Genomic DNA, 264,868 nt, shown 5'->3' on the forward strand with positions numbered 1-264,868 from the left:
GCGGGTCCCGCCTCCGGCTCAGGTGTGCGTGGTTGGGCCCGGGACCGGCTCAGGTGTGCGGGACCCCAGCGCGGCTGCGCGGGGCGGGGCCGAGGTTATTTAAGATCCGGTAATCTCGTTAACCGCCATTTGCTCACTCGGAGCACGCTGCGGACGGGTGCCTCTCGTCCCCGCTCCGCAGCTTTTTCTCCTCTCCTGTTCCCTCCTCTACCTTTCCTTTCTCCTGCTTGTATTCCCCTTCTTTCTCTGCTTTTCTCTCTCCCCCCCTTTTATCTCCTCTCTCCTCCTTTTCCCTCCTCTTTCGGCCTCCCCTCCTGTCTCCCCCTCTGCCATTCCTTTTCCTCTCTGTATTCTCCTTCTCTCTCTTCCCCCCTTTCCTCTCCTCCCCTTTCGGCCTCCCCTCCTGTCCCCTCGTCTACTCTTGCTTCTCCTCCCCGTATTCTTCTTTGTCCCCCAGACCCTCCCCTCCTCTTCCCTCTACTCCTTTCTATTCCCCCTCTCCCTTCTCTGTCCGCTGTCCCTCTGTCCCTTCACAGCCTTTCCTTTCCCTTCCCTTTCGCTTTCCTCCCTGCTATCCCTCGTCTCTTCCCGTTCTCTCCGTTCCTTCTTTCCTCTCAGCCGCGGGGCTGGGGGTGCCGGACAATAATAAAGCCCAGAGGGCCGCAGTCCGGCGCCCCCGGCCCCGCTGGAGCCCCGCTGGTGTCCCCATGCAGTTCCACGGTTGAACGCAGGGGGCGCCGCCGGGGCTCCGCTTCCCCCATCCCACGGGGGCCCCTCGTTTGGAGGGGGTCCGGGGATGGGGGATCGGGTTTGGGGACCCCCTTGTTTGGCGGGGGTCCCGGGGTGGGGGACACCCTCATTAGGAGGGGGTCCTGAGGGGGGGTTAGGAAGGGGTCCCCTCATTAGGAGGGGGTCCTTGGGGGGTGGTGGGGGGGTTAGGAAGGGCCCCCTCATTAGGAGGGGGTCCTTGGGGGGGTAGGTAGGTAGGGCCCCCTCCGGAGGAGGGGGTCCCGGGGGGGGGCGGGGCGGGCCCCCTCCGGGGGAGGGGGCCCCGGGGGAGGGGGGCGGGGCGGAGGGGGGGCATTCCCCCCTCCTGGCCCGCCCCCCTCCCCCGGGCCCCCTCCTCCGGACGGGGTCCCGGCCCGGCCCCCTCCCGGGGACCCCCTCCTCCGGACCGGGGCCCGGGGGGGGGAGGGGGGGGCGGGTGGGGTGGGGGGGAAGCAGAGGGGGGCACGTCACTCTGCGCCGTGACACATACGTACACGTGTAAAAAAAAAAAACACACACACGAACGGCCCTCCCCGTCCGGCCCCCCCCCCACCCCACCCGCCCCCCCTCCCTCCCCCCCTGGGCCCCGGTCCGGAGGAGGGGGTCCCCGGGAGGGGGCCGGGCCGGGACCCCGTCCGGAGGAGGGGGCCCGGCGGAGGGGGGCGGGCCAGGAGGGGGGAATGCCCCCCCTCCGCCCCGCCCTCCTCCCCCGGGCCCCCTCCCCCGGAGGGGGCCCGCCCCGCCCCCCCCCGGGACCCCCTCCTCCGGAGGGGGCCCTACCTACCTAACCCCCCCAAGGACCCCCTCCTAATGAGGGGGCCCTTCCTAACCCCCCCCCCACCACCCCCCGGACCCCCTCCTAACGAGGGGGCCGCTGTAACCCCCACCCCGGGACCCCCAGTGTGATGTAGGGACAGCCGGAACCCCGGCGGTGTGGGGCGGTGCATTGAACTGCAATGGGGGGACCCGCAGAGCGGCTCCGGCCCGTGTGGGGACCCCAGCGAGGGCGGGGGCGCCGGGCTCCGGCCCTCAGGGCTTTATTATTGCCCAGCACCCCGCGCCCCGCGGCTGCGAGGAAAGAAGGAACGGGAGGAATACAGAACGAGAATAGGGGAGCGGGGGTACGCGAGGGGAAGGCGGGGAGAGGTCGGGGTGCGCAGGGCAGCAGGGGACGGGGCAGGGGGGAAGGCAGGGTAGGGAGGGAAGGGGGAGGATGGAGGAATAGGGTAGGGTTAGGTAGGGATGAGCAGGGTAGGGGTGAGTAAGGGAATAGGAGGTGGGATGGGAGCGAGGGGGCGAGGGGCGGCCGTAGGGGGGGAGGGAGGGGAGGGCTAGGGGGGAGAGGGAGGGGGGGGGTTTGGGGGGGGGTGGGTGTGGGGGGTGGGGGAGGGGAGGAAGGGAGGGGAGAAAGGAGAGGTGTAGAGAAACAGAAACACTAAACAAAAGAAACGCAGAAGAAAATAAAGAGAAACAGAGATATAGAGCGCCGACCGACAGCACCCTACCCCACCGACCTCCGAGGAGCAAATGGCTCTTCCGAGCCCTCCCCGCGCCTTAAATCCCCCAAGGCCCCGCCCCGCGCAGCCGCACTGGGATCGCTCGCACCTGTGCAGACGCCGTCCCTCACACCTGTGCCGGCCCCGCCCCCGGGGCCCCGCCTCCCCCCCGCCCCCCCTCCCGCCCATAAAAGCCGGCGGATCCGAGTCTGTCCCGCTTTCTTCGGGGGATGCTCGGCTCGGGATGCTGCGGGAGCGACGGTCGGAGCGCTACAGGCGATCCGGATCAGGGGGTGCTGCTGGTGCTGCGTGGGGCCCGAGGTGCTCAGGTAAGACCGGGATCGGTGTCTGGGTTCGGGGGCTCGGGTCCTTGTCCTGTCAGTGTCTGCTGTGGGAGGCGGGCAGGGTGTGGGTGCTAGGTGAGACTGGGATCGGTATTTGGGTCTGGGGGCTCGGGTCCTGGTCCTGCCGGCGTCTGCTGTGGGAAGCGGGTAGGGTGTGGGTGCTAGGTGAGACTGGGATCGGTATTTGGGTCTGGGAGCTCGGGTCCTGGTCCTGCCGGCGTCTGCTGTGGGAAGCGGGTAGGGTGTGGGTGCTAGGTGAGACCGCGATCGGGCTCTGGGTCTGGGGGCTCGGGTCCTTGTCCTGCCAGTGTCTGCTGTGGGAGGCGGGCAGGGTGTGGGTGCTAGTGCTGGATGGTCGAGGCGCGACTGAGCCCGGGATCGGACCGACATCGCTGCAGGGGGGGAAGATCCGCTCCAGGACAGATGCTAGGACCGAGCCCGGCGCTGCCACTCCGGCTGCGGCCATTGCGGGGTCCCGCCGGGGCTGGATGGTCGAGGCGGGACTGGGGCTGACATCGGGACTGACATCGCTGCAGGTAGGAAGAGCCGCTCCGGGACGGGCGCTGGGACCGAGCCTGGCACTGCCGCTCCTGCCCCAGCCGGCGCAGGTCTAGGGTCCCGCCGGGGCTCTGCATCCCGGGGCGATGATGGTGCCGGGCCGCCAGGAAGACGGCGCTTCCCTGGAGCAGTTGCTGGATCACGGCTGGAAACGGGTAGGGCCGGGGAACTGCCTGCGGCAGTCCCAGGACCCCCCGGGCCGCGCCGCTCCCTCAGCGCCGCCGCCCGTCCCGCAGGGCGCCCCCTGGCGGACACGGCGCTGCTCCTCAGCCCCGCGGGGACACCGAGCCCGGCCCGGCAGCGCCGCGGTCACCGACAGCCCAGAAGGACCCCAAGGAGCAGCGGGCATTGCCTGGAATGGAGGCACGGACCGTTTGCAGAGGGGCTCAGACAGCAGTTCCCGTTTCTGACCTCCCAGAGCTCCTACACAGCTCCCAGGTATGTCTCAGCCACCCCAAATCTTCTCTCTCCTTTCCAGCCCGAGGCCATTGTTCCTCAGCAGCACTAACACCAAAGCCATCTTCCCTCACAGATATTGAATCCTAAGCAGTATACCTGGGAGATGCCTCAAAATCAGAGGTTCAAGCGGGATGAAGCTTGGAACTTCCCAGGGAGTCAGCTGAAGTGCAGAAGTGAAGGAAAACTTTTGCAGGTGGGTCCCACTGGAGGTGTGCTGAAGGCAGGGATGTGCATCCCTTTCATGAGGGGTAAAAATGTGCAGAGGCTGCTGCTGAAGCTCTGAAAGGAGCTGGGCTTCTTCAGGGAGAGGTCTGCTGCTTCAGCACAGGCTGGGAGTGCATCCAGCCACTGCCTTGTCCTGCTTTAAAACATAACGGGAGCCCGAGCTCCAGGGGTGGGGGGTGAAATCAGCTGGGTTCCAGGGAACTTTGTCCAGTGACCCCAGGGACATCAGTGGAGCTGGGGGATGAGGGTTTTAAACAGCAAGTTCTATGGAATATAGACCTGTCCTTGTCCTGATCCCACTCAGCTTCCCTGGAACCTCTGCTGGCTCCTGACACAGCTGGTGTAAAAGTGGTAGCTCTATGTGGGAATTTCCACTCTCCATGAGGCGCTGTCAGGTTATTCCAGCAGGAATTCATCAGGGAATGTGGGGCTGTGGGTGTAACTCACCTGACCTAGTAAAGCTGATACCAAACCCCAAATCCAGGCACCCCAAATCCAGACACCACATAGAGAATCTCTGTGCTGCCCTGTCAGCTAAAACCCCTGGGCTGGGAAATTTCAGCAGCCAAATACATGGAATGCTCTAAATCCCAGCAGCCAGCATTCCCCAAGGGGACAATCTAAGTTCCAGGGTGGCAGCTGGCGTCCTTCTCCTGCTGCTGGTGGGACAAATTCCCCTCAGAACGGGCAGGAGCTAGGAGCAGGAGGGGTGGGAGCAGCATGGGGCAGTGCCGGGAAATGAGGCCGCTGGAATGCCGGCTGAATCGGGAGGTGAGGCCGCTGGAATGTCACCTGAATCGGGAGGCGAGGCCGCTGCAATGCCGGCTGAATCAGCAGGGAACATTCCTTTCCTGCAGGAGCCAGGGCAGATCCCTCCTGGCCAGGCTGGGGGGCAGCTGCTGGGTCTGCTCTGGGGTAGAACCCCCTGCCCTGCCAGCAGCCCTGACTCTGCTTTCCCTCCCAGCTCCTGAGGGTGTCAGGGCCGCCGTGAGGGAGCTCAGGCCCAAAAACCCCACAGCCCACAGAGTGAACGATCCCAACACAGAAATGCAGTGTCGTGATAAAAAACCTGTTTAAAAGGCTGTGACAACACTGTAATGGGATTCCCAGGAACCTTCTGGTTTGCTCCTGGATCTGTTTTTATGTATTTTTAGTCCCTCAATGGGCGGTTTGTAGAATTTATTCTGGGATTCCGGGGTTGAGCAGGGCTGGCTTTGGATTGGCCTTCACCTCTGCTCCCCCTTGGGCCGAGCTGGGCAGACTCATCCCCTCAGCTCTTCCCTTCAAAACATCCCTGACTCATTTCCCTGCAGGTGACCCCGGGTTTTGCCCCAAGCTGTCCCCTCCTCACCTGCCCTTGCCCTCACGGTGTCCCTTCTGTTCCCCACAGTGCCCTGGTGACACCAGGGAGGTCCCTCTGCCTTTCTCCTGCCCCTCTCCAGCCCCAGCCGCTCCTCTGCTCGCTCTCTCTGCCCTTGTCCCACACAGTGGGGCACAAAAGGGGAAAGGGTTCATTAATTTAATTAATTCTGCAATTAATTAATTATTTCCAACTCCCCAGTGAGAAGAACATGAACTCACAGCCACGGAGTCCTGACGGGTTCCTGCAGTGAGAGCTCAGCACATGTCCACAGAGGTAAGTCCAGCATCTGAAAAAAAAACAAAACACAGGTGAAAAAATGTGATTTATTTTGCTTATAAGTTATTTCAGGTTCTTAAAGCCTAGCCAACATTTGCTCTTGATTTTGCTTGAGTGAATCATGAGCAGATCATGCCATTCGTGGGGGCAGAAAAAGTAGATTGAGCTCACCTTATTTCAAGTTATTAAAAAAGATTTAGAAGTCTTTAAACACAACACCCTTCAATTACCATAATGTTTCTTCCTTGATTTTAACTGATTCTCAGTAGATTTTATAAAACTTCAAACAACACATCTTTCTTAACAGACTCATAAAATATTAGACAAAAAGTCCTAATACCAGGCTCATGCTTACACAAGACACCCTCCCCACAACCAAACAAAAAAATCAAACTAATGTACCAAAAGTAGACCTTAATAACATTAAAAATACAACTCAGCCATATCCAAAAAACCCCCTGAGTTTATTTCCTCCAAACACTAAATACTCTTCAAATTCTAAATCAAAAACTCTTTAAAAAGTAACAAAAACCATTAAAAATTCTTCAAATATAAAAAACCCGAACCCATAAGTAAATATTACTCAAAGCCCACAAAAAAACCCCAAACAATCTAATCAATATCGTAAATACAAAAAAACCCATTATACAAATCGTAACCATTCTAAATATAACATAAATGAAAATATCTTAGTAAGACACAGAACTCCCAATAAACAAAACTACAATGTAAAGATATACGTAATAATAATAGTTCAACAAACTGAAGTTTCTCCAAAACCAAAATACTTCAAAAGCTTCAATATTTATAACTAACAACCTTCAATAAGTCAAGTATTAATAAAATCAAAGAAAATTCAATTTCACTACATTTAAGTCTAAATAGTCTTAAATTTAATTTTATCACTGTAATGTTCTATTAAAGTTAGGTTTATTATTCCTTACTATCATAATTAATTATTTCTAAAATTAAATATTATTTAATAGAACTTATCCTAAGTTGTATTAAAAATCATTTATCTAAACTATAAAGCATATAGTTAATTTTGTTAAAAAAGTAAAACAACTCCAATTAAAACAACTACAATAAAACTCTAACAAACACCTACTCATAAGTAAAAAAACCCAGTTTATTAAGTCATCCATTTAATAAAAAATGCTATTCTTCATTACAATCTCTAGTTTTTATCTTTTATAAATAGCACAAAAAATAGCAATTACTATTAATATCACATGATTTTAAGATTTTTATTCTATTTACCTAATGTATAAATATTTTCAAAAAGTTACCTTAACTTCTCCAAACACTTACTACTAATAGCCTAGTTATAGTAAGTTATTAATTTTACAATAAACACTATTTATAAAACATTATTATAACATTTACAACCGACTTTCACATACTTTACCATCTCTTTATATAATTACCAAAACCACATAATTTCAAAATCTCACTCTTTTATTCTCTAACTACTTATACATCTCTGAAACCAAGTTAACTCCCTAACTAATCTCTACACTAACCCTGTCATTTAACCTAATAATGTCTCATAATTTTAAATATTTTTCAAAGTTAAAAAAAAACTTTATTAAAAACCTCCTCCAAAGTATTAATCTTATAACTTTCCTCAGTTATTATTACATAAAGACTTCTATAAAAAATCCAAATACAACATTAATTTATTTTTCTAAGTTTCATACTAAGTATTCAGCCTCTCCCCTACAACTACATTTCCTCCACCCTCACACTCTCAATATCTAAATCCAAATTCACAATCCTGTCTTTAACCACTTTCAAATCTTTAAAAAATAAGTTTATTATATTCAAAACATCTATATTCTAAAAATACTTTTAAAAACCCAATTATTAAATAATTTAATTAATCTTGAGGCCTAAAATTTTTACTCATAACTACTATTTTTAAAAACATTGCATAAAAATGTATTAAGTAACATCCACCAATTACAATTTAAACTATAATCAAACCCTAACTTTGCTGAAATAAAATAATTAACAACAATCCCACATATTTGCTATATCAAAAATAAATTTCAAATAGTTTTAACTTAACAATTTAACTTTATCAATATAACAACTAAACCCATTTTTAACTATTATGTAACCTTCCACTAATTTTAAATTTATCAACTGTTAGAAACTCTAAAATAATATACAATATTTTAATACTTAATAATTATATAATTACACATGTGTTACTAATTATATCTATATTCTATAAATAATTCCTAATTATTTTTCTTTACTACATGCATAATTTTACTCTAATATTTCTTCATACTTATAACAAAAAATTATTATAACTTATATAATTACCTTACAAATCTCTATACAATTTTATAAAACAAAATTTATCAACACTTTATTTCTCATATCAAAACAAAGTTTACTTACATCTCAGCAGGTACAAAAACCCAGGTAAAGTTTCAATAAAAACATAAAACAACATCACACAAAAAACACACTGACCACTCCACCAATAAAAAACCAGTGTAAATACAAATGTAAATTACACAAAAATTCTAACTTACACATAACATCTTGTATTACACCCACAATAAACTAGAAATTTTAAGTTTCTTTATAAATATAAAAATCAAGACTATTATAAAGTTCTTATTAAATAGTAACTTCAAAATATGAAATTCAATCAAATGTTACACTTCTACTCTCTTTAGTTTATTTACTTTTAAATATACAACTTTACCAATTAACCAATCTAAAACAACCATTTAAGTAAATTAAACTAAAGTTCCAAGTTTAAATACTTTGTATTTATCTATCACTACTCAAAAAAATCCATTCTTTACTTACCTAATCAATATGCCAATTATAAATAATCCATATAATGAAAAAGTACATTACTAACTCTTAATATAAAAATAATTACCAATACAAAATATAAAAAATATTTTATCCATCAATACTAATCAAAATATAAAAATATTTTTAAACCTTGAAACTTAACACAACAAATCACTTTTTATGCCACCTATTACTTCAACAACACTAAAATGATTAAATAAATTAAAATATTATCTAAATAAGCAATCTAACACTACATCCTTTACATGAAATAACTTTTAACAGATATCAAAAGTATTAAACATGCAGTTTGACAAAAGAAAACAACAATTTTTCTTTTATTAACACACAAACATAAATATAAAAAAATTAATGAAATATATTCTATAACTGTATCTAATAACTCACAATCTATTTATAAAAATATACAACTTTTAAAAAATATAAAAAATAAGAATAAATAATAAAACCTAACTAAACAATTTAATAAATAGAATTTAACACTATAATTAACAAATATAACAATTTTATATTTTAAAGTCATTTTAGTTATTATAATGCTACTGCTAATAATAATAACACCTTATTTACATTAATATATACAACCAATACTTAACAAATCTATTAATAAAAATTTCTTAATACAGAGAGAGAGGGGAGATGTGGGAATTGGAAAACCAGAAACTTCCAGAGACACCAAATGATTTGATCTGCAGTCTGGGAAGAAGCTTGGATTGATGTAAAAATACAATACACAGGCATTAACAGAAAAATAATACATAAAATAATTATGTTTGTATGGCTGTAAGAAAGAGCATGCCTTAAGTAAGTGAGGAACTGTGAAGGTGAGGTGGTGAAGGGTTTATAATGTGAGGGTGGGGTTGTAAGTAAACAGAGTTTAGAATTAGAAGCATCTGTGTGCAAGTGAGACAGAAGCCTATTGAGCAAAAGTGTGCACAGTGCAGCAGAATTAAGTAAAGGTCATAGGTTAGAAAAGCAAAATAAACCCTGTGGCAGCTGTCTGTGGGTTAGAAAGTTATAAATTGCCTTGTAATGAAGAAACTCTTGAACTGTAGCAAACTACTTACTCTTGTAAAGTCTCCTGGCCTCTGAGGCTGATGTTCATCTGAGCAATAAACCCTTCTCACCCAGAGCCAGGGCACTGAGGCTGATGTTGGTGTGAGCAATAAACCCTTCTCACCCAGAGCCAGTGCCATGCCCTGGTTGCTGACAATGGTGGCTCTGGGCAGGGCTGTCTCTGTGTCTCTGCCAGCACACAGGGCTGGGGCTGTGTCACAGACATCTTTTAGGAAAAATCCGTTCCTTAGAATTTTTCCTCCTGAGAAGCTGAGAGGCCTCAGGAACAAAATGCAAACAATGGTTATCTGCTGCTGTGGGATGCAACGGGAGCGTCTGTGATTGGTCTCATGTGGTTGTTTCTAATTAATGGCCAATGACACTCAGCTGGCTCACACTCTCTGTGCCAGCCACAAGCCTTTGTTATTCATTCCTTCCTTTTCTACTCTTAGCTGGCCTGCTGATGAGATCCTTTCTTCTATTATTTCAGTATAGTTTAATGTGATACATACCATAAAATAATAAATCAGCCCTGTGAACCTTGGAGTGAGACCCTGGTCCCTTCCCTCACCCCGGCCCCTGTGAGCAGTCCCAGGCTGGGCTGGCAGCAATGGCATCCCCAGGCAGTGAATGCAGCACAGAGGACAAGAGGAGCCCTGTGTGCCCCTGACTCACCCACAGCAGGGCAGGGCCTGAGCCCTCCAGGGCAGAGCCTGTGCTGGGGCCTCGTGCCTGGGGCTGCTCCAACACCAAAGCTTTTGGCAAAGGTGGCAGGAGGTTGGTGATTTGTCCTGGCCTGAAAGAGAGGAGGAAAACAAAATTATTGCACTGTGGAAGTCAAAGGATCCAGCTTTCACACTTCTGCTCTGAGGGCTCACTGTGGGGTTTTATCCATGGGAGGTGACACCAATTCAAACATATCAGTGCCCTTTGCCAGCATTTCTATTCCCAACCATTTCAGACATTAAAAGGAAGCTCATTTTTCTTATTGCATTCTTTGCCTCATTTGAACAGAACCATTTTTATCTCCCATCTCACTTGTCAGTCCTTTAGCACTGGGCTTTGTACAAAGGGAGGGTGCCTCACAAGCAATCCCAAAGAGAAACCCCTCCAAAGCTGCCAGGGCAAGGTTCCAAGGCACTCCAGAGCACAGCCAGCTGTTCCTGCCCTGCCAGGCCACACAACCCTGTCCCATCCAGCTGGGCTGGGCAGGCCAGGCAGGGGCTGCCCTTCCTCCTGGGGGCACAGGGAGACAGCCTGGGCAGCACCTGGGAACAGCAGGGGAAAGGCAAAGTGAAAATGTTTACTGTCAGAAAATGAGTGTCTGCAATCAGAGCTTCTGGACAAATTCAGTAACAGCACTTTCATATGATAAATATGGGCCCTGCCCATCCTGCCAGCCCAGGTGAAAGCAGGAAGGAGAGCTACAGGAACAGAGGGAAGGCAGAGTCCCTTACTTGGATGGATTTCCCAAAGTCTCTTCTGCACTGTACACTCTGTGCTCTTTAAAAGAATGGATTGCTGCTACAAAAATGATATTTTATCAGCCACAGCCAGGGCAGGGTGAGCTACAGCTGCAGAGCCAGGCGTGGGGGGAGTGCTGGAGAAGTGAAGAACAGGCAATCTTGTCAAAAATAAAACTTGTTTAGATTCACCAGTGCTGGGAACAAGGCAAACACGCTGTCCTGGATGCATCAGGGACACAATGGCCTGGTTTGGTTGTTGTCCTTTGCCCCCAAGCTCTGGCCTCACCCCTCTCCAGAGGAGCAGGGAGTTCCTGCAGGGTCAGGGGACTCTGCTCCCACTCCAGGGATGTGCCCAGGAAAGGAGGGAGCTGTTCACAGTGACTGAGCAGTGAGGAGCTGTGCCACAGGCGGCTGGGGCTGGAAATCCTCACTCAGGATGGCACACTGGATGTGCCAGGAAGCACATGCACTCACCTGTGCCCGTTTCTGTGATGTGTCAGTCAGAAACCATGTAACCAGCGCCTTGCTCCTCACTGCACCACTTAGAAATACATTAAAAACAGAAAAAACTCAAACAAACCAACCAAACAACAGCCCACAAAAGAGAGGGCTCAGTGCAGCACCATCTCAATGTTCTGCTCAGGGATGGACAGAAAGGAGGAGGAAAGCTGTTCTTCCAGTGCTGCCAGGTCTGGCCCAAGCAGTCTGAAACAGCCAAAATTGCCTCAGCTGCAGCTTCCCCCCTTGCCCTGACTGCTGAGGGACAGAGGCACCACAGAGCCCAGGCTGGCAGCACTCACACCCTGCTGGCACAGACATCTCCATGTTCCATCTCTGGCCAAACAACCCCAGGATGGTTCTGCTTTCCTGCCAGACTTGGCAAATGTCACTGACACTTATGCAGGCACAGACACCCTGTGTGGCTCTGGGGTCAGAGCCCCTTTGGCACAAAAACCCCAGAGAAGGTTGGGAGGAATCTGATAAATCTTCCTCACACAAAGCTCCAGTTTATCAGATTATGCTCCTTTCTGACCCAGACATGGGGCAACTGAGAGGCATTTTAAAAACTTGGATTCCATGTTCAGTCTCATGTGAAGGGTGAGACAATACAGATGTTAGAATTCACCCATCACAATCAGCAGCCAACTATTTCCTGATTCCTATACACTGTAAGTGTTTCTTGGCCCATCAGCTTTTGCCACACCATGCTGTAAATGCCTTAAAGCCAATCATTTAAATTACCCCTTTTGAATCTTATTACAATGCATCTTTCATAGTTCTATTTCTCTAAGGTATCCAGTCTTATTTACAAAGTCATCCTTTAAAACTTGTTTCTAGCTCCAGTTCTCTCTCAGCAATGTCTGTCCTATTCCGTGGCATTTCTAAGTCAGCATTTCTTATCTCAGAATTTCCATACAGATCCACACTATGTGATCCTTCTGTCAAACTCTGGAAATTTCCTACACATCCATTTGCCTCCCAGAGCTGTTCCCTGGCCAGCCCAGGGGCTATGGGTGCTGCTGCAGGGCACAGGGGCTGGAGGAGCCCTGCAGTGACATTAAAGCCAAAAAAAGCAATTGCCAAGCACAAAGAGATCCATCCTCACCTGCTCTGATGGCTGAATCCCTGGGGCTCATCCTCAGCTGTCCCTGCTCCAAGGAGGAGGGCCTGGGCTCACACACTGCCCTGCCAGCAGAAGGGAAAGGGTTAATGGAGCTTTTGGGCACGTTCTGTCCCCAGAGGGGTTTGGCACGGGCACGGGAAGCTCTCACACACAGAGAAAGGGTTAATGGAGCTTTTGGGCACGTTCTGTCCCCAGAGGGTTTGGCACGGGCGCGGGAAGCTCTCACACACAGATTATCCCGAGCCAGAGCCCTCCGGGGCACCCTGGAGACAGAGAGCAGGAACAGACCCGGCTGCAGCACTGATCCTGCTCCTGCTTTCCCAGAGGGGCAGGGACAGCATTTCCTCCCGGCCCCGAGAGCCCCAAGGACAGTCACTCATTGGGGTGGCGCTGGAGCTGCCACTTTGCTGGCACTCCTGCCCTACAGCCAGCAGGTTTCTGTGGGAGCAGGAGTTATTTGTGCAGGTCAGAGGCTGCACAGCCCCAGAGCATTCCCTTAGGGACACAAAGGGACACGTGCCTTTTGTAGCCCAGTTTGTAATTGAAGTGCATTTCAAGAGAGTTTCAATGGGAATGAGGTGCCCTGGTGCCAGCCCAGCATCAGATATGGGGCATGAGGAGACTCACCAGACACATTCCCTGCAGTCTCCCCTCTCAGCGCTCCAGCTGCAGCATTCACATTTCTCACCGAGTTCTCTTTCCCGGATTCCCAGCAGGAAACTGGTGGCCGCTTCCAGATGCAGATCCCCAAGGCAGCGCTGCTCCTCTCCCCCCCGAACCCCCCCTGCCTCCATCCTTTCCTCCTTTTATAACCACGGCTCCACCCAGGATTCAAAGGGAGGCTCCCAGGTGCTTCCCAGACCCAAATCATTCCAGGTGTTTCGGGAATTAACAGCAATAAGCTCGTCCCTTTTGGGGTAACAAATTATCTGTTTCCCCATTTCCCCTTCTGTCTCAAACAGAAGGGGAAATGGGGAAACACCCGGATCAGGTGGGGGCCGGGGTAAAATGTCAAGTCCAAAACCAAACCAAAGTTGTTTTTCCATCGGTTTCCCTCAGGACTGTTCAGTTTCCCCGCTGTTCCTCGGCCACAGGAGCAGCTTCTCTCTGGGACCCGTGGGGTGGCACAGGGACCCCGGTCCCGCTGCCTCCCGAGAGCGGAGCCCATCCCATCACACCGCAGCTGGGGCGCGGCGCGGGTTTCGCTCCATGGAACGCGATCGCAGCGAGTCGCGAGTGCCGGCACAGACCCGTCCCGCCCGGCAGCGGCTCCGGCAGCAGCGCCACAGCACACACGGCCCTGGGGGCGCCACCCGCCCGGGGGCCCCTGCGCGCCCCTGTCCCCTCCGGCCGCACCCGAGGGCACCGTCCCTGCCCGAGCCAGGGGAATTGTCCCGATCCCGGCACAGGGACAGGGCGGAGAGAGCGACCCCGCGTTCCGCAGGGCGGGCACGGGGCTGGGCACGGAACCGCAGCCCGGCCGCCTTGTCCCGGGACAGCAGCTGTCCTCGGTCATTCCTGCTGCTCCCGGGGGTAAAACCCGCCTGGGGAATTGCTTCTGATCACAGCCAGCAGGTGTCTGACGGGAGTCCCTGAAATAGAGCTGAGTGTCTGTGACAAATGAGGGTGCTAAAGATGGAGTGACAGCAGAGGGAACCTTGTTCCTGCCAGTTACCCATGGGGAGAAAGCAATTCCCAGTGTTTTATGCTTGGGAAACAGGGAAAGGGAATTCTGTGTCCGCTCCTGCTCAGGATGTACATCTTCACTGTCCTATAACGAGACCATTTGAGGCTTTAGAGAGATTGCCGTGGGTAAAGGACCTGCTGCCTCGGCAGGGCAGAAGGTGGAGCTGCTGTTGGTGATTGTGACAATGACCCGAATAATCAAAGATCAGTGGGAAGTTGTTCAGTGCACCGGCAGTGATAGAGAATGTGCTGGACTAGTGTCACACGTAGAGCTGGACAATGACCCTGAACACCCCAAAAAGGCAAAGAAACCCTGAGCCACGCTGTGATCAGACCCCATAGGGGCGATTTATTGGAAGCGCCAGTGAGGAACAACGGGAATTCCCTGGCCCTCAGCTTGGTCCCGCCTGCCCACACCGCCGCCCTCGGGAAGCGCTGCTCTTCCCGGCTGCAAAGCCAACAAACATTTTTTCCTCCGTCCGTCAAAACTCTTCTCCGATAGCCTCTGTTCTCCCGCGCTTCTCCTCCTACAGCATCCTCCTCCTCGCGTCTCTCGGGTCCCTCCCCGGGCCTGTGGCTCCGCTGCTCCCCGGCGCTCCGACAATGAATAGAATGGATGCGATTAATGTAATCGATGTGAGCCTCGGCGGGCGGCCCGGGGCGCCGGGGGCTCAGGCCAGCGCCGGCCGTGCCAGCACCATCAGACGCTGCAGCTGCTCGTAGGACACGAACATCACCACGTTCCAGGAGCCCAGCCGCAGGAAGGACGGGACGAAGCTGCGCCGGCACAAGCGGGGCTCAGGGGACGTGCGGGGACATCCCCAGAGCGGGGATCCCCCAGATCCTGCCCGCGGGTCGGGGTGTTTGGGGCTCCGTGCCGCGGCCCGGGCGGTGACCGCAGCCGGTCCGCAGGAGCTGAACTCACCCCTTGTAGAGGCCGGCGGGGCCGTCCTGCATGAGCAGGGCCAGCAGGCAGCTCAGGGCATTGCGGTACTGCCCGGGGCTGGCGTTCATGTACCGCGTCTTCACCACGTCCACCGGCGACGCCACCACCGTGGCACAGAACCCGGCGCCGAAGGCGGCCACGAAGTGGCACGGGACGTTGTCTGAGGGTGGGCAGAGTCGGGGCTTGGACGCTGCAGGGACAGGGGTGGCGCCCGGCCGTGTCCCCTCCCTGTGCCGTGCTCACCTGTCATGAGCTGCGCCCGCAGCAGCGCGTCCTTGAGCAGGTCGTAGGTGACGAGCTCGCCGCAGTTGATGATGGCATTGCGGGCGATGTTGGGCAGCGTCCCTGGGGGAAGGAGGGTGGTGGCGTTGGGACCGCTGCTCACAGCCCCGACTGGAGCATCCTGGGCAGGTGCCCCAGCCCGGCTGCCCCCGTCCTTCTGCCCTTCCTCATCATCATTTCCATCCCTTTCCCAGGCCAATCCCTTGCCCAGGCGCACCTCTCCAGAGCCCGCGCACGCCCTCCTCCCTGGCGATGGTGCGGTAGGCATCCACGGTGCCACTGTAGCGCCGAGGGCTGTCCCACTGGGCCCCGCTGGCCTGGAACCGCACCTTGACCACGTCGGTGGGCTGGGCGCAGGCCACGGCCACGGCGCCCGTGGTGCAGCCGGCCAGGAGCCGCGTAGCCATGCTTGTGTCTGCAGAAGACGGGTATCGGGACTCCCGGCCCCTCAGGGACACCCAGCCCCACAGGGACCCCGGGGTGAGCGTCCTGTGGTGCCGTACAGGGGCATCTCGGGGAGCTGTGCCCCCAGGGTGAGTTCCTCTCTGGAAAGGGCAGTGCCTCAGGAAGGGGGTGCACAGGGAATTCGGGGACACTCACTCTCAGCGCCCTTGGGCGTGTAGAGCTGCTTCACGGAGTCGTAGAGGCCGATGCGGATGGAGGCGAAGCTCATCTGGCGCTGCAGCCCGGCTGCCAGCCCGCTGTAGAGGCTGCGCGCTCCCTCCGTCCTCACCATGGTGCTCAGCGTGCCCAGAACGCCCCGGTACTCCACCGAGCTGACCGTGCGGGGGATCCTCACCTCGCCCTGGATCTGCGGGTGCCCACTGTGTCACCCCACCCTCTGCTACCTGCCAGGTGTGCCCAGCTCCGTGTGGGGCAGTCCCAGGTCAGGTCGCTCCCTCTGCCCGGGGTTTGGATCGTACCTGCAGGCGCACCTTGGCCGTGTCCAGGGGGAAGGTGCACAGGTCGGCGATGCAGCCCGCCATCCCCGCGCTCACGAACTTCACGGTGGCCGGTGGGGGCACCTCGGGGGGCTTCAGACCCACCATGGTGGCACAGGGGCTGGAAGGAGAGGAGGGTTTGTGGGGGAGCCGGCAGGGTGCGTCAGGACAGGGCTTCACGTGGCTGTCCTATTCGGCGACCGAGGTGACGATGGTGTGCCGTGGTGGCTCTTGGTGCCTTTGGTCAGTCCCAAAATCCATATCCTGCCCTGTCTGCTCCCTTCTACCGCAGGGAAACTGAGGCACGGGGCTTGCTCAGCATGGGATCACCAATGCCCACCCTTCCCCATCCCACCCCAGCCACACAGGGGATGCTGGGTGAGATCATCTCCCCCGAGTGACCTGCCCGAGCCACGTCCCTCCGTGCCCTCACCGTAGGGACCTCGGTGTTCCAGCTCCTGCCTTGCACAGGCAGTGCCTGAGAGCCGGCCTCTGGCCCCACCCTTATATAGCACCCAGGGCATTCCAGCAGCCAGGATCGGGTGACAGGAAAACAGTGTCCCCCCGGTGGCATTTCACTTGATGGCACTGGGTCACCTGGCACCCCAGTGAGGTGGATGCCTCAGCCCTCTAACCCCTCCCGGGGCTCAGGCATGGGGAGGGGGGCCCTGCCCAGACCCCCTGCATTGCACTGTGGAGGAATGTCGGTTTTTACCCTAAAACACTCTGGGAAGGACGAGATGCAGAAAACCCTCACCCCAAAGATTACCAAGTGGTTTGGGGGCAGCGCAGCACTGAGCTCTTTGTGCAGGGCAGGCTGGATCCCTTTGCCCAACACAAACCATGAACCTCAATCCATCCCAGAGAGCTGCTGAGCTCCCAGCACGATTGCCCCTGCATGGTGGAACGCGTTCGCAAGCTCCCGTGGAGCTGGGGCTGGGTGAGCACCTTGGGGTGTAATCCATCACCAAATCCATGGCACCCTCAGAGTGTGGATGGGCACTAGGGCTGGGCTCAGGACAGGAGGGCTGGAGGCCAAGGTGGAGTGAGAAAAGGCCCATTTCCTTCCTTTTTTAAAAACTCAGTGTGTTTAACCCTTGGTGCTCGTTAGCCCCACATGCAGAAGGGTCCCTCAGGATGTGCTCTGAGCCTCCACACTCACACCTGAGCTCACTGTGCACAAGGTCCTGACACCTGGAGCCACCTTTGCCCCATCCCTCGGGCTCCAGACCAAAGCTGCCTGGCACCAACACCCCTCTCCAGCTGGCTCCTGCCTTGTTTTTCCTGCCCGGCTCCAGGGCTGACCCAAAGCTGAAAGGAAAACGTGTTTACCTCATGCCCAAGAAACAGCTCGGGGTCAGTGCTGTGACCTCCTCTGTGGCAGCCAGCCCAGCCCAGCTGGCAGCCTGCCCGAGGCTTTTTTGGGATGCCACCAGGAGAAAGCAGCCTGCACGTCACTCCTGTCCTTCCAGGGGACACTGGGTGCCTTTGCCTTCCATCCCCACCAGCAAGGGCAGGGGAAGGGGCCACAAGCACAAGGCAAGCTGTGCCAGCAGTGACTGACGCGTTCAGGGTGTCCCTGGGAAAAACAATGCTGCAGAAGTGGGAGAAAAAAGGGAATGCTGATCCTTTGGCTGCTGAAATCCTGAATTCCAGACGTGGCTTGAAAAGCAGCTCAGATTGGAAGTGACTTGGCCCACATGGGGCTGTGCTGCAGGGTGACACTCGACTCCTTGGCAAAGCCCTGCTCTTTCCATGTGCCCCTGGCCACCCCAGCTTCCAGCAGCATTTCTCTGACCTGGAGCTCATGTGGGAGAGACTCCTGTCTACTGTTGAGGAAAGGTTCCTGCCCTGCCATAGGGACACTTTGCACAGGCTGACAAGAAAACGGGAATTTTATTCAAACAAACACTGGAGAGAGCAGTACAAAAATAACTGAGCTCTGCTGGCATCAAAGTCTGTTCTCTGAAAGGTGTACAAAAATAATTTAAATATAAATATAAAAGTCTCATCTTTCTAGTCACCCTCTTTTGTACACCCACCAGATTTTATGTGCCCTCAGTCTGTGTTCACACAAGCACTTTGGGCACCTGAGGAAACAGAGAATTGTGCTGCCCACCAACTATTTTTGAAAGGGCTATTTGACAGGAATAAATCCTAAAACTGGACTAGTTGGAGAGCAGATAACAGGTTATGGGTTACCCACAGGGGTGTGTCTCACTGGGGACCTGCCCCTACAGGACACAGCTCCCTGTGGGTGCCACAGGCTTTAAGCCCTTCTAAACAGGGGACTCCAATTAACCAGCCAATGAGGCAAACTAAAAGCAGAGCCTGAAGGCTGTGGCCCCCACTCCCCTTCCCTGGGGGGCTCTGCCTTTGCCCGTGCCTGGTGAGGAAGCTGTGCTGTGCAGGGTCTCTGGGCAGCACTATTCCTTCGTGGAGAGCTGAGCAGAGAAGATCCTGGCGATCCTCTTGGCCTCCTCCTGCGAGAGCTGCGGGCTGGGCCTGGGCCGAGCCACTCTCCGGTAGGGAATCCCTGCAGGCACCGCTCCGCTCCTGCCCTGGGGAGAGAGGCACCAGGGTCAGAGCTCTGCCTTCAGTCGTGGCAAACCACAGGGCTGGGCAGAGGGTGGCAAGGTGGATACACAGGAAAACCACCCCAAGGAGAAAGAGAATGATCTGAACCCAGAATGGGGCTCTGGTGTGTGACCTTGTGGGTGCCCACCCCTGGCCAAAGCCTCCCCGCACAAAGCCAAAGGAATGCCAGTGCTGTAGTCACTGGGACCTGACTTTATTTTGGCTTTCCATTATTGTTTTACTTTATCATTTCCAGAACCCTGAAGACCAAATATCACAGAGGAGAGGCAATGCTCTGTCAACAACAAATCCTAAGCCTGCTGACAGGACAAGGCAGGGAAGGGGTTTAAACTAAAAGAGGAGAGATTTAGATTAGATATTGGGAAGAAATTCTTCCCTATGAGGGTGATGAAGCCCTGGCACAGGGTGCCCAGAGAAGCTGTGGCTGCCCCTGGATCCCTAAAAGTGCCCAAAGCCAGGCTGAATGGGGCTTGGAGCACCTGGAAGCCATGGCAAGGGATGGGGCTGGATCAGCTTTAAGGTCCCTCCCAGCCCAAACCACCAATGTGATTCCATGATAAATGGATGGGCCAGGCTCAGGTGCCTGCAGGGACCCCAAGGCAGCAGCCCAGGAGAGGAAAAGCCCTGGCTTAACCAGTATCATCTCCTCTGTGCCCTGCCAGCAGCCTGGCTGTGTCCCTGGTGCTCCTGAGTAATTTCAGCACACAAAAAACCACAACTCCCCCCAGCTAGTTTGGAGCTGGGCTGTGCCTGTGGAGCACTGAGCAAAGCAATCCTGCTTCAGGAGCCTTTAAGGGAGGAAGCTGGGGGGCCAGGAATGTCTTTTGGAAAACTGATCTGCCAAGCTGGCCTTTCACCTACATCCCTGGGCTGCCTCCCTGAGCCTTGGAAAGGTCTCCTGAGGTGCCCAGCTCCCTCCCAAGAAATGGCACCAGGACCCTGCTGTGGTGCACTTTGAGATGCACTGTCTGGAGAGGGAAATGGCTTTTTCAGGAATAGGAGAGTCCTTGTGTTTGGTAACCCGTGCATTACAGCCTGCAGGTAAAATACTTTAAACCACTTCCCCTTCTTATTGCACTGAAATAACAGACATGATTATGAGGAGAACTCTTGCTTTGCTCTTCCTAACAATTCTCCAGGATCAATTTCCTAAACCAAAATACAAGGAGCCAAGAGAGATTAAATGCAGACCTGGCCACAGAAGAAGCTTAAAAACCAGCAGAACGAGCTGCTTGCTGGGCAAAGCACCTCCCCTGGACAGGGCTGTCCAGAGACAGGACAGCAGCTCATTGGTCCCATGCTGTTTTCTGCCCAGCTGTCCAAGGAACAGCCCAACAGTCAGGAGTGGCTGGAGAGGGGCAGTGAGCAGGCTCTGGGCTGATCCCTGAGCTCTGCACAGCATCTGAAAGCCTCTCTCTAGGAAACTCCCCCAGTCTGCCAACTAACCCCTTTTCAAAGGTGCATGAAACTGCATTTCCTGCCTCCCACTGCTCCCCTTTCCCATATCCCACGTGTCCTGCAAAGCCAGGGATGGAGAGCCAGCAGCTCCTATTTCCAATGTAAGGAACAGAACCAAGAATGGTTTGGGTGGGGAAGGACCTTAGAGCCCATCCAGTGCCACCCCTGCCATGGCAGGGACACCTTCCACTGCCCCAGGCTGCTCCAAGCCCTGTCCAGCCTGGCCTTGGGCACTGCCAGGGATCCAGGGGCAGCCACAGCTGCTCTGGGCACCTGTGCCAGGGCCTGCCCACTCTCAGAGTCAAAAATTCCATCCTAACATCTAATATCCCTAAAATGCTCAAGAGAAACAGCACCAGGACCCTGCGGGCAAAACACTTTAAAACACTTCCCGTTCTTACTGGGCTCCAGGCTGAGCCCCTTCCCAGCTCCCTCAGCCCCTCCTGGTGCTCCAGCCCCTTCCCCAGCTCCCTTGCTCTTTTTTTGGACATCAAACCTTCCTCCGACCCACCTCACAGGCAGATTCTGGCTGCCAGTCTGATCCTGCTGCATAGTTTCCAGAGCACACATCTGAGATGTCGTGTTTACAGCACTCCTCAGCCCAGGAACAGGCTCAGGCCAGTGCCCATCCCAGGTGTCCTCCTGTCTGTCTGTCAGCTCCAAGTGCCTGGGGCTCAGCCAGGAAGCACACGTGTTCCTTGGGAAGATGCAGGAGGAAAGGGCACACGTGTGCCGTGGGTCACGCTGTGCTCTGCTCCCTGCAGGAATGGCACTGGAGCCAGCCAGGGATTACTGAGTGCCTGAGTGCCTGGGGCTGGGCTAGAGCAGATCCATGAGTTACACACGGATCCACGGTGCGGGGCACGGCCTCTCCCAAGGTCAGGGAATTCCAGGCTTGGGGGCAGAGGACGTTTCAGCCCTGTGGCTCAGTGGGTTTGTGCCCAGGGATGGAGGGTGAACAGATCTGTGTTAACAGGCCACAACCCACCCTGGCACTGCCACCTGATCCTGCTTTCCAGCAAGGAAATCACAAAGATCCAGCAGATCAAGAAGAAACAACACAACCAAGAAAGGATTTTTCTGGCTGCTGCTGCATTTTTGGATAAATGCTGTTTTTGTGAATCTGCCCAAGGCTGTGTTATTTCTAATTCACACTGAAGGTAAGTCTATGTATACACAAATATGAATTATTCTGAGTAAAACTGGTTTCCATGTAAGTTTCTTATCCTGTTGGAATATTCCTAGAGGTAAGGCAGGAAAAATATCACTGCATTTGGAGAGGGACTTTGCCAAGGGCCTGGAGTGCCAGGACAAGGGGAATGGCTTCCCACTGCCAGAGGGCAGGGCTAGATGGGATACTGGGAAGAAATTCCTCCCTGTGAGGGTGGGCAGGCCCTGGCACAGGGTGCCCAGAGCAGCTGTGGCTGCCCCTGGATCCCTGCAAGTGTCCAAGGCCAGGCTGGACAGGGCTTGGAGCACCTGGGACACTGGAAGGTGTCCTTGCCCATGGCAGGGGGTGGGACAAGAGGATCTTGAGGTTCTTTCCCACTCAAACCATTCTGGGATTCTGGCATTTTATGGAAGAGTTCATCCATGCTCTGATTTTTCAAACCTATCCTCTAAGCCCCAGTGTGTGGAAGAAAGAGCTGGGAAGAACCCCAAGAATGGGAAGCATTAGTTTGATGTCATGGAGAAAAGAAGGAAAAAACAAAGAGGCTTTGTGAGGCTCTACAAAACTCTGATCCCTGGGAGGTGTCACAGCATCCAGGCTGAGCCTGACCTGCTGCAGCCTGACCTCAGGGCCCTGTGCTCTCTCAGCAGGAGCTGGGATAATGCTTCTGTCCCAAATGCTGCCAGCCCCTGTGCTCAGGCTGCCCAGCTCCACAGCTCAGCACTGCTGTGTCACTCCAGGAAGGAGCTGGGAGAGCAGGAGCCAGAGCAGCCAGGGAGAGGTGGCAGGGCCCTGGAAGGCCAGCAGAGACGTCTGCCAGCTGCCAAGTGAGACAGGGGCCTGCTGTGACCAGAGCACAGCTTGGGTGTCAGCCTGTTTGCTGACCTGTGCACAACCAAACCACGGCCACATTTAGAAGCTGATGTCCCTAACTAAAAAAGAAACTATGAGGAAGCATTTTTTTCTGAACTCTATGTATTGGCAGCAGTGAAAAACTGGTTCTTCACAGAGGGAATGTGATGAACAAGGCACAACCAAATCCTGTCTCACACATCCCACAAGTGCTGCAGCAAAGGATTAGTGTCAGCCAATCCTCAAATTAAGTGCTTTAAGATCAAAATATCCTAATAGTGCCTTGCTAACATTTTACCTAATTAGTAATAATTTGCAGGGCTGTAGTCCCAGCCGCTCAGCTCAGAGCTGCAGAGAGGGAATTCAAGGAAAGCTGGTATTAGTATTAAACCAGAGGTTTCTGTGACTTCAGAGCTGTCAGAGCCTGAGTCTGTTTTGATTCATCAGGCAAGCTGTTCCCAGTGACATAAATGTCCCTTGAAGTGTTTGTTTCAGAGGTCACACAGAGAGGAAGAAAAGCATCACCCTATCTGGGAGTGGTAAACAAACAGCCCAGCTGCTGCACACCCAGATCCACACAGAGCTGGGGCTGGAAAAGGATCAGGAATTCCAGAATGGTTTGGGCGGGAAGGGACCTTAAAGCTTAGCTCATTATCTTGTCCCATGGGCAGGAACACCTTCCACTGTCCCAGGCTGCTCCAAGCCCCATCCAGCTTGGCCTGGAACATTTCCAGGGATCCAGGGGCAGCCACAGCTTCTCTGGGCACCCTCTGCCAGGGCCTCTCCACCCTCACAGGGAAAAACTTCCCAATATCCAATCCAAATCTCCCCTCTTTTAGTTTAAAATTGTTTCCCCGTATCCCATCACTATATGCCTGTGTAAAAAGTCTCTTTTTATACCCCCTCTTTATGAACTGAAATTAAGATAAATATGTAGATGTTGGAGCGACAAACCTCTGACAGTAAATAAGCCCTTATGAACATTTAAAAAAAGCAAAACCTCAGCAATCCACAGCTTTCCTGCAGGAGGAACAACCACTCAAGCCATTCTACTGCTCCCTGGGTCACAGAACCACCACAAGATCCCTCTCCAGGAACCCCCTCCTGCTGCAAACTCCCTCATTTCATCCTGATCTAAAAGAGATAATCTGAAGTTTGTCAATCACAGGTTAAAACTCTCAGAACCAGGCATGTCACCTCACACTAAAGCACAAGGAAGTGCAGAGTGAGCACCTGCCACTCCCACTGACCTGATGGAGCAGCATTTCCTGAGCATGCTGGTTGATATAAAGGCATAAAGGATCACAGGGAACACAGCCATGGATGTTAAAACCATCTTCACGGAGAGGAGAGCTGTCAGGAACATTCCCCTGACACTGCTGGAAGCCATCACATCTAAGCTGAGTGGGGGCAGGCAAAGGAAGGGAGAACTTTTGTTCCTGCTTCAAGGAATGGACTAAGCTGGACAATAAAGGCAAGGGCATCCCATACTCACTTTTGGAGGTGAGGAAGGATGGGAAGACGTGCAGAGCAGTCTCATGGAGGCTTCCATCTCCTGGGGTGGAAGGAAGAAGTTGGGAACAACCACAGGATCAGATCTGAGCACAGCTGTTTAGGAACAACCTTTGGCAGTACGCAGTTGCACAGAGGTCCAGGTGTGGAAAAAGCCTCAGCTGTTAACAGGTCCCAGTAAATTTAATTTGTTTTGATCAATATTCCACTCTTCTGAACACTTGGTTCTCTCACCTGGGCTTGCAGAGCATGGGACACTGAGTCACTTTAAAACAACACCTCACAAATTGGCAGAGGACTTCATCCTGCAAAGATTCCAGCACTCAATTCAAGATTTGTAATTTGTGCAAGAAACATTAGGAAGTATTTTAAAAGCAAAATAAAGCATGTGTCTTTTGATACGGGAGAGACACAAGAGCTCTAACACATGGGGGAAAATAACACGGAGAGAAAATGCAACAAGACGTGGGAACTACCCAAAATAAAGTGACTCTCACAAATCACAAAATTTGTTGGCTGCAAGTTTCAAGAAAGTCATCACTACAGTGTGTGAAACAGTGTAATGGGGTCCTTCAACACCCTCCCAGATCTCCAGCCTGGATTCATTTCCCAGGGAAGAGTTTCACACAGCACATTTCTCTGTCCTGAGGCCAGGGAGACTCTAACTAAGCAGCAGAGTCACCGAATGCAAGAGTGTTTAAGAAAACATTTCAGTAAAGGATACAAGGTGACTTTTTGTTTGATGGGGTTTTCTGAGCCTTCCACTGCGTCCTCACTGCTGTCATCAGGGAAGCTCTCGCTGTTTCTTTCCGAGCCAGCTTGGGCTGATACACTCTGAGCACAGTTCTCATCAGAACCACTGCCTGCCTTGCCTTGATGATCCCCATTTACAGCCTCAGCATCCTCCTCCTCCACTCTCTCAGTGCCTTTTTCATTGCTCAAACCCATGTCTGCTGGGGATGGCAGCAGCTCCTTGGAGCCTGCATGGAGCTCCACACTTTCCTTTATGGTCTGGAAGTCTCCTGCTGCTGTTCCTGTGTGACTGTGGAAGCCCTGGAGGTCTCCTGCTGCTGCTCCTGTGCTGCTGTGGAAGGTCTGGAAATCTCCTGCTGCTGCTCCTGTGCTGCTGTGGAAGCCCTGGAGGTCTCCTGCTGCTGTTCCTGTGCTGCTGTTCCCTCTCTGGAGGTCTCCTGCTGCTGCTCCTGTGTGGCTGTGGAAGCCCTGGAGGTCTCCTGCAGCTCCCCAGCAGCTGTTCCCACCCACACTGGGGCTCACGGGTGGGCTCAGGGCGCTGAGCAGGCCCTGGCTGTCCCCTTGCAGCATGCTGGACAAGGTGCTGCTGTTCCCCCTCTGGAAACACCCCACATCTATGGAATGCTGCCCTTCTGGCCTGGGCTCCAGCGGCTGCAGCTCAGCCCCCTGCCCTGTTTCGGAGATGATGCTGGACCAGGGGCTCGTCCTGTCTGTCATGGTGGTAATTTCATTCAGAGTTCGTGGTTCTATTACATCTTCTTCATACTCCTCCTCACTGTGAGGCTGGGTGGCAAAAGCACCTTCGTTTTCCTGGCCAAAAGGATGCTCATCCTCAGGGACAATGGGGCCGAGGAGCTGGTGCAACATGTGTCTCCCAAACACGGCTCTGCCGGCAGGGCACGGCTGCTGCGTGTCCCTGGGAACGCTGGGCACAGCTGGCACCTCCAGCTGGCCCTCAGGAGCTGCAGGGCTGCCTCCTCCCTGCTGCCAGCCGGGCACAGCCCAGGCACCCCGCTTCCTGCTGCTCTCCTGGTGCTCCCCAGAAGCTGCCTTGCTGTTCTTAGTTATGGTCTGCAAGTCTGCTTAACAGAAAAGAGCATCAGTGAATGCATGGAGCAACAATTCAGCTTAAGTCTGAGTTATGTGGGGTTTGGGCACAAAGTCCCAGGTGTAAGGATGGCTGGGAGCTGAACCTGCATAGCCTTGCAAACATGTGAGCATGTTCTGCTCTGCCACCCACTGACAAGGCCAGGAGAACAGAAATGCTAAGGGAAAAACAGAAGCATTCAGGATGAAATTAATGGGAACTTTTACAAATTCTTTAAAAAGCCACATGACTTATTTTTGCTCCCCAGTGAGCAGATCCGGTTCACTGCTTGCATCCTCTGAGAATTGAATTCACCAGTGTTAGGTAAAGTGACCAACTGTTCTGAGGCAAGTTCTGATCCAAGGGAACACTGGGGGACATTTGGAAAGGGAGAAGGAAGAGTCTGGAACAGACTGTAGAGGAAAGCACGTAAAAAAAGCAGTAAAAACAATTGCTAAGGATGAGAAAGGACATAGAAAGAGCAAAACCTTGGAGAATAAAGAGCAGGAAAAAAAGACAAGATCAAAGTGGCAGAAGAATGGTAAATTCTGGCATAAGAGGGATGTACCTTTCATCTCTTGGAAATGCTGCTTCCCTGCAGGAAGCCTGGGCAGGAAAAGCATGGAATAACTTTCCAACTGGCAGCAACTGTAGCTCTGGGCTCCAGTTTATTCTCTGCTCTGCTAAGTTATTTAAAAGCACCAGCAGGGATTGGATTTCCTTGTCACTTTGCTACTCACAGCAACAACTCACCATTGATGAGGCTGCTGACCTGGGACACCAACTGACTGGATTTTTCCAAGAGATGGCAGCCTTTGGGATCCCCTTCTCTGCCCATGGAGCCCTGACGGTCACTCTCCCGCTCCTCATGGCCTGGTCTGGAGGTGCTGAAGTCGGGAAAAGACCTGGTCAGCTTCTCACTGAAGTACCTCTGAACCTCATCCAGCTCACTCAAGTTCTTCCTGCAAGCAGTGGTAAGAAATTGAGTCAGAGGGGGGAAAATAAGCCTGCGGCAGCTGGGTTTAAGCTGGGTCATTCTAGCCAACAACAGGTAAATATGCAGATAAAAGATTAAAGGTTTTTAAAAAAGCAGATCGGTAGGCAAGTGTTGAGGGTGCTCTAAGTGAGAGGATAACACTCCAGAACAAATCCTGACTTGGCTGTGAAACCTGGGCTGGAAGCTAAAAAAAGAACTAGTTCTAAACTTACTTAATCAAAGGAGTTGGATTTGAGATGACCTTCCAAGAAAAGTCATAAAGTCAAGGATATTACTTGACTTGTGGCTGAGCTTGATAAAAATCTAAGGACTGCTTTGTATAAAAGATCTAGGGATTCTGAGATACATTGCTTGTGGTAGGGATGAAATACCCCAGGAAGTATCTTTCATTCCTGTATTCCTAGAGATAATAAACACTAATCTTTGAAATTTATACCTCATTTTAACCTAGAATCTAGTCAGGAGAACAGTGAGGGGTTACAGGAGTTACCTGAGCACAGTGAGGGGTTACAGGGGTTACCTGAGCACTGCAGGGGTTACCTGAGCACGGTGAGGGGTTACAGGAGTTACCTGAGCACGGTGAGGGGTTACCTGCGCACAGTGAGGGGTTACCTGAGCACAGTGAGGGGTTACAGGAGTTACCTGAGCCCTGCAGGGGCTACCTGAGCACAGTGAGGGGTTACAGGGGTTACCTGAGCACAGTGAGGGGTTACCTGAGCACGGTGAGGGGTTACAGGAGTTACCTGAGCGCGGTGAGCAGCGCGGCGCGCGAGGCCAGCGGTGCCGTGTCCCTCCGGGTGGTGTGGCACGCGTTCCCATTCCTGTCCTCCTGCTGCAGGGATCCCTGGAATCTCCGTGGGCTCCCCTCTGCCCGCTGCAGGGACTCGTGGAAGCGGCGCACGTTCTGCATGTGCTCCTCGTGCCGGGGGGGCTGTGTGCCAGCGGGGCCCATCCTGCTGGAAACAACCCAAAATCCATCCTGGAACCCCTCACTGGGCAAAGCCTGCCACCTGAGAACAGCCTGTGTCCTGAAATCCACTAAAGAGCCACCCATGGGTGAAACGAGTTCCTCCAAATGTGCACAGGAATGGCATTTGCTGCCTCAGGTTTATGCCAAAGTCAAGGTAACAGTGGGGCTGGCAGGCAGCTCCCAAGCCCGTTGTTCAGAGCCCAGAGAGGTGGCACCCAGTCCCTCCAAACTTCAAAGACACATATGGGAAGAGGATCATCTCTGCAGGCTAAACAAACAAATGATAAACTAAGACACTCTGGCTCATCTGAAGGGACAGAAAGCAGGAATTGCTGCAGGATGTCTGACAGTCCTGCTCCTGTAACATGCAATATTGCAGCGTTTCACCAGCTGCCATTCACTGGTCATGGGCAGAAATTAGGGCAAAATAAAGGGGAGGCATCAGGAATACTCTATCTAATTTACACTTACTAAAAATAAAACCAAATACAGACACAACCCTCATTCTTATCAGGGCCTGGAGAAAGTACCTGCCAGCTTTAACAAGGGCACCTTTTTACCAACGGTAAATAAATTATGATTTATTTATTTACCATTTACCAATGGCAAATAAATCCTTCTGTACCAGGGTGCAAATCAGGAAGTATCAATGACAAGAAAAAGAACATCTGGGCTGTGCCAAAAGGAACCTGTCCCAGGACTGCTTCCTCCTGCACCTCTCTCTCACTGGGAAAGGCAATGCCCACTAATTTTTAAGCCCAAACACAGTGGGCACACTTTGACAGGGTGTACCATTTCTCCAGTAGAGCCAATTTGCTTTAGAGAGGCATTTCTGAGACCTGAAAATAACCAAAAAGTTGTCAGCCTGTCTGCCTGAGGACTTACTGCTCTCGAGCAGGAACGCTGATTTCCTTTGACAAGGAGTTCAACATCTGCTTGGACAAGTGTGCAGAATTACTGGGACATGCTGGAAAGCTGACCTTCACCTGGGACAGACAGGAAAAAAGAACACTCTGCGTGAGTCTTTCACAATAAGAATATAAGAGAAATCAAAGTATTACCCTGCTGATCCTAACAAAACCTCAGGCTTTCTAAAGAGCTTTAAATTTTCAAATGATTTCCCAGCACTGAGCCAAAGTACTATTTCACAACACTTTCATTTCAGACACTTTTGCTGACTCTCTCCATGCTATCAGAGAGTAAAGTGATGTAAAGTAAGATAAAGGCTGCCTTACAGGTCTATAACACACCAAAGCATATCTGGGGAGTTTAGAGAATAAAGAAAAACCCAGTAAAAAAGGCAAATATCCCAGAAAAACAAATTCTTGCAAAAACAGATGTTTCCTAACCAACGAAAAGTTGAATCTACTGTATGTTTTTGGGTACCAGCTGTCACCCAAAGCAGCCAACAGATCTAAGCCATGCTCCCAGACATCCAAATGCACAGAATATCTCCTAAAGAAAATGAAGCAACCACAGAGTGAAGCCAAGGGGATGCTCATGACCTGCTTGAGGTGCTGTAACTAGCACTGGCCAGCAGCATGGAAACCTGGAGCAGAACTCCTGAGGAATTAGGTGGTTTTTAAGCAGACTGGTCCATGAGGGCGCTGTGAATTGTCTCAGGAGCCCAGAGTGCTGGGTGTCAGCAATGCAGTGAGGTGTGAGGGGGCAGGAGATGGAGGAACGTACAGCAGAGCTCTCTGGCTGGCCGCGGGCCCTGGCCTGCCGCTCCTCCCTCAGGCTGCTGATGCTCTGCAGAGGGGACACGGCCACCTTGATCTGCCCCCGGCACTGCCCGCTGAAGTCGGTGATGTTGTACCAGCCACACACCAGCTGGAAGCCCGAGAGCAGCGGGGAGAGATCCACGGCCGCAAACCCGATCACGCGCTCCGACTCTGGGGAGGAAGGACACGAAGCACACTGACATCAGTCATTTCAGGAACGCTAAAACACAGCCCTGGAAACATGGCCTGGAGGCGCACAACATCCTGTCCAACAGGGGGACACTGTCTGGATGACCTGGGTTTTGTTCAGCTAAAAATGTCCCTGCAGAGCAGAGAAAGCCCAGGGCAGGGAGAGGGACGGGCAGGAGAAGCACTGTGAGCACACAGTGCTCTGCGTACACAGGAAGGTTATTCTGGAAGCAAAACCAAACAGCAAGAGAAGGAAGCAGGTAAGAATCTTTCAGCAGGAAAATCCAACCTCTAAAGCACTGTTACAATAAAACCAGAGAGAATACAGATGAACTAAATCTTGCAAGATGATTAATGGGGGACAGGAGGATGCCAAGGGCCAGGAAATGAACAGGTATTTATCTCTAGCATTCTTCTTGTACAGGGCAAAAGATGGCATTACAATTCTACTACCCTATTCACTTAATAGAATTTCTTTTCCTTGCATGAAATACAAGGACCCTAAAGAAGGGGATGCAGAAAACACACTCCTCTTAGTTCTGCACCACAAACTTTACCTGCTTTATGCCATACTTTGAAGACCAAGGTTTGCTGTGGATCTAGGAGAAGCTCTTTGGATAATCTGTTGGGAATAAAAACCATAATATTTTATGCAAAGCAGGAAAAAGCAGTAAAATGCTTCTGAGGTGTCAGTGCCATTTTATCTACCCAGACAAACCAGTTTCTTTCTGTACTGATGGGGACAGGAACAAAACAAACCCCAAATTACTGAGCCTCAATGTAACACATCTCTACATAGTTTGGGCTTCTGCTTATTCAAGAACTATTTCCCTCTCCTCACTCTTGCTGTAAATTTAAAAGATAGGACAAAGAAATTGTGAGGGAACAGAAATATAGAAACAGTTTATTTCATGATTTGATAACACAGTGACAGCAAAGCACTGGGGCTTATGGTGCAAAGCTGTAATGTTTGAAGTTCAGTGCTGGAAATAAAAAACAAACACATGTAAAAATGAAGTGTTAAATGTAGAACAGTTTTTAGGTTCTTGGAAGGGGCTCAGATTTAAAACACTGGAGGAGACACTAGATTGGATCACACAGGTTAATTCCTGAATACTGCCATGTATGACTTGATCTGCTGAGGTTCCTTGAAGCAGTCAATTAATCTTTTTTCATTTAGGCTCAGATATCCAGGTCTGAGCTAAAAACCCCCAAACCTCATGTCCTTTCCACACCTGCCTGGCTGCCAGATGTGGAGTGTGAACCCCATCTCTCACCTTGCCTGCTGCTGGAAGTCCCAGACTGGTGAGTCTGTATTTCCCACCACTGGCGTGGTGACTGGAGCCTCTGCCCCAGCCACAGCAAAGGACACGCAGCTGCTGGGGGCTGCCACCTCACGCTCTGTCAGCGGACTTCCTGAAATTACACAGAATGAAATACAGATTTTTAAATTAATAACGACAACAACAAAACCTAAAGGCAGTTCAGCAATTAAGATCACACAGTTGGCAAAGAAATCAAAGTAGAAACAGGCATATTCAAGGCAGAAACAGAAAATTCATTTGCCCAAGGTCATATAAGAAGTCAGAAGTAAAGCTAGGAATACAACCCGGCTCCTGAGGAACCTGTTCCAGTGCTTGAGCTACTCTCCATGCTGCAAGACAAAAATATATAAATATTTCTGCTTTATATCATCAAAAACTTTGCAATAACAAAATTGCACCAGTTTTTCAAAGACTATGGATTCCAGAAGATTCTAGAATGATTATAAAAATGCATCTATAGGGCTCAGATTCTTTTAGAATTACATACCCTTAAATCATGGCTTGCATTTGACTCTTAGCTGTGTTGTCAGGGGAAGAAAAGCTGAGTACAGTGACCCAGCTTTACAAATTTATTATGTCCTAATTTGCAGGAGTCTGTGACAGGGGCATCTTGGCGTTCAGTTATTCAGTCAGTGCTTAACCTGGAGTTCAGCTATTCAGACAGTGCCTAATACAGAATTTGGCTGTCATCTCTAACAGGCAGCATTAAGTTATTTATATTTTGGAGTTTATTCAGGAGGACAGGCTGTGTAGTTCAGCCTCCTGCTTCCCCTGTACTTACACAGTGATCGGGGCTGCAACACCACGAAGCCAAGTTAAAAATCCCTCCCTGCCATTCACTGTGCTGGAGCAGGAACAGATCTCAGAGGGAAACAAAGAATGAGAAAACAAAGAAAGAGAAAAGAAAGGCAGGAAAGACAGAAAAGGAAGGGAGTGTATGTGCGAGGTGTTACCTTTTAAACTTAGATGCATTGCTCTCTCCACAAGGATATTGACAGCAACTGTGTTTTCCAGAAACACCATGTCCTCTTCCTGTGGCTGGCCACCTGTGATCCCTGAACCTTCAACATCCACCTGCTGTTTGTCAGAGAGCTGCTGGCCCCGAGCAGGGCTGTCCCCTGTGCCTCCACTTTCGCTGCTGCTGCTGCTGCTGCCCTGCTCAGCACAGGGAGCTCTGGGCAGGGCAGGGGCACTGGGAGCGACGCTGACGTGGACGCGCACGGCGGCTCCTGCCAGGTCTGCAGCATTGCACCTGAACAGGGGGTAAACACCTGCAGGAGAGGGCACAGACAGCCAGGAACTGAGCCACGGGAACAGCAGGAGCTCAGAGAGCTGCCACAGCTCCTGCCAGGTCTGCAGCATTGCACCCGAACAGGGGGTACACCCCTGCAGGAGAGGGCACAGACAGCCAGGAACTGAGCCATGGGAACAGCAGGAGCCTGGAGAGCAGCTGCTGCTGCTCGTTCCTGCAGAGACCTCACACAAGCCCAGCAGAATGAATTTTGATTCCCAGTGTAATTTCTATGTGAGTGTCACCCAGAAGTGCAAGCCTGGAAACATTAAAGACCATGACCAATCCCCCAAATTTGGTACACCTTCATCTTCCCCCAGTCACTCAGATTAGGGCACATCAACTTACTGAGAGCCCTGGGAACAGCGACTCTGCATAATTTTAGATACGCATATGGAGAACACAACATATACCCTGCATAAAAATTTGTTTTAACTCTTGTAGTGTACCTAAAAGAAAAGCCTATCAGTCCACAAAGCTGATGAGTACAATGTAGATGACAGAAGCCATAAACTAAAACACAAGTTCCACCTCATGGAGGGAGCAGAGCCCTGGAACAGCTGCCCAGGGAGGGCCTGCAGCGTCCATCTCTGGGGACATCCCAAACCCACGTGGATGTGCTGCTGTGGCACCTGCTGCAGGTGACCCTGCCTGGGCAGGGGGAGGGACTGGTGATCTCCAGAGATCCATTCCAACCCTGACCACCCTGGGACTCTGTGCACGATAAAAACCCATGAACATTTTGTTTCAAGGGACTAGGGAAGGAAGCACATTAAATTGCCAGCAGGGAGGAATGGGATGTGACCCTGAGTTTCAGGGACTCACCACTGACACTCAGCGTTCTCCTGGATCCCTCTGCCAACGCTGCCAGGTCGACGTAGGCAGATCCAATGAGACGATCTGTGTCCAGGGGTCTTTCCGCCTCATTGTCCTTACCATAGGCCCACCACACCTGGATTTCCAACTTCTCCTCCCTGAAGAACCACAGCAGCCCCTGGCTCCTCCTGAGGGTCACCTTGCTGGGTTTCCTGAAGCTCACCGTGACGCTCTCCATGTCGTCGCTCAGTTCTGGCCGCCGCAGCCACGTGCAGGTGGGCTCCTGGTCGTACAGTCTGTACCTGAGGTAGCAGCGGGTGCTCTCGTGCAGGTGAGCCTGCCCGGCCAGCAGCACGCAGTGCAGGGGCAGCCACAGCCGTGGCGTGGAGACGGTCACGGCCACCGGGCCGGCGCTCTGCTCCCAGTCCTCGCTGCCATCCCCGTGCGGCTCCTCGCTGCTCCAGCCCAGGAGCCGGGCGGCCTCCAGGACGCGCTCCCTGTCACCCTGCTGGGCAAAGGCCACCGAGAGCTCCAGCCCTCCCACAACGGCCTGCAGGGTGTTGGAGCACTGTGGGGACAGCGGCGCCTCGGAGAGGGTCACTGGGAACCAGCCTGAAACACCTGCGGGAGGACAGGGCCTGTTAGACTTGTCCCAGCTTCCCAAAAATGCCACTGAGGAACAGTCACCCCTCTGGTCACCAACCAAGGACCAGAATGCCAAATAAACCTAGGGCTTAGTTCTTGTTTGGAATTTTAATAAATGATTTCTAATCTGAAATGGCAACAAGTTCCTGGCCTTCTAAAAACCTCAGCAGCAGTTCTGATCCCAAAGGATTTTCACTTCATTAACAACATCCATCTTACAATAACACTATATCCCTGGGATACCCAATTATAAAATTATGTGCTCTCATTTATTTCCTACTCTCTTCCCATTAAACACAACCTCAAAATTTTGGGCTGGAGAAAATGAGAACTTCACTGAAATTAAATCAGAAGTAACCAAGGCAAATAATAAAAACATTGTTATTATAGGGTATAATAATCCCAAACTAATACTAGATAAAAAAGATCATTAGGGGACAGATATGTGAATAATTTTTTCACAGAAATTTCACAGAATCGTCTAAAGTAGAATGGACTCAAAAGGACCATTGAGATATTTTGTAGACTGTTTAAAAAACCCCAAAAAACAACAAAAATATTAAATCCTGCTACTTCCTAATTATCTAAGACTTTTGTTTGCGGCTTTGACATTTTAAAAAGAGTCACTGGTCCTGCACTAAACACTGCAACTCATGGACCTGTCATCCTTTTTGGACTTTCTATCTAGAAAATAAGCAGCACTGAATAAAGTCCTAAGGATTTCAGATGCTGGCTTCAGCTGGCATGGAGTTAAATTTCTTCATAGTACCCCCAGAATATTCATTCAGCCACTAAACATCCTACACCCTGAAAACAGGTTTTCAAACAACCTTTATGTGACTTTCCTAATACCGGATTTTTACTGAACACATGGGGAACATCTGAGAAAATTTTGGTCTAAAAAACCCAGAAACTCCCCCCAAAACCAAAACAAGCCCCCCGAAAAAGGAATGGAAATTGTTTTAAGGAATTGCAGTAGCATTTACACAGAATGTCAGCAGCACAGCACTGCTGTGTTACCTGATCTCCTTGTCAGCAGGTCTCTGGTGGGGATCGTGACTGTCCCAAGAAGATAATCTCTGGATGTTCTGTCAGCCAGTTTGCCAGTGGCTGGAAAATAAAATGATTTTGTTAATACGCCCAACTGGCAGGGAAGGTTTAGAAGTGATTGACTGGAGGACAGCTGTAAGAGGTGAGCTTCATCACTGGGAGGTTCAAAAACTCTTTGCCCAAGGGGAACAGTCTCTCCCAAAGACAATTCAGATAATTACATCTATTACAACTGCAGAGTTTCCTGCAGAGGGCTCTGAGCAACCTGACCTGCTGGAAGATGGCCTTGCTCATTGCAGGGGGAGGTGGTTCAAGTCCCAGCCCAAACTATTCCATTATTCTGTGAGTATTTGTTTAAATTCACTAAAATTAAGGGGATCTCTGCAGCAGTATTCAATCCTTGCCCCCGCTGTCCTTACCTGACTTGGTGCTCTGATGGTAGATGGAGAAAAAAACACTGCCAGACTGCAAGAGCTCCCCCAGAGAAGAGGCTTCCCCGGTGCTGTTCCGGGTGATGAGCTGGCAGAGGAAGCGCAGGCGCTGCCCGAACTCGGGGCAGAAGGAGCAGGGCACGGCCCGCGTGCGGCGCGCCCGCGCCGGCGGCAGGAAGGACGGCAGCGCGCACACGTAGGCGTTCACCCCCGCCCCTGCGTGGCACCGCACTGAGGGGCTCCTCCGGGCCACTGCCCTGCAGCCCAGGCGGGGAGAGGAAAAGAAAAGAGGGAAGAGAATGCAGATAACGAATGAGGAATCTAGCAGCCAACATGCTTAAACACAGGTGAACAGATGGGACTAACAGTGAAGGTTCTAAGGCAAAATTCACGCGGGCTCTGGCCGCATAGCATTTGCACCTTTCCTTTTCCTCTGAACATACTAGGGACAGATATGAAATGGTGAGAGGAACTCATGCATTCATCACTGGTGGCTTGCTCTTATTTGTGGTTGAGAAGGTACTCAGCACCTTTAAGGATTCACTGTACTGTAGAAAAACTTCCCTGAGAACCAGCTCCAGAAAGAAGCCAAAGGTCAGGCCAGATTATTTTTACAGACCAAAATTGACCAGAAAAAGGAGATAAAACTAGCAAATGGAGTAATTTACAATAAACCAGACCCAGGTACTACTCAGGTCATACACCTGAAGGATGAGGGGTCTGAGGTCATTCCATTCCCTTGACTTCTCCAAGCACCATACAATAGTGATCCTCACCTTTCAGTTAGGATGGATCAGGGTCTCACAGCAACACTGAGAAAGGGTCAGGCCATGGCTCTGGAATGCCAGGAGCCATCCTTCTCTTGTGGAACTGACTCCCTCTATTCTAGCCCTTTCCTGACTCTGGAAAATCACATATTCTGGAACTAAGTCTAGCTGATACCACACAGTGGCAGCAGAAGCCTTAAGGTGGGAAGGAACATGTTTCATTTCCTAGTCAGTTTATTGAGGTTTTCACAGTCAAATGCAATAAAACAACCCCAGCTAGCTTTTAAATAGCATCAGCAACAGCAGAACCAATGCCCAAATAGGTACCATCTTATATTAGCCAATTTTTACATCAGCCATTGGTGTAAAAAAAAAAAGTGGAAATGTAGGAAAACATGCCCTTTCAACCTGCATCCTTCTACAGAACAAATGCTACCACCCTGTACTGCAGCTTCAGGGAGCAAAATAGCTGCTGATAGTCTTTATAAAGTTATTTTCACTTTAGAGCAGGACCTACTTGGAATCTTGGTCCCTGCAGATGGAAAACTGGCCAGTAAGAATTTGATCTAATCCCATGCCTCAGCCTGCTACCTCCAGATAAGGCTGTTTTAAGTGAAAAGTGGTTCTTTTTGAATGGGGCCTTACCTGGCTGCTGCCTGCAAACCAGCTGCCCTATGTATTTGTACAGAAAGAGAAACAGCTTGAGCAGTTTCTCTTTCTGCTGTTTTCAGGGATCGCTGATACCTCACACTCACATCCAGCAAACCTGGATTAATGAAAGAAAGAAAAGAAAGAAATGCTCAGCCCATAATGCACGTACATGCAACACGCTCAATATTCAGCTATATCTATTAACACAAAACCTACTCCATTAACGAGTATTTTTCTGAAAGGATAACTCCACAAACCACTGAGACTGGCAGGGCAAGAGGCTGCGCTTCAGCTGGGCGGCAGTGTCGCCCTCCTGTGGCCCAAGCGCAGCACTGCAAGCCGGGTCCCGCAGTGTCGCCCTCCTGTGGACAAAGAGCAACACTGCAAGTGCAAGTCAAGGCCAGAGTGTCGCCCTCCTGTGGACAAACAACAGCACTGCAAGACCAGGCCTGCAGTGCCGCCCTCCTGTGGACAAACAACAGTACTGCAAGACAAGGCTGGCAGTGCCGCCCTCCTGTGGACAAATCGCAGGCGTACAATACAGGGCATGCAGTGTCGCCCTCCTGTGGCCACGCCACAGTACTGCAGGCTGTGAAGCCGCAGTGTCGCCCTCCTGTGGCCACGCCCTGGTACTGCAGGCTACGAGGCCGCTGTATCACCCTCCTCTGGCCGCGCCACAGCATTGCAGGCAACGAGGCCAGAGTGGTGCCCTCCTGTGGCCAACCCCAAGCACTACAAGCCTGGGGGCTGACTGAATTTTTTGAACGTTTGAGGGTTTCCCCTGTTTAATCACTAATTTTTTACTCATTATGGTGTTAGTGAAAGCTGAGAGGAAAACCACTCCTGGTTGGTTTCAATTGCCAACGCAAATCCGTATTTTTATTTGCCCTGGAGGCAAACAGACTTTTATAGAATTCGACAGAACTTTAAACAGAATCAAAACTGCTTTGGCTGGGAAAGACCCATAAAATCATAGAGCTAAATCATTCCTCCAGCACTCCCATAGCTACCTGTCCCTAAGTGCCACATCCACACACCTGTTAAATCCTACCAGGGATGGGGATTCCACCATGGCCTGGAGCAGCCTGTGCCAGGACTGGCCAGCCCACTGGGGGAAGAAATTTTCCCTAATATCAAAGCTAAATCACCTTGGCACAACTTGAGGCCATTTCCTTTGTCCTTTGCTAACACACCATCAAATACTGTTGTGCTGCTCAGATGTTTCCTCAATTGAACCTGGCTTTACCACCTGAAGGGAAAACCCACAAGCCTTGCTCACCTGAAGACCGCAGATGAAATTCCTCTGAGGAATCACTCCGGGGGACCAAGGGAAGGTTAAAAGTTTGAATCCCTATTTCTTCGCGGTGCTGCAGAGTCACCATGGCACAGAGCCGTGACAAAGGCAGGGCCCCTTTGGCAACCAGCTGGTCTCTGACATTTGGGTAATAATACCTAGTAGGACACAAAAAACCAGCATCAACATTTCTCTCAAACTGTACAGAAGTCAACTCTGAGTGTCTTCAAAGCTTAATTAGCCTCCCCAGCTACGGGAGAAAAATAAATGTATTTCCACTGAAGAAATGAATCATTAAGTGCTTAAGCAGATAATGCTACAAATACATACTTGCACTAGTCCTAACAAGTCAACAAGCAAGAACTCCACTAAAAGTTGGCATCCCAAAGAAAAACAAGAGAAGGATCTGGCGCCAAATATTCTCTGCTTTCACTTCTCAGTAATAAATGAAAATACCTCTCTTGCAGAACAGATTTGAGGTACCAGATTGTGAATATAAAAAAATTACTCTAAACCTTTTTCTTAGTGCATTACTTGGCTTCAGCTTCATCCTAAAACAAATTCTGGCACTGTATCTTACGAACAGCTCAGAGTAATTCTTATGTGACTTTGCAAATTTTAAAAAGCCTGACTTGTTTACTGCAGAATGAACAGATTATTATCTTTTCCAAAGCTATTTGTCTTCATGGCTTCTGCTCTCCATTACTAATAATTATCTTCAGTAGCCAAAGAAGCATTTTGAATTTACAAAACACTTTTATTATTTCTCTTGTACTCAATGATTTGTATGAGGAAGAAGTGCAAATCCAGCACAATGAAATTATACTTTCAGGGTGCAATTAAGTAAAATTTAGATGCGTCAAGCATTTAAACTACTTTTAGATTGTTGTGCTGACTAAAAGATGGAAGAAAGCAAACTATTAACACACACTTTTTAAGTTATAAAAAGGAGTAATTAGGACTCTTGGTGGGGAGTAAGGCTCACAGGTTTTAAGTGCAGATAGTCATCACTAAATGTTGATGATTTTACCTTTTTTCTATCTATTATTAAAAATATCCACTCCAGAGCCAGAGATTTTTCAAGATCAGATGTACCTCTATCAGTATTGCTGTGCTATCTACAAATAATAGGACATTGTTCTGTACCTGCACCAGACTTCAAACTGGATTCCGCCTCCTGCTGCTCCTGGTGACATAAATGCACTGACCAGGAGCCTCTGGACTGGGACATCAGCAGGAACCAACAGGGAATGATGATGTTCATCATTAAAGATGGGATCAGGGACACACAAGGTGGTAGCTGTTCTAAATGGCTTTAATGTGATGCCTGGAAGTCAAGCAGAACTGGTTAAAAATGGTTGGAATTGCAGCTTTCCATCTTTTCCTGCTTGTAATAATTCAGGAGGTAGGACCCATGGACAGGGAATGAAATCCTCCTGGGACAAGGTTTGCTCTTCTGAGCTTCACTTCACAAAGCTGTTACAAGCAATCCATGCAGCCCCATGACCCTGTGAGCCACAGCCTGGGAACTACAGCTAAAGACGCAGTACAGAAATCCCACAGCACTTACTATGGAACCATTTTACTGAATGTCTTTTTTTTTCAGTGGTGATGCAAAGCACACAACACTATGTTCTTTCCTACAATTACAATTATTTAAATATTCTTTTATAATCTGAAAAATGGTGGATTTAGATTGTATATTGGGAAGAAATTCCTCCCAATAGGAAGGTGAGGCCCTGGCACAGGTTGCCAGAGCAGCTGTGGTTGCCCCTGGATCCCTAGAAGTGTCCAAGGCCAGGTCAGACAGGGCTTGGAACAGCCTGGGACAGTGGAAGGTGTCCCTGCCATGGCAGGGGGTGTGAATGGATGGGACTTAAGGTCCCTTCCCATCTAAACCATTCTCTCAATCCTAGTGATCCAAACCAAGCAACTCTTCTGTTGGTGTATCCATGAAAATCACAGAATTGTTATGTTTGGAAAAGGCCTCTAAGATCATCAAATCCAGCTATTAACCCAGCCCTGCCATGGCCACCCAGTAAACCACATACCCAAGTGCCACATCCAAACACTTCCTGAACATTTCCAGGGATGGTGACTCCACCACTCACCTGGCCAGCTGTGCCAGGGCTCGATAACCCTGCTGATGAAGATGTTTTCCCTGATATTCAACTTAAGCCTCCCTCAGCATGACCTGGGGCCGTTTCCTCTTGTCCTGTCCCTTGCTGCCTGGCAGCAGAGTCTGATCCCCACCTGGCTGCACTCACCTGTCAGGGAGTTGTGGAGAGCAAAACAAGCACCCTGAAAGGCTTGTGCATGTAAAGCCCTTGCTGAATTTCACTGTGTACTATCTCCCTATTCCCTGCAGACCCATTCCTGCACCTTTGTTGGACTAGCAGGCACAGCCCTTTAGCACCTTTAACCCTTTAAGAGAAGGTACCATGTGAAGAGATTTGGAATGAGGTCTCTTTTTCCCACTGGGAACTTGCCACCAGCCTCAGACAAACAAGGCTTTGAGTCCAGTGACACAGCCCAACCCCAGTTTTTCCAAGAAAATAAGCGTTCGTGCTTGAAAGCTCAGAAGAACATGTCCCCCTCTTACTTAGGCAGAGGGAACACGACTAAATGATATTTAATTAAAGCAATGCTCTAAATAAGGGAAAATTATAAAACAAACTTACCATCCTCATGCAGTCCAGGTCCTTGCAGTGCACCACAGCCAGCCTCCTGAACAGGGAAATAGTACTGGATGTAGCAGTCAGCCTCTCCCCAGACTGTGGACTGCAGGGGAGTGAGTCCCTTCACACTCTCCACGTGGATCTCAAACACGTGCTCCATCAGGTCTTCCTCTCCTGGGTCCAACTGCTAACAAAAAAAAGGGAAGCCACATGAAAGTGGTTGAGTACCTGGAGGTACTTAAAAGCCACGCGAATGTAACATTTGGGGACATGGTTTAATTGTGGCCTTAGCAGGGCTGGGTTAGTGGTTGGATTCAATGAGCATAGAGGCCTTTTCCAATCTAAACAATTAGATGTGATAAGGATTTAAGAAGCCTGAGATGGGGGACAGGGAAATTATCTACATTTTCCTCCTAAAGTTTACAGAAACATTGAAAGTCTGAAAGAATTTTTTTTTCTTTCCTGCAAAGCACATACATAAAAGTTCCTAGCTATCCAACTCCAAGGTAGTGGCAAAACCCCCACAATAAGGCAGTGAGAATTAGGACTTTCTATAATTTTGCTGGCTGTTTTTGTTTTTACTGGACTTGTGAAGATAGAAACAGTGGACATGCAAGGCAATAAAAACGGCATAAAGTCAAGACTGGTGAGATCAAGCTGGTAAAAAAAAGAGTATAAACAATATAATTCTGTGTACAATCTGCAGAATATAACAAAATTGGCTACAGCTCCAAGAAGAGACTGGGGATCGATCATTCATTTGTTAATGAACCTACTGGTAAAACCCTTTTGACATATCCTTAACAGCAAGAATGGGGTATACTGAAGAGTAAATACCAGTGTGGGTTGTGTAGCCAGATGGTCCAGGGAGTGAGGAGGACGTTGTGCGACTGGGGGCACCATTCCCTCCTCAGATTTGAGTCTCTGCAGGGCCACAATCTGCTCAGCTGATCCCATGGCCAGGGTGACCCTCAGGCTGCCACGAGTGCTGCCCGTGAAAACGTCCACCACGGGCACGAGGCCATCCACGGCCACCACCGGGTACTGAGCCTGCAGGAGCAGGTGGGAAACCCAGGGATCCCTGCAGGACAAACAAACAAAAAAGCCCCAGCATGAGCATGAGCCATCTGAGTAGGAACAGCATCACACAGAACATGTTTTAGATGGGATTTTCAATGCTGATAAAAACCAGTCTATCTCTGTTCCTCTGAAATTTGTCTCACATTCCACCTTCACTCACCCATGAGCTGCTGGGTGCAAGAAGTTATTTCCAGCAAGGACAAAGGACAATTTCCCAAAACCTACCAACCAGCCTAGAGACCTGTGAACAAAGGGATGAATGGGAACAAGACTCTCATTAACACCCTGTAGCCATATGATACTTTTATGATTATAGTTATGCACCTTTGGGCATGGAAGAAAAGAGGGAACAGTGACAGCCTCCTAGAAAGATACCTAGTGGATACCCAAAAAAAATACCTAGAAAGATACCTAGAAAGAAACCCTAAAAATCTGCAATCATACACTGAAGTTATTCAAGGCCAGGTTGGATGGGGCTTGGAGCAACGCGGTTGAGTGGAAGGTGCCAGTGCCACTGGATGGGCTTTAAGGTCCCTCCCAAGCCAACCATTCTGGGATTGTAAGATACACACAAATAAACTGCAGTGGCTTACTAAAAAAATGATACAAATGACACAATAATAACTAACAAAGTAGTGGCCAGTCAGCTCCAGCACCACCTGGTTTCCACATGCCACCAGCTCTGACCAAAATAAAAGGAATAAATCCTTTGCATTAGGAAGAATTTCTTCTGTCCAGTATTTCCAAGAATTTAAACTGTTTTAAGCAGGTATATTACTTAACTGAACAAGAAGCCAATAGATTAAACTCAAAAAGTACAAAGAACACAATTAAAATAGGAAGGTTTTGGAGACTTTTTGACACCCAGGCTGTGCAAACTGACAGCATCTCTATGGGATCCCTGCAGAACATAATTAGGGCAAACCCAGTCACAATATTGGAAAATTACTGATGGGAAGCCACACTTCATTCTCCTATGTAGTCACTCTGACTTCTAGTTTTATTCCATCATAGGACCACAGGTTAAGCAGGCACCAACCCTGAGGCACCTCAGTGACTTTATTTGTCACACTCTATCTGTACTTCTGGACAAGGACAGTGTAACTCACACCCTGCTCAGTGCAGGAAAGGGCTACATGAAGCTTGGTGGGGCAAAAATGCCTTTTGCTATGGAGTGTAACTAAGAACCCTCCCACAAAACCTCCACACACCATCACCTACTTCTTTCTCTAAGCTTCAGCTAGGATATTTCCCAACCCAATAAAAAATGGGGAAAAAACCAAATTTACTTGAACGAGATGTAAAACTGATGCAGAGGGAGTTTCACTAATCCCAGCAATTTGTCAGAGCCAGGGCTTCCCAGCTTGTTCCATGCTTCAATGATCATGACATTGTTCTTCAGCCGCTCCAAGCGTTTGGAGGTCAATGAAAAAGGCATCACCTGAAAGGTTTAAAGCAGAATTAGAGCACAGAATTCACTGGAAAATATTGGCTAAGTACAGAGCATTCTGGTAAATCTACTTTATTCCAGTCTACAGAATTGTACTTTTTAGAGACAGAAGTTAAAAATCAAATGTGTATTCAACAGAGCCAAGCAGAGATGTTTCTACGTACCAAAAAAGCAATTTAACTAGGAAATGTGTTTGTCAGTGGGGAATACCACACTTCCATCAGCGGGAAATGGAGAACATGTCACTTGCCTGAGAAAAATTGAAGGCAGGCTGTCTCGTGCCCCAGACGACAGCGGATCTCATTGCCTCCTCAGTGCTGAGCAGTTTGCAGTTCAGATACACATTGCAGGAACTGGGGAGGCCAGAGCCTTCAGCCATGAAGTCCTTTCCATCAGGCACCATCAGGAGCACGTGCAGCAGCAAGCCCTGCTCCTCAGCTGGGGGGATGTGTGCCACCTCATCCCGGGCTGGCACAGGGCACAGCGGCTGCGCGATGTCCCTGCCGCCCGCTCCCGGCCCCCGGTACTCCTCGGGGCTCCTGGTGGAGCAGGGAGGGATTCCTGCACTTCCACCCCTCCTGCGGGGCTCCTGCAGGCCCAGCTGGGCCCCTCTCAGCTGGGGAGCTGGGGCTGGGTGCCCGGCTGTGGCTGACCTGGCAGCGGCGCCGGCCACGAGCTGCAGGGACACCTGCAAGGCAAAGCACAGCTGGCCAGGTGTGCCACATCCAGAAACAAGGCATGCCACACAAACTCAGGAAAACACATCACACCTTTGGCTCCAGAACTCACCCCAAGGCATTATGGTGGTTGCAAGCTACAGCTTTTCTTGTAAAATAAACTACACGTAGTTTTAAGAAACAAAATCCAGGCCGGAGTGCAAAACCATACAATTACAGATGAATTATTGAATGGTCTGGGTTGGAAGGGACCTTAAACCTCACCCCACTCTTAACCCTTCACCTGCTAATACAGAGAGCTGTTTATCCTCAGAACTGTCAAATCCTTCAAACTGTTAGTGCTTCTCATTCAGAAGCTGAGCAAACTGGCAGAAACTGTGTCTGGAGAAGAAAATTCCTGAACTGACAAGGACAAAGAGGACCAGACCTCCATGGCAGGAGAGACCTCAGCTCTTGCCACATGTGAAGGAGCCAAAGCTCCAAGCCCTGAGTATGTGCCACTCAAAATTTGCCTGTGGAGTGGTTTCTGTATTCAAGTCCCAGCTTAATGACAACATTCCTAGACATGCAGGAGTTTCAAAATATTTCCCCAAAACGCTAAGAATAAAAAAGGGTTAATGTTATTTTATACTGGTCTTGCAAACATTTGTATCTGAGAACTGGTAAAATGAAACAAAGAGAGAAAAGAGGAGTTAGAAATAAGAGTGTGCAGTCAAAATTAGCAACAATTCAAGGCAGAGATGGTAAAACACATACCTTTAGGGGCCCAACTTGTGTGTGCTCTCCATCTTTTTCCACAGGTACGTCCCAGCTGACACTGAGCTGCTCAGCCTCAATCACCCTGCGGAGCTGAAGCGCTGCTGAGCCAATGGCCACAGCCTGAGGGTAGGTAAAGAGTTAGTTTTGCATGATTTCTATCAGAGCTAAAGAATTTTGGGGGAAGAAAAAAAGCTTTCTGGCTCCCACTCCCACTCCCACTGTCAGTTGTACCAACAGGGATTTAGGAAATTTCCTCTACTTCCAATTCCAAGTCTCACTAGAACAGTAAGACAAATTTTCCTGGAACGCACTGTAAACAATTCCAGATTAATGCAATAATTGAATAACCTAAATCCTAGTAAATGAGCACAATTTCCATACTGAGAGATGCAATTTACTCCTCCATGAAAAGATAAGCAGATATCCTTGGTGCTGATTAAAACAACATAAGCTGAGCTAACCCCTCTCACCATCTCCATCACAGGCAGATGGCTATGCAAATCATCTTATCAGATAGAAATATACCTTTTCCCCCCCAAAATGCACAAGTTACAGCTGCTTTTCACAGCTTAAGCAACAGTCTAAAAGATGAGGGAAGTACTTTTTTTTTTTTTTTTTGCTTGCCAGTCTCAATCTCAGAAAAGCCTTTAATGAAGTGACACGAGTGACAAGCTTGGAGCAGTGAATGGTCCTGGCCCCAAGGCTGCCAGAGCTCCAGAAGTGTTTGGACAGCACTCCCAGGGATGCACAGGGTGGGACTGCTGGGGTGTCTCTGCAGGGCCAGGGGCTGGGCTCGTGATGCTGTGGGTCCCCCAGAATGTTCTGTGATTCTCTGAAGCCTCAGCAGCAATCAGTGTAATGTCATTTTCCCCCCCAATATCTGACTGTCTGCACTGTGCCTGTGGGAAGTGGAAATGCAAAGAATTCCTTTGCTTTTTAATACACAAAGAAGGAACAATTTGTAGTAAATACCTTTTTCTGTGTGCTTTTTCTCATGTAGATTTTAAAAGCCAGGTCAGAGCCCCACCAGTGCTCCATCATCCTTTCCCCCAGCCACACAGGGAACACGGACTGCTGCTGGAACTTCACCACTGCAAGGAAGACAGGAGCACAAATATCCAAAATTATCGGATATAAATAAACTTTCTCCTGTAGAGTGTTGTTACAAACACAATAATTTAATTCTGCATTGTTTATTAACACCAATAAAGTAAACTGGTTTTCATTTTTGAAGGCCAGCAAACAGCAGAAGGCCAGCAGGACAAAATTAAGATTATGAATTCATAGATAACTAATAAAAACAATTAATAAATTATCAAACAAATTAATATAAACCAACGTTATAACAATACATAAAGACTTCAGGTGACACCACCTCTCTGTATGCAGTAAGAGCTGTCCTTCCTCAGTGGGAGAACCCTGCCTCATTTTAACTAACAGAGATCAAGAGGGATCTTGAGGAAGGCAAAGCTGAGCTGTAAGAAAAATCACAGCTTCAGGAAAACAGGAGGGTCTGCAAGCAGAGACAGAACCAATTTGCATTCAGTCTGGAAAGGAGTACAAGAAGTACAATGACAGTGTTCACAAAGGATAAGGAAATACTCTTGTGATGACAAAAATGCAAGTTACACCAAAGGAAATGTCCAACTGAATGCCCAGCTCTTCCCCACCTTGTCTGGGATGGCTATGGAATCTTCCTCATTAGGCATATTTAATAAATGACATAAACAGCTCTCAGGAAGGATAATGCTACAGTGCATTGACTTGAAGTCTTCTTCAAATTATTTTCTATTTTATAACCTATTTTTCTAGGTCCCAAAAAGCTGGACTCCACACAAGGCAAAGGCCAGAAGGATGGATGAGTTTTGGATTCCAAAGGTTGTATTACAGAAGTTCAGAAGAAACAGATGTTTTCTCTGGCCACAAATGGAGAATTCTAGGAGAACTTAGAATCTCTCAAGTGCCACTCAGAAAGGTGCAAAGCCAATGAATGACCACATGGGAGAGGCATTTGAAAGTCACCCTGGCACTCCAATTTCTGGGAAGACTGGGCAGGGAGCACCTTGCTCACCCAGCATTCTCTGCTCAGTGGGCACAGAAACAGAAATTGTTCTCAGAGACACAAACACTGGTGACTCTCAGTACAAAGATTAATGTCTGCTCATTTGAGCACAGGACTGGAGATTCCCTGGACCCAGCAGATTTTGTGAGCTATTGGAGATACTACAGGACATACTTCAACACCTGGGGAATTATTTATTTGGGCTGCAAGTAGCTCTGATGTTTCTAAAAGTACTTGATCATCCTCCCACTACTGCAGAAAGAATACTGGCTTTATGTTCAAAAGAAGAATGGGCTTACTAATTTGTTCTTTCCTTAGGAAAAGAAATTTGAAAATCCCAGTATGAATACCTCTTGGAAGAAAAAAAATATTTAAAACTCACTTGGCTTCCCTCTCCATGAGAGGATCATTCCCCCATGTGCAGCACAGCAACTAATCATACTCTGATTTTCAGGAGCAAAGGAAATATGTGGAAAACACTACTAAATAATTTCTAAGGGATGGAGTCAACAAAACTAAATCTAAGGGGGGAAAATTATGCTCTTACCATCATCTGTGATTTTACTTGAGGCTACTCGAATTGCTTCTGTAGCTATGGAGACCTGTCCCTTTCCATCCTTGGAGACCCTCACAGGAAAGTGGTACTCCACAAAGAAGGTGCTGTGAATAAAAAAGTGGGAGGGTGACCACAATCCACCAAGAATCTGACGTGAGTCATGAAACTGAACACAGCAGGCAAGTTCCAGATTCCCAGCTGACTGCAACACTCTTTTTTCTAGGATAATTTAAACACCAATTCCATTAATTCCTTCCATAGATTATCTATGTGCCAGATCCTCCTCCAATAAACTCCCTTTTGTTTCCAGTGTGCTGCCAGGCACAAAGGACATCTGCAGCTCCCCAAAACCCTGAGAAAGGCACAGCCTGAGGTGAGCCCACATCAGGATAAATCAGTCACACCTCTAACTTTCCCAGCTTGGAAATTTGTTGGGATACAATCTCCTCAGAGGAGCAGAAGCCTCAGCAGCCTGGAGAGCCTGGGGAAGCTGCAGTGCACAGGAGAGCTCAGGGAGATCTGCCCTGAAGGCACAGCAAACAAGCAGGAATAAACAATCCCCCCTTACCACTTATGGACAGACATGGGCCGTGGAGGCTTCCCCAGCAAACCTTTCCTCCTGGGGGAGGTCTGGATGCTCTCAGGAGGGATTCTCAGGCTTTCTATGGTGACTCTGGCCAGGTGTACTTGCTGCAGCAATGCCAACCTGTCTGCACCCAAGGATGTGAGAAGAGACATTTCTCTGTGGTCTTCTGGAGGAGCAGTGGGAGAGCAGCTGGAGACACAGAAATGAGGTTCAGGACTGCAGAAACATTCTTGACATGACCAGAATGGAGGGGGAATTGTAGCTTGGTGGGAATGATACTTAAAAACTGCCCAAGGTTCACTAAAGTATACATTTAAAATATATTCTTACTACAAATTTAGTGGTCTCTGTAATTCTCTGTAACAAAAATCTTACAATATCTGGGGTCCAAAACTGAAAAAAAACAACCCAGAAACTGCATGTTCCACATTGCTGATCTGAATCCTAACTCTTCAAAAAGAAAAGCTTCATTTCATGCCATGTACAAAAGCAGGGAGAGGATACAGTTATAGACAAGTCTCTGCTGCAGAGGAACAGCAACAGGATTTTTGTCATAGTTTTAAATCTCATTTGTGTCATTTGCAAGACTTGAGTTGCAAATGATTTTGTGTTGGTTCCTCTGGGGATATGAATTTTACCTGACATAAAAACAGCAGTGTTAGTCACAAAAATAATCAGAAATAATTGTTTGGAGCTAAAAGGGAAATAAAAATAGTCACAAAACCTTTACATTTACTGAACTGTACAAGATAAACTTGAAAACTGAACACTTTTACTGGTTCCATACGAAAAAAAAAGAGAATTCAGTTTCGATGAGGTAAACCAAGTCACTGTTGTAACTACCTGGGTTTAGTTTCTGTCACATTCGGGTCAAAGGCATGAAAATCCTTCTGTGGACTCACTGGAGCTGCTTTTTTGACAGTGTCTGCCTTGGATGCTTTTTTTGAGGCTTTAACATCATCATCACTGAGGAAATCACTCAAACTGGAATCAGATTTCTAAAGCAGAAATAATGCACACAAAAAAGAAGTTAATTATCATTGTACAGAGTTCCATAATGGTCACAACACATAAATGGAAAACAACTTGTGCATTGCATCTATTGAAACAATTAAAATGGTACCAAAATTTCAGGGATTTAAAAAACAAAAAGTGTCCCTGGACAGCTCAATTGCAGCAACTTCCAAACTCAATGCTTGACTTTGTAGTCTTAACAATCTTCTTTTAATAAAAATAATTTCAAGCAATGTACACAGGTACTCACAAGCATTTGCATGATACTTATAGCTTATCCAGCTCTAAAACACTGAAATCTGTCGTTTTCCTGATCATGCAAACTTCCTGCACAGCACATTAGGGAAGGCACGTTTTGCTGTGGATCCCCACTTACAGGGGCTGTGTAGAAGAGCCTCTCCAGCAGACTCTGGTCGTAGTGGGGATCCCCCAGCTCACTGTCGTACACCTCGCTGCCGAGGGACAGGGAATCCCACAGGGAGCCCGTCCGGTCCCAAAGCTGCCCCGGGGAGAAATCAGCACTGTGGGTACAGGAGAGAGAAACCTCAGCGTGCCAAGCTCTGCAGGCAGTCCCCAAGGGATGTGGAGAGAATTTTACCCCGGATTTGGGCCATGCTGGCTCCAGGCAGGGGCAGACTGTGCTCCCACAGCACGTCTGTGAGCCAGCCTGAGGGGTGAAATGGGGACAAATCCCTGTCCCCAGAGGAAAGCAGTGTGTGGGAAGGGAGGGACAGCCTGGGTGAGAGCAGATCTCTGCACATCACCCAGTCCAAACCCTGCTCAAAGGGAATGAAATGCAAATAAAAAGTTGTCCAGATGGATTCTGGGTGTCTTAGAAGCTGCAGATTCCACAACCTCTTGGAGCAACCGACTCCAGACCTTGATGATTTTTATCATTAAATATACCTATGAATATCAACCTCCGATTTTTACCCTTCACTGCTTTATAACTTCTGGAATGCTTTAAGATACCAGTGATACTTAAGGACAGTTTACTTTGATTAAAAAAAACCTCCAAGCTATACCTGAGTAGTAGGTGCAAATACAAGTGTCTTTGGATACAAGCTGGGGTTAATTTGGCTTGAGAGTTTTCTCTGTGCTGTGAGCTTAAAATCATTTTATGATCTGCAACATTACAGTGCTATCCATTGATAAACCACAGTGAAAAAATAAGTGTAGGGCACAAGAAACATGAACCTTAAATTCTGAACCATATCTGACCCAGAAGCTGTGTGCTCAGGGTGCAGATGTGGACACCACAGAAACATCATTTATGCTATGCAAAATGAGAGGAAAATGTCCATTTAATAACCGGAGAAAGATTAAAAATAGCTACAGTTTCTTATTAGTTTTAATTTACAGAGTGTTTCCTCTCCCAAGAAACAAGGTATTTGTTTTATGTGCTTACTTTATGTAACACTTTAGGCCACAACAACTATTCAGTAACTTGGTTTTATGAAAGATCGTGGCTAATCTTTCTGACATCACTTCCACACCAAGTGGTTGGTGCTATCCAGGTTGTCATGCACTAAAGCTGAGCTATAAAACACCTCCATCACTTGCACACATGTCACTGGTTACACTCCCAAAAATGTGGGCAACTTGAAGGGTCAAGAGACACTTTTCACAATGGTCAGACAAGGACAATTTTGCAGAAGCCTCCAGTGCATCACACTCACCTGCCCAAGAGCAACTGGATTGCTCTTTCTTCAGAGTTTAGGTCAAACTGCTGATCTGAAACTTCAGATCCAAGGTGATGGGCATCTCCAGGAGTGGGCACCAAACTGGACTTCAAGCCTTTTGGGTTCCTGGGCAACAGCAATGGAAGCACAGACAGCAGAAAAAGGAAAAATAAAGACATTAAGGCATGCTCAAGATGAATCCATTAATCGGTCTATCAGTTTTTTTCTGCAATGTCCAAAATGAGCTACTTTTAACACAAATACAAATAGTTTTTGCAGAAAGAAATGAAATTGAGGTGGCAATAGCATCACTGACTATCAAAGACAATGGCATTGCTTTCTGGTTATCACAGAATAACAGGCAATACTCATATTTTTACAAAGGAAAGCCAAGAAATCCAAGTTTCTTTTCTCCTAAGAGAAACCCATGTATTTAGGTCATCAATTACTTAAACTTCTCAAAAACTGTTTTTTGTGATACAGTGCCATTTCACTGGCACTGTCTTGCACTACTCTTATTCCCTACAAAAATGTGTATTTCCTTGACAAATAACTTAGAACTAATTACAAATATAGTAAGAAATGAAATTAAAATCAATTACTTAAATCAAGTCTTATTACATGAAGATTAAGATGAATTCACCAAATTCAGGCATTTATTCACAGGTAGAAATTAACTTCCCATTTGAATGACGTGGTGCTTTCACCCTAAATGAATTCTAAAACACATCCTATGAATCTCAGTATCTACAGTTTTTGGATAAAGCTCCAAAATTTATGGTTTGGAGCTTGAATCTCACTTCCCCCAGTCCAAACTCACTTTGCTGGTGCTTCAAAGTTGTCTCTCTCTATAAAATGAGACATTTTATTCAGTTCAATCTCCATGTCTGGGCTGGACTTCATTGCAGAAACAACCATGGCATCACGGAGTTTACTGCCCTGATCCAGGAGAGCTGGGAAACAAGCAGAGGGATTACATTTCAGCACTCAAATGCATTCTAAAAGCCATGTGGAGACACAATCAATGTGTCAGCTACAGTCAAGAAACCTCTTTTCTGCTGTTAAAAAGAGATCTTGGTGCACTGGGGAATAAATATGTTTTATACACCAGAAAACAGCTCAGGTGGGAGTGAGGAGAGGGATCCTCCATCTGTCTCCCACTCCACTGCACACAAGGAATTTGTCTGCACACAGGGTCAGGTGCTGAAGGGCATTATTAGGATAATTTAGGGAAGAGCAGGATGTCTAATTTTTGTTATTTTCTGTAAATATGGAACTCCAAAGACAGCACATATGGAGACATGCCCTTCTCCAATGCTGGGAAAGCCTTTTTGGATTAGTGCAGCAAGAGGGAGCGAAGTCTCTCTTTCCCTTCAGAAAACCTGACAGATACTCAGAAAACCAGACAGGCAGAGGAAATACCATCTGCAGTGAAAGGTGGGAGACGAGGCAGGCTGCACACAAACCTGAGAGCAGGTCCTTTGTGGCTGGGTTGTGCACAGAGAGCACCCGTGTGCCGCCCCTGGGAAGCGCTTTGGGATCGGCGCTGGTGGGGAACGACAGGGCCTGACCCTCAGGGCTCATTTTCACATCTTCATCTGGCAAAATCCCATGGGGATGAGGAGCAGGAAAGGTGTCCTTCATGTTTTCAGAGTTCTCTTGGTACAGCAAATGGTCCTTTCCTCTAGGGAAAAATGAAACTGTGTTTCAGTGACATGTCCAGAGGGTGGGTAAAGGGATTCAGAACTCTGCAAATTCTCCAAAAGGAAACAGGACATGTTATTTTAATGATCCCTCACCTGCCACTGAGACCACCAGAGAGACCCACCCAAGCTGCAAGTAAAAGATTAAAAAAAAAAAAGCTTTTTAAAAGATATTTTTTACAAGAGTAAGTTGTGACAGGATGAGGGGGATCAGATCCCCACTCACTGCCAGGGTAGGTTTAGATAAGATATCAGGAGAAAGTTTGGTGGACCACAGTGAGACTCTGGCACAGGTTCCCCAGAGAAGCTGTGGCTGCCTCATCCATGTCCACGGCCAGGAGCAACCTGGGATAGTGGAAGGTGTTCTGGCAGCAGGGCTGAAATGAGATGAGCCTTAAGATCCCTTCCAGCCCAAATTATTCAGTGATTCGATTATTTGAGACACATCTTGTGTGGTCTTGCATGACTTGAACTAAGTCAACCCAAGAAGCAAATTTTTATCAGAAAAGAAATTGTCCCTGTCACCTTGGAAACCCTCAATACCCTGGATTTCATATAAAATGTATGTTTGAAAAGATCAAGCATCCCATAACTCACAAGTGTACTGCCAGCATTTAAAAATTCTGCGTGCACTGCAAAATAAACCAGAGCTTTGTCATGAGGAAAACAGAAAAAAGGGTACCTAGGAGATGTGGCTTTGCTGTTGTCAACAGACTCCTCCTGTTGAACAGTCCCCTGGGCGTGCCCGGGCTGCTGGGATGGAGCAGGAGGCTGGCACTTGCTGCTTCCCTGGGCAGCAGCAACACCTGACCCTCCTTGCGTGGCTGGAACACAGGTGCTGGTGCCATACAGCTCTGGCAGAGGCTCTAGAACCAGCGACACCTGGGAGACAAGATGGGGAAATATCACTTTGTTCTTTTCCTATCCAAGTGCAGAAAACACTGCATTCAACTTCACCTGTTGTGCAATGGAAAATTGCTAATTTTCTACATAAAGCCATATTTACATTACACAGCTATGTTACATTTTCACAACTACTTGTTTCTCGTTCCATGTTTTCAAATCCAGTCAACTGCCTTTCATAATCAATTTTCCAGATCCAGTTCTGTCTGCAAGACAAAACTTTCTTAATTCCAGATGTCAAAATCTTCTATTATTCCAGCCCAGTGAAGTGTAAGGACCAAATATCAATTTTAAATCCACTGCCAATACTCACTCTCAGTGTAGAGATGACCACATGTTCCTCGTAAAGCTCAACTACCCCACATCCCTCTAAGCAAAATGAAGCCAACACCACCATTATTTGTTGGTTTTTTTTCCATTTCTTACCTTAGCTCAGAAATGCCTTGGAGAGAGAGTGTGCCATGTACAGCTTGACCCTGCACCTGATTATGCCAGTGTCACAGCACATAATTTATAGTAATATTATATTATCATTTCATAATGAGCAAGGACATCAAGGCTACCTGCAGCTCTCCGAGTTTCTCTGATGTTGGTGACACCACAGCAAAGGAGCCTTTGATGGGGTGGCTGGGGGACAGCTGGGACAGCTTCGTGATCTGTGCCCTGCCAAGGGGCAGGTGCTCACGCTTGGTTAGAACCTCCAGGACAAGAACTCCCATATCTGCAAAAATCAGGAGCACCTTCAGGTCACAGTCACAAGTCACACTTTTTTGGCTAAAATTACAGAAATGCCAGAGGTTAACGTTATGTCCTATTACGATAATGGGGCAGCAGGTAAAGAAGGGTCAATGCAGACATTATTACTTGGCAGTAAATGATGATGAATAAGTATTTGGGATTTGGAACAAGGATTCCCAGGATGAATAAGTATTTGGAAGAAGGATTCGCAGGAAAGGAATGCTTAGGGCAGGGCAAAGGGGAATGAACGGCTTACCACTGCTGGAGGGGAATGAATGGCTTACCATGCCCAGGCCAGCCCGTTCCGCCCGGCCCGGGAACAAACCGCTCCGGACGCCCCGCCTGCCCTGCCCCGGCACCCCCGGAGCCCCCGTCCCGCCGCCCCAGCGCGGTCCCAGCGCGGTGTCCCGGCGTGTCCGTACCTGCCAGGTACGCGGCGAGCTGCCGGGGCCCGCAGCGCACGGCGAAGCGGGCGCAGGTGCGGCCCGCGGGCTGCCCGGCCCGGCCGGCGGGCTGCAGCACGGTGCCGCCCGAGCTCTCGCCCCACCAGCGCAGCCGCACCACGGCGGCGGGCTGCGGGCCGGCCCACAGCACGCGGGGCACGGAGCAGCGCAGCCAGCATCGCGCCGGGCCCCGCACCAGCGGCGGCAGGCTGGCGGCAGCGGCGGCGGGGTCGCCGGGACCTGCGGGGACAGGCGGCGTCAGCGGCCCGTACATGCCCCCGGGCACCGCGCCGCTCCCCGCCCCACCGCTGCACGCCTCTGTCCCCGTCGCGCCCCCCGAGCCCCGCCGTGCCGCCCGTCCCGCCGCGCACCTCCCCTCCGCCGCATCCCGCCCGCGCCTCCCGCCCGGCAACCGCCGCGGCGGCGGGGACTACTGCTCCCGTGCTGCCCCGCGGGCACGGCGGCGGGGACTACAGCTCCCGTGCTGCCCCGCGTCCCGCCTAGCACAGCGGCGGGGGCCGGACTACGTTTCCCTGGGTGCCCTGCGGGCGGGCGGGCGCGCTCGGCGCCACGCGGCGGCGCTGTTGGCGGAGCCGCTTCCGGCGCGGAGGGGCGGGGGCGGCGCTCTCGGGGGTCCCGGTGTTCCCGGTGCGTTCCCGGCTGTCATGTCGGCCCTGGAGAAGCAGCTGCATCTGGGCCGCCTCCCGCCTCGGCCCCCGTTGCCCGGCGGCGGCGGCCAGTCCGGGTCCAAGATGCGCATGGGGTAGGCGGAGGAAGGGCCGGGGCGGATGCGGAGAGCGGGGGGAGCTCGGGGGAGCGGTGACAGCGGAGCAGAGGCTCTGCAGGGCGGGGGGTCGGGCTGGGTGTCCGGAGGGACCGGGGGTCTTTACTGGGGGGATCTGCCAGGAAGGGAGGCACGGTATTCCGGGTCTGGACAGGGAATGATCATTACTGGGTGATCTGGACAGGGAATGGTTATTATCGGGAGATCGGGACAGGGATTTGTCATTTTTGGGAGATCTGGGCAGGGAATGGTCATTATCGGGGGATCTAGACAGGAATGGTCATTTTCGGGGTATCGGGGCAGGGAATTGTCATTACTGGGAGATCTGGACAGGGAATGGTCGCTACTGGGGGATCGAGACAGGGAATGGTCATTATCGGGGGATCTGGACAGAGGGGATCTTGTCCTGGGGGATTTGGACAGGGAACGGTCACTACTGGGGATCTGGAAGGGGGCATGGTCATTCTTAGGGGTCTGGAGGGAGGGTTGGTCCTGCTTCCCCGTGTTCCAGGAGAGTGACACCTGGATCAGGCTTCTCCAGCCGCAGAGGCACCAGTGCCCAGCGTGCCCTCCGGCTGGGGAGGTGCTGGCATCAGCTCTGCGGCCCTTTCCTCCCGGTGCTTTTGCCATCCGTGCTTGCAGGAAGGGTCCAGCACCATGTCTGGGTGGTACCTCAGGGTGTGGCTGGGGGAGAGGTGTGTGGAAATTCTCAGGAGCTGAATTCCTCACCTGCAGCTGGACTTTGGTGGTCCTTTTGGGGGTCCCTTTCCAAGTCAGAACGTTCCATGATTCTGTGGAACGGGATTTCTCAGCCGCAGGCACCCATGTGAAGTGACTGCCAAGTGACTTTAATCCCTGCTTAAATCTGCATTTCTAGATGATGGAAAAGTCTGGGATACTCTTTAATCTCTTAAGCAGGGGTTGAGAGCACATTTTGGGAGCTGTGGGAGAAGTTTGACCAGTGTCCAAGGGTGTAATGTATTAATTTATATAATTTTTCCTCTCTTACCATACACTGGAAGGTTTTAAACACTGTCAGGGAAATGATTATGAGTGAAACAAAATCCAGTGCTGTGGTTAAGGATCAGGAATTACCCTGGAATCTTCCCTTGGAAGCAGTGGGGAGTAGTTCATAATCATGTTGTGGTTTGATTTCCCCTCTGCCACCCAGTAAATCCCTTTATAGGTGATGCTCCTGTTTGGGAGGTGCTGCACATCCAGCATGGAATGGCCTCATCCAGAGGGGCCTGGGCTTCTGTGAAAAGGAGACAAGAGGGAGTGGGATAGAAATTTCAGCTTAAGCTGAGCTTATCCTTTCCTAAGTTCAGTTCTGTTCAAACAAGTGCAAGATTCCCCCTGAAGAGAATTCCACCAAAAGAGAAAGGGATTAGTTGCACAGGGAAAACACAGTGTGATTTACAGTGCTGGCAGATATGCAGGGCTGCCCTGAAATAGTCCTTCACAATTCTAACTTCTACAGGGAACAAAAATAACTAAACTTAGAAAATGTTTATTTGCTGCATTAAGCATCTCGCATTTATAAATGTGATTTATTTCTGCGCTTTCAGTTGCTTGAGTTGCAAGCCAGGCTTTTAAAAAAATGGGTTTAACCTTAATATCAAAGAATGCCAGCAACTTGAGTTTTCCATGGCTAAATCCTCTGACTGGTGTGTGGGGCACTTTCTTTTTATTCCCTTTTTTTCCACCATGCAGGTCATCTTAATGTGACTGTGGTGTAGCTGAAAGCAGATCTTGAGAAGCAGAGGGTCAAGCATGTGAGATTGCTACAGAAAAATAGAATTTACTGAGAACTTCCTAACTTAAATAAAGTCTTACATTCTTTGGCAATATGCTGTTAAAAGGTTAATGTGTGTTTCAGTAGTTCCTAAAAACATGGCACCTGTTGCTGCGTTTAAATCTGTGAAAATAAACGTGTTCCTAGCTTTTTCTTTAAAATTTATTCTTTTCTTGCTGTTTTTTCAGTACAAGCACTTCCTTATGTCTCTCTGTGGGAGAGTCTCATTTGGGAAGTCAAAGTGGCCGAAGCAAACTGAATCATGGAATGGTTCAGGCTGGAAAAGCCCTCCGAGATCTTGGAGTCCAACCTTTCCCCCAGCTCTGCCCCACGTCCCCAGTGCCACATGCACACAGCTGTCAGTCCCTGCAGGGATGGGGACTCACTGGGCAGCCCTTTTGGGGAGGGAATTCTCCCTGACACCCAGCCTGGCCCCTCTGACATGGCTTGGAGTGGGTTTTGCGGGAGCATGGGATGTGTGCTGGGATTTCAGTGCATTTCGTGGCACGTGGCATCAATTCCTGCTTTGCCAGCACAGTCCTCTGCTCCCTGGATTTAAGTGCTCTGCAGCAGAAATGATGGTTCCAAAAGGCCCTTTCCAAAGGAGGCTGGAGCTTCTCTTTGGCTCAGGCAATATGTGAAACTCAGCCTCTGGGAGGAATTCCGTGCCCGTTCCTTTAAGGAGCGCTCATGGCCAAGGCTGTGTTGGGAATTGCAACTGATTCCTTCAAATTGCTCCACAGATGAAAACCAAAAACAAAATCAAAGTCACAAAACAAAACAAAATCAGGCTTATGGCCTGACTCTGTGTTCTGTGGGGAAATAAAATAATAGAATTTGTGAAGTCACCTCCCACGGCAGCAGATCCCAACAGCTGTAGCAGCTTCTGCATTTCCTGTCCTGTTTTTTGCCTTTTGCTTTTTGCTCGTGGCTCATTCAGAGTTAAGCACCTGGATGGGATTTAAAAGTGAAAGTCAGTTTGCTGTTCCTTTCCAGTGTGTGAGTAAAAATCACGTACAATCTCTGAAGATCTTTTAATTATCCAGAAGGACGTGACTGGATCAGATCTGTGTAATTCAATCATGGCAATTCCTACTCATTTTTTCCTTTTTAATCCACTTTTCCCCCTTGGAATCCTTTTAATAAAAAAAAATTTAATGTATTCAGCATCTCTAAGGCAGAACTTAAGATACTGTCCTTGTCAATTTTTAGAATTTCTAAATACAACTTGTCAGCCGTGGCAGTTTGTACTTGTAGATGATGTTTGATTTGCTTGGGTTCAAATATGATGTGAGAATGAAATCTCCTGATTCATGCACTTGTTCTATATTTGCTTTAGTAGTTTTAAATAGGGGCTCTCAGCAGAAAAAGGACTTTCTGAAAATGGTTCCTTCTGCTTGGGGCAACTTTTTTTTTTTTATTTTTAATTTTAGGAAAATACCTGAAAGAAAACCCCTTCAAAAATTGGGGGGAAATTTGGTGAGCCATGTGGGCATCCTAAGGATAAAGAGGACAAACGGCACAATAGCATAAAACAGAGGGTGCCCAGTATTTGTTTTGTAATTCCAGTTTAATATGCTGGCTTGGAGTTTAAGGATCAGTCTAGAAAAGTTATTATGTCAGATCCATTTCTGTTTTGGTTTGCTGGATACTTTAAAAAGCTATTAGTTAGTTCTGTCATCTTAAATAATGGTCAGCAAAATATGACTTCAACATAGGAAGGTGCAAAACCACAGCTGCTGTTTATTTGGCACCCTCCTAATTCTGAATGTGTGTTGATGCTTCACTAAAAAAAGCAGCTCTAGAAAAACTCAAAATCAAGGATTCTTTTCTTTGGAGAAATGTTTTTGCTCAGCCCTCTGTGGTCACCTGGGATTTTGTGGAAAGCAGCACATTTATTCTGCCCCCACAGATTCCTGGTGCCACAGCAGTGCCAGGGCTGGGCTCCTGTGGCACACCCAGTGCCACCATCAGTCCCCACATTCCCCACAGATTCCTGGTGCCACAGCAGTGCCAGGGCTGGGCCACCAGGGCGTTCCTGCTGCCCACCACATTTATGGATCAGGTGGGAAGGGCTGTGGCCAGGCAGGTGACAGCATGTGCTGATCTCCGGGAGCTGCTCAGGGCAGTGGAACCCCAAAGCAGCTGCAACATGCTGTGCAAAAGCCTGGCTGCAGCTGAAATGCTGCATTTTGAGAGGGTGAAGGAAAATTGGTTTTCACTAGCTGCACATCCTACCTATTCAAAACCCAGAGAGGGGAAATCATCCAAGCTGTGGGCAGTTCTCTCCCTCTCCAGAAAGAACCAGAACTGGTATGGAGAGAGCATGTGATCAGGGCTGGGATGGCTTCCAGGGAAAAATTAAGCTTTGACTGTGATCTTTTTTTCCTTGATCAGAGGATGAGATTAGGCTGAGGTGGTAAAGGAGATTAATATTTTCTGGATTTATGTAGGTGTGTGACTTCTCATTTTATTTAACTGAGATTTAACAAGAAGTCTGGAAACCCACAGGAGGGAATTTGGTCCATTCAGGGGGTGGCTGGTTTATGTTTCATATCCTAGAAACACCAGGGGAAACAGAAATTTTGTTTCTGCAAAATTGAAAAGCTGCTTTGTGTGTTATTTTCTATTTCTTTAGGAAGCCAAGAATTCAGGAGAAACTTCTTCAGCAGGGATTTTTCTGCTCTGAAGGTCTTTCACCCCTCACGCCCATGCTTGATTTTAATATTCTGTGCTGCCTGCCTGCCTCCCCCAGAAGAGCTGAAGTGCAAAAACATGGTTAAAATGGTGCACTGTTACTCATCCTGTATCCTGGCTAGAATTGAGCCTAATTATGCCACTTCCAAAATTAAGCACTACTCTTTTAGCCTTACTGAGTAAATACCAGCCCGAGAAGCAAATTCTGCATCAACTGAGTCATCAGGAAAATTCTGATTGCAGAGCCTTTTGTCAGTAATGGTGGTACAAGGAGAGGGCACAGCTGTACCTTTTGAAGGAAGCAAAAAATAAATGGGTTTGTCAGCTGGGCACCTTTTGCCTGTGGCTCACTGCAGACTCAGAGGTGGCACTGGGACAGTATCACTGTTCTGTTTATTTTCCCTTGGCTTGGGTCTGAGTAGTCCAAATCACCATTGCTCAGTCTTCCTTGGAATTACTCGATGAGGAAAATACTCTTTTCTCTGTATCCACTGCATTTCCTCAACAGGAGCAACAATTAGGGGAGGATTCCTTCACTGACAGTAAAACTCTGGATATTGTGGTTGTGTGGGCACTTCACTGATGCGCCGTTTGCTTCCAGTCTGAGCTGTTGTGTAACACCAGCGTGTTCTCTTCAGTGAGAGGAGGCCTGGATGCCAATTTCAGTAGAAGACTTTAAAAATAACTCTTTCTTATGGGATTTTTCTGTCTTGCAGCCCTGGAAGAAAGCGTGATTTTTCACCAGTGCTTTGGAGCCAGTACTTCGAGTCTATGGAGGACGTTGTGGTAGAAAATGAAACCGGCAAGGATATATCCTTTTTTCTTTCCTCAAATTGAATTTGTCATAATCTCAGAGATTATGGGGGAGGTATCACGTTTTGTTTAGTTTATTTGGGCTCCTCAGCTTTTTCATGTGTTCCTTCTCATCTTCCATTATGTCTCCTGCAGGGTTCAGTGTCAGTAACCAGAACTATCCCTTGTAGGCTGACAGTTAAACTGTGCCTAGCAAGGCTAATTCCCGATATCGCTTCTTTAGTAATCATTTTAAATTAAATTTAATTTAATTTTTTATAATTTTTAAAAAGTGTTTCCAACAGCCATGGGCAGGGATACCTCCCCACTGTCCCAGGCTGTTCCAAGCCCCAAAGTCCAACCTGGCCTTGGGCACTGCCAGAGATCCAGAAGCAATCCTCTGGGCACCCTGTGCCAGGGCCTGCCCACCCTCACAGGGAAGGATTTCTTATGAACATTTTATCTAAATCTCCCTTTTTCTAGTTTAAAACCATTCTCTTGCCCTCTCAGTATTTTGCCTGTGTAGAAATAACTCACCATCTTTTTTCCTAATGGATTTCTAGTTTTCTCTTAGTTCACTTCCCTGTTGTGCCCAGGGAGAAGAGGACAGGGGATAAGAGAATTAAAGAGGGGGAGAAAACCTGGGCAGCAGGAATACAACTCTTGAAGCTTAAACTGAGTTACATTTTTGTCCAGGTAATGCTTGAACATCCCTGTTGGTCAGATAAATGAAGGGTAGAAATAAACTACTGTTTGATATTGCAAGCTCCAAAATCCATTCTGCTGCCTTGAAGAAGCTCAGAGAAATGTCCTTAACTGTTCATACACTTTTCGAATTTACAAAAGTGGCTTGGAGGGGCCTGTCTTGCTGCTGCTGCACGGTGGAGGCCACTCTGCCCTGTCCTGGGCTGTGTTTACTGTAAGTAAAGCTGCTGCTCTGTTTGTTGCTGCAACTGCTTGTTGCTGCTAATCCCACTTTGCAAACAGTGGTCTCTCTGTCTCTCCTTGCAGTCTGCAATCATCAGCAGGATCCAGTGTAGGATTGTGGCATTAGACCTCCGAGGCCATGGTAAGGCAAAGAAATAAATCTGGGCTCAAACCAGCGTGTTACACGCTCCCATTTTTTAAGGAGATGCAATGAATCCCTCTCAGGATGACTAGAAAAACATCCTTAAGGCATCCCAATTTTGATTCAAAAGGAGGGATGGAAGAGTGGCTTCTGTCAGAAGCTGAGACCCCCTGAACTTCTGCTTGAGACAGTGGTGGACTGCTTCCTTCCACCAAGCCATCTCGCATATTTCCATAACCTCTAAGTGGTCCTTGCCATGAGAAGTGAGGACTGTTCTTTCATTTTAAGATCCATAAAGAACACCGTTGCGGGCAGTGTTTCCTACCCAAAGTACCGAGTGTTCCTGTTAATTCTGTGTTTCTTAATTATGCACGTTCATTGCAGTAGGATTGCTCTTCATATCTGTGCCTAAAAGCTTTGTACCATCACTGCTCTAAGTCCTGAGGGGGCCTGAAGTTATTCAGCTTAAGAGAACTTAACTTGGGTTGGGTTTTTTTCAGGAGAAACAAAAGTAAGGAATCCTGAAGATCTGTCTGCAGAGACTATGGCAAAGTAAGGAAACTTATGCTCATTTCCCTTTTCACAAACCTCCCCTTCTCTCCTTGGCTGAACAATAAACTACTTGAGGGCACACAGCCTTCATTCAGAGGAGCTGGAAGATTAATTTCACATGATTTTGGTAGTTACCCCTCCTTTCCTTCCATTCTGGGACAGTTTGAAATGCTGTCCCTCCCAGCTGAGCCAGATGCCAAGAGCTGGAGTTGTTCTCCCAGTACCTCGAGTTTTTAAACAGTGAGCACTTTAAACCTGCCACATGCTGAGGAGCTCCTAAGGGAGGTGGAATGCTTCCCTTAGACATCCATGGGGTATTTTAGTCTGAATCACCCGTGTGACTCTTCCTCACCCTTGGGGTGAGTGCTCAGGGCGGGCCCACACTGGCCTGGTAACACCCCTGAAGTCTGGGTCACAGACACAGGATTTTCAATCATAAAACTGCTTTTTCAAACTGTCATGACCCGCTTTGGCATGCAAATCCATCCCCCTCTTGACAAAACTGTAAGAAAAGCAAATACCCACTGCTAAGCACATTATGTTCTGCCCATATTTAGTACAAAGAGACTCTTTGCTGTGACTACAACTAAATGATGAAGGATTTTGTAACCTTCCCATGGACAAATCCACTTGGTTTGTTGAGGGGAGGCCATGTGTGAAATGTATTCTGACTTCCATTGTATACCTTATTCCTGCTGCTTATGCCTTGTCAGATCCTGATGTGTAACTGTCCTGAGGAGATGCTGGATTAAATAATTAGAATATTTCAGATCTGGAGCAGCACTGCTGTGGGGGGAAAGCAAGTTCCTTTTGTTTTGAAACCTTCCCCTCTTCTTAGCAATGAGCTTGAAACTTAGTCCTGAGTATCTTTTAAATAGGAGCCTTAAATTACAGCTGGTGTTCCTGTTTTTCTTTTAAGTCAAATCCTCAAGCAATTTTCTCTAGCAGAGCAGACAAGCTGGTCAACCTGTTCATTTTTTCACTTGTTTTCCATTTTCAATAGGAATGGAATAATTTTTTCCAATAAAAATTGCTCAGTTCTCAGGCTCCTCTGCATGGTTGTAGTCAGGATAGCAAGCTAGGGGGTGTCTTTAAACTGCTCTTCAGGAGATTTCAGCTGTGAGCTCTGCTGCTGTTCTGGAGTTTGGGCATCATACCAGCCAGCTTTCCTGTCCTGGGAAAAGTGTCAGGAAGTGACAGCTTCGGTTTAACAGGAGATACCTTTTGGGAAGGGTGGGGAAATTGCCCCTTGCCTGTCTGTGCTCACAGAGAGTCTCAATCTTTTTGCTCATGCTCAGTGTTGTTCATCTTTGCCATGGTCAGCAGGGCCCAGTTATTTTTCTCTCTCTAATTCCAATCTCTTCTTTTAAGAACAATGAACTTCTTGGTTTGTGCTTCCATGCAAGATGATTTGACAGCTTTTTCTCACCTTTTATTTAACGGTCCCACTAGCAAGTGTCAGCCTAAAATATTTTCTACAAGGAATCACAGAATTTGGGCTGGAAGGGACTGCAAATTTCATCCGCATGGGCAGGGACACCTTCCACTAGACCAGGTTGCTTGAACATCTTTTCAGTTAGCATCTTTTAAGTGAAGATTCTGTTAACAGAAGGAGAAATGGCACGGGTGTCCAGGGTTTCCTGCTTTGCAGCAGTGACGGGGGAACAGCCCGGGGGTCAGACGGGGTGTGAGGGCGCTCCCCGTGCAGGCCGTGTCCCTGCTGGGGTGCCAGGCGTGCGTGCTGTGCTGCAGGGACGTGGGCAGCGTGGTGGAGGCGCTCTACGGGGACCTGCCGCCGCCCATCATGCTGATCGGGCACAGCATGGGCGGCGCCATCGCCGTGCACACCGCCGTGGCCAACCTGCTGCCCAGCCTGCTGGGGCTCTGCATGATCGACGTCGTGGAGGGTGAGTGTGCCCGCCCCTCCCAGCCCTCCTCCCTGCCCCACATCCCCCATACTCCCGGGTTTGTCCTGTCTTCGAACCCACTCCATCCTCCTTGCAGATCCTGCGTGCACAAAAATCTTCCCAGTGTGACCCCTCCTTCTCCTTCTCCTTCTCCTTCTCCTTCTCCTTCTCCTTCTCCTTCCCCTTCCCCTTTTCCTTTTGCCAGGTGTACTCTCCCTCTGTTTGCCTTTTTCTTGCTAATGTCACAGAATCAGAGGATCAGCTAGGTTGGAAAAGACTTTGGAGATCACTGAGCCAAACTTATGACCTACCACCACTGCGTCACCTAGACCATGGCACTGATTTCTTTGAAACACTTTCTTGATGGGGAAGAGGGTGGCTTTTGCCGTAATGATTGCTGCTGATAAATGATTGCTGCTTTCTCTTACTGTCTGAACATCCTACCTGTTCAAAAAGCAATTTCCCAATATGACTGTTGGCTTAGAAATACTAATCTGTACTTTGCTTAGCAGCATTAGATCACTGGGGAGCTCCAGCTCTCTGTGAGGCTGTTGCAGCCAGTTTTGTGTAGAGGGATGTGGCAATAATTTCATCAGATGCCATGAAGATGATGAAGATGATGCCATTGGCTTTTAGGTACTGCCATGGATGCCTTGAACAGCATGCAGAACTTCCTAAGGAGTCGTCCCAAAACATTCAAGTCGCTTGAGAATGCCATTGAGTGGAGGTAAAGCTTGGGCTCGGTCTCTAGAATCACTTGTCTGTATAGCCTGACTCCCGAAGGAAACAAAGTTTATATAATTTGGCTGTTTACAGGCCCTGTCCCAGCCCCCTGACACGGGTTTAACCCTGTTTCACCATTAAAACTTCTCCCTCTTCTCAGTTACAGTAACAAAGGGAGATTCGCAAAATTTTAGCTTGAGCCACTCTGTTCAGTTTCAGAGCAGGAGCTTTGGGGATGGTTTGGGGAAGTCCTGAGATGTAGAGGAGTTTAACTCCTCTTTCTGGGCCTTCAGTAAATATTTCTATCTTCTGATTTTTTTTTCCATAGCGTAAAAAGTGGACAGATAAGAAATCTCGAATCTGCCAGAGTTTCTATGGTCGGTCAAGTCAAACAGTAGGTGGCCTTTGGTTTATTTCATTTATTATTTTAAAATATTTTTTTTTCTGTTTTACAACACCATTGCTACATAAGTGCACTTGAAAATGAGTATGTCTTAAAGCAAAATTGCTGAACACCTATGGTTTAATCCTGGCTGGTGTTTTGGTTTGGATTTTTTCCTTTTGTCAGGGAATCAGTTTCTGATTTTATTTTCTCAGGTGTGAAGAGGCAGCCAGTCCTGAATGCCCTAAAGCCATAGTAGAGGGAATTATTGAGGAAGAGGAGGAGGACGAGGATGAGGAAGGAGGAGGCTCTGTCAACAAAAGGAAGAAAGAGGATGACACAGAGGTTGGGAACTTGTTACTGTGTTTTCAGCTTCCCCTGCAAGAGCTGTCACCTGTGGTTATCCAAATCATTTTGATATGAAAGGGAGCCACTCCAGGGAGAGAAAACTGGATGGGAGCCAAGGCCAAATGTTCAGGCAATTTGTAAGCTATTTGTGTCAGTAAAAAATAGCAAATTGATTGCCCTGAATCCTGCAGGCTCTTCTCTTGGTGTAGCTCTTGCTGACTTTCTTGTTCCCTGCTCATGTACTTTGATTTGGAGAGAGATGTAGAAGCAAGGAGGGTCATCCCTGGAAGTGTGTAATCCACCAGAGGGAGCCAGTATTGTTTTATTTTTTATATCTGTGTATTTATGCATTTCCAGGTGGCTCCCTGGGTTGGTTTTCTTTCTGCTGTTTCACTGATCAGTAACACAGAGCTCTCTCTCCTCCCTGCAGACAAAGAAGGAGCATTTATACACGTGGCGAATCGAGCTGGCCAAAACAGAGAAGTACTGGGATGGCTGGTTCAGGGGTTTATCCAACCTCTTCCTCAGCTGTCCCACTCCAAAGCTTTTGCTTCTAGCTGGTACGTGTCCCTCCCAGTCCTGGGGTGCACTGCAGTGAGGTCACACTTGCATTTTAGAGCACAGGGTCAGCATTGGGCTGCAGTGGTTCCTGGGAATACCTGGGCTTCTGTGTCTCCTAAAATAGTGTGGTGTGATCTGAACTTCTCCAGTGAAAGTCAAATACACCTGTAAGCCCTTTTTGTACCTGAATAGAAAATACCTTTTGTTAATATCCTTTTGAGTAGTAGGGAGGGGTGTGCTCTTGCATTTTTTGGCTGTGTTTCTTTCCTGTAACTTTACTCTCTCAAGGTGCAGCAGTGAAATGCCCTTGTCTGGGTGTCAGAGGTGTTTATTTTCTGTTTTCCAAGCTAATGTATCTTTTAAAATACAGAGAAAAGCCTGGCTCAGAGAATGGTGTTCTCTCTGGCTGTTCTCCAAAACATTAGTTTATTGTTATTATTTGTTTATTTGCTTGTAGGTGTTGACAGGCTGGATAAAGATCTGACCATTGGACAGATGCAAGGTAAATATTTAATATTGCTACTTCAGCCTTACCATAATGCTCTTTTTGCATGACAGCTTGTTGCTATGGGTACAGTCAATATCCAAACAAATGGGCATTAAAGAATTCGTCCAGGCCATAGTGTTCTCCTGCTGTGGTCAAGGAAAGGTGGGGAAGGTGAGGAGGGAAAGGTTCAGTTCAAAGGGCTGCTGCAGTGGGCATTGTTCAATCCAGTGTTCAGTGCTCCCAGCAGTGGAGCTGCTACACTTCTCTTGGATCAGAATGATTGCCTGTGAGGGCTTCTTTCTGATCCATTTTTTCCCTTTGTAGCTACATCCCTGATGTTCCTAGCTAGAACACCTGGGACCACTCCAAATTGTCCCATCTCCCAGTGTTTCTGACAGACAGCAGACCAAGATTAAGCACCTTCATTCATGTTTTGGGGTTTGGGTTGGGTTTTTTCCCCCCATGCCAGCCTTCCAGAGCAACCAGTACTGGAAAGTGGTACTGGATAGCAGGATAAATGTTATCTTAAGGTAAATCTGGTGAGAGTTCTAACTCTGACACTTGCCTGCATTGAGAAGCTCTGAGAAGTTCAGCTCTATTTTACTCCTGGGAACCTGTTCTAGTTACACCTGGAGAAGGTGAATGAAGCAGCTGGTCCGTGTTTCCTTTGGAGACCACGGGCTGTGCATGGTGTGGAGTCTGTTGAGGCTTCCTGCCGTCCCTGGGGCCTCTTTTCCAGCTGCACTTAGTGAGGCCAGTAGGTGCAGAGCGTGAGATCCGTGTGCTGACTCTCTCGATCCACAGGGAAGTTCCAGATGCAGGTCCTCCCACAGTGTGGCCACGCAGTCCATGAGGATGCTCCGGATAAGGTGAGCCCCACCATGGGGTTGAAGCTACAATAAGCCACAATCTGAAATGCAGAAATGGATCTGTTCCTTACCATGCAGCAGAGATCATACTTCTGGGGCATCTTCTGGCACCACAACTGGATTTCATAAGCAGCTTGGATTTTTCAGCTGTCTGGAAAGCCCTGGATAAGATGTTACATGCCACAGGGCTGGGCTATGGATTTAACTCCCAGGCTCGTGGTGATGTACCTAATTCCACCCATGTGCAGTGTGGATTTCTCCTCCCTTCCTTAAGCAGTTCCCCACTATCCACTGCACTAAGCTGCACTAAGCTGCAGCTTTAGGGGTTGGTCTGTGTTCTGTTGAGTTGGGTGGCTCACATTTTCCAAATAGAAACCAAATGTTCCTGCAGCAGCTCTGACAGAGCAGTGCTGCTTCTGGGCACTGCTGGGGTTTCTGTCCAGATGGAAGCAGAAATGTGGTGCAGACAGTGGAGCCTGTGGTTGGGAGCACATCTGGTTTTAAAGCTCATTCTGCACTGACACCTCTGTTAAAACTCAGCCTTTCTGTGCTTCACTTTACCAGTCTGAAATAGTTATTTCTATCTAGACATACTCAGTTCTTAAGGTGTTACTGGTTTTTATACATTCTGAGCAATGTTGACCAGGCTGGATGGGGCTTGGAGCAGCCTGGTGTAGTGGAAGGTGTCCCTGCCCATGGCAGGTGTTGGAAATGGATGAGCTTTACTGTTCCTCCCAACCCAAACCATTCCAGGTTACTGTCTTGCATCCTAATTTACCTTTTCTCCCTGCTAAACTTAGACATTGTTTCAAGAATTACTGAAATGGGTGGAGAAAAGGTTTGGTCACTTCTTGATGGCAGGCTCGGTGTCAGAGTAAAGCTGGAGGGGTGTTACAGAGAGCTCTTGTTTTAAAGGAGCAAACAGTTCAGCAACAGACTCCTGAGGGTGTGAACTGTTGTTGGAAATACTGCAGGCTTTGAAAAATGACTGGGTTTTGTCTTCTCTTTGTGTCTCTTTAAATCCTGAGCTGTTTTTCCCCTTCTCTCAGGTTGCTGAAGCTGTTGCAACGTTCCTGATCCGTCACAGGTTTACAGAGCCCATTGGTGGATTCCAGTGGTAAGGCTCCATGGAGCTGTGTCCCTGAGCAGGGCTCCTGCCCTCACTGCCTGTCTGGCTCTCGAGGTGGGAGGCTGGAATTTTAGCCTGGTGCTGAAAACCACAGATAAACAAACAGCTCTGAATCACAGCCACTAATACATTCAGTGTTTGTGTTCCTTTTACATTTCTCACATATTTACATGTGCTGATGGAACCTCCTTCCTGGGAAGGGAGGAGCAAAGCAGATTTCTTTCTTTATAGCCTGCCAGAAAGCAAAATGATAAATTTTATGGCAGTTAGCTAAAGTAATATTTCATTAAGTAACCAAGGCCCTGTGTTGTGGAAACAACTTGCATCACACTCCCTTGGCCAAGAAATACTGGTGAGATGAGGCAGGTAAAGCTGAGTGCTTCACTCTGCAGACTCTCCATACTTATCTCATGTGTCTTCTTATCACAATGGCCTGTGGAGGCCAGGCCCCTGTGATCAGCCAGGCAGTGAGAGAAGGGTGTGATTGATAAGCTTGATAGTGTAGGTTGATGTGTGAACAGGGAGAGAGTGAGAAGACCTAAGGACTTTACAGCTAAATTTAGGTTGTCACAGAGTTTGCAGAGAATACCTTGATGCTAACATGGAGTCTTTCTTCCATTCTCTTTTTTGCTTCCTAGTGTGTTTCCTGCTTGTTAATATCCCAGTGTTCTCCAGCACTGATTCCCATTGTAAATAAACTGCACCAGAGGCCACTGTGATGTATCCATATCCTCTCATCTCCCAGTCCAGCAGCAGTGAGAAGTTGGTGTGAGATTCATCCCCTAGAACTAGCTCTCCAGAATATCTAAATTCCTAGGGACTTCCTTGCTGGGAAGCAGCTTCTACTGAAGACCATGAAAAGCTCTTCAGGCCCTTGGAACTGGGATCCTCCTCTCTGCTGCCACAAGGAAAGGCCTCCTGGAATCCCATGTAGTCAGTCATACCATCTCCACCGATGCTCAGGCTTCCTTGGACCCAGCTGCAGAAGGGCTGTTGGCAGTGCAGATCCACCGAGGGCATTGCAGCACAGCCAAAGGCTTCAGGATTTCTCCGTGGAGTCACTGGATCATCTTGGAAGTGCCCCTTAGATTTGGGTGTTGTACATACACTTCTTTTTCCCCTAAAGCAGACGAGGAATTGGCTTCATTGGGAGCTCAGGTTTCATCTCACCAGTGCCAGCCTTAGGGGTTAAGCTGTGGGAAAAGCCTGGAGGCCACTTTCCTGTGCAAAGCTGGATGGGATTGTGAACCAAAAAGGCAAGAGGGGGACTGTGAGCTCCATTTCAGAGCCTTGCAGTTTGTGAAGTGCTCGCTTCAAGTCCTCTCTGAGAAGAAGAGCCTGAATAACTCCATCTACTACAGACACATCCACAGGACTCTGAACCTGCCTTCATGGGGAAGACCCAAGAGCAGCAGGGACAATGTGGTCAACAGGCAGTTTGTCTGTTTTCTGCCCCTGTGTTTGTCCTTCCCTTCTTGTAGCTGCCACACACAGCTGGGCAGAGATCAGCGCCTTTGGGATGGAAAAACATGGAATGGGCTGTAGGAAGAACCCTGGGAGAGCTTGGAGTCAGTCCTGCTGATGTTGATGCAGAGGTGTAGGCAGCTGTTCTCCCCAGTATTAGAGGAAGGACCCTGTTTCCACTGTTGCTTCCTGGTTCATTTCGCTGCCTGCCTTCCAGAATTCCATGTGCACAGAGAGCTTTTCTTCAGGGTCAGTTATCCACAGACAGCTCCTGGGCTTGCTTTCACCTAAGAGTCACTTTTGAGTGCAAGAGCAGACATGTTTTGGAGCAGTTTTCCTCAATATTTTGCTGGTGGATGTGTGAAACCCCTTTTTTTTTTTCCTGGTGTCCATAACCCCTTGCTGCTGTCCAATGATTTTAACCCTGCTCTGCCAAGGCAAAGTTCTGTGGTGATTTGGGAGCTGCCCTGTGCATCCCATGACAAGAGCCATCAGGAATCCTTGGCACTTCAGAGGTGCAGGTGGGACAAAGCTGTGACTCACTGGGCACGGCAGCCGTGGTGGCCTTGCTCCCTGTCCCTTCCCTGACACATCAGGCTGGGAAGTGCCTGGATTTGAGACAGGACAGCCTCATTGCAGAGAGGAATGCCCTCCTGGCACTTTGGGCACTCAGGTGTGACAGGAGCAATTGGTGGCTCTCTGCACTCCCCTCTGTGAGTCACCGTTCATTGGTTTGGTGTAATTCCACCCTGGTCTAGTTCCTGATGGATTCCATGGATCTTCAGTAGTCAAGATGCAAAACAGCTCTTTCCGCAGTCCCCAGGATGGCCAAAAGCCCCTTTTGCAGGAGACTCCTTGGTTCAGGTTGTTAGGGATGAACTACTGCAGCGTGTCTGTCCAGTCTCACTTCCCGGGATCTTGCTGTGAATGATCTGGTGAGTCACATTCCTGCGTGGTGAAGTAACTTGGAGAGCCTGACTTGGAGTGAGCATTCCTCGGTTATCCCTCTGATTTGTGAGCTCGTCAGAAAGCCGGGGCAAGCAGAACCCTCCGTGGAAAGCCAGCCAGTTCTGTGTTCTGCAGAAGCACCACTGGGAAAGGAATGATTCCTGCAATCCTGTGCGCTGCCTGGGATTCTGTTTTGCTGTTAACATTGAGTGAGTGAAAAGAAAATAAATATTTCCAGAGCCTGTTGAAGTGACTGGTGCGTCGCTCCGTGCCAGCTCCCAGCCCTGCCCAGGTGGCTGTTCTGGGACTCGTGTGGGGCTGGATCAAAAGGATGGATTCCAGGGACAGCAGCAGCACCCTGGGGGTGGGTGGAAGGGAAATTCCTTTCGGCTCTGTCAAGCCATGCACATTTTTGAGACTGGGCTTTTGTCTGAGGAGTATTAAGGCTCCTGCTGCAGTTTCCAGGGGGCTGCAGGCTGGGATAAATGGCACTTGGTGAAGGATACGCAGGCTGTGGTAAAAGTAACTGCAGAGAGAAGGAGTCTTCTCTCTGACTTATGAGAAACAGGGAAATTCCTCCCCAAAATTCCCAGCTTTGCATTTTTCCTGCAGCCTTTTGATTTCTTAGAAACCTCTCTTGGTCTTGTTTCACTTGTTGGATTGAGGATCCTTCCCAATGAAGGGTCCCAAGGTTTGGCAGGAGCAGGAGATGCACTTTGGGATGCTGGTCTGTTGCAGGCTTCGTTTCAATTGAATAAAGTAAATAAATAAATGTCTGAGACCTAGGATGGGTTTTGCCAGATTATGTGTACTGGACAAAGCCATCAGGGATTTACAGATGACTGGAGCATTGGGATTGTTGGAAAAATATTATTTCCTGTATTGCCAAAGCAGGTACTCTTGCTTTGAATAAATCAGCCCTTGAGGAAGGAATTAAACTCAGGCCTGGGACTGTCCAGCCAGAATTTTCCCCTCAGATTGACAGGGGTGAGGCGGCAGTAGGTAAAATTGTTATTTTTCCCCTTTTGCCTTGGACAACCTGAGGAAGGCCCTTCCAGCCCTGCTTCCACGTGTTTATGATTTGCAAGCAGTGTTAGGATGACTTGCAAAAGGTGGAGCTGGGCAACACAGACCTTGGAGAATCCCCCCAGGAGGGTCTATTGGGTGTTAGGAAGAAGTTTTTGTACAATCTAGGCCCTGGCACAGGGTGCCCAGAGCAGCTGTGGCTGCCCCTGGATCCCTGGCAGTGCCCAAGGCCAGGCTGGATGGGGCTTGGAGCACCTGGGACAGTGGAAGGTGTCCCTGCCATGGCGGGGGTGGCACTTGATGGGCTTTAAGTTTGGTCCATACCCAAATTATTCTGATTCTGTAACTTCAGCACTGATATTTTTCCTCTTCTCCACTACTGCCTTTTCTTTTGGGAGCTGGAAGGCCTGGGAAAAGGGCTGTGTGGAGTGCCTGGCAACCACTGGTTTGAACTGGTAATTCACAGTGTTGGAAATCCAGACCTGCCTCTTTAGGCAAGGTCACAAGCTTGAGTTTATGGCTTTTCACTGCCAAGAACCCCTGTCCCTGGTGCATTGTCCCACCTGTCCCCGAGCCTGGTGCTCTGCTCACAGGCTGGAAGTGCCCTTTGTATTGCCCAAAGCCGCATCCCTTGTTTGTGCTGTCCATCCGTCTGTCTGACAGTGCTGCCCCCTCAGCACTGTGTCCATGTGTCAGTTCTCTGGAGAGCCGTGTCTCGTGTCAGCCTCATCCTGGTCTTGTCCTGTTCTGTGTCCATCTCCCTCGCCTACAAATAAAGCATTTGTGAAAAGCCTGGAGTAGGAATTCCTGCTTTCCCTTTAGCTGAGATACTTGGGCTCCTTGGAGCAGCCTGTGGAGGAAGGGGGTTGATCCAGCTGTTCCTGCACCAGACCCAACCATTGGGTTTTTCTGGTGACTCGTGGAAGCTTCTTGTAATCCAAAATGCTCCTCCATCCCTTCCCTGCACCCCAGTGTGGGGAATTTAGCCATAGCTTTCACTTTTCCCCCTCCTTCCTGTGACCAATGACTCCCATATGTGCAGAAACATCTGGAAGTAATAAATGGGCTGGTGAGTAACCTGTGCTCCGTTCAGCCTTCTCTGCTTGTCCCTGACTGGAATTGGGATAAACGGGAAGTCTTGCAGGCTGTTTTACATTCCGGCAGGTTTAACAGCTCCAAAGGGCTGCTGGAGCCTCTGTTCTGCCCAGATGCTCCCTGCAGCTCAGCCCCATCCCTGTGTGTCCATGGAAGGGTTAATCCAGGCTGGATGAACACAGCCAAGGAGTGATAAACGCGCATTTCTGACCCCAAAGCAAGGAGAGCCTCGGGAGAGCTCTGCCTTCTGTTTTATCTCCCTCCCCGATTTCTGTCCCTTCCCTTTGCCAGGCCAGAAGGTGATATGGTGATCTCTGGAAAGCTGGGTTTCCATCCTGGAAGACCTGAATCTCATTCAAATGTCACCTAGATGAGTGTCTCGGTTTAGAAACAAATTAAGGAGAAAAACGCTCTGGAAGGAGTGTTTCCTCTAAAGAAAGGGGAACAATCCCTTTCTGCCAATAGGAGGTTAACAGCAATAGGTGAAAGTGAAAAAAACCCCAATCGTTTATTCCTAGAGTGCCCACACGGCACAGGAAAAAGAAACTGAATAAATGCTAGATATTGAATTGTCCGACCGCAACCCACTGCCCCCCCGCCCCACACACACACACGCTGGATATAAACACAATGAAATTAAATGAAACGAAACGAAACAAACAAAACGAAACAAACCAAGGCATACCAAACAAAAACAAACAAAAAACTCCCAACAAAACAGAACAAAATCCCAGGAAAGGGGGAAAAGCCCACAAGGGCCGCATTGTGGTGGGGAGGGAAGAAAATGGCGGCGGCTCCCGTCCCGGGGAAGGGGAACACAAAGGGGGCACCCAGCACCTCGGGCTAAACACAGGGAACCTGTGGATTTATGGCGGCGTCCCCTCGCCACTGCAGACGATGCCGCTGGATCTCCGGCCTTCCTCCGGTTGGCTCGGCTGGGCCGAGTTTGGGGCCGGGCCGGCCCCTCCCGTCCCCGGCCGATGCTCCTCCCGCCGGCTCTGCGATCTTGGGCCAAAACCGAACCCAACAGCTCGGGGAAAAAATAAAAAAAAAACGGCCGAAGGATTGCTGGATTGCTCCCACAGTCTCCTAGGCCAGGGAAAGGGAAAAAGAAACCCGAACCCAACCCTGCTGGCGAGGCTAGCAAAGGCCAGGCTCGCTCAGCGGGCTGAGGGAGGGAGCACACCCCGCGGAGCAGCGGGCAGGGAGGCAGCGGGAAGGGCCGCGGGGGGACCCGGGAATCGCTGGGGCTCCCCGTCACCATCGCTGGGCACGGAGCGAGGGCCAGGAAATAGGGAACTACAGCGGCTATCGCTGGGCTCAGAGCGAGGATCAGGGAATAGGAAACTCGCCGGGACGATGGGGCTGGCTGGAAGGAGCTGCCTTCTCCCCGAGACTGGATTTAGGCATTCCAAAACAGATGGGAGTCGCAGGGATAGGGTTTGGCACCGCAGAACAGACTCCGGTTTATAAAAGACTTTATTTCCACCCAGTTTGGCTGTGGTTGAGCAAAAGCCCCTCCTGATTGTGCCCTGCTCCGCTGCTGCCCCCTTCTCTCCCTTGCTCTGCCCTTGGGGAGATGCTGAGATGGTGTGCTGGGGTGGCTTTGCCACCTGCGGATGTCACATCAGATGTCACATCTGTGGTCCCAGGGCGGCTCAGTCCTGAGGGTCAGCGCTGCACGGCCGCCGGAACTCCTGCCCATGCTCATGGATCCACTTATTGGCCACTGGAAGGGACAGGGACAAGGACACCCATGTGTGTTCCCTTCCCTTGGCATCTTTCTCTAATCTTGTGCTGGTATCGGGGAACTTTCCCCCTGTTGTCCAGGGTATTTGTGCATTCCCAGCCCCTCTTGCCTCCCCGTTGGTGGAGCTGTCCCTCCAGCCCCGTGTCACCCTGGGGTGAGCCCTGGTAGCATCTCTCACCCCACTTGTCCCCGGCCAGGACGGGGCAGCCGGCGTGGAGGGTGTCCCCGTCACCATTCCCGTTCCTGCGCAGGTTCCACCAGAAAAGGGCTGCATTCTGTGGAGCAGAGATGGGTTTGGTACCCCAAAACGGAGCTGGGATGCCCAAGAGTGAATTTTGGCACCCCAAAACAGATTAGGGAGCCTGGGGTTGGGGCTTGGCATCAGGAGAGGCTTGACCACAACTCCCTGAAGGAGCTGGGATACAGAGGGCAGCACCCTCCCTTCCCTGCTCCCAGCGGTTCCACACGAGCCCTCACCTTGACCACGGGCACGCTGAAGTTGGCATAGATGAAAGCAGTGGAGCCTCCAGCCTCCACTGCACTCAGCTGGAAAAAGAGCAAAAATAGGAGCCTTGGTCCCCCCTTCCCTGTGGTGCTCCTTTGCACAGGGAAACTGAGGCACAAAACCTCCGTTGGGCCCCAGCTCTGTTCCCCACTTTGGCACAGCACAAGCTCCTGAACACTCCACAGATGTTGGCACTTCCCACGCACTCCAGTGTTTTAGGGCTGCCCTCACCCATCCCATCCCCTGAGGGCCAAGCCAGGCTCATCCCTCCAGGCCTGGAAATGGGGGGGACTCACGTAGATCATGATTGTGGCGATCCTGTTGCCCGACTTCATTCTGTACAGGGGGCTCTTCATGGACTGCTCCAGGAGGGGAGGTGGGCATGGTCAGTGCTGCCCTGACACAGCTCAGCCAGAGGCCCCTCACACCCCAGGAGCTCCAAGCTGTTCCCCCACAGAAAATCCCTCTTCTCCCTTCTCTCTCCCTCCTTCCCTCCCTCCCCAGGGATACCCCAGGCACCCACCCAGGGATCAGCATCCTGGGACCATCCATCCCGCCCCTGCCAGGGGCCATGCCAGGGTGCATCACTAGGAACATCTCAGGGAATAACCTTGGGATCACCATGGGGACACCCCCGGGGACATTCGGGGCCTTCCCTTGGGCACCATCCCAGCAGCACCATCAGGAGCATCCCAGGGCCCATCTCCAGGAATGTCCCAGGGCCCACCCCTGAGTCCACCCCAGGAGTCCCCCTGGGGGTCCCCCCTGGCGCCCCCAGCTCCCTGACCGTGGCATGGTCGAAGTGTGGCTCGTAGTGGCCTCCCAGGCCGTAGTTGACCACCTGCAGGTGCTCGGCGTAGGGCGGCCGCAGGTCCAGGCCCGTGAGGGCGGCCATGCGCCGCTCCAGGGCCTGCACCACGGGGTCGGCCGTGTCCTTCAGCCACGCGCTGTGGGACACCTCACATCAGCCCCCCAATTAATGTGGGGCTGGGCTTCACCCGCAGGGCACTGCTGGAGGAGCCAGGCCTCCCAGCACGGCCATGCTGCCACCCCAGAGGTGGCCATGGAGGATGAGGGAGAGAGGCCGCTACCTCTTGCTTATCCGGTACTCTGCTTTCTGCTGCTTCTCCCCAGAGGCCACCACGGATCTCTGCAGCTGAGGGACACATGGGGGACACGTGTTGCCACACATGGGGACCCTCACACCAAGCAGGGGCCGTGGTGGGTTTGTGGCAGCTGGTTGTCCCACCCCAAGGTGTCTCACTGGGGTGAGGGAAGCAGTGGCAGCAGGTGGAGTCACCAAGTCAGGCCTGGTTGGGAAGTTGTTTAGGTGCATTTGGACCTGGTTTCTTCCAAAAAGTCTTTTGGGGGACTCAAAAGACTCACATGGAACTGGGGTCATCATCCCCAGGGTCTCATCTAATCCTAGAGTGGTTTGGGTTGGAAGAGGCCTTCCAAGATCATCCCATAGGCAGGGACACCTTCATCTAGACAAGGTTGTTCCAAGCCCCATCCCATCTGAACTCCCTGGAGGAGGCTTTGGCCTTAAAACCCCTCCTGTCTCTGCATTCACCCTGGGTCACGATCTCCTGCTGCAGGAAAGGTACATCCCTGGGGACAGGGAGGGCTCACCCAGGGCCCTGCCAACCCCTTGATAGTCTCAGCCTCAGCGTCGGTGATGAAATCGTGGTACAGAGCCACGTGGGGCTGGGTCCGGACCATCTCCTTCTTGGCGGGCTGCAGGAGCAGGAAGGGGCTGCCGTTGGTCTCGTAGGAGCAGCCGAGGTGCAGGAGCTGCTCTGGGGCTGCCTGGGGGGGAAGAGGACCAAGGAGGGCGTGAGGGGGGACCCCAGAGGTGCTGTGGGACCCCAGCAGCCCTGCCAGTCCCACCTGTGCCCTGGGGCGCTGGCACAGCTCCTCGTAGGCATCACGGCTCTGCAGGAGGGTGCTGTTGGGGCGCTGCAGGGGCCTGGTGCCTGTCCCTGTCCCCGTCTCCAGCAGCTTCTTGTACTTGGCCACATTCCTGGACACCCTTTGGTTTCTGGGATCTGCTGGGGAGGTGGTGTCACCCAGAGGGCAGCACCCCCATCAACCCCTTTCCCCGGAGAATTACCCCAGATGGGGGCAAGAAAAGGGCGAGGGAGGCTGTTGCCATGCAGAGGTGATGGGGACATCCCAAAATCTTTTCCCTCTTCCTGCTGCATCCAGGGTTGTCCCACATACCGTAGCGGAGAAACTCCCTGGAGAGGCTCAAGGCGTGAGAGATGTTTCCAGCCTGGGTGGGGGAGTGGAGACCCCATCAGCATCCATCCTCCCGCCCCTGGTTTGGCTCTGCCGGACACTGGGCATGGGGAGGGGACTCGTGGCTGTACCATGAAGTAGGAGAAGGCCAGATGGTCCAGAGCATCCTCCAGGCTGCTCCGGTCCTCCAGGTTCCAGCTGCCGTAGGAGAGGCGGAAGAGTCTGACAGCCTCCTCCAGCCACATAATGGAGTGGTAATAGTCACCTGTGTCATAGGCCACCTGCGGGGCAGCACATCACCTGCACCTGCCAGCTGGGCCATCCCGTCCCATCCCATCCCATCCCTTCCTTTCGCGTCCCATCCCCACCTCAATCTCCATCCCTGTTTGCACCTGTGCTTCCATCCCACCCCATGTGAAGAAACCCCCGAGCCCATCCCTGTGGAGGCAGCACCCCAGCAGGCTGGGGAGGCTTTGTGGGGGCCGTGGGGCTCTCCCTGACCTTTCCCACGTGGAAGCAGTCGTCGGCAGAGAGGGGGGCGCGCCGGCCGGGGCTGTAGAGGGGCGGCTGCCCGGCTCTCTGGAACACGCCGCTGGCCAGGCCCTTGACGCTCAGGGCGTACACGTCCTGCAGCCGCATCAGCGCCCGGGCCGCCCCCTCCAGGTCCTCGGCTCCAGGCAGCTCCTGCTCCATCTCCCTGAGCCCAGCATGGAGCTCTGCAGGGTGGGAAAGACATGGGGGGATAAATGAAATGATGAGGTGCAATCACCCTTATCAGCTCTTTTCCCTGGGGACTCCACATCCTGCTCCTCCATCCCATCGACCCTTCCCCTCCACATGTTCCACCCTTCCATCTGTTCTCCTGCTCCTCCATCCTCTCCCCACCACCTCCTGGCTCTGCCCAGGTGACAGAGGGGACACGAGGCCGGGCATCCTCCCCTGGGTGGGTACCCTGGGTGTTCCTGGTGGCCTCGTCGTTGTAGATGACGTTGGGCCAGTCCGAGTGGAGGCGCTTGATGAGGCTGAAGGCCAGCAAGGGGTTGTCCACCGAGGCCTCGGGGTCCTGGTGCAGTGCCTGGACCTTCTCATAGAACCTGCAAGGCACCCACGGGAGGACACTTTGGTGTTCCTTGGTGCTGACACCCCCATTGCTGGGCAGCTTTGCCTCAGTGTCCACTTTGGCCGAGCCAGAGCTGAGGGACTGTGTGACCCAGCCCAAAAATTGGGTCCGTGGGCATGGTTCGTGCCTTGGGCATGCTGTGATGCAGATCCCCATGGCTGGGGGCCACGTCCCCCTCCTGGGGCACAGCCGGGGGAAGGGGGGCCTGACCCACGTCCGGTCTCAGCTTCCCGTCCTCCCACCACCCTCTTATTTAGTGCCGCCCCCCAAAACTGGGAGCTTTGGGGGAGGTGGGGATGGGCTAACCCCTCCTGGCAGCCAGGGAATCGCGCACGCCGGGGGCCGGGCCGGGATGTGCGGCTGCGGTCGGGGTGCCGGTACCTGCGGAGGAGGCGCAGGCGGGAGCTCTCGTCGCGCAGGTAGGAGCGGAGCCGGCGGAGCAGGCGGCGCTCGGCGCCCAGCGCTGCCCGCACGCTCAGCATCGCGGAGAAGGTCTCGGCCGGGGCGGGGGGCGGCAGCAGCGCCAGCAGCGCCCCCAGCACCCCCAGCGCCCCCAGTGCCCCCAGCGCCCCCAGGGCTCCAGAACGCCCGGCACCTCCCGTGCCCCAGAGCACGCCGAACCCGAGCGCTCCGAGTCCCTCCAGTCCCAGCACCGCTCCCAGTCTCCCCAGTACCTCCAGCGCCCCTACTCCCAGCAGCAACCCCACAGCCCCAGCAGCGCCCCCCGCACCCCCGGTGCCAGCCGCGCCCCGAGCCCCAGCGCCCGCATCCGGCCGCCGCCGCCGCCGGGAGAAGCGGGGGAAAAGGGGCGGAGAGGCCCCGCCTTTGGGGGGAAAAGGGGTGGGGGGCCCCGGATCCGCCACGCTGGCTGGGAGGGCGGTGTGGGGCTGCTCCCCGCTCTGCTTGTCCCTGTCCCCATTCCAGTCTGCCCCTCTGTCCCTACCCTGCTTGTCCCCCTCTCGTCTGTCCCCGTCCTGCCCCAGCCTCATCCTGCCTGTCCCCGTTCTCTCCTGGCCCCATCCTGCTCTGTCCTGGGCTTCATCCTGCCCGCCCGCTCCTGTCTGTTCCCATTTTGCCTTCTGTCCTTATCTGGCCCCATCCTGCCTGTCCCCATTCCATCTTGGCCCCATCCTGCCCGTCCCTGCCCACATCCTGCCTGTGCCCGTCTCGATTTGATCTTCTGCCCATCCTGTCTGCCCCCCTCCCGCCTCTCCATGCACAGAACAGCACCAGGATGCAGTGGGAGGTGCCGTGCTTGGGGCCATCCCGCATCTTTTTGGGGCAGGGCCAGCGCCGTTGGGATCTTCCCTGTATGGACTGGATTTCACGTGTTTTGGGAGAATTTTATTTGACAGCAGCACGGGGATGTGAGGTCTCTGTCACTGTTGGGATGCTACAAGCTGTTCCCTATGGAGCAGAACGAAACACTCCCCAACATTCTCTCCCCTTGCCCCCAATCAAGATTCGAGCGCTTTGCCCAGGGGGCCAGGAGAAACTCAGTCTAAAGCAGTCAAGTGAAGAAAGCAGCATAAAAAAATGGTAAAAACTGGGAATCCTCTGCCACCTGCAGGAACACAGGAACTGGAATATTTTAAACTAAACCAAGATTCCTGGGTTCTTTTTCCTTGGGGAATCAGCTGCTCTTGCTGGCACCTTCTGCTTTTCAGCTGCTACCAGGTGAAAAATGCTGATTTTTGGAGGAGCAGCGGCATTTGGTGTGCTGTGCTGGCATCCCCCTCGGCCAAGCCAGAGCAGATCCTCCCTCCACTGCCGCAGGTCACCGACAACATCTGACGGGTGATTAAAAGACATAATTAAATAAAAGGTACACGATGTGTACAGGATGCGGTGTCCTGGTGAGGTCTCGGCACTGCCGAGCGCTCAGGAGCGGCCGCGCTGACAAACACGGGTCTATGTTAGGAAGCCTTGAGCTCCTGCTCGCCGGAGGGCTCCAGGGTGAAGAGGCAGAAGGCGATTTCCTCGCAGGCGCTGCTGGCGCCGCACTCGAACAGGCAGCCGAAGAGGCCGCCGGGGCACACGGCCAGGTCGGAGTAGCCGGCCGGCCCGGCGTGCAGCACCCAGGGCCGCCGCCAGCCCGCCCCGTCCGGCGGCGAGGGGTTCACGTAGAGGCCCAGGTCGCGGCGGCGGTGCCGGTCGGTGGGGTGCGAGTAGAGCAGCCAGGAGGGCGCCCCGGCGGCGGTGGAGCGGGCGAAGCTGACCACGCTGCCCTGGCAGCCCCGCGGCGGCTCGCCCAGCGCCGCGCACGGCGCCGCCCGCTCGAAGCGCAGCCCGCGGTCGGTGCTGAGCGCCACGGCCCGGCAGCCCCGCGGCGCCCGGGCGCTGCAGTACAGCACGGGCGGCCCGGCGCCGCGGATCTCCGCCACCTGGCACTCGCCCGTCCGCTCGCCGCCCAGCAGCGCGCCCTTGTGCCAGCGGCGCCCGCCGTCGTCGCTGTAGAAGACGAACGAGTGCTGGCGGGTGAAGCAGGGCAGCCGCAGGGCCCCGCACAGGCAGCCGTGCACGTAGTAGGTGTAGGCGGGCACCACCAGGCGCCCCGAGTCCAGCTGCACGCCGTGGCCCGGCCCCACGGCGAAGGTGGCCCAGCGGGACAGGTCGGCGCCGATGGCCTCGTCCGTCACGTCCCGCAGCGCGCTCCAGCTGCAGCCGCCGTCCGCGCTGCGGGCCAAGCAGAGGCGGGCGGCGCTGCAGCCGCTCCAGATCTGGCGCCGCTCGGTCCTGCCCTGCTCCACGCAGATGCAGAAGAGGAAGACGGTGCCGCTCCTGGCGTCGTAGAGGGGACAGGGGCTCATGGTGCGGTGGCCGGGCAGCGCCAGCGCCGACAGCTCCTCTGTGGGACCCCACTGCCGGCAGGAAGGAGAAGGGGCTCAGCCTCGGGAGCCCCCCGGCATCGCGCCCACCTCGGGCTCCTGCAGCCCGCGGCGTTTACCTTGACCGAGGAGCCGTGCCGGCGGCCCCGCCGCAGCACCAGGTACTTGGCATCCTCGTCCCGGGCCGAGGAGCGCTTCTCGGCAAAGGCCAGGAAGGAATCATCCGGGGGCACGTAGAGCAGGGCAGGGATGCGGTAGGTGACCCCACCTGCCTGTCGGAACAGCGTCTCCGGAGGGAAAATGTGCGGGGATCCTGGCGGTGATGGCAGCGGTGGGGGGCTCTCCCCGCCATCCCCCTGCTGCTGGAAGGGTGGGACAGTCAGATGTAAAGGGTTAAATCCCGGCAAAGGAGGGGGCCGTAAGAGAGGGATAGGGATGAATGCTCACCTCGAGGCAGGTGGTGGCCTGGGACATGGTGCCGCCCTGAGGTTCCCCCTGGGGCCTGAGCAGGGTGGGAGAGTGGGGTGAGAGCAGAGCCCCTCGGTGCGGTCACACCCGCCGCTGCCCTGTGCCGCACAGCCTCCCCTGCTTCACCACGGTACCGCCTCCCGCTGCTGCCGAGGGCTGAGCGCCCCCTGCCCCGCACCGGCACCCCCGGGCTCCCACCGCCTTGAGCTCCCCCAGCGGCACAGGCCCGGGGTCCCTGTGCCCGTGCACCCCTTCATTCCCGTCCCCCCTCGCGCACCCCTCCTGCCTGCATCCCAGCGGCACCCCCGTGTCCCTGCCCTGGCCCACAGCACAAACCCCCTGCATATGTCCAGACCCCCAGCGACAGACCCCCCTCCGCGCATCCCCCCAGTGACAGACCCCCCCTCCGTGCATCCTCCTGCACCATGTCCTGACCCGCGTCAGGCCCCGATCGCCTCCATCCACCTGCAGCACCCAGATTCTCCCCGTGTACCCCCCGACACCCCCAAGCCCGCTCCCCTACACCCCGGTGCCCCCGCCAGTCCCAGTCCCCATGCCCTGCACCCCCCTGCACCTCGCAAGCACCGAGCCCCCATCCCCTCCGTGCCGCGGCCCCCGCACTCCTGCATCCCCCGCATCCCCGCAGACCCCGCTCCTGCCGCCGCCGCCGCCGCCGCGCCGGGGCCGCCCCGCTCCGCCTCTTCCTGCAGCTCCCGCGGCCGGGGGGCCGGGTCAGGCGCTCGGCGGGCGGGGATGCCGCTGCCGGGATCCGGAGCCTGGCGCCGGCGGGCAGCAGGGGCCGTACCTGTGCAGGTGTGAGCGGGTGATGCGCTCCTCGCTGCTGGAACGGGCGGGTGGAACGGTGGGATACCGGGAGGAGATTGATGGGGGAGCCGCTGCCGAGGAGCCCCGACCCTCTCCCCCGGAGCAGGCGCAGGGAGCCGGGAGAGGGATGGAGGCAGGATCCTGCCCGGGATGCCGGGAGAGTCCCCTGCCCCTTGCGGGACAGGCGTGGCCAGGGAGGGCCGGAAAACCAGCAAGGTCCGTCTGGGGGCTCCGAGGTGAGGCAGCCAGGCCCAACCAGCTCTGCAAGATAAAGAGAGGAGCCGCCCTCATCCTGTGGCACCTGGGGATGAGGTTCAGGTGACAAGACTGTGGCGGTGCCACGGGAATGCCAGGATTCTTCCAGCTCTGAGGACTTTGTGAACTGGGATTCCCTCCCCAGGCGTGAAACACCCCAGAGATGCTCCAGGACACGTTTAATGTCTGTTCTTCCCTTTTATTGAAAAAACAACCCAAAAAACCCTCTTTTTTAAAAAATGCCAGTTTATAGAAGGGACGCGTGAACGGGAGACGCCAGAAGGGAACTGCAGGACAGACAGACAGACACAGCTTGGAAAATCTTTTACACTTTCTGAGAAGCTTTGTGGCTGAGCACACAGAAGTAGCATATTTGATTCTCCCCCCCAACACATAAAAGGATTTTTTATATAAAACAATCCTCTATCCCTCCTTAGATAAATACAAAAATAAAGCAAACTGGTTTGCGAGGGGATGGTTGTTTCACAGAAGGGTTTTGTCCTGAACTCCTACCAGAAATGGAAAGGTGGGATTGGAAAAGGCCCCTGGGCACAGAGCCATGTGATAAAGCACTGCCAAGTAAAGCAGGGATGCTGGGGCAGCATTGGTGATGTGTTTCCCTGTCTGAGGGTCCCCAAAATCCAATTTTGGAGTCCACCTCAGAGCCTGGAAGGCAGGCACAGAGACCAAGCTTAGCCATGAGCTGCAACAAATCTTGGGTCCAGTATTAAAATTCCTGCTTATCCAAAATGGAATAGGACTTCAGGACAAAAACAGAGGCCATGATTCACTTTCTTTGCCATTTGACTTTATTGGTGTTGCTTTAGCAGGCTGCTGGGAGGCGGCTGGGCTCCGAAATCACTTTGTTTTCCTCTCCAGGGCCAGGCTGTCGTGCAGCTTGGACACCTCTGGCTCGTAGGCCTCCATGACTAACGTCCCGTTGTTATCAAAGAACTTGGCAATGGACTTGGTGAACTCGGCTTCCCTCTGCTGCTTGGTTTTCCCGCTGATGAACGTCAGCTTCAGGGTGTACTTGTCATCGAACCTGTGGGAGGGCAGACACACCTCAGGGCAGGCTCCCAGGGGGACAGAAACCCTCAGGGCAGGGTCCCAGGGGGACAGAAACCCTCAGGGCAGGCTCCCAGGGGGACAGAAACCCTCAGGGCAGGGTCCCAATGGGACAGAAACCCTCAGAGCAGGGTCCCAGGGGGACAGAAACCCTCAGAGCAGGGTCCCAGTGGGACAGAAACCCTCAGGGCAGGATCCCAGTGGGATAGAAACCCTCAGTGAAGGATCCCAGGGGGATAGAAACCCTCAGTGAAGGATCCCAGTGGGACAGAAACCCTCAGTGAAGGATCCCAGTGGGACAGAAACCCTCAGTGAAGGATCCCAGTGGGACAGAAACCCTCAGGGCAGGGTCCCAGTGGGATAGAAACCCTCAGTGAAGGATCCCAGTGGGACAGAAACCCTCAGTGAAGGATCCCAGTGGGACAGAAACCCTCAGGGCAGGCTCCCAGGGGGACAGAAACCCTCAGGGCAGGGTCCCAGTGGGACAGAAACCCTCAGGGCAGGGTCCCAGTGGGACAGAAACCCTCAGTGAAGGATCCCAGTGGGACAGAAACCCTCAGAGCAGGGTCCCAGTGGGACAGAAACCCTCAGAGCAGGGTCCCAGTGGGATAGAAACCCTCAGTGAAGGATCCCAGGGGGACAGAAACCCTCAGTGAAGGGTCCCAGGGGAACAGAAACCCTCAGAGCAGGCTCCCAGGGGGACAGAAACCCCCTCCTGTCTGAGGGGAAGTCCCCCCCAGGCTGGAGGCCCCTCCTGGGCACTCACAATTAACACAATTCAAGGCCTTTACACCCTGCATTAACGAGAAATGAAACATGAGCCCTTGGGGATGCTGCCATTGCTGAACGAGGACATGGATTTGGTGGAGCAGGATGGATTCTGAGGGACAGGCAGTGCTGGGGTGGTCTCTGGCACAGGAGGCAGGGCAGGGTGCCCTGGCCAGCCCACAGCAGGCCGTGGGTACCGTTTGAGGCTGGAGGAGAGCTGCCAGACATCGTCGGGATCCATCCCCGCCGGGTCCTTCCTGTGGGCCACCAGGAAAATGCTCTTCTCCTTGTATGAGGTATAGATGGTCAGGATGCCCATCATCACAAAATAGGTGCAGGGGAAGTTAAGGAAGTCAGCAAGGTGCAGGGAGAAGCAGAAATCAGGCAGAGGAGTCGCTTGGATCCCCTCAGACACTGTGGTTTAACCACCTCTCGTGACATCTTGATTCCAAACAAGAATCAGTTTGGCTGATGCTTCATCAGCATGAGAAATTAACTCATAAATTTAAACTTTAATAATTTGTTATTCACTCCCTGCAAGTGCCCAAGGCCAGGCTGGATGGGGCTTGGAGCAACCTGGTTTATTGGCAGTGTCCCTGCCATGGCAGGGGGTGGGAATGGATGAGGTTTAAGGCCTCTTCCCACCCAAACCAGTCTGGGATTCTCTGACATTTGCTGGAAAAACTTGAGACTGAACAAGCCACAGGAGGAGTTGCTGGGCATTCCCCCTAAGCACAGACTGAGCAATTCCTCTTTCCCATTTCTGGAATAAAGTAATTTCAAGTGCTGCAAGACAAATCACCCATTTGTTCTAAACGCCACCCAGAACAGCCAGGAACAGGGAAATTCTTTGGGATCACAGAATTGTTTAGGTTGGAAAATGTCTCTGAGACCACTGAGTCCAACCATTCCCCCAGTCCAGGCCACCCCTGCTCCTCTGCATTGCTGAGCCTCATGGGGTGAGCTGTGGAGTGGATCCAGCTTGTGCAGATCCCTCTGCACAGAGCTGCTGGCAGGAATTTCCTCTTTCCCCTCTCAGTGTCTGAGCTGTGCTATCAGGGAAAAGCAAACGTGTCTGGAACCAGACTGTGGATGGAACAGAAAAAAGGAAGTGCCTCAGACCGCCCAAATTTAGGGGCATTACAGCCAGACAGGCAGGAACTCCCCTGTCATATGAAAACTGTCTGATTGTCAGCTGATCTGCACACGGCAGGAACAGTAATTCCCGCAGGCCTGAAAATGGAATATCCAGAAAATATGGGAAATCAAACCCCTGCCGGGCTGTGTGAAGGATATGAGACGACACAAAAGGCAAGGACGGGCTTGGATTCGGGAAAAGGGTGCAGGTAATCCCAGACGAGAGCCACGATGGCAAAGAGGCAGGAGATGGTGCAGATGAGGAGGCGCCCGTCGATCAGGCGGAAGTTCTCCACGTACTTGTACTTCTCCAGGAGCACCTGTGGGACAGACGGGCAGCCGGGGCTCTCAGGGAGGTGCCACGCTGCTTTTGGCAAGGGAGCAGCCCCAGGGGCACAGGCAGACTGAGCACAAGGTTTGTGGGCAGTGAATGCCTGCATCAGGCACCACAGGACGGGAGATGCCACCGCAGACCTGGCGTGGCTGCGGGCACAACCCACCCCAAAAAGGGAAGGGAACCAGAGGAGGGGCAGCTCAGCAGACACAGACAGAGAGGGCCCACCTTTTTGGCAGAGTCGTCCAAGGAGTTTTTCACAGCTGAACCATCCCACTTGTCGATTTTTACTGGCTTGTCATCGATCTTCCACTGCAATGGAAAGGGTGGAGTGAGGGCAATCCCATCCCAACCCGTTCCTGCCCTGAGCAGCAGGACAGGGGGCAGAGCAGAGAGCAAAGCTGCTTGGGAAGGCCTGGCTGGACAGAGGGAATCACCCCCAAACTCTGCCTGGGCAGCTCCTGGTGGGTTCCAGCCCATCCACCTCGTCACAGGCTGATGTGGCTCTGGCAGCAGGTTTGGTTTTGCTTCCTCATTTGCTGCCCCTGCTGCCGTCCCCAGGAAGGGACAGCTGGGCAGGATTCCTGCCTCTGGATGTGCTCCTGCTGTCCAGCCACTCTGCCCCACACACACTCTTGGGGGATGAGGAAAATTTGGAGAACCCCAACTGTCTTGGTACAAGGGGAGAATTGAAAGGCAGAAACAAGAAATTTCAGTTAAAAACATTCTCTGGAACAAAAGCAAAGGACTCTGTCACTCTTCACATGCATTCACATCTTCTGCAGGAATGGGTCCCTCCCCAGGAACAATTCACATTTTCCAAGGGCCCACCTTCCCCTGAACTGCATTACTGCCTGGTGACACGTCAGTCCGAGCCCTGAGTATCCCAACTCATCCCTTATTTCACACGGGGCAGTGACTGGGGCTGGAATCTTAGCTGCCAGCTGAGCAACCCTCAGCTTCACTCCTGTCCTTTTCCTGCTCTGGAAGCTCCCAGGCTGCATGGGTTAACTGCCAGCCCAAAGAGCTCCCTTCCCTCCTCTGCAAGGAGCAGAACCCCTTTAAAACACAATGCAAAACTCGACCTGCTTGCCCTGCAGCCACACAGGGAAAAGCCCAGCTATACCCCAGGCCTGGCACGAGGGAATTCTGAGGCACACAGTGAATGTCACTGCGTGTCCAGTTTTATGGGGCACAGAAGGATCTAAAAACCACAGAGAACTGGGACAGAGCTCTCACATCGGGGTATGGTACCAAACATTTCAGGTGGCTGCTCCTGGAGCATTTCCTTCCAGGGTCAATTGGCATACAAGTTAACTGGAAGCCACAGCCTTTGCCCAGAGAGAAGAGGAACGAATTCCTTCCACTAATTATTTTTGCTTTTACAAGCATCTACAGCATGGAGGGGGATGACCAGGGCTGAAGGGAGGATGCTGAGGGAGGATTCTCAGGGATGAGGGGGGATGCTCAGAGCTGAGGGAGGATTCTCAGGGATGGGGGTGCTCAGGGATGAATGGGGATGCTCAGGGATAGGGATGCTCAGGGATGGGCATGCTCAGGGCTGAGGATGCCCAGGGCTGAGGGAGGGGCACCCAGCAGTGAAAGGTGGATCCCGGGGCGGGCGGGGGAGGGCTCGGGGCTGTGGGGGCGCTGCCCGGGGCCCGGGGCCGCTCGGAGGAGCCCCGCCCGCCGTACCTTGTCCAGGAGCCCGTTCCGGCCGCTCTTGGCCGCCATCTTCTCGCCGCCTCCGCCCCCGCCCCGCCCGCGACACCTGGGCGCTCCTGATTGGCCGCGCGGCCGGAAGTCCGGACCCCCCGCGCCGCGCGGCACGCTGGGAAATGCAGTCCGTCCGCCCGCCACACCCATTGCCTGCAGGAGGGGCTCCCATCATGGAATCGCAGGATGTGCGTTGGGAGCGACCTTAAAACCCATCCAGTCGAACCTTCCAATGCATCAGGCTGCTCCAAGCCCGTCCGGCCCCAAAAGGGCTGCCCAGCCCTGGCACAGCTGCCCAGTGTAGGCAGTGGTGGTGTCCCACACCTAGAGGGATTTAAAGCCATGTGGATGTGGCACTTGGGGACATGGGTTAGCGGTGGCCTTGCAGCGCTGGGGGACTCGGTGACCTTGGAGGCCTTTTCCAGCCCTAACTCTTCCATGGATCTATGATCTCCAACAGGATACAGCAGCCCTGTAGTGTGGCTGAGCCACGTGAGGAGGATGCTGTTTACTCCTCCGTAATTAGACCCTTCATGTACAGCTGCCATGACAAGGAACCCCTTGTTTTCCATGCTAAGCTAGATGGCCACTGGAGCTGATCCAATTTAGCTGCTTTGATGCAGGATATCAGTTTTATGGAGGTGCCAGTGGAGCTGGAAGTGGAGAAAGCACAGCTTGATCATGTCCTGCAGCAGATGGCAGGGATCTGGACAGGCTGGGAGAGCAGCACCTGCCTCTCCTGCCCACATGGAAACACAGGCTCAGCTCTGCCAGGGTGCCACACAGAGCCTGCTGGGCTCCCTGGCACCTACAGCTGGATTAACCCCAGCCCAAACCCAGCTGCTGGCAGATCAGCCTCGGATTAAAATGGGTTTGTTCCCAGAGGAAGGGGGACGTGGCTCTCCGAGCTTTTGCAACCAAATGATTTTGTGATTCCACTATTACTCCACAACATTACTCCACAACCTCTTTGGATGGAGTGTCACCTGTCAGGGACAAGCAGCAGCAGGATCCTGCTCATTTCCAAGCACAGCAAGAAGCAGGGAGTCTCACTGTCAGAATCTGTTTTTATTCTGTTTGAACCTCGGCCTTTGCCCTGCAGTTCAAGTCCCGGTTGCTGTTAGAACAAACACTGTTATTTGTACACATGAGCCGGCGTATTTCAGGTTTGTGACAAGTGTTTCACGAGCAGGGTTTACTCTGTTTCCAACAAGAGAAGCCACGACATGACGGACGCCTGCACGTCATTCCACTGGCACGTTTCACACATGCACGCCAGGGCGGGTGCCCGCCCGTGTCTGAGCGTGACACGGGGCCGGGCTGTGGCACGGGGAGCAGAGCGGAGCCCGCAGCCAGCCGGAGCTCTGCCGGCAGGGGAGCACGAAGCACGAGGATTTACAGCGTGGCCGAGGGAAGCGCAGGACAGCCGGGCTGGGGGGCTCCCCAGGATCCCTGCGCGGCCCAGCCCGGCTCTGCGCGGGCACAGCGAGCGGCTGGCTGGGACGCACGGCGCTGCCGGCAGTGCCAGGGCGATGGCACACGGGGATCGGCCCGGCCCCACGCCGGTGACACCCACGGCTCCACCACGGACACAGGGCGGGCTCGCTCCCCTCGGCCGTGGGACGAGCTCCTTGAGCTCCTTGCCGGACAGCTGGGGACGGGCCAGGGCTGTCCTGCCCTCGCAGCATTGCTAAAGGCTTGTTTTCTCAGAGTCTTTAAGGCTTGGATCTCCCCCTTTGCTTCCGCTGAGAAAATGCAGAGAAAGAAGCGCTTGTTCAAGCTACACTTTGTGACTGCTGTGCACTGCATGTACAATAGCATTGGAAGAGAAATACTGACAATAGACAACAGCGTCATACAATCAATCAATCAATCAATCAATCACCTGGCACCATCCCTTTTGGCACTTTTTCTTCATTTGTCTCATCGGGCTGACTCCGCACACAGACCTTCCTGCACGGCTGTTCCCGGGCAGAGAGCTCCAGAGGGTGGGACAGCAGCTGTCTGGGAGCTGGCACATCTTTGGCAGACACAGTCCTTCCGTCAGGGAGCCAACCCCAGCCCCTCTGGAGGAGACACTTTGGGAGGAGGACACTCCCATGCCCGTGCTGCCCCACGGCCAGCCAGGAATGCCTTCATCCCGGGGGGAAGGCAGCTGAGGGTTGCAGAGGACTTGCAGAGGAGCGTGAATAAATACTTGGTGTGATCTCGTGTGCTGCATCCACCGTTCAGCAGGAGGTAATCTTCCTTCTCAGCTGGCATGATTTCTGGCAATGGTGACCTTTACAGGGGAGAGGCTGGGTGCTCCTGCTCCTTTGAGTGTAATTATTTACAATTTCTGTTGGTTTTTGCAAGCTTACACAGACTTGGAGAGCATTAAATTAATAAAACATTCATCCTGGCTTTGCGTCGCCGCAACCCTTCCAGGACAGGACTGTGATTGCACATCCAAAGGTCTCCTTGAACGCAGGTCCCATGGCCTGTGCGTGATGCCTGGGCAGCTGGGATCTCTGTTCTGGGAGCACAGGGGGTCCCATGAAGCTTTTTTGGGCTGGGGACAAGCTCCAGCCCAGGCACTGCCTCCTACACTTCTGCCCAGCTTGGATTTGGGATCAGCAAATCAACGCACAAACCCCTAAACACTTATAAAATCTTTTCAAAAGAAGGTATTTAAGACACTGGCATAGTGCATTGGGCTGTGAAATCTGTTTTAAGAGGGGGAAGAAAAGATACATTCAGCATCTAAATAGGTTTTTTTGTGGTGTAAGCAGCCCAGGCCCAGCTGAACCCCCACGAACACCACAAGAAAAAAGGAAACTGTTTTAGGGAAGTCTGTTTGGGGCTCCAGGGATGAGCAGCAGAAAAGGGGCCTGCAAAAAGAATTCTACATCTGAATGCACCTGGGAAGTGCACATTGCAGCTCAAAATGCTGGGAAAACCAGCACGGATCCCGGGTTAAAGCTGCGGCTTTCCCTCTGAGCTCCCAGGGCAGACCCAGGCCATCGCTGCTTCTCTCTGTGCTGCTCCTCTGGGTCCAGCCAAGGCTCTCATTCCTCAATTTCCTTCTAACTGGCAGCTGGACAGAGGAGCAGGTTTGGTTTGGGCCCAAAGCAGCACCTGCCAGGCTGTGGTGCAGGAGAAGAAGGCAGGGCAGGCCAGGTGCCACCAGCCCCAGGTACAGCCTGAACCATCCAGTGGTTTGTGTGGCAAGGAGATGCAGAGATAGAGATATATATTATGGAATCATTGCTATAAGATTTCTCAAAACAAAAGTGTCAATCTGTTGAAATATAGTATTCAAAATATATAAATTTTACCCAATAAAATATAAGATTTCTTTTTTCTTTTTTTTCTGTGTTTTTTTTCCTTTTTTTAAATCCAGTTCAATTAGGGGGAAAAAAAGCCTGCCAGGGTCCTTGCAGTGAAAAAGAAAACCAGTTCCTGTTTTCTTTTTGACTGTTGAAGATGGAGGGAGGAAATGGGGCAATGCAGTTAGACCACATCTGTCTATCCACGAGCACTGGCTGCCCCCCTTCGCAGGATCCAAGGGAAGTTGGTCCCTGCACTGTGCTCATCCTAAGAACAGCCCTGGCACACCTGGCACACGGGGGGCAGGACAGGTAAAGCCACAACCCCTGCCCCAGACAAAGGTCCCCATGAACACTCTGCAAGGCAGCTGCCACGGGCTGAAATGGAAGGGAACTTTTTGAGCTATGTCAATAGGGAAATAATCCATGCAATTAACCCATGGGAGAGGGTTAGAAACACTCAGAGGGTGGCCTGCCACATGTGGGCAGAGAACACCCGCTCCACCAAGGCCAGGCTCTGAGCCAGCTCTGCTCCAGGCAGCTCCATGCCTGCAAGTTTGTAGTGCATCACTCACCTGAGCTTTCTTAGTGGTTGGAGCCTGAAGCCTGGAAGCCGGAGCAGGGGCAGGTTTTTCAGTAAAATCCTTATTTCAGGTCCTTCTTTTCACTGCATTTGGCTTTCTGCTTCAAGAAAGTGACAAATGATCTGTGCTGCTGCTGCAGACAGTGAGATACATTCATTTGGAAATAATACAGGGGGGCTCTGTTTAGGACTCCCCAGGAGAAATACAGAGCATGGATGAGAGGCTGACCCCACAACAAGATGCAGCCTGAGGGAGAAAAGGGGGCAGGCAGAGAGGAGAGGACTCTCAGGCAATTTCTATGAGCAGAGCTCAGATTTCTCTTGGGATGGTCCTCATACCCCACATTCACAGCCCTGCTACCTGGAGATACCAGGTATACCTGCCTGCCTGCCTGTGGAGGCCTTGCAGTGTATTCACAGGGATCAAAGACAACTCCTTCAGACCAACGCACCTGAGGACTTTTTTTCTTGTTCTCTCTCTTTTTGGTCTAAATCTGAAAGGACGCTGGCTTCTCTCTGAACTGGACCCAGAAATGTCTTACCACCGAAACGAAAAAACAACTGCGTGGGTGAAGTGGGGCAAAAAATAGTTTTCCTCTAAGACAATCTGATAAAGCTCACTGTCCCCCAGGAAGGCAGCATGGCCCGGCCGGGCTACTTGGCGCCCAGCGTGCTCTTGGAGCGCAGCAGGTACCGGTCCACGCGCACTCTGCGCCTCTCCACCGTCCTGTTCTCGCTGTCGAAAATGCGCTGCAGGTGCAGGGCCAGCCTCCTGTCCTCCTCCTCCTGCTGGAGCTTCTGCTCCACGCTGTCCCGGCCCTCGGGGGGCAGCGCCGCCTCCGCCGGGGCCGTGTGCCTCAGTCTCTTGACGGAGCCGTTGTGCTCCAGGTGCTTGGTTTTGCAGCGTCTCTTGCGGCCGCGGCGCAGCAGCGGCGCCTGCTCCCCGAGGAGCTTCTCCACGGAGCCGCACGCGCTGTTCTGCACGTTCATCAGCTCGCTGTTGTTCAGGTACTTCAGCTGCTTCTTCCCCTTGAGGGGCGCTGCCAGCGCGCTGCCGTCGGGCAGGGACGCGCCGATGCCCACGAGCCTCCTGCTCAGCGCTTTGGGGCCCAGGCTGAGGCAGGATTTGTCCGTGAATGTGTTCACCTTTAGGTCGGGGGCCTCAGCCACCCGTGTGTTTAGGGAGGTTACGTTTGATCTCACATCTGGTTCTGCAGCACCGTCATCAGCGGCTGAGGCCTGCGAACCCCCGTTCTTCTCAGTCCCCCTTCCCAGCCTCACTTCACTGACCGAAGGGAGGAAATCCAGCTCAGGGCGAGGCTCTGCCGTCGTGTCAGGCGCAAGGTGATCCTCCTGCGCTTGTGGCTGCTCTTTAGTGCAACTGCTGGCGTTGGTGACGTCAGGAACCGCGACGTCCTCCCCGGGCTCCGAAGCCAAGGACGTGAGGGTTGCTTTGGAGAGAGTCTTTTTGATCTGACGCTCCTGAAATATCTGCTCCCACTTCTTCAGTATCCTAGGACTGGCCTCATAGGTGGTGGGCTTCTGCAGGCTGCGGTTCAGGTTCCTGGGGGTGGACTTGATGATGAGGGGGCTGAGCACTCTGCCGTCGGGCAGCCTCTTGGGGGGCGTGCACGGGGAGCACACGATGGGCTTGAAGTGGTTGAGCTCCTCGGAGATGCTGTCGTTGCTCTCGGGGCTGATGGAGCGCTCGGGGCGGTGCAGCGCCGACAGCGAGGAGGCGGCGCTGAGCAGCAGGCGCCGCTCGGCGCTCAGCTCGGGCGCCGACAGGCAGCGGTGGTTCTGCGCGCACGACAGCACTCCCAGCAGCGGCGCGGGGCCGGGCGGCACCTGCAGGGCGACAGGAGCAGCGCGTCGGGGCTTACCAACGGGCTCGGGGGCTGCCCGCAGGGAAAAACAGCGCTGGCACGGAAAGAAACAACGGGAAGGGTTCCACTGATCGGGGAATGGGAAAAGATATTGGCTTTTACAAACAAACTTCGGGTTTGCTGATAAACAAAGCAAGGACCTCTTGCACCTGGCTCGGGTTTTTCTCTGTAAAGAGTTTTGTTATTTTGCCTTTTATTAAAACTTTTTGTTTCCAACACTACCACAGAAGCCATCCTGCTGATTTTATGCCATCTAAGGTAGCTGAGCTATCTTGGGTGTGGAATAGATCCCCAAGAGCTTATGACACCTGGCTCGAGGAGACCCCTATTTCAGTCCAGCAGAATCGGGGTGTCCAATTTATTTCAGTCCAAGAACTGCTCTTGCCACAGGTGACAGTCACTCTGATGGCACAATCACACAGCCACAGGACGGTTTGGGTGAGGAGTGGCTTTAAAGGCCATCTCATTGCACCCTCTTCCACGGGCAGGGAATAGTTCTCCACTGGTTTCCACTAGACCAGATTCCTACAAGCCCTGTCCAGCCTGGCCTTGAAATGTGTTTTCTCTTTACCTGGATAAACCTGCCCACTCGGTGTTAGGCTGATGGCTGCGCTAGATGACCTTAAGGGTCTCTTCCAACCTGGATGAATCTGTGAAGACAAGGAGAAGCCAAGAAGCACTGCACCACCCTGGCTGAAGGAAACATGCTCCTCAAGGGAAATGATCTCCAAATTATTTTCTGCTCCCTTCCAAGCTGTGGGAGAGAAAGAGTAAGGACTTGGCCCAGATATAAGAGGCACCTGGATGAGGCCCTTGGGGATGTGGGTTAGGGGAGATTGTGTTGGTGCTGTGTTGACTTGATGGCCCTGAAGGTCTCTTTGAACCTGAATGATTCTCTGATTAAGAGCAATGTTTCTTGTCATCTCTAACACAGTCCCTGAATGCTGCTACACTTAGGCATACTCCTGGCTCAAATAAATCAGAGAGGCAACAACACACACAACTGCAAATTGTCTTCTTCTTAGCACTGAGATGAAATATTTTTATCCAGTGGCTAGTGTGTACAATTAACAGCTTTTCCATGCTTAGTCCAAAAGAATTATTTTTCTACTCAGTTATTTTAAGGTCAAAATAAGCTTTGGAATAACCTGTACTGGAAATTGTTCATTTCCATAAGGCATCCTCTTAAAAAGAAGTCAGTCCTTGAGGGGAAGGTAAGCCATGGCTGTTCACTCTGGGCTCAGTCCAGCTCCCAGCAGCTCAGGTGGCAGACTGCACAGGTTTCTGTTCCTCAAGGGATCTCTGGACCCGAACCCTCTAACCCTCTCCTCCTCCATCAGGGATGAAACTGATCCCAGGAAGGAGGGGGAACACCCTAGCACGAGCAGCTGGGTGGCTGCCCCATCCTTAGAAGTGTCCAAGGCCAGGCTGGATGGGGCTTGGAGCACCCTGGGATAGTGGAAGGTGTCCCTGCCCAGGGAAGGGGGTTGGATGAGCTTTAAGCTCCCTCCCAACCCAAACCATCCTACGATCCTATGAGGACTAGACCTTTTTATCTCCTGTAGTATGGAAGTGCCAATGTACCCTGATGTCAGGAAAGCAATGAGTTTTGCTCTGTTCAAACAGCTTTGGAGAGAAAGGGAAAGGAAGAGAGGATTATTTTCCTAACTTTCTAAAAGATTTTTCTTCACCTGGCTGGGGAGTCAGCCTTGGAAAGAAAATGAATCACAAAACAAAAGCCTGATGAGAACCCTTTCAAATTCCAATTAGCCTCCAACATTACACAAGAACCCTGACACCTGTCTGCTTTTCTGTTTAGTAATTCCTAACCCAGCAGGTTTTATTGGGAGCCACAAGGAGGTGATTGGCCCCAGGGCGATAACAGGGCCACAAAGCCCATATTTGCTATCTCCAGATTACTGGAGCTGTGTAACCTCAGATAAGAACGTTTACACACAGGAGCCTGTTTCCACACGCTGCCTGTACCTTGGCTTTGGTGGCTGGGGCTGATCTCTGCCTGCTCTTGGATCTCTCCTGAATGGTGTCGTTGCAGCTCCGGCTCCTCTCCACCTTGGAGGTTAAATTCCTGAAAAGCACAAGGGTGAGAACAGGAACCTTGGGAACAACCAGCTCACCAGCCCTGGCAGCTGCTCCCCGCGGGAGAGGCATCAGCCTTGGCAGCACCTGGCTGGCAGAGGCACCTCCCCTGCCCTCGGGGAAAGGGATCCAGGAGCCCTGGATTTGCAGCAGAGTCCTGCTCTGCAAGAAAGCCAGCAGGGTTTCATGGACACCCCTGCCCAGGGCCCATGATGAACTGAGGCCAGTGCTCAGGAGGAAGCTGGGGAAACCCCTCTGCTTCCCACCTGGAAACACACCTGCTTATGCAGCTGCTTCCACTGTGCCAAGCAACAGCCTCACAGGGAGTTTGGGGCTATCCCTTCGTATCCCTGCTGCAGAAGGGAACCAGCACTCCTGAGTTCCCCCTGCAGAATTCTGATTTCTGACTAACAGTTTAAACCTACAGGCAGTGATTTTTCCCCTTCATGGGATGAACATTAACTTCCTTAACTTCCAGGTAGGAAGTAATCAGACAGACACCACATTCTACCAATGGGTCTGCTCTAAAATTCCAGGGAAAAAAAATCACTTATTTTAGATTGGAACCACCATTTGAATCAGAGCATGTCAGGTGTGTTTAAAACAAGTCAGAAGAACATTTTTAAAGGACATTACAGGACATGAGCCTCTTACCCTGAAAGGAAAGCAAAGGAGTAAGCGCTGGTCCTGGAAACAAAAGCTGAGCGGTGTGTTTGCTTGCCCTGGAACGGCTCCTCGTTCTCCGAGTCCGAGAGACGCTCTGGAAACTGAAGCCAATCAAGGAACAGTTAGCTGACATGCACAACACAAAGAATAACTTGGAAAATATAGCTCTGTCTCGCAAAAGTGCTAAAGATCCCCACATCCCTCATTTCTGATCATACTGACAGGACATAAGGCATAAAAAATACAAAAACAAGCACATAGCTCCTATACATAGCTGTTAGTCATCCAATAAAGGTAATTTATTGATCAAGAAAATGTGGGACAATTCTACAATAGAGGTTACTGCAGGGTGTTGGTTACTCAGCCCCCATGGGTCAGCCTATCAAATAGAAATTTTAAGAGCATTTCCTGCAGAGCCTCCCAAATGAAATGGGAAATAGGCAGAAGTCAGCATGAAGAATGTGCTGAACTTCAGTTGTACAATTTTACTGCAGAAGATTCATGGAGAAATACTCATGGAAATACATGCAAGCCTACAGACCAAGGGTATCCCCCAAGCTATAGGGATCTGCTGTGTCAGGAGGAGCCACAGCAGAGGGTAAAAAGGGGGACAGAAACCTCTAGAGGAACATCTGCAGTCATAACAGACCTTAGAAGATAGTTCTCATTAACAAGGATCTTTGTAATCTGCCAGCTCATAGCCTTCGTAAACTATAAAAACTCAATCAAGGAATCCTGGAAAGCCAAATAATGAAAATTTTGACATGTGGGCAGCAAGGAGAAGCATGAGCTCACTTACACAGTCTTGGTTCCCTTTCAGCACTACAGATTCATCTTTTTTCTGCTGCTCCTCCATTTTTCTTTTCCCTATGTCCATGTCATCTAGGATGAACTTGTGAATCAGATCCTCAGATGTCTTTTCTTCTTGTAGCTTTTCTTCTCTCAGCTGGAAATAAGGACAAAAGAGGTAGAGTAGTTGAAATCTGAAGTCCTACACTTGGAGACTGGAAAGACCAAGAGTTTGGTCACATCAGTTAATTTTCTGCCTTCATTTCTCCACTCCAGGCTAGAGCCACTGCTTTTCTCTCATAATAATGAGAAGACTGGTTTGCTTCTATGCCACATTTGTGTTTTATACATAAGAATCATGGATTTTATCTTCTTTGCAAAACAACAAAGGCTCTGCGAGGCCCAGGGCTGGACAAAGCCTTCTCTGCCACTGTATTTTCTAAAGTAGAGAGACAAAAGCTTTTCTCTACTTGTAGGTGATCACACTACAGATAAAAATGTGCAACACCAGTTTCAAGCAAGCTGTGATATTCCAGTTTTAGCCTCCCAATGGCCTGACATGCAGCACACACAGTTTGGCAGACACACAAGCAGCAGCATCTAAAATAAAAGGTGAATGCAGCAACCCCCATGTTGAAAGCTCCATGAGAGATAAAATCCCATTGTTTCACCAATGTGTTGGATGGAGGGGATCCAGAGAGGCCACTCTTCCCCTGAGTCCAGGCTCAAAGCTTGAGTTCAAACAGGGAATGCCAGGATCTGGGCCTCAAGGTACGTGGGCTCTGCTGGGCTGCCTGTCCTGCTGCACTATCCTCCTCCTCACCTAAGGAACCAAAATCCCCTTTTCTGCCGGGCTGTTTTCTTTATTTGCAGCCTTGCTGTCAGCACCAACAAGACCCCTTTTCTCCTCCCTTCCAGTACCTTTTCCTGAGGAAGGGGCTTGGCACCATCTGACTGTCCCTGCCCATGGAGGCTCTCCCTCTATCCCCCAGCCGTTTTCCCAGCTTGTGCCTTGTCTCTTGCTCAGCCTAGACACAGCCCAGGAATTGTCTCCATCTATCTGTACACAGAACAGATCCTCTCTCCTTCCTCCCTCCACCCTGAAGTTACCCACACCTCTGACTGACACCTCTTTGTCCTGCTCATGAACCACAGCCCCAGGAACTCATATCCCTGGGCTTTTCCTCATATTTCGCCATAGGCATCTCAGGTGCTTAAGAAGCTCCCTAACTCAAAAAGGCAGCAACAACTTCTTCCAAAAATATTTGGTGTTTTTCTTCCCTGTTGGAGGAAGGGAAAACCTCAGAAGTATGGACATAAGGATGAGAAAGAAATCAGAGTCCACGAGGCATTACAGGAAAAGCACATTGTGATTTTCAAATTGGCAAAGACCCAAATCCTACTGAATCCAAGGTCCCAGAGATGAGGAAGAGAGAAACAAGGAGGAAAACAAGGAGGAAAAAAGGCAGAAACCAGGAAAAACGCCCCTGTTTGGCTGATTGTGGGTGTTCAGCAAATATTTTCAAAGACCGGTTTGACTCCTTGCTCAGAGTTGTTTTAAGATGTATCTTTAAATTCCTCATCTATTAATAATCTCAAGCAATAACTACAACAGAGTCTGACTAACATAGATTGTGACCACATGATGCAGACATGATGAATAGTCTGCTCTAAGTCAACAGTATTTCTGCCTTTGTGGAAGCATCTGAAAAACAAATTCACACCAAGGTTTATGATAAAGATTTCTAATTTTTTTTGGGCTGGCTGAAATACCACCCAGCACTCGTGTCCCTCCTGTATTTCTCATGTGGAAGAAAGTTACATGGAAAAATTCACTTTTCTGGCTAAATTATAAAATCAAGAGACACGAGAATATGTAACAACACACAGGAATATTTAAGGATTTTGGGGAAAGTGTGAGGTGACAACCTGAGCTTTGCTGATAGTGAAGTCAAAAAGGCAACAACAGGATCCTCATCCTAATTAATAGAATAAAGAAAAGAATTTAGGTCCAGAGTTAAGGCTGCAAGCAAAATCAAATTCTAATGATAAAATCTGTACTAATTTCAGAAATAATAATTTGAAGTAGCCTTAATGTAAATTGTCTCCCAGAGAATTTCCTTCCAGACATGGCAATGCTGTGCTGGGACAGGAGGACAAGAAACTGAAACAAAATAGTGTGAAACATGTGGGAGACATGCGTCTCTCTCTTCCTGGGAGAAGGACCTCATGTTATCTGAGCAGCATCTCTGAAATACTGGATGCAGCACCAACAGCTGCTGTCAACTGCACAGTTATCAGAACATGCATTTTAGTCATTTTGGATACTGCAGCTGCAGGGGGAAAATGCTGTACAAGCAATGGATAATTGTTCACTCAGAACCACCACTCCTGACACTAATATAAATTCCAAAAGTTGGGCAAACTCACGTTTGGTCTCTTCTCTCCCCGCAGGACCTGCCCAGGTCTGTGGCTCCCGCAGCCGCTCCTCTGCCCTGGCTCTGGAGGCTGCATGTCAGCACATGCCTCAGGTGGGAGTTTCCCTCCCACTCTGTGCGCGCTCACAAGCAACAGACTCGCTTGTGATAGAGGGAAAGACAGCTGGACAGGATGAGTGAGGGTTTGAGTGCACAGAAATGACAGCCTCCTCTGGGAAAACAAAAAATGCAAGAGCAACAAGGGCACAAAAGAGGAAAACCCAATCCTGCTGTCCTGCACAGACAGCAAAGATCTATCTCATTCTGAAAGGCAGCTAGAAAATTCAGCTGTGAGATAATCCATGTTAAATAAAATCTTTTCAGTACATAATTATGGTACCACTTTGTTTTCAACTGCAAAAAGGGTGGAAGCGGGTCAAGAGTTCAGATATGTAAAACAACTCACATCTGGGAGATGTAAAAAGGTTTGGAAATGCTCCTGTCCTCTCCTCAGGAGGAAAGCCAGGTTATCTCCATTCCACGGGCAGGGGAGCTGGGATCAAACCCTGTGTCTTGAGACAGGGAAGGAAACCAAATCCTATCCAAGCTCAGATTCCCAAACCTGAGTGCTCCCTGATTCAAAAGTTCAGAGATGCCAAAAAACTCTTGATAAGTAGCAACAGTGACAATTTTCAGATCAGCTTCCCTACAACTTCCTGACAGGAGGGTAGAGCCAGTCTCTCACCCCAGGTAACAAGTGAGGGCTTTTCCCTTGTTTAAATAATTCTGTGATTCTATTCTGATTTTGTGAACAAGGAAACAGTGTGACTGCATCATCAGTTATCATTTTACCAGCCAAACCTCGCTGCCATTTCCTCTGACATGAGGACTCTCAGACTCTCCTCCCACAGGGCTCTTTCAGCTGAGCTTCACAAAAACCAAGTTTAAGCTGGTAGGGGGAAAAAACCCATCTCCCATCTGCCAGGGGGCAAGAAGAGGAAGGCAGCAGGCTGAAGGAGAACAAGACAAAAACATGCCCAAATGCTGGAAACATGGTCAAGTATTTTCTGACTGGAAGGGAAGGGAGAAGGGCTGGCACTAGACTGCACATGGTATCTTTTTGCAGACAAGGCTATTTTAAAAGACATTTCACTATTGGCTAAAAAAAAAATAGAAAGCTCTAGTTTGGAATAGTTTGCTTTTGAGGAGAAGGAGGTGCCTTATGCTGCAAAAGTCTTTATGGAATTACATCCACAACCAAACACTCACTCCAAAGAAGGTACATTTCCATGTTCTAGAAGGCAGACTAAGACAGCAAAATTTGGCTTCTACATGCTCAATCACAGCCATTTCCTGAACTGGCTGAACAGTGTAAAGAGAATAAATGAGCTTTGTTAGAGAACAGGAAAAAAGAGCCCTTCAGGTTTCCCTACAGGTAGGATGGCATCCCTGCAGGAAATCCAAGTTGTTCTGGAAGAAAAACCACAATTACCCAAAAATACTGACCTTCCTTAGCTGGCTTTCATATTCTTCTCGGAGCTCTCCTGTTTTGCTTAATTTAATGGGTGCTCTGAATATAAAGTCTGGAAAGAAAAAGGGAAAAAAAGGAATTATTTTTTAGTGCAGGATAACTGGTGCTGGCCATTATTTCCCAAAAAGGGTGAGATCTCCAGAGGCTGCACAAGAGCTTCTGCAGCACTTTTCTCAAGCCCAGATGTTTATACTCCGCCACTGCTATCACAGCTCTGTCTGACACACAGAAACACCGGCAGGAGACGGCCCAGCAATCCCACTTTGCACTTCCCCAGTTTCCTGTGAGATTCTCAAGAGTCCTTGACAAGCAGTTAAGCAATCAGGGAGCACTGGGAGGATGTAAACACAGGGCTGTGGAACGGCCTGGGGATGTCTCAGGGAATCTGAGTCCTGGGAATAAACCCAGGCTTCAGGCACAGGGAATCTGAGTGCCAGGAGCAAAGCCAGCTGCAGGTGCCTGCTGCAGGCCCAGAATGCTCAGAATTGCCTCTCCTCATGCCCCTGCAGCTCCTGCACTGCCGTCCCAGAGGAAGCACAGCCTTTCTCCTGCTTGCAGGCACTCCCAGAGCAGGGGTTTGAGGGCAGGATGCTCTGTCTGGCACAGGTTCCTGTCCTGCTCCCACTTCCTCCCTTTCCCCTCGGGAGGCCACAAGCCAAAAGCACACTGGCACAGGGTCACAGCTCAGCTTCCATCCCCGGAGTCTCTCATTCCCAAAGGAGTCCCTTGCTTGTTTCAGCCTCCAAGCTCCCTCCCACTTCCGTGCAGTGCAAGTCTGGGCAAGCTGCACTTCGGCTGGAGCAGCCTGGAGGCAAAGGGAACAAGCAGAACAAAACAACAACCCCTGGACAAGGATCCTGGCTCAATCCCTGTCGGTGTTCCAGGCAGGGTGCAGCACAGCTCATCATCCCAACGTGCTGCTGTCAGGATGGAGCAGGTTTGGGCATGGAGGAAACATCAGGGGTACTTGCTTTCCCCACCCTGATAAAATTAAAGGATATAAACCAATAGCTCCAACACATTTTTACAGAATCCCAAGATTATTTAGGCTGGGAAAGAGATCTGAGGCCATTGAGTCCAATCTGTGACCAATCCCACCTTGTCACTGAGCCTGGAGCACTGAGTGCCCCATCCAAAGTTGTTCTCTGGACACCTCCAGGGATGGGAGTGCAGCACCTCCCCAGGCAATGCCTGACCCCCCTTTCAGTGAGGAAATCCTCCTGCTTCCCAAAGGGAACATCCTTGGAGGCTGTTTGCTCTGGTCCTGTCCCTGTTCCCCGGGAGCAGAGCCCAGAGCCCCCTCCCCAGCTGTGCCCTCCTGCCAGGGACCTGTGCAGAGCCACAGGGTCCCCCTGGGCCTCCTTTTCTGCAGCTGAGCGCCCTCACAGAGCTTCCCTTGGTTCTATCTGCCTCCAAACGCCAGCTACAAATGGCAGGGGGGTGAACCAATAATCTCATGTAAGCAAACAGATCATAAAGCCTTTTTTCTCATAAAACAGCTGCTATTTCCTCGTATTCACACGCCTGCACGAGCCAGGCTTGCTCCTAAAGGACAACACCCCAAGTGTCCCTACACATGTGCTAAAAATCCCCAGTGATGCTGGTGCTGGGGAGGCCAGGCTGCATTCCCTGCTCCTGCAACCAGGCACGCTGGAAACCTTCCACCGGCTTCCCAAAATGTTTTTTCAATTGTGGCCTTGAGCGGTTCCAGCTCTTTGTGAACTTTATCAGGCTGAGCCTGCCACGGAGACAGTCCCAGGAGCAGCAGCAATCTGTAACTCGCCTGCAGCACGCTGCAATTACTCCTCAATGTTTAAGGCTTGTCTCCAGAGCTAAAAAAGTGGAGTTTTCCCCTCCAGGGCACAAACTAACCCCAAGGAAACACGCAGCAGGAAAGATGAGCCACGTCCATGCTCTCACTTCTCACTTGGGGTCAGCAAGCTGAGGAAATTTTAAACAATGGACTAACATTAATGTCTAAGTTCTGGAGGCTGAGCTAAAGGGCTCCAACACCAGGTGGAGGCAACTTTATCAACAGTATCTTTATGCACCAACTTGTATATTTTACAGATGGGTCAAAGAAAGATAGATCCCAAAACTTCCAACTCTGTACAGAAGAGATGAAAACAAAAATGTATGCAAAGATGTACATCTGCATTCCACAGAACTCCAGAATGGCTCAGGCGGGAAGGGACTACGGTGGGTCACCTGGTGCCACCTCCCTGCTAGGACAACAGCAAAGCAGGCAAAACAGAAGAAAAGGCTTTTTACTTGATTTTGCAGCACAAAGCTTGCCCTTCCTCTCGAGTGATCTGTGGGTCAGCAGAAGTGGCTCCTGAATGAAGCTGACTCTGCTGGGATGCTCCTTCCCAGCCTGGGGACAGCACTGAAACAGTCCTGGTGGCAGATCAAACCTGGCATCCTGCTTTTTCATGCTGGCAGGCAAGAGCTGCATCCTATTGTGCTCAGTCTTGGAAAAAACAACTGATTTCTGCACCATTTGAGAGGACAAAAGATCTAATTATTTAACACTGGTTTTCTTTAAAGGAGGCATCTGACTTGCAGCCTCCATCCCCTTGAGTGAGTCCATCTTTCCACACCAGCTCAGATCTGTGTCTTACACACACACCATCCCTGTGGAGCCGCACTCCTGACCAGCACGTTTTATATTTACTGGCAAAAGACCCAGAAACCTCCATCTGGCGAATTCAGCAACATGGGGTGACTGAGAGTAAATCTGAACTCGATCCAGAACCCTCTGGGTCCCTGCCTGTCCTTCAGAGGCGCCTGGGCTGTGCCAAACCCATGCCATGGGGCAAGTGCCAGCTCTGCCCCCAGCAGCAGCAGCAGCAGCAGCAGCCAGGCCCCCTCGCCCCCAGCTCCATGGAAACTTTCTGCAGGCTCTGCAGCTTCCATTTCCCTCCAGGTTTTCACCACTTTTCCTTCTAACTCCTGCAGCTGAGGATGAAATCTTAAATGTTTTCAATACACAAACCAAGAAGTTTTCTGACCCTGGCACAGGTGTAAGCACTACTCGACTGGAAAATTATTTTCCAAGAGTTAATGATCCACTGCCATGCCTCTCACACTGACCACTGGGGCTAGCTCTGGGTCTGGCCTTAACCACTCTCTTCACTGGATTAAAAATAATTTAGGTATTGTGGAGTGCTGGAGAGAGGAGAGCGAGGAAAGAGATGGAGGGGCAAGCCCTCTGACAGCCCCACAGCACAGTTACTGCCCCAGAGAGGCACCCTCTCCTATCTTCCTAGGAAACCTTAAACTTAACTCATCCCACCGGCAGTACAACACTGTGACAAGGAGGAAAACAGGGATGGGGTCAGTTTTAACCAGTGTGAGCAAATCACTGCTTTTCCCGAGACAGGGAAAGGCTTCTTGGGGACTGCCACTTCCAAACTCGTAGCATTGTGGTCTTGAGACAAAAAAACAAGCAGTGACAGGCTGCAGAACAACAGCAACAACAGGAACTCAAGGAATCACCAGGAAATGCTCAAGACCCAGACTGGTTTGGTCCAGTGGGGAAAGGGGAAAACCGCTGCCAAAAAAGGACCGGGAGGAAGGAGGGGGAAGTCGTTTTACAAGCCTGGCAACAACACAGCACCCCTCCTGCACGGGCTGAGCACGGGCTGTGCACTGCTGCTGGGCAGGGAGGAACAGGAGAAATCTGACTCTGAAACGGCAATGCACTCATTCTCTCGCAAGCCAGGCTGAGCACCTCGCTGCAAACACATCCTGCTCCTTCTCCTCGGCCAACCGAATCTTCAACCAGCCTGCAAGCCTCCCATCTGCCGCCCCTCTCTGCCTTCCAAGAACCTCGCCAGGCAACTGTTTCAATATCATGGCACCTCGAGTTCCACGGGGCGCCTTCCCAGGTGCTCCATGGAACCCGGAGATGCCCAGAGAGGACGTGGGACCCGTGGCCACCTGCACGCTCCCGGGGCAGCAGCTGGGGCCAGGCTGGAGGCAGCAGGGCAGCTCGGGGGCAATCAGGGGCCCGGGAGCTCCTGGCGAGCCCGGCCCATGCCAGGGCACAACGCGGGCAGCCACAGCGTGTCCCTGCCCGTTTCTGTCCATGCTGCGACAAGGGCTTGCACTTCACACCCACCTGGGCACCTGGGGCACAGTCCCAGCCTCAGGCAGGGTCTGAGGGCGCCCGCAGCCAACTGCTATGGGAGAATCCCAAAGGGAATGAGGAAACTGGGACATGAAACCACAATCAATGAGCCGGTTTAAGCTGGAATCATCAAGGGTATGTCAAGTGGCCATACCGAGCAGTTTTAAAGTGATTCAATTAAATACCTGAGCTTAATCAGTGTTTGATAACAGAATCACATAATAACTGAGGTTGCAAAGACCTCTGGAGACCCAGCCAGGCTGCCCAGGTCCATGTCCAATTGGGATTTGACTCTCCCTGAGGATGGAAACTTCACAAACACCCTGAGCAACTCGTGCCAGTGCTTCCCACGCTCACAGGAAAAGGTATTTTTCTCATGGCCAGTGTTTCAGTTATGTCCTGGCCCTGGGCACCACTGGGATGAGCTGGGCTCTGCTGCCTTTGCTGCCCTCTCTCAAGGGCTACAGACACTGATAAACAAATATATAAATATATACGTGACACATCCATTGATAAGGCCATGGTGACTGGGACAGGTTTGTGATGCTGGGGTGAAAGCCAATGTCACCCATCCCTTCAGGCAGGGCAAGAAGGAGGAACGACAGGGTCAGCCCCTCCTTGGTTCCTGGGAAGCAGCTATCCCTGGAAACCCCTCCTGGACAAGGACAAGGTGTTTGGGAGGCAGGCTGCTGCATTTAAGGCAGGGAAAGCAGGCTTAACCAGTGTCTCCATGGTGAGAAGGCTGGCTCAGTGGGAGCACAGAGAGCAGATGCAGGGACTGCACAGATCACCTCATCCCACCCCTTGCCATGAGCTTTCCACTGCCCCAGGCTGCTCCAAGCCCCATCCAGCCGGGCCTTGGACACTGGGATCCAGGGGCAGCCACAGCTGCTCTGGGCACCTTTACAGGGAAGAGCTTCATCCCAATGTCCCATCTAAACCCGGTGAGAAGCCATTCCCTTTCATCCCACACACATCTCCCACAGCTCAGGACAAGCAGAGACTTTACTTTAAGAGGCCCAGCTCAGACATTGCCCAGCATTCCTCCAGCAAGGCTGGACACTCTCACCCAAGGAGTCCATTTGGCATGGCTGACACCACTGCCCTGGAGCAGAGACCGACTGGGGCAGCTCCCACTGCCCCTCCTGCGGAGGAACCGCTCCCGACGCCCAGCCCAGCTCCCCCTGGACACCCCAGCTGCTCATGGATTCAGCAAATCCTGCCTGAATCTCTTCCAGGTTAGTGGGCTTGGTTCAAACCACCAATCTGAGCTGTTTAAGCTCATCCTGCCAACTCTTCCCACAGCCAATTAGAGGGTGCTGACACAAGCAGGGAGCGGGAGACCAGAAACACGCTCGGAAAGGAACGGGCTGGACTACAAGGATGTTTATCTGCAGCTTAAATCCTTGTGTGCTCTGCAGGGCTGCCCTCAGTCCTGCTGAACTGGGCACTGCTGCAACACCTCTCCAGCCAACAGATCCCAGGGCACCCCGAGTTCTGACAGCAGCACGGTGGGCATCTCCAGCAATGCCAATGCCTCAGACAAGGATTTATTTTGAAGGGAACACAGGGAGCAGTTTTCTAGGAGCTGAGAATGCATCTGGCTTTGGAGGCAGAGAGAAAACGTGCACCTAAAAGCCATGAACACAGGGATGATGGACTTTTCCTAAATCAACAAGCAACTGGTGCAAAACCCTTCCTGTCCTGACGCAGCACAAACCTGCCCAACTCCTGGCAGCACTGCTGGAACCGCTCACTTTTGGTACAAGATCATCACACAAGCACCCGAGCAAGTGGGGGAACATCCCCGCAGCCGGCACCCCCTCCATGGGGTGATGCTCTCCATCCCCCCTGGGCTCCCCCCGGTGCCCGGGCACGGTGGCCCAGCCCCGGTGCCCCCTCCCCGCCCGATCCGGCCTGAGCCCGCGCCAGCTCATCGCCCCCCGCGCTGGCCCCGCCCCCGGCACAGGCCCCGCCCCCGGCCCCGCGGATTCCCGGCACGTCCCGCGGAGGCCCCGCCCCCCGGGCTGAGCTCATCGCACCTCCCGCCTGCCGCGGCCCCGCCCCCCGGGCTGAGCCCCCGCGAACTCACCGCGGCTCCGCGGCAGCCACGCCCCCAGGCCACGCCCCCGCCCCCGCGCCCCCCCCGCCCCTCCCGGTGCAGAATGGGGGGGGGCGCAGGTGCCGCCGCCGCCGCCTCAGCCGCACCTTGCTCCGGCGGCCGCTGCTCCCCGCCCGCTGCTCCGGCCGCCGTGGTGGCTGCGGGCTCGGCCTGCTGCCGCCGGGCCCGTGTGGAGAGGCGGCTGCGGCACAGCGGGCAGCAGAGGCCCGGGCCCTGCAGGCAGCGCTGGAAGCAGGCGAGGCAGAGCGAGTGGCGGCAGGGCGGCGTCACCGCCTCCACCAGCGCCTGCCGGCACACCGGGCACTCGGCCACCGCCAGCACCACCGCCTCCTGCTCCTCCTGGGCCGCGGGCCGGCCCCGCCGCCGCCGCCCCCGCACCGCGGCCCGGCCGCCGGCACCCGCCGCCGCCGCCGCCATCTTCCCACACTTTGAAGGGCCGCGGCGGCCACGCCTACCCGCATAATTCATGAGGGGGCGCCCCCCGCGGCGCATACTAATGAGCGCGCGCCGGCCACGCCCGCTCATGAATATTCATCGCGCGGCGGACGGCAGCGCCCCCTGCGCGGCCCCGGTGCCGGTCGGGACGGGGGCGGGCTGGGCACCCGGCTGTTGGGATAAATCGTGGAATCACGGACGGTTTGGGATGGAAGCACCCCAAAGCCCACCCAGTGCCATGGGCAGGGACGCCTCCCACTGTCCCAGGCTGCTCCAAGCCCTGTCCAGCCTGGCCTGGGGCACTGCCAGGGATCCAGGGGCAGCCCCAGCTCCTCTGGACAACTGTGCCAGGGTTCTTCCATCCTCACAGGGAACAATTCCTAATTCCCACTATCCCATCCATCCCTGCCCTCTGGCATGGGAGCCATTCCCTGTGTCCTGTCCCTCCATCCCTTGTCCCCAGTCCCTCTGCAGCTCTCCTGGAGCCCCTGCAAGCCGTGCCAGGGCTCTGAGGTGTCCCCATGTGAGCACCCCAGATCTGCCAGATGTGATTATAGAGGGTGGCTGGTCTCTCTGTCCCCATCCTGGCCCATGAGCCCTTTGTTCAGCCTTCCCTCCGCTGTCCAGCTGAGGAAGGGGTGACAGAGCAGCTTTGGTGGGTACCCCACGTCCAGCCAGAGTTAAACCACCATGGATGGTGACTCACAGCAAACCAGAGGAGGCAGAGCCTCTGCACCAGTTGCTATGGAAATCTCTTGCACTTCTCTTCTGCTCCTCATCTCTTTACTGGGGCACCAAACCAATCTGTCTTCTCATCATATTTTAGCACCCCCTCTGATGGAGCCTCTCAGCTAGGTTGGGTTGGCAGAAGGGAGAACGTGGCTGAGAGGCAGAGGTGAAGCCCCACACCTCTGAGCCCCCTGAGCAGGCTCCTCTCTCCTTGGCTGGCGAGAGGAAGGGGCGATCCATGCCCAGGAAACAGCCTCTGCACCCGTGCCAGGAGCTTGCTGGGGATATCCTTAACTTTCCATCTCACCCACACGTCTATCTTTAGTTGTCTCTGGCTGTCGAATGACTAAAAGGATACCAGCATGCGGATCCCTGCTGTTGCGGGCTCCATCCAGCGCCAGTTGACAAAAAGCTCGTGCTGGCTTCAGTGAGATGAGTTATGGCAGCGGTTTGGGGTGGCCCGTGTCCAGCAGTCTGTGTGTCTGTCCCGCAGGCGCTGCTGCTGCTGCTGCTGGCCGCAGTCAGGGCAGTGTGCCATTCCCGAGCTCCCAACAAAGCTGCTGCTCCCAGGATCGGCCTGGGCCGGGGCTGGGCACCGGGGAGCCCCGGCAGGGACAGAGAGCGTGGAACAGGGGACGCCTCCCCACCGGAGCCACCTGCAGGACCAGGAGCTGTGCGGAGCCCCAGGCTCGCTGGGATGTGGGAAGGGATCTCTGCCAGCTGCGCTCCCAAATTGCTCCTGCACATCCAGCCTTGGTTTCTGTGTCTGCAGCGTGCCTTCCGACCCAAAGCCCCAACAGGGGCAGTGCTATTACACGGCCACAGGGCAGGGTCAAACGGAGCACTGGGAAGGAATGTTTTACAACAAGAGCCATAAAGAAATGGCCCAGGGTGCCAGGGAAGCTGTGGCTGGATCCCTGGAATGCCCAAGGCCAGGCTGACGGGCCCTGGAGCAGCCCGGGCCAGTGCAGGTGTCCCTGCCAGGGCAGGGGTGGCCCTGCGGGGGCTCTGAGCCCCTTTCCATCCCCATCCCTCCTGGCTCTGCAGCCCGGGACGTGCCGCGCTCAGGGCCGGCCTGCAGAGGGAATCCTAAGCCCGTGCAAGGCTCCAGCCTCAAACCCCGCCGTGCCCAGCCAAGGCCTCAGCCTTGCCCAGCCTGTCGGCAGCGTTTCCCTGCTGCTCCCCCTCCCGAGCAGCTGGCAGGGCTCTGGCACTGCCGTTCCTCTTGCCCACCTTCCATGGGGAGCAGCTGGCACAGGTCATGGTGCACACACGCTGTGCTCTCCCATTTTTCCTCTCTGTCCTTCCCCCTGGCTTCATCCAGCCTTTCTCCACCCCTGCCCCTTGCTTGGTTGCTGATCCCTGTCCCTGGAGGAGGATCTCTTACCACTGTCCTCTGTGTGCCACTGGTTGCACAGATTACAGATATCTGTTTGGGTTTGTGCTTGGGAACGTGCTCAGACTCTGAAAAAGGGACCAGGTTTCCCATTCCAGGTTGGACGGGGCGCTCCCAGGAATCAGTAAATCACCTTGAGCCAGTGGCTGCCTCAAACCCTCCCAAAGGTGTGACTTTGGAGCTCCTCAGAGCCCACTGGCTCCCAGGCACGGGGGAATGACACACACTGAAATAACTCCATGGGGAACCCTCTGATGAGCATCCCCCAGGCACAGCCACCCTCAGGAGACCTCCCTGAGGAGCTGTCACCAGCCCTGGTCACCCAGGAGGATGGGAGCAGGGAATCACGGGCTGGGCTGGGTGTGAAGGGACAATAAACTCATCTCATTCCTTGATGTGGGCAGGGACACCTTCACTGTCCCAGGCTGCTCCAACCTGGCTGTCATGGTTTTGCTCAGGGTCTCTCTCATGCCACAGCCCATGGTTCAAAATAACACCAGATTCTGTTTTCATTCTCATTAAAAAGTTTTAAAAAAGGGAATTGTCTTGTCCTCTTGATTGCCCATCAAACATGCAGTGAGTTTGACCTTAGGACTCAGGAACCAGAAGACAAACAGAGCACACCCGTGTGTTGTTATTTGCCGTGGTTTTTGGAGCCTGGTTCATGATCACAGATGGATTGGTGCTGGCAGCATTGAACTGTCAGACAGATTCCTCCCCAGATGAAGATAAAGAGCTTGGTTTTGCCAAGGGGTGAATGTATTCTTTATGAGACCCAGCAGAGATGTAACTCAGCACCTTGCTCCTGACAAGGCTGGCCTTTATTTCCTGGGTCTGCACTGGGGACCTGCCTGAGCTTTCCCATAAGTTTTAGCCCTGATGTGGGGCCAGGATCCACAGTCCTGAACTCAGCTGCTGCTGCTGCTGCTGCAGAGCCACAAAATAACTCCATTGACTTGCACTTTGTGTCCCCATTTGTCTCAGCACTTTCGTAACTTGCCCACAGCCCTGTGCTACAAATGGGCTTTTCAATCAGCCCTGTGCAAGGGAGGAGCTGGGAGAGGAGGCACCAGCCTTTCCTGGGGGGAGCTGGAAGGAGCCTGCTGTTCACCCAGACCCCTTCAAACATCCCCATCAGGGCAGGAGGGGGAAACAGAGGGGCATTGCTAGAAAAGACTTGCAGAGAGCTGGGAATGAGTGGAGCAGTGAAAAAGGGAAGTGGCTTCAGGGGGTGATAATTTCAATCTCTGGGTCCAACAGCAGCAGCACCTGGAGCTGCTGCAGAGAGCCCAGAGGGGCTGGAGCCAGGCTGGCAGAGCTGGGGGGGCTCACCTGGAGAGGAGAAGCTCCAGGGAGAGCTCAGAGCCCTGGCAGGGCCTGAAGGGGCTCCAGGAGAGCTGCAGAGGGACTGGGGACAAGGGCTCCGACTGCCAGAGGGCAGGGATGGACATAGGGAAGCAATTCTTCCTCGTGAGAAGAATTCCCATTCGTGGCTGGCCCTGGGATGTGACAGCACAGCTTGTGCTCTCTGCAAGGCTGGTGCCCCATGATGTGCAGAGTGTGCCTGGATTCTGGGCTCCTGTATCCCAGGAATTCCTGGTCCTTCAGCAGAATCCCCCTCGCCACTCACGGAGCAGTGAAATTCCAGTAGGAGCTGGTAAAGAGCAGATTGTGGCCATCCCTGCAATGCCTCAGCCCTGCCTCCTGCTCTGCACACTGGGCTGTGCTCCTGGAGGCCCACAGGTATCCCTGGGGTGGGGAGAGTCAAGGTGGGCTGAAGATTCACCTCCTTTCATCACTGGGATTCAGCGCTTCCCCCTTCCTTCACAGAATGTATGTCCAGCCCATGTGGGCACAGAAATGCCTCTTGATTTCTTTTGCTCGCAGCTTAAAGAGAAAATAACAAAGCTGGTGATTTAGAGGGATACTGAAATCTTTCTTATTACAGATTTCCCTTGTATCCAGCTCCAGGAACAGGCACCTGCAAGCATGGGGCATGTGCTGGCACCTGGGGTAGAGTTAGAGACAGAAAATCAGGAGATGGATTGAGAGAAGAGGTTATTCTGCAGAAAGTGCCCTTGATGTCTTTAATCTCTGCCAGAAATGGGCCCTGTGGTTGGTGTGAGCAGCATCAGGGCTCTGGGGGCTCTGTGGCAGACCAGGGGCCTAGTGCCACTCTCACTGTGGGATGGCAGCAGGCACGAGGACCTCACAGCCTGGAAAGCCCAATCCTGAGCTTGAATCAGAGAACAAAATGAACAGATTGGGTGATGCAGGAGATCTCCTGTCACCAGAGGCATCTCAGGTGGTCACAGCTCCTTCCTGGTGCTGTGAGGACGCTGAAGGAGATAACGGGAAGAGAGAGACCTGGTGTTGCAGACATGGAGGCATTTGCAAAGAAGGACCCTGCAAGGTCTGGGAGCTCCATCCAAGCCCTCCCAGTGATGGAGCATGAAGGTGTTTACTGCTGCATTAAATTCTGGATTTCTGTGCTGATCAAGTGTCTCACTCTGAGCACCCCTGAGCTGTGAGGACAGAACAGGAGGAATGGGTAAAAAACCACACAAAATCTGCTCTAGGGAACTGCAGAAATTCACCTCCATAACGAACTGGTGGCCCTGGCTTATCCTGGAAGTGGCCTGGCTGAGGGGACACAGCTGCCCAGGGAGCATGCAGTGCTGCCCAGGGAGCATCCAGTGCTGCCCAAGGAGCATCCAGTGCTGCTGAGGGAGCATCCAGTGCTGCTGAGGGAGCATCCAGTGCTGCCCAGGGAGCATCCAGTGCTGCTGAGGGAGCATCCAGTGCTGCTGAGGGAGCATCCAGTGCTGCCCAGGGAGCATCCAGTGCTGCCCAAGGAGCATCCAGTGCTGCCCAGGGAGCATCCAGTGCTGCCCAGGGAGCATCCAGTGCTGTTGAGGGAGCATCCAGTGCTGCCCAGGGAGCATCCAGTGCTGCCCAGGGAGCATCCAGTGCTGCTGAGGGAGCATCCAGTGCTGCTGAGGGAGCAGCCAGTGCTGCCCAGCATCTCTGTGAGGCTCTGGAGAGCAGAGAGCTGAGCCCACAGCCAGGCAGAGAAGGGCTGGCAGCCCAAGCTGGACCACTGTGTGTGTGCAGGGCCTGGGGAGCAGCAGGAACAGGAGCAGTGTTGTGTGGAGGCCAGGTGGCTCCTCCAGGGATGACAGCATGACCAGCGCTGTTCCAAGAGATGCTGTTCCGTGCCCATCCTCAGAGGATGGACGGCAGAGGGGTGGGAGCACTTCTGGGCTGCTGGGAGGGGGGTCTGGGCCGGGGGGTTCCTGAAGGCAGGGGCTGCACCGGGCATTTAAAGAGTTTAAGGAGCTGAGGGAATGCGCAGGTGTGCAGGTGGTGTTGGACAGGGAGAAGGGGCGGTGATGTGTACCATTAACGATGTACCCCGTCAATGATGTACCCCGTTAATGATGTACCCCATCAACTATGTGCCCCATTAACTATGTGCCCCATTAACCATGTGCCCCATTAATGTCATACCCCATCAATGACGTACCCCATCAATGATGTACCCCATCAAAGATGTACCCCATTAACTATGTGCCCCATTAATGTCATACCCCATCAATGACGTACCCCATTAACGATGTACCCCATGAATGTCACCCCCAGGGCGAGGTGCGGCCCGGAGAGCCCCGGCCGGGCTGCAGGGCTGCAGGGGTTAACCCCGCGGCTCCCGCACCACCTCCCCGCCCGCCCTCCCTCCTCCCTCCCTCCTGCCGCCGCCGAGGAATTTCCTAAAACACCCCCCAAAAAAGTGGGAACATAACAATAATAAAAAAATTATAAAATACCCACGCTGCGGATCCCCCCTCCCGCTCCGATCTCCGCCTTTAATACCAACAAACAACTCCTGGCTCTCCCTAAAGGAGGCGCCTTTGATCGGAGCGAGACGAGCCCCGCCGGGCACCGGCACCGGCACCCCCGGGCACCGGCACCGACAGCCCCGGGCACCGGCACCGCCAGGCACCGCCAGCCCTGACACCGGCACCGGAGCGCTGCCGGCTCCGACAGCCCGGCTCCGGCACCGACAGCCAGCCCCGGGCACTGACATCCCCCGGCACCGACAGCCCCGGGCACCGATAGCTCCGGCACCGACAGCCCGGCTCCGGCGTTGCCGGGCACCGACAGCCCCGGGCACCGATAGCTCCGGCACCGACAGTCCCGGGCACCGGCACCGACAGCGCGGCTCCGGCATTGCCGGGCACCGACAGCCCCGGGCACTGACAGCCCCCGGCACCGACAGCCCCGGGCACCGGCAGCGGGAGCGAAGCCCTCAGCGCAGACCCCGGCCCATCACCGGGCCATCACCGGGCCATCACCGGGCCACCACCGGGCAGCGCGCCCCGGGCACGGGAGCGGAGCCCCAGGGCACCGGCAGCGGGCTGCGATGCTTCCCGGGGCGGGTCCCCTCGCCTTCCTGCTCCGGTGCCTCCTGCTCCTGTTCGCCTCCGAGAGCCGAGCCCGGGCCCGTAAGTCTCACCCGCGCTTGTCCCGCGGCGCCGCTTCCCTACGTGCCTCAGTTTCCCCGGCAGTTTGCGCGGTGCTGGGCGGGCACACGGAGGTGTCTGGGCACGGCAGATGCCGAACAGCCCCGGGATGTCCCGGGACGTGCAGCCGGCCGGGTTTGCTGTCCTGCCCTGCTGGGGACGCACACGGCGGTGTCCCTGCGCCCGTGCTGTCCCCGCCTGCTCTGCGGGGCTGGTGAGGGGGCGCCGGGGCTGGCAGGGGCGGCAGGGAGGGCCGGGACCCCCTCCATGGGCTGGGAATGCCCCGGGCAGGAGGGGCTGTGCCACAGACCGTGCTCCGCACGGATCCCACCCTGCCCGAGGGCATCTCCCCTCCGAGGGGGGACGGGACAACGACAATGCCTCCGCCGCCCAAAACAAAGCTGGGGGCTCTGCTCTTTCCTCCAGATCCATCCCCTGTCCATCCCTTGTCCATCCCTGGTCCGTCCCTGGTCCATCCCTGGTCCATCCCTTGCCCATCCCGCAGTCTCTGCCCCTCTTGCTCCCAGCTGAGGCACAGAAGGGTTGGGATAAGGACGGGAGGTTTGGCACTGCCACGGAAAGGCTCGAAGGACTTGGCCAGAGCTGCTCAGGAGTTTGGAGGGTGCTGGATGTGTTAACTGGGCCGGGAGGTGGGCTTGGCTTGGGAAAAGCACCGGGACCCTCCCCGTAGGTGCTGGGTGACACGGCAGAGCCCCCAGGGCTCCGGGCAAACTGGAGCAGGACCTGCCGTGTCCCTGCAGTTATTCCTCCCTTTAATCTCCTGGAATCCCAGCGGAGCCTGCCGGTGGCTCTGTCAGGGTGATTTACAGCGTGCCTGCTGCCAGCAGTGCATTAGGCACTCCAATAACCATCCTCCTGGAGGGAGTGAGGGCCCAAAATGTGAGCCCTGCATCGCCATCCCGACCCTGGGGCGTGCTGGGGGCATGGACGGGGCTGTGCAAAGCCCTGGGGAGCAAACTCTGGTGAATTCAGCTCCTCTCCCTTCCCTGGGCTCATCCAAACCCAGCACACAGCTCTGCCCCTTGAGCAGGGTGTGGGTGCGGGTCCCTGCCCCTGCTGGGAAGGGCAGGGATGTCCAGGAGGTGAGGCAGGTGCGAGGTGAGGGGTTTGCTCTTTGCAGGTGGCAACAGCCCCTAAGCTGGGCATAAACTGTGCTGGGTGGGGGCAGGAGGGTTTGTCTGCTCTGGGGAGATGTTGGGGGCTGTTTGCAGGACTGAAACGTTGATGGAGAGCTGGTGGCTGTGGGATTGGAGCAGGGCTGGAACACTCCAGCTTTGCCACAGGGCTCACCTCACCACGTGGAGGGCTTGGTCAGGACTCACCTCGAGGTCACGGGCAGGCTGGTTTGGGTGGCAGAGTCATCACCAAACCCTGGAGTCATCACCAAGCCGTGGAATCATCACCAAACCGTGGGCTTCTCTCACTGCCCACCTCTGCAGGCTCCCCTCTGCTCAGGGCTGGTGTGCAGGGAGAGTGGAGACAGGAATAAATTAGTTACGAGCAGGCTCATCAGCCAAGGGACCTACAGTGTCGTGGCTAAAAATAGGTGAGCAGCAGAAATGCCCGGGCTCCAAGGCAAGTCAGGAAAGAAGAATTTGCCCACAGAAACAGGCTATTTTAGGGGATTTGCACTCGAGCTGAAGAGAAGTATCAGAGGCACAGGTTACTGGGACGAATGTGCTGCATTCTGAGTAATTCAGGGGCAGTGGGTGAGCACAGGGATGTTTTGGCTGGAGGCATTTAGACACCAGCATCTCTGGAGAGCACGGGGCAGTGGATTTCCCCAGGAGCTTGGAAGCTGCTGTTTAATTTTTTTTAATATGGTTTCTGGAGAAAAGGGGGTTCCTGGGATCCCTCAAAAGTTTGGATCCAGCAGGGAGGAAAGGTGCTCCAAGATGGGAAGGACCAGGATGGAAAGCGAGTGCTACTCACGGTAAGGGAGAGGTGAGGGCTGCACACCCTGCTACAGGTAACAGAGCATTCCCTTGGGAAGGAGGGAATGCAGGACCCTGTCTGCCTGGCTTCTCCACTCTGGAGAGCTCAGAGGTGCTTCCTTGGCTGCATTTTCATGGCTACAGAGCTCTCCGGGCTCCCAAAGCGCCCAGAAGGCATTTCCAGCCCAGAGCTGAGCGAGGCGAGTGTGCAGAACTTGATGTGGATGTGAGCAGAGTCTCTGGGATGCCACATGTCAGGGGCCCCATGTGTTTCAGCCAGTCCCTGCTCAGCAAAGCTGCATTTTAAGCCCTTCATAAATACAAGGCTGTCACAGGAGTGCCTGGACTCTGTGTACCAGACGGTGCTCTTTGCACTTTATTTATGGCTGCTCTTAGAAACTGCTGTGCACGAGCTCCTCCCTGGTGCCCAGCACGGCCCTGGCTGGCAGGTGTGTGACCCCCAGAGAGGCTCTGGGAGCTGGGAGCCCAGCTCAGGCATGCCCTGCTCCAGGGACAGCTCCCACGGTGCTCTCTGGGGATGCAGGACCAGCATCAGGATGGAACAGGAGAGGAGGAGTGAGGGGAGATGAGCAAGACCCCACAGCCTCCTGCTGAGCCACCAAACTGCTCAGAAGACTCCCAAATGACAGAACTCCACGTGGCTCGGGTGGGAAAGGCCAGGTAAAATTAAAGATTCAGGACAGGTACCTTGGCAAGCTTTCCAGCTACCAGGAATTGAAACCTCACCAGGCGCTGTGGCAGAAGCCCTGAGCAGCATCTTCACCAGGTGCTCCAGAGACACCAGTCCAGGGTGACAAACTGAAGGGTGTGGAGAAACCCACCCTGGCTGCACCTCTCACACCACGAGAAGGGTGTGCATCTCCTTGGGATGCACCTCAACAACTCCAGACACCAACAGGGTGCCACCCCACAGCTTCCTGACCTGCTCTAGGTCCAGAGAAGTAAACCCACAGGACTTTGCTGAGTGTGCTGCTGCTGAAGGTGCACTGAGCTCACCCTGCTGACCAGCACGGGAGGAATCCACTGCCACAAATGGCTGTTCACTCCATCCAAGTGACCTAGGATGATGTCCAGAGTTTGACCTCTGAACATGAAATTATTAACATGGCATGGGAAAAAATGGTCCAGAGCCTTCAGCTTTTAAGCCCCATCCATCCATCCATCCATCCATCCATCCATCCATCCATCCATCCATCCATCCATCCATATCCATGCCCAAGCATGCTGGCACCTCTTGCCAAAGCCCCAGCACTGCAGAGATGCCAGCAAGTGTCTCCTGCTGCCCAGCCCTGCCAGTCAGCTTTAATTTTACCAGCAGCCCTCTGCAGACATGAATCAGGCTGCTTTCGAGGGCTGGACCCAAACCAGGGCTCCACTTGTGATTAAATGCCTGCAGGGAGCAGCCAACTGGCATGGGAGCTGCGAGCTGAGCGTCACACCAAGGCAGCTCTGTTTCTTCACTCTCAGCATAATTCATGGGGATGCTGCAAGCAGGGAGAGATGAAGTCATTTTCTCACCCTTTTGCAAAATCATGATTTTTTTTGTTTAGATTTTTTTTTTTGTAATTTTACTTTGTTTTGTTTTGTTTTTTCCTCTCTCCTCTGGGTTTCCTCATGCTCAAGCCACATGCTCTCTAGTTTTGTGTGGTTTGCTGTAAGCTCGTGGCCAGGAGCAGGGAGTTGCTGGCTCTCAAGAGCTGTGGGGACAATGTGAAGCCCTGATCAGGGAAAAGGAAGGAGAACACCTCTGTCTGTCCCTCTGATAACCCCCAAAGCCACTGCAGACACCCACACGGGCTGTGCCTGGGCCAGCCAGCCCGGACAGCTGCTGCTCACCACTTGTGAAGGTGCAGCTTGGGCAATCAAGTGCCTAAAGCCATCCAGGAGAGGCTCAAAGACAAGGAGAGGACCTATAAACACCTTTGTGGACCCATCTTGCAGCGAGCATTTCTGTTTCAGAGTGAAAACCCGATTTCCTGCCTCAAACCCACCCGTTCTGTTCCTTTCTTGCAAAGGGAGTCCAGTTTGCTCAGAGGGGCTGCCACTTGGGCCAGACAGGTCCCAGGGTAAAAAACGCACGAGAGTAAAATAAAAGTGGGGGGAACCAATCAAAATCTGGGCTTGGTGTGCGGGATGTGGGGAACGAGGCGCAGGCCGTGCTTGCTGTCACCCAGGAACAGCCCCGTTTCTCACCTGGCCTCTCCCGCTTGCTTGCAGGGCCGGAGGCGTTCTGCGACTTCAACGGCAAGAAGTACAGCCCGGGGGAGAGCTGGCACCCGTACCTGGAGCCGCAGGGGCTCATGCTCTGCATCCGCTGCAGCTGCGCCGAGGCACGTCGGGCACCGGCCCACCGCGGCCGGCAGCGAGCCGGGAGCGAGCCGGGGCTGCCCATGGCGCCAGGGACGCTGCTGCTGCTGACAATAACGGAAACGACGACATTATTAACAGCTGTGCTAATAACAACAATGCTCACAATAATGCTGATAACAATAATGGAAACGACAACATTAATAACAGCTGTGCTAATAACAACAATGCTCACAATAATGCTGATAACAATAATGATGCTAATGTTGCTAATAACAATTACAATTACAATTACAATTACAATTACAATTACAATTACAATTACAATTACAATTACAATAATAATAATAATAATAATAATAATAATAATAATAATAATGTTGCTGCTAATGCTGGCTAATAATAATAATAATAATAATAATAATAATAATAATAATAATAATAATAATGTTGCTGCGAATGCTCCTATTGCTGCTGTTAATACTGCTGCTAATGCTGCTGCTAATACTGCTGCTAATAACAACAACAACAACAACAACAACAACAATAATAATAATAATAATGCTTGTTGGGAAGGATGAAACTTTGACAAGAAAGTCTCACAGATACTAAAATAATAATAATGCTATTAATAATAATGCTATTAATAATAATAACAACAATAATAGCGTTGCTGCGAATGCTCCCAATGCTGCTGCTAATGCTAATTCTGCTGCTAATACTCCTGCTAAACCTGCTGCTAATGCTGCTAATATTGCTGCTAATGCTGCAGCTAATACTGCTGCTAATGCTCCTGCTAATGCTCCTGCTCGTGCTGCTGATAATAACAACATCAACAACAACAACAATAATAATAATGCTTGTTGGGAAGGATGAAAGTTTGACAACAAAGTCTCACAGATACATGTGCTTGGCAGAAAGATTTTTAAATGTAGAGTGTGATGAAGGAATAGAGATGGAAGCAAGTTTTGATACAGAAGAAAAGAATTGCTGAGCCAGTGTTACTGGACAACTAAGGAGGCAAAGCGTGTGTTAGTTAGAAGGGGTTTTTATGGCTTAGAGCAATGGATAAATTTACTTCAAACAAGAAGATGTTTTTACTAAGCAGGAAGATAGCACAGGCAAACAAATCTGCCAATGTGGCAAGTAGAAAAAAGGTCTCAGAATTTTCTGCTATAATGGTTATAACAATAACGCTAATAATGCTAATGCTAATAATAATGATGATGATGATGATGATGATAATGCTGCTGCTGCTGCACTGGGGCTTTGCTCGGCAGCTTTGCAGCAGATCGGTCCCACTGTCTCATTTCAGCAGATAAGTTATTTTTTATGCAGGCAGACAATGATGGGCCAAGGGAAGGGTTCTAAACCAGAAGAGAGGAGATTGAGACTGATATTTAGAACAAGAAGCTGTTCCCTGTGAGGGTGGCAGGCCGAGGGCTGCTCCGGGGTGATGGGTGAGGGACCCAGGCAGGGCTGGAGCCATCCCTGGCGAGCACAGCCCGCACAGTTTGTGACACACAGTTTGTGACAGCGTGTCCCTCCTCCTGCAGGAGGGCCGAACGCTCCCTGGGGACTAACCAGCCCGTCTGTCTGTCTGTCTGTCTGTGTGTCCTTCTGCAGAACACCAGCATCAGGTGCTCGCGGATCCAGTGCCCGGCGCTGCCGTGTGCCAGCCCCGTGACGGAGCCGCAGCAGTGCTGCCCGCGCTGTCCCGGTGCGTGGGCACCCCTCGGGGCAGGGCACGGGGTGGCCGTGCCGCACAGGGCGGTGGCACCCAGCCCCGGCTGCTCTGTCCCTCCAAAAATCCCCTTCTGATGGAAAAGGGCTCTCGGCCAGATCACCCTCTCCCCATGCCCCCATCCCCAGAGCTCTGTGGGGACAAAGCGTCAGTTCACACTTCTGGGGCAAAACAGGAGCTGGCAACTTGTTCTGATCGTTTGCCAGCAAAGTGTCTTGGATTAAAAAAAAAAAAAATTGAAAAAAAATTTTAGGGAAAAAAAAATTATAGTTTTTAAACAACTCCCTTCTCTGCACTGGAGACTAGCTCAAGTTTTAGTCCCAAAAGTTCTTCTGCTTTACCACTACTGATTGCCTAATTTTACCTCAATATGGTGAGAATGAAGACCTCACCTCAAGATTTAGTCTCAAAACTTTCCCTACCAGACTGCTGGCAGAGCTAGTCATAAACCACGAGTGATTTGAAAATTTAGGGGAAAAAATAGGAAAAAAAAACTCATTAATTTTAATTTTTTGCTAATTACCTATGAGACAATCCCTTTTTACTCGACTTCACCTGAATCTGGTGATGGTTACAATCAGGGGAGGGGAAACCCCAATACTTTTTTAAGGAGCTTTGTGAGGTCAGGCTTCCCTGTGTGCTGAGCTCAGGGCAGCCCCATCTACCAAAACCTTTTGGACCTTTCATTGCTGACCAGCCACGCATTGCTCTGACAGCTCGGGGTGCCCGTGGGGTGTGCAGGCTCCTTTGGGCTGGGCTGGGCTGGCTGTGACCCCGCTGCTTTCTCCCTTTTGCAGAGCCCCCGTCCCCGTCCGGGCTGCGGGCGCCCGCCAGGTCGTGCCGCTACAACGGGACCACGTTCCAGCAGGGAGAGATGTTCAGCGGCAGCGAGCTGTTCCCCGGCCGCCAGCCCAACCAGTGTGTGCAGTGCAGCTGCTCCGTAAGCCTCCTCCCCATCCTCATCTTCCTCCGGGGCTCACAGCCCTCGCTGCGGCACCCTGTGCCCCCTCTTTGGCGCCAGCACATCAAGAAGGGGCAAAAGAGCCCCAAAAGTACCTTGGCCTGTCATCACACACAGGGGTTACACTGGTTGTAACCTGTCCAGCCTCTGCCTGTGGTGCTGGAATAGCTGCTCTGGGGTGGCAAGAGGAGTGACTGACGTGTGGGAATGATGCAGCTTTTGAGGAGGCTGGTTCCCCTCTAAAGAACCCCAGCTGGGTGATGTGAAACACCTGAAACAGCTGAAAGAGCCCTCCAATCCAGCTGCACGTGTCCCCAGGAGCCCGTGGGCTCCTTGTCCCTCTGGGCTGTCACTCTGTCTATCTGTTAGGGCAATGCCTCGGGTACACAGGGGGAATAAAGGGCTGGCTGAAGTGGAGCTTCACTGTGGGGATGTCCCCGGGCTGTGTCTGGTGCTGTCAGCTGCTGGAACAGCTGCGTGAACAGCTGGTCTGACCCTCTTTGGGAACCGCCCCGAGAGCAGAGCCTCTGGGATAAATCCTGCTCTTTTTGGGCACTGGCTCTTGGGGCAGGAACTGCTGGGCAGGAGGAGAAGGAAGGAAGAGGCAGGTGTGGGCTCCCTGGGTGCAGAGCAGAGTCTGACAGATGCTGCCACCCACCACACTCCCCTCATCCCCTTCGTGCTCCTTGCACAGCAGTTTGGATCCTGGTGGGAGGAGAGGCAGCTGTGGTTTGCTTTTCTAAGGATATCCTTGGCTGACCTCTTGGTCTTGCTTCACTGGGAGCTTCTGGATACCCCAGAGAAAATTGCCGCAGGGAGATCACCTTGCTGTCGAGGGCTGGCTGCTGAATATCCTTTTTTACCCTTTGGAAAAGTAGCAAAAACTTATTCCTGCCACAGACAGGTGCAAATCCACTGCCTGAGGTGGCACTGGGATGCACAAAGGTCAAGGCTGCCCTCAACCTCTGGTTTCCAGCTTGAATCACCTGCAGCAATGATATTTTCCAAGTGATCCACTTGGGTCTATCCCTGACCCTCTGTGTGCTTGTCCCTGCTATTGGGGAAATAACCAAGGGAGAGGGAGGGCAGAGCTTTGGTGTGGACCTGGACTCAGAGTCCTGCTTCCCACTTCCACCCCTCTCCTCTGGGTCCTTTTCCTGGCAGATGCCAAGAAAACCCTCTTGGGGGTTGTTCTGCAGGGCTGGGAGGTGTGTGGTGGCTGTGCCAGCCTGGCAGCACTGGTGGTGCCTGCCCTTTTTGGGGAAGGGCAGTGTGTTATCCATGGGACAGCCGTGCCAGGAGAGCACACAGCCCTGCAGGACGGACAGACAGACAGCGCAGCAGGGACAGACTCCAGCTGCCAGCAGGTGCTGGATGACTGGTGGCACTGCAAGATGGATTACCAGGGGGCTTTTGGTCATGGACTCATAAAATCCTGGGATGGTTTGGGTTGGAAGGGGCCTGCGTGGGGGACATACAGCCCTTTATAAGGCTGACAGTGTGTTTTCCCTCCTGCCCTCCTAGGAAGGCCAGATTTACTGTGGCTTGGTGACCTGCCCTGAGCTGCTGTGCTCCTCTCCCTTCAGCGTGCCAGACTCCTGCTGCCAGGTCTGCAAAGGTAACGGGGCTGGGAGTGAGGGCTGGCACACCCCAGCTGGCAGCAGGAGCCATCCCAAGCCACTCTGGCAGGAGTTTGGGAGCCTGGGCTGTAAATCAGCCTGCTTGTTATCTCCTCGTTGCACCAGGAAGTGCAAGCTGAGGGCTTGGGCTTTCCTTGGATAACATGGATTGCATGTGCAAGGCTTGGGTTTTCCTTGGATGATAGGAATTGCATGTGCAAGGCTCCTGTCTCTCCAGACTCCCAGGCAGGCCAGCATGTGGAGGAGAGCTGCTTTCAGCCCCCAGCATGTTCCAGGACAATGTTTTTCCCTTGCAGATGGCTCCCTTGAGAAGCCCTCGGAAGAGGAGCCCCTGCAGTTGAACAGAGGTGTTGTACGTGACGTTTGCATTTTCAAACCCCTTGCTCCTAGCACAGCCCCCTGGGCAGCTCACAGAATGGCCTGGCACAGTGAGATCCACTGAGAGATCCTTGCACCATGCCCAGCAGCTCTAGGAGGACACCCAGCTCCTTGCCCAGCAGAACATGGGCACCTGATTTGCAGGTGGATTGTGCCGTGGAATTGAGTCTGGCTGGGAGATACCAGCCTCGGTGGGAGCTCAGGCCAGCACCCTGTATCAGCAGCCCAGCAAGGAAAAAGGGACTCCTTGGCTCCTGGGTTCCTTCAGGGCCACATTTTGGAGCTGGGCTGCCCATGCCAGCTCTGTGGGATTAGGTCGCTCAGCTCCTGGCTCTGCCCTTTTCCATACTGCTCCAGCACCTACAAAACCTCCAAAACAGACACAAGGGGACCCTTTGTGCTGCGTGTCTTGTCCCAGCACTCTGCTCCTGGAAGCCTGGGATGTTCCTGGGGTGTTCCTGGTGTTTCAGCCCTGCTGGCTGGCAGCCACACTCTGGCTCCCCTGGTGCCTCCCAGGTGGGAGAGCAGGATCTGGCCCATCCTCCCTGCCTGTGACACACAGATGCCAGCCCTCCTTTTCCCACCTAGGAAGGACCAGCCCATTTCCCTGTGTGTTTGAGGGATGGAGAATTCCTGAGGGAGCTGGGCAGGGGCTCAGCCTGGAGAAAAGGAGGCTCAGGGGGGACCTTGTGGCTCTGCACAGCTCCTGCCAGGAGGAGACAGCTGGGGGGGAACAGGGACAGGAGGAGAGGGAACGGCCTCAGGCTGGGCCAGGGCAGGCTCAGGTTGGATATTGGGGAAGTTCCTTCCAACAAAAGGTTGTCCAGGCCTGGCACAGCTGCCTGGCATCCCCATCCCCTGAGGGATTTATGAGCTGTGTGGATGTGGCACTCTGGGACATGGGATAACGGTGGCCTTGGCAGTGCTGAGGGAATGGTTGGGCTCCATGATCTCAGAGGAATTTTCCAGCCTGAATATTTCTGTGATTTATATGGTTTGTGGGCCATTGCTTATCCCTGTGGTCTCTGCCCCATGCACTCCTGAGGGAGGGCGTGCAGGACACTGCATGGCTTTTTCCAGCATGCTTTGGAAGGAAAACAGCTCAACTGCTGGAGTCTGAATCCCCCGTTTTCCCTGGCTGCTCACAGAGACATTCCCAGGACCAATGCTTGGGAGAGGTGGTGGGCAGGAAGCCCCCCGGAGCCACCGTGTCCACGGCTCTCAGCTCTTCCCTGGAGCTGATTCCCAGAAGCTTCAAACCCAAGGGAGCAGGGGGCACCACTGTCAAGATCGTCTTGAAAGAGAAGCACAAGAAAGGTAAGGGATGGAGGGGCCAGGCAGGGACTTTTAGTGGCCTCTCCAGAGCTTGGAATTCTTTGGGGATCTGATTCAGTGGCAGTGTCCACCAGCAAGTCCTTCTGCCCACTCCTCCACAGCCAGCCTCAAGGTGTCTCAGTCCTCCTGAGTGCCACTCTCCAAAGTGGGCTGGGAGAAGGCTGGTCCTTGGAATGTTTTGGAGATCTGGGACTTGGGAAGGAAGGAGCTCAGCTGGAAGGCTCCACATGGACCTTCCAGGAGAGTGGCACACAAAGACAGGACATTCCTCCTTGTGCAAGGGCTGGCCCTGCCCCAGGGCTGCCCCAGGTGTTCCCCTGGAGCACAGAGTAGGGAAATGAGGAGAGGAGGCCAGTCCCTCGATCCAGAGGGGGAATAACAGCTCCTTTCTCCTCTTGGCCGCTCTCCCACCATGGTGCCTCCAGAAGGTGCCTTGGGCATGAAGGCCCGGAGGGAACTGTGGGACTCCAGAAATTTCCGTGCAGGAGTCAGCAGGTGGCACTCTTCACTGTGCTTCACTCCTGCCACGGCCGGGAGGGACCCCGGGCTCCGGAGGGCGGCAGCCGGGTGAGGGCCCCTGGCCCTGCAGGGCGCTCACACCGGGCACAGCCAGCCCCTGGCGCTGGGCCTCTGCCCCGTGGCACCTGCTGGGGGGCACCTGCTGGGTCCCTGTGGCACCTGCTGGTCCCTGTTGGCATCTGCTGGGTCCTTGTGGCACCTGCTGGGTCCCTGTGGCACCTCTGGTGCCATGCCACCTTCTGTGGTGTCCCGTGCTGCCAGAGAACATGGCTCCTCCACACAGCAGGAGCAGCCATGTCCTCCATGCTCCGAAGCCGTGCCTCCACCGGGCCTCGGGCTGACAAAGAGGAGGAGGAGGAGGGTTCACGTCCCCAGACAGCTCTTTGCTGTGTCTCTCCTGCAGCCTGTGTGTACAATGGGAAGACCTACTCGCACGGCGAGGTGTGGCACCCCGTGTTCCGGCTCTACGGCCTGCTGCCCTGCATCCTCTGCACCTGCAGGGACGGCGTCCAGGACTGCCACAAGCTCACCTGCCCCAAGGAGTACCCCTGCCAGCACCCTGAAAAAGTGGATGGGAAGTGCTGTAAGGAATGCCCAGGTAGGTGGGATCCTGCCTGCTCCTGCAGCTGCCTCCCAGCTCCTGCCCCAGCCTTGGATTAAAGCCTGAGGCCGAGAGAGCCAAAGGGATTCAGGCTGCTGGTGGCTAGAATTCACACCAGACAGGTCCAGCAGGGTTGGAGGGCAGCAGGAAAGGAACATCCCCAGGACTCCCACTAGGTTCCATCTGTTGGGAGGATGAGGTCTGGAGTTGTGGTCCAGACTGGGAGTGCTGGGATGGAAGGAGCTTTCAGGGCAGAGGACACAAAGCCTGTGTTTCCACAAAAACCAGGGTTAAATTGTGCCAGCTGAGGTGTAGGTGTGAAGGGAGGAGTGAGGACACTTGCCAGGAGAAGGGCTGTCTGTGGCGCTCATGGCTTGTGGGAATTGGAACCCCCATCTCTGGGAGGGGAGGTTGAACACACAGGTCTTGGGGTGCTCCAGGTAGAACTGGGCTGGAGCTGGGACATGGGAAGGGGCAGGAGCACCAGGAGAGGCTGAGGGAGCTGGGAAGGGGCTCAGCCTGGAGAACAAGCAAAGGGCACTGCCACGTTTTGGAATGGCTGCAAAGTTGTTTGAGCTGAGATTTCCAAGGTTTTCCAGCGCCTGAGTGGAGAGGTTCTGAGATGGCCTCCTCAGGGGAGCGCAGGGCAGAAGCTCAGCTTGTTTTAATAAGGTTTTTGATATGTTTATGAGCAGGATTTACGATGTGGTGCCTGGTGGGAATGGGATGTGATGACTGAGCAGAACCCTTCCAGTCTTGCATTCCCACTCTAGTGGGTCTCTCTGGTTTAAATCTGACAACTTTCCCTGCTCGGGTCTCCTGTCTGCTGCTCAGCCTTCACTTTATTTCCAATTAACCACCCTGATGCAGCCAGAATGGTTGTGTTCCTGCCTTCCAGCTCTCACAGACAGCGATCACACACACACTGCTCAGCCAGGTCACATCCCTGCCCTTTCCTTCACTGCCTGCAGGCTTTGCCCAGGTCCTTTCCCAGATGCTTTCTGTGGCTGTCCTTATCTTCCTCCTTTGTACCAGTAACTTAGGAATGCCAAGTGATTTTTCCAAAGGGACCCTGGCCCTGGGAATTGCTGTGACGTGTTGTGTGGATGGGGGACACTGCTGTGGGCAGAGCTGGTGACCACCACCTCAGTGTCCCTGCTCCTCCTCCCCATGCTGTGGGGGTGTGAAGCTCCTTGATTGTTTAATTCCCATTGAATTCCAGGGGTTCCTTTGCTGCTGGGAAGGTGAGGCTTTAATCGGGGACTCCATGATCCCAAAGGGCTTTTCCAGCTTGAACAACTGCTCATTTCTGGGAATGCCCTGGAGCAGGGGTTTCCCTGGGACAGGTGAGGGTGCTGGGCCGTGCTCACCCTCCTCTGCCTCACGCTGAGCTGCAGAGCTGAGCTCCTGCCCTCTGCCTGCTGAAAAGCTTTGCTTCCCTTTGAACTGGGATTTCCATTCCCTCTCAGAGCAGAAGAGCTCAGGAGCACCCCAGAAAGCCTGGGGGAGAGCAGAATCAGGCCTAAAATAACTGTCTTGCTAAAATAAACCCCAGGCATCTATTTATAGCCAAACTTTCTTTCGAGTAGTGTGAAAAGCTTCAGCATCCAAACTGACTGGGAGAACAAGGCTAAATTCAGCAGAGCTGGGCTCCTCTGCGTTCCAAGGACCACAACCAAAGGCAATAAATCTCCTTCCAAAACCACAGGGCATTCTTAATTACTCCAGATACATTAAAAAAAAAAAAAAAAAGAGGGGAAAATGAGCATCCCTTCTTTACCAAGGATGCTGGAAAAGTCACGTAGGACCCAGGGTGGATGTCCTTGTGGTGGCACCCTGTGTGGGGAGGGTGCTGGGGCTGGTGCTGAGCCCACCTGAGGGGCTGAGCTGGGCACACTGCCCAGGCTGCCCTGCTGTGGGCCATCCCTTGTCTCCCCTGATGTTCCTCCCCAGCAGGAGCGAGATGAGAAGTGGGGAATCCAGCCCCTGCTTTGTGGCCATGGTGGCACCAAGGTCGCTGCAGGAGTATGGGGGATCCAGACGGACAAACCCCCCTTCCCCATCCCTGCTGGCACAGGGGCAGCTGGGGTCAGGGGGAGTGAAAAACATGGGGATGAGGAGGCCCACAGCTCCTTTATCAGCCTCTCCTTTGCTGCTGCTCCTGGAGCTGGGGCTCGGATCATGGGACAGTGCCCCGAGGCACCAAAGCCACCGAGATGCCTTTTCCATGACCTGGCTGCGGGGATGGTGCCTCCTGCCCCTGTCGATGACCCGTGTCCCTGTGTGTGCTCAGAAAGCAGGGTCAGACCCACGGACGAGGCGGGCAGCCCGCGGTGTGGCGGCGGCCCCGGCCGTGTCCTGGTGTACGCCTTCGTGCCGCCGCGCTCCGAGCCCTCCAAGGACATCCTCAGGACCGTGGCCATCGAGAGGGAGCCGGCAGAGGAGGTGGAAATCTACAACTGGAAGCTGATTAAAGGTGAGCACCATTGTGAAAGCGGCCAGCAGAGCGGGAGGTGTGTGTGGAAACCGATGCTTTCCAAGCTTTGTTCGGTTTCTCTGGCTTTTCTTGCGGCGCTCCACCCCGTGCGTGGTGGATCGAAACCTGCTGACAGCAGGCTGGCTTTCCTGGCTCCCCCATTTCACACCCTCTCCCTGCATTCCATGCAGGCCAGGGGCTGGAAACCACTTCTGGCCCCACTAACCTCACCACGAGCTGCAGCACCATCTGGGGGCACAGAACATGGGCAACCAAGCAAGGGCCGGGGGGTGCTCCTCCAGACCCCCTGCTCTCGTGCCAAATGCACGTGGAAAGCAAACAAAGGAATTGTTCTGGTGGCTCTGTGGTTTTGCTTTCACTCCTTTTCTTACACCCCAGTCCACCTACAGCTAGAAAGCAGCTGCAGAGGTGCACAAAGGGGGATGAATTGTCCCCAGCCCATTTTTTGGATGGGTGGGTTTGGATGCTCCTTCCTGTTGGTGTGTGCTCCAGAGGTCAAGGCACAGCAAACACGCTGTCAAAAGGCTCCAATCTCTTGCTCTTTCCCCACACCTTCAGCTCTGCCCCTGTGCATGTGGGGAGTCTGGGGACACCTGGTGCAGTAGATATTTGTGCTGTGTCTCTCTGTGGCCCAGGGAAGCATCCCAGTGCCCCATTCCTGAGTTTCCACTGGACACACTCTACCCAAATGGACTTGAGTGCTTCATGTTGGTTGTACCTTCTCTATGGATGCAGTGGCCCTTGCCCTGTGTCTGCTGGACTTGTGCAGCCATCCTGGTCCCCTGGTGTGCCCGTGTTTCACATCACTCCCTGGGGAGACCTTGGCCATGGCTGGACATCACCTGAGGCATTAACCCAGGGATGGAGCCCTGGTGGTACCACGTTCCCATGCTGCCCCTGGCACGCTCCCTGCTGCCCGTGCTGCCCCTCCTCAGCAGGGCCTCCCTGACAATGGCACCTTGTGGCTGAGGACAGCTCGGGCCCCGCCGCTTCCTCCCCCGGCTCCTTGGCAGGGCATCACCCAACCCCTGCCGGCACCTTCCGAGGCCAGCAGCCCCAGTCTGCATGGAGCTCCCCAGCCCTGCCAGCCAGGGACAGGGGAGGCCCTTGTCCCCGAGGCCAACACGGCTCTTTTGCTTGGCACGGCGCAGTGTTGTTGTTGGGAAACAGCATGAGCTCACTCACATATGGATTCCACCTCTCCGTGGGCCATGGCTCCACCAACAGAGCAGCGTGTGTGGAGCAAAGAGCCTGCAAGTCACACCTGGACCTGGTCCATTGCCTTTGTATGGGCTCGTGATACCTACGTGGCCTCATCTATTTCTGGGCTGGGATGGTTTCCTCCACAGAGCAGGAGTTGGGAGGAGAAACCAGCACCAGCTCCAGCCAAAGGTTTTGCCCAGCTGGCTAGTGATGCACAGCTGGCCTCCACAAGAGTTGCAGTGAGGGCTTCCCCATCTTTTTAGGGTTCTGAACATCACCAGCAGTTTTGAAAATCTGATGTTTTTGACCTGTTGTCCTCTCTGTCCTTGCCAATCTTCTCACAAATCCCCTTTAAAGCACTGAGAACAGTGCCCCAGCAGCTCGCTCCATCCCATCCCAAGGGCTGCCAGGAGTGCTCCTGCCTGTTGGATGGGATGTGTGTGCCAGGAAATGGCACTGCCCTGTGCCAGCTCCATCCATCCTGCCTCCCCACTGCTGGACTGTCCTTAGCCTGTGCTGTCCTGGTTCCTGCTGCCTTCCTCTGCTGCTCCCAGCTCCTGGGATGTTGGGAATGACCCTCCTGGGGCCAAAGGTCTCAGCCAGCTCTCTGAGAGCTCTTGGGGAGCATCATCCAGGTCCTTGATTAAAAGATGTTTATCTCTTGTAGCTCTTGTTTAAAATATCCTCTTGGTTACTAATGTGCTGGAAAGTGCTCCATCAGCCCCGGGACTGTAAGCACACCCTCCTGCTCCTTTCTAATTATAGACCAGAAGAATTTATTGAACACTTGTGCCTTTCTTGCGTCAATAACAGTTTTATTATCTCCATCCAGTGTCTTCTTTTGTTACTGGTAGGACTACTTTACCCAACCCACTGGAAGGACTAAGTAACCGTGCAAAAATCCATCTATTTCTCTCTCTGCCTTTGACTTCCTGTACTAATTTTCCACAGTTGATAACATCTCATTTATCTGGCTTGTGAGGCAGCTCCCCTTCATTACATACCCTTTTCATGTGTAATTGCTGCTGGGAATCAGGGAAAGTCTCTTAACCAAATAAGGGGGACCACGTTGCCTGTCCCATCTGCTGGCAGCAAGGGGCTGGCTGTGCCTGAGTGAGAGGTGGGCAAGGATATTCCAGGCATACCTGCCTGCCTTGTCATGCCTTGCAGGAGAGCAGGAACGCCAGATCCCTGATCCCACAGGAAGGGCACTGTCATTGCTAAACACAGCACAGGTTCACAGGTTTGCAGGGGTCACACATCTGAGTCAGCAGCTCCACGGAGGGTCAGTGCTGCCAGGGGCAGAAATATCAATTGCTGCTGAGGTCACTTGTGTTTGTTCCTGTGCTGGAGCGCTTTCAGCACTGCTGACCAAGAGATGGAAACCTTTGGTGCTTCCAGGAAAGGAGATCACCTGAGCATGGAGGGGAGCCCTGGTGCTTGAGAGTGAGCAGAGGGGCCCCATCATCCCTTTGCTCTCACCTTTATTTATTTTATATTTTTAGGGGAGATGGAACTCCTGCAGGGCACGATGCTTTCTGGAGCAACAAAATCCCATTGCTTTCACCTGCTCCATGGTGAAACATCCTGGCTCAACAAGCAGTGGCTGCTTTCATAGAACCACAGAGTCTTAGCATGTTTGGGTTGGAAGGGAGCTTCAAACCTGCCCTGTTCCACACCCCTGCTGTGGACAGGACACCTTCCACTGTTCCAGTTTGCTTCAACCTGGCCTTGAACAATTCCCAACTTGTGTGGCAGCCACAGCTTCTCTGGGCAACCTGTGCCAGGGCCTCACAGGGAAGAATTTCCTCCTAATATCTAATATGATACTCAAAGGAGATGTCTCCTTGGAGCCTTGGCCAGCCCTGGCTCCATTGCCAGCTCCCACCAGGCTCTGGCAGCAGGTCCTGCACCAAGCCAGGGCCCTGGGGCAGGCAGTGTTGGGAGGGCACAGAGAATCCAACCTGTGTGAGCCTTGAGCTGGGCACTGCAGAATCTGATGCCCTGTGTCCCCCTCTGCAGGAATATTCCATCTGATCCAGACCAAGAAGATCAGCAAGCAAGAATTCAAGCAAGAGGCACAAAACTTCAGGCTGGTCACCAGGACAAACGAAGGTAGGGAGAGAAAAATCCCCTTTCCTCACTCCTCCAGCACTCCCTCCTGATTTCCTGCTCTGCTCTGGCCCTTCCAAAGGCTGTGTGAGTCCCAGCCTCACAATGGTGTGGGAGCTGAGCCCTGGGGACAGCACTTGTGCAAGTGTAGCCGTGCTGGGGCTGACCTGTCTTCACACCCCACGCAACACTCCTGCTTACAGCCACATTTTCACTTTATGGCATAGGAAAGGGCAGCCAGCTTACTAAAAGCGGCTGCACTCTTGTGAAATCCAGAGGTTTTGTCTCTCCAGAGCCCGTAAAACTGTTTGATTTTTATATCTAATCCATCTGGTGCTCCTGGGAGCACGGGGGGAGGGCAAAAAAAAAAAAAACGGTGCAAGGGATTAGTGAAAAATCAAACTGTTGAAATGTGTTTTAAAACCATCCAGGATGTTCCGGGATGTGCGTAAACATGACGGAGAGCAGGAATGCCTGTGTGGAGGGAGCTGCTGGCTGCTCCCTGCTGGCTGGGCCGGCTCAGAGCCGTGCCTGCAGGGTGCAGCACCCGGGGCTGTGGCTCACTCCCAGTGCCCCGGGGCTGTTCTCACCCCCAGTCCCTCTCAGACAGCATCTCTGACCAAACAAACCCCGGGGGATTGTCCAGTCCCTGCTGCCAGGCTGTGCTTCACACCCTGGTGCGCTCTCTGGCACGTGCTCCTTCTCCTTGCCTCAGTTTCCCCTGGCAAACAGCCCCGTTGTGAAACCGTCCCGCTGCCGTGGCTGTGAGTTCTAGGAAAGCTCTGACCCACGATTTCCTCACAGCAGAAGGTTAATGCAGCCAGAAAACACTCCCTCACCCCTGGGGTGATGACGCTGGTGCAATCCTTGCTGGGGTTGCACTGAGGAGACAGAACACCTGGAGGGGAAGGAAGCACCTCCAGCCACCTCCTGCGCATCTGGGGACTCTTTAGGGAGCAAGGAGAGGGACTGGGACACTTTGTCCTGGTTTGGGGGGGCTTTCACAGCTCCACATGTGATTTGCTGGGAGTCTGCAGCTCCTTGGGGGATCTTCCCTCTTCTTCTGCAGCAGGATTTTCCCCTACCAGAGGTTGCTGAATGGAGACCCAAGGCTGAGGGAGCAGCACAAAAATAAATATAAATGGGGAAGATTGAGCAACCCATCCTCAAATGGGGCTGACAGAAGGGAGGAGAGAACCCTACCTGTCCAATGGCCATGACACTGAAATTTTGGCTTCCCAAGGTTGAGACAGAGGCAGAATGCTTCCCCCCCTGAGAGGCAGAAATTCAGCCCAAATCTGAGACATGCTGGGGAGGACAGGGACCTACCACATAAGAGCACCATTTAAAGAGGTGCAGAGGAAGGTTTGTCCCTGTTTCAGCCTGAGCTCCTTTTCTTTTCACACTGTGTGAGTGTTTTGCACAAAAAGCACTGTAAGTGCCACTGACTGTGCCATTGCTGCATTGCAAGGGTGAGAGCCCCTCCGAGCCCCATTTTAATTGCAGTACCTGTGGCTGGGGTCAATTTAACTGCAGTACCTGTGGCTGGGATCCCTGAGGAGCTGCTCTGAACACGGCCTGCCCCGAGGCTGTTGCTAATGTCTGTCTGTCTGTCCCTGCTGATCCAGGTCACTGGAACATCTTCCGAGCGCAGACGTCGGAGCTGAGGATGACAGAGAGCCCAGAGAAGGAGACAAAGACCTTGTAAAGCCAAGAACTCTCCTCTAGCTATCGATTTATCTACACACAGACACACATACACATATATCCCAACCCCAGAGCTGCATTACTCAGTAGACTGGCACTGCAATACAGGTTACACTAGCGGGAATTCCAGCGACTCCAGAGAACCAACCCCAACCCCTCGGAGGCAGAGCCGGGCAGGTGCCAGGAGGAGGAGGGATCCATCCCAGACACCCCGGCATTCCTGAGGAGCGCGGCAAAGCAGGACATGACCGTGCTTCTCACCAGGGCAAAGATGACCTGCAAGGGAGAAAAACCATCCCTCCCTCTTTCCTTGGAGCCCCTGGGAGCTGCAAAGGGGCTTCTTTGGCTGGATACCCTCCACGGGGTGTTCTTTGAACAATCCCCTCTCTTCTAGCTGGGATGATTCTCTTCCCTCTTTGCAGGGAAAGGATTCTTTCCCCTGGGATGATTCCTTTCCCTCTTTGCAGGGAAAGGATTATTTTCCCGGGGATGATTCTCTTCCCTCTCTGCAGGTCACCTGGAGATGTAGGTTTTGGGAGGAGCCAGCTGCTGGCAGGGTCTGAGACCCTGGGCACTGCACTAAGGTCGCTGCTGTCGCTGCTCAGCATTTACTGTGCTATATATTTATATCTATCCTATATAATATCTACCGGGCTGTATTCACAGGAGGGGCATCTCCCAGAGGGCAAACAGGATCATTTATGCAGCATGGGGAGGAGGGTGTGCAGCAGCATCCCCTTCCCCCTGTTTGGAAACAGCTTTGGGGGATTTTCGGGTTGTTTTGGTACATATATTTATCCCTGGATTCTTGTTTTATTCCCTTTTGATAAATCTATTTATTTGGAGATCCAACTCTGTCTGACAAATCTGATTAAAAGTCTTCTTGATTCAGCTTCCTGTGCTGGTTCTCCTTTCCCTGTAGGGTCTGTGTCAAGGCTCAGGGGCCCTGGTGGGGTCTGGTTCCCCTGCATTCACTCGGGGCTGGGATGCAGAGAAATCCCACAGAAGCTTTGCTCATCCACAGGGGATCACTCCTTCCCATTTGCTGGTGGTCTGCTCATGGCTCTGGGCTGCAAACAGAGCTCACCAGGGCCCCACAACAGGGCTGAGGTGCCCAGGTTTGTCCAGGAGAGAGCCCCTGGGAGGCTTTGAGCATGAGGGGCTCCCATCCACGGTGGGAGGTGAAGGGACAGGGGCAGAGCCACCTCCTTGCCCCAGGGCTGCCAGCCTGGCTGGAGCTGTGCGCATGGAAGGAGGATGCTGCCAGCGCTCTGACCCCTCACTTGGCAGCCCAATTAGCCTAACGGCCCTGGTGTGATCTAACTGGAGCTGAGCCCGGGGCCAATTTGTGCTCATTTCCCAGCACTGGAGGCGTTTGGAGTGCGGCTGCCCCGGTGGGGTCACGGCGAGGGCTGGGAGGGAAGCAGCACGAACTCTGCTCTGCCTGGGCCAGGTGAGGCTCCTGCAGGTACCCACAGGATACCTGAGCCCATCCAGGCTGTCCTGGGGCCAGGACAGGCACAGCTCAGTGCCTCACACACAGCAGCGCTGCTGGAGACAGGGCTGTGACAGGCACAGGACCGGGACAGGCTGCAGGCGCGATGGAGCTGTGGGAATGCAGTGTCAGTGATGCCAGGATGCCCAGCCAGCCTCGCCAGGAGCCCGCTCTCCCCTGCCAGGGGGCACCGCTGGGATTAACCCTTCTAATCGGATCAGCAGCCAAGGGGCAGAAGCCAGCGCCTGGCTCGCCGTGCGTCCGTGTCCGCGCGTCTGTGTCCGCGCGTCCGTCCGTGCGCAGGCACGGCCCCGCCGGGAGCCCGGGCTGCGAGCGGGGTGGATGCGGGGACACCGCGCCCCCGCCCCGGCACTGCCGCCTCCCACCGTGCGCACCTGCGGGCGAGGGCAGCCCCGGCTGCGGCTGCAGAGGGGCCGCGATGGAAGCTGGAATTGTGTGGGCTGCAAAGACCTTTCCAGTCTCGCCAGTCCCCAGCCAGGGGGGTCGGGCTGTGCTGCTGCGGGTCCTGCAGGACTCAGAGCTCCTTTTGGTCCTTCTCTGGGAGCTGCGTGTCCTGCCAGCTCTCTTGCCGTGCTCTGTGCTCTGCGCGATGTGTTGGAGAGCCCCAGATCTGCCCTGGCTGGTGCAGCCTGTGCTGAGACACCCTCGGTCTCTGCAGAGAGCTCTGGGCACTGGGTCCTGTTTGGGTCCCCAGCACCAGGCAGGACCTGTTTCAGCTGGAAGACATGCCAAAAACCTTCTCCCCTTCAGAAAAGCTGGAACTGGGACCAAGGGAGGGAGGGAGGGAGGTGCGTCCCATCCTTGGAGAAACCAGCCTTATCCTGGACACGGCCCTGAACACCCTGATGGAACTCCAGAATTATTCCTGCCTGGAGACAGAGGCTGGACCAGGGAGCTCCTGGGGTCCCATCCAGCCACAACGACCCCGTGGCTGTGTGCTCTGGCATGGATGGCAAGTCACCACTGAAAATCTTGGCTCCAGCTCTGGGGTCTCAGGGCTTCTTTACATCAGAGCCGTGCTATTCCATGCTGTACTATCAGGTTAGTCAAAACACTTCTCCAAACTATATGTCTATATAATTGCCAGCTACACTCACTTCCTTGGCCCTGCTCTTTTCCATTGCATGGGGGTTTCAGGCATGAAAAACATCCACTTTCACCTTCATGTTTCCCCTTGCTGGTGGTGCCTGCTGGAGTCCTGCTGCCCACAGGGACAGACTCTGCTCAGCCTGGGGTGTCCCAGGGGAAATCCACACCAAAGAGGGGCTGGTGCTGCTCCCAAGGTCCTGTGGGAAGCCCACAGCTCTGGAGCTGGTTTGCATTTTTAGACATCTCCCAATGAATTGGGATGTGTGCTCTTGTATCACCCTTCCCGAGTCAAAGGGAGGGATTTCTCCCCAAAAGGATGGGATTTCCCTTAAAATCTCTCCATTGAGACCTACTGGGAGAACATTTTCCTGCATCCACTCTCCTCTGCCCATCCTTTTCTTTTTTGGGGACGAGAAATGGAGAAAGCAGAGGATTGTCAGTGCTGCAGGGCTCTCAGGCTGTTCTCGTGCCCCCACAGACCTGCCTCCCCTCCAGACTAAACAGTCCTAACGTTTCCTGTCCCTTCTCACATAGAAATGTGTCTGTGATCACTCTTTTCTCCTGTTCCTTCACCTTTTTGGATGCAGGAGCAGCTCAGGATGTACCTAATCTGGCAGGGTGTCCAAGCCCTACTGGGGGAATGGGATCACATTTCCCCGTCTCCAGCTTTGTCAAAGCTCGGCACCCCCAGGATGAGGAAACAAAGAGGTCCCTGCAGAGAGAAGCTGTGCCAGCAAGTCAGGACACTGGAAAAGGCGCCTGGCTTCCTGGAAGGCTGGTGCTGAGAAGGGGGTGATGAGAAAAGCAGGGAAACCCTCGGAGGTGGCGCTGGAGCCAAAGCAGGGATGGAGGGAACGCGGCTGGCACGGCACAGCGCGGCCCCAGAGGCCTCTCCGCCTGCAGGAGGCCTGGCCTGGGCCCATCCCCAAATCTCCCAAATGTGGCCACTCCAGAGGGCAGCAGGACGGACACAGGGCACAAAGGAGCTGCTGGATTGTCCCAGGGCTCTCCTGCCTGTGGGATGAGGGAGATCACTCTGACTGAACCTCTGCGTGGCTTTCCTTGCTCCCCTGTTTCGTGGCCATGGAAGCGTGTGGCTCCAGCAGAGATCCCTGTTTGTACAGGCTGGATAATGCCAAAACTTGATTACAACTCCTTCTCACCAGTGCTGCCAAAGGACCATGATTCAGTGCTACTTTTTTTGGGTAGAAATTAATTAGTTCAGGCCTATCACAATTATCTAACTCAAGGAGTACGACAATGATCCACTGTCTAATGGTCCTTCATGGCCATTTAGCACCATCTGGGTCGTCTGATCAGGGGCTTTGCAAACAGTTGAAAATGAAGTAAGGAGGACTGCTTGGCCCAGACACCTCCTTTTGCCTCCCAGCTGCACGGACAGTGCAAATAATCCGATGGACCATTAGATACAGGGACAAGGGGCAGGGAAAGAGAGTTGGCCACACCTTTGGCTCCTCTTCCAGCTTTGGAGCTGAGTGGTGAGGACTGGCAGCTTCCCTTGCTGTGCCCCATGGCATCAGACCCCCAAACAGACACACACCCCATGGAACAGAGCCCCACTCAGGGATGAGCCCCAGGACAGCCCCACCAATGCATCCTCCAGCCTCCAGGTAAGGGGAAACACCAGGTATTGAACCCACAGGTCAAAAAGGGGTGGGCAGGCAGGTCTCCAAGAAAACTGTCTAGATGGCAAACGTAGGCAGGTGTTCCCACAGCACCACCTGCAGTGCCAGTGTCCATCCAAACAGCCCAGAATTTGGGGTTTAACTTTTTTTTACCCCACCTGTCCATACATGTGTTTTTAGCTTGGTGCTGAGTGCTGGAGGGTGCAGTGTTCACAGGAAAGCCTGGCAGAGGGGAGCTGTGCTCACTGAGGGCTGCATTTGGCAGGGGGCTGCAGAGGGACCCAGGGGGCTCCCCCAAACCCCATCAGGCTGCCAGCTCCTGCTCTGTGCAGGAAGATGGGCCCTGGAAAGAGAGTGCAAACACTGATGCCCTTCCAGGGTGCTTTGAGCACGTGCTGAGAGGTTACACAGACACCAGCGTGGGTCCGGCTCCTCCCCAGGGCAGAGGGGGAGCCGGGATGGCCTGGGCAGGCCCAGAGGGGAGCTGCACACTGTCCTTCCCCCCAGCTTCCCTGGGGTCAGGAAGGGCCAGGTCCACAGGGGCTGGAGGCTTCCAGTGCCTGCATCACTGAGCCATCACCCCTGGGCCAAGGGTGGCCAGGGAAAGCTGCAGAGGGCTGTGCTGCCTTCCAGCGTGGATTGTTGGCCTTTGGAGCGGAGTGTGACTTACCAACAAGAACAAAAAGCTTGATTAGAGATGAATAAAGTTTGGCCCTTCATCTAAGCAGCCCCCAGGCTGTGAGGGACACCCAAAGTTCCCAGGGCAAACTCTCCAGGTTGTGCTGACCTGCTAACAAGCAAGAGGTCACAGGACTAGCGTCGGGTTTCTGGATCAGCCTCACCCAATGCTGGCCCAGGCTGACTCTGTTCCCCAAAAAGGGCAAGAGCAGGGTTAACCCTGATTGATCCAAAGGGATTCTGAGGAAAGCTTTGCCTTTGAAATGGCAATTTAACCCTTTCTAGCTGGTCATTTCCTCTGTGGGATCACAGAAGCTGGGTTTTTCTCAGCTCAGCTCTGGCTCCCAGCTCTTTCCTCTGGAGATGGCAGCAGCAGAGCAGCCTGATCCCTGCTCAGGGCTCCAGGACAGCTCAAGGTGCTGCTGCCGCCCAGCCTGGGGTCCCTGTTCATGGTGGGGCTGGTCCCCAAGGCCCTGGGGCTCTGCACCCAGGGAGCAGCCGTGCTCCCACACCTGCCCTGGGAGGGGATAACGTCATCCTCAGCTCCCTGGCACACGAGGGGCTGCACATGCCAGCCAGAGGAGAGGCAGCTGGGGAACAGTCCTGGGGGAGCCCACAGCCAAGGCTCCCAGCCGGGAACTGTGGGCAGGGCTCGGGCTCCGCTCCTCGCAGGGCCCGCGGCTTTATTCCCCTTCCCGAGGTGTGGGGAGGGAGGAGGAGCCTCCTGCAGGCACAAATCCTGGCATTTTGCTCTTCAAACACCGTGGGTAGGGAGGGCGCAGTGCGGGATGCTCGTGGAAGAGCTGTGCGAAATGACATCCCAGTGATCCTATGGGATGGACTCTGTGTGTGCTCCTCTCCCACGTCCTCCTCTTTTCCTCCTGTGGGATGGACTCTGTGCATGCTCCTCTCCCATGTCCTCCTCTTTTCCCCTCTCCTTGTTTGTTTCAGCTTTCAGACATCCTGGAGCTTTTTGAGAGGCTCAGCAGAGCGCTGAGGTGGGTGACAAAGCTCTGCCCTGGTCTCTGGTCCTCGCTTTGCTGCCAGCAGGCCAGAGCCTCTCCCCTGTGCAGCCCTGGTCCCAGCGGGGAGCGATGGGCTCTTGGGAAGCAGCTGCTGCTTCCTGGCTGGGCTTTCCCCCTGCAGTGAGTTTTGAAATTGCCATCCCTGGCCATGGCACTGCTCAGACTGATGGAGCCACACCCTCTGTGCACCCCGGGGACATCCCGGGCACACAGCCCCTGTCACCTGGGGCCTGGCACTGCCCCACACCCTGTGCCATCCCTGTGCCATCCCTGGGCACACAGCCCCTGTCACCTGGGGCCTGGCACTGCCCCACACCCTGTGCCATCCCTGGGGACATCCCGGGCACACAGCCCCTGCCACCTGGGGCCTGGCACTGCCCCACACCCTGTGCCATCCCTGGGGACATCCCGGGCACACAGCCCCTGTCACCTGGGGCCTGGCACTGCCCCACACCCTGTGCCATCCCTGTGCCATCCCTGGGCACACAGCCCCTGTCACCTGGGGCCTGGCACTGCCCCACACCCTGTGCCATCCCGAACACCACAAGGGACCCGCTGGGCAGGGCTGTCCCTGGGTGACCGGGACATCACACCCTGCACGACCCCAGCACAGCCGGGCTCCGGGCTGCGGGGAGCTGTCCCCTGTCCCCGGGGATGCCACGATGGGCGCCCCCAGCCCGAGCAGCCCCCGTGGGCACCCCAAGCCCCCGGCCAGGGTCTGACCAGCCCCTGCACCCCGGGCAGAGGGGCCGGACCCCGGAGCCCGTGCCAGCACCAGAAGCCGGTTCCGTGCAGGCAGGGAATATAATAAAATTAAAGCTCATTAAGCACTTAGAAAAGGCTTTGCATTGAGGGGGAGCGGGCGCGGGGCCGGGGGGCTGTGCATCTCAATACTGGGCTATTTAGAAGGGAGAGTTTAATAACGGGGGGGGTTGGTTTTTATGGCAATAGATTTATTCCACCTGGGCTAAGAAATACATTCCACATCTGCCGAGCCGTGTAACCAGACTCTAATTAAAATCGTGTGCCAAGCGAGGGCCTGGCCGTGAAACACAAAGCTGGCTTTGAGAGCGGCTGGGGAGCGCGGCCAGGCGGCCCGGGGGCGGCAGCGGCCACGGGGCTGCGACACCGCCCGCGGTCCCCAGCGGGGAGCCAGGGCGCTGCGGGGACACTGCGGGGACACGGGCACACCTACGGGCATGTCGCAGCCCTGCGGACAAAGTGCCATCCGTGTGTCTGCAGGGACACGGTGACACCCACGGCCATGTCGCAGCCCTGGGACAAAGTGACACCTGCGTGTGTGCAGGGACCCTGGCACACCCACGGCCATGTCGCAGCCCTGCGGACAAAGTGACACCTGTGTGTGTGCAGGGACCCGGGGACACGGGGACACCCACGGCCATGTCGCAGCCCTGGGGACAAAGTGCCATCCGTGTGCCTGCAGGGACACGGTGACACCCACGGACATGTCGCAGCCCTGGGGACAGGCTGATGGCCCGGGGAGTGACGCCGAGGACGAGGTGGCGGCTGCCCACAGTGGTGGCACGGCCCAGGGGCTGGCTGATGCCCACGCAGAGGCAGCGCACGGGCAGTGGTGACACCCACTCGTGTGGGGACAGCGTGACACCGCAGTGACAGCAGGGAGAGGGTGGCACGCCGCTCTGCACAGAGGTCACCCTCAGAGGAGAGGGTGGCATGGACGCGTTCCATGGGGTGGGGTGACACCCACGCACCTGTAGCGACCAGGGGATGGCGCGGCAGCCCCGCTCTGTGACAGGGGACAGTGCTGTCCCCAGCGCGGCACCGAGGGCAGGTGACAGCGGCGACAGCCGCGTCCCCGCGGGCTCAGAGGGCGCTGCGGGCCCCGCGCCGGGGTTTCACAGCCCCGAGGTGCCGAACAAACAGCGGCTGTGTCTGGGCTGGCTTTAACAGCCCGGCCTCAGACAGCGGAGCAGCGCCAGCTCCGATGGAGAAACTAATGAAACCTTCGAAATAGCGTGTACGGCAGTAGTGAAGTGAGAAAAAAACCCCAGAGCGCCGGCTGCCAAGGAAAACACACTTACCTAGTAAAGCATGAGTAATAAGTGGCGTTTTTTACAGTGTGAAGATATAGCTTTTCATGAAAACACCAAATAAGGCTCCGTGTGAAAAGTGGCCGGCCTTTCTAGTTGATTTTTTCCCCTCTCCTTCTCTCTCTTACCTTTCTTTCCGCGCTCCAGGCACACGTGCGCTGTCCCCGGAGCCCCTTTCGCGGAGCCTGTTTACGGGGCCGCCTCCCGCCGCCCCCGGCTCGGGTTCCGTCGCCCTGAGAAGAAACGAGAAGGGAATGGAAAAACAGGAGCTGCTGTTCTGCGAGACTTTCTATTTTTAAAAGGTTAAAAATATCTATTTTCAGACACCAGCCCAGGAAGCGCTGGGGTGAAGCAGTAAACAGCGCCGGGCCGGGCCGGGCCGGGCCGGGCAGCTGCGGGGACAGCCCGCGACAGCCACCCGCGCGTGTGGCCACACGAGAGATGGCACCGGGCGGCGGGGCTCCGTGCCCCGAGAGAGGATGCTCAGCAGCCGGGGGAAGGAGGTGCACACACCCAGGGGGACGCCAGCCCCGAGGTGGGATGCCCAGCCCAGGGGGATGCTCAGCAGCCAGGCAGGATGGCTGACCTTGCCCAGCATCACAGCCCTGGTGGGATGGGATGCCCAGCACAGGAGTGGAAGGGATGTGGTACCCACTGCGGGAGGAAGGATGTGGAAAAGCCATCTCCAAAATCCCACGGATGCTTTTCCACCTTTGGTTTTGCAGCTCCGCTCCCTTCTCCCAGGCCGAGGTCCTGGTGAGGCTCCCGGGGCTGGCTCATGCAGCAGCCATGCCCCTGTGCTCGGCCCTGGCTCACCTGGGCAGGAGCACCCACACCTCTCTGCACCCCAGTCCCAGACAGGGAGAACCAGGCAGCGCTCCAGGCCGGGGCAGAGGGGCTGGAATGCTGGAAAAGCACCTGGGGGTGCCAGTGGCTGGACACAAACCCAGCTGAGCAAGAGGCCACTGGCCCTGGGCTGTGCTGGGGCACCTCCAGTGCTGGGGGCAGCCCTGGGCCCCTCCTGCCAGCAGAGCCCTGGAGGGGCTGGAGCGTGTCCAGGGCAGGGAACGGAGATGGGAAGGGAATGGAGCCCCAGGAGGGGCTGAGGGAGCTGGGAAGGGGCTCAGCCTGGAGCAAAGGAGGCTCAGGGGGGACCTTGTGGCTCTGCACAGCTCCTGACAGGAGGGGACATCATCAGGAATTTCCCTATGGAAAGGGTGCTCAGGCACTGGATCCCTGGAGGTGTCCCAGGAATTGCTCGGTGCTCTGGGCTGGTGACAGGGTGGGAATCAGGCACACTCCATGGCCCTGGGGCTCTCCCGCCGCGCTGGGCTCGCTGGTTCCGCGGTGCCGGCGCTCAGGCACGGCCCTGGCAGGTCCCGCTGTCTTGTCAGGGATTGTGGGATCGTCTTGAGGGATTTCGCTTCCTTATAAGGCCCTGCTGTTGCCTGCTCCCGAGTCTGGGGCCGGGCTGGCACGGCCTGTGGGAGAGCACAGCGATTCCCAGCAGGCTGCCGGGACACCCTCCTGCCCTGCCCAGTGATCCCCTCGGATCCTTGGCTCCCGTCTCCACACTGCCCGGGTGGGAAGGGCTGCTCCTGCAGGCCCTGCCCTGCGCAAGGAGGGCTATAAATCAGCCCAGCCATCCCCTGAACATCTGATGGGGCTTTTGCATCCCTCAGGGCAGCTGGCTGGGAAGCACCTTGTGCAAGGAGAGCCCAGTGCAGCAGTGGTTCCAGCCCGGAGTGTCTGACAGGGAAACTCCTCGGTGCACCTGGGAAAGAAGGATGACAATTCCTCCGCCTGAAATCTGGCTGTCAGGGAGCAAACACCATGAACTGCACTTCCCTGGATGGACCTCTCCCACTGCTTCTTCTGAGGCTCCTCCGAGGGTGTAAATATGGTGGGAAGGGAGATACAGGGAGAAAAGGAGAGCAGATAGATCCCCCTGGGATTGGATTTCCAGCTGTGAATGACCCATACATGGGTATAAAGACCTCTGCATCCCCAGGAGGAACGTGCGACCCTGAGCTCCACCAGTACCACATCCTGAGATGGGAGACGTGCTCCATGTTCCCAGAGCCTGGCTCCTGGACATGCTGTCCCGCTGCAGCCCCTGGGTGCCAGAGCAGCGACCCCACTCACGAGAGAGCCTTCTCCCTCTCTCCAGCCCCCAGACAGCCCCCGGGGACACTCGGGGCTGCTCGGCCAAGGCAGCATGCAGGGCCCCGAAGCCCCGCTGGGGCTGGCAGCCCGTGGAGCGGGGAGTGTGAGATCACGACTTGTGCCGGGCCCTGCTGCTGCAGACGTTAGGTCATTTCCCGCAGGAAGGGCCCTGTGACGTCCATCTGGTGGTGGCAGCGGCCGGGGTGGAGCTGCAGCTCCAGGGAGAGCGCGGCAGAGGTGAGGGGCAGGAGCACAGGACACACGGCCCGGCCCCTGCTGCCACAGCAGCGACACTCCAGGGCTCCAATTCCATACAAACCCTGATGTTTCGAGGTTTAGATGCCCTCAAACACTCCGTTGAAAGCTTCCAGCCCTGGTTTGGATGGAAGAAATCTTTACCCACTTCACCAGCAAATGTCTTTGACTCCCATGCAGTCAAATACCACAAACAACCCTTGGAAATCAGAATTTGACACATTATTTAATGAATAAGGACAAATTAAAAAAACCCCAAAACAAACCAAAACTGTTTTCAATGGTATTTGCTCTCATTGCATTTAAAAATACCCCCTCAACTCTACCAAAAACAACAGAACCCCTGTGCCAGGGTGGGTTTTGCTCTCCACAGTTAAACTCTTTCATTAAACCAGAATAAGGCTGATCATTCTCCGGCCCAGCCACAGCACAGAGTTTGCTGGGGTGCAGCAGCTCCTCCCCACCAGCCCCTGCCTGGGAGCACTCGGCAGCCCAAGCCTCAGGAGGGCTCAGCATCACCCTCTGGAAAGGCTTTGCCATCTGTCTGTCAGCCCCAGCACCAGCCAAGCAGGAGGCCCAGACCAAGAGCTCCTTGTGGTTAACAGGATTGCTGTGCTTTATTTCTCTCCCACAACAGGTTCCTCAGGACCATGTGCCGTGGCACTCTTCCTTCAGCAGGCAGGTGATGAGATGTCCAAGGAAAATCTCTTCTCTTGTCTGGTTCACGCCTGTAAAATAACCCTTCAGGCAACCCCAAACCCTGCAATGCAGCTGATGCTGCTCCCTGGTACCTGCCTGGTGTTATCAGCAGTGCCCTCTCATCATCCTTCCCTCTGGCTCATTGACCTCCAAGGCTGAAGATCAGTTCTTTCCCAATAACAGCAAAGCCTTCCCCCAATTACTCCAGAGCCAATTGGGTGGGAAGCCTCAAGGATGTTTTTGTAAAGACAGAACACCAACAGTGTCCCAGTCTATAATTAGGCATCTGAGCAAGCTACATAGGATACAAGTTCAAGGAAGAAGAGAGTAAGAATTTTATATGCACTGCTTTGTCCAAAAAAAAGATTATGAAAGGCAGAGCAAAAACTATTTACCAGTCTTAGCGGGAAAATGAAGATTTCATTCAGTTAAAGCTGAAGCATATGTTCAATATTGTGTCTGACCTGCTACATTGCTGCTGCCACCCAATGTGAACATCTGGACCAATCTGAAGAGCTGGGGGTGTACAAAGAGGGGAGGAAAACACCACACCTCCCCTCCTGATTAGCACCAAAGGGGTGATTAAAAAAATACAATTTCATGTGAACAGGTTCAACAGCCTTTCAAGAGTTCCTCTGGATGTTGCCTCTAGCTGGCAGTTCCCACACTGCCTAGTGAGGATGACTGAAATGATTGCAGTAACAAATAAAGACTTTTCTCTGATACAAAATCTAGTCCAGAGGGCTTCCTTACACAGTAAGCAGGGCACCTTGCATAACCAGGGCTTGCATGTTGGCCCCACAAGCAGCAGCAGCTTGCAGAGAGCCACACGAAAACAGGAGCAACACTCCCAAGCTGCCAAGAGGAGCCAGAGCCAGTTCATTTCTTCTGGAAAAAGCCCGTGATGGAGACCTGCTTGTTGGCTCTGCTGGCAGGAGCTGCCCCTTTCTTTGGGTTCTTCCTTTCCTCCTTTGGCTCCCTCTTGGTGGGCAGCATGGGCTGTTTCTGTGGAGCCGGTGCCTTGGGCTTGGGGAATTCATCCTCGCTGTCCGTGCAGGACTCGCTCTCGTAAACCTTCTCAGTCACTGGTGGAAACAACAGGGAAGGGAGCAGAGGATGATGATGATGGTTTAGCCATCTTTGCACCAAGACCTCCCCGCTGCAGCCTTCCCACTGCACTCATGGGAAGGAACACTTTGGGTTCAAGGAGCACGTGTCAGACACAGGAATTGAGTGCAAAGTTAAGCAGTAGGAAATGACCTTGAGTGTGCCAAAGGAGGTTTAGGTTGGGTATTAGGGAAAACTCCTTCCCTAAAAGGGCTGTCCAGGCCTGGCACAGCTGCCCAGGGCAGTGGTGAGTCCCCATCCCTGCAGGGATTTAAAAGCTGTGTGGATGCCCTTGGCAGTGCTGGGGGAGCAGCTGGAGTCAATGACCTTAGAGAGCTTTTCCAAGCCAGTGATCCTGGAAATGCCATCCTGAGATCCTAACTCATATGGCAAAGGCTGACCAGCAGCCATCAGCAAGTGATGAATCTCAAGATCAGAATCAGTAGTTTGGCACTAGGCAATGGAACATCTACTTTATGGCTAAAGCCCACCATTCTGACTCGGTCCCGTTTCCACAGGGGCCAAAGCAATCAGATTTTCCAGGAATCCATGCAAGACAACCTGGAGATATCCCCAGGCTGCTCTCAGCAGCACACTGGACAGCTAGGGGAGAGCAAGCAGACACCACCCACCTGCAGGGGCACAAAGCCTTTGGGGCAGCTCTGTTCCACAGAGGTGCCAAGGAGGGCAAGCACAAAGCAGTGCTTTATCAAAGGGTAGCCCCCAGCCCTGCCTGCAGTCAGGGCTCTGCCTGAGGGGGAGTGCCAGCTCGCTGCTGTTGGCGTCCGGCCGCGCAAAGCCCAGGGACATAAAACAACCTCACGGAAACCAAACTGCAGTCAGCCCCACTGAGGAGAGCCACCGTCAGATCCCAGCAAACGCCCTCGGATCAGCCTTCCCAGCAGTGCTCTGGGATTCTTCTAGTAAGCCATTTTTCTTTAGCAACTCTATTCTTTTAAACAGATGTCTTAACTTCCCTTCTTCTGGGAAGCTGGCTTTCGCTTGTATTAATGCATCAAATTAAATAAGGTTTCCTACGTCACCAGGACTGGGAAGAGGAATGCTGTGAAATCCTCCTGGGCAGAGCCAGCAGGACCTCAGACAGGGACTGCAAACCAAGCAATGTCCCTTCAGAGGCAGCAGGCTTCTCAGGGAGCAGCTTCCCCAGACCACCGGGTGAACTTAAACCCTTATCCTGCTCTCAGCCTGTCAGGAACCGCTGGGAACTCCTGAAGTGTGCAGTTAACCCCTCCAATTGCAGCAGCACAGCCCACATCAGCTTTCTTTGGCTGCAGTCTCAGCTGAACTGCAGCAGTGTGTATGTGCAGCACCCATGGCAGCACCGATGCAGTCACTCATAGCCAGACTCCCTGAATCAGAGTGGTTCAAAGGATGGGAGCTCTAAAAGGCTGTATCACAAATTTCCCTCCAATGCACGTGTGGAAATTGCAATCTCCAAACCCCTGTGTGTCCTTTGAAGCTTGAGAAAGCTCAAGGTAGAAACACACAAGCTTAAGCCTCAGTAATTCCCCTTTACTAGAGACTAAGAGCAGGCCCTCAATCCATGGATTTCTGTTGATGCCTAGGAATGTTTCTTCTGCTTAACTCCACACACACTTTAATTGCTCAACTTCCCTCAGGGCTAATCCCTAAATCACTTTTGCTTTTTGACACCAATTCCTTGCTATTGCAGCTATTGTGAAAACCATAACTTAAAATGGTGGAGAAATATAAAGTACAGCCTCATTCTAACGTTTGGATTAAAACCTCTTAAAAACCTAGTGTTGGTTTAAAAATAAAAAGACAGCAGGGAGAGGGGGAAAACTCCTCTATTTCAAAGAATAACTAAAATTCACATTAGCCTGAAAGATCTGCAAGTTGTTTAGCCTTTGAATTGTTAGGCCTGTGCACGGAAAGGGTGTGGAATGGAAGGGAGAAGAGAAACTGGACAATAGCCAGACAGCACGTTCTGCACAACAGGCTGGAGGATTTGTAGTGGAGAAAGCAGCATCTCCTCCCCAGCCAGATGCTCAGTATCCAGCTCCATCCCACAGGATCTGCCTCCCAAGGGCACAGGAGGGCCTTGCATTCCCCTTTCGGAAAGGGGATGTGAACTGTGAAACCAGGAGTCTGGATTTCCCAAGGGACTATGAATCCCTGTGGGGATAAAGAGCAGAGAAATAGAGGCAATATTTCCAGCTGAACCCAGAAAAGACACTCCTGTGCTCTGGATGCAGAGCCTGTACAACTCAGCTCCCCATCTAATGCTGTTTTGTTCCATTTTCCTTCCAAGCGTTTCAATGTCTCTGTCTGGGGTGGGAGAGGAGAACACCCCTCAGAGTAACCAGCCAAAGCTGTCAGTAACTCTGTGCAAGCCCAGTTCTTGGACAAGAAAGCAGCACTGGGGATTTCAGCTGCTGAGAGCCACAGCTTTGTGCTTCTCTGAAGGAGACACACCAAGCTAATGGGAAACAGAAGATGCAGCTCTGCAGACAGGTGCAAACACACACACAGGCTGAGGCTGGGCCAGGAATGCCCCAGAGTCTGCATGGCAGCACCACCACAGAGCTGGACAACAGCACCTCATCCTCCCCAGCACCATCACTGACCTGGACAACAGCACCTCATCCTCCCCAGCACCATCACTGACCTGGACCACAGCACCTCATCTTCCTCAGCACGCCCTGAGCTCCACTGACATCCCCTCAGCCCAGCCAGGCCAGGCAATCAAAGCACCCCACACAATCCAGCTGACAACAGCATTACAACACACACACTCCATGCTCTCATGTGTTTAAAGCCTCAAAAAAAATCCTCCAAAACCCAAACCAACATAGTCTGAACATTTGCATCTCTACTTGAATGTCAGGACATGGAGGAAACGAATGCAGTGGTGTTACACAGCTTTCTGCAGGCTACAGGAGGAAGCAGAGTCCAGTCAGGCTGGAATTCAAAGCCTCTGGCTCTCAGGACTCTCTTCCCTTCTGAAAGCAGAGCCACCCTTATCAGAAACAGAAACCCTATGAAGTATTTAAGCCCCAACTTTTTATCTGGGATACTCTATGTTTCTTTGACATATAATCAAGTTTTGCACAACTCTGGATTTATCCTCAAAGGGGAAAAAAAAAAAAACCCAACAAAGTTATCTCAGCCAGAATTTATCCCAGACCCTAAATCTCTTTCTGTACTGTCTTTAAAAGCTTGCAGCTTTGGAGGTAAATGAAGGTGGTAATCATGATGGCAGGAAAAAAGGGAAAAGAACTGAAGGAAAATCTGTGAATAATCAAAAAGGGTAAGGATTCAGCTCCAGCTCTGACTCCCTACCCAGGCCTTCACCAGAGGCTCAGTTACCTCAGTCTGGGAGCAGGAGCCCCAAGTGGGATAACTAAGTGATTTTGTGATTCTCTTTCTATCCTGGTAAAGTGGCCAATACAGTGAGCTCCAGTGAGTGAGCGCAGGGCACAGCCAGTCTTACCCATGCAGCCTTCCTCTTCATCTATAAACATCTTGGATTTCAGCACGCGCCTCCTCTTCCTCTTCCTCCCTCCAGCTGACACCTGGGGGACATGGCAGCACTGTGAGAAACCAGAGCTCCTTTCTCGTTACCCGAGGGCAGGTAATCACTCTGATCTGCTCTCACCTCTGTGGATGCAGGCTCCAGCTCCATTTTCAGGACAGCTTCAGGGGGTGGAGATGGAGCTCTCTCTTCCTCGGGTGTGGGAGAGGGTGGGACATCTGCAAAGAAGAACACCTGGATGGCACACAGGTCTGATACTACACACTGCAGTTCCCAAAGAAAGGAGGGTGGGATAGGATGGGAGAAGTGCCCTGAGGGATTTTTGGTAAGGCAAAAAATCCAGCTCCACCAAGAGAAACTTTAAAACCAGCCACAGGAACTGGCAAGTTCTAGCTATACATTTCAGTTACTTGTTAAAAAGAGTGACTGTTATTTGTTTAGAAATTAAAGGAGGTGGGGTGTGGTAAAAGAGCTGTTGCTTCACTGGTGGTGCTGCCCATCCCAAACAATCCATGCTATCAGCTTAACCCAAGAGTTAAGTGCAGTACACTACCACACATCCTAAAACCTTTATTTGAAAAGAAGTTCAAAAAAACCCCACAAAAACCCAAACCACCACAAAACCCAGAAGCTGACTCTCACTGTTTGACCTCCCTGCTCTCCTCTGGGTTCAGGGACAGGGACACCGGGCTGCACTCAATGCCAAGACTGATCAAAGCAGTAAAGGACACCTTCAGGCATTTGTAGGGAGCACAGCGAGCTCTGGAGCCTGCAGCAGGCACGTCAAAGCGGGACCAGCAGGGCTGCAGAGCAGGAGCGAGGAGGCAGGGTCACCCTCCTGTGGGGCTGGCAGGGGGACAGAGCTGCGGGGGACCCAAGCGAGAACGGCTGCCACGCAAGCGCCGGGCCGGGGCCGAGCTGGCACCGCGGGACCAACGGCTGCTGTGCCCCACCGCTTCACCCCAGTCACACGGACGGGGCCGCCTGGCTGCCCTCAGCCCAGCACGGGGCCGCGCTCCGGAGCTGTCCCGGGGCACCGCGGGCACGCGGCCAGCCGACCGCCGCGGGCTACCGAGGGCTGCGGGGACAGGCGATGGGCTGCCAGGGCCAGCAATGAACCACGGCGCTCCATCCAGCAGGGGCTCGGCCTCCCAGGCACCGCGCAGAGAGGCAGGGGAACGCAAACGGAGGGACAACACCACTGGGCTTCACCCTGCTCCGGGGGCACGGCCGCAGCACGGCGCTGCAAGTGTGCGCTGCCCAGGGGCTGCGGGCAGCTCTGGGCTCTGTGCCCATCCCAGGCTCACACACATCCTGGGCTCTCTGTCCATCCCAGGCTCACACACACCCTGGGCTCTGTGCCCATCCCAGGCTCACACACAGACCCTGCACCCATCCCAGGCTCACACACACCCTGGGCTCTGTGTCCATCCCAGGCTCACACACACCCTGGGCTCTCTGTCCATCCCGGTCTCACACACACCCTCCCCAGAGTGCCCAGCACCAAGCCTGCACCCCACTGACTGCCCAGCCTGGCCTCTGCCCTTTGCAAGCATCTCTGGGAGAGGACAAGCTAAACCCAGCCTGCTGAAAAGCCTCTGCCGTGCTCAAGCAGGGGCTGCTGAAGGCATTGTCAGTGGGTCAGCTCCACTAGATTCCTTGGGGGAAATCTGGGCTTTTTTCAGCTTCCTTCAAACAATTTCCCAAGCTTTTGGCAGGCAGAAGGCACCTTCTCCTCACGTCAGTGTTTAGGACTACTATCAAGCTCTTTTATTGCTTTATTATCCTCTTCTAGCCAACACAGCCCTCTGACATGTGATAACTCCTGAGTCAACCCCTAGCTGCTGCCCACAGTTTGCTCAACAGCAACAGCTGCATGAAATAGATACAAGTTGGGCAACTGGATGGACCAAAGATGTAAATCCTGGCTTTGTTCGGTCTGCTCTGACTCTGCCTGGAAAAACTGTGAGAAGCTTTAGTGCTTGTGCTGCGGCTCTCCAAAACCCAGGGAGTTTGTAGGTCACAGTGCCACTGAAATCACCCTCCAAAGTGGCTGTAAAACACTTGTCAACACTGAGAAACGCTGCCTGTGTTGGTACAGCTGAGGCTGCCAAACCTCCTGTCCTCTGTGGGAGCATTTGTGGAGTTTGTTCTGGCACTGGAAGCAAAACAACCTGCAGTGACCAAGGAACCCTCATACCAATATAACGTTTTAATGAAAAATCATTTAAATGGAGAGGATTGTGCCTTATGCCTTGTGTGTTTCCAGCGTGGTACAATGTGCTGATGCTGCTGTAAGGAGAGCTTATTCAGGGCTGCTTTTAGTACAGACTAACAGAGAACTAGGCAGAAGACCTGGCCTGACACAGAACTGTCCATAAGCACTTCACTCAGCCATGCAGGCTGAGTTTGACACCCACAGAACCTTGCTAAGTGTGCCTGTCACTCCAGGCCCCCTCTTGCTCTCTGGTGCTGCTGATTCCATTTGCTCTCTGGAGAAACCTGTTTCCAACCTTTCCAAGCACAGATGCTCTTCAAGTCCAGTTGCTGGATATATATATATTAATTTTTTTTTCCCATTCAACTCACAGTCTTCTACTTCTGTACTCAACATAATATTAGCAGTTTGGACTCATTAAAAATATTCCAAACAATTGAAATCTCTGGTTGGATTTGGAAGGGCAAGTAGCAGGACCAAGGGGCTGAGTTCTCTCAATTCTTATTTTCTCTTTTCAAAGGGCAAACTGAGTGATACCCAAATTTGTATACATGTGCTGTAATTTGCATAAATTTACAATTCTAATGCACAGCACAAAGAAATGAAGGACAAAGAGGGTTCTGATGCAGGAGCAGCAACAGCAGTGACAAAAAACCTCCCCAGTGCCTGACCACCCTCTCAGGGAAGAGCTTTTCCCTAACATCCAACCTAAACCTGCTCCGACACAGCTCCAGCCATTCCCTCAGGTTCTATCGCTGGTCACTAAAGGGAATGCAAACCTTGGAATAAGTGAGGCCAGGAGGCATCCCACTCAACAGCATTAATTGTTAAACATGTGCTGATCTGGTGTCCCATAGGAGACCAGCGAGTTCCAACATTCCAAACTCCTGCCTGACCTCACAGGATGTGGATGAGCTGAGAGATTCCAGCTGAGCAAGGATGGGCTGATTTCAAAATTCCCTCCTCAGAGCTAAACAACTCAGCTTGTCAGCAGGGCAGTGATGAGGAAATGCAAAGACAAACATTTAAAGAAATAAACACCAAAGAGTGTGGGCATATTTAAGCCACACTGAAACGTGATGGAATTAAGGCTGATCACAAGAACAGCTCCTGAGAGATTTACCATGCTGCGGAATAGTCTAAGAAGTGATACACACCTGATGAAAAAGATGATTTGCAATTTTGTGGACAGCAGAGGAACCATGAAAACAGGCCTAGAGGTGTCATGGATACTGCTTGATACCAACAGCAGCCCCCTCTCCCTGGCACTGCAGATCTTCCTGATGTCCTGGCTGTTGGCCATGTGCCAGGCACACTAAATGAGGAATCAGCTCTGGCTCCCCCGAGGGACTCCACCTCCGCACCAGTACTCCCCATTTGCTGTTTCACCTTCTTTTACTGGAGCTCTACACCAAACTGGTGGTTTCAATTACTCTGTAATGATCCCCAAGTTTCTTTCCTGAGCAGCTTGCTGGATGACTGTTCCACTCAGCACATACTCCTGAGCTCAATTCCAATTTATTTCCCAGTTATCTACATTGAACGGCATTTGTCACCTCAATTATCCAAATTCTTTGGGATCCAGCCCTGCTGCTCCTCATTATGAGCCCAAATCTTGCAGAGTTCTGGGCACTCCACTCCTGTCACACCAGCAAGGAGACGCACAGTCTCACCAGATACGGCTCAAGTGCTTTGCCTCCAAATTCCCTATTATCCCTTTTCTTTCAGCATGTCTTGCTTCCAACACTGTCTTCCAAACCCTTTCTATGAACAGACAGAATAAAGACACTGAAACTGACCCTGTGGGGAGAGGGAGGCCACTTGTGAGTGCTCCCTCCCCACATATGAACTGGCTCTGACAGCCCTATGGTTCTGGAAGGCACGCTACCTTTCACAAGAGATTTGGGAACCTCCTTCCCACACAGGGGCACTGGCAGCACACTTGGTGAGGAGACAGCCAGGTCTGAGCTAAGCTTAAACAAAGACTGAATCTTTGTTTGGAGACAACTCCATGCCCAAGTGCTTGCAGCACAAAGATAAACAGAAGGCTCAGGCTACAACCATTTCCACGGTCTTTAGTCATTTAAACTATTCCCTCAATCACTGACCAAGGGATTTGGAGAGTAATGTTTTGGAAATCAGAACCCTGACCTACATGCCTGATTGTTTACAGATCCTCTTACCTTCCTCATCACTGCTGTCAGATACAAGTTGTTTGATTCGTTTCCTCTTTTTCTTGACATTTTCAGGATCCCTTTCCTCCTCGTCATCCGACCTATCTGCTCTCTTCATTTTACTGCCACAAAAAGTAAAGGGAAAAGAAAAGGAATGAACACCCATCATCTCTCATGTGTGCATGAAAGCATTATGAGCACTTGGACAAGCACATTCCTCATGGAAGGAAATCAAATGCCTCTTAAAAACATGACCATCACATGCTCTGAACTGTACATCGTACACTGAACAGAATGCTGTACACCCACTGCACAACCAGGCATAGGTGGCCGAGCCTTTCCAGGCCTCCCATCCTTCCCCACATGCAGCTCTCCAAAACAAGGAGGATTTCTTTAGCCCCTCTGCAGTTCAGCCCAGTGCCTCACCTCGCTTGGCCACAGCAGCCTGGCAAGAGCCTACTTCTGATCTTGTCTCTTTAGCTCAGGCTCCCAGTGTCCCCAAAAGCATCACTCAGAAGCTCTTTTGACAGACTGCTTGCCACTGACTGACTATGAGGTAGTGTCTCAGAATCCTGGAGCCATTTTTAAAGACTACTGGAAAAATAAAATAGCTTCTTTCTTTTTACTGTTGGCGAGACGTGTCAGACGAACAAGCCTGGAGGCTAAAGGCCCACGTATCCTCCAAGAGCTGGGACAGCCCAAGTGGCATTCCCAGCTCCAGGCTGCCAACACCTCCAGGCCCTTGGCTTCTGGGACAAGACTATCACTAAGACAAGCAGTTAGTGCTAGCTGCCATGGTGGGCTGGGTGGTGTGCTTACCTATTCCCCTAGAAATGGATTGAGACCACCAATTAATTACTCATAGGCCACCAGAGAGCCATCAGACTGTAGTGATTCTTTGTCTCTGTCAGTTTGGGTTGGATTAAACACAAAGGGCTGAGCTTAAAATTAACTTGGAGCCTCAGCCCAAAGTAAACCCGTGGCATTGAAAGCAGCCCTACATGAGCTATGGAGATCAACAAGCACAACTTTGTGCTGCAAGCTGTGTACATAGAGGCTGGGGAATATCCCACCTTCCCTGCAGGACAGGTGTCCCTGCCAGCCCTCCCCAGGCTGCCTGCAGGGTCTCTCCCAGGCTGCTCAGTGGGAGGCTGTCTCATGGAAAGCCATCCCCTCCCACTGAGGACAGCCTGGGCCCTGTTCCTTCCCGTGTGCGATGGCACCCACGGCCCTGAGGCACCTACAGCAGCAAATGGAAAAGGAACACCAAGAGAGGACCCTGACAGATGAATTCAGTCAGGTTTAGCACAGTTTAGGAGATGCAAACAGGAGGTGAGCCGGCAGTGTATGACCAGCCAGCTCCACGCAGGCTGTCCCCAAGCAGGGGACACAAAAAGGGACCCTGAAGGCAGACCCACCTTTTCTTGTCCTTTTGCTGAATTCTAGCAGACTCTGTTTTCTTCCCAGGGTTCTCCGCTACACTATTAGGAGACGACTCTGGTTCTGCTACAGCAGCTGAAGGCTTCACGGCTTCTTTCTCCTCCTTTGGCTGCTCAGGCACAGAGTTGGCTTTGAGTTTATCTGTGAATAAACCATTCAAAAAGAATGGGCATTCAGTCTGAATGACAACTTACAAAGCAGCTGGCTAGCTCTGTGCACCAAGACTACAGCCAGCACTACCCATCGTGTATTCAGGGATCTAGACTGGCCAAGCTGTATCAGACATGGGAAAAAGAAGGGCATGCTTTAATTTCTAGGTGATTTTCCATGGTTCTGCTGCTCCTGATGTCAAGCCACCATGTGTGCTACAGCAGTTCAAACTCTCTGGAAGAGGACTGGGAGGCAGTAGCAGGAGAGGCTGCTGGGAGGGCCCCAACATGGTGCCTTTCTGGGAGTGCTGGCAAACAGGCTGGCTGCTTCCCTGGGCAGGGGCAAACAGCACTGGAACGACAGCTCCCTTATTTATGATCAACCAAGGACCCCAGTGCTGTTAACCCAGGACTTTCTGGCACTGGTGGAACCTTTGAAGCCAGGAGAGACATGCACATAGGGAATAAATCTTTCTGCTGGAATCCCATCCTCTGCTACATACACATAATCATTTCCAGTTCTGCTCAGTCTGCTCCTTCTCTGCAGCCACCCCGCAGGTTTCCTCTGTGAGCTCCCTGACAGGACTCAGCAGAGAAGGGAACCCCCTGGGAATGATGGAAGGGCATGCCCAAAGCCTTGCCCATCACCACTGGGTCACACTCACCATGCCTCTCTGGGTTCTCAGCACGTGAGCTGGGGTCTAGGGCTCTCCCCAAACCTTTACAATTTACTCCAGTTAACTGTAGTGATTGTCCTTGGGCTGAGAGTGTCCTCAGCTCCCCCAGTCTCACCAAAACAGGGACCAAAGAGTCCCAGCAGGGCTGTGCCTTGTCTGCTCAGTGCTGGAACTGTCCCCTGCAAGCTCTGACAGATGCCTGTTACAAAGTGAACTGTGCTGTTTACTCTCTCCCAAAACTGCTCTGTGAAGCGCTTGTACTCTCTGCTATAAGGGAATCTTTGAAGGAGGTCCCACAGTCCTTTTCCAATATTCCAATATTTAAAAGCTCCAGCATCATTTCCTTTGACTTGGGTAATTCAGAAGGGACCTGCAGAGGCCATCTAGTCCAAACCTCTGCTCAAAGAGACAGGCCACCCCTCAGTTTTATTCTCCATGCATCAGTCCTTCAGTTTTTAGGAAAGAAATTAACCCTAAAACTAACAATGGGCTCCTCAGTGCTGTGTGATGAAAAGCAAGCACCATTAACATGCCCTGCAAAACAGCTTTTGGCAAACATCTCACCAATAGCTGGTCTTCCAGCCAGGAGAACTCACTTTAAATCAGATTTCTTCTGCACTAAAAATCCTTCCTGGGTTAGTCTGCTCAAATATGTAATTTTAATTGATCTCCCTCCAGCAAGCTTTTTGTCTGAAAAATTCCACTGAAAACCCTTAAATTTTGCTTTAAAAGCTGTGTGCTAAAACATTAACCCCTTTGAGTGCAGAAGAGCAGGAGAAAGTATAGAAAACTATTCGGAAAGAGGGGATATAAAGAAAATCCAATTAGTTTGGTAGAGTGGGGATGGGGAGGAAGAGTTCTGCTCCTTTCCGTATCTTTCTCCCATCATGGCTCTAGTACAAAACACTTGATTCTACTGAGTATTTTCAAATTTCTATCCAGCTTAAATAAAGTATAATTGAAAAAAAGAACAGATACATGAAATAATCCTCAGGTTTGGGTTTTTTTCATGTGTTTGTTTTTTGAACTACAACAGGCTGTTCCATGACCATGATGGCCTCTGAAAATAGCAAAGCACTTACTCATAGCAGCTTTTCCAAAGAAGTTATTCATGATGCTGTTCTTGGTTAGTGGCTTGCTGCTTGCTGCAGACACCTGGAAGCAAAGAAAGGAATAAGCACAGGAATTGCTCTCAGCCCTCAAGGTGCACAGCAAAATAATAGATAGCATTTGTTTTCACTGCCTTAGATTTCAGCAGATTTAGCAAATTATCTGTTTTGGACAGTTTGAAGATATTCGCTAGCCATCAAAGGGGCCACAATGAGTTCCTAAGGACTCCTTAGCCAGGCTCTCAGATCTGACTTGGGGCACATTCTCATCACTGAAATAATGCTTGGGACCAGGGTCAGCTCCCAGAAAGAACTGCTCTGTTTGCAAACCATCAGTGCCTCAGTTCACAGCAGCCAACAGAGGAAAGAACAGGGACTGGCCAAACCAGGATCCAGCTCCCTGGCACACAGGCTGTTTGCAAGGAAACATCCCTGCTTTGCTGCACCAATGCAACCACCACAGTGAGAAATCACAGCCACACCATCTAACAAAGTGCAGCCTCCTAATCCAACTTCTTTTCATGCAAATAAAAGACAACCAGACACTAAAGTTCCCAAAATACACACATTTCCCCAGTTCTAAACTCCCCATAAAAATCAGAGAAAGGAACCCAAACGTTCTCAGTTGTTATGAAAAGGCCAAACCATCCACAGGGAGTGTTACCATTTTAACACCCATTTTTCTGGCCACATCACTTTAAAAACAATTATACTAATTAAAATGAAAACATAATCCTATCCTGGAAAAGCAGCAGTCCAGAAGATAAACAATTTAGTCTTGCACAGGTCAAGCTCTGAAATTTCCCTCACCCACCAAGTTTAAACACCTTGATACTTTTAAGACCTGGGCTTCTCAGGTTTCACTTATTGCTCAAAACAAATCCTTTTAAGCACAATGGAGAGAGCAAGATCCTCAGCTGGTGTGTACATTGGGATAGCTGGAGAGAGCAGAGCAATTGTAGCTATGCTGCCTGAGATCCAGCTCATTGGGAACATGAAAGCCATGGCAAATTCTCTTCTGTGGAGACACCCGGAGTGTGGCACGAGGGGCTTTTGCCCAGGTGACAGTTAAACACTCCACAGGAGCCCTGAGCACTCCCAGGGGAGGTGTGCCTGGCAGGAGGAGCAGCGCAGGGGTGGCTGAGCTCGCTGAGGCAGTGTGTGAGCAGATGGTTAACACCACGAACCAGAGGGCTGAGGTAACTTACACCTGGGGCCTCCTTGGCCTCCGCCTTGGCCTCCCTGGCTGTGTCCTGGGCCTTGGCCGCTGCTTTGGCTGCAAACATGCCCATGATGCCCTTCTGCTGCTGGGGAGGGGGCCTGGCAGCCCGGGGCCCGTGGCCATTGAGGGTGCTGGTGCCATCGGGGTCCCTGTGCCTCGGGGGGCTCTGCGCGGGCGCCGGCGCTCGCGGGGCCTCGGGCGGCGTCCTGGGCATGGCGGCGGCGCACTGGATGGCGCTGAACCTGTGGGATGGACGGAGGGATAAACCCCATTAGCCTCTCCATCTCTGGGTGCTCACCTCACCTTCCCCTCTCCTGCAGGCTCCTCCGGGCCTGCACGCTCCTGTTATGGAAAAAGGAGCAACTGAATCTGTGCGTGGGACAAGAAAGAAAGGCTGGCACACAGCAAGAGACCTCTGATGAAAAGATCAGCTGAACCTGTCAGCAAGAGCCACAGCATTCATGTGTCAAACAAGCTGTGCAGCTTTCCTGGGGGGTAAAGGCCTTCTCCACACCCAGGCTGGACAAGGAGCAGGCTGCATTTTATTCCTAAATGGGTTACGCTCTCTACAGCCCGTGGCAGAATTTGCATGGCTGAGTGAGGATCTAAAACATTTATAACTTTCTGATGCTCTGACAAAGCCCACAGCTGCTGCCACACGCAGCCCCACTCAGCCAGGTAGGCAAACCCCAGCTGAAACTGAACAATTGAAATGGCTCAGAAAATACCCATGACATTCCGATTTAACTCCACAAAGTCATTTCCAAGTAATCCTGAGAGCGAGAAGCAGCTTGGATTATAATGGTCTGAAACTTGATTGTTTGGGGACGTGGAGACACAAGAACTAAATGACATACTCAGTTACAGCACAGCTCACTGACAGTCAGGAATAGCAGTTCCCAAAAATAGCTGAACTCTGCTCCCCACTGTGCAAATCACAGGCGACGCTTTCCAGATTTCCCACAGAAATGCCACAAAAGAGCCCAGCTCACGCCTCCCAGCCCACTGAATTACACAGCATATTTTCATTTGCCTAAGAAATAAAGCAGCCTTCTTTCTGCCAGTCCAATTCTGTGCCTCAGCACTAGCTGCTCACATGCACAGTCCCTTCTACTCCCATCAGGATCTGTAAGAACAAAACAACACCATCTCCACAGCACTCCCAGGCTGCAGCAGCAACCTCTTGACATTCAAACCTTTAAAGGAAGGAAAACAGACATTGAAGAAAAATAATCCTACTCTGCTTTACACTGTCAATCTGTTTTCAACATGGTTAATAACACAGCTCTCAGGGCAGCATGAGCTCCTACTCCAAACATCACTAACCCTCTAGTATATAACATTGTCACAAATAATATCGTCAATGGTTATGTTGATGTGCAGCAAAGCTCAGCTAACCTTCTCCTATTTCCCAGTCAGCTTGCCCTGATGCTGCTATGTGACTATACCTTTATAGGCTTGACCCAAAATTCACTAAATAACCACTGAAAAAACAGGCAATACTTGGACTATGCTCTGCAAACAAGGAGTTGCTTCTGTTTGGAAAGGTGGCAGAGGCAACAGGCATTAAACTCAGATATTGGCATTAGTTAGTGCATCTAACCACCTCCACTGTCTTCACTGCAAAGGAGGTCCCACAGAAACCCGGAGGAGAACAAAGACCCTTGTCCCAGAGCTGTGAAATATCTGCACAGACAGGGAGGTTCTGTTTGCTGCAAACCTCACACAATCAAACCTCTGGCTTTTGCAGGTCCTGCAGGAATCTTTTCCCAGACAATCCATGCAGCTGGCAAGAGGGAGGAATGGGATCAATCTGTATTTACTTCAGCCAGGTCACAAATTAAGAAGGTGCACTTCTTACTTTCCTTGGGAAATCCTGCTTCAAAGCTGGATTTACAGGCAGGCCTCAGAGAGGTGTTTCAGAGTCTGGATTATCTAAACCTCCTGGATGTTTAAATCCCAGAGGCTACAAGTATCCCTAAGGCACAAGGACCACTGTGCTGGGGTGCCTAAGAGTGAACAGAGTGGAACAACTGCAGGCACGTGGCTGTGCTGAGTGGGATCACCCAGCTCCTTCCAGGGCACCCATCCAAACACACAGCTCCTATTTTCTCTGCCACTCTCTTGTCAACACTTTGGATAGGGCCACATTTCTCCTCTCAGATTCTATACTCTTCCTATGACACACCCTTCAGGCATCCCCTTCAAACCAGATTGGTCATGGCACCGTGCATGCCCATGACTTCAAGCTGAAGCTGTCCTGGTGGGAACAGCACACAAGTGAGAAGCTGCAGCTGCTCAAGAGGGAGCCAGGGACTCCTGGGGGCTGCATCCCACCCAGCTCCACCAGGAAGGACACTGCTGCTGCCTGGACTGCTCTGTGTGCTTCTCCTCCATCTCAGAGATAGCAGCCTACTCTGAGCTGCAATGAACCCACAGAGACCAAAGCCCAGCTCCTGGAGGAGGAGCTCCTGTGAGACACCTTCAGAGAACTGGACGAGTCCAGAAGATGAGAACACCGTTTCACAAAACAGAAAGCAAACTCCTGTAAATGCTTTGCAGAGCACATCATTCATGGTTTTATCAGCCTGTTTCGATTTTCTCTTCCTGTGTGGCTGAGAACTGGATTAAAATGGTCGTGATGAAGTGTGGCCTGGAAAAGAGAAACGTTTCCAGCTATCAGACAAGCCAGGTACTGGAACAGTCTCCTGGTCAGAGTAAGGACCAAGTGAACCAACATCTGGCTCAGTTTGCACAACAGCCACACAATGTGCTCTTTGGGCACTGCTCTGGCAGGACTCTGAGGCTATCTTTTCCCAGCTCTCTAGAGGTCCAGGCCTATCCAGTGAGCACAGAGGTGCACTCTGGAAGTGCTTCAGAAGGCAAAGGAGCCAGGAGTCACTCACTTGCTGCAGTGCTGCAGGTTTGCTTTGACGATGTCGTAGTCGGTGTTGTAGAGGGGGGAGCTGTCCTTGAGCAGGGCCTTCTGGATGCTGTACACGTGCACACTTGCAATTGTGGACAGCTTGGACTTCATTGCTGGGGAAAAGAGAAAAAAAAAGCCCTCTGTTAGCACACCCAGCAAGACTGACACACTACTTGACAGCAAACCACGAACACAAGAAGGTCCAGCCACACCTTCTCCCAGCGCTCACTAATGAGGAATTCAAGGCAGCAAACCCCACAAGCCTGTCATGTTTTCCACTACACACTCTTGGACTTAGGAGGGATCTCTCTGTGTTTGCCTTCCAAACATCCAGTGCTTGGGATGCAGAACAGCTGAGGGAGTACCTAAGGCTGAGGCAGAAGGTAGCTGGTCACTGCTCTCTGCCCCGGGGCTGTGTCCAGCACCACAGTGCCACCCCCAGAACAAAAACCTTCTCTCTTTTGTGCTACTCAGATTACAACCCCCTTGAGACGAGGGTTGGCTTTCAGGAATTCTTTGTTCACTGCTTATATTGTTCTTTCCACAGAGTCCTGGTCTGAGGCTGAGCTTCTAGGCACTGTAAAAATACACACAGTAATCATTTCTTGGGGCCAGTCCTAGACTATGCAGCCCTACTCCCATCAAAAATCTCAGCCTCTTCCAAATATAAGTCATGCCTTTGGCCTGCCTTCCAATACAAAAACCATGAGCAACCCTTTCCTCCACAGCAAAACAGTGTTACACAGCACACATAACTCAACAAACATGACACAGAGTAGCTGCCCTGCCTGACAACCTCCTACTCGGAGGCAAACGGCCTGAGCTAGAAATCCACTTCAGATTTCCAACAACGTAAGTCCTTCAAACAAAGTGAGGTCATGAGCTCACATCCTGAAGGTCACAAATACCACAGTGTGCTCTCAAGTGCCAAAGATGTTATTTGAAAGTGATGAAGAGCCTGAAGCTGCATTTCAGTTCTGTGGGTAAGATTTCATCAGCAGGACCAGAAAGATGGTGAGACAACAGACAGTGCACTCAGCAGTGTTGCAATGGGGGTTTTTCCACCTTTCACTCACCAAAGTGAAGTAAATGTTCTATGAGAAAGTTTTAACACCCATGGGACTCGCAGCAAAGACTGCAATTGCACTGAACCAATAACCACAATTACCAGTTCCAGCATTCTTGGGGGCCTGAAGGCTCCCAGTTGTTCTGAGACACTACTGGTGTATTGCTGTCTCCCTGCTGTCAGCGGCAGGGACGTGGAAAAGAATCACTGACAAAAAAAAAAATCAGACTCAATTCACAACCTGAAGGTATTCAGCTGCTGGCTCAGACACTCCAAATTCTGAGAAACAGCTGGTACAAAAAGTACACACCTGACCCCAAGAGCCTGGCTGGGCATTTACGTGCAGATGGCAAGTTCTCAGCTTTGCTCACTTTGCTGTTCTTTCAAAGAAAAAAGTTAAAGCCACACGACTTTCCCAGCCTGCTTACCTTCCAGTTCATCCTCCCTCACTACTGCGACCTTGTGGCACTGCAAAAAAGAAACACAACCTTAAAACCTGAGCTTGTATGCAAGACTGCTACTTACAGTTATTAAATAACAAAGCCTTATGATTATTGTAGCACAGAACAGCGGCAATGCCTTTAAACACTCATCAGTTTTTAAAGCTCTGAAATGTGCTCTCTGGCCAGTCTTTAAGGCCTATCTATACCTGCTCCAGGACATCTAACAGGCTGTGGTTAATACTGGGAGGATCCAGAGAGACAGACTGAAAACCCCACCACTAATTCTGTGTTAAACAGATACCATGGATCTGTCTGAAATCAGGGAAAATGCTGCTGAATTCAGGCTATAAACATGACACTGCCTGTGCAGCTGTAGTTAAACACATCCCATCACACAGAACTAATGCAATAAACAATTACCTTCCATTTCAGGCAGATTTGGGGATTAAAAGACAATATTCCATGCATGTGAACCAGTTTACTATTTAGGAGAACAAAAAAAGGTTTGTTGGTGGTTCTTTTCCAATCTACAAATAAAAGCCAGGACACCCTGAGATTTACTATTCCTAAAAGAAGACTGGATCATATTGCAATAGACATTTGTAATATATTGTAATAAGTATTTAAAAACACTCAGTGGGATGTCAAAGGCATTTAGTGCTTGGCTCTTAAATTTATCTTTGGGCAAAGGGGAACAGACACTGAATTTTATCTTCTTTTAAAAACCTCTGGGGTATCTGCATGAAATTTTAGCTGACAGTCCTGCAAATCTGACAAGCTAAATGCATTTAGCAGCAATTCTTTTGCTTAATCAGCTGAAGGACTTTAAATATAAAATACTGTAAATTAATTTAAGTTTCTTTGTTCACCAGGATTAAAAAGTTGCTTTAATTAGGCAGCAAAACAGCAAGTGGCAAGAAAATCCACAGGCAGGTAAAAGGATAACCAAAGACTGGCCCCTGGGTGCAGAAAGCAGCGAGGAAAGAGTGTGCAGTGTTAAGGGGAGCACTCCAGAGGGATTTCCACAGCTCTCCCTGCAGGAGTGCTGCAGCTGCATCCGCAGCATTCCGGCTACACCTACTGCCAGCAGGCAGCAGTGCAGGGCTCTCCCAGCAGATTTGAAAATAATGGGGGACAAAAGTCACCTTCATATAATTTCCCTTGGTGGAAGATTCCCTGCCTGTGCCAACCCAAACCATCCAGTGACACTGTGATATTATCTTAAAAACTCACAAGCTGCTAAGAAAGAGTTACCAAATAATTATTTGTTCCTATGTCAGAAGTCACCTGTTTGTTTCAGATACATTAAATACAACGGTACAGGTTGGCAGTCCCCTGGCCAGTTCTAGTCAGCCAAGAGATTTGTTATTTCCAAAAGAAACCAGGGGAATACCTGTTAAACTTGGGCTGTAAATGTGACACTGCCTGTGCAACTTTAAATATGCCACCATACAGAACTAATGCAGTAAACAATAACCTTCCAATTCAGGCAGATTTGGAGACTGACAGAATATTTCATGCATGTGAAACAGTTTGTTGTTTAGGAGAACAAAAAAAGGTTTGTTGGGATTTTTTTCCAATCTACAAACAAAAGCCAGGATGGCCTGAGATTTACTATTCCTAAATGAAGACTGGATCATATTGTAATAGATATTTGTAATATACTGTAATATTGTAATAGGTATTTAAAAACACTTAGTGGGATGTCAAAGGCATTTAGTGTTTGGCTCCTAAATTTGTCTGTGGGCAAAGGGGAGCAGACACTGAATTTTCTTTTCTTTTAAAAACCTCTGGGCTATCTGTCTGAACTTTTAGCTGACATTGCTGAAAATCTGACAGGCTAAATGCACTAAGCAGCAATTCCTTTGCTTGATCAGCTGAAGCACTTTAAATGTAGAATGCTGCTAATAAATTCCTGTTTGTTTTGTTCACCAGGACTAGAAAGCTGGTTGAATTAACAAGAGAGCTTGAGCTGTAGGTGTGCTGCTCTGTTGGTTATCATTCCCTGCCACTTGGGCTGTCCCTCCAAGCCCCCCTCAGGCACCCCCAGGCCACACAGACCCTGGCACGTGGCTGAGCTGATCTCAGAAGGGCCCCTGCACAAGGTTTTGTGATCTATCTTTGCTGCCCATCAGCAGCAAGGGCATGGAGCTGGGTGCTGGCAGCATCTGAGCGAGCTGGTGAGAACCCTGGGGAGTTATCCAGCACTGTGCTCCCAAACCATGGCAGCTGATCCCTCTGCCTGCTGGGACAGACCCTGAGCCTCCTCCGGTCCCTGCCCAGGGGCCAGCGCAGCTCTGACCCCAGGAGCACAGAGAGAGGCAGGAGACACCACAGCAGAGGCTCCCAGAGAGAGGGGAAGCACTCACAACGTGTCCATTCTGGAGGAGGTTCCCTGCCACCAGGTAGGTGACGTGCAGCTGAGCCCCCGAGTTCTCCCCGCGCTTCCTCTCCACGTAATCGTAGAGCATCCTGCACAAAAGAAACCAGGGTCAGCCAGAGAGGAGGGGAGGGAGCCTGCAGCCCTGCCAGGGAGGGACTGCGCACACGGAGAGCCAGCTTGGCAGGGACACCTGCCAACGGGGACACCATTTCCTCAGGATTAATTTAAATTAATTAATTTAATTAATTTAATTTCCTCAGGGGTAATTTTCTGAGACCCTTGCTCCTCCGCCACTGTGGAGAACCCCAGTCCAACAACTACAGAAGCAAAGGGGCAAATTCATTTAATAGCATATAATACCTATAATGTAATGTAATTAGCATAACATAATTTAATCTAAATATTTTCTATAATACATATTATACATGTGATACATATTATATTATATATAATAGATATAATAATATATTTTAGTATGAAAATACATTTACTAGTATTTGATACCTCTAATACATAATAACATATATAATATAAAATAGTATATTACATACATTATATATTACATACATAATATAAATTAATATCTATTATATATAATAATAGATATAAGAATGTATTTTAGTATAAAACCACATTTAATAGTATATGTTGTTGTTATCCTATTTCTAGAGTCCCATACCTTCTGGGTGGTTTTCTCACAAGTACCTCTTCACAGCAGTGTTGTTCCTGCTCCTTCACCACACCTCCTCCAAGGGTCCCCCTGCCTGGCCAAGCCCACCCCCTTTTATCCCAGTTACCTTCACTGGCCACAGCTGCAGCCCAGTGAAGGACATCACAGCTGCAGCCCATTTGGAACAACTAGGATTGGGGCAAGGCCACTCAATACAACACAGATATTTTACTAGGACTCCTACTACAATATTACATATAATAATACATATAACATATAATGTTATATATTTATATAAAATAATATATTATATATAATATATTTTATATATTGTATATATAAAAATACATATAATGTATTTTAGTATTAAAAATCATGTAATAGCATATAATACATATAATATATAATATCTATTACACACATAACATTTTATATAGAAGGTATTTTTTACATAATAAATATAATAATACATAGAATAATGCATTTAGTACATTTTACAGTATGTAACAGTGTGTCTCACAGCCCCTGGGCAGTTTGTTCCCAAGCCTCTCCTCCTCCAGAAAGGCATTGCTGCAGCCCCTGAGGGAGGAACTGGGACTCTCCGGTGCACCCCTGCCCAGCAGGGCAGGCAAGCACAGGGAGTGACAGGCTGAGAGGACAGGCAGGGCTGGTAAGGCTCTCCAGAGGGATATTTTAAGGGGATGGGAGCAGGAATGAGCACGGCACTGACAGGAACTGGGCAGGCTCAGGGCATGCAGGGACACCTACTGTTTGGCCTGGTTCACGTGGACGCCCAGTGTGTAGCTCAGCCATTTGTAGGTCACCTGGAAAAGGGAAAAACCCAAAAACCACCTCAGTGAGGAAACCTCGGCCTGCCAGTGCGATCAGAAATCCTGAGCCACCCCTCCCTTCCACGGCAGGGGTGAGAGCCCCTGGACACCCGTGCCTCACCGAGCACTCTGAACTGTCCCAACAGGTGTGGGGCAAATTTCTGCCCCTCTCCTGGCCCGGGGACACCACCGTGCCAATCCCGGGATGTCACGGCTGCAGCCCCAGCCCTGCCCCGCCATTCTGAGCAGGTACATCCCTGACACCTGCTCCTGCCCCAGGCTCCGGGCTGCAAACACAACAATTAAACTCTTGTTTGTCTACATTGTTCCGGGAGCAAGCCGCAAAGCCACAGGCTGGGAACGTTCACATTGTCAGGCAAGTTGCACCAACTTCGCCGCACCACTTTCTGGGCAAAACCCATTTCACTTCAATTTCACTTCCAAATAAATTTTTGAAATAAACTTGGAAAGGAACAAACCCATGCAGAAAACCAGTTAAGGAAGGTGGGAAGAGAGAGAGAAAACAGGGGGAGAGGAGGAAGAGAGGGGAGAAAGGAGAGGGAAGTGAGGAGGAAGAGGAAGAAGGAAGGGAAAATGAGGAGGAAAAGGGGGAGAAAGAAGAGAAGTGTGAATGTAAAGAGGCGAGAAGGAAAGGGAAGGTGGAAGGGGGGGAGAAGGAAAGCGGAAGGAGGAGGAGGGAAGGGAAAGGAGAGAGAAGAGGAGGAGGAGGAAAGGAAAGGAAAGGGGCAGCGGAAGGCAGCGGGTGGGAAAGGGGGCAGCGGGGCAGGGGAGGCGGCGCGGGGAGCAGGCCGCGGGGGGAGCAACGGGCACGGGGAGCAGGGGGAGCGGGAGCAGGCGGCGGGCGGGCAGCGGCGGCCCCGGCGGCACTCACGACGCGGTTGTGGTCGGTGACGAACTCGTCGATGTTCTCCAGGTACAGCTCGTCCGCCGCCATGGCCGCGCCGGGCCCGCGCTTCCCGCCCCGCGCCTCAGCGCCGCGCGCGCGCCGCCGCCATGGTAACGGCCCCACAACCACGGCGGCCGCGCGGGGACACACCGAGGGAAACGCGAACACCGGACCGGTGCCGGGGCTCGAAATGAACAAAATAAACCAAGATAAAATAATAAAATTAAATATTAAAATGAGATATTAAAATGAAATATTAAAATAAAAATTTAAGATAAATATTAAAATAATAAAATTAAATAAGCGAAACAAAGCTAAAATTAAAATAAAATATAAAAATAAATATTGACATAATAAAATATTAAAATAAATTAATAAAATAAAATACTAAAATATAATAAAATAATATAATAAAAATAGAATATTTAAATGAAATTAAATAATATGTTAAAATAAAATGAAATAAATAAAATAGCTTGTTAGTGGATTTGGGGGAAACCGCGCTGTGACAGGCACACACAGCAGTTCCAAAGCATCCCTGCTCCAGCCCCGAGCGGGGTCAGCGGCCCCGCAGAGCTGGGGACAGCAGCGGCACGCCTGCGTCCCGCATGGCAGCGCATCTCCCGCATCTCCCGAGCTGCCCGTGCAGTTCCTGTGCGGGTCGGCAGGTGCCAGCTGCACACCGCAGCACGGAGGGACACGGCCGGGGACAGCCCGGGCTTGTGCCGCCCAGGTTATCCCCGGAGGAACCCCAGAACCAGCGGGAGGAACCCCAAATCCCTCCAGGATCCTCCAGTGGAATCCTTCCCCAGCGCTGCCAGGGCCACCACTGCCCCATGTCCCCAAGTGCCACATCCACACGGCTATGAATGCCTCCAGGTGAGTCTCCAGAGAGGGAGGCTCACCTGGACAGCCCTTTCCATGAAGCAATTTCCCCTGATCTCCAGCCTGACCCTCCTCTGGCACAGCTTGAGGCGTTTCCTCCCTTGTTCCTCGGGAGCAGAGACTCCCATTCCCCTCATCCCCCTGCCCAGCTGCACCAGCACCTCCAAAAGGAGGTGCCAGAAGGAGCTGAGCTGGCTGAAAACACCAAAATATCAGCAAATATCCAGGGTAGAGCTGCAGGACCCCAGAGCAGCGGCACCCTGGCTCCTCGGGGCACAGAGCCCCAGGCAGGGCCTGCGGTGGCAGTGCCACCCTCGGTCACCAGGAGCGTCCCTGGCCAAGGCCCCTCACCCCTGAGAACTGCAGCAGGATCCTGACCTGAACACAGCAGCTTTGTACCTGGCAAAGGTCAGGGGAGGAAACTGGACAGGTTTGGCGAGGGCTAGAATAAACTCGGGGTTTATTTTAACAGGGTTTGCAATGGGCTCACAATGGCACTCGGTGCTCAGCTGGCACCAGGTTTGTTTGGCTGGTCACAAACCCACCCACATCCTCTTCCTCCTTGTGCCAGGAGCCTGTTCCCACACTCGTGCTGTCTCTTTCCCTCACCTCACCGCAGTTATTCTTGTGACATTCCTGCCCTGACACTTCTGCCTCCTTCACAGAAGGAGTGTCCTGGTCTCAAGCACCTTACTCATCTTTTCATTGTTCTGAGCCTCTTATTCATCTCCTGTTTTTTATTCCTTTAGTTTCCTGTTCTGAGCTCTCTGGATGGTTTTATGACCTGGCCAAGGTGCCTGATGAGTGTAAAATTACACTTTTCACCTCAGGGCTCAGCGTGTGCTGCTCCTGCAGGTTGGCTTAAGAGTACACACGGGTGTAAGAGGTAAGAATTCTCCAGCTGAGGATTCCTTTCCTCTGTATTAAAATGCTGTGGGATCTGCATCTGGCCTTACTCACACCTGCTTTATAGTCTGTGTATAAATAAAAAGTATGAGCTATGTGTAAAATTATACGTAAAAATATATCTATAAGCATAACTTAGATGTATGTGCATAAAGAGAATTTATATGCATACATTCATGCGTAAATTTATATGTATGAATAAAAAATATGAGCTATGTGTAAATGTATATGTGTAAATATATTTATACATATATGTATAAATGTAATTTACATGTGTAAATTTATAAATAAAAATAAGAGGTATATGTAAATGTATAAGTATAAATATATTTATATGTATAATTTATATGCATAAATAGAATTTATATGTATAAATTGACATGTAAATGTATACATATAAATAAAAAGCATGAGCTATGTAGGCACAAATTGAAACAAGAGAGGTTTGGAGTGGACATAAGGAGAAGTTGTTCAAATCACAGAAGGGTTTGGGTCGGAAAGGTCCAGGATGGGCCAAAGCCCAGCCCTGCCCAGGGAGGTGCAGCGAGCACAGGAACCCCAGCTCTCAGCCCTGTGCCAGGCCAGCAGGAGCTTCCTGAAGTGCTTCCTTAGTGCCCCCGAGGGGCACAGCCCCACACGTGTGCTGCCCTGGCTTCCTTCCCCTCCAGCACAGCCCGGGAGTGCTGCTGGAGTCAGTGAGCGGGCAGAGAGAGCCAGTGGGACACAGCCCGAGATCCTGCCCTAAAAACCGGGCAGTGCTGCATTCATATTGCTGTTATCCTGTTCCCAGAGTCCCATACCTTCTGGGTGGTTTTCTCACAAGCAACTCCTGACAGCAATGCTGCCCCAGCTTCAGAGCTCCTCCAAGGCTCTCCCTGCCTGGCCAAGCCCACCCCCTTTTATCCCAGTTATCCTCATTAGCCACAGCTGCAGCCCAATTAAGGCCATCACAGCTGCAGCCCATTTGGAACAACTAGGATCGGGGCAAGGCCACTTGTACAATACAGATTTTACCAGGACTCAAAGGCCACCTCTGCTGTACACAGGATTTTCATCCCAGCCCTCACTGGAGCCAGGGTGGTGCCCTTGGCTCTGTCTGCAGCTCTCTGTGAGCTGTGCCAGGCACCTGTTCCACAGCCACCACCACTGTCCCCCCTGCTCCTCCTGCTGCTGGGCCCTGCCTGCATCGCCCCTCAAGGGCTCTCCTGGCATACAAAACTCTCCAAGGAATTGCTGGGGAGTGCAGAGGCTCTGCTGGCGCTTAAGGCACCCAGAGGAGAAGGTACAGCACCATGAACACCACTGAGAGCTTTGGAAGCACCCCAGCCCTGAGAGGGGGATAAAAGGCGAGCCACCCATGGCCCCTTGCACGCCATTTCCTGTCACCTTGTTTTTACAAGTTTCTCTAAGCCTTCTGGTGTTTACATTCTCGTAACGAACTTCCTCACGTGCTTTATGTAAATAACTCACTGTTTTGCCTTCTTTGACAGAGGAAAAGAAAATTGATAGACTGTTGGTTTGTTGTCCAGTGTCATTGGAGAGGTGGCACCGTCACGTCCAGTCAGGATTAAACTTCCCTCTCTTTTGCCTTAGGAAATCCAGTGTGTCTGTGCCTTTCTGTTTCGTGTCCTAAAGTGGCAATTTCCACCCGGCTGAAAGGCAGGATGTGCACAGAAAATGTGCACAGAAAATGTGCACAGAAAATGGACAGTCCAGGATCAGGGCAGCAAATTGGGCAGTGCAGGATGTGCACGGTGAATGGGGCAGTGCCAGCGCTGCTGACGAGGGTCCCGCGGCTGTGACACACAGCTCCCCTGTCCTACGCAGGCAGGAAGGGCCCCGGGCTTTGATCCCCGGCCAGCAAGGGGGGGCTCAGCCATAAAAACAAGGAAATGACCGGCTGCACACACGCTGCTGTGTCTGTCCTGCCAAGGCAGAGAGCTGGAGCAGCCCTCCCGGAGCTGCTGAGGCGATGATCCCACCCCTGATGTGGGATCCTCAGGCTGGCTCCACCAATTCCTGGTGCTTTTTCCCCTCCACTTTTTCTCCTCTTCATTGAGAAAACAGCCTAACAAAGAGAAGCACTTTTCCTTCCCTGCAATAACACAGAAATTGACCTTGTCAGCCAATGTCTAAATTACCTGTGATGACAAAGGGCAAATGACCAGGGAGGTGTGTTCTGATAAAACAGTAACACAGTGAGTGCTCTGTAAAATCAGGACATACATATTTCACACACTGGATAAGCTGGAAGGGCTGCGGGCTGGCAAAGTTTGCTCAGGTTTTAATGGTTCACTCATTAGCGGTTCGACCAGATTTGTGCATTTCCTACATTTGGAGTAAGAAGCTGGGGTGGGAACATTTCCTCTTTCACAGTCCCAGAACTGCGGCCCTCTCCAGCACCTCGGCAACACGAGGGCTTTATTTACACTGCACAGCCTTGAGGTGCCAGCGCAGAATCACACAAAGGGAAGGGCTGGAAGGGAACTTGGAGCTCCTCCTGTTCCACCCCCTGCCATGGGCAGGGACACATTCCAGTGCACCAGGTTGCTCAAGGCCTTATCCAACCTGCCCTGGAACACTTCCAGGGCTGGAGCATCCACAATGTCCTACTTGTACCCCAGAATCCCGATTTTAGCCTGCTTTGTGATTGCCCAGCTGCTCCGGGATGTCGTGTGCACACTCCCTGCCCTCACCCCCTGCTGTCCCCCACCCTAGTGCCCCGTGTCCCACATCCTGTGGTGACAGAGGCCCTGTGTCTCCCGGCTGTGCCCTTCCTGCGGCCCTGGCCATTATCAGCCACCCGCAGCCCTGTCGCCTCCTTATCCCCTGTCCCCTGTGTGTCAGCCCTGTCCCTGGGCACCATCTGCCAATCCCAATCCCCCCATCCCGGTACCCTCCTTTGGGCCATGTGCTGTGTCCCCAGGCCCTGCTCCTGTCTCTCCAACCCCAAACCCGCATCCCGTGTGCTGCTGTCCCCTCTGCCCTGTCCCCCACGTCCCACTCACCATGTCCGTGCCCTGTCCCCCATGCTCTGCCCCTGCACCCCTGTTCTCCATGCCATCCCCGTGCCCCACCATCCACTCCTGTCCCCTGTGCCCTGCTCTCCCCTCCCTGTCCCCATGCCCTGCCGTTCCCCACGGCCGCCCAGCGGTGCCATCCCCAGCGGAGCCCGTCCCCCTGACCGCGTCCACATGACCCCGCTGTCCCTATCCCCGCCTCCCGTTCCCTCCCCGCCTCCCTTCCGTCCCCGCCTCCCTTCCGTCCCCGTGCCCGCTGCTTTTCCGTGTCCCCGTGTCCGCTGCCCCCGTCCCCTGCCCGGTTCGGCGCTGTCCCCGGGTATCCCGGCCGTGTCCCGGCTGTCCCCGGGTATCCCGGCCGTGTCCCCGGCCGTATCCCGGCTGTCCCCGTGTCCCCCCGGGCCCACCATGTGCCCCCGGGCCCTGTCGGTGCGTGTGCTGCGGCTGGGCGCGGTGCCGTACGCGGAGGCGCTGCGGGTGCAGGAGCGCTGCGTGGCGGCGCTGCGGGCGGCGCGCCGGGGCCCGGGGCAGCCGGAGCCGGTGCCGGTGCCGGTGGCGGCGGAGAGCGTGGTGCTGAGCGAGCCGCTGCAGCCCGTGTACACCTGGGGGCTGCGGGGCGCGCCGGGCGCGGCGGCGGCGGCGGCGCTGCGGGCGCGGGGCGCGGCGCTGGTGGCGGCGCGGCGCGGCGGGCACATCACCTTCCACGGGCCCGGGCAGCTGCTCGCCTTCCCCGTGCTCGACCTGCGCCGCCGCCGCCTGCCCCTGCGCGCCTACGTGGCCGGGCTGGAGGCGCTGGTGCTGCGGCTGTGCCGCCGCCTCGGGCTGGGCGCGGCCCGGGCGCTGCCGCCGCCCTACACCGGGGTCTGGATGGGCGACAGCAAACTCTGCGCCATCGGTGAGCGGGGACGGCCCCGGGAGCGCGGCGGGAGCGTGGAGCCGGGCTGGGCACCGGGGGTGCTCACCGGGAGAGGAGAAGCTCCAGGGAGAGCTCAGAGCCCTGGCAGGGCCTGAAGGGGCTCCAGGAGAGCTGCAGAGGGACTGGGGACAAGGATGGAGGGACAGGACACAGGGAATGGCCTCCCAGAGGGCAGGGATGGGTGGGATATTGGGAATCAGGAATTGTTCCCTGGCAGGGTGGGCAGGCCCCGGCACAGGGTGCCCAGAGCAGCTGGGGCTGCCCCTGCATCCCTGGCAGTGCCCAAGGCCGGCCTGGACCAACCTGGGATATGATGGGAGGTGTCCCTGCCCATGGAACTCCTCCCAGCCCAACCCAGCCCATCCTGCGATTCCCTGGGCACAGGGCAGGGCACTGCGGGAACCTGGAGCTGCAGGGGTGGGACCGGCACGCAGGAGAGGGGGACAGCACAATCTGGAGCCCCTGCAGCCCATCTGGCTCCCAGCACTGGGCACCCCTTGCTCCCAGGGCTGGCTGCAGCCCGGTTCCCTTGCCCCTTCCCTTGCACCCCTCCACATCCTGCACCTCTTCCCGGGACCCTGCAGCCTGGATTTGGGGCCCGTTGGAAATTCCAGGGGTGTGAGGCGCTGGGGGATGCAGGGCTGGGGTGGAGGGTCTGGGCACGCTGCTCCCCATCGGCCCCAGTTTTGGGGGACCTGTCAGGAAACTCAGTGTTCGGGTTTCCCCCGGCAGAAGGGAGCGCAGCGTGGTGGGGAGGGTGTTCTCAGTGCTCTGGGCGGCGCGGTCACTCGGTGTGATGGAGCTGATGGGATGCGCTCTCGCCCCGCAGGTGTGCACTGCGGGAACCACATCACCTCGCACGGGCTGGCGCTCAACTGCTGCACCGACCTCTCGTGGTTCGAGCACATCGTGCCCTGCGGGCTGGAGGGCAAGGGCGTCACCTCGCTCAGCCGCGAGCTGGGGCAGCACGTCGCCGTCAGCCAGGTCCTGCAGCCCTTCCTCGACTCCTTCCAGGAGGTGTTCGAGTGCGCTTTGGTCTCCTCAGAGGACCCCGGGGACTAGGACCGCTGTGCTGCCTCGGCCGGCTCTGTTGGTGCCAGGGCAGCCCCGGGGATCTCTTGTGAGACAATTCTTGTGCCTTTGCCTGGGCACTGTGAGTGGACCGTGGCACAGGGTTTCAGGCTGCTGCTGGAGCATCCAACCCTGCCCTGTGAGTCTCCATCCCTCGGCTGGCACCTCTGGGGGTACCACTGACCATCCAAAGCTGTCCTGGGGCTGTTTGCTTCAGCCCTGTGAGTCTCCATCCCTTGCTGAGACCTCTGTGGGTGCCACAGTCACTTGCGGGGGAAGTACCCAGACAGTTGCTTTTGTGGGACTTTTTTCTGCTTTTTGCCCCACCGGAATTAGAGATTTGTGTGAATGCTCATGAATTCACATGAATGGATTCACTGGGTCATCCTTCCCTTGCTGGCGGATAAAAAGACATTTTATATATAAAGAGAGTTGCTGGGAACTTTGGCTGCCAATCCTTTTCTCATTTACTTACCCCAAGGCTTTACCGATGCCAACCTTTTCCACACCCTGAGCCCATGGAAAACCCTCACGTGGCAGGGATCCTGGCGCCAGGGAGGGTGGAAGGCGGCTGTGAACCCCGGTGGAGAGGCCACTGTGGATGCAGTGGGAAAGGGGCAGGAGGAGGAGGGAAAAGGCTCGCTGTTCTGGGGGCTCCCCTGCCCCACAATGCCTGACCCCAGGCAGAGCCCCTCGCTGCTGTTCTGGGGGCTCCCCTGCCCCACAATGCCTGACCCCAGCCAGAGCCCCTCGCTGCTGTTCTGGGGGCTCCCCTGCCCCACAATGCCTGACCCCAGGCAGAGCCCCTCGCTGCTGTTCTGGGGGCTCCCCTGCCCCACAATGCCTGACCCCCAGGCAGAGCCCCTCGCTGCTGTTCTGGGGGCTCCCCTGCCCCACAATGCCTGACCCCCAGGCAGAGCCCCTCGCTGCTGTTCTGGGGGCTCCCCTGCCCCACAGGCTCTGGGCTCTCTCTGTTCCTGCCCAGCTCTGGCAGCTCCCTGTGAGCGCCCCGTGGATGCTCGGTGGGGCTGGGAAGGGGGAAGTGGAGCAATGGAGCCAAAAAGGGGGGAATGGGGCAGGCTGAGCTCCAGGAGGGCACGGTGAGCAGGAGGAACATGCCCGAGCAGGCTCTGTGCCATGGGAGGGCTCGGGGACAGGGACACGGACAGGGACAGGGACAGGGGCAGGGACAGGGGCAGGAACAGGGACAGGGGCAGGGACAGGGGCAGGGACAGGGGCAGGGAGAGGGACAGGGACACGGACAGGGACAGGGACAGGGACAGGGACAGGGACAGGGGCAGGGACAGGGGCAGGGGCAGAGGCGGGGACAGGGACAGGGACAGGGGCAGGAACAGGGACAGGGACAGGGACGGGGACAGGGACAGGGGCAGGGACAGGGACACGGACAGGGACAGGGACAGGGGCAGGGAGAGGGACAGGGACAGGGGCAGGGACGGGGACACGGACAGGGACAGGGACAGGGACAGGGACACGGACAGGGACAGGGACAGGGGCAGGAACAGGGGCAGGGAGAGGGACGGGGACAGGGACAGGAGCAGGGACAGGGACAGGAGCAGGGACAGGAGCAGGGACAGGGCAGGGACAGGGGCAGGGGCAGGGGCAGGGAGAGGGACACGGACAGGGACACGGACAGGGACAGGGACAGGGACAGGGACAGGGATACGGACAGGGGCAGGGACAGGGACAGGGACAGGGACAGGGACAGGGACAGGGACACGGACAGGGACAGGGACAGGGACAGGGACACGGACAGGGGCAGGGACAGGGACAGGGACACGGACAGGGGCAGGGACAGGGACAGGGACACGGACAGGGACAGGGACAGGGACAGGGACAGGGACACGGACAGGGACAGGGACAGAGGCAGGGGCAGGGGCAGGGGCAGGGACAGGGGCAGGGACAGGGACAGGGGCAGGGACAGGGACAGGGACAGGGACAGGAGCAGGGACAGGAGCAGGGACAGGGGCAGGGACAGGGGCAGGGGCAGGGACAGGGGCAGGGACAGGGACAGGGACAGGGGCAGGGACAGGGACAGGGACAGGGACAGGAGCAGGGACAGGAGCAGGGACAGGGCAGGGACAGGGGCAGGAACAGGGACAGGGACAGGGACAGGGACAGGGGCAGGCACAGGGACAGGGGCAGGCACAGGGACAGGGGCAGGGACACGGCCCGGGAAGCGTGTGCGGGGCAGCGCCGCTCTCCCGCCCCACAGAGCCCCATAAACCCCGTGAATCCCCACGGAGCTGTCCCGGCGCTGGGTCCGGCTGGCCGGGGCAGGTGGCTCTGCCCGGGAAGGGGAGGAGGCTGGCGGCGCTCCCAGCCCGCCGCATCCCTCCCTCGGTCCCTCCCCGCCGGCCGCGATGCTCGCTCAGTCCCGCTCAGCCTGGCAGCGCGGAGGGCACACGAGGTGAGTGCGAGCCCCTTCCCGTGCCCGGTGCCCCCTCCTCACAGCCCGTGCCCCATCCGTGGGTGCCCTCCTGGGACAAACCCAGACCTTGCCCCAAACCTCCCCATTCAGCCTGCTGCAGTCAGGAATGCAGCCAGGACCGACCTCGTCCCCGCGGGCCCGTGCCTGCTCGGCCCCTTCCTCCCCGCCCTCCTCCTCCTCACAGCTGGGGTGTCCTCCTGGGAGGTGCCCCCCGAGTTTGGGGCGGCCCATTTCGGATCAGCTGCCCCTACAAGGGTAGGAGGAGGTGCAGCAGGCAAGGGGAGCTGGTGGGGCACAGGCTGGACCCTGGGGGGACAACAGTGGGGACTGGCATGTCCCAAAGGAGGGCACACTGTGTCCCAAGGGGTGGCACACTGTGTCTCAAAGGAGGGCACACCGTGTCCCAAAGGGTGGCACACCGAGTCCCAAAGGGTGGCACACTGTGTCTCAAAGGATGGCACACCGTGTCCCAAAGGGTGGCAAGGATGGCACACTGTGTCCCATGTCCCCTCCTGGCCGTGCCTGCCCCAGGGCCCCAGCAAGCTGTGAGGGGAGCCCAGGGGGCTGGCAGGAGGGCACCAAAGGAGGGGTGGCAGGTCACAGGGGCCTGGCCCCCACAGGGAAGGGAGATTACCAGGGAGGTTTAGGGCAGCAAGATGGGCTCACAGCGATCTGTGGGGAGCTGTGCCAGCTCTGCACCCTGCAGCGGGGCAGGACACCCAGCATGCCCACACATCCCTGGGGAAAGCACACTGTGAGCCCTGGGGACAGCTGTGTCCCCACATTGTCCCAGCCCTGGGGACGAGAGAGGGGCAGGCAGCTGCCCCAGAGCCCCGGGAGATTCATCTCCTCCAGGGAACGACTGAAATTTAGGGACAGGGCTCCTGGGAATGAAAGGGCTTGGTGCTGGGGTTCCAAAGGGTTTGGCTGCTGGGGTTCCAAAGGGTTTGGTGCTGGGTTACAAAGGGTTTGGTGCTGGGGTTGCACAGGGTTTGGTGTTGGGTTACACAGGGTTTGGTGCTGGGGTTGCACAGGGTTTGGTGCTGGGGTTGCACAGTATTTGGTGCTGGGGTTACAGAGGGTTTGGTGCTGGGGTTCCAAAGGGTTTGGTGCTGGGGTTGCACAGGGTTTGGTGCTGGGGTTCCAAAGGGTTTGGTGCTGGGGTTGCACAGGGTTTGGTGCTGGGGTTACAGAGGGTTTGGTGCTGGGGTTACACAGGGTTTTGTGCTGGGGTTACAGAGGGTTTGGTGCTGGGGTTACAAAGGGTTTGGTGCTGGGGTTACAGAGAGTTTGGTGCTGGGGTTCCAAAGGGTTTGGTGCTGGGGTTGCACAGTATTTGGTGCTGGGGTTACACAGGGTTTGGTGCTGGGTTAGAAAGGGTTTGGTGCTGGGGTTACAGAGGGTTTGGTGCTGGGGTTGCACAGGGTTTGGTGCTGGGGTTGCACAGTATTTGGTGCTGGGGTTACAAAGGGTTTGGTGCTGGGGTTACGGAGGGGTTGGTGCTGGGGTTGCACAGTATTTGGTGCTGGGTAACAGAGGGTTTGGTGCTGGGGTTACACAGGGTTTGGTGCTGGGAATGAAAGGGTTTGGTCCTGGGGTTGCACAGGGTTTGGTGCTGGGGTTACAGAGGGTTTGGTGCTGGGTTACAAAGGGTTTGGTGCTGGGTTACAAAGGGTTTGGTGCTGGGGTTACAAAGGGTTTGGTGCGGGGGTTGCAAAGGGTTTGGTGCTGGGGTTACAAAGGGTTTGGTGTTGGGGTTCCAAAGGGTTTGGTGCTGGGGTTACAGAGGGTTTGGTGCTGGGGTTGCACAGTGTTTGGTGCTGGGTTAGAAAGGGTTTGGTGCTGGGGTTGCACAGGGTTTGATGCTGGGGTTCGAAAGCGTTTGGTGCTGGGTTACAAAGGGTTTGGTGCTGGGTTCCAAAGGGTTTGGTGCCAATGGGTTTGGGCCCCCTGCTCTGCAGCAGAGGAGCGCTTTGGGGTCGGCGCTGTGCCCCCATTGCTGTGAGTGCAGCCCCCGCCCCGCTGCCCGTGCCCGCAGGCCATGGAGCGCACGAACGGCACGGAGCCGTGGCAGCGCAGCCTGCAGGCCGTGCTGAGCGCCCTGAACCGGAGCCTGCACGGGGCCGTGCCGTGCCCGGGGCAGCCCCCGGCCGCGCCGGTGCCCCGGGACCCGCGGCGCGACGCCAACGCCTACATGTACATCCTGTTCGTCATGACGCTCTTCGCCGCCACCGTGGGCAGCCTCATCCTGGGCTACACCCGCTCCCGCCGCGTGGACAAGCGCAGCGACCCCTACCACGTCTACATCAAGAACAGGGTCTCCATGATCTGAGCCGGGAGCGCCGGGCCCGGGGGCACCGTGCCGGGCACGCCCTGCTCGTCACGGGATGCGGCAGGGCTGCTGGAACACCCCGGAGCTGCTGGGAACACCCCAAAACCGCTGGGATCCCCTTGGAGCTGCTGGGAACCCCATAGAGCTGCTGGGATCTCCATAGAACTGCTGGGAGCCCCTTGGAGCTGCTGAGAACCCCCCAAAGCTGGAGGAACGCGACCTGCGAGCCGGTGCTGGTCCTGCAGCCCCACCTGGGCTCCAGCAGTGTCCAGGGGTGCTCCTGGTGCTGAATCCCTGCGGTGTCCGAGCTGGGATGCCCTGCTGCCCTGCAGGGAATTAAAGGAGCTGCTGGGGTCGCTCAGGGCTCCTGTGTTTGTGCCCCGAGCCAAGGGAGGGTCTGGGGCAATCCCTGGGGCACGGCTCTGTGCCAGAGCCCGGGAATGCTGAGAGGATGAAGCTCTGCCTGTGAGAGGAGAAATCCCCGGGATGGGACACATCCCTGGGATGGAGCGGGATGGGAGAAATTCCCGAGATGGAACGGGATGGGACAAACCCCCCGGATGGATGGGATAGGGCAAATCCTCGGGATGGAGAGGGATGGGACACATCTCCGGGAAGGGACACATGCCCCGGTCTGGGACACATCCCCGGGCTGGAGGAGCCCAGCATTCCCATCCGGACGCTCTGTCCCTCTCTCCGTCTGTCCCTCTGTCCGTCAGTCCCTCTGTCCCCCTGTCCCCCAGTCGCTCCGTCCCTCGGGCGGCGCTGCCGGAGCCCCGGGCGCGCTGCCGGATCCGGCCGAGCGGCTCCCGGCGTGTCCCAGCGCCTCCGCGGGCTCCGGATCCGGCCGTGCCGGGCTCTTTCCTGCTTCCTTCCTGCCGTCAGCTGTCGCTCTGGCCTTTTGTACCGAATGCGGCTCCCAAATGCGTTTTCCATGGGCTGGGGGGTGGAAGGGGATGTTCTGGGGTCCTGCTGCCCTCCTGGGCTTTGGGCTCCCCTGGCTCGGGGCTGGCCGTGGGGTGTGAATGGCCGGGGCAGTGACTGTCCCTGTCCTTCAGAGCCGGCTGTGGGGCAGCGCCCGTGTCCCAACCTGTCGCTAATGGCATAATTAGTGCCTCTAATTGCAGCTAGATTAGCTGGCCCGCGGGAGCCCTTCCGCCTGCATTCCAAGGTCAGGCACGGCCGCAGTGCTGAGCCCAAACAGTGACGCCAAGCCCTGATCCGAGGAGTAACAGTGGATGTGTGTTTGGGGCAGGGCTGGAAACCTTGGCACCGGCAGGGCAGCAGCCTAGTGACCATTCCTGCTCTGCTGTGCCCTTGGATTGGCCACAAACCCGGAGCAGGGGGAATGGGGAGCCCGGCCTGGGCTGATCCCGGCGGGATTCCCGAGGCAGGCACGGTTTTATGGGTGCAGGTGTCCTTGGGCACAAACCCGGGATCAGGGGGAATGGGGAGCCCTTTCCAGGGCAGATCCCGGCGGGATTCCCGAGCCAGGCAGGGTTTTATGGGTGCAGGTGTCCTTGGCCACAAACCCGGGGCTGATCCCGGCAGGATTCCCGAGGCAGGCAGGGTTTTATGGCTGCAGGTGTCGCCGGGCACAAACCCTGGATCAGGGGAATGGGGAGCCCTTTCCAGGGCAGATCCCGGCGGGATTCCTGAGCCAGGCAGGGTTTTATGGGTGCAGGTGTCCCCGGGCACCTGGCCCCAGCGGGAAGCGGCTCCGCTCTGCTCATCCGGCACCTGCATCGCTGGGAAAGGAAAACAAAAATCCTTTATCTGCACACAGAGCAGGGGAACCGGGCCAGGAGGGACAGAGACACGCTGTGCTGCTCCTTTTCCTGCACCTGCTGGGGTTTGGCCTCCTCCAGCACCGGCACCTCCAGCGGGATGGGCCATGGAGCAGCCAGGGCCGGGAGGCGGGACATGGATGGGATGGGATGGGATGGGATGGGATGGGATAATGGGATGGGATGGGATGGGATGGGATGGGATGGGATGGGATGGGTTGGGATGGGATGGGATGGGATGGGATGGGATGGATGGGATGGGATGGGATGGGATGGGATGGGATGGGATGGGATGGGATGGGATGGGATGGATGGGATGGGGGCTGGATGGTGAGTGTGGTACCCCAAAACCCCCCCCAGTCAGGTGCAATTCTTGCTTTTCCCACTTCTCAGAGAGAGGGATGAATCTGCTGACTCCAGAATCTGATGCTGTGACCCAAGGGGGAAATCCCTGTTGAAGGATAGCATGCCATAAACATTTGGGGGGAGAAAAATAAATGCTGCTCATCCCTAATCTGGCAGATTCTGAGGGTGGAAATCCCTCCTGCAAGGCACAGGAGGTCAGCAGAGGTTACCCACCCGATCTGCAATCCACTGGCAGCTCCACTGTCCATCCAGAGGAGTGAAAATTCGGGAGATCCGGACCAGGGCAGGGCAGGGCAGGGCAGGGCAGGGCAGGGCAGGGGGACTGGGGCGGCCGGCTGGAGCCACCAGGCCGGGTGACGAGATGCCAGTGCCACCTTGTGGCAGCTGCCTCGGGGTCCCGGTGTCGCATGCCTTGGCTGAACCCCCACATCCAGCTGAGCAAATTGCAGCTGCCTACATTTGGGTTCGACCAGTGCAGATAGGAAAACCCATCAGGCTCCCGGGAGGCCGATATATCGCAGGTTTGTGTGCCGGCACAGAGCAGCAGATCGCGGGCCAGAGGGTGCCTGGACAAGGACAAAAGGACATGGGAACCTGTGGGAATGGGGCTGGCCTGGGCTCGGCGGATCAATGCCGGCTCGTTGGGGCAGCAGGAGCCTCAGGAGCCGCTCTGGGGCTGCTGCTGTGATGCTGATAAGGAAGGCACCGGGGGAAATGATAACAGCTCCGTGTCGCCGTAGGGCACCAAGGAACACAAGCGCGCACCGCTGTTCTCAAGGTGAAGATAAAAATAAGTTCATTTTCTGACTCCAGCATTTATAGATTTCCAAGAGTGACAGTGCCACCTCTCCAATGGCACTGGACAAACCAACGGCCCATCAACTTTCTCCTCCTCCATAAAGGAATGCAAAACAATGAGTTACTTACAGAAAGTGTGTGAGAAAGATTGCTACAAGAATGTCACCATCAGAAAGCTTAGGAAATCTTTAAAAAGATTTTCTGCTGCCTCAGGTCCTGCTGGCTGGGAGAGGCTGGCACAGCCTCACTGAGCAGGGGAAACTCTGCTCCAGTGCTGAAGTGCTGAATTTGCAGGCAATCCCAGCATGGGAAGAGATGAGAATCTTGACTCCTCCATGTTTCAGAGGGCTGGTTTGTTATAATATTTTATATATATAATATTAAAAGAAAATGATGTATTAAAACCACACTAAAGAATAGAAGAAAGGATTTCACCAGAAGGCTTGGAAGGAAAGGAATGCAATGGAATGGCAATAATATCTGGTGACTGACCAGAGAGTCCGAGACGGCCGGACTGTGATTGGCCATTAATTAATGAGACCAATCAAAGATGCTTCTATTGCGTTCCACAGCAGCAGATAACCATTGTTTACATTTCATTCCTGAGGCCCCTCAGCTTCTCGGGAGGAAAAGGTCCTGAGGAAAGGATTTTCCATAAAACACATCTGTGACACTGCAGGGAGCAGGCAGAGCCCAGGTGTGGGTGCTGCCCAGGGCAGGGCTGAGCCAGCCTCACATCCCCGGCGCTGCCGGGATTTGCTGTGTCACTACCAGGGACAGCGAGCGGGGTGCTCAGGAGACAGAAATAATAAAATTTTAACCCAAAAATCCTGCGCCGGGGGCGGCACTGAGGGGCTCAGCAGCTGCAGGAGCACCTGGGGGTCACCCTGCACAGCCTGGCGAGACCGGGAGTGCTGGAAAAGCAGCTGGGATGGCTCGGGAGCTCCGGGCTGGAGCTGCACTGTGTGGAATAAATGAATAAATGGTGGAAATTGCCATGGAAACCTCAGGATGTGCTGAGGTTTGAGATGTACTGCTTGAGACCAGTGACTTGCCCCATCACGGGGCTCCTCCATCGCGGGGCTGGTCCCAGTGCTGTGTGCTGGGTTGGGGTGTGGGACAGCCCTGAGGATGCTGATGGGGTGGGAGACACCCGCCTCTGATGCTGAGGTGTGCCCCAGCGCTGCTGGTGGCAGCAGGACACGGGGATTGTGTCCCTGAGCCCCTGAGCCCAGTGAGAGCCCAGCTGCAGCCCTGGGGACACAGCAGCAGCGCCTGGAGAGAGCCCAGAGGGGGCTCCAGGGTGAGCAGAGGGATGGAGCAGCTCTGCTGGGGAGGCTGAGGATGGGGATTGCTCAGGCCAGGCTAGAGGAGCTCCAGGGTGAGCTGAGTGTGGCCCTGCAGCACCTGGAGGGAAGAGAGACTCTGTACAAGGGCTCAGGACAAGTCTGCCTCAAACCGAGAGAGAATGGATTTAGATGGGAGGTTGGGAGGAATTCTTTGGCCCTGGATGCCTGGCAGTGCCCAGGGCCAGGCTGGACACTGGGGCTGGGACACCCTGGGACAGCGGGAGGTGTCCCTGCCACAGCAGGGGTGGGGCTGGCTCTGGGCTGGTCCCATTGTGGCCCCGTGTTTGCCCTGGCAGGCCCAGAGCAGGGTTCCCCTGGTGCAGGACACAGAGCAGGGTTCCCCGGAGGAACAGACCCCACATTTCCAGACAGGAGAGAGCTTGCTCCAGCCCTTTGCCTTGCAATATTTTTGCTTATTAAGACTTCTAAGTGAATTTTTAAGGATAACATTGACAAAATGGAGGCCTCAGAAAAATTCATTGAAGCTCAAACCAGCTTGAGGCTTTCCCCCTTCCTTCAGTTGTACGTGCATAGATCGTGCAAAACGAAACAAAATTGCTGTGAGTAGTAAATTGTTCTGACAGGGCATCACCTTTGAAACCGAACTCTGGTGCTAAGTGCAGGTGATTAACGTGATTAGGTGTGAAGGAGCCATAAGACATACTCGTTAATGCCCCTGTCTTTACTTCTCTGCTTATTCCAAGTGTTGGACCCTGGTGAGCTACAAAAAGTGTGGTTTTTGCCCCAGCAGTGACTGTGCAGTACATGGCAGAGAATATATATATTTTTCCTTTTGCTTAATAGTACTTCAGACCTTTCTGAAATGTGCTGCAGAGTCTCCTGCAGGTTGTGACCCCAGAGCTCTGCTTCTGGCAGTGACTTCCTATAAATAGCTGTTTTTTTACATATATGATGTAATAATTTAAATGATGTAAGCAATCCAGGCCAGGGCTGCTGGGGGACCTGCAGGGATGAGGAGCAGGGATGCCCTGTGGCACAGCCAGCTCACCCAAAAAGCCCAAACAGCCAGAAACCCCAGCAGAGCCGGTGCTGCTGTCCCTGTGTGCCCCAGCAGGGTGTGTTCCCAGGGCCACTGTCCCCTATCTGCCCCCTCCTGCTGCAGCTGCACAAGGGCAGCAGCCTTTTCCACGGGGAGCTGCTGCCCGCTATTTTCAATCTTTTTTATTTTTTTTATTTTTTTTGAAAGGCAAACCTTTCTTTTTTTATTGCTCTTAAAGTTTTTACAGGCTTCAAGAAAAACAATTGAAAAAACAACTTTCAAATTCTATCACAAAGATGAGTAACTAACTACATAAAAAGTATCCTTAGCTTACTGTTAATAAAAAAATTCAAGACAACAAAATGAGAAAGATGGTAAAAGAAAGGGACTGCTAAAGCAGCCAGCAGAGAGTCAGCTGTCCTGTGGAGCACACTGGACAGCATCAGACTGCAGCTCAAGGTCCTTGAACAGCGGGCTGGGTTTTGTTTCTTATTCATTTCCTCGCCGACTCTTTTTGTGACTTTTCTTAGATCTTTCAGGAGATTTGGAATGCCTTCTGTGCCTGTGGCTGCGGTGATGCCCTGGAGATTTGGACCGCGATCGGCGGCGCCGGTCCCGGGAGCGGCCGCGGTGCCGGCGGGGGCTCTCGCTGCGAGAGGCGCTTCTGCTCCGCCGGGAGCGGCTTCTGCTCCGCCGGGAGCGGCTTCTGCTCCGCGGGGAGCGGCTTCTGCTCCGCCGGGAGCGGCTTCTCCTCCGCCGGGAGCGCACGGCCGGGGAGCGGCGCGGCTTCCCCGGGGCCCTGCAGGCCCTGCTGCGCCGCTCAGCAGACGGGATCCCTTCCAGCTTCTCCTCTTCTTCTTCCTCCTCCTCGCTAGATTCCACATCATCCATGTCTTCCTCCAGAGCACTAACACGAGGCTCAAGTTGCTCAGCTTCTTCCAGAACATTCCGTTTCTGCAGTCGAGGCAGGATGATGTCACAAACGCGCTCCTCGTGGAGCAGCTCATCAATAAATTCATCCACGTGCATCAGCCCAAATTCCCCGTTCCTGTTCTGGCTTTTAATTTTGCGATAGTCGTTGTACAGCGGTTCCAGGTACTTGTAGCAGTCGACGGCAGTGCCCGTCAGCCTCATGTACAGCGCTCCAAGCATTCGGACGTACTTGAAGTCTTCGTTTTTAATGAACTCCACGATGATGTCCTTCTCGGGCTGGATCTGCAGCATCTTCAGCGTCAGGCACAAGAAGGGCGCGGGTTTAATGTTCCCTCCGTAGACTCCCCCCACGTATCTCAGCTCCATGGCCTTGTCCACCACCAGCTCGGCCGTGAGGCCGAAGCACTCCTCCTTCCAGTACCGGGACTCGTAGATGCGCGTGCGGACGATCTTCTCCACCAGGTGCTGCGGGTTGGTGCCGTGGATGCTGTGCGCGCCCTTCACCGTGCGGTTTGCCATGGTGTGGTGTGGTGTGGTTTGGTTTCGGTTCGGTTCGGTTCGGTTCGGTTCGGTTCGGTTCGGTTCGGTTCGGTTCGGTTCGGTTCGGTTCGGTTCGGTTCGGTTCGGTTCGGTTCCGTTCGGTCCGCTCCCCGCCGCTCTCTGCCGCTCCCCGCCTCCGCTTGTGCCTTTTCAGCCGCCGGCGCCGGCAGGGGCGGGGAGCCCGGTGACGCCGCGGGGAGCCCGGTGACGCCGGGGGCGGGCCCGCCCGGAGAGGCGGTGCTGGCTTGAGCGGCGCCGCCTCCTCCCGTCCCCCCGGAGAGAGAGAAGGGGGCCGGTGAGGGTTGTCGCTGCGCCCGCTCGGGAGAAAGAGTAAAAAACTCCTTGGCGCGGCCAAGTTTCAGCCCCCGCCGCCGCGAAGCCCCAACGCATCCCCCACCGGGCACGGTGCAAACGGGGCCTGCCCACAGCAGTTGGAAATCCATTGAAAGACGGCTGCTCTGCGTTTCAGAGCTGGGAAGAGCTTTGTAAATGCTGGGTATACAGGAGGCAAAAGACGCCCGTCCCTCCAGACGAACTGGATAATGGAATTCAGGCATTCCCAGACAAAAACATCCAAAGCGTGTAGGACATCAGTAAAGAACCAAAAAGCTTTGCCCATCGAAAGAACTCATAGAGATCTGTTGCTGACACCCTGCACAGCCTGGCGAGACCGGGAGCGCTGGAAAAGCAGCTGGGATGGCTCGGGAGCTCCGGGCTGGTGCTGCACCGTGTGGAATAAATGAATAAATGGTGGAAATTGCTATGGAAACCTCAGGATGTGCTGAGGTTTGAGATGTACTGCTTGAGACCAGTGACTTGCCCCATCACGGGGCTCCTCCATCGCGGGGCTGGTCCCAGTGCTGTGCGCTGGGTTGGGGTGTGGGACAGCCCTGAGGATGCTGATGGGGTGGGAGACACCCGCCTCTGATGCTGAGGTGTGCCCCAGCGCTGCTGGTGGCAGCAGGACACGGGGATTGTGTCCCTGAGCCCAGTGAGAGCCCAGTGAGAGCCCAGCTGCAGCCCTGGGGACACAGCAGCAGCGCCTGGAGAGAGCCCAGAGGGGGCTGCAGGGTGAGCAGAGGGATGGAGCAGCTCTGCTGGGGAGGCTGAGGATGGGGATTGCTCAGGCCAGGCTAGAGGAGCTCCAGGGTGAGCTGAGTGTGGCCCTGCAGCACCTGGAGGGAAGAGAGACTCTGTACAAGGGCTCAGGACAAGTCTGCCTCAAACCGAGAGAGAATGGATTTAGATGGGAGGTTAGGAGGAATTCTTTGGCCCTGGATGCCTGGCAGTGCCCAGGGCCAGGCTGGACACTGGGGCTGGGACACCCTGGGACAGCGGGAGGTGTCCCTGCCCGTGGCGGGGGGTGGGAATGAAATGAGCTTTAAGGTTTTTTCAGCCAAAGCCATCTGTGATTCCATGATTGTATCCCCGTGCAGTGCCTGCTGTCACTATGGCAACCTCTGCCAGGAGATGCTGTGGGATTGGGACGCTCCGTGGGACTGGGACGCTCTCTGGGGTGGGATACTGTGTCGGACGAGGATGCCCAGCAGGATGAAGATGCTCTGTGGGATGAGGATGCTCTGCAGGATGAGGATGCTCAGATGAAGATGCCCAGCGGGATGTGGTCCCTCCGAGCCTGCTGCTGAGTGTCAGGCAGTGCAATTGGAGCTGGTGCCGCCGGGGAGGGCTGTGATCCCCACTAATGGCTGTGGAAATGCCATCTGGAATCGCTTCTCAGCGAGCGGCGCGCCCCCAGGGCAGCTCGCCATCCGCTGCCCTGCCGGGGGAGCGCCGGACGCTGCGGGCGCTGCAGGGCGGTCCCGGGCAGGGCTGCAGCCGTCCCTGGGGCCGGGCAGTGCCGGTCGGCGGGAGCAGGGCACAGACCGCACACCCGGGACACACGGGACGTTTTCGGGGCGTTGTTTTCGCCCCGCGGCGGAGGCGGGACGCGAACCCGCGGCCCCGCTGGCGGTGCCGCTCGCGGAGGCTGCCGGGAGTTGTAGTTCTCGCGGCGTTCCCCGCCGTGCCCCGCGCGCCGCAGGGACTGCATTTCCCGTGGTGCCGCGCGGCGGGGCGCGGCCGGGGCGGGGCGGGGGCGGGCGCTCCCGTTAGTCGCCGTTGCTCCCGTTAATCGGCGCCGGCAGCGATAAAAGCCGAGCCCCGGGCACCCCGCCCGCCCCTCGGCCTCCTCCGCCTCCCCTGGCTCCGCGGGCGATGCGCGGCGCGGCGGCGGAGTGAAGGAGCGGCGCCTTCTCCGTCCTCATCCTCCTCTTCCTCCTCCTCGCCGCCGCCACCATGGGCGACAGCGGCGCGCCCGGGGACGTGAACTCCAACGTGCTGGTGTCCCGCAGCACCGGGGACGCGCAGCTGGACAAGGCCGTGTGGCAGTGGCTCAGCTGGGACAAGGTGGGCGAGCGGCGACAGCGGTGACAGCGACAGCGGTGACACCGCCCGGTCGGGCACAGCGCGGCCCCGGCTCCGGGATGGGCACGGGTGGGGTGTCCGGGTACCTGCGGCACCGCCCGGTGCTCACCTGGGCAGGGGTTGGGTCATCCCGGTGCTCACCTGGGCAGGGATGGGCATGGGGATGGTGCCATCCCCGCACCTGGAGCGCTGCCTGGCACTCACCTGGGCAGGGATGGGCATGGGGCTGATGCTCACCTGAGCAGGGGTGGTGCCATCGTGGTGCTCACCTGGGCATGGATGGAGCTGGGGGTGGATGGATGGTGCCTTCCCCACACCTGGAGCACTGCCTGGCGCTCACCTGGGCAAGGATGGGGATGGACGGTGATCTCCCCACACCTGGAGCCGTGCACCTGCCCCACCTGCTCCTCCTCGGGCTGGGGGTGGATCAGCAGCTGGTTAAAATGCTGCGTGAGTGTGTTTTCCCCGGGAAAGGCACAGCCCAGGTTCTGGCATTCCCCTTTTCCTGTCAGGAGCACTGCAGGCTCGGTTAATTCAGATTAAACCACCCAAGCCATGGTAACAGTGTGGTGTTGGAGGGTGTTTGCCTGTCCTGCGGTTGAAAGGGTTACTTTGGGTTTTCTGAGGGTTTTTTCCAGCTGGTTTGTCCAACCATCGTGGCCTGTGCTTCCAATAAATACCTTGATGCTGGGGGAGGGTGAGCTGCCAGTGCACTAGGGGTTTGGGCTTCTGGCTGCTTTTCCTTCATTTTTATTTTAGCTTTCTCCCTCCTGAGCCCCTTTTGCCTTTATTTTTATCAGCCACAGCAGGCGGCGTTGGCTCTGTTTCCTCTCCAGCCTCACCCTGCCAGGATCAAAGGGGGAGAGCTGCAGGCAGGTGCCACCTGATGGCTCTGAGAGGATGGAGCTCTCTCCTGCCTGGAAATGTGGGGTCTGTTCCTCCTGGAAGTGTGGGTTTGTTCCTCCTGGCGATGTGGTTTATTCCTCCTGGAAGTGTGGGGTTTATTCCTCCTGGCAGTGTGGTTTGTTCCTCCTGGAAGTGTGGGGTTTGTTCCTCCTGGAAGTGTGTGGTTTATTCCTCCTGGCAGTGTGGTTTATTCCTCCCAGCCCTGCAGAAATTAACAGGTGCCATCGGCACCTCCTGCCCCCAGAGCTGCTGCTGTTGTAGGAATATCCGGGGGAGGGAAGAAGGGCAGGGAGGAAATAGCATTCCTGATAACACATGTGATAACCCGGCGTGAACCCCGGTAAATATTTTATTTTTATAACGTCTCGTGAGTGCGCTGAAAGGCTTCGGCTGCTTTTATCGGGTTGTTTTGCCTTCCCTAAACACGTGTGAACGTCCCCGGGGTGTGGGAGGCCGGGGAATGTGGCAGGAGCAGGGATTGCTGCAGAGTGCCCACCACAGCCTTGAGCCCCCCTTTGCACCCTCGGCTTCCTGAGCTGCAGCGGTTTTGGTGCCCTGATAAAGGAAAAATCTATTGTGCACTCTGCTCCCAGCTGGGGGAGGCTCCTGCCCTGCGGCTCAATTGGGAATTGCTGGCTGTAATTAATTACCAGGGCCGTGCTCTGAGGTTTGGGAGTTGGTGCTCAGAGGAGGCAGAGCTCCTGTGCAGCCCTCCTTGGTGAAGGATGCCGAAAACTGGGCATTGCTCTCCCCTTTCTCCCTGTAATTCCTTTTATTCTACGTCCTGATTTTCCTGTTTGCACCTCCAGGTGTGCCTCGGGATTCCTGGGAGGCCTGGGCTGTGTCAGGCTGCTCAGGGCACACCTGGTTACCTGCAGAGCCCTGGGCTCCTGAAGGCTCAGCTGGAGCTCCCCATGGGAGGGAAACCGGGAATTGTGACCCAGGAGCTGTTTGGGCAGGCCCCTCTCACTGCATCCTCCCGGGATTTTCCTAATCCATGGCTCAGTGCCGTTTTCCCAGTGGAGGGTTCCTCCTTGCTGATGAGGTGCTTTTGGGGTGTCCCTGTGATTTTTGTGGCTTTGGAGATGCTTTCCAAGAGGAAAGTGACTTGGTAGTCAATAGCTTGAGGCCAGTAACTTGCTCCAGCCCTTTGCCTTGCAATATTTTTGCTTATTAAGAACTTAAAGTGAATTTTTAAGGATAACATTGAAAAAATGGAGGCCACAGAAAAATCTTCGTTGAAGCTCGAACCAGCTTGAGGCTTTCCCCCTTCCTTCAGTTGTACATACATAGAGTGTGCAAAACAAAACAAAATTGCTGTGAGTAGTAAATTATTCTGACAGGGTATCACCTTTGAAACCGAACTCTGGTGCTAAGTGCAGGTGATTAACGTGATTAGGTGTGAAGGAGCCATAAGACATACTCATTAATGCCCCTGCTTTACTTCTCTGCTTATTCCAAGTGTTGGACCCTGGTGAGCCACAGAAAGTGTGGTTTTTGCCCCAGCAGTGACTGTGCAGTACATGGCAAGCTGAAAGTACATGGCAGAGAATATATGTATTTTTTTCTTTTTGCTTAATAGTACTTCAGACCTTTCTGAAATGTGCTGCAGAGTCTCCTGCAGGTTGTGACCCCAGGGCTCTGCTTCTGGCAGTGACTTCCTATAAATAGCTGTTTTTTTACATATATGATGTAATAATTTAAATAATTTAAATGATGTAAGCAATCCAGGCCAGGGCTGCTGGGGGACCTGCAGGGATGAGGAGCAGGGATGCCCCGTGGCACAGCCAGCTCACCCAAAACACCCAAACAGCCAGAAACCCCAGCAGAGCCGGTGCTGCTGTCCCTGTGAGCCCCAGCAGGGTGTGTTCCCAGGGCCACTGTCCCCTATCTGCCCCCTCCTGCTGCAGCTGCACAAGGGCAGCGGCCTTTTCCACAGGGAGCTGCTGCCCGCTATTTTCAATCTTCTTTATTTGATTTTAATTTTTTTTGAAAGGCAAACCTTTCTTTTTTTATTGCTCTTCAAGTTTTTACAGGCTTCAAGAAAAACAATTGAAAAAACAACTTTCAAATTCTATCACAAAGATGAGTAACTAACTACATAAAAAGTATCCTTAGCTTACTGTTAATAAAAAAATTCAAGACAACAAAATGAGAAAGATGGTAAAAGAAAGGGACTGCTAAAGCAGCCAGCAGAGAGTCAGCTGTCCTGTGGAGCACACTGGACAGCATCAGACTGCAGCTCAAGGTCCTTGAACAGCGGGCTGGGTTTTGTTTCTTATTCATTTCCTCGCCGACTCTTTTTGTGACTTTTCTTAGATCTTTCAGGAGATTTGGAATGCCTCCTGTGCCTGTGGCTGCGGTGATGCCCTGGAGATTTGGACCGCGATCGGCGGCGCCGGTCCCGGGAGCGGCTGCGGTGCCGGCGGGGGCTCTGGCTGCGAGAGGCGCTTCTGCTCCGCCGGGAGCGGCTTCTGCTCCGCCGGGAGCGGCTTCTGCTCCGCCGGGAGCGGCTTCTGCTCCGCCGGGAGCGGCTTCTGCTCCGCCGGGAGCGCACGGCCGGGGAGCGGCGCGGCTTCCCCGGGGCCCTGCAGGCCCTGCTGCGCCGCTCAGCAGACGGGATCCCTTCCCGCTTCTCGTCTTCTTCCTCCTCCTCCTCGCTAGATTCCACATCATCCATGTCTTCCTCCAGAGCGCTAACACGAGGCTCAAGCTGCTCAGCTTCTTCCAGAACATTCCGTTTCTGCAGTCGAGGCAGGATGATGTCACAAACGCGCTCCTCGTGGAGTAGCTCATCAATAAATTCATCCACGTGCATCAGCCCAAATTCCCCGTTCCTGTTCTGGCTTTTAATTTTGCGATAGTCGTTGTACAGCGGTTCCAGGTACTTGTAGCAGTCGACGGCAGTGCCCGTCAGCCTCATGTACAGCGCTCCAAGCATTCGGACGTACTTGAAGTCTTCGTTTTTAATGAACTCCACGATGATGTCCTTCTCGGGCTGGATCTGCAGCATCTTCAGCGTCAGGCACAAGAAGGGCGCGGGTTTAATGTTCCCTCCGTAGACTCCCCCCACGTATCTCAGCTCCACGGCCTTGTCCACCACCAGCTCGGCCGTGAGGCCGAAGCACTCCTCCTTCCAGTACCGGGACTCGTAGATGCGCGTGCGGACGATCTTCTCCACCAGGTGCTGCGGGTTGGTGCCGTGGATGCTGTGCGCGCCCTTCACCGTGCGGTTTGCCATGGTGTGGTGTGGTGTGGTTTGGTTTCGGTTCGGTTCGGTTCGGTTCGGTTCGGTTCGGTTCGGTCCGCTCCCCGCCGCTCTCTGCCGCTCCCCGCCTCCGCTTGTGCCTTTTCAGCCGCCGGCGCCGGCAGGGGCGGGGAGCCCGGTGACGCCGCGGGGAGCCCGGTGACGCCGGGGGCGGGCCCGCCCGGAGAGGCGGTGCTGGCTTGAGCGGCGCCGCCTCCTCCCGTCCCCCCGGAGAGAGAGAAGGGGGCCGGTGAGGGTTGTCGCTGCGCCCGCTCGGGAGAAAGAGTAAAAAACTCCTTGGCGCGGCCAAGTTTCAGCCCCCGCCGCCGCGAAGCCCCAACGCATCCCCCACCGGGCACGGTGCAAACGGGGCCTGCCCACAGCAGTTGGAAATCCATTGAAAGACGGCTGCTCTGCGTTTCAGAGCTGGGAAGAGCTTTGTAAATGCTGGGTATACAGGAGGCAAAAGACGCCCGTCCCTCCAGACGAACTGGATAATGGAATTCAGGCATTCCCAGACAAAAACATCCAAAGCGTGTAGGACATCAGTAAAGAACCAAAAAGCTTTGCCCATCGAAAGAACTCATAGAGATCTGTTGCTGACACCCTGCACAGCCTGGCGAGACCGGGAGCGCTGGAAAAGCAGCTGGGATGGCTCGGGAGCTCCGGGCTGGAGCTGCACCGTGTGGAATAAATGAATAAATGGTGGAAATTGCTATGGAAACCTCAGGATGTGCTGAGGTTTGAGATGTACTGCTTGAGACCAGTGACTTGCCCCATCACGGGGCTCCTCCATCGCGGGGCTGGTCCCAGTGCTGTGCGCTGGGTTGGGGTGTGGGACAGCCCTGAGGATGCTGATGGGGTGGGAGACACCCGCCTCTGATGCTGAGGTGTGCCCCAGCGCTGCTGGTGGCAGCAGGACACGGGGATTGTGTCCCTGAGCCCAGTGAGAGCCCAGCTGCAGCCCTGGGGACACAGCAGCAGCGCCTGGAGAGAGCCCAGAGGGGGCTGCAGGGTGAGCAGAGGGATGGAGCAGCTCTGCTGGGGAGGCTGAGGATGGGGATTGCTCAGGCCAGGCCAGAGGAGCTCCAGGGTGAGCTGAGTGTGGCCCTGCAGCACCTGGAGGGAAGAGAGACTCTGTACAAGGGCTCAGGACAAGTCTGCCTCAAACCGAGAGAGAATGGATTTAGATGGGAGGTTAGGAGGAATTCTTTGGCCCTGGATGCCTGGCAGTGCCCAGGGCCAGGCTGGACACTGGGGCTGGGACACCCTGGGACAGCGGGAGGTGTCCCTGCCCGTGGCGGGGGGTGGGAATGAAATGAGCTTTAAGGTTTTTTCAGCCAAAGCCATCTGTGATTCCATGATTGTATCCCCGTGCAGTGCCTGCTGTCACTATGGCAACCTCTGCCAGGAGATGCTGTGGGATTGGGACGCTCCGTGGGACTGGGACGCTCTCTGGGGTGGGATGCTGTGTGGGACGAGGATGCCCAGCAGGATGAAGATGCTCTGTGGGATGAGGATGCTCTGCAGGATGAGGATGCTCAGATGAAGATGCCCAGCGGGATGTGGTCCCTCCGAGCCTGCTGCTGAGTGTCAGGCAGTGCAATTGGAGCTGGTGCCGCCGGGGAGGGCTGTGATCCCCACTAATGGCTGTGGAAATGCCATCTGGAATCGCTTCTCAGCGAGCGGCGCGCCCCCAGGGCAGCTCGCCATCCGCTGCCCTGCCGGGGGAGCGCCGGACGCTGCGGGCGCTGCAGGGCGGTCCCGGGCAGGGCTGCAGCCGTCCCTGGGGCCGGGCAGTGCTGGTCGGCGGGAGCAGGGCACAGACCGCACACCCGGGACACACGGGACGTTTTCGGGGCGTTGTTTTCGCCCCGCGGCGGAGGCGGGACGCGAACCCGCGGCCCCGCTGGCGGTGCCGCTCGCGGAGGCTGCCGGGAGTTGTAGTTCTCGCGGCGTTCCCCGCCGTGCCCCGCGCGCCGCAGGGACTGCATTTCCCGTGGTGCCGCGCGGCGGGGCGCGGCCGGGGCGGGGCGGGGGCGGGCGCTCCCGTTAGTCGCCGTTGCTCCCGTTAATCGGCGCCGGCAGCGATAAAAGCCGAGCCCCGGGCACCCCGCCCGCCCCTCGGCCTCCTCCGCCTCCCCTGGCTCCGCGGGCGATGCGCGGCGCGGCGGCGGAGTGAAGGAGCGGCGCCTTCTCCGTCCTCATCCTCCTCTTCCTCCTCCTCGCCGCCGCCACCATGGGCGACAGCGGCGCGCCCGGGGACGTGAACTCCAACGTGCTGGTGTCCCGCAGCACCGGGGACGCGCAGCTGGACAAGGCCGTGTGGCAGTGGCTCAGCTGGGACAAGGTGGGCGAGCGGCGACAGCGGTGACAGCGACAGCGGTGACACCGCCCGGTCGGGCACAGCGCGGCCCCGGCTCCGGGATGGGCACGGGTGGGGTGTCCGGGTACCTGCGGCACCGCCCGGTGCTCACCTGGGCAGGGGTTGGGTCATCCCGGTGCTCACCTGGGCAGGGATGGGCATGGGGATGGTGCCATCCCCGCACCTGGAGCGCTGCCTGGCACTCACCTGGGCAGGGATGGGCATGGGGCTGATGCTCACCTGAGCAGGGGTGGTGCCATCGTGGTGCTCACCTGGGCATGGATGGAGCTGGGGGTGGATGGATGGTGCCTTCCCCACACCTGGAGCACTGCCTGGCGCTCACCTGGGCAAGGATGGGGATGGACGGTGATCTCCCCACACCTGGAGCCGTGCACCTGCCCCACCTGCTCCTCCTCGGGCTGGGGGTGGATCAGCAGCTGGTTAAAATGCTGCGTGAGTGTGTTTTCCCCGGGAAAGGCACAGCCCAGGTTCTGGCATTCCCCTTTTCCTGTCAGGAGCACTGCAGGCTCGGTTAATTCAGATTAAACCACCCAAGCCATGGTAACAGTGTGGTGTTGGAGGGTGTTTGCCTGTCCTGCGGTTGAAAGGGTTACTTTGGGTTTTCTGAGGGTTTTTTCCAGCTGGTTTGTCCAACCATCGTGGCCTGTGCTTCCAATAAATACCTTGATGCTGGGGGAGGGTGAGCTGCCAGTGCACTAGGGGTTTGGACTTCTGGCTGCTTTTCCTTCATTTTTATTTTAGCTTTCTCCCTCCTGAGCCCCTTTTGCCTTTATTTTTATCAGCCACAGCAGGCGGCGTTGGCTCTGTTTCCTCTCCAGCCTCACCCTGCCAGGATCAAAGGGGGAGAGCTGCAGGCAGGTGCCACCTGATGGCTCTGAGAGGATGGAGCTCTCTCCTGCCTGGAAATGTGGGGTCTGTTCCTCCTGGAAGTGTGGGTTTGTTCCTCCTGGCGATGTGGTTTATTCCTCCTGGCAGTGTGGTTTATTCCTCCTGGAAGTGTGGGGTTTGTTCCTCCTGGCAGTGTGGTTTATTCCTCCTGGAAGTGTGTGGTTTATTCCTCCTGGCAGTGTGGTTTATTCCTCCCAGCCCTGCAGAAATTAACAGGTGCCATCGGCACCTCCTGCCCCCAGAGCTGCTGCTGTTGTAGGAATATCCGGGGGAGGGAAGAAGGGCAGGGAGGAAATAGCATTCCTGATAACACATGTGATAACCCGGCGTGAACCCCGGTAAATATTTTATTTTTATAACGTCTCGTGAGTGCGCTGAAAGGCTTCGGCTGCTTTTATCGGGTTGTTTTGCCTTCCCTAAACACGTGTGAACGTCCCCGGGGTGTGGGAGGCCGGGGAATGTGGCAGGAGCAGGGATTGCTGCAGAGTGCCCACCACAGCCTTGAGCCCCCCTTTGCACCCCCGGCTTCCTGAGCTGCAGCGATTTTGGTGCCCTGATAAAGGAAAAATCTATTGTGCACTCTGCTCCCAGCTGGGGGAGGCCCCTGCCCTGCGGCTCAATTGGGAATTGCTGGCTGTAATTAATTACCAGGGCCGTGCTCTGAGGTTTGGGAGTTGGTGCTCAGAGGAGGCAGAGCTCCTGTGCAGCCCTCCTTGGTGAAGGATGCCGAAAACTGGGCATTGCTCTCCCCTTTCTCCCTGTAATTCCTTTTATTCCACGTCCCGATTTTCCTGTTTGCAGCTCTAGGTGTGCCTCGGGATTCCTGGGAGGTCTGGGCTGTGTCAGGCTGCTCAGGGCACACCTGGTTACCTGCAGAGCCCTGGGCTCCTGAAGGCTCAGCTGGAGCTCCCCATGGGAGGGAAACCGGGAATTGTGACCCAGGAGCTGTTTGGGCAGGCCCCTCTCACTGCATCCTCCCGGGATTTTCCTAATCCATGGCTCAGGGTCGTTTTCCCAGTGGAGGGTTCCTCCTTGCTGATGAGGTGCTTTTGGGGTGTCCCTGTGATTTTTGTGGCTTTGGGGATGCTTTCCAAGAGGAAAGTGACTTGATAGTCAATAGCTTGAGGCCAGTAACTTGCTCCAGCCCTTTGCCTTGCAATATTTTTTGCTTATTAAGAACTTAAAGTGAATTTGTAAGGATAACATTGAAAAAATGGAGGCCACAGAAAAATCTTCATTGAAGCTCAAACCAGCTTGAGGCTTCCCCCTTCCTTCAGTTGTACATACATAGAGTGTGCAAAACAAAACAAAATTGCTGTGAGTAGTAAATTGTTCTGTCAGGGCATCACCTTTGAAACCGAACTCTGGTGCTAAGTGCAGGTGATTAACGTGATTAGGTGTGAAGGAGCCATAAGACATACTCATTAATGCCCCTGTCTTTACTTCTCTGCTTATTCCAAGTGTTGGACCCTGGTGAGCCACAGAAAGTGTGGTTTTTGCCCCAGCAGTGACTGTGCAGTACATGGCAGAGAATATATGTATTTTTTTCTTTTTGCTTAATAGTACTTCAGACCTTTCTGAAATGTGCTGCAGAGTGGGGATTGTGTCCCTGAAATGTGCTGCAGAGTCTCCTGCAGGTTGAGACCCCAAAGCTCTGCTTCTGGCAGTGACTTCCTATAAATAGCTGGTTTTTACATATATATATACTGTAATAATTTAAATGATGTAAGCAATCCAGGCCAGGGCTGCTGGGGGACCTGCAGGGATGAGGAACAGGGATGCCCTGTGGCACAGCCAGCTCACCCAAAAGCCCAAACAGCCAGAAACCCCAGCAGAGCCGGTGCTGCTGTCCCTGTGAGCCCCAGCAGGGTGTGTTCCCAGGGCCACTGTCCCCTATCTGCCCCCTCCTGCTGCAGCTGGACAAGGGCAGCAGCCTGTTCCACAGGGAGCTGGTGCTTCCTGATTGGGGCCTTGGCCTGGCCCTGGTGGGCTGTGCTGAGCATTTACAGACACCAGGGAGATGGATTAGGTAGGTGTCATTACATACGTTGGGTCGGTATAATTTATTTTTTACTAATTTGTATTGGATCGGTGTCATTTATTTATTAGATATTAATTTATATTAGGTTGGTATAATTTAGTTATTATATATACATTTATATTGGATCCATTTAGTTTAATTATTAAATACACATTTGTGTTGGGTCAGTTTCAGTTATATATCATAATATATCATATCGTTTATTATATTGGTATACTATGTAGATTATATATAATAATATATAATTTGATCTCATGTATATGATCATATATAATATATCTAATATATAATATATCTAATATATAAGTTATTTTAATTTAGTTATTATGTTTAATAATATATATAATATTATGTATAATTACTTACTTTATATGATATTTAGTTACCATATATACATTTGTATTAGGTCAGTATCATTCAGTTACTATATGCACATTTGTATTGGTTGAGGATTATTAATTTATTATAGACACATTTATATTAGGTCAGTGTCATTTAGTTATATACATGTATTGGTCAGTATAATTTATTTATTATATACACCTTTATATTGGTTTGGTGTAATTTATTATATACACATTTATATTGGTTTGGTACCATTTATTATATACACATTTCTATTAGGTAGCCTAGATTTGTTGTGTACATATATATGTCTATTAGAGAGGTGTCATGTATTTATTTATACACGTATCATGAAGTTGAAGTATACCTAGTGCTTGAGGAAGGTGATCAAATAAACAAATGTCTGGATTTTCTGCAGAAATTCTGGTGCTGATGGTGTGGTTTGAAGGTGTGAATTTGGCCTAAAATCTCTAAGGAACTTTTCTTTTTTTCTCTTGGGAAGAGGAGCCATCACAAAATCCCCTGTGAGCCCTATGCCCTGATGTCATAACTGCCAAGCAAACCAGCAGAACCCCTGTTTTTGGGGTGTTTTTGGGGTGTTTTTGGGGTGTTTTTGGGGTGTTTTTGGGGTGTTTTTGGGGTGTTTTTGGGTGTTTGCAGTGGGGTTAAGTGCCAGCAGGGTTGTGGAATTCCCAGGTCGGGGGGCAGACGGTGCTCGGAGCCAGGCTGGGTGTTGCAAGAAGGGAAATGTGCCCGTGACACTCCAACTTGGGGGAAAGGGCAGGCTGGGCAGCTGGGAAAGGAGTAAAGGTGGTGCCAGGCTGGGCAGCTGGGAAAGGAGTAAAGGGGATGCCAGGCTTGGAAAGGAGTAAAGGTGGTGCCAGGCTGGGATGGAGCAGCTGGGAAAGGAGTAAAGGTGGTGCCAGGCTGGGGTAAAGCAGCTGGGAAAGCAGTAAAGGGGATGCCAGGCTGGGGTAAAGGTGGTGCCAGGCTGGGGTAAAGCAGCTGGGAAAGGAGTAAAGGTGGTGCCAGACTGGGGTAAAGCAATTGGGAAAGGAGTAAAGGGGATGCCAGGCTGGGGTAAAGCAATTGGGAAGGAGTAAAGGGGATGCCAGGCTTGGAAAGGAGTAAAGGTGGTGTCAGGCTGGGGTAAAGCAGCTGGGAAAAGAGTAAAGGTGGTGCCAGGCTTGGAAAGGAGTAAAGGTGGTGCCAGGCTGGCGTAAAGCAGCTGGGAAGGAATAAAGGGGATGCCAGGCTGGGATGTTATTCCTTAGGAAATTGAGTAGCTTCAGTCAGAAATGCTCGTTAATCTGTTTTTAAAAGGAGTGTTGGTGCTGTGGCTGCAGCGCTGCCTGGGTTTTGCAGAGCCCCGTGAGCTGTGGGATGTGTGATGATTTCTGTGCTGTTTGTGCCGGGGAGCAGTGCAGTGTGGCCTCGAGAGCTGCAGAGGATGCTGTGTAATTTAATAACTGTGTTTTAAAGCCAGGCCGTGCCCTGTGCTGGTGTGAAACGAGGTTTCCAATGCTCCTGCCCCTCAGACTCTTTGCACATCAGTCATCTGCTTTCTGGCTGGCTGCCTGTGAACAGCTGAGGGAGACGCTTTCACTTTGCAGTTTGGTGCCTGTTGTGCCCCGTTGTTGTGGTTTGTTTTTGGGCTGTGTGGTGAGCAGTGCCTTGCTCGGGTTGCCAGCCCATCCAGGAGCCTGGACAATAATGCCTTGCCTTTTATTTCGGAGCACACAGATACAAAAATAATAAACAAAAAGTTGTTTGAAACTCACATGTCTAGTGTTCGGGGTGTGCTGTCGAACTGCAGAAATAATTTCAGATTTCTCAATGCATTTTATGGATTGTTTTTCCTCCTGCAGAGCCTCCCCCTGGAGTGTGCTCCCCAGTGCTGCCTGACCCCTGATTTAAATGTCAGGGCAGCTTCAGCCCTGCCCTGCAGATGCCATCTGCCTTTTCTGACCTTTCCTTGCCACCCTGCTCGGGGCAGCTCTGCTCTGCAGGGGCCCTTGTGGGGTGGTGATTGAGGGTCCCCAGCACGAGGGAAGGGATGAGAATCTTGACTCCATGTTTCAGAGGGCTGATTTATTGTTTTATGATATATTAAATGAAAGAGAAAGGATACATCAGAAAGTTAGAAAGGAAAATAATAGTGAAGTCTTGTGGCTGCTCACAGCCTCGACACAGGTGGCTGCCATTGGTCATCGAGCCAAAACAATTCACATGCTGGGTTAACAGTTCTCCAAATCACATTGCAAAGCAGCAAAACAGGGAGAAGCTGAAGCTTCCCAGCTTCTCAGGAGAAGGATCCTAGTGGAAGGGTTTTATAAAATATGTCAGTGGCACCTTGTGCCTCCAGAGCACTGTTTTCCCCTCTGCAGGTGCTGTTTTCCAGCTGTGTGAGCACTGCCATGGGTGGGATCTGGGTTGCTTGGTGGCCGGATGGATTCAGTGTGAGCTGGGTGGCTGAGGAACCAACAGCAGAGCTGTGCAGAGCTGTGCTGGGGCCGTGGGTTTGGGGAAATGTGCCTGAGCAGGGGGATCAGCGGGTGAGAGCCCAGCCTGTCCCCCCCAGAGGGGCTCAGGAGCCTGGCCCAGTGCCAGGTGTCCCTGCCCATGGAATGCTCTGGTCTCCAAGGTCCCTTCCAGCCAAAACCATCCTAGGTTTTCTGGGGTTTTACTGTGCCTGTTTCCTGTGGGTGGGGAGGAAGGAAATGCTGCTTCGAGGTTTGGGTTTCTGTCCATCTTCCGGGGGCAATGATCAGGAATGGAATTATGTTATCTGCCCTGGGATAAACAGTTCCAAAGGCTCTGCTCCTCACACAGAGGGGCTGGGAGGCATCCTGGTGACCAGACAGTGGCAGCAGGGGCTCCTGAATCCTTTATTAATAAGGATAATGGGGGAAATGAGTTAGGGCGGAGGCCGGTGCCCGTGCATTTTATAGGGCAGGAGGGGTTTGCCCTGGGAATCACCTGGAGCTGATGGTGACGCACAGCTGAGCCCTGACGGGGACATGCCTGGGTGTGTGTTGCAGAACCCGAGGACGAGGGAGCAGATCGAGAGGCTGCTGCAGGACGGGAAGCACCGGGAGCTGCGCCAGCGCCTGTGCTCCCGCCTGAGCTTCGGCACGGCCGGGCTGCGCTCGGCCATGGGCGCCGGCTTCTGCTACATCAACGACCTCACCGTCATCCAGTCCACGCAGGTGAGCTGGGCGCGGCCCTGGGGGAGCCCTGGGCCGGGGGGAGCAGCTGGGGTGCTGCTGGGGTGCTGCTGGGGTGCTGCTGGGGTGCTGCTGGGGTGCTGCTGGGGTGCTGCTGGGGTGCTGCTGGGGTGCTGCTGGGGTGCTGCTGGAAGCCCTGAGCTGGGATGCTGCGGCCGGGGAAGCGTGGGAGGCTCAGTGCTCAGAGGTGGATGGAGAGCTTGGGCTGGGCTGGAGTTTGGCCACTGCTCAGTCTGCCTCACAGCCCTGCAGCTGGAGACCTTAGGAGCTGCCTTAAGCTCATAAGATATGTTTATATATTTAATATATAAATACTTGTGTTTATATATTATACTACAAAAACAAGGCGGTGAAAATAACCCCAAGGAAAGAGGCGAAGCCCCAACCAAACAAGCCTGTCCTTTTGTTTTCAGCACAAGCTGTGGGCTGAGTAAATGACATAAACAGTTTGTGCCCAGCTCTAGTCTTGAATGTTGAAAATAGAACGAGCTGGGGTATTTGGAACACTTGTGCTTGGGAAACCAATAAAATGTTTGTTATGACAAAACTTCTGAATTTTTCCTGTTTTGACAGATACACTCCATTTCTATAAAAAGAATAATCAAAGGTAGTTTATGACATGGTTTAGCAAAGATTGGTAAAACCTCTCATTTAGTACTGTGCACCTGAACTTTTCGGCTGGTTTCTCTTTGCAGGCTGATGCTCTCCCCTCCCTCAGGACGTGTGCCTGAAATGGCAATTTGTGTTGGCCTGGGGTGGAGGGCTGTGCTGGGAACTGGGAGCAGCTGGGGCTCCCCAAAGCTGCTTGCCGTTCTGTTGTGTGAGCTGTCCAGCTGGAGCCCACACTCTGTGGAGAGGCCAAATTCCAGTGATGTTTGGGAGGCTTTGTGTCCAAGTGCTGCTTTGAATCCCAGCCTCCCCTCTGCTGGTTCTGCTGTGCAGGATCTCCTTGGCCCTAGCAAAAGGCCTCCTGTAGGTGTGTGCCCTGCAAGCTGGACACGCCCTGGGATGGTGCTTCCTGCCCTGCTGCTCCAGGTGTGCCAGCCTGCTCTGCCGCAGAGCACGCGGTGGCATCAGCAGCAGCTCCAGCTGGGCTCCGGAGGCAGTGGGTGATGGAAGGGGTTTAAAATCAGTGTTCTGTTGCCGGGGCTGGGGTGGTTAAAAGCAGCCAGGCTGCTCAGAGGAGCCCCCTGTCCCCGGCAGCAGAGGGGGTTTGGGGTGATCTCCCTGCTGCGGGGTGTGGGTGCTGCTGGCTGAGCCAGGCTCCTGGCACAGAGGGAGGAGAATTCCCTTTTCCTGGGCAGCAGCGTGCTGGCAGGCTCGGCTTGGTGGCACTGCTGGTGTTTGGGAGCTGCAGCCCGGGGTGGTGCCTGTGCTCCCTGTGCTCAGCTGCTGTTTTTGAGTGTTTGTTAGAGCTGCAGGGCTAATGGGCTGGGGCACGGGGCTCTGGGGGTGGGCTGGAGCTTTCTGCAGTTTCTGGAGTGAACTGCAGCAGTTCCAGCCTTTTCTGAGCACTCTGAGAGGGGAGGGCAGGAGCAGTCCTGCTGTGGGCATGGGCAGCCCTGCCTCTGGGCTTGCCCTTGCCTGCGACAGGAATAACTGGCCAGTCACAGATCAGACTTGTAATTAATACTTCCTTCAGTTAAAATAAGCTGTGGTGAAGTTGCACGAGTGTTCTGTGTCCTTCATTTGAGCTGTTTTTTCTTTCATTTGCCTTTTTGTTTTTTTCATTTGATCTTCACTTGATTTGATTATATTGATATTGTGAAAAGTCAGGTCCAGGAAGGTACAGAATATTCAGCACTTGCTGAGGGCTCTGCTGAAAATTGCAAGTTTTAAACTCCACGTAAAGCCCTGATTCCCTGGCTTTTCTCCTGCTTTGATGCATGTCCAGTTGCTTTTATTAGTGGGAAAGGAACCTGTCAGTGATCAGTGACAAAACCAGCCAGCTTTGCATCAAGGAGTTTCCTGCTGCTTAAAAAGCAAAGCTAAAGGTAAAAGATTAAAAATGTGGATGCTGGGCTTCATGAAGCTGTTCCTAACCCTCTGGATTTCATCAACTAAAAATCTTTGTTTTATTCTTGATACCATCACTGTTCCCTCACCTCTTTTGAACTTGAGCATTCGGGACAGGCCGTGCTGTAGATGTGGGACCAGATCCTGCTCTTTTCCATGGATTCTGCGTCTGGAAATCACCTGAACCACGCCGTGGGAGAGGCAATTGTGGCACTTGAGGAGAATTCTGGCTTAGATCTGAGTGCTGACACCTGCTAATGAGCCGTTAATTATCGCCACCAGATGCACTTGTGCCTCATTTAGAAGTGCTGGGGGTTTTAACAGCTGAAGTAATTGGGGACACTATCAAACCCCGAGTCTTGAAAAGGGGAAATATAAATTCTTTAAATTGAGGAGCTTTCCCAGGAGAGGAGTTAACCCCAGAGGTGCTGGAATCCCAAACTGCCCTCGGGGCACCTGGAGGAGGATTGTGTGAGCTCAGGCAGAGGGCTTGGGCAGCGGAGATGCTCTGCATTCGCTTCCTCACTGGCTTTTATTGATTTACTTTAGTTTCCTGCAGCTGTCATAACAGTGTTTGGATAATTCAGTCCTTTGGGGCTTGCTAACTTCAGCTGTGCACTCTGGGGCTGAGCTTCAGGGGCTGATTTTGAGCAAGCTGCTCCATAGCAGAAAGTGAAGACATTGCTGTTTTCCTTCATGATCTTAGCATAAATCAAGGGTCTGCTGTAGGAGATGTGCTGTTCGTGTCTTTAGGCGTTATTCAGATTGTTCAAGCCAACCTGAAGAGTTTTCCCATTGCTGTCTCCTCTCCTTGCAGCTGTGAGAGGAGGCTTTGGCAGGGTGAGCCCTTGGTGTGCTGTGGGCTCAGTGTTGGGTTCAGGTGGCTGCAGCAGGCAATCACAGCCTCCAGAGCTGCCACCTTTCAAACAGCTTGCTTTGTTTCAGCGACCACTGGGGCAAAAACACTGCTGCTTTTGTGAATACTATTGGAATAATTTTGTGAATATATTGATGTGTTTGAGCTGTGTCTTGCCTGCTGACATGATCCATCCTTTGTGCAAGATCACCTTCAGTGTTTGTGTGTGCTGCAGCCCAGCTAATTCTCCTTTTCTCCTGCTTTTTTGTTTTCTCCAGGGGATCTACACGTACCTGGAGAGGAACTTTTCAGACTTTAAGCAGAGAGGCTTTGTTGTTGGATATGACACACGAGGTCAGGTCACCAGCAACTGCAGCAGTAAGAAGTATGAGTATTGATTACATCTGCAAGACTAGAAATGAAATTGTGGCTTTGAATGCTTTCTGTCCTGTCAGCACTTTGTCTTTTGGTTTGGGATGAGCTGGGCACACTCTTTCCTCTCCCTTTTCCATTGGATCAGTAATGAGGAGAGGCTGGCACTAAATCCTTTGTTTGCCAGCTCAGTAAGGCTGCTTGCTCTCCACCAGGGAATTTACAGATTAAATGCACAGGAACATTAGCCTTAATGTGCCTGGGGAGAAATTGGGACATGAAGGTAAATTCAGAGTGTGAACATGCAGCTGGAAACCCCTGGATATTAATGCACTTTTTACACTCTCATTCTCTGGAATCTCACACCTGGTTTAAGCTTGCTTGGGGAGGGCAATTCCACCTGCAGCCTGCTTGTAACCCTGTGTGTTCTCACTTTGAGGGGATTTTACCTGGGATGCTTAAATGTGGACTTCCAGCCGTGGCACACTGTGCTCCTTGCAGGGAAGGGGAGCAAACTGCTTCCTGAGTTCTCTAAGGAATCACAATCCCTTGTCACTGGGGAGCAAAACCCACGTGGGTGATGGCATGCTGTGCAAAAAGCCAAGCCAGTAGCTCATTAGTCTATCAGTAAGAAGGAGTTAATTATTTTAGTTATTGTTGTAGCTAACAGTTCTTTTCTTTTTTGAATGTAGTGGTGTTTAATGTTTTGGGGTGCAGGAGTCCCTGGAGCAGCAGAGCTCAGGGTGCAGTGAGTCTCCTCTCCCCTGGGATGTGCGTGTCCCATTTTCCCCAGCCTGAAAGTGGGGAGGTGCAGGAGTGATGTTGCTGTTGAGCCTGGATGGTCTCGGAGGTGTTTCCCACACCCAAGCAGCCCCTCAGCTGCTGGCTGTGCGTTCCTGCCATCCCCAGGGCTGGAATCCAGCTGAGCTCCCCCAGGGAACACTCGCAGTGCGTTCCCAGTGCTGTGGCAGCAGGGCCTGGGGGCTGGCAGGTCACCCGGCTGTGTGCAATTCACCAAGCAGGATGGCAGGTCACCCGGCTGTGTGCAATTCACCAAACAGGATGGCAGGTCACCCGGCTGTGTGTGATTCACCAAACAGGATGGCAGGTCACCCGGCTGTGTGCAATTCACCAAACAGGATGGCAGGTCACCCGGCTGTGTGCAATTCACCAAACAGGGTTCCAGGGGCTGCAGCTCCCAGCTGAGCTCTCAGGCCCTTCCAGGCAGTGCCAGGTGGCTTTTGGCAGGTGCTGCAGGGGAATTCTGAGTTGGAGAGACTCGGGTTGCTGGGGATGGAGAGAGGGGAGTCAGTGTTAATGCCCGTCTGTGAGAGCAAGGTGAGCTTGCACCATTTGATATCTCCTGTTTTGCCTCTGAGACTTCCCTTCACCTCCTGAGCTGTGCAAACAAAGTTTGGTATCACTCACCTGGGAGAGAAGGAGCCTCCCTGGTGCTTGAAAGGGCAAGTTTATAACAAAGTGAGATTTAGAACTCTGGGCACTGTTCCTAAACACTCTGGAGTGAGGGGTGCTGCTTTGCAGGGATGTTTTTTAGGAGTATCTCTGCTTCCTGGGCATGGTGTGGAGCTGCTGGCAGAGGAGCCCTGTGTGGGATTCCAATCCTTTCCCAACCTGCTGCTGCTGCTGATGTCTGGAACTCCCTGGGGAGCTGGGCCTGTCCTTGGGCAGGGGATGTGTGCTGTGTGTCTGTGTGTGGGATTTGTGCTTTGGCTGAGGGGCTGCCCTGCCCAGCAGCAGCTGGAGGTGCTGGCTCACATTCTGCAGCTGAGAGCTCTGACCCTCACTGTGCACTTTGTGGGATACCACTCCAGGCATAAGCCAAAAAGCAGTGGAGTGCCTGAGGAAACGAGTGCCTGGAGGTGGCAGGAATTCCACGTGGCTGATGGGCTGACTGGATGTTTTCTTTTTCCCCCTGGTAGGCTTGCAAAGCTCACTGCGGCAGTCCTGCTGGCAAAGGATGTGCTTGTGTACTTCTTCTCCACCTATGTCCCTACCCCCTTTGTGGTGAGTCACCTTCTCATCCTATTGTTGCACCACACACTTATGGGAGTATTGGAATTTACTGAAGAAGAGAGCTAGCAGTTTTCTTAAATTCTGTCATTTAACAGAAAAATAGAGGCTGCTTGGCGCACCTGGCTCCTCAAGGAGGCTGTAACAAGGATGTCACCAAATTCCTCAGTGCCTCTGCTTTTAATGCCTCAAAACCAGGCTCTTGTGGTCACAGCAGCTTTTCCTGGCATGGCTTTAAATCCTTGCTTGCATTCCATGAGCGTGCTGTGTGTCCTTGCTTTGAGGGGATGGACTGGAATGCCTGCAGGAACCTGTGACTGGTTTTCCAGCAAGCCTTTCTGTGAATCCCTGTGTTGTGTGTCCAGGGGCTGCACAATCTGAGTGTAGGCTGTCAGGTGGCCAGTGGAGGGTTGCGTTTGGGTAATTGATGTAAAGAATGTTTTCATGGAGCGGCGCTAGCACCAGCTCTGTGCTGCTGGCTCCAGCTGGGCCGGGGCGCCCTGGGTGCTGTGGCAGGGCTGGGCTGAGCTGTCCCTGCTTCCCTTGCAGCCCTACGCCGTGCAGCAGCTGGGGGCCGTGGCGGGGGTGATGATCACAGCCTCCCACAACCGCAAGGAGGACAACGGCTACAAGGTGAGCGAGCCCTGGAGCCCGGCCAGGGACGCCTTCCCCTAGCCCAGGCTGCTCCAGCCCGGCCAGGGATGCCTTCCCCTAGCCCAGGCTGCTCCAGCCCGGCCCTGGAGCCCTCTGGGGTGTGCCAGGGCTCCCCTGGTGTGTGTGTGTGTCCATTGGGAGGATGAGTCATGTGAAATAACTCATCCTTCCACAGGCTGACACACTGGTCTGTGGCGAGAGATAAGGGCACACAGTTTGTGTGTCTTGGGCATCAATCTGCAGTGACATTCCAGAGCATAATCAGCAGCTGAAGAAGTGCCCCAGCACTTTGTATGTTTGCTGCTGGGGCTTAAACTCACTTTAAAACTAAGCCAGAGCTGAGGTGGATCCATGCACACAGCAGGGCACTGTGCTGAAGGTGGGGATGATTGAAGAGTGGATCAATAAAACACAGGAGCGTTGGCTTTATTGGTTTTCTGGGCACTGCAGAGGGGTGGGTGGCTTCCCTTGGCAAGCTGGGGACAGTAAAACCATCCACAATAGCAGGTGCAGTGTTTTAACTGAGCATGTCCTTCCTCAGCTCTATAAGAAGCTGAACCAAACTCTCAACTTCAGCTGAGCATTCTAGAAGGCCTGGGCAGGTCAGTGAGTGATGGCAATGTGAAGGAAGGCAGAGAGAGCTCCTGGGGGTGCTTGAGCTGCTCTTGCCTTCCCTGGAACACGTTGAGTAGTTCTTCACCAGCCTTTGTTTGTGCTGAGCTGGAGCAGTGAGTGAGGAGAGAAGCCACAGGCATTTCCCAGGTGCTCCATTTGTCAAGAAGCAATTTGATGTTTGTGTCTTCTGATACAAACATACCGGGAGTTTGCAAACATATCATCAGTTCACAAAGAAACAAACAGCACTTTGCTTTTGCCAGGACCCTGGTGTGTTTCCTGATTTGCTTTTGCCAGGACCCTGGTGTATTTCCTGGTTGATTTGTGCCATGACCCCGGTGTGTTTCCTGGTTTGATTTTTGCCATGATCCTGGTGTGTTTCCTGGTTGATTTTTTGCCATGCTCCTGGTGTATTTCCTAGTCTTTGCCAAGAGCTGTTTGATCTTTCCCAGTTTCCCATGTGGGTTTCGTGGTTCTGAAGGCTTTGGGCAATGCCAGCTGGAGGTGGCAGACGCAGAGGTGAGGAGGCAGAGGCAGATGATGGAGCAGAGCCTGCCCTGTGAGCCCAGCCAGGCTGTTGGCAGCAGAGTGTGGGAAAAGTGGCCTGTGAGTCTGTAACAAAGGCTTTATTATAGCTGGGGTTAGATATGGAGTTTCCACTCTGGAGGGTGTTTGCAGCTGAGAGATTGGGGCTGTTCAGCTGTGGAAAAACACAGACCTTGGCACTCTGCTTATCTGCTCTGGGTTCAAACCCAGGCTGTGCTCCTCTCTCCAGGGAAGGTGGTGTTTTCCCTCTGTTGCAGTGTGCACAGCACTCCCACATACAAGTGCATGGTTTTGGTTTCTCACATCCTGATATTTCAGCTGTGATAGTTCAACACCAGCTTTTGTGAAAACAGTTGTGTTGCTGTGTTAGCTCCATTTATCAGTTGTAGCTCAGAGGTTCATGCTGGATGACTCCGAATGTCTTGAGAATCGAGCCAGTCTGATGCTGAATCCTCTGTATGGCTTAGGCACAAAGTGGGTGGAATCCTACAGCTCAAAGAATTTATCGCGTTAATAATCTTTGCAAATAAACTGTGTCTTGTTTTCCTTCCTCTTACCCCAGGTTTACTGGGAAAATGGAGCACAGATCACCTCTCCTCACGATAAGGAGATTATAAAATGCATAGAGGAGTGTGTGGAGCCATGGAATGGCTCTTGGAACGAAAACCTGGTGGACACCAGTCCCCTCAGGCAGGATCCTCTGAAGAAAATCTGTGACAGCTACATGGAGGACCTGACCAAGATCTGCTATCACAGGTATGGTATAAAGCAAAAAAGTTATGTTTTTAAGTAAGCTCTGGGTTGCATGTGCAAAAACTGACTGCAGACAGACTTCCCTGTGTTTTCTGAGGTGTCATAAAATTCAAGGGTCACCATCCTCAGGGTTAAACCTTTTGGTTGAGAATAATAATGAGAATAATCTGCCTTTGGGAATTAAGGTACTGTGAAACATCCCCGTGGAAACCATTTAATGCAAGTGAATGTGCTATGGCAGTGCTGAATAAAATGCGGAGATTCAGAGTAAAAGTGAGGTACACATGCATAAATAGATTCAGTCTGAAGGTTAGGTGGGGCAGAGGATGAGAATGAAAGGTGGAGGATGGATGGCTTGAAGCAGAGCTGGAATAACTTTTTAAGGTGGTGGAAGTGCTTGATTTTGATGTAGAAATCAACAGTTTATTCTTGGGAGACTTTGATCTGTCTCAGCAGAAGGTAAATACTTCATCTTCCAGGAGAAGCAGCTTTAACCCAGCGATTTCTAGTGCAACATAAGCACTTTCTGTGATTCCTTTGAAATTAATGCCGCAATCAGCAGGGCAGTGCACAGAGGAATTGCGGTTTACTCTGCCTTCCCTCATGGAAGCAGTGCTGTTGGAGAGCCCAGGGCTCCTGCTGAAGCCGTGTTTGCCCCGCAGGGAGCTGAACGTGCAGAGCAGTTTGAAGTTTGTGCACACCTCTTTCCACGGCGTGGGCCACGACTACGTGCAGATGGCCTTCAGAGCCTTTGGCTTCCAGCCCCCCATCCCAGTGCCCGAGCAGAAGGACCCAGACCCCGACTTCTCCACGGTCAAGTGCCCCAATCCTGAGGAGGGAGAGTCTGTGCTGGTATGCTGTTTCTAGTTCACCTGATTTCTGTGGGGAGAAAACAATCTGAGGGAGAGAACAGGGGGAAATCCATGGGGGGATTTTTCTTGTAGATGTAAGTTGGAAGACTGTGGGTTTATTTACTCTCACATTTTGGGTTTTTTGTCCCTCCTTCTCCCCCCAGGAGCTGTCTCTGAGGCTGGCAGAGAAAGAAGGTGCCAGAGTAGTGGTGGCCACTGATCCAGATGCAGATAGGCTGGCAGTGGCAGAGCGGCAGGACAAGTGAGTGGTGGGACCCTCTCTCGTGTCTCCCTGCAGAAAAGGTGGTGGCACTCACAGAACATCCCCAAATTGCCAGGCACAGGCCTTCAATCCACTCTTTTCCTTTTTCCTTCTAGTTTTGTCCTTTGGTACTGCTCCAAATGCGTTTTAAGTCAATTGACCCAGCAAAGAGTAGATTAAATACTTAATGGTGTAATGGTAAATGGCCAAACAAAGCTGAGCTGAAAACTGAGTGGGTGGTTACTGAAGGCAGTAAAATAATTTTGCTTGCTGTGTTTTCATTTATATCAGCCATACCTTCCTTGGTGGTTGTCATGGGCTTTTTTGGTGGACTGGGCTTTTTTGTTTGTTTTTTTTAATTTTAATCCTTTGCTTTCCCCTGCTTGTTCATATTGAACAGGAATTGCTTTTCTCCCACTAACAGGCCCCAGTTCTGATGGCTGTGTAAGTAAAGGCTGAGCAGGCCCTGCCTGCAGTGCTCAGGTTGCTTGGACTGCTCTGTGTGGGTCAGTTCTGGGCTGCTCTCCTGCTGCTGGGTCACCCAGAGAGCAGACCCTGGGGCTCTCTTTGGCCTTGTAAACCCTTGAGGTGTGATAGCTGTGGAGTCTGTCAGTAGGGTGGCTTTGCCTAGAGCAGCTTGGCGGTGCTGTGCTCACATCCCGTGTTCAGGGACTGCAGAACTCCTCACCCTGCCCCTCGGGGTGCTGCGTGCCCTCAGCAGTGCTCCCTTGGCTCTCCCCACAGCGGCAGCTGGAAGGTGTTCACGGGCAATGAGCTGGCAGCCCTGTTTGGCTGGTGGATGTTCTCCTGCTGGAAGGAGAGCTGCCCCCAGGACGCTGACGTGAGCAATGTCTACATGCTGGCAACCACGGTCTCCTCCAAGATCCTGAGGGCCATTGCACTGAAGGAGGGCTTTCACTTTGAGGTGAGTGTGGGTGCTGTGGGGCTGTCCCCATCCAAGCCCTGCTGGTGGCCTCACAGGGTGCAAAGTGGGCAGGGGACATCCAGGCTTCTGGCTGTGAGCTGGGAGGGATTCCAGCTTGCAGAGGGTGTTCTGGCACCCACACAAGCCTGATTTCAGTCTCCTCGCTGTTCTGGGACTGGGGGATCAGCGTGGGCAAAGCTCAGTCCCAGGGACACGAATGAACACCTGGATTGCAAATAACAGCAATGCCTTAGCTGTGGTTGTCCAAAATCCTGCTGCGTGAGAGAAGGGGATTTGTGCAGCCTGCCCTGCTCGCTCTGAGTGTTGATGGGTTTGTAAGGAGCACTTGGAGGTTACACAGTGGCCCTTCAGGTGCCCTCTGCCAGTGGGTTTTGAGTTTGGGCTTGCTTCAGGCAGAGGAGCTCCTGTGTTCAGACCTTTAATGCACAGCTTTGTGAAGAACTTGCTGAAAAAGAAACTGGGGTGCTCCCCCCAGACTGACAATTCAGCTCCTGCATCCAAATTAAATCTGATTTCTGTTGGGCGTTAGCCAGAAGAGAGGTAAGTGCCTGAAATCACAGCACAAACATACAAAGGGCCAGGCCTCGTTTATACATGTCTTAATTAAATCCATGTGCAATAGAAATACATGTTTTGCCAAAAAATGAGGAATTTAAAATTGAAAGAAACTCTGGAAACCATTTTGAGTGACTGGCCAGATAATCAGGGTGAATGTCAGTTCCCTGTACTGGGTTTGGTTCTCTCTCTAAAATACTCTTAGTTTTGGGTTTTTTTAATTGGAAAATGACATACTTGACTGAAAGAAAAAGAGAAGCTAGGAATTTACAGAACCTCTTGTCCTTTTCTAAAAGCTGCCCTTCCTTTTTATTTGCAACTTCCTTCTCTCCAAGAAAGCTGTTTCCAAGCTTTTGGCTGCTTTTGCATGATTTATGTAAACACCCCCAGAGCAGCTAAAAGTGTTACTTTTATATTTCTGTGGCTTTTCCTCCTGAATAACTGTGTCTCATCTGGTGAGCAGCACAGATGATCTGATGTGATCTGAGCACCACAGCCCCTGACACACTTTTCCCTTGGTCTGGTACTCGTGTCCTACTTGAGTATCCCCTAGGAAAATCCTTTCCAGTGGCTCTTGGACTCCTCATAAACTGAAGATGCGACTTGTCTGATGCTTCTTTACTGTCCCTATTCTGCTGGTCAATTAATTAGATTTAAATTTAAGGAAATCACTTGAAAAAAAAAATCAGAAAAACCATCCTTAAGCTTCAGTGTTTTGACTCTGCAGCAGTGTTTCCCATTGACCCTAAAATTCAAAATATATTGTTATATTTGTTATATTTTCTCTTTGGTGTTTTGGTGGTTTTTTTGGTCTTTTTTTTTTTTTTTTTTTTTTAGTCTGAACTGAACAGTGGCTTTACTTTATTTGAATTGAATCTAAATTGTAAATAGGTATTTTAAGCCCTCTTTTCCCCCCCCCTTTTTTAGGAAACACTCCCTGGTTTTAAATGGATTGGAAGCAGAGTGAAGGATCTCCTAGACAGTGGAAAAGAAGTTCTCTTTGCATTTGAGGAATCTATTGGTATGAGTGCTGGCATCCCTTTAAACTGCTGAGAACTGAGGGGGGAGTGTGACTAGGAGGGACTGATCTTACCCGTGAAATAAACCACACAGAAAGTGTACTTTATTTTTATCCTAATAGCTAATAGCATTGATATTGTGCTCTCACCAAATTGACTTGCCAACTCCCTTTATAAATTGTACCTGACTTGCTGATTCTGGTGTTTGCTTATCTTTCCAGCCCTCTAACCCCCAAAATCATTAGATTAGATGAGAAATCGTTAGATTTCTGCTGCCTAAGCAGCAATAAAGCAGCCTCCATGTCCTGGCCAATTTTCCTTTGCAGGATCAAAGGTTAGAGCTCCAGTCAGGTAAATCAGAGTGATAACCTGTCAGGTTATTTTCCCTTTTTTCTTCCTAGGCTTCATGTGTGGCACATCAGTGCTGGATAAGGATGGAGTGAGTGCAGCCGTGGTCATTGCAGAAATGGCAACTTACCTGCAGAGCCAGGGCCTGACCCTGGCACAGAAACTCGTTGACATTTTTGAAATGTGAGTGGTGGTTTTCATTAGAATATTCTACTCTGCTGTTCTGGAGCTGGGGATCCTCTAAGGAATACTTATTTAAATATGAGTAAATGTTTGTGTCCCTCAGATGCTTTCACGTTGTAAGTTGTTTTGAGGTTTTGGTAGGATGGATTACAGCCCATCAGTAGTGCAGATATCACAAGGGGTTCCAGGAGGGCTGGAGAGGGATTTGGGACAGGACACAGAGCATGGGTTCCCAGTGCCAGGAGGGATCTGTAACAGAGCAGGAATGGCTAGGGATGCACTCCCAGCAATAAAACAAGGGTGCTGTTGGTCAGAATTAAGCCCTGTACTGAGATCTTTTGGGTACAAAAGAGCCAAACCCCTCTGAATGTCACAATGAGAGCATCCATGTGCTTGCAGGTACGGGTATCACATCTCCAAGACCTCCTATTTCCTGTGCTACGACCCCGCCACCATCAAGAAGATCTTTGAGAGGCTGAGGAGCTTTGAGGGCCCCGAGTCGTACCCCAAGAGCTGTGGGGCTTACGGCATCCTGCACGTCAGGGACATCACCACAGGCTATGACAGCAGCCAGCTGAACCACAAGTCTGTGAGTTAGGGGGTGTTTGTGCAGGGCAGGGGTGCACAGACCCAGGTGCACGGGGAGGGGCAGGTGTGGGGCGCGGTGCTTGCTCTGACCCACGGGCTGCTGCTCACTCTGACCCACGGGCTGCTGTTCACTCTGACCCACGGGCTGCTGCTCGCTCTGACCCACGGGCTGCTGCTCGCTCTGCCCCACGGGCTGCTGCTCACTCTGACCCACGGGCTGCTGCTCACTCTGACCCACGGGCTGCAGCTCACTCTGACACACGGGCTGCTGCTCACTCTGACCCACGGGCGGCTGCTCACTCTGACCCACGGGCAGCTGCTCACTCTGACCCACGGGCTGCTGTTCACTCTGGCACACGGGCTGCTGCTCACTCTGACCCACGGGCTGCTGCTCACTCTGCCCCACGGGCTGCTGTTCACTCTGCCCCACGGGCTGCTGTTCACTCTGACCCACGGGCTGCTGCTCACTCTGACCCACGGGCTGCTGCTCACTCTGACCCACGGGCTGCTGCTCACTCTGACCCACGGGCTGCTGCTCACTCTGCCCCACGGGCTGCTGTTCACTCTGCCCCACGGGCTGCTGTTCACTCTGACCCACGGGCTGCTGCTCACTCTGACCCACGGGCTGCTGTTCACTCTGGCACACGGGCTGCTGCTCGCTCTGACACACGGGCTGCTGCTCGCTCTGGCACACGGGCTGCTGCTCACTCTGACCCACGGGCTGCTGCTCACTCTGGCACACGGGCTGCTGTTCACTCGCTGAGCTTGGCGCTGCTGTTCACTCTGACCCACGGGCTGCTGTTCACTCTGACCCACGGGCTGCTGTTCACTCTGACCCACGGGCTGCTGCTCACTCTGACACACGGGCTGCTGCTCACTCTGACCCACGGGCTGCTGTTCACTCTGACCCACGGGCTGCTGTTCACTCTGACCCACGGGCTGCTGTTCACTCGCTGAGCTTGGCGCTGCTGCGGCTGCTGAGCCCCCAGGGGCTGCTGCAGGGGCGCTGAGGGGCTGCTGCTGTGTTGCAGGTGCTGCCGGTGAGCAAGAGCAGCCAGATGATCACGTTCACCTTCCAGAACGGCTGCGTGGCCACGCTGCGCACGAGCGGCACCGAGCCCAAGATCAAGTACTACGCTGAGATGTGCGCTCTGCCCGGGCACAGGTCAGTGTGCCAGCCTGCTGCTGCCCTCAGCAGCACGCCGGGAGGGGGCTCAGCCTCTGCTGCAGCAGGGTTCTCTAACAAACCCGGTTCCCCCGTTGCATAGGGTTAATAAGTGCTCAGGTGACAAAATCACGGAATGGTTCAGGCTAGGAGAGCTCTCTGAGGTCAGAGTCCAGCCTGTGACCAACCCTCACCTTGTCAGTGGGACCAGAGCGTCACATCCAGGCTGTTCTCTCTCTGCTGGGGTTGTGTTTGCAGCCAGGTGGGCTCCCGCTGCCTTTGGGAATCTGCTGTGTCACTCACCCTGAGCTGTGGGAGAACAACCGGGTGTTGTTCACCTGATCTGAGCCACCTCCAGTTTCAAACTGGGGGGAATCCAGCGTGTGCTTACAGCACAGAAACCTCCTCTTCATGACTATGGAGTCATGGAATGGCTTGTGTTGGAAGGGACCTTCAAGCCCATCTTGTTCCACCCCTCTGCTGTGGGCACCTTCCACCATCCCAGGTTGCTCCAGCTGGGCCTTGGACTCTCCTGGGGTGGGGCTGCCATGGGCAGCCTGTGCCCAGGCCTCACCACCTGATTACCGCAGTATAATTGAAATTAATTTCATTAAAGGAGAAAAAGGCCACTAGAGGGCTCTGGGCACCATCTCTTCCAGTCCCTTCCAGCCCGAGCCACGATAATCCTGCTAGAAAGGAGCTTGCTAAAGCAGGAGTCTCCACACCTGGAGAGGTGGGAAACGCAACAGAGCAAGTCCATCCCCATCGGGTCTCACTGTTTGTTTGTTGATTTAATTCTGGGCATTTCCCAGCGCTCTGACCCGGGCCTGTTCTCTCCTGCAGTGACAGAAGTGTGCTGGAAGGAGAGCTGCAGAAGCTGATAGAGGCTCTGATTGAGGATTTCCTGGAGCCGGCCAAGAACGGGCTGACCTGGCGCTCTGCCTAGAGCCCGGGCAGGGGAGGCTTGGAACAAAGGACCCAGGAGCAGAACCAGTCCCATCTCTGTGTCTGTGTGTGTGTTTCAAGCAGCTGCATTCTCTTTCTGTGCAGAAGAAGCTTTCTTTTGTCAGGCTTTTCACCAAACTGGGACAAGGAGAGGAGGTCAGAGGAAAGGGTGGGATTTATTGTTGCAGTTTTCAGTCCTTTTGACCAAAAGTTTAATTAACCCACACCAATGCAAATGAACTGCCCGGGTACCTTTGAGGCAGCTGAGCTCAGCTGCCACATCTTGTCTTAAACTCAGTTCAGGTACCTGAAACACCTCTTTTTGTGTGTGAGAAAAGGTTTTAAAGTTTTAAAGGAGTGATCACTCCACACTGACAGCAAAGGCTGCTGCTTCCCTGCAGCTCTGAGACCTTCCTTACAGGTCTGCACGTTCAAAAGCATCTAAGCAGAGCTCAGCATTTCTTGTGTAGGCAAATGGTTGGCATTTTTCATCTAGTTAAGAGTTCTTCTGTTGGTAAAGGTGTTCTTGGGCATTGTAGCTTTCCTGTGTGTGTCTTAAAATAATTGGCAGTGAAACAATAGTGGCAACAGCTGCAGCTTGGGGTTGGAGTGGCCTGGTGCCTTTCCAAGGCTTCCAAAGGAGCAGGACTTGGTCACTCCTTGGTAAAATTGCCCCTTCTGGCTACTGCAGGCTCTGTGTTAGCTACTTTTTGTCACACATCTCTGCAGGGCCTTAAGCTTTCTTGATTTTCTGTATTCATTACTTGATTTAAATGCTAGTCAGTGACTTTTTGGTTTTTGCTGGCCTGTATTTATATTGTCTGTGTATTAAAAAAAAAAACCCAACCAAAAAAAAAAAACAAGGAAGAAAGTGAAGATAAGACTAACACAGTTACTAAATTGTGACTTCTTAATTTTTTTTTGTCATGTCCTGTCAGGTAATTTGTTAGAATAGCACTTTGCAAATACTGTTATTCAAGGGTGAACTTTCAACAGCTTCTCTCATTTGTTTCCTCCCTTTGCTCAAATAGCAAGTGGGACTTGTAATCACATTTTCCAAAAATACGACCCAAACCGATACTCAAGTTCTCTCTGTGGTTATATTGGGTTTTGGGCAATAAAGGCCCTGTTTGGCACAGGGGAGCTGGTCCTGGAAGCTCCCTGCTGTCACTGCAGCAGGCAAAGAGAAGCAGCAGCGATTCAGAGCTGGGTTTGATCTGAGTGGAGGTGATGGGAGAGGAGCCCCGGGTGCCCTGGAGTTGGAGCTGCTGTTCTGCCACTGTTGCTGCCTCTCCACAGTGATCCTGCCCTGCTGGATGGCACAGGGGGTGGGTTGGTGTGTGTTGCCTCTCCGTGGCTCCGGAGAGCCCTGAGGGGTGGGCGTTCCCTGCTGCCAGCAGCTTTGCACTATGTCCATGGAGAAGTGTTTCAGTGTCTGTGAATGTACGCGTACTAGAGAAGGTCTGTGTTGCACAAGTTCTGACCTGTCACTGCTATTTATTTATTTTTTGTATTTTAAGAGAAAGTATCTCCAAATTGTTCTGCCAGTGAGTGAAATGTATCTCATGCCAAAAGCTTGGGTTTCTTCTACCTTGACTGTACATTTGACTGACATGGTGGGGAAAACAGGCAAACCCAGACACACTCAGAGGAGGATTTTGTTGCTGTCTGTGCTGGCTAGGGCTGGGAAGGCATTTCTGACTGCTGCTCTGCCTTCAGCTCTCCCAGAAAGGGTGCAGATGTGGATCCCCACTGCACTGAACTCGAAGGAGCTGCTGCCGTTCCTTCCATTGGCAGCAGAGTAAACCCTGAGGCGCTGAGGGTTCCGTTCTCCAGGCAGCGAAGAGAACAAGTGACTTGGGACATAATTTTGAACAAACAAACACTGTAAAAAGCGTAGTGTGTGTGTGGTGAGCCCAGCTGTGTGTTATTGTAGCAGTCTTGTGAGTGATGGCTGTGCTCCTGCAAAGAGCAGGAATCTGCAGCTTCCCAGAGATCTGCTTTGTGTCAGTAGGCAAGCGCTGGAAATGGAGAAAATGTTTTCAAAGAGCATTGTTAGAATCTGTTCCTAGTCTAACTATGCTTAATTAAGAAGAAAACCCAGCTGTGGGGCGTTTTGTGTCTGGCATTTTCCCCGTGGGTGGGTCTGACAGGGAGCTGGAGCTGTAGTGATGCTTTTGGGAGGACAGCAGCAGGCACAAGGTGTTGAATGTACTTTCAGGGTATAATTACTATTTGCTGTTTTGAAACTGCTGCTACTGTTGTTTTCCTACTGTATTGGAACTGTTTGATATATTTATACTGTTCCATTTGTGGAACTCCTTTATCTCCTCCCTCTGTTCTTGCATCCCTTACTTCTGTTACTGTGAAGGACTGGAATTCTCGTTTCCTTGCCCTGTAACTTTGTAATGCATCGTGGTAGAGTTCACTGGGTTTGTGCACAGCCTTTCCTCGAGTTATCAGCTGTTCTTTCCCACTTCTCAGATAAGAACAAAGGCCTTTCTGCCATGAGTACAAAGCAGGTCACAGATCAAAGGGGGCCGTGGATGTTTCTGAGGTGCTTCCAGGTGAAACACACCTTGTCAGAGCTGGGCTGTGGTCATACAGCCAGTGTTGGATAAAATCCCCAGGTTTAATTTCTGAAGTTGTGTGTCCATGGGCCTGGGACGGGAGCTCTGTTGGTTGCCTGCATGCCCACATCCCTGGTGGTGCTCAGGTATCACTTTGTGTGCCCCCCTGCCAGGCTCCTGAGGGTGCTGGGGGTTCCAGCCCCCATTTCCTTGCACCAGTGTTTGTGTGGCACTGGTGGGAGCCTGTCCCTCGGGCAGGCTGGGGTGTGTGTGCTGCCTTAGGAAGCACTGGATGGTCTCTGATTTTAAAACTGGTATCACTTTGTTTTGTCTTCCCCTTTTTGTCCTCTCCCCAGCTAAGAGAGGGCTCCTTGCGTGGTGGCACTGGGTGGTTACAGTCCAGCTTGGTTCCCTCTGCTCAAGAATGGCTTTGTACAGGTGACTGAGGTATCCCAAGTTGCATCATTCCCCCTGCCTGGCACCTGGGGGAGTTCTGGATCTGTACTGCTGTTTACCTGGTGTCTGTTCTGTAAAACTGGGGTGTATTACAAATACAGAGTGAGAATTTGCACTTTTCTGAAGACTTTCTGTGTACTGCTATGTGGATTTAGCTGAAGTGTTATCAGTAATAAACTATTCCCTTCGTAGTCTCAATCCAGGTTTCCTTGTCTTCTTTAGCCAAACAATTGTGCCCCAGAGGCTGAGCTGGGCTTGGAGGGGTATCTGTGTGGCACTTGGATAAAGCCTGGGAACAAGAGCCCGCTCAGAGCCTCCTGCTTTTGGTGGCACTGAGGTGTCCCCGGGGCTGATGGGGACAAGGTGTCCCTTCAGTGATGGCTGCAGCTTTCATCCCAGGGGATCCTGTGTACCTGCTGTTGTTGTTTTATCTGCCAAGGCTGCTCTCCCTGAGCCCCTCTCCTCCTCCCAGCTCAGTGTGGGGACAGCCAAGGGCCGGGCAGGAGCCCTGGCACCTCAGGGTGCCCTTGAGCAGGGAGAGGGGGAGCCCAGGACTGGCACCTGCTGTCCCTGTCCCTGCTGAACACTGACATTTCTTCCAGGAGGCTGGTCCAGCCTCCTCGGGGCTGCTGGGAGCAGTGTGGGGCAGCAGAGCATCTCCTGGAGGCTGCTGGCAGAGCCCCAGGACCCAGGCACGTGCACCAGGGAGCAGCCAGGGTCCCTGGAAGCTGATGAGTCCCGGCAGGCAGCAGCGCTGGCTTCGCGTTCAGCTCTTGTCAATTTAAATGTTAATTCAGTAACTAAATTAATTACCAGTGGGCTGGGCTCTCTGCATTCGCCCTGCTTGGCTGCTCCTTGCCAAAAGGGAAACTGAGGCACAGGGCAGAGAGAAATGGGCTCGGGGACCATCCTGCCCGTGCACAGCAGCATTTCTGAGGCTGGCCAGCCTGAACAATTAGAAGTGATGAGGAGCAGCTAAAAATAGGGGTTTGTAAATGTCAGGCTGGCGAGTGGCTGGGCACGTGCTGGAGGACAGGGCAGCTCTGCAGCCTCGCTGTGCCCGCGTGTCCTCAGGCAGGACAGGGATCTGGGGTGAGCCTGGCTCCCTGGGAGCTCCCCAAAGCCCCAGAACTGCCTGATGGGGGTCAGCCTGGACACCCAGCACCAGAGGCATCTTCTGGCTCTTTGATCCTGACAGGAGCTGCACAGGATCCCAGCCCTGCTTTGGGAGGGGGACACCAGGCCCTGGACACAGGCAATTTTCCACTGACTTTTGACAGGAGCAAACACCAGCAAAGGCCTGAGGCCCCATGGATGACCCCAGCCTCAGGATCTGGGTGCTGTGCTGCCAAAACCACCTCGGATGTCCAATCCCCCTGTGTGTGCAGACATGGGAGCCTGCTGGCACAGGGACACCCAGCAGATGTGATCCCCTCCATCTCCTCCACCCCTGCCAGCTTCTCCCTCATCCCCAGAGCCCCACCTGTCCCCAGTGTGCCAAAAACTTGCTTCAAGCAGCTGGGAACAGAGGTTTATTCGGGAAAATAATCCAGATTGGGGCAGATTAGTGGGAACGCGTCCTTGCCCATCTGCCTGGGCGCTGCTGTGCCAGCTCCCCGCAGGGCTGCCTGCAGCCAGGCTTGGGGAAAGCACTCAGGCTTTGGCCTGTCCCCTGAGGCCCCCGGCCAGGCTGAGTGTCCCCAGCCCCTCAGGAGGAGTCCCCTGGTCCCTGGTGGTGTCACTCCAGCCCCTCCCTTTAGCTGGGGCCAGCTCTGTGCTCAGCCAGGAACGCCCATCTCCCAGACACATCCCAACCTGGCTGATTGGAAACATCCACAGGTAAACAGGAACAGCCCTTCCTGACAATCCCACTTCTCTGGCAGGGCACAGGAGCCACCCCGAAGCAGATGAAGGACAAACAGAGCACTGTCCTGGGCATGGTGATCCCAAACCACCAGTGTTTGAAGGGAACCCTGCTGAGGACTGAAATCCATTTCTGTGCGGTTTTCCCCCTGTGCAAACCTTTCCCTGCTATCAGGAGCTCCACTCTGCTTTGTTTGTGCCTCAGTTTCCCCAAGGGATGAAGGTGGCATCCCTGTCTTGCTTTTCCTAAAGGAATCAGTGAAAAGCAGAGGGTGTTTTTCCTCCCTCTGAAGGTTTGGGTTAATTTGTGAGGAGGGAGGAAGGAATGTGAGGAATAAGGAGCCTGGTGTGTAGGCTCTGAGAGGCGAAGTTACTTGGGGAGAATTAATTATCATTAATTTTGTGTTTCTCTAAGGACAAGGCGGCTTTTTGTGGCTGATTATCTTCCCTGCCCCAGTGCAGGAGCACTGCAGCCCTGTGCTCAGCAAGGACAAGGGTGATGCTCCAGCCTAGCTCTTTCTCCTGGATAAATCCAGCTGCCACCACCATGCTGGTGGGAGTTTTGGCCTCTTCTGCACTAAAGGAGAGGCACACTCAGCCTCTTTCCTGCAGCCCTGGCCACCTTGGGATACCCTGGTTTGGTGACAGGAGCACCTGAATGTCCCCAGGATGTTCTGGGGGCTGGGTGCAGCCAGGGCTGCCCACCCACATCCCCTCCCCAGCCAAACTTTCCTGCCTGCCTGCTGGATCAGCCCAGGAAACCTCTGAGCTTTGGAAAATAAGGAAGGAAAAGCACATCTCAAAGCCTGTGCTGGCTGCAAAGCACCGGTGCCATTTCACATGCAGGGCATAAAAATAGACATGTTTTGGCTTTTTTCCCCCTGTTTTGGTGATGAGCCACTGCAGGGGGCTCTGAGCATGCTTTGCTTGGTTCCCATCACGGCTGCTGTTTCTATCCTGCATTTCCCTCAGCTCCAGGAGCTGCTGGGGTGACTTTGTGCTCCTACTGGGAGGTCCACGTTGCTTCATGGACAAGGACAGCATGTATGCATGATGGCAGCTGGGGTTCTCCCAACACGGGGCTGTCTTTGAGAGCCCAAAAATCACATTTTGAGTCTCAGCTCGGTGACAATGCCCTAATCCAGAGGCTTCCTGCTCCTTTGTCATGTGTGGGGTACGTGCTGTACAGAATAATATTGAGGCTGACAAGCCCCAGGAACTGTGCTCCCACAGTTTTAGCTTTATCCACCCCATCCTACCCCCTGTACATCACCTGGGGGGCTTGGCATCCCTGGAGGGCTCTCACTGCACCCAGTCAGGGGGGCCAGGCTGGTCTGAACCTTTGGGTGCCAAAAGGAGAAGCGCCCTCATCCCGGGGCACCAAAAGCCATCACCTCCCTCCATCTGGCCTCGGGAAAAGCTGGAACCACCAGCTGCCCACACCGGCCACCCTTTCAGACAAAGGGCTTTGGGGTCAGGCAGTGTTTGGCCACTTCTCCTTTTGCCTGGAGGTGATTTCCTTCCTGTTATTTATCCCAGAGCCTGGCGCCTGCTGCCAGACTGGTGCTCTGTTCCCTGCTCCAACATCCCCCTTCTTTCTCCCTGCTTCCTCCAGGCTTCTCCCTGTTCCAACGTCCTCCTTCTCCCTGCTTTCTCCAGCCTTCTCCAACATCCCCTTTCTGTCTGCAGAGCTCTCCAGGCTTCTCCCTGTTCCAGCACCCTCCTTTCTGCCCGCAGAGCCCTCCAGGCTTCTCCCTGCACCGTGTTCACCCTCCCCATCTCTGTCCCCATGAACGAATGCTGGAGTCACAGCTGGGGTGTGCCCTGCCAGATGTGCAAACCCACCCTGCTGGCCCTTCCTTTGCTCAGGGGCTCGGTTTGGCTGCACTGGGTGGGAAAGGGAGATGGGGAAGTGGGTGAAGGTGAGGGCAGGCTGAGTTTTCTCCCCTTGTAGCTGGCTGCATGGAGTGACAAGGTGGGACCGGAGCACCTCGAGCTCTGGGGGGAAACCTTAGGAAAAGGTCTTCAAAATGCAACAAGTTTCACAAGGAGCTGAGCCGTGGGCATCTCAGGATTCCCCAGGAGCCAGGACAGAGGGGAACCAGCTCCCTGCTCAGAACATCCAGGACAATCATTGCGATTCCCAGTGCTGTAACTCGAGCACAGCTCAGCCGCAGGCTCTGCTCCCGCTCTCCTTTCCCAGCCGCCCCACCTCGATACCGGGATTTGAACGGCAGGAATTTCGAAGGGGAAAAATGCAAAGGATCGCGCACCAGGCTGCATCGCTCGCGGAGCCTCCAGGCATGGAAAGAGCCGTGCTTTCCACCCGGCAGCGGAGCGCACACGCACCGGGGCTCCAGGAACACAACTCCCGCAGAACTCTCGCTTCGGAGCCGGCACACCGGGCACCGGCTGCTCCCGAGCATCCCCGCCAACACCGGCACGGCCGGAGGCAGCCGCGCTCCCCGCCCTGCCCGCATCACCCTCCCGCTGCGGGGAGAGGCAAACGCAACGCTCCGGTTTCCATCCCGGCACCGAAACTCGGCATTCTTTAAGATGCCACGTTCCAAAAGCCGCGGCTTCCTCTGGGGAAGCCCCGCAGCCGGAGATGCTCAGCGCGCCGGCACCTCGTGGATGAGGTACCAAACCAGCCGGGAGAGAAAAATGGCTTTAGGAAGCTGTTACCTGGGTAATTTTCCCGAGCCCCTGTGCTGCTGCCAGGGAAGGACATGTGCCCAAGCCACACAAAACCCCCCTGCATGCCTGGCCACCAAACCAGCGCGGCAAGAGAAGTTCCTAAGCCCCGATGAAAGCAGAGGAGCCCAGAGCTCCCTTCCTCGGGCAAACCGAGCACAGTAACTTCGCTTCAGCCGCAGGGATACTCGGAAACCGTGTGCAAGGAGCTTTATAGAAAATAGACGATGGAGTGGGTGCAGCTTTCGATATATTTGCTCTAGGATATAGTAACAGGCACTAAAGCAAACACGGGCAGGGGAATTAGGGCGGGAGCTTCTGCTTGGCTCGTCGTAAATGACAAAGTGCCGAGACAGCCAGGTCTACGCTACATTCTAGAGTCAAAGGGCTGCCCCCGCGTGCCCCGGGGAACATGCACGCAGCCGGCGGAGGCGTTTCCTACAGCTGCAGCGCCGTGTGCCTAGAACGAGCTGGAAATGTCAATGAACACAACCTAATGGATAAACGGGCTGGGAAAAGCACGCCGCTTCCCGGGGGGGGGAGCAGCTGGACGCGTTCTCTTCTTTGCAGCGAGAAGAAAAGGGAGGGGAAAAAAAAAAAAGAAATCGAGGTAAACTTTGCGCCTGTCAAATAGAAATCTAATAGGAAAGAGAGCTGTACATGGTCAAAGTGAAGTCGAGGCTCCAGGAACGTCCAGGACAGTTTCAGGTATTGCCCGCGGCTTCTCGGGCTGCGCCAAGCAAACACCCGGGTGCGAGCGCCGAGCCGCGCATCCCGCCTGCCGGAGCTTCCCGGGGGAAGCTTCCCGGCGCTCCGGGGCCGAGCCGGGCGTGCTCCCCGCCCGAGTGCACCGCGACGGGGGAACGGTCCAGCCTGGAGCCCTGCGGGAACCCGTCGGATCGGAGAGGGCGCGGCAAGGGGGAGCCGGGCCGGAGCCCTCCAGGGAGAGTCACCCCGCTCTGGGGCGCCCCGAGGCCGGCTCGTCCTCACACGCCGACCGTCGGTGGTGCCGCGGCGCGGTCAGAGGCCGGGCGTGCCGGCGCAGCGCGGGTCGGCGTCCTGCTCGTAGCGGTAGTGGTATCCCTCCATCTGGTCGCGGCAGGCCTCGCGCAGGTTGTGCAGCCAGCGCTTGATGCCGCGGCGGTTCAGGTAGAGCACCATGAGGAACACGACGCCGATGAGCGCCAGCACGATGCCGAAGAAGACGTAGGAGGCGGTCTCGAGCTCGGCGGGCTCGCCGCCGTCGCCGCGGGCGCAGGCCAGCGCCTCGGGCCGCAGGCGGAGCAGCGCCGTGCCCCGCAGCGCCGCCGGCCCCGCGCAGCGCAGGCTCCGCGCGTCGAGCACGCGGTTGGCGGCGGCGCCGCGCAGCCAGGCCAGGAAGGGCCGCAGGCCGCAGTCGCAGCTCAGCGGGTTGGAGGCCAGGCTGAGGCGCAGCCCCCGCAGCTCGGGCGCGTCCAGGCTGCGCAGCTCGGCGGCCGCCAGCCGCTGCAGCGAGTTGTTGCGCAGGTCCAGCTCCTCCAGGCCGGGCGGCAGCAGGGCGGCCGGCAGCGCCTGCAGCGCGTTGCCCGCCAGCTCCAGGCGCCGCAGGCTGAGGTTGCGCAGGGCCAGGGCGAGCTGCTCCTCGAGCGGGGCGGCCAGCAGCGCCTGGTTCAGCTGCAGCGTGCGCAGCAGCGGCGCCCCGGCGAAGGCGCCGGCGGCCACCGAGAGCAGCGGGTTGTGGCTGAGGTCGAGGGTGCGCAGGGCGGGCAGGCCCTGCAGGGCCATGTCCTCGATGGTGTGGATGTTGTCGTGGCGCAGGCGGAGCAGGCGGAGGTCGCGCAGCGGGCGGGCGGCGAAGGCGGCGCGGGACAGGACGCTCAGGTTGCTGCCGGCGATGCTGAGGTTCTGCACGGCGGCCGGCAGCTCCCGCGGCGGCTCCTCCAGCCGCTCGTAGCGGCACTGCACCAGCTCCGGGGTGGCCACGCAGTAGCAGGCGGACGGGCAGGCGGCGGGGGCGGCGGCGGGCGGCACGGCCAGCGGCAGCAGGGCAAGCCCCAGCCAGGGCAGCCAGCGCGGCCCGCCGCCCGCCCGCCGCGCCTGCCTGCGGGCCATGCTGCCCCCGCGGGCATGCAGCGGGGCCGGGGCCGCCGGGGGGTCGCGCCTGCCTCGCCGCAGCCCCCCCGGGCCGAGCTGCCTCCGGCGCCGCGCCCGCACACGGCGGCTCTGCCGGCAGCGCCGGGCGCGCCGCTGCCCAAATCGGCCCGGGGGGGTGGAAGGGGAGGAGAGCGAGGAGGAGGAGAAGGAGGAGGAGGAGGAAGAGGAGAAGGGGACAGGTTGGGGCTGCCCGGCGCTGCGCGATGGGCTGGGGAGCGCCGCGGGCGGCGGCCGTCGGGGGGAGCCGAGCCGGGCTGGGCTGAGACGGGCTCGGCACCGAACCCACCGAGCCGCCGCCGCCGCTGCGGGCTCCGGGGGTCTGCTCGGGGCTCCGCGGCCCCCGTGCCGCCCGAGGAGGGATCAGGAGATGCCGCGGTCCCCGCCAAGCCCGGGCAGGATTTGGAGGCTGTCCCGGTCCTTTCCCAGCCAGGTGGGCGTTGGCGGTGCTGCGGGGTGCCCCCCAGCCCCGGGGAGGGAATGGGGGCTCTCACGGGGGCTCTCCGTCCCAGGGAGGATTCGGGGAATTGCCTCCGACGCCTTCCATTCCAGGCAGGAGCTGGGGGGTTGTCTCAGGATCTAGGGGCTGTCCCACTCCCCTTGCAGCCCCGGTCCCCATTCCCCGACCTTCCCCACAAACCGGGCACCCCGCAGCATCCCTGAGCATTGCAGGGTTGTCTTCCCCTGCTTCCAAGCCTGCTTGGTCCCCGCCGGCATCCCGGGGCTGCCCAGGGCTGGGGACACGGGGGGATCACAACCGCAGGGCACGGAGGGTGGTGTTGGGGTGGGCACGGGATTTTTGGATGCTGGAGTGATGCACAGCCAGGGACTGGGAGCGCTGTGTTCAGAGCCAGATGCGGCAGCAGCTGGATCCCCTTCAGTGCCTAAATACCTCCACGGACCTGGGCTGGGGTCACATTAAATAAACCCCATCCTGGGCACACAGTCCCAAGATGGTTTGGGTGGGAAGGGACCTTGGAGTGCATCCAGTGCCACCCCTGCCATGGGCAGGGACGTTTTCCACTGTCCCAGGCTGCTCCAAGCCCTGTCCAGCCTGGCCTTGGGCATTGCCAGGGATGGGCATCTCGTGGATCCTGATGTTTCTCCTCCTCCCTGTCCTTATCTCTCATCCTGACCTTTCTACAAAGTATTTTCCCTCTTACTGGGGTTCCTTTCCCTAGAAGCTCTCCTGAACTTCACAGGGACCAGGTGAACCGTGGATGCTGCTGTGAGTGGGTGCCTTGAGCTGCTGCTGCCCACCCTGTGCTGCACTCCCAGAATCTGGGCAAACTCTGTATTTAAAGTGGCAGTGTCTGACAGCAGCCAGAGAAACCAAGGAGCTCGTGGAAGGGTGGGGGAGAGACCCAGACCTGGGAACGTGCCAGGAACTGTGTGCCATCACATCCTGAGGTGTGGGGCAGCATCCAGGGCAGATGAGTGGGGAGAGCCAGGTGTGCAGTGGGTCGTGCTGAGCCAGCACTGCAGCACTCCCAGATGGAGCCTCCTCTCTCCCAAAATAGCGCTTTGCAGCCCATTTATCACATTTAATTGCTGTATATAAGGAACTGATGGCACTCTGGAAGACAAGGCAGCGGGTGGGTGAGGTCAGGCCGGGTGAAGCAGGTCCTGGCAGCCTCACCAGACGGGCTGTGAAGATCCCGGCACCTCCCAGACCTTCTCCAGGCTCCTTGGACAAGGAGCTGCCATGAAAAGGGCAGGCACCTTCCCTCCCGGTCCAAAAGCCATAAAACACGGCAGCTGAGTGATGCCGGAGGTTGTGGGAGAGCATGAGGCTCTCTGCAGCTGACCCCTTTGACTTTGAAGGGCGGAGATGCTCCGAGGGTTGGAGGGAAGGGTGTTCCAGGGCTGTTCTGCAGCAGGGTGGCTTTGGGGACGCGGGGGCTCCTGCCTGGTGGCACCACGGTGCCTTCCTTGGCTGCTGCAGCCACCTGGCTGTGAGCCCTGGGGAGCAGGGCAGTGCCAGGGTGTGCAGCAGCTCCCCAGGTCCCACACCTGCCCCAGGCTGGCGTTACTCATTGCCCGGTGTCATGCTGGATCATGGAGCCCCTCAAACACGCTGTGTGCAGACCTTCAAACCCCTGGCGGGCTGGCATCGATCTGAGAGCCTCCTCCACCATCCCCCCTGACCGTAATTCTGCATTTGAGGCAGCATTGAAGACTTCCTGTGGTTAAAGGCCGGGAGATTGCGTCTGCCATTGCCATGTCTCAGGATGAGATTAGGTCAGGCTGATGTGATTTGTTCCTACAATTCCATACAGACCGTTACTCATTGCCTCGTTATCTTCTGGATGCTTCCAAGGAGAATTGATTGCTTGTGCCGTGTCTGGTGACCTCTGTCAGGCCACCTGCTCTGTGACATTGCTTCTCTTTCCCCTCATCACTGGTGGCCCGGGTTATTTGGGTTTGGCACCCTGGGGATGTGCAAGCACAGCTCTGGTTCCTCTCCCACCCTGTCCCACGCTGGGTTTTTTGCTGCTGCTGCTGCTCTTGTTTGCAGATGGCTTTTTAGTGAAGGCTGGAACAAAAAGGCAGTGAATGCTTTGGCTGGTTCCTTCTAGTGATAGAGGGCATCCTTCCTTCCCTCTCCATCCCTCTGTGTTTCCTGATGCTGCAGACTGAGGCTGAAGGCTCTCCTCTGGGCAGAGAATGGATGGAGAGCAGCCCTGAGGAGAAGGACCTGGGGGTGTTGATGGGTGAAACCCAGAAACCCTGGGCTGATCCCACAGCCTGGGCAGCAGGAAGAGGGGATTCTGCCCCTGTGCCCAGGTGAGACCCCACCTGCAGAGCTGCCCCAGCCCTGGGGACACAGCAGCAGCACCTGGAGCTGCTGGAGAGAGCCCAGAGGAGGCTCTGGTGGGCAGGCCCTGGCACAGGGTGCCCAGAGCAGCTGTGGCTGCCCCTGGATCCCTGGCAGTGTCCCAGGCCAGGCTGGATGGGACTTGGAGCGGCCTGGGATGGTGGGAGGTGTCCCTGCCAGCACTGCAGCATTTGAACCCAGCCATTAACCTTTGCTCAGCCAATGCTGGCACACCTGTGACACTGGAACTGCTCATTTCCCTGCAGGAGCATGCTTGGAAAAATGCTGGAAAATAAGGAATAATTTTTTTCAATGTTTCCCACATAAATCTGTTGGAAATAACATTTCTTTCACTTAAAAAATTATTCCACCTATGTTTGGAGAGGTTTGGCACTGAAGTCCTGGTTTTGCCTAGTCCTAAGTGATTTCTTTCCCTCCCTTGCTCACACCCTCTTGGGATTACAAAAGGTTTAGTAAAAATCTGCTTTTAAGCCAAGATGGGAGAGTCCCCAGGGTGATGGAGGCCAACTCCCAGATTTTGTGCCTTGCTCCAGGAATGGTGCTGGGGCTGCAGGTCAGGCTGGGCTTGCCTGGTCTTGGCCAGCCTGTTTCCCTGTGACCTGGCAGAAATTCCCTTCCCCAGCACCAGCAGATAAAAAGAGGGAAATAAAAGCCAGGCCAGGCCAGTGTGACAGAAGCAGATGGGGAGAGCATGTCGGTGTGGGTTGCGGCTGGCCACGGTTATCCCTGCAGGAAGAGCTCATCCCTGGGATTGGCAGAGGCCCACTGCTGGCTGGGTGCTCCTCGCCGCCTCCTCTTCCCTCTGCACAGCTCCCGTGGTGTCCGTGTGTCCCAGCTGGCACCGGCCAGGCCCCATCTGTCACTTGGGGAACGGGGTGGCTCCTTTTGGTGGCCCAGGCACCGTCAGCGCCGCTGCTCCAGCCCCTGTAATGCACTCCCTGAGCTGGAACTGGACACGGCTGAGCTGCTGGGTGCAGGTTTCAGATGGTATCAGAGCTGCTGCATTCACACACTGCAGGCTGGCCAAGGCAGGGCCAGGGGGCTGCTCCTCGTTCGTGGGCACAGCGCTATGGAGCAGGAGCTGGTTCCTGCAGTCGTGGAGGAATGGGAATGCTGTGGATCAGGACCCTCTGGAGACACCAGGATGGTTTTTCCACCCCAGATAAGTGGAACCCTGCAGTGCTGGGCTGTGCTGGCTTCCCTTCCAAGGGAATAGGGCTTTGGGAACCCAAAGCCAGGCGTGGCTTTGCTGTGCCCAGGGCCCAAGGGAGAAAACACCACTCCAGCCCAGCAGGGAAACAACAAATCCCTCAGGAAAAGATGCAGGATGCAGGAGGGGAGGGATGGCCCCTCCTGAGCCCGAGGGTGTTTAACTGCTCTGCTCAAACCAGGCATCCAAAGGAGAGGGCACCCTCTCCCCCGCTGCCCGCAGAGCCCTGTGTGTGCTGGGAATGCTCTATAAATACAAGGGCAATAAATAATGGATAACCTGGATGGGCATTAAAGTGTAAACAGGAGGTGAAGGGCTCTCTCCCATTACCGGTCCCCCGAGAGCCAGCGCAGCCCTCTCTCCAGGCCCTGCCTGATGCTCCTCCAACTGCAGAGCCCTTAGTCACAGCAGTGACAATAGCATAGATCAGTGGCTCCAGAGTTGGCAAAAACAAACCAAAAATAGTCCGGAGGGCAGAGTCTTCCTCCCGATGGCGTGCCGGATTCGCCTGCATCAGCGTTTTTGGCTGTGATGCTCCTCTGCCTGCATGGGCTGACCCTCCCAAGGAATCACAGTCCTCTCCCTGGCACACAGCTCAGGGGTGCCCCTGATCTGGGAGGCTTTATCCCCCCTGGATGCAGCTGAAGCGTTGAGCCATGCTGGCTGGATATGGTCCCCAAAAGTCACTGCCCGGTGGCTGAAGGTGGCCCCATTCCCAAACTGGGGAGATTGTCCCTCTTGTCTCAGATGGTCTCAAGGGGTGGCATGGACCCCCCTGGACACCATGGACACCCAATATGCAGAGAGACAAGGGGATTAAATGAGTTTATGGATGTGACATAGGATCATCTTGGGAGGACACTTGTGCTGGGAGTTGAAGGAGGGGCTGGTCGCAGTCAGGCAGGGTTTGCACAGCAGGGGCTCCTGTGCTGCTTCCAAAGGGTCCTCAAACCCCAAATAAAAGCAAACCTTCCTGGTACCAGCTGTTAATGATATATCCCAGGGTCCAGCATCCTCCTGGAGAGGAGAACAGGGTGCCCAGAGCAGCTGTGGCTGCCCCTGGATCCCTGGCAGTGTCCAAGGCCAGGCTGCATGGGGCTTGGAGCAGCCTGGGACAGTGGAAGGTGTCCCTGCCATGGCAGGGGTGGCACTGGATGAGCTTTAAGGTCTCTTCTAACCCAAACCATTCTGGGATTCTGTGGGTTTGTGTATTTGAGCTGCTAAAAGCAGAAGAAAAACATCCCCATAAAATGCCATGTGCACTGTATTTCCTGGATCTCCCCCAGCCATCCCCAGCACCAGGGCCAGTCTGCCATGGCAAGAGTGCATCTGTTTAATAAGACAACCTAGGCCATAAGGATACATTCCAAAAGGATTATAAATGGGATTGTTGGAGTGCAGAGAGCAGGCACCTCTGTCCATCAGTGATCTCCCTCTCCCAACCCTCCTCCCTGGGCCCTTCAGGCCTGTTTATCTTCCTGCGTTTCTTTGGAGAGCTACTATTTCCTGCTTTTCAGGGTGTCAAATCAGCTGGCAGGGCCGAAGGTGTGTGTTGGGGGCCGCATTGGTGCTGAGCAGAGGCCGAGCAGGATGGCAGTGGAGCCCATGGGGCAGCTGACCTTCTCCCAGAGCCCTCTCAGGGCCGAGCTTTACTCCCAGGAGGTGGCTGACGCAGAGCTGCTCGAGCATCCCAAATCCTCCAGCCGAGTGGAAGCCAAGGGGGCGATGCAGCCGGAGAGCAGGCAGCTGACGGCTGCTGAGCTCCCCCCACCGCTCCAGCATGTGCTTCCCTGGGTGTTCTGCACTGCCAGCCAGCTGAGCTCGTCACTACGCCGAGCAAATGGAAAAATGTAAATTTCCCCAAGCTTGGAACTGGGGGAGGGTCACAATTACTCACGCTGGAGCTGACAATTAATAATGGAGATCTGACAGATTACACGCTCACCTGGGATAGTGCACAGCACCTGGAGAATGTTAAATTAACGCTCACAGACACCCTGGGCTTGGAGCTGAGAAGTCCTGGCTTTGATGCCTGATGGCAGAGCTGAACCCACAGCTCCTCCTGTGGGCACGGTGAGGGCAGGACCGAGAATTCCTCAGGGAATTTCTGTCCTCCAGCTGCCGAAGCACGGTGATAGGACCTGGTTTTGCATTATTCAGGTGACATAAATAATCTCCTGAGTCTAGAGGGGAAAAAAAGGGCAAAAAAGGGCAGGCATGGCCTCGCCAAGGCTCCTTTTTGCAGAAGGTGACTGGGGGTGACCATCACAGTCCCAGTCCTGCTCTGGGCAAATGGGGCCTCCTGGGAGACAAGGAGAATCCAGTGTAAGAGCTCTGCAAAGAGGAGCACAGCACAAGGCTGGGTGTCCCACAGTCCCCAAAACACCACATTATAGCTCAGCCCTTTTTCCTCATCTCCCACGGGCAGCAGCCCTTTGATGGGGTTTGGGTCTACCTGGGATGTGGTGGGAGGCTGTGTGTGCAGCATCCTCTGCAGGGAACATGGCCCCAGAAAGGAGCTTTGTGGGGAATTATTCCTGAATCCCTGAGGAACTAAAAACCCCACGCCTTGGTGGTGATTCCTGAGTCACGACAGAGCCCACTGGGATGTTTCAAAGTCCTGCCTGCAGAGGGGATGCTCAGGAGGAGAAGCAGAGCCCGGTGCTCAGCAGGATGATAAACAGCTTGCTGTGGGGACCTTCCAGCTTCCCTGCTGTGGCAGGGCTGTAAATAGTGTGCTTTGGGAAGCACCGGTGCATTAGTGAGGGCTGTAAAGCACCGGGGCTTGGCTGGGCACTGCTGGCTGAAACAGCCCAGCAGCACAAACCCAGCCAGAAAAACGCTTCCCATCTTCTTTTATGAACCACAGCAATCTGCTGGCTCTAAGGGCGCTTTAGGAGATTCATGAACTGGAGCCCAAAACAGGAAAAAGAGCTCCAAAGCTTCCTGAGGCTGGGCTGGGGCAGAGCCCTGGGTCCTGTCCCTGTGCTGCTCCTCACACAGGGGGCACCTGAGCAAAATGCTGCAGCCAGAAGTCTTGCAGGAGAAAATGCAGACGAGGCAGGTGATAACATCTGGTAAATGATCCTTCTCTAATTGCTGTTTTATGGTGGTTGGATGGCTGGTGTGTAAAACCCCAACAAGCTTCGTCAAGGTTGCAGTGGAACCTTCTGAGAAGCAAAGGGCTGCTCTGAGGCTGCTGCGTGAGAGGGGGCAGGGAGAGCCCCCAGATTCTGACTTTTCTAAGGCAATTTCTGAGTCACCTTCCCGGGGATCTCCCTGCTCCTGCTGCCCTGGGAGCTGAGGGAGACTCACCTGTGAGGGCCCCTCCACCAGGGAGGGAGGAAACCTCTCAGCAGCCCCAAAGAGCTCCCCAAACGCCGTCCCTATCCCACTCCCCAGGGCTGGAAGGGGTCACTCATCCACGAGGACCCCAGGACACCTCCCCAGAGGCAGCCCTGGAGGGTTGTTTCCGCCTGGCACCAGTGATGGCCCAGCTGTGGTGGCTCTTATTTACTGGTCTGAGGCCTGCAAAAGATTAGGGGAAAACAGATGGCTCCTAATTGGCAGTGCAGCTTACTTCCTGCTCTCCAGATAAACCATTACATTAAGGCTTAAATCAAACTTCGTACAAGTTAGGAGGCTGCTTGTAATTATTTCAAAATCTAGACAGATTTAAGGGCCTGGATTAAGGCTCTGCTTACTGTAATGAATGAAAAAGGCCTGCTCTGTCCTGTTAGGCTGAGCAGCAAAGTGTTGAAGTGCTGGAAATGGGACCAGCAAAATCCTCAGGCTGTGATGATCGGAGTTTTGGGGCAAAGCAAGAGGTCGTGGACTTTGGCCAGGCTTTTCTGTGAGGGCAGACCTGTGATGGGGCTGCTGAGGAGCACACAGCTCCCTCTGGGACATAGTGACACCATCAGGAGGCTCTGGGCATCTGTGGGGACTCACAGCGTGGTTCAGGGCTGAGCAAAGTCTTGGGGTAATTTTAATTGAAGCTGAACGCAGCTCAGTTAAGATAAACAAAATTTATCTGCCCAGCTAAGGCTGATTAAAAGGGAGCGATGCCTCTGGATCTCCTGTGAGCACCTCCCACTGGAGCAGCATGGATTGGCAGCTGCTCCAAGGGTAAAACAGCATAAGCCCATGTGTTTGGGACGCAGCAGTGCCACCTGTGACCCCTTAAAGAATTCTCTGGGAAGTGAGAGGTTTTTGTTGTCTAAAAAAGCCACACACCTACAGCTCTGACCAAGAAGTGTCTGGAACTCTCTATCTCTCCACCCAGCCACAATGGAACCTCTCTCAAGCCCTCTGCCCCAGCCCAGGCTGCCTCCCCTGGAGCTGATTCAGTGGTCAAGGAAAGGTTGTGCAGGAATAGCAGGTGGGAAGGAGCCTCAGAGATCAGCTGGTTCAAGCTTTCTGGGACAAGACAGCCCAGCACCCTTACAGATCAATCTTGAAAGTGCAGAGGTGAGGAATCCTCTGCTTCTCCTAATGGGGAGATTATTCCAATGGCTGATTCTTCTCACTGAGAAAAAATATCGTCTTGTGTCTAGCTGGAATGTCCCCAGGGAAAAAACCTGCACCCCTTACCCCTCATCTTTTCTGTCCAAGGGAATCTCCATCTTCTCAGCAGCCACCCCAGAATATGGTGATAATGTTCTTCTGTTCTCAAGGCTGGACAAACCCAGGGCTCTCAGCCTTTCCCAGTCCTTGGGTCATCTCTGGGGCCTTTCTCTGGGCCTTGTCCCACACCTTTTCTGTTCAGCATGGGCCAAGCCTGAGCGCAGGATTCCAGGAATGTCCTGACCAGTGCTAAGTGGGATAATGACTGCTTTGTCTCAGCTCAGGGAGATGCCTAGCCTGTTCCCAAGGCTGACCCACAGGTGCTCCAGTGCAGGAAAGGGGCTGACACATTTCTGTGCCTTCCAGGGAGGGTGACAATACCCCACACGTGGGCACCGAGTCCCTGATAATTTCCTAGCAACCCAGAAAAGTATTGATTGTGCCAAGCAGCTCATCCATGCTTCATCTCAGGGTGAAAAATTTGGTGCTGCCATGCAGTAAATTCAGCAAAGCATTCACAATTAATGCACAGCTCCTGGCCATGCCTTCTGGATAGGCTGCCAGGACTGATTGATGATTGGAATTCTGCTAACTGCTTTAAGAAGCAAATTAAGGAGCAAGTTAAAATATCTGTGCTTTGGGCATGGAAAAACAGCCTCACTGAGTAAGCTGGAAGATCACATTAGTCTAGACAGGCCTTGTGGCTGCCTCTATAGGAGTTTTATCTTCACCCATCTCTGGTCAGCCCCACAGAAAAGGAACAACACCCGTGGGCTCATGCAAAGGCTCAGTCCTTGTTCCCCAGGAGGAATTTTAGTGAAGTGAAAGCTGGAGGTGCACCAGACCTCACAGCAACAGCTGAATGAATCCCTTGGAAAAAGCAAATGGCTCAAGGAAAGAGTGCCTGTAAAATGGATCAGCAAATACCAGTGTCAATATCCATGGGAGGGTTTGTGGTCCCTCCTTCCTTCCTCCTCATCCAGGAAAGGAAGTCAGGTGGAACAGCTGCTGGAAAGGAGCAGGGAAAGGTGGAGGTTTAAGGAGCAGGATCCCTTCAGGAAACACCTCTGGGAGATGGAAAGGGCTTTGTACAGAGCAGGCAGCAAAAGGCAGGGCAGGGCTAGGGTGCCTCGTTTGCAGCTGGGTCAGGCAGAGCGGACTCTGCTAGCCCCATCTCTGCTTAAAAACTCTGCCAACTCTGCAGGAGCTGCAGTCCATGGTACAAACTGAGAGAGTGGAAGCTCAGGCTGGATACTAGAAAGAAATTCTTTACTGTGAGGGTGGTGAGATACTGGAACAGGTAGCTCAGGGAGGCTGTGGACCTGGGTAAGAAGGACCTTGCTCAAGTTGGTCTGCTGGGAGGTGTCCCTGCCTTTGAGCAGCGACCCAGAGGGGCTCACTCAGCCTGTTTGTATATTCCAAAGGCATTACTGCTATTCCCATCCCACTTTGACAGTGGCCACGTTCAGCTGGATGGCAAATCCATGGGGGTAAGCTGTGTAACCCTGGCTCAGTGAGGTGTCTCTGCAGGAAAGGCAGGCAGAGGCTGTTTAGGGAGCAGAGAAAATCCCAGGGGCATTGCAGAGCATGCACAGAAAGGGCTCTGAGAGCCCACTGGAAATCAAGTGGCATGAAGGCATGAATAAGCAACTGAGGGGGGGGGAGGAAATAGAGGCCTGCATATTATAAAGAGGGATGAGGAGGAAGGGAGCAATTCACGGTGGGAATGAAAGTGCTGCATCAGCCTGCCGGCCCCAGCAGCGGCCGGAGAGATTGATCTGTGCCTGCTGGGAAATGCGCCTCCATGCCCTGCCCTGGGCAGGGACACCTTCCACTAACCCAGGCTGCTCCAAGCCTGTGCCAGGGCCTCCCCTCCCTCCCAGCCAGGAATTCCATCCTAATATCCCACCCATCCCTGCCCTCTGGCAGTGCGAGCCATTCCCTTGTCCTGTCCCTCCATCCTTGTCCCCAGCCCCTCTGCAGCTCTCCTGGAGCCCTTCAGGCCCTGCCAGGGCTCTGAGCTCTCCCTGGAGCTTCTCCTCTCCAGGTGAGCACCCCCAGCTCTGCCAGACACCCGAGGCATAGATAGTGAGAGGGAAGTAAGTGGGTTGAAAGAATTTATGGCTCCTGCACAAGAATGGGTGAAAAACCCCTTTGGGGTCAGCAGAGGAAATGCAGGGATGCCTGCTCTTGGCTTTGCTGCTGATGTTGTGGGAAGGTGACCCTGCTGCCAGGCACTGCAGAGTTAAACAACTTTGCTAGCTTGTGACATGGAAATATGATCTATCAGGGGAAAGCCGTGCTTTTACAGCCTTAGCATCGCAGCGTGACATTCTGGAGCTGCAGCGCTCCCCTGGCAGGGCGCTGGGTAAATGCCACTGCTGGTAAAGTCTGGTGACCTCTCTGGAAATTCGGGGGCACTTGTACAGTCTCGGAGGAGGACTCTGAGAGCCTCACCCCCTGCGGCAAAAGGCCCAAATTCTGACCAGCAACTGTGTCCCGGGCAATATTCCAGTGCTTCCAGCTGACTGCTACAATTCCCTCAGCACCGTGGATGTCAAACAGCAGAGCTCGGCCGTGATCTGATGCTGTACAGAATTTGTAGTGCACAAAGGAAGAGCTGGGGGAAAGCTCCAGCATTACAAAAAGGGAATAAAGCTGCTCAGTGTCTGGTGTGCAGGTGGAGAGGCACGGAGCGTGCCCCAGGTGCTGGGGAAGTTACATTAGTTAGCAGCCATGACTTGTTAAATGAATTTCCCTGCATTATCTGTCAGGAGCTGACTGCAGCTTCGTTATCTCTGCTGGTGACATGGGATCATTGCCAAGTTATTTAGTGCTCCTTGATGGCTGTCAGAGCTTTCCTTGAGGGGGATCACAGGCGTGGAGCTGCTTGCAGTGACCCCAGCTCCTCCCTGCCTCAGTGACAGTCCCACAGCAGAGGGAGTTGCTGCTCTGGACCCCAGTGAGCCCCAGTGAGGGGCATGGCCACTGCTTTCTTCCTGACAGATGGATTTGGGATGTTGTGGAGCATGCAAAGATTTAACTGCTTACTGGCAGAAAAAGTGAAAAGGGGAACAAAGAAAAGGCATCTTTGGGTTGTCTTGATACCTCCAGGAGTTTAGACAGTAGAAATAAGAGTGTCTAGGTAGGAATTCCCTCCTGTTGTCCATCCATGGCACTGTGGCTCAGGTGTACACCCCAGAGTATCCTCCTTTCCATAGAAAAAGGCTTTTGTGGGTCAGGAGTGCCACAGCAGCCAGCCTGCCTTTCCAAAGGCTTGGAAATCCTTGTGGGCCTGTGCCTGGGTGAGTTCATCCCCAGCTTCTAGGTCACCATTTCTGCTTGGAAACCCTAACCCTGACCCTCACCCCTGACCCGGGCCCTGACCTTTTGACAACAGCAGAGATGATAGATGTCCTTGCTGACTGCATCCCTCACCACCAGCTGTCCAGGATTTTGGGAAGGAAAGAGGTTTGTTCACCAGGGCAAGGTGTGTAACCCTGCATGGGAGTATTGGAGTTCTTTTCCCCTCAGTTTGGCTCCTTTGGAGGCCACAGCAACATTAATCACACCCTGACCAGCTGCTGGAGGGTTTGTTTTAAATCTCCCCAGACAGCTCTGGCTCTGCAGAGAGTTCATTAAACATGAGCACTTTCTGTCCTGAGAGAGAATTAAATGAGTTAACACATCCTAACGAGGAAGTGAAGTGCTGGAGATGGCAATAACAGTGATCACTGCCGGGCTGGATGCAGGATGGGGCGCAGGGGACTCGTTGGGAAATGCCCAGAGATCTGGCTCCTGCTGGAAAGTGTCTGGGAATGAGGATGATGTACTGTTCTCTGCCTGGAGAGCTGCACTGGATGGCTCTTCTGGGGAGAAATCATGGAATCCCACACTGGTTTGGGTTGGGAGGGACCTTACAGCACATCCATTTCTATCCCTGCCATGGCAGGGACAATTCCATTAAATGAGGCTGCTCCAAGCCCTGTCCAGCCTGGCCTTGGACACTTCCAGGATCCAGTGGCAGCCACAGCTTCTCTGGGCACTCTGTTTCAGAGCCTCCTTACCCTCGCAGGGAACAATTCCTAATATCCCACCTAACCCTGCCCTCTGGCAGTTAAAAGCCTTGGGATCCCACATCCAAAGGCAATTGGCTACACAACAGAGTGAAGGGATTAAACATGTTTGCTGTGTGCTGGTGATGGAAAATGTGGGGAAGGAGGAAGGCAGGGAAGGGGAAAGATGAGGCAGGTGGTCAGAGATTGGAAAAGCAAACTGGAAAAATCAAAGGACATGCTGAGATTATGGATGGCCACAGAAACAGGATTGTCCCCTCAACGGGCCATTTACACTTGAGATACTTCGATGTTATTTTGCTCCTCTATTTAATCTAAAGTTAACAAAGCTTAGAGAGGAAGATGCTGGGTTTTGGAAGGGCTGCTGCTACAGCCGTGACAGCGACAGGGGAGTTGGAGCTATGGTTCCCAAACTGAGGGGCTGTGAGGGAATGGGGCTGAGAGTGTGAGGGAATTGGGCTGAGATTGTGAGGGAATGAGACTGAGGAAATGGAGCTGAGATTGTGAGGGAATTGGGCTGAGAATGTGAGGGAATGGGGCTGAGATTGTGAGGGAATGAGACTCAGGAAATGGGGCTAAGATTGTGAGGGAATGGGGCTGAGATTGTGAGGGAATGAGACTGGGGAAATTAGCCTGAGATTGTGAGGGAATGAGACAGAGGAAATGGGCCTGAGTTTGTGAGAGGAATGGAGCTGTGACTGTGAGGGGAATGGGGCTGAGACTGTGAGGGAATCGGGCTGAGATTGTGAGGGAATGAGATTGAGGAAATGGGGCTGAGATTGTGAGGGAATTGGGCTGAGAATGTGAGGGAATGAGACTGAGGAAATGGGGCTGAGGTTGTGAGGGGAATGGAACTGAGATTGTGAGGGAATTGGACTGAGATTGTGAGGGAATGAGACAGGAAATGGGGCTGCGATTGTGAGGGAATGAGACTGAGGAAATGGGGCTGAGATTGTGAGGGAATGAGACTGAGGAAATGGGCCTGAGATTGTGAGGCAATGGAGCTGAGATTGTGAGGGAATCGGGCTGAGATTGTGAGGGAATGAGATTGAGGAAATGGGGCTGAGGTCGTGAGGGAATTGGGCTGAGATTGTGAGGGAATGAGACTGAGGAAATGGAGCTGAGATTGTGAGGGAATGGCCCTGAGATTGTGAGGGAATGAGACTGAGGAAATGGAGCTGAGATTGTGAGGGGAATGGGGCTGAAAGTGTGAGAGAATTGGGCTGAGCTTTTGAGGGAATTGAGCTGAAGGAGTTCAACTTTTGTACCTCAGTCATACAGTCAGCCCCAAATGGCGACTTTGTGCCAGCAGACTGACACAGACAATTGATTAATTTGCTTTCCACGTTGTAAAGTGGCCCCTTGAAGTTAGAATCCCCATCTCTGGATGGTTTTCCCCTAATTCCCCTCCCTCTTTGTGGGATCCAGGGAATTAAGCTCCGGGTTTGGGTGTGATCAGTCCTTCCCTCTGTTTTGCAGAGCAGCACAGTCGTGTGAAAGAGATGTTACTCTTGGTTTAGCAGAAAAGTGCCATTGAAAAAAATAAAAGCAATGAAAAGAGGCCTCAGAGTGGCAATTTCTTATTTTTTCTGATGTCTCTACATCTGGGGCTGATGAATATTCACATTTCCCTTGGTAAAAGGGAAAGAGCTGTAAGGGGAAGTGGATCTGCTTTGAGGTGGAGTATAGATCTCAATAAATTCAAATCAGCTGCTCAGGAATGGACACAGGGGAGTGGGAATTGGTAGATAAAGCCTCAGCTGTTAAAAGAAACACCGAGCAGCTCCTCCTGGCTGGATAAATCAGGCAGCCCTGTATATACACGTGTAACCAAGGAAGGTGAATTCATGAGGACTGCAGTTGTACTCTCATGTCAGATTAAATTTGGATTTATGGCCTGGAAGATTACATTGATATGTACCTGTGGTGGAAAAGGCTTGGTTTCTTTTAGAGCCTTGTTTCCTCCCTGCTAGCTAGGCATTTAGTCAAGAAAATAAAAAAGAAAAGAGGCTGCTGGGACAGGAATTCTCATTTTCACTCAGGCCAGCCCAAATAATAAATCCACAACCAATTAAACCTCCCACTCATCCCTGCTCCACAAACCACAGCCTCCTGGAGAGCTCGTGGCCCCGGCTAAGACAAAGCTCCTCCATTCCTCTCACTGCACAGGTGAAGATGTTGCTTCAAAGGGAGGCATTTTCCTGGGTTTGGTGATTTTTTGCCAGGCATTTAGCTTTTCCAATTGCACCACCTCTTTGTTTCTAGCCCGTGCCTGCTCTGGTTTGCCTTTACAAGGCTGCCAGCAAGCACTTGGGATTATTCACACATATTTGCTTGCATCGATTAGTTTGATCACCCTTGCAATCATTATTCCTGTGAAGACCAGAAGCTTTTAGCCTGCTTTGTTTAGTTTTTAAATGTCACAAGCGGTGGAGTTTGCAAACAGAGAGGGAAAGAGTGATAGAAATGACCCATTCTGATGTGAGAGCAGGAACTGGAAGTAAATTTAGAGACTTGCAGGTTCAGAGGAGGGGCTGTGGGTGAGAAAAGGACAAGAAAGAGGATAAATGGGGGTAACATCTCACAGAGGCATGGAGAAACCTTCCTCCAACACACAGCTGTGTCTGCCAGTAAATCCCCCGGCACTTCAAGAAGGATCTTCGTGTTCCCTACACTTAATGAGGGATTTTCCTGTTAACAAATCTTCAACAAGTTTGCTCCCAGGGGACAGCATTGCTCTGCCCCCGGGCAGTGGCCGAGTGCCAAAAAGCATCAGAAGGGCTCCAAAATCACCCAGGGACTGAGCTGAAACCTCCCTGCCAGATGGGACTGAGGCTCCAAGGTCAGGGGGGAGGAATTCATTGCACCCCAAAAGTCACCAGACCTGGGCTTCTTTCCACAGGCAGGACCCAAAGGAATGGATCTGGCCCTCAGAAAATTGAAATTAAGCTTGCTCATTTTTTGGAAAGCTTTTCTCTCCCAATCTTTAATCAAATGTTTCTTCAGCTTTTTATATAGTTCCTATCAAAGAGCCCATCTGTGAACAAAATTTCCCTCATTTCCAGCTTAATATTTTTTTCTGCGAGCGGCAAAATGTTCTTGTCTGAAAAATGTTTAATAAATTTCCCTCTGTCTCTTGCTTTTATTAGCTGTGCTTTCCTATTCCTGACGATGCTCTCTGCCATTCCCATGTTCCAGAGCCCACTGAATTATTCAACCCATTTATTTCTGACTTTGGCTATTGTTCTGATCTGCCAGCATGTGCCAGTCAGATGGGGATGGGGAAGTTTTCTTCCCCCAGGGGGGAATCAAAACCCTACAGTCAGAGAAATCTTATCCTGCACTCGGGGACTTGCCTGGCATGGGATGCTTTTGGGAACAGGAGGCTTTTAATGGCCTTCTGCATGGGAAAAAGCTCCTCCAGGACATCTTTTCCAGCCCTGGGGCCAGCAGAAGGAGGTGGAGCTGCTGGAGCAACCTGGGATAGTGGAAGGTGTCCCTGCCCATGGCAGGGGCTGGGAATGAAATGAGCTTTGAGGTCTTTTTCAACCAAAACCCTTCTGTGATACCACAAACTCTGCCTTGAACTGTGGAGAAACCCATCCTGGCTCAGTTCTGCATAAATATGACATTGTACCTGCTCCAAAAGTGCTCCAGACTGTTTGTCATCCAAGCACTGGGCTGGGAAGTGTGGGGGTGTTGCCTGGGAAGGGAGAGAACTGCCCACATGCAGGAAAATTGTATTTTCACACGCTGCCTTTCTGACATTCATTTGCCAGAAAAAAAAATATTCCTCCAGGCATGAAACAAATTGGTCCTATTTCCTTTAGGCACCCTTAAAGCTGCCTAAAGGCTCTGCTTTATTGGAGAAAAGGGCTGTATTATTTTGGAAAGCAGGCCTTTGGGGAGCAGATCAGTATCAGAATTTAAGAGCTGGATAGAGGCTGAGCTATTGCTAAAAGTCTGGTGTTAAATGGGCTCCTGTTTACTGATATTTGTACTTTCCACTTGCTGGAGAAAGGAAAAAAAAAAGGAGAAAAGACCTTGATTTCACCAAGGATATCAGGACAAAATAGGAAGTCATCAACAGGATTTTTAGCTGCGTGTTCCTTTTGATTAGCCAGCCTTTCCCTGAGCACACATTACTGCCAAAGCACCACGAGCTGTTCCTCCTTGGGTTAAGCCCCTTTATTGCCTCTCCCTGCTCTCCATGCCATGGAAAGCCAGGCTCAGCTTGGCCTGGCAGGTGGCAGGCATGAAGGAATTTCTGGGGAGCACCCTCAGAGCATTCTCCCAATTTCCCCCTCACTTTTCTGCAGGAGCCTCACTGCAGCCACATGCTTGTCCTCTCCTCACTCCTCTCTTGGGTCTGGAGCTGTGACCCATCCTGAAGTCCCAGGAGCTGCTGGGTTCCCAGGATCTGTGACCCACCAATGACCAAAACTGCCTCCTGGTCACTCTACCTGGCTGCAGGTGCCTCTCCACCCACCTGGGGCCTCCCTGATTGTCCCTGCAGCCTTTGCACAGGATGGGGTCGGGTCCCCTGGGCTGCTCCTCACCTCCGCAACAGCAGAAACATCCAGAGACCAACTGGACACCAGCTCCTGCCAGGGCTGCAAAGCTCAGTGCCCTCATTAGGGATTCAGGCAGGTTATTTCTGAACCTGAGCAGCTCCTGGTGTTTGTGTGATGCAGCATTTGAGATAATAAATCCTCCGGGAGCAGGGCTGTGCTGCAGAATGCACCAGCGAGTGCCCAGGCTGGGGCTGGAACAGCAGAGCTGGAATAATCTGGGTTTTTCCTGTTATTTGCAGAATTCAGCCTCATGTTACCCGGGATGAGAGAGAAGCTCTCGCAGTCATAATTAAATGTCACATACATTTAACAGAGTGTAAGTCTCTATTCCAAACTCCCTCTTCCATCTGGCTCCAGCACAGCTGAGATCAGGCTCTTCACAGCCTGGGAGATGATATTAGGGCAGTTTGTGTTTATCACAGCCATGACTGATGCCTGCAGTCAGCTCGTGACAGAATGAAGGCAGTCCAGGCAGCACAATGGGGATGTATATTTGGAAGATGGAATAGGGCCCTGGGAGCCATTAAGTGCCACAGCATCACCACTGGGGAGTGTAAATAAGAAGTGGAACATAAGGGTGGCTGAGTCACCGCGGCGGGGAGTTGTTCTCCACCCCAAACGAAGCACCTGTCTCCTTCTGAGAGCAGTGCCTTGGATCCTGGGAGATCCCAGACAGCTGGAATGAGGGGCTCCTACAGTTCATGGAATCACAGAATCACAGAGTGACAGAATCACAGAATTACAGAATTCCTGTATAGGTCAGGCTGAAGGGACCACCGTGAGCCACTGGTGCCGCCTCCCTGCTCCAGCAGGGCCATCCCAGGGCACAGAACATGTCCAGAGGGGGCTGGGATATAACCTTGGCCCTGCTCTGAGCTCCTGCATACAGGGACAGACACAGGGACATCCAGGGACACGGAGGGACTCAGCAGGGCTGAGTCTTCTCTCACTGGGGCTCTCTCCATACTGAGCAGCCCCAGCTCCCTCAGCCTTTCCTGGGCACAGAGCTGCTCCAGGCCCTTGCTGAGCTCCAGCAGCTTCTGTCAGGATGCAGAGCTGAGCACAGCATCCTTGTTCAGAATGTGTGGGATCAGGTGTGCAGTTCAGTTCAGCAGGGCTGGTTTCTGACAGGAAATCACCCACGGGGAGTGACAGAGCTCAGCCATCACAAAGATTTCCGCTGTCCACCTTCCCACATGCCAGTTTGTGTCTCCGTGTCAGCTGTGATTCCCCTCCTCGGGCTGACAGCAGCTCTCACCATCTGGAGAGAGGGGTGTGCTCTTCTCCTGGGCTGAGCCTTGCAGGTGGAGCTGCCCGAGGAGCAGGAGCAAACATCACACACCAGGAAGGGCCAGGTGCTTGTTTATCCATGCCCATAAATAAAAAGTGTGCTCCAAAGTGACCTGACAGCAAAGGGATGCTAAATATCGGGATCAACCCAGCCTGGGGGATGAACAGATTGAGAGCAGCCCTGCCAGGAAGGATTTGGGGCTGTTGGTGGGTGAAAAACTGGACATGCCCCATGCTCTGGGCTGATCCCACAGCCTGGACAGCAGGAGAGGGGGGATTCTGCTCACCTGGAGAGGAGAAGCTCCAGGGAGAGCTCAGAGCCCTGGCAGGGCCTGAAGGGGCTCCAGGAGAGCTGCAGAGGGACTGGGGACAAGAGCCTAGAGTGACAAGACACAGGGAATGGCTTGGACATCAGAGCTCGTTCCGCATGTGATGTTGATGTGGAGTGGGCCATGGGTTTACTCAACAAGCAATGTTTCACAGATATGTTTAATTTTGAAAACTTGTTGAAAAATCCCCAGAGCAAACTGTTCTTGTAAAGTTGGAATGGAGCAGGTTCATTTCCCCTTTTGGGACTTCTGCTTGGAGTTTTAATTTAAGCATGTGATAATAGCCTAAAAAGTCCCAAACCAGACCAGCCCTCTTTAAATCACAACCAGAACAAGACTGTTTGGCTTCTGGACAGAGATTTTGAGATTGTTTTGAAATAGGAATTCAGAGATGCTTTTGTCCTCATCTGGGGTTGGGTGTGACCCCAGGGATGGAGAGAATGGAGTCATTTTCCAGCATCCAGCATCAGCCATGATTTCTGTGGTGTGGATTGCTGCTTGATTCACTGCAGATGAGTGAAATATCAGCAAAATATCTGTGTCCTTCTGCCTTTATTAAAGGCATCAAACAAGCAACCAGCATTGCTGAAGCACTTTGTCAGGGAGAGGAAAGCCTCCTAGGGCAGGAATATTGACGGAGTTTGTAAACTCTGTGCTGACCTTTCTCCTTCACACAGACCTGGGGGCTGAGTCAGGACAATAAATCTGCTGCATCTCCTTCAGGAAGGAAAATGATTACTCATCTCTCCACGATGAAAGGGACTCCTGAAGCCTGGCCTGTTGGTGATTTGCAGCCCTGCCATGGAAGGGGAAGGGTTTATGCAGCATAGGGATGCCCCTGTGCCAAGGAATCCAGAGGGCTCTGCATTACTGCTGGCCATGGGGAGGAGAAACAGAAGCAGGAAAAAAGATCCTGGCTGGGATCTGGAAATCATAGATGGGTGAAGCAGGAAAAGTGGAGAACAAAGAAAAGAGGAATTTTGCATCAATCCAGAATAAGCAGGCACAGGAGCAGAGAAAGGGAAGAGAAGCAGGATCTCCATGGAGATTACCAGGGCAGGTTAATTGAATAAAATATTTTGTCAGTGTGTGCAAAGCTTCCTCCCAGCACTGTTGGAAGCAGCAGAAAATGGAAGATGTGCTCCATCAGCCTGGCAGAGCTGGGGCTGGACATGAGGGCTCTTCCAAGGAGCTCTTCCCTGGAGCACGGGCAGAAGTGGGGTTAATGTTCTCCTTGACAGCAAGAACCAAGAGCTTATTTATGATGGACAGCAGCTTAGTGGAGCCATGTCTGGACAGCCCCATAAAGAGCAGAAGTGGTTTGAAAGCCCTGAATGGAAGCCAGTCAGATTTTTATATATTTTTTAAAGCCTCATCAGGCTCTAAGTGGAGTTTGGCTTTGGTGCATGGCAGATGGCTCAGGAGATGCTTCTCTGCTCTATACATAGTAATTTTTGACCTAAATCTACTTTTGCCTCTTCTGGAGAAGGCACACGTATTTTGGCTGGTGTGTGAGATCTCCAGAGCAATTCCAGGAGAGGTTTCCCGAGAAGGGATGGGGAAAGCCCACTGCCATCCCCTGGCAGGACAACGTCCCACCCCAGAGACCATGCCAGGCTCTCTGCAGCCCACAGAACCAAGAGCTGTCCCCTCCTGAGGACACCAGTGCAGCTGGGCCAAATTCAACATTGCGCCACTGCGACCTCTTTCTGCACCACCCCAAAATTTGGGAGCCATTCCTGGGATGCAGCTCCAGGCCTTGGGAACAACGTGGGCTTGGAGTGTGGCTCACCAGGAAGAGAATCACGGAACGGTTTGGGCAGAAGGGACCTTAAAGCCATCCAGTGCCAGCCCTGCCATGGGCAGGGACACTGCCCCTGTCCCAGGGCGGTCCCAGCCCCGTCGGGCCCGGCCTGGCAGTTGCTGAAGGGAATTGCAGGGTTTATTTGAGCCCAGAGCCCCGAGCAGAGGATGCTGCCGTGCTGGGCCGTGCAGCCAGCAGCTCCTTGCTGTCCCTCCGCAGGGTTTCGCGCAGCTCTTCCCGAGGCTCAGGGAGGGCAGAGGAGCTGGAGCCGCCGGGATGCCGTAACACAGGAATCCTTTCAGTGTGCTAATGCGGCTGCATTAGCGCTAATGGGCACCGCCACCAGCGGGCTCTCGGGAGGATGCCGAGCGCTGAATTCCGCTAATGCTTCCTTAATCCAGCCAGTCTTTACAGGAGTAATGAAAAGAGCTCCTGTTTACAAATAGCCAGGGCAGAGCAGGGGCTCGCAGCCGGTTCTTGCTCTTTGCCCAGGGAGGGAGAGCAGCCCCGGGTTCTGCCTTGCCAAATCCCACCCTCGGAACCGGGAATCACAAGTGTGTCCTGTTAAATAACCAGGTTGCCTAAGCTCGGTCTGATGTACCGAAACAACATTTGCAAAGTGCAAATCCCGCTCTCGGTTACGTAACTGAATTATCCTTCCATACGCCAGACAGCAATTCTACAGTTAATTGATTTTAATCTAATCATTTGTAGCCAGTCACCAGTTTTAATCAACCCTGCCCACCCCCAGCCCGTCGTTTTGCATGAGCCATCCTTCCAGCAATTACTGGTTTTAATTATATGAAAGTCTGGCTATGTTTCATTAATTCTTGTCACATTACCAGGGCTCTCTATTTCCACACCCAGGGTCCAGCCACCTCGGCACGGTGATCCAAGGCAGCAAACGGGAGCATCCTCACTCCTGGAGCCGCTGTGGGGGAATGGAGGTGTCAGGGAGCCCCATGGGGTGGTCCCAGCACCCTTCCTGCCACCCCTCTGCTGGTGCTGGGTCTGGAATAGCCCTGGCCACTGGGTTTCTGTCCTGTCCTGTGCCTGCCAGGAGCCCAAGGAGGGACAGAAACCCCCACAGGCGCGGGAGGCCGGGCAAAGGAGCCACAGGCGCTCCGAGGGAGATGCCACACATCAATAATGGATGGCCAGCAGGATGGGCTAACGAGGCTTTTCTGCGCAGCTAATAAAGCCAACAGGAAAAGGCTCCTCCTGTCTGAGGCACCGCCGCCAGCACCAGCGAGTAATCTCGGCTCTGGGGACCGCTTGGTGTTTAATCCTCCCCTTCCCCACTCAGGCCTGTTTTATAGGGATATGAATTATTGAATGCAGCCAGATTTCCTGCGCTCCGGCTAGCCATGGCCTCTGCTGCTGAGGAATTGGGGCAGCACGGGTGGGGCCCCAGCTGGAAGGCTCTTGTGGCGCATCCTGTGTGTGCATAACCCAGCTGAAGTGATCCATGTGGCAACTGGAAGGATATTGCCGCCTTTGTGCTGGGAATCGTGTGCATGACGATCCAATTTAGCACCTCTCCGCGTGCCAGGAGCGTTTTTTACACATTTGTTATGCCGTAGATAAACACTGCGTTAATTATTAATTTATAATTCCTAAGGTTGTCTCTCACAGGGGAAAAACGGAGAGTCCTGAGCTGGGTGTTGACATTGCTGGTGGAATCTGAGCCACGGAAGGGCTGGGGAGGGAGCAAGGTGAGGATAGAGAACATTCCTCCCTTCCAGAGGGAGCTGTCCCTACATCCCAAGGGCAATGGTTGCCTGCTGCTCTACCTAAATTACGGGAAATTCTCCTTAATGACCCCACTGGAAAGCTGTGGGCTGGAGGTTAAAGCAGGGCTGGCTGGACAGCAGAGGGCTCTCCATCCCCTCGGCAGGATGGAGCAGCAGGGCCCGCTGACCTCAGGAACCGCCCGAGGAATTAAATAAACATCGCTGGGGGACAGAGAGGGAGAGAAAGAGAAAAAGAAAGTTGAAAAGTAGAAAGGGCAAAAGAAAGAGAAAAAGAAAAGAGAAATAGAAAGAGGAGAGGATAAAGAAAGAGAAGATAAAGAAAAGGATAAAGAAAAAGGAAGAAAGAAAAAAAAGGAGGAAAAAGAAAAAGATATAGAAAAAAAAGGGGGAAATAGATATAAATAGGAAAAAAAGATAATAAAAATTTAAAAAATGAAAATTAAAAAAATAGAAATAGAAATAGAAATAGAAATAGAAATAGAAATAGAAATAGAAATAGAAATTTCTGCCTCTTTTCCCATGCAGAGAATGTGTCTGCAGGGAGCAGCGCTGTGGTGATGCAGTGCCGGGTCGTCCCCTTCCCACCCCAGGGATTTCTCATCAGTCTGCTTTTGGCTGGAATCTGAGCAGGGGAAGGAGAAAACCCCCTCCCTCGGACGGCTTGGGAAGAACCTGGAAGGTTCTTTTGGAATTTCCTGCGGGAGTTGAAGGAGGACGCCAGACCGGGTTCCTCATCCTTCCCATGTTCCCCATTGCCAAACAGGGAGCGTGTGCCTTCCCTAAGGCGGGACAGGGACCCCAAAGGATGATGTGATGGGATCGGGTAGGCTCAGGTTCGCATCCCTGCACATCCCAGACCCTAAATAAAGCTGTTCGAATAAAGCTGTTGATTTATAATAGAACTGTGGTGGGATCAGGCAGCCTCAGGTCCCTGCCCTGGCAGGAGACACCTTGGGTTATCTCGGCCTTTGCAAAGCAGGGAAGGAAATTGCCAATAAGACCTGGCAGCCCGGGCTGCGCTGTGGATATTTCCCGCCTCATTTATGTGTAAATAAGCCCTTTTCTCCGTGACACCGAGCGGGGCTGCGGGCAGGAGCTGATCCTGCAGGAGCTGGGGAGGGCAGATGGAGCCCCGCGGAACAAAGAGCTAATCCCGAGTGACCCGACACGTTCCCCGGCACGGAGAGCAAGGTGTTGAGCCGGCTGCCGCCGAGCACACCTATTAACGCGTCCTCTGTGCCATGAATTATGCATCCCCGCATTTCCATTTCCCCACCGCCAGCTCCTTTGATGGAATTCTCCTCGCTGATAAGGATTAAGCCACCTTCTGCTGTGCTCCATCAGCCGGGGTGAGGATGCTGCTCCGAGGTGGGAAATGGGGAGGAGATGCAGGCCAAGGCTGGAGCCGGCTGGGAAAGGCTTGGCAGAGGTCAGGGGGGTGTTTTGCACAAGGTGAGGGTGGGATGAAGGCTGGCACACCTCACCTGCCAGCTCCTCCTCTGGACAGTGTCACACACATATTTCACGAAAAATCCTTTCGCCTGGATCTTTTCTCCTGAGAAGCTGAGAAGTTTCAGTTTCTCCCTGTTTTCCTGCTTTGGAATGTGATCTGGAGAACTGTTTACCCAGCATGTGAATTGTTTTTACTTGATGACCAACGACAGCCACCTGTGTCGAGGCTGTGAGCAGTTAAGATTTTATTCTCATTCCTTTCTATTCCATTCTATTCCTTTCAAGTCTTCTGATGCCTCCTTTCTCTATTCTTTTAGTATGGTTTTAATATAGCATTTTCTTTTAACATAATATATACCATAAAATAATAAATCAGCCTTCTGAAACACCAAGATTTTCTCATCTCTTCCCTCGCTCTGAGACCCGTGTGAGCACCACCACATAACAGCAGCACCTGGTGCTGGCTGAGGGGCTCTGGAGGATCCAGATTCCATCTCCGTCTCCATCCTTCCTCTTGTCTTTTCCCTGTGGAGAGCAGGCATCCCCACAAGCCCACGGCTCTCCTGATTCATTCAGGAGGAGCCAAGGCTGCCCCCAGAGCACCAAAAGCTGTGGCTGCAGCACCTTGGGGTGAAGGAGCTCAGATGTCACACAGCTCTTTCAGTGTTGGTCAAACACAAACAGCAGAGCTGCTGCTCCCATCCTGGTGACAGGCTTGGACACATTTCTGAGGTGTGTGGTGTCCAAAAGCGGGCTCAAGGACAGCACAGCTCTCAGTCCCCCCGGACACTCAGATCCTGCCAGGACAGGAGCGTTTCCACAGCAGATCCTGCTGCCCAGAGAGCTCTCCACACAGAGAAAGGAGAAATTTGGCTCAGGGTCGGGAACCACCAGCAAAAGAAAGCACTTTTTGTGGAAAATGGTGCTGCTTTGTGAATTTGGGAGGGGTCTTGTGAGCCAGGTGTTCAGGCTGTGGTGGTAAAGCAGCAAATTCCCATCCTGTGTGGGGTGGAGGTGCCCTGCATCCTGGAGCAGCAGGCACTGGCAGGGCTGGGTGCCCACCCACCCCTGCAAGCACTCCTCCACGCTGGCAGCTTCCATCCCCACGGCTGTGAACAGCTTTTACTTTGGGTTTTTCCACGGTGTCCAATCTGGAGTAAAGGAAAAAGGCACCAGCTGCTGTGGGGCTCTCACAGCACAGGGAAACCGAGGGAGAGAGGGGAGAGAAACGGCTGAATGAGCTCTCCTGGGCTGGACCTCAGCAGGCCAGGAGGTGAGGCCACATCTCCTGCCTCCCTGCTCCCCTCAGAGCAGTGTTCCCCATGGGCAAACAGAGCAGGCCCATAAATCTGTGAGTGGGAATCTCTGGGAACGGCTGCCTGGAGCCACGTCCACAGCACAGAACCTCTGCAGGATGGGTAACCGCTCCTTCCTTGCCTCCCTGCAGCTGAGGTGCCCCGTTTGTCCCTGCCAGGACCCGTCCCTCCGCCCCAGGCCTGTCCTGTTCTGTGTCACTGTCCCTGATGTCACTCCTGGAAAAGCACAAGGCAAACAGGACACAGCCCCGGCCAGGGCTGACAGGGAGGCAATGTTTGCTCTGCTGCTTGTTTCCTGAGGCCAGGGAAGATGGATGGGAGGGCAGGCGTGCTGCTGACGAGCCACCCTTGCCTTGCCAGGCCCCTCTGTGTGCTCGCTGTGGGGGTGAGCACACAGGCTTGGTCCAGGGGTGGCTACAGCAGAGCCCTCCTGGCCTGACCCCACCACTGCTGCCCCACGGAGCATCTGAGGGTGCCAGACCCCTCCTTAGGGTTATTTTCCTGCTGAATATCAGGTTGCTGAGGCTGGGTTTCCCTTAGCCAGGATCCTTTTATTGCACTTGATGCCGAATTTTGCCCCAAAAGGCGAAAATAACTGCTTAAGAGACTCAGCTTAAGTCAGATAAGCAGGAGGTATTTTATTGCGACGCGTCGGAGAAATCACAAAGTGGATTTCTGAGTTTCCCGTAACAAAAGCAAGCTTTTATACAGTTTTGGATATAAGATTGCATCAGATCATATACATAATCATATCTTTACATGAATATTCATATGGGGCGTGGTGTAGGCGGAGCGTGGGCGGGGACACCTCTTTTGAGGATCACCTTGGTGGTCGTTCCGGTTGCCTTCATCATGGGCTGGGATCTCCTGATGAGTCTTCCTCCTTAAACTTTTGAACTCCTTTCCTAATTTAGTCAATTCCCGGTGTACTTGGCTTGGTCTTTATGGCTTGGCAAAGTTCTTAGGGTCAGTCTGATATTGTTGGCTCTGAACATGCTCAGCCCATCAGTTCCCCCTATACCTATCTCTCTTTCCTGTCATTGTGTTTCATACTTTAGCTGATTTATTGCTTTATGTGTTTCCTAATGCTATGCTTTCTTCAAATGCCTCACATTCTATGTTTTAACTCATTATTTCTTGAAGGCTATCAGTTTTGGGGCTTCACACTGGACTTGGTGCCCTCAGAGTGAGCTGCAGAAAGAGGGGAGCAAGCAGAGCCAAGCACAAGGGGTGCTCCCAAACATCCTTGGCTTTCTGCTTAAATATTGGAGGCAAAGTCCTTGCACAGCGTTCAGAAGGAACAAAAATCCCCAAAGCTCTGCCACAGCCCTCTCCAGCGAGCTGTGAGTGGTTTTCTGGCTGTTCTTGGCCTTGCATCCTCGCTCACACCTCCTCAGCCTCTGTGGATGCCTTCACGTTCCACAAACCCCCGTCCTTGACCTCTCCACAGTTTTCTCTAGCTGCTGTTATCTGAGGACATTTTCCCCTCCCTTTTACCAGAAAGCAGCACAACTGCTCCATGCAGTGTCTCTCAAGTTTATTGTGTGTGCTGGCACACAGCAGATGGGCTCCATGCCTGCAGAGCTGTCCAGTGCAAGGTCACCAGCCTCATCCTCACAGAAAACATCTGCATGGACACGTTCCTCCCCTGCTCCTCAGAGGGCACACAGCCAGGGATGGCAGTGGGAATCTCACAGGAGACACTGGCAGGTTTGCATAGCCACGTGTGGTTTTGTTAGTCCTGAAAGAGCCTGCTGCTCTCCCCCAAAGTGCAGGAAAATCTCCTTAATGAGCCCTCTAGAAAGGTGTGGGTTGGAGTCAAAGCCCACCCAGTGCCACCCCTGCCATGGACAGGGACACCTTCCACTGTCCCAGGCTGCTGCAAGCCACAGCCAGCCTGACCTGGAACACTTCCAGGGATGGGGCAGCCTCAGATTCTCTGGGAATCCTTTGTGGGAATGCTCTGTGTCTGGTGGTGTCCCCAGAGGAGCCATCCCCATGGGACAGCAGCATGAATCGGCTCCCTTATCTCTGCTTCCTTTCCCCAGCAGCTTTCAGCAAACCAGAGAGGTCAGATGCTATCAGCACCTGCAACTCTTCTCCTCTGAAGCACTTGGTGACTTGGAGAGTGCTAAAATAAAGGGGACCAAGAGGTTAATAAACCTTCCTCTCAGCAGCGTCCATCCCAGTGTCCTCAGCCCTTTCCTGACCCTGCAGAGAGAGGTGGCACCCAGTCATCATTCCTCAGCCCTGCTTTGGGCTGCCTCCTCTCTTTCTGGGGCAGGAAGAGGTGGCTGTGTCTTGGAGAAGGGGAGTCACTGCACGGATGGGTTATGGAAGGGGAAATGTGCTCAGGCATCCAGTCTGAGTGTGACAGAGCTGCTGCCCCAAGAGATCTCTGTGCTCTGCATCTAGCATCCAGCGCCCAGACCTGACCCTCCCTTTCCTTTGCACTGCCCAGGCTGTTTCCAGGAGCCCTGGCAGGGACCTGCCATCCATTAATTACCTGGGTGCCTGATGGGTGTCAGCATCCCCAAGGGAGCTGGGAACAGCGCTGAGAATGATGAAGGGCTGGCAGGCAGTGATTTATTGGTGGGAGATTAAAGGAGTTAAACACGAGAAGCTCAAGTGAGTGATGGCAAAGGAGAGTCTGAAGCCTGTGCAGCGTGGTTTGAAGGGTATGAACACCCAAGAAGAAGGGGTGGAATTGCTGAGATGGGCAATTTCAGGGCAAAAAGCCCTCGGGAAAGCTCGGGGCAAGCAAAGGGAATTGCCCTTTGCCAGCCTGAAGTTACCAGGGTCCACACTTCCAAATCCACTCCTCTAATCTCAATGCAGTGGAGGATTTTTGGCTGTAATCAAGCAGAGACATTATGAGAAAGGCAGACACTCAGTTTCTCCTTCCTTTTCCCCTCATTGCCCTGAGTTCCTCTGTGCTCAGCATCCCCGTGTCACTGCGTGTGGCTGAGGGGCACTGCCAGCCCCTCCAGGGGCTGGGCAATTAGGCATCCTGCTTGGAGCTAATTACCCCAAACTTCTGAAAGGTTAAAGGAAAAAAAAAATATTGAAGTTTTTCTGGTTCTTAATATTTTTTTTTCCCTTCAAAATGTTTGTACCTTTTAAACCAATGCTAATGATACATTTTTTTTTAATGGACAGCATTTTATCAATACAGACAACTGGGCCTGGGATGCCAATTAAAGCCAGGGAGAGAACTGCAGCTGCAGTAGAACACCTGTTTTTTTCCCCCAAAAAATTATGACATCAACTTAATTGCAACTTTCCAGTCCATTTTCCCCCCAATTAATCTAAAGTGCTCTATTCTTAGGAGGGTTTTGGAGCTGTGAGAAAGCAAGTCAATAACCTGCTTTCTGACCCTCTGCTAAACTGATAATGACTTTTTTTTTTTGTTTTATCTCCATTTTAATGGATGGTGGGCACAGTCAGAAGCTGGTTAGGAAATTTCCCCCAGCTCAAGGAGCATTCCAGTTCCCTTCCCCTCAGGAATTCTCACTGGCAGGCACGGGGAGCAGCTCAGCAGCCTCTTAACCTTTGCTGCCACAATCTCCACGGCAGGGCTGCCTCCATCTCTCAGCTTCTCCAGCTTTTCCAGCTCCTGGATCATTCCCATCACTCTTGCCCGCAGCCTGTGCCATTTATCTCCCTGCTCCCTCAGAGCCTGCAGCAGGAGCAGATCCATCACTGCAGAATTGCTTTCCAAGGAGTGCAGCTCCGGCTGACAGAAGCTCCTGGTGCTGGGAAGATTAACCCACAAACTCCAGAGGTTTGTGTCCCAAAAGGAGACAGAGGAGTCCTTTTTCTTTATTCCAATCAAGGCAGAGGCCATGGGGCATCCCCTGGGATCTCTCACATTTTTGGAAGATGCAGCCTCCTTTTTATCCCAATTTCCAGCCACATCTCCCTTCTCTCTTTCCCCATTTCTGAGGTACTTGAGAGGTTCAGACTCCCTGATACACCTGATACCAGAGATTTCCCTCTAATGTATAACCCTCCCTTTTAATTTTTAATTCTTAAGGAATTCAGGGGTGTTTCTTTCCCATTGTTTCTTTCATCTTTCCATGTCTAATTTTGTTTATCAGCAAACCCAAAGTTTATTTGTAAAAGCGAATATCTATTTCCATCCATCAATCGGTGGAATCCTTCCCATTGCTTCTTTTATCTCCCAGTGCTGGTTTTACCTCCCAGCAGCCCCACAGCTTGTTTTAAAGACAAATCCCTCATTCCTCTCACTGGGCAGCTTTTTCCCTTTGGCACTTTCCCCAGAGCGAGGTGTGGGGTGCTCCAGCTCCTGGGCAGCCAGTCTGGGGCTCTGGGGGACCAGATCAGCCCAAAGCAAGGCTGGGCAGCACCAGAGGGCTCGGTGTCTGAGCTCTGCACTGCGCCCCTCAAACCAGAGCAGTTTGGCTCTAAGGCATCTGGAGGCTTCAGCTGGGTCTGAGCCAGTAATTCCTGCAGGAATCCCCCAGAACAGGAGAGTGGCCCAGGGGAAATGGGGTGTGAGAGGCTGGGACACAGATCAGGTGAATAACACACAAATCCCAGGGCTTTTCCAGGACTCCTTTACCAACAGTAAACCTTTACCTTTCCTCAACCAGGAATAAAGAGAGCTGTACCAGGAGACTCATGCTGGCTTTTCCCATGGGATGCAATGTGTCCACAGTCCAGCTGCTTCATCCCATGGATGTGAGGGCCTGGGGAGCCTTCCTGGAGCTCTCCCTGCTCAGCAGGGACATCTCCCAGGGCTTGGGATTCCTCACCCAGCACTGAGAGATCCTTCCTTGCCCAGGGGAGAGAGGCCCTCTGAATTAGCACAAATTAATCCCCGTGGTTAATTCCTTTAGGCAGAAATCCCTGTCCAAGTCTGAGACTGAGCCTGGAGCTGGCCCCAGCTCAGCTCCATCAGGATTTTAAGGCAGTGAGGGGCTCCACTTATCAATGGGGTGTTCCTTACCCTTCTGTGCCTTCAGCTTCTGTGCAAATGCCTCTAAATCAATCCCAGCTCGATTTCCCTCAGTGCGTCCCACCCCTGTGACAGTGACCCTCGCCACTGAGCTTTGTTCAGCTGCGTTTTTCCAGGTTTATACCAAACCCACTTTTGCCAGCACCTTTGATGGGGATTCCCTCAGGGCCCCTGAGCTGCTCGTTCACAGCAGAGCATCCGAAAAGGGGTCAGTGCCATGAAACCCCTGCTGGCTGATGGCTGACTGAGCCCCTGCCTCTCTGTGTGCTGGCAATGCTGTCCCTCCTGCCTGTCCTGCTGTAACTTCAGGCCATGCCTGGAGGCTCCCCCTTGGCAATGACCTTGTGCATTATTGAACGCTGCCATTGTCTCCTCTGGAATGACACCTCCTGTTCTCCTGGCCCCGGATCGGATCGCTCCCACTGCTGTCACCTGAGCTGCCCTGGGCTGCCCTTGAGATGCTGAAACTGGAGCCAGCAGTGCAGCCCGGGCTGTCAGGGCAGCAGTGCCACTGTCGTGTCCCCTCCCCTCGGTGCCAGCCCTGCAGAGATCACCCAGAGCTCTGGGCACGCCTGGGGAGGGCAAATAAAGCCAGGTGGATGGCACAGGGATGGCACAGCTCCTGCACTGTAGCTTGCAGGAGTCCTGGAGTCACAGCCTGCTCTGGCACCTGGGAAAGCTCAGCCATGTGCAGGGACACCTTCCCCTGGATCAGGCTGCTCACAGGCTGTCCAGCCTCTCCCAGAATTGTTCCGGGGATCCAGGGGCAGCCACCACCTCTCAGGGCACCCTCTGCCTCCCCACCCTCAGCATAACAATCCTCATATCTTCTCTGAATCATCCCTCTTTTCATTTAAAGCCTTGCCCCTTGTCCTCTCAGCACAGAAATGCCTGTCCCATCTTTCTCAAGCCCCCTGAGGTGTGGAAAGGCCAGGAGGACACTGTGCTCTTTCCCAGCAGGATCAAGGACCATGGATCTCTAAGCCCAGTCCTGGAAGTGCCAGGGACACTGCTGTCACAGGAAGGGAGCCTAAGGAGCTGTGGCAGCAGGGACAAAATGAAGATGCTCCCGAGGTGTGATGCACCATTTGTCTGTGCCAGCAGCCCTCACATTTGTCAGAGCTTAAGGAGAGACAGGCACAAGTGAAGCAGGGAAAAAACCCATCAGTGGGAAGCAGTTGGGAGCTGTGGGAACAAAGCAGCTCAGTTTCACTCTCTGCTCACAGAGGAAACCTTCAGAAATCATCAAACTCCAGGGTCTTTTTTTGGTGATGATTCTCTAAATTAATGAGTCTGGAAATTTCATGAGCCTGTGCTGCAGATTATTATTGGGGAGCTGTTTTTCATTAAAACCCCATCGCGCATTTGAAGGGTTTTTAGAGGGAAATTAAAAAAAAGCTTTTTACAGAGTACCCCCAATTTTACACTCTTCAGGCTGTTTTAGCTCCAGGCAAAGATTTCTTAGGGTCAAATTTCCACCCAGGTCAAGTTTTGTAGTGCACTGAGAGTACCTTGAAAGCCCCTGTACCATCAGTCAGTGCAAGGCAGCCTCTCAGGGGGCTCCAGAGGATTTTGGCTGCAGCTGGAACTGTTTGTGCCTTTATTTGTGGAAATCCCCAGTGTCCCCAGAGCTGGCCTGTCCCAGCGTGGCCCAGAGCCCAGACACCAGCTCCCTGCAGGCCCTGCTGCACCAGGGCTTCTCCTTCTCCTCTCTCCGCACTCACCCACAGCAGAGATACTATTTTCATTCAGAGCAGACCTGCTCAGAGCTGCCTGGAGCCAGCAATGGAAGCAGGAGGAAATTGCATATTTTTGTTCCTGCAGTGTCACCAAACCTCCAGCTTCCACCTGGGGAGCAACGAGGTCGGTGCAAAGGAGTTCATACAAAGACAAAAACGTCACCTGAGCTGGAGAACACCTGTGCAGGATGGAGGACTCACCCGAGCCAGGCTCACCCCTGCAGCCTTTCAGCACCCATTGCCATCCACACCCAGCCAGCCAGGAGAGAGCCAGGCTGCTGCTCTGAGTGATTCCTTTGGGAATGAGGAAGATGATGGACCAGAGGAAAGGCTGAGAGGAGTGCACCTGTCCTGTGCTCTTCCTAAAGCTGGACGCTCTCTGCTCCCCAGGCTTGGCAGAAATGCTCACGGGAGGGAATAACACCCCAGGAAGGCATTTCCCCTCCAAGAAGGGAATCTCTCCCCGTTCCTCTTGCTCTTCCCTCCGCGCTCGCTGTCTCCCTGCCATCAATATTTTGGGTTTTCCCTGAGCCGCTTGCAGAGGTCAGGAATATCCCTGGATTCCAGCCTGGGGCAGGAGGGCCACCGGCATGCCCTGAGAGGCACAGGGACGTGTCCCGGCCTCGGAGGAGCTGCAGAGCCACTCCCGGCACTCACAGGGTGCAGCTCCTGCCTTCTTGGAGCACGGCCCTCCACCCAAGTTCTAATGAAAGGTTTTCCTATTTCCCCGGGCTTATTTCAACAACAACAACAACAACAAAGCAATTTCCCAGCCGGTTTTAGCTCTTTTTGATATGCTGCCTTTATCTTTGGTGCTTTGTGGTGCTAAATAGCTGCTGCATTTCACACCAGGAGAGCACAAATCCCTGCGTTTCTGCCCCAAAAGGGCAGAAATAAACATGGATGTAGTCACAAGTGAAACCACTCGTTCTATTTTTGTCTCCCTTATCTCTGGCACTCCAACAAGATTTCTCCTGAGCCTTTTTTCTCCTTGATCTCGCGTTTTTCTGTTCCCATCATCTTCTTATCCTCTTTTCTTCCTAGCCCGGGTTTCTGGAGTCTCTGCCTTTTATGCACAAAGCCGGCAGCTCTCTTTAATCAAACACAGCAATTAAGGAGCTCTCAATTACAAGTGTCACCCGTGTCACGGTTTATTCCTGGCTCCGGGACTTGGAGTTCACTTGTTATTGCTGTGTCTGGAGGAGTCTGAGGGGAACCAAGTGCGGGGAGCTGGATGGCAGCTGGCCCCAGGAGCAGCAACCCTAAATCCTTGCTGGGATATTTCTGTGTCACTGGGAAGGAGCTGATTCCCAGGGGAGCCACAACAGAACCATCTCATTTCTTCTTCTCTTTTTAACTTTTTTTGAAATTTTTCCCCCCCGGAAAGTAGGAATCCTACACCTTGCTTCTTCCCTTTGTGGAGGAGAAGCGTGGAAGTGGAATTATCATTTATTAATCTCACAATTAAAAGCCCCAGAGCTCTCTCTGCACTAAACCACGGGAATGGCACAGAGGCCACTTGCTGAGGGCTGTGTGACAAAGCCCCCAGGAGCCTGCCCGAAGAGCAGGGAGGAGGCACAGTCACCAAGTCCTTCTCAGGCTCATCCAGCAGCTTTCCCCAAAGCTGGCGTGCTCCTGGTGAGCAGGAGGGAGGTCCAGAGAGAAGGAGGGTCCCCGTCTCCACCCAGTCTGTGCCCCCTGAGCTCCTTGGTGACACTGCTGCCATTTCCCTGAAGGTTCCCCTTTCTCCTTGGCGTGGTTGATGCACTGCAGAGGATCAGTGGAGCTCGCCCCGTCCATCCTGGCTGTGACAGCCCCACCGCCTGCAGGGCTCCTCTGCTGGAGCCTGCTGGGGTCAGCAGCATGGGACACAGGCCCAGGGGCCCTGCAGGGAGCAGGGGAACAGCCTGGGACAGCCTGGGGACAGGAGCAGGGCCCTGGTGAGGGGCTCTCATCCTGCACTCAGCCACAAGGGAACGGGGGACAGCGTTTGTGGGAGTGACAGGACAGGGGCGGTGGCTTTGAACTAAGGGAGGGAGGATTCCCACTAGGAACAGGGCAGAGTTTCTGTGATGAGGGTGGGGAACACTGGAGCAGGCTGTCCAGAGAGGTGGGATCCTGTGATCCTGTCACCCCGTGGTGCTGTGATTCTATGGGAATCATAGAACAGAATCAGATTCTGGGGTTCATGGGCTGGAAGGGACCTTAAACATCACCCTGTCCCACCCTGCCAAGGCCTGGGACACTGCCAGGGACCCAGGGGCAGCCACAGCTTCTCTGGGCACCTGTGCCAGGGCCTGCCCACCCTCCAGGAAAGGATTCCCTCCCCATATCCCAGCTAACCCTGCCCTCCAGCAGGGGTGCAGCCCTGTTTTCTCACCCATGGATTGCCCTGGGATGGGGATTATCTCTCTGCCAGCCCACCAACCCGGTGTATTTTTATTTTCTGTGCAGAGAGCCAAGCCCATGCCCTGTTCCTATCTGCAGGGCCTGTTCCAGCAGCCCTTGGCTGTTCCTGGTGTTTGGGGGTGCTGGAGGTGGTGGGTGCTCCCTCTTCACATTCCCTCTCTGTTTGCTTGTGTTTAATTATTTCTCCTGCCCTATTCATTATTAATTCACATCTTTGCTGCCCAATTTCTGCCTCCTTTCCCATTATTTAACCATACCCAGAGCATGAGTGGTGCCCTCTGGCTGAAGAGCTGCCTCTAAATTAAAGCTGCACGTTTGTGGGGGCCACAGGAGATTCGAGGTGTGTGTGAAAGCTTCCAGCACCAGCAGGGGCTTTATTTGATCTCTGCTTTGCTCCGTGCAGCTGGAACGTCTGCTGGCCTCGGGAAAGGGGTGGGTGGGTGGTGCCAGCAGCGCCGGGGGGCACGGCCAGGGCTGGCAGAGGGGTGCTGGAGCTGCCCAGGGGATCAGGGTCACCCCTTGGGGATGCTGTTCCTGCACAGACACCCAGCCTGAGCTGCCACAGACTCCCAGCTGGTTTTTAGGCACTGCTGCCTCCTGCGTCCTCTGTTCCCACAGCATCTTCTGCAGTGGCTCCCCTGAGGAATGAGGAATGCGGGAAACTTCACAGCTGGGGCTTCAGGGATGGACATTCCAGCTGTTAACTGCAGCCCTTTTATTTTAAACTCCCAGTTTCCTGGAAACTGCAGAGCTGTCACTTCCTTTGGCCTTGCTGTCACACCAGCAGGGCCCAGAGAAAGCCTTGTGTGCCTGAACAGCCTCAGGCCAGGCCTGGGACAGCTGGAGGTGTCACCCTGCTGTGCCCCTGCTGCTCCACGTGTAGGACAGCGATGCGGCAAGAGCCAGTGTGAGACCCTTGGGGTAGGAAAGGGACACTTCCTTTAGTCCAGCTGAATTCCAGTGTTCCCAGTTTGATCTCCACCAACAGCGTCTCCATTTCTCAGCATGCCATCCCCATCCTCCTGGATTCACTGTTCCTGCACTGCTCTCACACACAGGCAATTCCCAACTCCCAGACCACAGCTTTTGGCATATCTCATTATTGGTGCTCCAAAGCACTCCTGCAGCCCCAGGAAACCAGAAACTGTGGGGAGAAAAGAAAGATGAGCACAGAGAGCCAAACTTCATTTGGAATGGACACATTCAGTGCAACTGGGACATATTCAGTGCCCAGTGTGTGATTAGGTCATGGCACTGGGACAAACAGGACATGGGGAGGGTGGAAAGGGAAGCCTTTTTTCACAGCAGGTGTGAGAGCAAGAATAATCCAACAGCAAGTTTATCCAGGGGAAGTTACTTTTTCCTGAGTTTGCTCAGAAAGTTGCACCAGTATGCACAGCTTGGAACCACCTCAGGTTCTGCTTTCTTCAGCAAATGCCATTCTCGCTTGAAAAATGAGGGGAGAGGGATTAGAATCCTTTATCAGTGCTGTGCGGAAGCACTTCTGTCCTTCAGCCCCCTGGAAGCACCAGATGAGGCTGGGGAGCAGCTCCAGCCCTCGTCACCTCTGCAGGGTGAAGGATGCTCTTCCCTGGCCACAAACACTTCAGAACCCTCAGCAGCCAGCTCCTGCAGCTCCACTGCAAGCCCATTAAGCCCCAGAGATGGATTCCATATTTCAGGAGCAATCATTACTCAAGCTGTCTCTAAGCACAGGAGATAATTCCTGATTTACTCTGCTCTGTTTGCTTGGACCTTCGAGAGGGCACAGCTGGAGGAGATGCTCTTGGCAATAAGCAGGAAACTTACTCAATTCAGCAACATGGGGAGATAATTTTATGCCTCCAAGTGTAAGGGGTCATATCTTCCCCTCACAGGACAGCCAGAGAACTGTGGTGAATGCCAATTTAATTTAAAGGGACAATATGAACCAAAAACTCTTCTGCTCCATTAGGAGCTGCTGGCACATTCCCCTTTCTCCCAGGGCAAACTTTGCACCCCAGCCCTCCTTCCCCTGCCCCACTGTTTTGCTCCTGTAAATCCCAGTATTATCCATTTCACACCATTTCTCCAATCTGCTCTAAAGGATTTGGATTCCAGTCCAAAGCACTCACGTCTGTAAGCAGAAATTTTATTAGCTCCTGCTTCTCTCATTGTCCAAGTAATTAATTAAAATATTGATTAGTCCCAGAGACAGGACAGACCCTGGTGAGATTCTTGTGGATAAATCCTTTTGGGCAGGCAGCAAACTACCTGCAGCTCCTGGGGCTGAAGCTTTCCAATTAAGCCTGGTTTTTCTCCTCTTTTTCTCCCCTCTGCATAATTCCATCTGGCTGGTAATTGGTTTATGGGAACAAGGTGGGACAGGGTCAAAACCCCTCCTTCAGTCAGGAAGGAAGCTTGCCCAGGTGGGACAGGTGCCTGCCTGAGGGAGAAATGAGATGTTTGCTGTGAGATCCGTGTGAGAACGCCCATGACACCTCCATCCCAGTGGCTGCCTGTGGATGAGTCTCCTCTTCAGCATCTTTCCAGGGACCAGGGCTGGGCTGGGTCTGGATCTGCCTGACTGCTCTGTTTTCCCCTTCTGAGATGCCTGGAAACCTCCAGTTTCTGGGAATTGTGGTTTCGATTGGTGGCGTTTCAGTGATTCCTTGGCTCGTCTTTCCAGTGTTCCTCTGGGAACTTCCCAGGTTTTCCTGAATTCAGTGTAACATCCACGGGTTGTTTCCCTTCCTCTCCCCCAGCCTGGGGGCTGGATTGCACCCCCAGCTCTGCCTCAGTCCCAGCCACAGCAATTCTCTGTCTTGTGGCTGCAAACTGTGTCTCCTCGGGGGCAGATTTCAGGATGCCAGAGGCAGCTCCAGTGAGTTTTAGGAGAAACATCCAGTGAGTTTTGATTCATGTTTTGCTGCCCCCCTGCAAACAGCCACAGAATCCATCTGGGACCGTCCCTATCCCCTGGAAAACCAGCAGCAAAGCAGGAGAAACCAAACCTCTGGGTCTGGCTTCAGCAGTGGCCAGGAACACTCCAGGGGGAGATCTGGCTGAGCTGAACACACCGAGGGTGATTTAAAAGCTTCAGCTTTGCTCTTTTTCCAGAGGAATGGGAGTTGTGCCTGGCTCTGAAGCAGCTCTTGGCTCTGTAAGTGCTTTGGGTCCTTCCCTCCAGCTCTAATTCCTCCTCTTGACCCCGTGCAATTCTCGCCAGCCCTCAAGGCACCGTTCTCCTCCAGGTCTGTGACCCTGGTACCACAAAGTGCTGCATGAAAACATCCAGTGCTCCAGTTCCAGGAAGTCCATGAGTCCTGGCCCAGCTGGATTAGCTCCTGTTAACTCCCCCAGTGCAATTCTTGGCTGGTACCCGAGCTGTACCCTTCAGAGCTCTGTAAATTCTGCTTCAGGCCGTCTGCAGGGGACATCTCCTCTGGGGAGAGCCTGGCAAACAGCACAGGGTGGATTTTGCTGCCTCTGCCCCTTCCTTTGCTTCCTTTCTCTGCAGCCCTCCTACCTGCCTGCCCCTTCTCTGCATCAAACGCTGCTCCTGCTGCTCCCTCGCTGCTGCCAGCCCTTTCATATTCCCTGGGCTTTTTGTGGGAGCAGCCTTTCCAAACTGCCTCTCTTTCATCCTCCCTGGCAAGCCAGTCCCTTTCAACCGTGTTCTTGAAGAGCACAGGGGAGGGGATGGGGAAATGGGGCTTTATTTCTCTTTTTAGAAACTCCAGCCCAAATGGATGGAAATTACCAGAGTAACAAGCCCAGAGCTAAGACACAGCTTGCAGGTGCCTTGGATGGTTATCCCCAGGGATCTCTCCTCTGCTGGAGGGGTAGTGGGGGAAGGAGGAATTCGGGCTGTGCCAGACCCTTCTGTGGCGTGATGGGAGTTTTCCATGTGGAAAATGAGTGTGCAGCCCTGAGCCCAGCAGTGAGAAGGGGCTGGCAGTGAGCTGGCCAGGCCATCCTGCAGGTCCCTGGGCATCCATCGGGATCCCAGCCAGGCACAGAGGGATGTGCAGCCTGCCTGCCACCTGCAGCAGCACCACAGGCAATTGTGCTCCCTGTTTGTTTTGGGACAGGGTTCAGTTGTCCCCTTTCCCCCTCCTTTCTGTAAATGGAACCCCTGCTTTAGTGGCTTCAGGGGCTCTCAGAAAGGCTGCACAGCCCTGAGGGGCTCCAGTGGGGTGGGGGAGAGAACATGGAATGGTTTGGGTTGGAAAGGCCTTAAAGCTCATCCCTGCCATGGGCAAGGACACCTCCCACTACCCCAGGCTCCCCAAGCCCCATCCAGCCTGGGCTTGCACACTTCCACAGCAAAGAATGGAATCCGTGGCAGATTCCTGGCAAAGCAGGCTGCAGCTCCCCACTTCCCACGCCATCGGAGCAAACTGTGCTGCTGTTTGTTTGTTGTGGTGTGGAAAGTACCTTGGAGTGCTTGGGATCAGCTGAGTACGGCAGGACAGCGCCTGGGAGCCAGGGCTTGTGCTCAGCCAGGAAAGAACCTTCTTCTCCAGGGATGCCACAGATTCCTGGGCTGCAAGGGGCTGCAACGCCCCATCTCCTCCCTGCTCCTGCCCTGAGAGCCTCATCCTGCTGCCTCAGCCACAGGTGCTGCCTGGCAGGGCTTTGGAAAAGAGGATAGAGCAAAACTCTCCTGGTTTGGCTTTCTAAAGGTCAGCAAATGCTACTTGTCCTTCCCTGGGTGGCTGCACCTACACCCCTGCAATGTCCATGCACTCCTCTGCCTTCCAGAACCTTCTCTGAAGCCAGACATCGCTTCTTGAACAGGGCTGTAAACTCTCAGCTCAGTGAACACAAGGCACTGCACAAAAATAGG

The 264,868-nt window shown here is 53.3% G+C and overlaps 15 protein-coding genes across 20 annotated transcripts; 5 read left to right on the forward strand and 10 right to left on the reverse strand.

Annotated features, from left to right (window-relative positions):
• Positions 1-14,736: 14,736 nt before the first annotated feature.
• LOC131097033 (putative mitochondrial transporter UCP3) lies at positions 14,737-16,679 on the reverse strand. Its single transcript, XM_058045707.1, has 6 exons — positions 16,317-16,679; positions 15,994-16,204; positions 15,611-15,808; positions 15,355-15,456; positions 15,091-15,271; positions 14,737-14,942 (listed from the first exon to the last, which is right to left on the reverse strand). Exons 1-6 carry the CDS (start codon positions 16,440-16,442, stop codon positions 14,837-14,839), a joined length of 924 nt encoding a protein of 307 aa, XP_057901690.1. The 5' UTR covers positions 16,443-16,679; the 3' UTR covers positions 14,737-14,836.
• Positions 16,680-18,211: 1,532 nt separating this feature from the next.
• C2CD3 (C2 domain containing 3 centriole elongation regulator) lies at positions 18,212-54,938 on the reverse strand. The gene is given in 36 exon segments (XM_058045712.1): positions 18,212-18,686; positions 18,689-18,890; positions 23,909-24,011; positions 24,650-25,757; positions 26,519-26,727; positions 27,506-27,718; positions 28,618-28,718; positions 29,422-29,627; positions 30,203-30,267; positions 30,923-31,061; positions 31,924-32,241; positions 33,087-33,698; positions 34,743-34,832; positions 35,192-35,460; positions 36,616-36,736; positions 37,901-38,073; positions 39,062-39,242; positions 40,597-40,780; positions 41,431-41,674; positions 42,963-43,114; positions 43,374-43,811; positions 44,557-44,679; positions 45,532-45,650; positions 47,169-47,281; positions 47,746-47,952; positions 48,607-48,761; positions 49,154-49,298; positions 50,457-50,585; positions 51,280-51,412; positions 51,926-52,143; positions 52,845-53,044; positions 53,629-53,786; positions 54,226-54,486; positions 54,618-54,690; positions 54,721-54,866; positions 54,869-54,938. Coding segments are annotated over 36 exon segments (7,461 nt in total). The 3' UTR covers positions 18,212-18,603.
• On the forward strand, positions 54,912-71,002 carry PPME1 (protein phosphatase methylesterase 1). Its single transcript, XM_058045703.1, has 14 exons — positions 54,912-55,009; positions 60,239-60,332; positions 61,141-61,233; positions 61,326-61,383; positions 61,884-61,935; positions 63,688-63,842; positions 64,479-64,569; positions 64,894-64,959; positions 65,163-65,292; positions 65,726-65,855; positions 66,314-66,358; positions 67,148-67,212; positions 68,262-68,329; positions 68,980-71,002. The coding sequence occupies exons 1-14, from the start codon at positions 54,912-54,914 to the stop codon at positions 68,996-68,998; spliced, it is 1,164 nt and encodes a 387-aa protein (XP_057901686.1). The 3' UTR covers positions 68,999-71,002.
• A 3,333-nt stretch (positions 71,003-74,335) lies between these two features.
• P4HA3 (prolyl 4-hydroxylase subunit alpha 3) lies at positions 74,336-79,479 on the reverse strand. The gene is made up of 13 exons (XM_058043375.1): positions 78,872-79,479; positions 78,322-78,464; positions 77,872-78,086; positions 77,502-77,651; positions 77,353-77,404; positions 77,020-77,177; positions 76,762-76,938; positions 76,221-76,285; positions 75,917-76,076; positions 75,426-75,488; positions 75,102-75,170; positions 74,803-74,899; positions 74,336-74,603 (listed from the first exon to the last, which is right to left on the reverse strand). Exons 1-13 carry the CDS (start codon positions 79,477-79,479, stop codon positions 74,533-74,535), a joined length of 2,028 nt encoding a protein of 675 aa, XP_057899358.1. The 3' UTR covers positions 74,336-74,532.
• Positions 79,480-79,819: 340 nt separating this feature from the next.
• On the reverse strand, positions 79,820-82,645 carry NEU3 (neuraminidase 3). 5 transcript variants are annotated; one of them, XM_058045699.1, is made up of 4 exons: positions 82,592-82,645; positions 81,766-81,820; positions 81,438-81,680; positions 79,820-81,351 (listed from the first exon to the last, which is right to left on the reverse strand). In XM_058045699.1, exons 2-4 carry the CDS (start codon positions 81,790-81,792, stop codon positions 80,407-80,409), a joined length of 1,215 nt encoding a protein of 404 aa, XP_057901682.1. In that variant the 5' UTR covers positions 81,793-81,820; positions 82,592-82,645; the 3' UTR covers positions 79,820-80,406. The 5 variants fall into 5 exon arrangements, with proteins under 5 accessions (XP_057901682.1, XP_057901684.1, XP_057901681.1 ...); XM_058045701.1 differs by lacking the exon at positions 82,592-82,645 and adding an exon at positions 82,435-82,498 and having other exon boundaries at positions 81,438-81,677; XM_058045698.1 differs by lacking the exon at positions 82,592-82,645 and adding an exon at positions 82,435-82,498.
• A 404-nt stretch (positions 82,646-83,049) lies between these two features.
• On the reverse strand, positions 83,050-87,936 carry SPCS2 (signal peptidase complex subunit 2). Its single transcript, XM_058045710.1, has 5 exons — positions 87,869-87,936; positions 86,402-86,485; positions 85,999-86,159; positions 84,900-85,034; positions 83,050-83,911 (listed from the first exon to the last, which is right to left on the reverse strand). The coding sequence occupies exons 1-5, from the start codon at positions 87,905-87,907 to the stop codon at positions 83,725-83,727; spliced, it is 606 nt and encodes a 201-aa protein (XP_057901693.1). The 5' UTR covers positions 87,908-87,936; the 3' UTR covers positions 83,050-83,724.
• A 1,565-nt stretch (positions 87,937-89,501) lies between these two features.
• RNF169 (ring finger protein 169) lies at positions 89,502-107,837 on the reverse strand. The gene is made up of 6 exons (XM_058045694.1): positions 107,507-107,837; positions 101,142-101,218; positions 97,229-97,375; positions 96,418-96,530; positions 95,653-95,752; positions 89,502-93,628 (listed from the first exon to the last, which is right to left on the reverse strand). The coding sequence occupies exons 1-6, from the start codon at positions 107,835-107,837 to the stop codon at positions 92,435-92,437; spliced, it is 1,962 nt and encodes a 653-aa protein (XP_057901677.1). The 3' UTR covers positions 89,502-92,434.
• A 5,759-nt stretch (positions 107,838-113,596) lies between these two features.
• CHRDL2 (chordin like 2) lies at positions 113,597-133,481 on the forward strand. The gene is made up of 12 exons (XM_058043386.1): positions 113,597-113,628; positions 114,241-114,482; positions 118,694-118,806; positions 120,410-120,503; positions 121,325-121,467; positions 123,013-123,106; positions 123,425-123,480; positions 124,655-124,823; positions 125,764-125,958; positions 128,255-128,437; positions 131,684-131,776; positions 133,402-133,481. Exons 1-12 carry the CDS (start codon positions 113,597-113,599, stop codon positions 133,479-133,481), a joined length of 1,494 nt encoding a protein of 497 aa, XP_057899369.1.
• Positions 133,482-141,522: 8,041 nt separating this feature from the next.
• POLD3 (DNA polymerase delta 3, accessory subunit) lies at positions 141,523-167,531 on the reverse strand. 2 transcript variants are annotated; one of them, XM_058045697.1, is made up of 12 exons: positions 167,450-167,531; positions 166,496-166,551; positions 165,044-165,146; positions 162,660-162,699; positions 161,146-161,278; positions 158,226-158,481; positions 156,991-157,063; positions 155,061-155,223; positions 153,652-153,764; positions 149,374-149,468; positions 149,209-149,290; positions 141,523-141,739 (listed from the first exon to the last, which is right to left on the reverse strand). In XM_058045697.1, exons 1-12 carry the CDS (start codon positions 167,510-167,512, stop codon positions 141,696-141,698), a joined length of 1,221 nt encoding a protein of 406 aa, XP_057901680.1. In that variant the 5' UTR covers positions 167,513-167,531; the 3' UTR covers positions 141,523-141,695. The 2 variants fall into 2 exon arrangements, with proteins under 2 accessions (XP_057901680.1, XP_057901679.1); XM_058045696.1 differs by lacking the exon at positions 141,523-141,739 and adding an exon at positions 144,135-145,711.
• A 5,129-nt stretch (positions 167,532-172,660) lies between these two features.
• LIPT2 (lipoyl(octanoyl) transferase 2) lies at positions 172,661-174,344 on the forward strand. The gene is made up of 2 exons (XM_058045708.1): positions 172,661-173,170; positions 174,021-174,344. Exons 1-2 carry the CDS (start codon positions 172,684-172,686, stop codon positions 174,251-174,253), a joined length of 720 nt encoding a protein of 239 aa, XP_057901691.1. The 5' UTR covers positions 172,661-172,683; the 3' UTR covers positions 174,254-174,344.
• Positions 174,345-178,752: 4,408 nt separating this feature from the next.
• KCNE3 (potassium voltage-gated channel subfamily E regulatory subunit 3) lies at positions 178,753-179,209 on the forward strand. Its single transcript, XM_058045711.1, has one exon. The coding sequence runs from the start codon at positions 178,753-178,755 to the stop codon at positions 179,041-179,043; it is 291 nt and encodes a 96-aa protein (XP_057901694.1). The 3' UTR covers positions 179,044-179,209.
• A 5,388-nt stretch (positions 179,210-184,597) lies between these two features.
• On the reverse strand, positions 184,598-185,824 carry LOC131097030 (pre-mRNA-splicing factor 38A-like). Its single transcript, XM_058045705.1, has one exon. It carries the CDS (start codon positions 185,793-185,795, stop codon positions 184,833-184,835), a length of 963 nt encoding a protein of 320 aa, XP_057901688.1. The 5' UTR covers positions 185,796-185,824; the 3' UTR covers positions 184,598-184,832.
• A 5,365-nt stretch (positions 185,825-191,189) lies between these two features.
• On the reverse strand, positions 191,190-192,416 carry LOC131097032 (pre-mRNA-splicing factor 38A-like). Its single transcript, XM_058045706.1, has one exon. It carries the CDS (start codon positions 192,385-192,387, stop codon positions 191,425-191,427), a length of 963 nt encoding a protein of 320 aa, XP_057901689.1. The 5' UTR covers positions 192,388-192,416; the 3' UTR covers positions 191,190-191,424.
• A 2,016-nt stretch (positions 192,417-194,432) lies between these two features.
• PGM2L1 (phosphoglucomutase 2 like 1) lies at positions 194,433-219,209 on the forward strand. Its single transcript, XM_058045695.1, has 14 exons — positions 194,433-194,743; positions 201,095-201,262; positions 204,431-204,537; positions 206,465-206,549; positions 207,105-207,188; positions 208,933-209,126; positions 209,786-209,975; positions 210,139-210,236; positions 210,981-211,161; positions 212,665-212,758; positions 213,158-213,287; positions 213,687-213,876; positions 214,907-215,040; positions 215,884-219,209. Exons 1-14 carry the CDS (start codon positions 194,633-194,635, stop codon positions 215,984-215,986), a joined length of 1,869 nt encoding a protein of 622 aa, XP_057901678.1. The 5' UTR covers positions 194,433-194,632; the 3' UTR covers positions 215,987-219,209.
• Positions 219,210-223,801: 4,592 nt separating this feature from the next.
• TPBGL (trophoblast glycoprotein like) lies at positions 223,802-225,659 on the reverse strand. Its single transcript, XM_058045704.1, has one exon. The coding sequence runs from the start codon at positions 225,657-225,659 to the stop codon at positions 224,589-224,591; it is 1,071 nt and encodes a 356-aa protein (XP_057901687.1). The 3' UTR covers positions 223,802-224,588.
• Between the last annotated feature and the right edge of the window lie 39,209 nt (positions 225,660-264,868).

This window comes from Melospiza georgiana, chromosome 2, assembly GCF_028018845.1.
Source record: "Melospiza georgiana isolate bMelGeo1 chromosome 2, bMelGeo1.pri, whole genome shotgun sequence".
NCBI classification, from domain to species: Eukaryota; Metazoa; Chordata; class Aves; order Passeriformes; family Passerellidae; genus Melospiza; species Melospiza georgiana.

What these genes read in the sequence shown, in the direction of transcription:
- LOC131097033 (XM_058045707.1), bottom strand. Translation starts at nt 16,442, where the DNA reads ATGGTGGGTCTGAAGCCCCCCGAGGTGCCCCCACCGGCCACCGTGAAG. An exon ending in CGGCCAAGGTGCGCCTGCAG is followed by an intron (nt 16,205 to 16,316) that starts GTACGATCCAAA and finishes GGGCACCCGCAG; the next exon opens with ATCCAGGGCGAGGTGAGGAT. An exon ending in CACGCCCAAGGGCGCTGAGA is followed by an intron (nt 15,809 to 15,993) that starts GTGAGTGTCCCC and finishes CGTCTTCTGCAG; the next exon opens with ACACAAGCATGGCTACGCGG.
- PPME1 (XM_058045703.1), top strand. Translation starts at nt 54,912, where the DNA reads ATGTCGGCCCTGGAGAAGCAGCTGCATCTGGGCCGCCTCCCGCCTCGG. An exon ending in TGTCCTGGGCTGTGTTTACT is followed by an intron (nt 61,234 to 61,325) that starts GTAAGTAAAGCT and finishes CTCTCCTTGCAG; the next exon opens with TCTGCAATCATCAGCAGGAT. An exon ending in TCTGCAGAGACTATGGCAAA is followed by an intron (nt 61,936 to 63,687) that starts GTAAGGAAACTT and finishes GCTGTGCTGCAG; the next exon opens with GGACGTGGGCAGCGTGGTGG.
- P4HA3 (XM_058043375.1), bottom strand. Translation starts at nt 79,479, where the DNA reads ATGAGGCTGGGGCAGGACGGGGACAGACGAGAGGGGGACAAGCAGGGT. An exon ending in CAGGGAGTTTCTCCGCTACG is followed by an intron (nt 77,178 to 77,352) that starts GTATGTGGGACA and finishes CCTCCCCAGCAG; the next exon opens with ATCCCAGAAACCAAAGGGTG. An exon ending in CACACTTCGACCATGCCACG is followed by an intron (nt 75,489 to 75,916) that starts GTCAGGGAGCTG and finishes CTCCTGGAGCAG; the next exon opens with TCCATGAAGAGCCCCCTGTA.
- NEU3 (XM_058045699.1), bottom strand. Translation starts at nt 81,792, where the DNA reads ATGTCCCAGGCCACCACCTGCCTCGAG. An exon ending in AGGCCACCACCTGCCTCGAG is followed by an intron (nt 81,681 to 81,765) that starts GTGAGCATTCAT and finishes CCACCCTTCCAG; the next exon opens with CAGCAGGGGGATGGCGGGGA. An exon ending in GGCACGGCTCCTCGGTCAAG is followed by an intron (nt 81,352 to 81,437) that starts GTAAACGCCGCG and finishes TCCTGCCGGCAG; the next exon opens with TGGGGTCCCACAGAGGAGCT.
- SPCS2 (XM_058045710.1), bottom strand. Translation starts at nt 87,907, where the DNA reads ATGGCGGCCAAGAGCGGCCGGAACGGGCTCCTGGACAAG. An exon ending in GGAACGGGCTCCTGGACAAG is followed by an intron (nt 86,486 to 87,868) that starts GTACGGCGGGCG and finishes TTTCCATTGCAG; the next exon opens with TGGAAGATCGATGACAAGCC. An exon ending in CTTGCCTTTTGTGTCGTCTC is followed by an intron (nt 85,035 to 85,998) that starts ATATCCTTCACA and finishes CTTCCCCTGCAC; the next exon opens with CTATTTTGTGATGATGGGCA.
- RNF169 (XM_058045694.1), bottom strand. Translation starts at nt 107,837, where the DNA reads ATGGCGGCGGCGGCGGCGGGTGCCGGCGGCCGGGCCGCGGTGCGGGGG. An exon ending in ATGAAAGCCAGCTAAGGAAG is followed by an intron (nt 97,376 to 101,141) that starts GTCAGTATTTTT and finishes CCTTATTTCCAG; the next exon opens with CTGAGAGAAGAAAAGCTACA. An exon ending in TGAAAGGGAACCAAGACTGT is followed by an intron (nt 96,531 to 97,228) that starts GTAAGTGAGCTC and finishes GATTGGCTTCAG; the next exon opens with TTTCCAGAGCGTCTCTCGGA.
- CHRDL2 (XM_058043386.1), top strand. Translation starts at nt 113,597, where the DNA reads ATGTACCCCATGAATGTCACCCCCAGGGCGAG. An exon ending in GAAAGAGAAGCACAAGAAAG is followed by an intron (nt 124,824 to 125,763) that starts GTAAGGGATGGA and finishes TCTCTCCTGCAG; the next exon opens with CCTGTGTGTACAATGGGAAG. An exon ending in GTGCTGTAAGGAATGCCCAG is followed by an intron (nt 125,959 to 128,254) that starts GTAGGTGGGATC and finishes GTGTGTGCTCAG; the next exon opens with AAAGCAGGGTCAGACCCACG.
- POLD3 (XM_058045696.1), bottom strand. Translation starts at nt 167,512, where the DNA reads ATGGCGGCGGACGAGCTGTACCTGGAGAACATCGACGAGTTCGTCACC. An exon ending in CACGTGAACCAGGCCAAACA is followed by an intron (nt 165,147 to 166,495) that starts GTAGGTGTCCCT and finishes TCTTTTGTGCAG; the next exon opens with GATGCTCTACGATTACGTGG. An exon ending in GAGGGAGGATGAACTGGAAG is followed by an intron (nt 161,279 to 162,659) that starts GTAAGCAGGCTG and finishes TCTTTTCCCCAG; the next exon opens with CAATGAAGTCCAAGCTGTCC.
- LIPT2 (XM_058045708.1), top strand. Translation starts at nt 172,684, where the DNA reads ATGTGCCCCCGGGCCCTGTCGGTGCGTGTGCTGCGGCTGGGCGCGGTG. An exon ending in CAGCAAACTCTGCGCCATCG is followed by an intron (nt 173,171 to 174,020) that starts GTGAGCGGGGAC and finishes CTCGCCCCGCAG; the next exon opens with GTGTGCACTGCGGGAACCAC.
- KCNE3 (XM_058045711.1), top strand. Translation starts at nt 178,753, where the DNA reads ATGGAGCGCACGAACGGCACGGAGCCGTGGCAGCGCAGCCTGCAGGCC.
- LOC131097030 (XM_058045705.1), bottom strand. Translation starts at nt 185,795, where the DNA reads ATGGCAAACCGCACGGTGAAGGGCGCGCACAGCATCCACGGCACCAAC.
- LOC131097032 (XM_058045706.1), bottom strand. Translation starts at nt 192,387, where the DNA reads ATGGCAAACCGCACGGTGAAGGGCGCGCACAGCATCCACGGCACCAAC.
- PGM2L1 (XM_058045695.1), top strand. Translation starts at nt 194,633, where the DNA reads ATGGGCGACAGCGGCGCGCCCGGGGACGTGAACTCCAACGTGCTGGTG. An exon ending in AGGAGGACAACGGCTACAAG is followed by an intron (nt 207,189 to 208,932) that starts GTGAGCGAGCCC and finishes CTCTTACCCCAG; the next exon opens with GTTTACTGGGAAAATGGAGC. An exon ending in TGCATTTGAGGAATCTATTG is followed by an intron (nt 212,759 to 213,157) that starts GTATGAGTGCTG and finishes TTTTCTTCCTAG; the next exon opens with GCTTCATGTGTGGCACATCA.
- TPBGL (XM_058045704.1), bottom strand. Translation starts at nt 225,659, where the DNA reads ATGGCCCGCAGGCAGGCGCGGCGGGCGGGCGGCGGGCCGCGCTGGCTG.